Source organism: Eublepharis macularius, chromosome 1 (genome assembly GCF_028583425.1).
Source record: "Eublepharis macularius isolate TG4126 chromosome 1, MPM_Emac_v1.0, whole genome shotgun sequence".
Lineage (NCBI taxonomy): Eukaryota > Metazoa > Chordata > Lepidosauria > Squamata > Eublepharidae > Eublepharis > Eublepharis macularius.
The window spans coordinates 222604111-222868567 of NC_072790.1; the positions used below are offsets into that span (position 1 = coordinate 222604111).

At 45.0% G+C, this 264457-nt stretch overlaps 2 protein-coding genes across 4 annotated transcripts; one reads left to right on the plus strand and one right to left on the minus strand.

Moving 5' to 3' along the window:
• The first annotated feature begins 26333 nt into the window (after positions 1-26333).
• DRC1 (dynein regulatory complex subunit 1) lies at positions 26334-44070 on the plus strand. The gene is made up of 17 exons (XM_054987531.1): positions 26334-26534; positions 28159-28246; positions 29556-29668; positions 30341-30524; positions 32795-32932; positions 34231-34317; positions 35115-35237; positions 35867-36006; positions 36464-36598; positions 36994-37229; positions 38219-38397; positions 38562-38651; positions 39776-39859; positions 40225-40427; positions 41192-41335; positions 42075-42177; positions 43095-44070. The coding sequence occupies exons 1-17, from the start codon at positions 26344-26346 to the stop codon at positions 43155-43157; spliced, it is 2301 nt and encodes a 766-aa protein (XP_054843506.1). The 5' UTR covers positions 26334-26343; the 3' UTR covers positions 43158-44070.
• A 3377-nt stretch (positions 44071-47447) lies between these two features.
• Positions 47448-230821, minus strand: OTOF (otoferlin). 3 transcript variants are annotated; one of them, XM_054976825.1, is made up of 47 exons: positions 230743-230821; positions 204399-204457; positions 181309-181397; positions 149722-149821; positions 144688-144872; positions 123203-123235; positions 109590-109663; positions 108936-109062; positions 107383-107437; positions 105998-106129; positions 104324-104386; positions 102369-102453; positions 100721-100880; positions 100104-100290; positions 98559-98745; positions 96799-97022; positions 95240-95348; positions 94022-94205; positions 93755-93875; positions 93545-93645; positions 92515-92605; positions 91903-92019; positions 91530-91682; positions 89027-89216; positions 87555-87679; positions 86864-86998; positions 85966-86127; positions 83841-83960; positions 82291-82452; positions 78560-78722; positions 76300-76370; positions 74447-74476; positions 71917-72048; positions 70788-70854; positions 68843-68976; positions 67898-68032; positions 66719-66856; positions 65947-66074; positions 64562-64732; positions 63192-63352; positions 60796-60938; positions 59951-60039; positions 55929-56027; positions 51858-52099; positions 50967-51145; positions 49583-49683; positions 47448-47628 (listed from the first exon to the last, which is right to left on the minus strand). In XM_054976825.1, exons 1-47 carry the CDS (start codon positions 230819-230821, stop codon positions 47448-47450), a joined length of 5973 nt encoding a protein of 1990 aa, XP_054832800.1. The 3 variants fall into 3 exon arrangements, with proteins under 3 accessions (XP_054832800.1, XP_054832809.1, XP_054832792.1); XM_054976834.1 differs by lacking the exons at positions 47448-47628; positions 123203-123235 and adding an exon at positions 49143-49323; XM_054976817.1 differs by lacking the exons at positions 47448-47628; positions 123203-123235 and adding an exon at positions 49143-49323 and having other exon boundaries at positions 76300-76430.
• Between the last annotated feature and the right edge of the window lie 33636 nt (positions 230822-264457).

A 264457-nucleotide genomic window follows, 5' to 3' on the forward strand; every position in this document is an offset into this window, starting at 1 on the left:
TGGCAGCTTTAATTTTATTTAATGGTTTACTCTTTTTTTTACTTTTGTGAAAAAGTGTTTTTACTATCCCTAATAACAGGGATTTTATTGTGTATCTACAATTGTTTTTAATATATCGTTCCAAAAGTTTACCATCCGTTTGCCTTATTGCACAGTATGTCTATCTAATACAGGATACTACAACAAAATCTGCTCCATCAGAATAAAGTTTCTTAATCTCATATCCTGTCTTGACTAGAGCATCAAAACATACAGATGTTGAGAAGTTTTCACAGAGTTTGAGGAATGTTTACATTTGGTTTCTAAGGTGACATATTTCTCTTGCTTGATTTTTCCTCCAGCACACAGTGTAAGAGATGATAAATCCTCTTAAATATGTGTTTAGCAGTTCCCAAAGGAATCACCAAAAGATGTTTTCTATTATATTTGTTTTTAAGAATTCTGTGATGTGTACTTTGATGCCGTGAACTGGATGACGGCGTCTCATCTCCGAGGAGGGAGGTATTTATAATCCATCAAGATGATTGGATAAATACAATAGGACTAGGATAAGATCAGAGATAACTCAGACTCCAATCTCATATTTTTTGGCCTGGTCAATAAACGAGTCCCGTAAGAAACAGAACAAAACAAAAATCTAGTTTTTTCAGAAGCAAGTTCTGTGAAAGAAGAATGTATAGTCTCTACTAGGTTCTATCAGGCAACTGGTCAGAGCACCATAGACGTTACAATCTTACATCCTTCATGGTGTCTGTAATAACTAGCCTAGAAACTGAGCCTGTGCCAGGCCCAGCACCTTTAGGTTTTATGTTGAAGCTGTAGGCTAGCAATGTAATAAAGTTTCCTTCCAATACCTAGCAATATCTCCTATGGTGATAGAATTTAAAGGCATTAATTACACAGCCCCTCCCAGCTGTGCGGGCGAGAACATAGTGTCCACCACCTCCTCCTTTTGACTGTCATGTTGGGGGAGGCGTGAGAGGGCATCCACCAGGAAGTTTGATTTGCCAAGGAGGTGCTTGAGCACAAAATTGAATCAGGAGAAAAACTTCGCCCACCGTAACTGCTTGGCGCTCAACGTGCGAGGGGTGCGTAACATTTCCAATTTTTTAAGCAACAGGCTAAAGTGAAAGCCGTCAGAGCAGCCAGACCTCTCAGAGTGGGAGGAAAAAGTTAAAGCAGAGGTGGAAAAGGAGGGGGAGGAGATGCTCACAAAAGCTCATACCCTACCACAATTTTTGTTAATCTTATAGGTGCTAGTGGACTCTTGCCCTTTTCTACTGCTACAGACAAACTAACATGGCTACCCATCTTCATCTCCAAACAGGAGCAGAGAAATGCTTTGTAACATTCAGCTTGAAGAAGAGTCCTAGAGAACTCGAAAGGTTGCATAGTCTTTTGTGTTGTTTTGGTTGGTCTGTACGAAGGGTATTACATGGCTTTTGCCACATCTGTTTTTTTACATCAATTATATATGGACAGCACAAAATGGCTGTACAAATACCATAAAAGAAATTAAAAACAGCAATCAATTTTGTTTGGGTGAAAAAAAGGGGCTCATGATGATATCTGAAAATGAAAAGAATCAGAAAAGGGCAAATTCAGACATCTGTAAATTGATGCTGTATCTGAGATGAAGTTGTACACGACATTTACTGTACTGATGAAGGAGAGGGGGATGAGGATGAGAGTGTTTGTTTCGAGCTATGAAGAGGAAGGATAAATTGCAGTCTTTAAAAAGAACAAAAGAACAACACTCATAAACACAGAATGTTATAGTTGTACAAATTAATATCCATTAAAAAGGTGGGTCAACCTTTATAGGACTGAATCCAGCATCCTGACGTATAAGCACTTCCCCACAAGAAGAATGCCGGAAATATATAAAGTGTAGCTAATCATAATTAGCCCTCATTATGAATAATCATGAATGGGAATTGATACTGTTGAGTCAAACAATGCTTATGCATGCTCATGACAAATCTGTTTGCATATATAATTGCATACTTTAAAATAATCTGTGATGCTTGCAGAATGCAAACAGCAGTCTGTATTGAGAGGCGGGGGCTAAATAAGCAAGTAGCATTCCCCCCTCCGCATTAAGTCAAAGGTCTTTTCATTTTTTAAACTCGCCTTGAAACTGGATTTGCTTTCCGTGGGTGAAAGAGGCAAGCAGATTGGAGTGAAGAACGTACAAGAGACGAAACATGGTTGCGAACTGCAATTGCGGAGGCGGCGGTGATGGGAATGTGAAGTTCGGCAAAAGTTTTCATTGCTCCTGAAAGGTATCATTTAGCTTGACATCTTCACCCCCCCAAGCTTTACAAAGCAGGATCTGCACGCATGGCAGTTGGTTTCCCTGGCAACACCTCAGGTATAACAGACCCCCAACGTTCTATAGATGGCTAAAAGAGCTGCTTTACTATCCTCTACAGGAGTTAGCCGTGTTAGTCTGTAGTAGCAAAATCGAAAAGAGTCCAGTAGCACCTTTAAAACTAACCAACTTTACTGTAGCATAAGCTTTCGAGAATCACAGTTCTTGTCGTCAGATCACACATATAATGAAGAGAACTGTGATTCTCGAAAGCTTATGCTACAGTAAAGTTGGTTAGTCTTAAAGGTGCTACTGGACTCTTTTCGATTTTACTATCCTCTAGATACTAATACACCATTTAAGCATTTCTTTTAAAAAGAGGGGGGAAAGGAAAGGAAGAACAAGGAAAACTGAGAAGTATGCTTGTCAGTAAGAAGGCATTTGGTAGACTAATTTAAATTTGTATTCTAGAAAATGAAACCTCTTCCTGACCATTTGCTGCTGGCGTTTTAAATGCCAACTGTTTCCATGTAGTTTAATGCAATAAAATACACCTACTTTTTAAAAAGTAAAAATGAATAAAAATTAAAAATATGTATCAAGTGACTCAAGGCAAATTATAATAAAGAGACTTGTGGCCCTTTAAAGATGAATGTATGATGGCATAAGATTTCATTGGCTAAAGTTGGCTTTCTTGGTTGGTGAGATGGGCTTTGGTCCTTGAAAATGTCAGTCAACGAAAGGCACAATCTGAGTATCCCCCCTCCCCAAGTCTTACAGTGGCCCAGGTGTGTGTGTGAGGGGGCATTTTTGATCTGGAAAATTGCACAGTTCAACTTTCTACTTTCCACCATCAAGACTCCAATACAGACACCCCCTCCATCTAGTCCAACTTCTGGCCCCTTGCATTAGTGCACAATTAGAGCATCCTTGACCAGTGGCCATCTAACATTCGCTTAAAGACCTTCATTGAAGGAGAATCCACCACTTCTTGAGGCAGTGTGTACCACAAAGTTCTGTTGTGTACTGCTTCAACAGAGTAACACACTAGAAAACTATGTTAAGGACTGACTTGGAAATTAGTCATTAGTCTCTGTGTAGGCAAGTTAGATTAATGTAATTCACTCCATACGAGTCTGCCCTTGAAGACTGTTTGGAAGCTTTGATTGGTGTACAATGTAGCCAGAAGAGTGCTCACGAGAGTGAGTTACAGAGACCACATCACTGCAGTATATCTGCAGTAGCTGCCATTTATCTTCTGCAGTAGAAGAAGATAATATCTGCAGTAGCTGCCATTTTTTTTCTGGGCACATTCCAAAGTAATTGTTATCAACTATAGAGCCCTCCAAAGTTGGGGGCAAAGGAATGAATGCCTTCTCCTATATGAACTTCCCTAGCAGCCAAGATTGTCTTCAGAAGTCTGTGAGCACAACCACAAGTGACAAAAGGCACAGATTGGACACTTGTCAGCTTCCCTCAAGTTTTGATGGGAAATGTAGGCATCCTGGTCTCGCAGCTTCACTCTCTGACTGCTGTCCAATGGACTTTTCAACTGTCACTTGTCCAACATGCCGCCAAGCTGCCTACATTTCCCATCAAAACTTGAGGGAAGCAGACAAGTGTCCAATCTGTGCCTTTTGTCACTTGTGGTTCTGCTCTGTGTCTCATTTTTCTGAAATGAGGTGGGTGAGCCCCACAGGCTTCTGTATTATGGCCCTGCAGCTATGGAATTCCCATCTCAAAGAAATTAACACCAAGTCTGGTAAGTTTTAGGAAAACCCAACACATTTTCATTTTTTTTTTTTACTGTCTGGGGAGAGGAGGCACTTTTCACCTTCTCCTTAGATTGAATATTTCACATTCTCTCTGGTATGGATGATTTATTTTCTGTCATTCCAGGATTTTATTGCGAACTTTAATTAAGACAGCTCTGAGAAGATTGGAAAAGAGATTGCTGCCGGCTTGATTGGTATTTTCCTAATGACCTTCTGCCAACTTGGACTGATGATCTTTACTGATATTTTATTGTGATTTTTAAAACTGCTGCTATGGTTTCTTAATTGACTGTGTATAACTCTTTTGTCTTTTTAGCTTTGTTAACCACTTTGAGAGTAGCTTTTATGAAAGGGTAGGACAAAAGTATTTTATGTAGGTAGGAAGGTAGATAGTTTATCTCCAGTTAAAATCAATGAGACAAACAGTGCCATCCTAAGCACAGTCACACCCTTCTAAATCCATCAACTGAAATGGACTGAGAAGAGTGGAACTCTGTTTAGGATTGCATTGAAAAATACTAAATATTCCAGATGTTCAAGGCTGTTTTATGGGATTTTTGCCCCAAACAGGATATGCCATTACTTCCTTCAGCACAGCTGTCATCTGGGGCTGAAGCTCAGATTGGACTCAGCTGACAGCAGCCCAGATCCAGGACCCAACATCTGTAATCTCCTATACTGCCAATGACTAAGAGTTAACTAAACCCCCATAGTATGTCAGAACTACTCTCTTCTCACTGTCCCCCCACCCTGACAGCAGTCTTTTGGATGACTTGGCTGGAAAACCAGCCTCGCAAATAGCAGATTCTGTATGGGTGCTGAAAACAAGGGTCTTTACCGTTTAATAAGTATACACATACAAACCACGCCTAACTTGTTTGCTGATATTATGTGCCGTGGCTCAGTGATAGAGCATCTGCTTTGCATGCAGCAAGTCCTAGATTCAACCCCTGGCATCTCAATTTAAAAACTCTAGAAGTAGGTGATGATCTCTGGCAGAGTCCCTGGAGAGTTGCCGCCAGTCAGAGTAGACAATATTGATCTTGATGGACCAGTGATCTGATTTACTATAAGGCAACTTTATGTATTCATCTGACATGCGCTGATGGTGCCTCACAATGCAACCCTAAACAGAATAACACCATCTTAAATTTCAGTGAACTTAGAAGGGTATAATTCTGTTTAGGATTGCACTGCATATACACCAGCAGTACTCCCAATAGGACCTTCTTGTCTTTTTATTTGTTACGAACTGCAGCAGAATTAAAATGAACTATGCCAGTGGACAGATTGAACATGCACATAGAAGGAACTTAATGAATCGCAGAACTGAGGACTTAAGCTACAGGGAGTGAAAGAAGAATAAAAAAGAATGGAAACTGCATCTACTACCAGAGGCTGATTCCTGTTCAGGTTTTGCCACAGCTATTCGGTTTAGGAGTCCAAGAGCCCACAAAAACCACTCTCTGTATGAACATTCTAGTGGTCCAGACAGTACTTGAGAAGGTGCTTGGCAACCTGTTCTAACTAGGCATGACATCACATATAACATCATAAGGAGATCCCAAGAGAAAGGAGGTCTAGCAATTTCTGTGAGTGGGATCAAAATAAATTTCTCTGTCTAGGTAAGCAGAAGATCTTCTATCTGATGCCTTCTAGTTAGGAGTAATTCCAAGTACCAAAGAGACTATTTCTCTTTTTCTAAAGAGTGTTATTGAGAAATAAGATAAACTTGCAAGAGCAAAGCTGCTAAAACTGTGCAAGATCTTCCTCTGGAAGTGCTGTCCTAAGCAGAGTTATACCCTAAGCAGAGTTCATTGAATGGTGTAACTCTGCTTCGAATAGCATTGTAAGAACAGCAAGATAAACTTTGCATTTGGTTGCAAATATAACAATGTATGCATTTAAATTTATTTATTTAAAATATTTATACCCTGCCTTATCTCTGCAAACTCAAGGCAGATATATAACAAAAGGAAATAAACAATGGTACTATTATTTGTCTTTATGCATTTTTTCTACACAATGAGATATCCAAAATAATTTACCTACCATTGTTTGTGCCTTTAGATTCAGAATCAAAATATATGCTTGGATCTTCCACCTCCTCGGCAGAGGCCTTCATCACTTACCCATCCCACAATAGTAAAAAAATGCCCCCTAATGCTGTTTTTTGGGGGAGGGACACCCCTCTGGCATGGTGCAAGGGGGACGGAGGTATGGATTGGGAGAGAACTAGCAAAAATTACGAAGCTGAAGTTGGTTCCCAGTTCCTTATTCGCAGTTCCTTATTCCTTATTCGTTGTTCGCAAAGCCAAAGAAAAATATTGTGGGAAACTGAAAAGCTACAACTCCAAAATGAAGTTTGCAGGGGCACATATTATACACCTCCATATTAATAAGACTCAGCACTCTAAGGGGACCTATACTGGGTCGTCCTACAAAACCCAGATCTTGAGTAAACAGCTTCAAAATAGGATGTCCCCAGAACAATTCAATAAGAAGGGGCGGCAGCTGCAGCAGAAAAAAACTTTTGATCACCCAAAATAACACAGATCTGAACTCCAGAGACTGTCCCCTACAAGAGGACATGTGCTGGTGCTGATCCAGTCTCTGGTTCTGGACCTAAGGCCTCAAATGTGGCCTCTTTCCAAGCACCCTGTATTAGACATGGCTTTGAATAAGGAAGCGGTGAAAATATAAGCCCTCTGAAACCCAAAAAAAATTTTTGGATCACTCCAAATCATGCACCCCTGAACTCCAGAGACTGTCCCCTACAAGAGGACATGTGCTGGTGCTGATCCAGTCTCTGGTTCTGGACCTAAGTCCTCGAATGTGGCCTCCCTCCAAGCACCCTGTATTAGACATGGCTTTGAATAAGGAAGTGGTGAAAATATAAGCCCTCTGAAACCCAAAAAATCTTTGGATCACCCCAAATCACACACCCCTGAACTCCAGAGACTGTCCCCTACAAGAGGACATGTGCTGGTGCTGATCCAGTCTCTGGTTCTGGACCTAAGTCCTCGAATGTGGCCTCCCTCCAAGCACCCTGTATTAGACATGGCTTTGAATAAGGAAGTGGTGAAAATATAAGCCCTCTGAAACCCAAAAAAATCTTTGGATCACCCCAAATCACACACCCCTGGACTCCAGAGACTGTCCCCTTCAAGAGGACATGTGCTGGTGGTGATTCGTTTTAGTTTTCGCGGCCATGTCAGACGCTCGTCTCGGCAGGTCCGAGAAGAAGTGGCCGAGCAGCCTGACCGGGCGGCTGATCTGCAAAGGTTAGCCTCCAGGGATCCCAGGGAGGGAGTCTGGGTCCGGGACGCGACGGGAAGAGCCCTCTGGCAAATCGAGGCAGGGGGTAAATTGCCCGTTTGTCCCTATGGAGGCCGGCAGACGTGCGCGGCACCTCATGTGCTGCCGGGCCATGGAAAACGGCAAAGAACAGGACTAGGCGGAAGCCTGTAAGTAAGCGAATCCCTTCTGTTACTACAAGCGCATGTGAAGGAGTGGTGGGATCTGAAGTTTAGAAGATTCGGATTTCCCCCCCCCTCGCAGAGTCTCGGAAGATTGGCGGTCCCCCCCCCCCTAAAATGGCAGCAAAAAAGCAGAGTCCTGCTCTGGGCAAGTCAGTTTTGGCTGCCCTGCAGGGAAGAGGCGAGTCGCTCGAGGAATTGGTGAAAAGATCGGTTATCGAAGCCATAAAACCCTTTGTTGACAAGCTGAATGAAACAGATCAAAGGGTGGGCTTAATTGAGAGCGATGTGAAAGCCATCAAGGAAGTAGTGGGGGGGCAGAGAAGTCTGCTCGGGAAAATGCGTCACTTATGAGAGCAACGAACAAGGAGCTAAAGTTGGTGGAAAACCAGCTGATTGGGCTGCAAGTGGAGCGAACACAGACCATTTTGCGTCTCCAGAAAGTTAAAGAGGAGGAAAACGAGGATTTAAGGGATCTTGCCTCAGAACTTTTAGCGACACCCGCGAGGGCAACTAAAGAAGAAGTAAAAAGCGCCATTTTGGGAGTCCGTCGGGCATCTTCAAAATATGCAATGAAGCGGCAGCTGCCTCGCGAGATTGTTATTGAGTTTTCATCCAGGAGGGTCCGGGACAATATCCTATATAACTCATATAATGCGGATTTGGACTTTCTGGGAAATAAAGTTAAGATACTGAAGGACGTTCCATTTTTAGTTCGGAAGAGAAGATTTAAGTATAAAAAGCTGGTAGCTCTTTTGAGGGAACGTGACATAAAGTACAAATGGCTATTTCCGGAAGGAATCGGGTTTAGTTATAAAGATCAAGCTTACAAGATTAATTCGGAAGATCAGCTAAGGGATTTTGTGGACAAAAATCCAGAATTTGGGCAAGACACCAAGCAAAAAGAAGAAGATTCGAAGCCTGAAGGGAGGGGGGAGGCAACGAGCGCTGCGGCGGTAGCTGCTCAGAGAGAACTGCGTCCGAGGCCCGGGGAGGGGGGGAGATTTAATTTGAATTGTAATTTGTATTTTGTAAGATCAACCATTCCATCATTACTTTATTAAGCTTTATTTTTTAATTATGGCAGTATGAAGGGAAAGCATTGAAGTGTAGTGTTTAGTGTTTGTAAGTTGCCTTCCCCTTTTTTCCACCCCCCCTTCCCCCTCTTCCCCCCCCCCTTCTTTCCCTCCCCTTGTACTATTGTAGTTTTTTGGAGTTTACTGTTTTAGATGTTAAAAATAAAAAATTATTAAAAAAAAAAAGAGGACATGTGCTGGTACTGATTCAGTCTCTGGTTCTGGACCTAAGGCCATGAATGTGGCCTCTCTCCAAGCACCCTGTATTAGGCATGGCTTTGAATAAGGAAGTGGTGAAAATATAAGCCCTCTGAAACCCAAAAAAAATCTTTGGATCACCCCAGATCACACACCCCTGAGCTCCAGAGACTGTCCGCTACAAGAGGACATGTGCTGGTGCTGATCCAGTCTCTGGTTCTGGACCTAAGGCCACAAATGAGGCCTCTCTCCAAGCACCCTGTATTAGACATGGCTTTGAATACGGAAGTGGTGAAAATATAAGCACTCTGAAACCCAAAACAATCTTTGGATCACCCCAGATCACACACCCCTGAGCTCCAGAGACTGTCCGCTACAAGAGGACATGTGCTGGTGCTGATCCAGTCTCTGGTTCTGGACCTAAGTCCTCGAATGTGGCCTCCCTCCAAGCACCCTGTATTAGATATGGCTTTGAATAAGGAAGTGGTGGTAATATAAGTTCTCTGAAACCCAAAAAAATCTTTGGATCACCCCAAATCACACACCCCTGAACTCCAGAGACTGTCCCCTACAAGAGGACATGTGCTGGTGCTGATCCAGTCTCTGGTTCTGGACCTAAGGCCGTGAATGTGGCCTCCCTCCAAGCACCCTGTATTAGACATGGCTTTGCATAAGGAAGCGGTGGAAATATAAGCCCTCTGAAACCCAAAAAAATCTTTGTATCACCCCAAATCACACACCCCTGAACTCCAGAGACTGTCCCCTACAAGAGGACATGTGCTGGTGCTGATCCAGTCTCTGGTTCTGGACCTAAGTCCTCGAATGAGGCCTCTCTCCAAGCACCCAGTATTAGACATGGCTTTGCATAAGGAAGTGGTGAAAATATAAGCCCTCTGAAACCCAAAACAATCTTTGGATCACCCCAAATCACACACCCCTGAACTCCAGAGACTGTCCCCTACAAGAGGACATGTGCTGGTGCTGATCCAGTCTCTGGTTCTGGACCTAAGGCCGTGAATGTGGCCTCCCTCCAAGCACCCTGTATTAGATATGGCTTTGAATAAGGAAGTGGTGAAAATATAAGCCCTCTGAAACCCAAAACAATCTTTGGATCACTCCAAATCACGCACCCCTGAACTCCAGAGACTGTCCCCTACAAGAGGACATGTGCTGGTGCTGATCCAGTCTCTGGTTCTGGACCTAAGGCCGTGAATGTGGCCTCCCTCCAAGCACCCTGTATTAGACATGGCTTTGAATAAGGAAGTGGTGAAAATATAAGCCCTCTGAAACCCAAAACAATCTTTGGATCACTCCAAATCACGCACCCCTGAACTCCAGAGACTGTCCCCTACAAGAGGACATGTGCTAGTGCTGATCCAGTCTCTGATTCTGGACCTAAGTCCTCGAATGTGGCCTCCCTCTAAGTACCCTGTATTAGACATGGCTTTGAATAAGGAAGTGGTGAAAATATAAGCCCCCCGTAACCCCAAGTTGGCAACTACTGTAAGGAGGTGCTTCAGACACCCCAGTTGCCAATACCCAATACCACCATTGTCTCCAAGTTAGGTAAAATAGGACATATGAAGTTCAGCTGAAATGGAGGGAGATCTCCAGGTACGACAATCATAATATGGAGGGTCCTCAGTGGGGTATAATTCCACAGGAGCCACACTCCAAAGCCACCATTCTGTTTGAGATAATTTAAACTTGTCATTTGAACTTGTCATTTGAACTCTCAGAGTTCTCTAGGTTGGTCGACATCAATTGTCAGGTAGTACCTATGTGGGGTATAATTCCACATAGGCCAGCCTAAGAAGCCTCCATGTCTTGGAGAATGTTAAAATCTGTCATTTGGAGATCAGTTGTAATTTGTGGGGATCTCCAGGAGGGTTGGCAACCACAGTGTCATCAAGACAGGTGGCCTTAGAATGGACCTGCCTGCTGCCAGACCTGCCACTGTCTCTTAAAGAACCCCAGGAGCAGCGAAGGCTGAGGGTAAGGGCAGAGGCATGGACCAAGCACAGGAGCGCATGCCTGGCAGCCCACGGCCTTCCCCCTGCTGAGGAAATGTCAGGAGAGCCAGTACAGGATCTGATCTACTCCTCCTGAGTAGCAGAGATGAGCCAGCTTGGAGAAAGAAGCTTAATGAAACCAGCCTCACCTGTAGGAGAAACTCCCTTTATAAGGCCACAGCTAGCATGGGATTAGCTAGTCACAATTGTGGTATTCTGGATTTGGCTGTTGGTGAGCTCTTAGGTTCTGGCTGCCTGAGCCTTGGTGGGTCACAGTCTTTGATTTTGGAATCTGTTACTTGACCATGGAGTTTGACCTGAGAATCTTTGTTGTTGGCCCTGTTGTTGTCAGAACTTGCCTCCAACCTAGTGAGCAGGATACTTTGAATCCTTTTGTTTCTATTGGTTGCTCTCCATTATACTCTTAGATTATGTTGCTGCTGTTTCTGTGGGTTTGTCATGAAAATATGGTTTAGAGCACATTATACTAAGTGATACATGTGTATTCTAATGAACTTTGTTTTAGAATTTCATTAGGCTGTCTTGGCTTGGGGCATAAATTTAGCCAAATGTGTAAGTTTGGTTTTCTGTAGTGCCTTTAATAAATATGAATCTGCATTTCGGATCTCTTAGTGTATCTTTACGTTGGAAGGGTAAATATTTTTATTTTGCCCTTCCAACATAAATCTTAAATTTCAGGCATGGGAGAGATGGAGCTCTTTCAATGTGCTATCATTCTCTTCAACACCGACACCACACCCTCCGCTTTTCTCCATTTCTCAGCTTCTTCTGGTGGTAGCTAGGATAATTCACCCCATGAAGTAGGTTCAGGTATTTCTGCTGTTCTTAGTGCAGAGGTAGTCAAGTCAAGTTTATTATTACAGTCTGTGACCAGTACATATAAAACCATTTGCAAATCAGTTTAAAAACAGTCGAGACTGGATACAGGGGAAGAACGATGAATAAATATAAGAGTAAAAAAATAAGATCATCATAAATTAGTTGTTTAAAAGGTTAAAATACATTCAGTCTGCCTTATGCGATTTACGTTGCTTGTAGACCTGGCCACAGAATCTTGCTACTTGATGTGTTGTCTGGTGATTCCGATCAGACAAAAGATAATCAAGTTTGATTTTATTTGAACTTCCAGGGCATCTTTCTACTAATGGACTGATGGTTTCCGCTCTAATTTTACTATGACTTGGGCAGTTAAAGAAGATGTGCTCCATTGAGTCAATTTCTCTTAGAGGATAGGAGCAAAGCCTAAGAGAGTAATGGACAGCTTTAAACTTTCCTTCCAGAACGGCAGAGGGTGAACTTCTAGCCCTTCTGAAGTTACTGGATTCAAGAAAGTAAAAGTAGGCTGCAGGAGCGGCAATATATTTAGTAGTATCTGAAGAAATAAAACCTGGTGCTCTAAGTAAATCTGTTTGTCTTTCAATGTCTGTCACTCTCTGCTTAATGAGTGATTTTGCTCAGTCTAACCCCATGACTAGCAAACTTTGAGGGGAAAGACCCAATTTTCCCAGGGATTTCAGAGTCGCCTTTTGCCAATTAGATTGAAATTTGTCTTGGAATAACAGAGGGAGCAGACCTTGTGGGTTTAGACATCCTGACAGCCATTTGAAAATTGAAAGGATGGTGATTCTGGCCTCTACCCTTAACATTCCTGTTTCCAGTCTAACCCATGAGTTAGACATGCATTTGGGCACTTGTAATAGGGCTCTAAGGAATTTGGACTGCACTCTCTCAAGTTGAGAGAAAGAGGAGGATGGCAGCCCTAAGAATGATCCGTATACTAATTGGGCCAATGGTTTGGCTTTAAACAATCTGAGTGCAGCCGGTACATACTGCCCCCCTTGTGATCGATAGAATTTCAGTATACTGTGTGCTGTTTTTTCTCCCACATCAGCAATGAAGCTGCTATGTGTTATTTTGGTACCTGAGGCTTGCAAAACTACACCCAAATATTTGAAGCTGGTAACTTGTTCTAACTGATGCCTCTGAAGCTCCCATCGTCTGATCTTTGGATTTTTATCTAAAGCCAGGATCTTAGTTTTTTGGTAATTAGTTAGAAGGTGTTGAGTATCACAGAATTGGGAGAATTTTTTTAGGGCTCGTTTCAGCCCTATGGGGGTCCTAGAAAGTAATACAGCATCATCTGCATAGAGCAGTACGTGAATGTGCCTATTTGATAATTTGGGAGGGTGCAATCCAGGGTCATTCAAAAGGTTTTCCAAATTGTTGATGTAGAAGATAAACAGAAAGGGGGCTAGAAGGCACACCTGCCTGTAAGTTTGAATGGGGTCAGTCAAATGCCCAATTCGGCTGCACCTTACTCAGGGCAGTTTGCTTGTGCATAGCCCCAAAAAGGAACAGCAGCCGCCTATCAATAGAGGAGGCCTGCAGTTTCCTCCAAAGTCTATTTCTAGAGACTGTGTCAAAAGCTGCTTTTAAATCAACAAATGCCCGGTAAAGTGATGCTTGGTCTCCTGTAGCATATTTCTCTACAAGGTGTTGCATTACTAGGCAGTGATCTATTGTTGACCTGCCAGCTCTAAACCCAGCTTGCTCATCAGCAATTATATCCTTCTGTTCTAGCCAATCTGAAAATTTCCCCAGCAGATGTTTTGTAGACAATTTGCTTACAATGCTTAGTAAGCTGATGGGCCTATAATTGGATGGATCCTCCTTCTTTCCCTTCTTATGGAAGGGGACTACTATAGCCATTCCCCAATCATTGGGGATGTAGCCGGTTTCATCAATATAAGTAAATAGGGAGGCTAGGAAAGTTGCCCACCAGTCCTTATTTGTTTTTAGTAATTCTGGAGATATTCCATCAAGCCCAGGGGCTTTTGCATTCTTTAACTGGCTAATATAAGCTTTTACCTCTTCGGCATGAACTGGGGGGCATTTGGCCAGATTTTCTATTGTTAGGGCAGGAGGGGGTTGAATAGGATCATCATACATTTTTTGGAAAAAAGAAGTCCATTTATCTGGGGGGATACAGGAAGCCAAGGAGGAGGCGGCTGTGGAGGCGCGGTTTGACACTAGTTTCCAGAACACCACTGAGTTTTTGCTCGTAGCTGCTTCAGTTATATTGGCCCACAGTTTTCTGGTATGTTCTTTCTTACAGCGGGCAACCAGTGATTTATATTTCTTTTTTAAAAATGAAAGAGAACGATATGCATCCTGTCTGGTCTTTTCATCAGCTCTCAGTGCTAGCTTATAGGCATAGATTAAAGCATTTTTAGCACAAATACAGCTTTGATCAAACCAAGATTTAGATGACAAATTGGTCTTGACCAGTTTTCCCTCTCGAGCACCTACCGAAAGTGGCCTTAAGGATTGGACGAGGTCATCATAACTCTTTAAAGGATTTTCAGATTTTGAGGAAACCTTAAAAGCTTGACTATATAGTTGTAGGTTCTAGTGCAGAGGTATTTTTCCCTGCACTTGTTCCTCTGCAGTAAGTATGCTCTGTGCATTGCTACAGTAGAATTTCCCTACTTTCCTCCCTTTTATTGCAGCCATGAAGCTGACTTTCTGCCCATTTGTTTCCAGACACAGCAGAATAGCTGTGAAGATTTAGTGTTTTCCACTCTGCCGCTTCTCTTGGTGTTGCTGGGATACAGTTTGCTCTATGAAGTGGTTTTTTTTCTTAGCTCTGGAGGCAGTTTCCCACCTTTTCCCTTTTGTTTTCCTTCTCACTTCTTGCTTGGCTTCCTCAAGTTGCTGAAAAGTTTCTTTTTGTAGCATTGGAAGCTATTTCCCCACCTTTTTCCTGGCTGGCACAACAGAGTGTCTTCTACTCCCACCCCCTTCTCATGTTTGCTGTGAGACAATGAGAGAGAGAATTATGTTGTACTTGAAAAGGAGATACTTTTGTCTGCAGTTACTTTGTTTGTTTGCTTTCTTCTTTTTAGCTGGCTCTCTGGAGAGCTAAAAAGGAGTAGTTTCAGTAAGGATTGTTCCTCTCAAGTTGACTGAGACTTCTGAGATAACTTTGAGTCTCCTAGACTATTTTGAGATGCAGCAATGACTGGCAGTATTATCTGAAAGCAGGATGATATAACTCATAAGGTTTGCCTTTTTTGAGAGTTAATGATCTCATATTGCCTATCCAAAGCCATACCATACTGCTGTTATTCAAAGAACAATATACACGAATCGCTAGTATCTTTTTCACCTTAATAATTACTTCAACTGGTCCACTTGGTTGGGGGAAAAGGTTAAAAAATAGCTTTTCTTCAGAGGTGCAATGGATCTTGAATCAATAGAGAGTCAGCACACGAGTTTAGCTTTTAAAATCATTTACTTCTAAAGGAAAAAGGTTAACAGGATTGCCTACAAAATAACAAATGCCTGGAGCTACATTCTCACTACTGGTTACAAACAAAGAGCTGGGATAACTGAATGGAGAATCTTCTTATTCCTCTGTCTTCTTGACCCTGAAAGAAAATCACCTGACCTGTTGACCAATAACAGTTTACAAACACTCTCAAGTTTTCCGGGCTTGCAGATTATTGGCTTTGAGCCAGGTTCCCCTTCCAGGTCAATCTAAACGATAGCATGGTAGGTAAACACATTAACCCCATAATGACTGAATCTCAGACCTTGCAACACACATATATTCCAACACATTTATGGTACAGGTTTCTCATATTTGTTTTACATATTGGGAAATGTCTTGTTGGGGTAGAGGTGCTCATTCGAGAGTCTTTCTCCATCAGGCTGCTCCCCTTGCCAAAGATTGCTGGCATTGATTGTGTGGGCCTGGTGTGGGATGCCGAGGAGAGTATAGCCATCTGTCTGGCATACTGATCGCCCAGCGCATCAGCAGATGCTGTGCCAGGCCTGTTAGAGGCGGTGGCTGGCTGGGCCTTGGAGTACCCCAGGCTTCTGGTCTTAGGGGACATCAGTGTCTATGCTGATGATGCTACATTCTCACAGGCCATGGACATGATAGCCTCCATGGCAGCATTAGGACTCTCCCAGTTTGTATCAATGCCCACACATCGAGCAGGACACACACTGGATTTGATCTTTGGGTTCGGGATACAGGTGGATCTGGATGAAGCTATAGCAGTGCCATGGTCAGACCATCTCATCCTGAGGGCTTGTCTGGGCACCATGACCCCCTCCTGCTTGGGCAACGAGCTGATTTGTGCTCGCCCATGGAGTCAAATGGATCCAATTGAATTGCAGAACGCTCTGCAGGATCCGATGCCCCCTGGTGGCTCATTGGATGAGCTGATAGAGGACTGGAATGCCCGTTTCTCTGAAGCTATTGATGAGATCGCTCCCCGTCGCTCTCTCCGCCCCCGAACTAGAGTAGCTCCTTGGTATACTGATGAGGTACAACAAATCAAATGGGAGCTGAGACGGCTAGAGCGAGTGTGGCGGCGACTTCATGATGAAATGACAAGAACATTTTATAGGACGTTTATGAAGGCCTATGAGATGGCACTGAAAGCTGCAAAGAGAGACTACTTTGCAGCTTCCACTGCGTCCACTAGTTCTCGCCCAGCACAACTCTTCAGAGTGATTTGGTCTTTAACGTCCCTCACGCATGGGACAAATAAAAATGTAAATTCGGTAATAAGCTGTGAGGCTTTTGGAGACTATTTTGCGGATAAGATCTTGTCACTCCGCCGGGATCTGTCCACCACAGTTGATGCAGTATATGTACTGGAGGCCCCTTGGTTGTCCTCAGGGTTGATATTAGATCAATTCAGGCCACTCTCCCAGGAGGAGGTGGGCAGGGTCCTGCATGCTGTGAAACCTACCATGTGCCCACTGGACCCATGCCCATCATGGCTGGTGAAAAGTGGTGGTGATGGGATTTGGGCACCATTAGCTGACATCATTAATCTTTCTCTGAGTTCTGGGTTTTTTCCAGACTCACTGAAAGAGGCAGTGGTGCAGTCCTTATTACAGAACCCATCACTGGATCCTGCTGATCCAGCCAATTATCACCCAGTTTCGAATATTCCATTCCTGGGTAAGGTAATTGAGAGGGCAGTAGCGGAACAGCTGCAGGTATACCTGGGTGATGCCTCTATCCTGGATCCATTCCAGTCCAGCTTCAGGCCTGGCCATGGTACAGGGACGGCTCTGGTTGCCCTCACAGATGATCTGCGGCGACACCTGGACCGGAGTGGGTCAGCACTGCTGATACTTTTAGATCTTACAGCAGCATTTGACATGGTCAATCATAATCTTCTGACCCACTGACTTGCCGATGTGGGGATTCGTGGAACAGCCCTGCAATGGCTGAACTCCTTCCTTCACAATCTAGGACAGAGGGTGGCACTCGGGAAACAGATGTCTGCTTACCATTCTTTGGTATGTGGCATCCCTCAGGGGGCGATTCTTTCCCCGATGCTATTTAACATCTATATGTGCCCCCTTGCCCGGTTAGCCCGCAGCTTTGGGCTAGGTTGTCACCGGTATGCGGATGACACTCAGCTCTATCTGCTGATATATGGTGTTATGACTTTTACTTTCTTTAGGGTAGACTTTTCTTTTAATCTATCCCTTAACCCTCTGGGTAGTCTGCTGCCACCAGGAATATTTTATTCCAAAATATTTTACTTAAATTTTCCCTTTGGTAACGTTCCTAAGCGTCAGGCTCCTTCGTGGTTCTATGTGGCCCTGAAGATAGGAATGGGATATAGCAATAACAGCTACACTGGGATATAACAAAACAAAAATAAACTTTTATTTAGTCAAGAAGCGTATCGGTTTCATAAACGTAGTTCTCGGTTCTTAAAGTTACTTCATTTACTCTCATTCACACAGCTGGCCTCTCTTTCCCTGACTGAGTGTCCTTTCACAAACATGCTCAGTTCAGGTTCCACACAGGTTATATTTCTCTCATAAACACTTCAACATATTCAGGCAGCACACAGCTAGCCTGTTTTCTTCTGACTAAAAATTTTCTCTCTACTCTCAGTCTCAAACTGCATTCACTCCGCCCACCCTCTCAGTCCTCAACCAATCATATCACTCACTCATCCATCTCCTTCACGCCCCACTCTTCACCTGTCTCATCAAGCATTTAAAGATACATTTACTTGGAATCATTACAGATGGCCAGTCCGATCTTCCTTTGGATTCCTTGGTCAAGGGTCTTGAGGCTGTGACGGTATGGTTACATCAGAGTCACCTGAAATTGAATCCCCTGAAGACAGAGGTTCTGTGTCTGGATCATGGGGCAATCGAGCTGGGAACCAGCTCCCAGCCCTCGATGGGGTAGAATTGAAACCTTCACTGATGGTGAGGAGTCTGGGTGTGACCTTGGATGCCACACTTTCAATGGAGGCCCAGGTCATGACTGTTGCCAGGTCTGCCTTTTTTCATCTTTGACAGGGCAGGCAACTGGCGCCCTATGTTTCACCCCAGGACCTGGCCACAGTAATTCATGCAATGGTCACCTCCAGGCTAGACTACTGCAACTCACTCTATCCTGGACCGCCCTTGGGCCTGACCCGGAAGTTACAGCTGATCCAAAATGCAGCGGCACGCGTTCTTACCGGAACGCCCATCCAAGCGCACATTCATCATGTGCTGTACCAGCTGCACTGGCTTCCAGTGGAGTTCCAGATCCAGTTCAAGGTGTTAACCTTGGTATTTAAAGCCCTTCATGGACTGGGACCTCCATACCTGCAGGACCGCCTCCTCCATTACGTCCCCTGCAGGGTGTTGTGCTCTGCATACAAGCAACTCCTGGTGGTCCCTGGCCCAAAGGACATCCATCTGGCCTCAACCAGGGCGAGGGCTTTTTCTGCCCTGGCCCTGGCCTGGTGGAATGCTCTCCTGCTGGAGATCTGGGCCCTGTGGGCCCTGTTACAGTTTTGCAGGGCTTGTAAAACGGAGATGTTCTGCTGGGCCTTTGGCTGAGTGCCAGCGAGTGTCCATCTTCTTCCATCTAAGACCACCATTTCTTCCGGAGCTGCCCTCAGCCATCTGCCATGCTTGTATAAGGACTCCCAATATTTGTTTAAATAGCCTGCTCCTGGACTATTTTAATCATTTAAAAAAAATATTATTGATTTTATGTTTCTGTGATTTTAATGTATTTTTTAATGTTAGCCACCCTTAGGCCATCTGTGGGGAGGGGAGGGTATAAAATAAATAAATAAATAAATAAATAAATAAATAAATAAATAAATAAATAAATAAATTAAAATGTTACCGTGAGCTTTTGAGCTGCTTGATGTCTGTGGACAGGACCATTTAGGGGGTGCTCAATAGGTTTTCTCAGTTGCATTTTTTTCAAGAAAGTAATTTGTATAAAACTATGCCCCTCTTGAGGTCTGTGCCCAAGGTGGCTGCCTAGTTGGTCTAATGGTAGCACCGGCCCTGTCTATAGTTATGGCAAAAAGAAATGGGGAAAGGGGACAGCGATGGTTGTTGTGGGTTTTCTGGGCTGTATTGCCGTGGTCTTGGCATTGTAGTTCCTGACGTTTCACCAGCAGCTGTGGCTGGCATCTTCAGAGGTGTAGCACCAAAAGATAGAGATCTCTCAGTGTCACCACTGATCTCTATCCTTTGGTGCTACACCTCTGAAGATGCCAGCCACAGCTGCTGGAGAAACGTCAGGAACTACAATGCCAAGACTACGGCAATACAGCCCGGAAAACCCACAACCATCATTCTCCGGCCGTGAAAGCCTTCGACAATACAAAGGGGACAGCCTTGTCTAGTTCCCCTTGCTATATGGATATCTATCAAATGTACATTGCTGGTCCTAACTGTAGCTTTTGTAGAAAGATAAAGAGCATTAATGGTATTTTAGAATTGGTCGCCAAAACCCATTTTTGAAGTAAAAGTTTTAGATATGGTATCTCTGCTTAATTGAATGCCTTCTCTATATCAAAGGCCAGAAGTAATGCAGGGATTTTGTATGCTTCACAGAAATTAATTATAGTTAAAGTGTTACGTGTATTGTCAATATGATTCCTTATTGGCATAAAGCCAGTCTGGTCAAGGTGAATGTAGTTGGTTATTTAAATTTAGACAATCTCTTGGCAAATATGCTGGTAAAGATCTTTTGGTCTTGATTCAGTAAGGGTATTGGTTGCGAAGATTTACTATTTGTAATATCGTTGTCCTTTTTTGGAGTAACTACTATTTCAGCCTCTGACCAAGATAGAGGGATGCTACCTCCTATCATAACAGAGTTGCATGTGGCAGTTAGTGGAGTTGAAAGTAGGTGAATGTATTTTTTTGTAAAAATTTGGCAGGGAATCCATCCCTGTCTGAAGCTTTGTTATTTTTTTCAAGGATTTGATAGTGACTGTAACATCTTCTGTTGTGATTTGTTGGTCAAGATATTGTTTATGTTCTTGTGAGTTTTTTTGCAAATAATTTCCTGTGACGATAAATAATTTAAAATGTGATTAGTGTCAGGATTGTCTGATGTACAAATGGTTTGGTAGTATTTACAGAATTAGTTTGAGTTTTTCCTGGGTGCTTTTAATAGCTTGTATAGAATGTGATGAGGTTTTTTCCTTTAATTTTCAAGCAAGTAAGTTTATAGATTGGGTGGCCTTTTGTGTTCATCTTCTAGTTTTCTTATTCTAGATATCATTTCATTTCTAATGTTTTCTTTTTGCTCTTCATGACAGGAGGCAATGGAGATTAATTTCCCTCTAAGTACCACTTCCATAGCATCCTACACGTGGATTTGAGGAATGCCACATAGTTTGTTTCTATTGTTTAATTTCTAAAGAGACTTCAGAAGAAATTTATTTGTTAAATAAAAGTGATTTATTTAGTTTTCAATTTATTTGATGTCATTTATTCTCAGTGTACATTCTGTCCAAGCATAGTCTGTCCACAACTTGTCACCAATCCTTGATGTAAGAGTTTGACTAATTAATTTAGGAGATAAGAATATGTCATTTAAATATGTAATTTAGAAGATAAGAATATGTAATTAATCCTTGTGTATATATTGTGGATAGAAGAGAAATATGTATAGTCTGTTACCAGTGGGTTTTGAAGATGTCACTAGATCAATAGATAAAGCCTAAGAGCCATTAATTGATCTTAGCAGCTTAGTAACTGTATTGTTAATTTTAATTGCTTTGATACAATAGGAAGTAAAATTTAAAAGTTCATTCAGAGAGGAGTGATACAAATGTTTACTGCTGCTGACACATTGATTTACCCGTGCTGAACGAAAGCAGAATTGAAAGCCAAGAGAATCGTGTACTCTGCATGAAGACAGCTCGCCAGGTTGTTTTGATCTACAAGCAGCTCTCCACACTGAAAGCAGTGAAAGCAGCTTTCTCAGTAATCATGCTTTGCGGTATTATCCAATAAAATTTTTAAAGTTTGTATATGTACACTCACACATTATGCAATGCATTTATATTTTGTATCACTTTCATATTTATCAAAATACTTAATTTCACAGGTCAAGGGATGGCGTCATGGAAATATAAATAATAATAATAATATCTGTGCTTATATACCGCTCTTCTACACATATTAGTGCCTCACGCAGAGCAGTGAACAAGTTAGTGTTATTCTTATCCCCACAATGGAGCTGGGGCTGAGAGGAGTGGCTGACCCAAGGCCACCTACTGAGCTCATGTCAGTAGTGGGATTCAAACCAGTAGACTGCTGATTATGGTTTAGAACACATACTTAGTGAAACATATGCATTCTAAATAACGCTGTATGAACTTCACTGTAGTTCTTTTTCTAGTACGGTGTATAACTTGTGCTTCTTTATCTTTGACAGCCAATTAAAAATAGTGAACAGTATCAGATAAATGTTCTGTAATTGTTAGCAGAGACCAAGGATGACCTGGTCATGTAACTTTTCCTGTCATTTTTACTATCCATATCTCTTACCTTGCAGCTGGGCATAGTGGTACTTTTGGCTAGGTAGAATGTCACATGATTGGAAATAGTAAAAAATAATTAAATTATGATTGGTTTGATATTTATCTATATTATCATATGAAAAGATCTTAGATTTCCGCATAAGATAATATATAAAAATGGTAATCCAAATAGCAGATCAGGGTTTTGGCCAAAAGAAATCTCATGAAGATCTAGGCAGGAAACTTATCCTTGTAATATATGCTACGGTAACTTGAATGCATTTCATCGTTAATCTGATTGAGTTAGATTTCATTAAAAATGTAAGGAAACTTAATTCTTGTGTTCATCTGTTCTATTTTTCTATGTTTTATTTAAATAATCATTTATATTTTGATACTTCACTTAATGAAAAAGACTAGCGTTTGTTAATGAAAGAAGCCATTAAACTCTTAGGAGAAGTCTGTCTCCTGGGTGGTAGAGTGCAACAAAAACATCCATCCTGTTTATTTTGTACTGACAAAAAGTTTCTCTAAAACAGAGAAACGTGTTTTCAGTTCTCACTTGAAGGTTTCAAGCTGCTCAAGATTTAAGATAAAACTACCGAGTATTTAATACTTTTTATTTAATGATAAAAAGTTATGTTTAATATTTATGCCTAATATGATTATAGAAGCAATACTGTTTGAATTATATATATACTTATTTGAGTTGGATTGTTAGTAAAATTACAATTTTATGAAATTTTTAACTTTTTATAACATTACAACATTGTACCACAAAAGTTTTAAGTTTTGCATGAAGAGGTTGCCAAAAATAAACATCCCCATCCCCATCCCGATCCTGCGGGCGGCGGGCGGTGGGCGGCCAAGACCAAGACCAAGACCAAGACCAAGACCAAGACCAAGACAGACAACCGGGCCCCAGGGGGTCGCGGCTGCGCCGCTCCCCCCGACGCCCCCCGCCCCGCCCCGCCCACTTCCTTATTCAAAGCCATGTTTAATACTTATATCCAGACTTATATCCAGAACCAGAGACTGCATCAGCACCAGCACATGTCCTCTTGTAGGGGACAGTCTCTCCAGTTCAGGGGTGTGTGATTTGGAGTTTTCGGTTTCAGAGGGCTTATAGTTCCCCACTTCCTTATTCACAGCAATGCCTAAAACAATTTTTTTCCAGGCAGGCCACATAGGAGGCCTTAGGTCCAGAACCAGAAACTGGATCAGCAACAGCACATGTCCTCTTGTAGGGGATAATCTCTTGAGTTCAGATCTATGTGATTTGGGGTGACTAAAGTATTTTTCTGCTGCAGCTGCCGCCCCTTTTTTCTTATTGAAATGTTCTGGGGGAATCCTATTTTGAAGCTGTTTACTCAAGATCTGGGTTTTGTAGGATGACCCAGTATAGGTCCCCTTAGAGTGCTGAGTCTTATTAATATGGATGTGTATAATATGTGGAACTGGGAACTGGGAACTGGGAACCAACTACGAAGCTGAAGTTGGTTACTTATTCCCAGTTCCTTATTCGCACTTCCTTATTCCTTATTCGTTATTCGCAAAGCCAAAGAAAAATATTGTGGGAAAACTGAAAAGCTCTACACTCCAAAATGAAGTTTGCAGGGGCACATATTATACACCTTCATATTCACAAGACTCAGCATTCTAAGTGGACCTATGCTGGGTCATCCTACAAAACCCAGATCTTGAGTAAACAGCTTCAAAATAGGATCCCCCCAGAACAATTCAATAAGAAGAAAGGGGCAGCAGCTGCAGCAGGAAAAAACTTTGGATCACCCAAAATCAAACAGATCCGAACTCCAGAGACTGTCCCCCACAAGAGGACATGAGCTGGTGCTGATCCAGTCTCTGGTTCTGGACCTCAGGCATTCCATGTGGCCTGCCACCAAGCACCCAGTATTAGACATTTTTTGAATAAGCAAATGGTGAAAATATAAGCCTCCTGCAACACCAAATAATCTTTGGATCACCCCAAATCACATACCCCTGAACTCCAGAGACTGTCCCCCAAAAGGGGACATGTGCTGGTGTTGATCCAGTCTCTGGTTCTGGACCTAAGGTCTCGCATGAGGCCTGCCACCAAGCATCCAGTATTAGACATCTTTTTGAATAAGGAACTGGTGAAAATATAAGCCCCCTGCAACCCCAAATAATCTTTGGATCACCCCAAATCACACACCCCTGAACTCCAGAGACTGTCCCCCACAAGAGGACATGTGCTGGTACTGATCCAGTCTCTGGTTCTGGACCTCAGGCCTCACATGTGGCCTGCTTCCAAGCACCCATTATTACACATGGCTTTGACTATGGAACTGGTGAAAATATAAGCCCCCTGCAACCCCAAATAATCTTTGGATCACCCCAAATCACACACCCCTGAACTCCAGAGACTGTCCCCCACAAGAGGACATGTGCTGGTGCTGATCCAGGCTCTGGTTCTGGACCTAAGGCCTCGCATGTGGCCTGCTTCCAAGCACCCAATATTAGACTTTTTTTGAATAAGGAAATGGTGAAATTATAAGCCCCCTGCAACCCCAAATAATCTTTGGATCACCCCAAATCACATACCCCTGAACTCCGGAGCCTGTCCCCCACAAGAGGACATGTGCTGGTGCTGATCCAGTCTCTGGTTCTGGACCTAAGGCCTCACATGTGGCCTGCTGCCAAGCAGCCAGTATTAGACCTTTTTTTGAATAGGGAAATGGGGAAAATATAAGCCTCCTGCAACCCCAAATAATCTTTGCTTCACCCCAAATCACACACCCCTGAACTCCAGGGCCTGTCCCCCACAAGAGGACATGTGCTGGTGCTGATCCAGTCTCTGGTTCTGGACCTCAGGCCTCACATGTGGCCTGCTTCCAAGCACGCAATATTAGACTAATACAAGGTTCTTGCCAGCATGCCACATAGGAGCGCTCAGCTCTAAAACTAGAGAATGGATCAGAAACAGCATATGAGCTGCGGCGGGGGACAGTCTCTGGAGTTCAGATCTGTGTGATTTGATCCAAAGATTATTTGGGGTTGCAGGGGGCTTATATTTTCACCAGTTCCTTGTTCAAAAAAAGTCTAATATTGGGTGCTTGGAAGCAGGCCACATGCGAGGCCTTAGGTCCAGAACCAGAGACTGGATCAGCACCAGCACATGTCCTCTTGTGGGGGACAGTCTCTGGAGTTCAGGGGTGTGTGATTTGGGGTGATCCAAAGATTATTTGGGGTTGCAGGGGGCTTATATTTTCACCAGTTCCATAGTCAAAGCCATGTGTAATAATGGGTGCTTGGAAGCAGGCCACATGTGAGGCCTGAGGTCCAGAACCAGAGACTGGATCAGCACCAGCACATGTCCTCTTGTGGGGGACAGGCTCTGGAGTTCAGGGGTGTGTGATTTGGGGTGAAGCAAAGATTATTTGGGGTTGCAGGAGGCTTATATTTTCCCCATTTCCCTATTCAAAAAAAGGTCTAATACTGGGTGCTTGGAAGCAGGCCACATGTGAGGCCTTAGGTCCAGAACCAAAGACTGGATCAGCACCAGCACATGTCCTCTTGTGGGGGACAGGCTCTGGACTTCAGGGGCATGTGATTTGGGGTGATCCAAAGATTCTTATTGAATTGTTCTGTGGGGATCCTATTTTGAAGCTGTTTACTCAAGATCTGGGTTTTGTAGGATGACCCAGCATAGGTCCACTTAGAATGCTGAGTCTTGTGAATATGAAGGTGTATAATATGTGCCCCTGCAAACTTCATTTTGGAGTGTAGAGCTTTTCAGTTTTCCCACAATATTTTTCTTTGGCTTTGAGAATAACGAATAAGGAATAAGGAAGTGCGAATAAGGAACTGGGAATAAGTAACCAACTTCAGCTTCCTGCAAAAATTGCTCCTTCCATCTTCAGAAACCCTACTGTTTCTATTACTTCTTTGTTGTGATTGTGCGAGATGGACCTGGCTACGGGCTGTATGTTAGGGCATGAGGAAAATTTTAAGCAGTTTTAAAAACTGTATTGCATATTGGACAATTCCATTCTCTATTACACTGTGTAATACTGTTTTCTTTTATTATATTGCTAATTCTGTAATCCTCCTTGAATCTCAACTATAAATGAAGTATACAAATAAAACAGACTGCCATTAAAATATCCAGCGCCTGCAAGCAGCATCTTTACTCTAAAGTAAATGAGTTAATGTATGCTTGCCTTCCTTTACAATATGATTCTTAGACAGTTGAAAGTAAAATACGTGGAAAGAAAACTCCTTGTGAGACAAGAATAATAATGTTTTATTTATTTAATTCTGTTAATCTATTTAGCATAATTGGAGGGAAATTAAGGATTCCCTAAAGACCATTCCAGGCTTTCTAGTTGCAGGGGACACTCTCCCCTCCTCCCGTTCACATGTGGCTGTAATGTGTGAATTTGAAGGCGTTGGCCCTAGAAAGAAAATGGAAGCGCTTTACTTCAAAAAGCATCAGCATCTTGGGAGGAACTGAACGGACGACACTGGTATAGCACGCATGCGCAGTCGGACGCGAGCCTCGCACGGCCTCGTATCCTAGTCGCGGAGGCACGCCGTTGCCACGGCAACAAAAGCAGCGGTCGGCGAGGCCTGCAGCGGTGGAGCGGAGCGGGTGCCGGCCGAGATGAGCGCCGGCGAGGCCGATGCGGGGCCGGAGGCCGAGCCGGACTCGGAGGGGGCCACCGGCAGCGGCGTGCCTGGGGGCAGCGGCGGCACCCCGCGCATCAGGGTGCCCAATTTGAACTCCGACGACCCGCAGGAGCGAATCGCCGCCCGCCGACTCCGCATCAATGCCCGGCTCGAGGCCAAGCGCAGGTCTGCTTTTCCTCGGAAAGGCGCCCCGCCGACGGGATTGCCGTTGTCTGAAAGGCGCCACCTCCTCCCTATATTATTTATCAATGCCTTGAGAAGCCGTCCTTTGGAGGTCGCGGGGGGCACCCCGCGACCTCCCCAAAGAAGGACCCTGCTCGGGCCTTCTGACCCTCCGTACAGTTGCCAACCTCAAGGTAGGGCCTGGAGTTCTGTTGGAATGACAATTGATCTCCAAGCCACAGAGGAGGCAGCAGCTTCAGAGACCGGGCTTTGTGGCATTCCTCCCCTCCCCCCACCCGTTCCTCACACTCCATCCTTCCAAGGCACCACTCCCATAATTTCAAGAATTTCCCAAGTGGGAGCTGACAACCTTTTCTCTCATACCTTTCTCTCATACCTCCCTTCCCCTCCACCAAGGACAGACCATCACCTGTCTCCAGTAGGACTGTAGCCAGGTGCGCCCCTCCACTTGGAACAGGCTTTTTACCTGTGACAGGATAGCTTCCATTGAAAGGACAGGAGATTATTTTCAGAACATTTTTTTCAAAATTCCTATGACTGCTTCCCCCTTTAATTGCTCAGACTGGGAGCATGACAACAATACAGACCATTGTGAAGGTAGCACTTCCCAAGTAAAGACCGAATGAAAGTTGTATTCAAAATATAAATAGTAGTGTATTAATTATTACAATTATCAAAATATATTCATCAATGTAGAAATTACATTCCAAGCATCTCATTCTAAGCATTACAAACAATGTCCAGAGTATGGTAAGTATTGTCGATTTCAATAAGACAAAGCGTTGTTAGTTTCAGTTGGATATTGTAATGCTTGGGATGGGATGCTTGGAATGTAATTTCTATATTGATGAATATATTTTGATAATTATTATAATTGTAATAATTAATATTTATATTACCCTCCAAAGCACAATTTTCTCCAGGGAACTGCTCTCCATCCCCTGGAGTTCAGTTGTAATTCTAGGAGTCTCCAGCCACCACCTGGAAGTTGGACATCCTTCTTACACCTGGAGCTGGCTCCATGATGATGTCATTGTCCCCTGTTCCCCATGCAAATTGGCCGCATGTGTGACCCGACTGTAATTGTTACAGCCTTGCCTTGGTTCCATATTAGTTGTTTAATTGCCAGGATTCAGCCACTTTTTTAAAACAGACAATTCATATGATGGCACAGTCAGCCTATTGCATTCCAGTATTTTTTGTCGTGATAGACACATGCAGACTTTTGATACAGGTGACTTTTGATTTTAATGTAGCTGATTTCTGATAACCTTTGGATTTGACAGTCCTCACCTTGTGAAGAATGTGTTGATTTTTTTTCTTTTTGTTCCTTGAATCATTTTATCAAGAGCTAAAATCCAAACAGCCTGCTTCTCCTTAAGGCTGTATCTCCATCCACGTTTCTGCTTTCTGAGGCAGAATCTCTGAACTCTGTTGTTTCATATTGGCTCTGGGAATCCTAGACATATTTCTAGTAGTATCTTATAGGGTGATCGATCCAGAGGAGTTAGCCATGTTAGTCTGTAGTAGCAAAATCAAAAAGAGTCCAGTAGCACCTTTAAGTGAGTGTATTAAGAATAGGTTTTTGGATGTTTCCCTTCCCCAGGGAGGCCCTTGGAGAAGATCCAGATGCAAAGAGGCATGTGGAGGAAGAAAAGAGCAGGAGCCACAAACAAATTGAAGAGAGCAGACAGGTTAGGACTAAGTAATGGATCTGCTCTTGAGCTCATTCTGCTTTGATCTTGTCTTGGACTGACTGTGGGATTCAACAATCACTTGGTGTGGGTGAATCTATTACCATCAATGATCTAGCGCTACATTCAGGGCTTCCATATCACTTTATCTTGTATGGAAAGCAAGATTCATCAGTGGAGGCAGTTCTCTGATTCACCTGCAAGTAGTTGAATGATACTACCCAGGGATATGATGTTGGGTTGGATCCCATTCAGATTTTGTGCATGGAACTATGACTTCTCTGCCTCCCTCTTCCATTGCAACCTGAAATGCTGTTTCTGGGGGAGCTGTATGGGAGAGGGACTTAAGGGCTGCCACAGCAGGGGGAGAACTGACAAAAATCACTTCTGCTTTTGCACCTGCAGATCTTTCCCACGAGATCCAACCTATTGTGTGATTTTCTTGTGCATGTGCCTCAGCCTTTCATTTAGATCACAAGAGTAGCTGTATAATCCCAGTTAGCATATGTTTAAAATCCTCCCCCACTGCAGAATTCCATATTTCAGTGCGAGAATTGTACTGAATTGTGGTTGAGCCATTTGCCACAGAGTTAGAAGCAGAAGACTGTTTAAAGAAAGGGGTATTCCTCAAAGCAGAAGTCCAGTATCAGTTCAGCGCCTGTACAAGCCTGCCCTTCACCTCTAAAACTATAGCTGAGAGTGGCATGTTTAGCTACTACTCACTTCCATGCCTTCTCAGTAGTGGTTTTGTTGCTCTTCAGCAAGCTTCCTAAGACTCCTATGAGATCTTTGGTAGAGGCCTTCACATGGGCAGTTAAAACCTTACTATTTCAGCGAGCATTTCTCTGATGTATTTATTTGTTTTGAGCTCTAAATATGTTTGTGTCCTGCCCCCCCCACGTGCTTGTATATACATGTGTGTATATGTGTATGCTTCCTGTATTTGTACTGAATTGTTAAGTTTGGTTGAATACATGTTTATAATATGTTGTTAGTGAGCTTGGGCTCTGAGGAGAAAAGGTGGCTAATGTTTTAAAATAAAATTAAAAGTTGCAAATTTACATCCACACAACATTTAATTTGAGGCTGCTTGCGCTTTAACTCTGAGCATATTCACAGTTTTGTAGAACTGCAAGAACCAGGCAGCTCTGCCCAAGAGGAACTCTGGCCAGCAGCCATAAGTGAAATTTGAAAGCATGTATACTTTTAAACAGTTGGTTAGTCCAGCAAAAGATACCACCTCAATAATTTTATTTATTTAGGAGTATAACTTCCTAAGATATTTTTGGCATGCCCCCTGTCTGTATAGAGACTGGCCAAGCTACTCATTGATGGCACACAACTAGTGACAAACATCCAGGTGGCAGCTGATGCTCGGGAGACACAGAGGAGATCAGAGGAAGAGGAGCTGAGTCGGCAGAGGTAAGCTGTAAGATTCAAGACTCTTTCCCAGCCCTAGAACTTAACAGGAGGTGGCAGTCGTTGAACATTCTGGGCTTCCAATCTTCATGAAAGGTACGTGCCGATCAGAAAGCTAGTCTCCTCTTGTTAATCAAAGTGTGATGAGCTGTGTGGATGGATTTGTGCAGTTTCCCTACATTATATTTCTGTGTTGGCTGACTTTTCTGAAGATCTGTTTGGATCCAGATGAAGTTCCCAACTTGTGGATCACACTGCCTCACAGAGTATTTGGGACAGTACCTTCACTGTGGTGGCTGTTATGCTAGAATGAATGTGGAGGGAAAGGCACATCACAAGAAGGATGTACCAGCCAGCATGACATACATTAAGACTGGCAGCACTGTGCCATTTACCCTGACCTTGCAAAGCTGCAGTCTGCCATTTGCCCTGGCAGCATGTCTGGCATACTAATATACTTGGTCCTTGGAACACCCACTGTTTAGAAATATCGAAGAGACAAGTTTAGTGTTCTCACTGAATGAAAAACCTGAGGTCCATGTGCCAATGGCAAATCTTTGCAGATCGTTGGCTTACTGTGCCCCCCTCCCCCTGCCCAGCAGTTCACAATGGCTTTATGCCACTATGAGTGAGACCACCGTTTCAAACTTATCATATTGACTTTGCTGATTGCAGGCTCGAGAAGCTGGAAAATGAAGCCAAGGCCAATCAGGACAAGTTTGATGAAATCACCTCCAAGTGGGGCAATGCCAAGGAGAAGACCATCCCCCAAGACTTGTGGGATGTACTCAACTTGCAGCAGCAGCATTGTGCACTGTTGATTGAGGAGAAGAACAAACTCATCAGTGAATTGCAGCAGGTAAGGTGGAAGGGCCAGGGCAGTTCACCATATGACTGAGGACAATGTCGCAGTTGGGGGAGGGGGTGTCATTGGAGCTTCCATACCAAGAAGTGTGTTTCATTTAGAGAAAAGAGGCTTAAGGGAGAGGTGTTGCTAATAGCTTCCAAGTCTTTCAAATGATCTCCCAGAGAAGAGTGTTTAAATCAGTGACTCTCTGTATAATTTTGCAGCATGATAAATGGTGCTGTCCCATTCAGTACATCTACTTGGATTTGATCCACGTGGGACTTCGTCATAGGATTGTCAACTATTGACTATTTATTTAAATTATTTTTATGCCACATTTCCATCCAGTTCAGGGGCTCCAAGGTGGTAAATAGTCAAGGCATTAAAACAACTTTTAAAATACATATATGTAAAACAATAAAAACAATTTAACAGAGCACATATATAAAATTCAAGTTATTATTGCTCAGGTTGACAACAAAAAGTGTGAAATTAGATAGTAAAAACACAATAGAAGGAACAATGTAAACAATTTAAGTACAAATAGAGCAATCAAATCCTATCATTCTTGAAAGAGCTTAGAAAACCAAATAATGATGAGAATTGTACATTGAAGGGATCAATCTAAGCTTCGTAGACAGGCATTCCCAAGAGTGGGTGCCACAACTGGGAAGGTCTTGCTGTATGCTCCCTGTGGAGAAATGTTTTTTTTTATTTTGGAGGTCAAAATCATATCTCTAGTTTAAAAAGTTGCTCTTAGCTGAGAGCAGGCGGCCGGGGGGTGGGGAGTCAATTGCTTTCCCGCTACACCCGGCCATACCTTATGAGATGCTGGTAGCCTGCATGGCCGCAAACAATGGAGTGGCCAACTAAGACTTTCTGCTAGAAGCTGACACCTAGAAAAAGAGATTTGAAGGTTTAGAATGCCAGAGAGGATTCTTTCTGGTAGCTTCAGGAAAAGCTTCTTTGATCTCCGCCTTTGACCTGCTGAAGGGTGGGCAATCCCCTGGCACAGAGGGAAAGCTCTCTTTGTTGATTCTGTCTCAGAAGAAGAAATACACACCTGAGCTACTTGTAGGTAGTGACCGTTGGCCATATGGGGGCTGGAGTTCTAAACCAAGGCTATAACTTCTAGGTCAAAGATCCTGCCTTAGAATAAGATCTGGCTAGGGCATGTCTAGAGCAAGGGACATGGGGTAGCAGGAATGGTGTTTTTACTCTTTTTTGTGACCTCTTGCTCAATCTGTTGAGTGCTTAAAAGTATGTGTGTGTGAATATTTTTCTTTTTCAAAAATGAATTCTTGTTTAATTCTGAAATGCTGGTGGCTGTTCTTTGTACCCCACTGCTTGAACATACTATTTTGAAATGGGAACTAGGAGAAGGGGGAGTGTTCTGTTGGCAAATGGCTAAACCCATTCTGGTGTGCAAGTGCAGCAAGAAGTTCCTGCAGTAACCAGACATGGGGTAGCAGGAGATTCAGGCACAAGGCAGGACCTTGGATGGTACCAGAAAGAAGAGATGAAAGCCTTGAGAGAGTCAGGAGGAACCAGGTGGGTGGCATGTGCCAAGTGGAGACTTGGACTGGCCAGTTCCTAGAGGCCTCAGAGGGCAAGATGGAACAGTGCTCGTGGGGCAGTGGGGTAGTTCCGCCTCACTCCCCACAAGAGCTCAGTAAAGCATAAGAAAGTAAATTTGGTTTTCTCATGAATGGGCCTTGGAGGACCTTGGAGGTGCATCCTGCCAAGCCCTTTAGAACTTTGGCCATTTGCCAGGTCCATTGTTGCCCTGGGAAGCAAAGTTGATGTCTACTTAGTGGCTGGAAAGCAGGTAGCTGGCACTCTGCCATGGAATCTCATTGGGTAAATTTGGGCTGGTCACTCTTTATCTTTCAGCCTCACCTACTTCATAGGATTATTTTCAAGATAAAATGGGGAAGGTGTATGCCACTTAGAGCTTCTTGGAGCAAGAGTACGATAAAAATCCATTAGTAGATATTCTGAACAGAAAAAGGCAGAAGGATGAGCTAGGTTTCTGTTTATGATCTGGTTAGGTGAAGATGCTCCCTTAGGTACGCAGGCTGTTGAATGACATTCTGTTTAACAAAGTAAATTTGTGAGATGGAGGCTATTCACGCAATCAAGCAAAAATAAAGAAAACAAGGATTTGCTCCAGCATAGGATTTACTAGGGCAAAATTCAGATAGATTTTTAGTATAAAGAAGCTGATGGGTGCAGTTGTCCTAAGAGTAATGTGTGAACCCCTGACTGGCTTTGCCCTCCAGGAGTTGAAGAGTAAAGATGACCAGTATGTGAAGGACCTCAAGAAGCAGTCGGATGATGTTAATCTTCTTCTGGAGCGAATGGAGGAGCAGATCAAGAACATTATGAGAAACTACCGCCGAGAGCTCTTGCAGATCGAGGTACTGGAGTCTTGCCCTGCCCCATTCTGAGCTTTTATTTAGCAAAAGTGTGTGTGTGTGTGTGTGAAGGGGGCTGTTGTGTTCTTATATGATGAAAAGGGTGTCAAAGAAAGAAGAAAACAACAGAAGCTACACAAAAGACCAATTCATTTTGCTTTTCATTTTTATTTACTTGTTTAGTTATATTTCTATTCCACCTTTCTGCCTTAAGTATCCAAGCCTGACAAGTTAAAAATACAGTGAGACCAAGACTAGATGGCCAGCTTCGTAGAGCTGAGCGAGTGGGGCTCAGTCAGCAGGAGATAGTTTCCTAGAACAATGAACGTCAATTGCTGGAGTCATTTCTGTTTTCCAGGGATTGACTGGGCCTTTGAAGGGCTACTCCTGGCACATTTGAAAGGTCTAATACCTCTTTTGCCAAGGATTGGTTGCAATTAACATAGGAAAGATTTCCATTCAAGGCAGTAAGCTTGGGAAGAGTCACAGCTTAGAAAACCATTGCTTTTTGTGCAAGGGAGAAGGCAGAGGCAGGAAGTTAGTAGTGGGATGCCTGTCCCCTGTCTTTAATTTCTAAAATGAAGTCAGGGCCAGGGTTAATTATTGCATCAGTAGTGCATGTGACTTTTCCAGAGTAACAGAGTAACATAAAAAGAAAAACAAAGACAGCCCCCTGCAATGAATGGCTGCTAATGTAAACTGTACTTTTAAATCCCTGATGCATGGAGACAGGCTGTGACAAGAGAAATGCATTTTGCATGTGCTTAGAAGTACTAGGAGGAGGAACCATAGTTCTGTGATAGAGCATCTTTCTGCTTTGCATTCAGAAAGTCCCAGTTTCAACCCTTGGCATCTTCATTTAAAAGACCCTGAAGAGTAACTGCCAGTCCTGGTATAATAATAATAAAAACATTCAATTTATATACCACCCTTCAAGACAACTTAACACCCACTCAGAGTGGTTTACAAAGTATGCTATTATTATCCTCCCAACAATCACCCTGTGAGGTGGGTGGGGCTGAGAGAGCTCTGAGAGAGCTGTGACTGACCTAAGGTCACCCTGTTGGCTTCAAGTGGAGGAATGGGGAGTCAAACCTGGTTCACCAGATTAGAGTCCTGCTGCTCTTAACTACTACACCAAACTGGCTAGACAGTACTGACCTTGTTAGACCAGCAGTCTATCCCTAATATAAGGCAGGTTCAAGTGGTCAGTTGTGCTGTAGATCTAGGCTGTGGCACTGCATACTGATCCTGAGGCTGGGCTCTGCTGAATTCCACTAACTTCTCCCCCTCATTTTCAGAAGGCCTTTGAACAGGAGCGCCATGAACTACTGACAAGCAACAAGAAGAAATGGGAGCAAGCCATGCAAGCCCTCAACCAGCAAGAGGTAAGGGGAGGGAGGCAGGAAAGTAGCCTGTTCCCCTCTTTAAAAGAAGCCTTCTAAAAGTATAAGTGCTTCACTGGTTGGCTTTGAAGGACAAGCCTTTTGGCAGGGGAGATAGAACTATATGCAGTGTTTAAGGTAACAGGAATCATCCTACTATATAAAAGGCTAAGTGTGTTCCAGACAATTCACTTCCTACCCTGGTGCACCACCAGAGGGCGCTGCCATGGAGGGAAGACCAGGCAAGGCAGCCCATCCCTCCAGAGAGCGTCCCATGGCGGGAAGCCCAGGCTGGGATCAGGTGCAGAGCAGGCGGCAATGCCTGCCCCCCGCCTTCACATAGCTGGCATCCAGAGCAGAGCAGGTGGCAGTGCCTGTCCTCACCTTCACCCGGCCAGGATCAGGCATGGAGCAGAAGGCAAGACCCCCCCCCCCCGTTCACCAGCCAGGATTAGGAGCAGCTTGTGAGATAATCCCCACCCCCCATTCACCTGGCCAGGATCAGTCACGGAGGAGGAGGCAATGCCTGCTTGCCCACCCTCCCCTTTCTAGAGCCGATTGTATTTTTCCCACAACGGGCTTTTTTACTAGTTTTCGATAATTTGCATGTGCTTTCTGCTTGCTATTTTCACAGGGGGGCGGGAAGGGGTTCCACCTGGTAGTGAGAAGGTGGATGGCCTGGGATGCGACCAGGATCAGGTTTCTGTCGTAATTTGATGAGGACAGAGCAGAGACTATTGGGCAGGCCCAGCAGCCTGTCAGGGTCCTGATCTTTATGAGACTCATCCTTTCTGGCCTAGTTGGAGTTCATGATAGCCCGCTTTAAGAAGGTGGAAGAATATGAGCGGGAGTTGCACCAGCTGCGGGTGCAAGATGCCGAGGAATACAACGTTATCAAGATCAAGCTGGAGCATGACGTGCAGGTATGGCGTGAGAATGGCCTCGTGGAGCCTGTGTGCTGGTCCTCTGAGTGCTGTGGGAACACTGACCCAAGGATGATGTGAAAGCAGAGGGGCCACTTCTGCAGATAATCCTCCATGCAGGCTCCTTAATTCACAGGGTGGCTCACTAGCTGTGGTCAGGAAATGTTAACATCTAGTAGTCAGGAATTGCTTCATTGTGACCCTGTGTCCTGAGGATTTGGAGATCCCTTGAATCATTACTTGATACGAGAATGAGTAGTAGAAATGGGGCCACCATGCTGCAAGTTTTGATTCTCATCTGGAGGTTTTCATAGACCCATAGCATTGGATCCTCAGGTGAATCATACCCAACTTCTTGCCCTTTTATGCCTTTTCTCACACCCCCAGCTTAGTCTCCTGGTTTCTGACCAGGGCAGTGAAGATCTCACTGCATATATTAGCCTGGGGGACATCATCATGAATTGCTCTGAATTTGTGGAACAGGTTTCCTATTTAACTTCCATTTTTTTCTGAGGCCAGGCCAGGCAAATGTAAAATCTGTGGTCATTTGGAGCAACATCATTGGGGAACGTTTTGTCATGTTTGCAGCTTTCTCTTTGACTTAGTGAACCTTTTCCTTTGAATGCCAGGTCCTAGAGCAACAGCTCCAGCAAATGAAAGCCACCTACCAGCTGAACCAAGAGAAGCTGGAGTACAACTTCCAGGTGCTGAAGAAGCGAGATGAGGAGAATACCATTATCAAATCACAACAGAAGAGGAAGCTTAATCGGTAATTCCCCCTTTCCCTCAGTGCTCCATTTTGGGATCACTGCCTGGGAGAGGGGATAATGATGAATTTAAGCATGCCCAATTCTGCCCTGGATTTTGGCTACAATGTGCATGCTCTGAGAAACTGTGACCACTCGCTCTTCCGGTGGCTGGTTTTTGGGTGATCAGTCACACAGACTGTGCATTCCTCCCCTTCCCCTCAGACTACAGGTCTTATGAGTATCCAGGGGCAGAGAGGGAGCCTGTGCAGAGATGCTGGACTTTGCTTACCCCCTTTTCTTGAGCTTTGTCCGACTGAACTTCTCAAAGCCAAGTTCAGCTGGGGTCTCAGCTACAATGGGTGTGTCTAGCCCTTTCTGGCATTTCAGTTCTAGCTCTGACCAACCTCAAGAACTAGTTTTCTTGGCTACTTTGTCTTTACTGCCTTTGCCACAACACCTTCTCTTGTCCTCCTTCAGATTGCATGACGTGCTTAACAACTTGCGCATGAAACTGGCCAGGCAGATCAAGCAGTACCGTGAGGAGAACCAGACTTTGACAGCTGACTACAAGCGCATTGTGGAACAATACAAGGATCTGCAGAGAACCATGAGGTGTGGCAGCCTGCACGGGGATAGGAAAGGAAGGAGCGCTTTGGCAGGAGAAAGTTGTAAAATACATTGGGGTTAGATCCTGTTGGTATTTTCACTCAGTCTCACCTAATTCCCTTCCTTATCCTGGCCCCCGTTGCACATACCTTTTATCCAAATCGGTCCCATGGTCCCCAGTGCTGTCTTTTTGGTGGCTAAGGGGGACCCTCCTTCCTCTTTCTCCAGCATAAAAAGCCCATTTGATCCAACCCATTGATATCCCACCCCATCCTGATATCACAAGCAGCTTCCAGGTTTCGTGCCCAGCAGTTTGTAGAGACAGATGGTTGCAGTCTACCACCACGATCCCAGCTGGATGAAGCTGCATGCTGCAGAACTTCCCCTTTCTCTTTACTCAGACATTTTGCCATAGTAGATGCTGAGCACTTCTTGGAGGTATGGCTGATGAATGAGGAGGAGGCCAAGGGTCTGATCAGCAAAGCCCTAGATGCTGACCGGGTCATCAACATGCAGCAGCTGGGCTTGTCCTGGGTGGAGCCGGACAGCTGGTTTCTGCGCAACGTGGGGCCTATTGTACGTCAGAAGAAGAAGAAATCGGCCACCGAGCTGGCCCAGGAGGTGATGTTATCGAAATGTAAGCAGTGGTTTCCTCCAAGCATGTTTACTCAAAAGTAAGCTTCACTGACTTTAATGGGACTTGTTCCTTTGTAAGTGTGTTTAGGATTGCAGCCTCAGATTCCACTGCAAGAATAAATTGTATGTGTAATCACAACTTTATTCTGAAGAGCATAATGTATTGTATATAGCCCTCCTTTTGTTACATCTGTCTATACATTTTTATTCCATCTGCCTCCAAGGAGCTCAGAGTGGTGTACATTTCGCCCCCCCCCCCATTTTGTCCTCACAACAACCCTTTGAGGTAGGTTGGGCTGAGAGAGTGATCGACCCAAGGTCACCCTCTGAGAACTTTGTGGTCTGAGATTCCTAGGTCTAACCATTATTACCGTATAATGGAAATTGAAGTTGTTTGTATAAAGCCTGAAGTAGTCTGAGTCCATGATCTCTGGTTTTCATTGGAGGGTCATGAAGGAAGGCAAAGAGCTTAGAGACTTTTCTTGGAAATGAAGGGTAGAACTTGCATTTGTCCAAAAGACACAAAAGTGAGATTTCCTGAGAGACTGAGTTCCCTCATCAAAATAATCTACATTCTTCTGCAGGAAATTACATGTATTGTGCAAATGCTTCTTCTGCCCCTGTTAAATATGAGAAGGGGCAACAAGCACTCTAGGGCACTGAAGCCCCCTCTCCTGACCATGGAAAAGTCTCCTCAGCCCCCCTTTCTCCCCTGTGATTTCATCAGATTCTGCCCACGTCTTTCAGGCATCTCTGTGGTGCATCAAAGTATCAAATTTTGTATTCATTAGTACATAACTTGCAGAATTCTCACACACAGCATCCTTCTTCCCTTTCTGATTGGAACATCAGCTCCTTAAGAAATGTTCTTTTTTTGTCTGGAAAGAATGTGTGTAAGAAGGGAATATGCCGTCCAAGCTGGAATTCTAATCTGTGTATGTCTTGGGGTCTCTTCTGAATGCTCTCCTGCCTCATTGCTCTTTCCTGTAGCAAGCAGAATGGAATGGGAGCTTACTACCCAGTCAGAAGATGGTACGCCAGATAAGAAGGAAGCAACCCCTGAGGAGGGCATCAAGGAGACTCTGGACTCTGAATCAGAGGTCCCAAGGATCTGGTCCATCTCGCCTGCAACTGTTAAGCACGTCTTGGAGCTCCTGTGTGATGAGTCAGTAAGTTGAAGGTCTGGGAGCTGTTTGCCATAGACTTTTGCCATAGCCACTTCCTGGGTTTGCACACCCTCCCCCCTCCCAGGTCTAACCCAGACATTAGTCACAACATCAACCACCTAGAGTTTTCTACCAAGATCCCTGGGGAATTCTCCCTCTTTTGCCAGGGTTTTGTGATCGAGAGCAAGCTGCGGGGTCTCCTCCAGCCTCTAGAGAAGCATGACCGCACCCTCATGAAGCTGGACTCCATTTTCATGGTGAGTTCTGATTCTATAAGAGAAAAGCTCTAGATACGAGGACAGGTTCTGATGGAAGAGTCTCTGAAACCAAGCCAGAGAACCAGGGACTGTCAAGAGCACCCCACAGGCAAGCGGATGGTTGAGTTTTGCTGGGGGCTTGCCTGGCTTGACTCTGGCTCTCTTGCCTGAAGTGAAATTTAAGTCTGGGTCTCTCTACAACTTCAAGAAAACCTTTTTCACTCCTCAAAGCTACTCTTTATTTCTGTAAAGTAAACCTATAATGGCCAGTTCCTCTGGTTCCATTATTCAACGAATGCCTTGGTCTTCACTTATTTTTTCTTGTATTTTTTTTAAGAAAAAAAGGCAAGACTTACAGGAGAGGCATGGGGGGTGGGTGGGAAGATAAGCAGAAAGGCAGGTGTGGGTAGTAAAAACTGAAAAGCGGGGCCCCAGTAGCAGATGAGGATTAAAGGTGAGTCCTGGCCTGTAAAGGATAAAGATGTGATGTGAGAGATGGAACCAAGGGGAGAGCCACACACATACGGGCTAATGGCTCTTCATGGCTCCCACTCTGGGCTGCAGTATTGGGCATAGCTGGAGAAAGGGCAAAGCCTTCCTTTTTAGATAGAATGATTATCAGGAGCAGGGGATAGGCTTGGATTCCACCATAAAGATGCCTCTGAATCAACCGTGGTGAGCAATGCAGTGTCTCTGTATGTGAGCTCCTAACAACATGCAAGCCCTCCTTCTCCATACACACATCATCTGTTGTAGTACCAGGCACATTCTTCTTGAGCGTACATGCACGGAACCCCTCTTTGACTTTGATTGGTACTCAGTTTTCCTCTCTGTTGCCAGCAAAGCTGTGGCAGGAAGATAGGAGTTGGCTTCTCAGATAAATTACAATATGGTTTCCACTGTGGTAAACACTTAAGAGATATGATTGAACACATGCCTTAACAACTGACTAGATACCTATGTACTCCCTGTGGAAGTTTGAGGTGTCTGGCTTCTCCCTTCCTTAGTTGCCCAGAAAGGAATGATGGTGATGATTACCCATCCAAGCGAGGACTGGCGTTCATGCTATCTGGGCTTCTGCCGCTGATCCAGCTGACCTGTAGTCTTTCTCTGCCTCTCCCTAGGCCCTGTCAGTTGATAATGAAGATGATGTGTATTACATGGTAGACTTCTTCATGAAGTACAAAGCTAGGCAGATGACCTTTCAGGTAATGGTGAGTGTGTGTGTGTGTTGTGTTGTGGGTAGGTTTAAATTTAAGACTTGGCCAAACAGTTCCACTGACTGAACATCCTGTGGGCAAATAAATGTCCTAAGAAGATGCAGGAGCAGGGAATGATGTGATTTGCTTCATTCCAGTCTGTGACAATGCAAGTTGTACTTGTTTTATCACCGATAAAATTTATGTATTGGTAACTTTTCACCAAGCTTTTGCCCTCCCCTGTTCCTTGCCGCCCTCACTAGTTTCTCTTTTCGACTGTCCTTAATAAACCTTGGCTGGATCCTCCCTTGAAATTCTGGATAAGTCCTCCAAGCTGCCTGGAGATAGCTGAGGCAGTTCTCATTGTCACATAGGAGCCAGGGGTGATGGCAGACGCAACTTCCGAAGAAGCATCTCTAGATGCAGAAGCAACTGGTGAAGAAGAGGCCTCTTCTTTAACACAAGAGGAGTCCAAGGGCCACGTGGTCTCAAACATAGACCCCTCCACTATCTACATGCACCCCAATGACATCCTGAAGGCCCTCAAGGCTTTTGTGCAGGAGTTCAAGGAGCCAAGGTATGACTGAATGTGGAGGAGGAGCTGATTTGAGATGGCGAGGGAAGGAAAGGAAGGTGTCAAAGGATGAGGCGTGGGCTGGAATGGAAGGAAGGGGCGGTTCTGATGGTATAGCTGAGTGCCTGGGGGCACCTGCAGGTGGGTGCTTGCTTCCCTTCATCACAGGTGAGGAAAGAACAGTGATGACTCCATGTATGCCACCAGGAGTTCGTTTGAAGAAGGGTGACCTAAAATGGGATAAATAAAGGAGGAGACCATTTTGATGAGATACCAGGGTGAGAGAAGAGGCACCATATCTAACTTTGCTGGCCAGTCCTGTCACCATTGCGATTGTTGCTCACTTCTGAGCAAGGAGTGAGATCCCCTATTGGCATACTGAAACATGGCAGTTCTCTGAGGTTTCATTTTGGTAGTGTGACTCCGTCTTTACCTATGCTAGTAGAGAGCAGTGGTGAGGGTCTGAAGAGCCCGAGTGTAGGACTGAGACTGGGGATACCTGGGTTCAAATCCCTACTCTGATACTGAGCTTATTGGGTAAACTTGGTCCATTCACCCTAACCTACCTTGCAGGGCTGTTTTGAGGATCAAATGTAGGAGGGGGAACTGAGCTCCTTGGAGGAAAGGTAGGCTAAAAATAGACATGGATGGGGTCCCAGACACACCGGAGCTAGATGGGCAGACAATTGATACAATTGGAAGGTGACTTGGATTTGGCTTGAATGTCTCGACTTCCAGTCCAATAAGCCCTTCCTCCTCACCTCTAGGAGGAAACACCCCAATTTGAAGAAAGTGCCTGAAGAGCGAGACAACTCGAAGGACTCTGACTATTGGGACATGTTGTCCCACGTCATTCCAGATGGAAAGCTGAAGCTGTGGGATGCACTCATAGAAGCCTTGCAGAAATATAAGTGAGTGATGGAGACTGGAGGTCCCTGCATTCATATTTTGCGGGGACAATGAAGTGGGAACTGCAGAGTCCTGGAAGGCAATGTTTCAGTCAGACTGTGAGCCTCTCTACATGTTACTAAGTACCTAGGGACACTCAAGTGAACCTCATTTCACGAGTCCCCCTCCAACTTTCCATGCACTTGATCGCACAGTTCCTCCTCACCTGCTAAAAGTATCCCAGTTTCCCCCACCTCCCACATCCATTCATTGAAATGCAGATCTAGACACTTTCTCACACCTTAAATCCAAATTGGCAATTCAAAGGAACCTACAGTACTTGTTCTCCCAGCAAAACCAGAGCGGAATTGGCTGAGCGTCCCTTAATAACATGTAGAGAGACTCTGTGTCTTTGCCAAGAGGACTCCTTGCACAAGATGTCTGAGCCTAGAGCAGCCTCTGGTGGTGCGATAAGGGAATACTTGTTTCCTTAAAACCAAGGGCAGTCAAAACCTGTTGGGTGTCAGGGGTTATTTTGGTAGCCAGATTTTGGTGTTGTTTTGCTAGCTACAGTCTCTCTTTTTTCCATTGGCTTTTTCATTGGATTACTTTTTGAGTTGTTGAGGAAGGACTCGTCCATTGCTCAGAGTCCATCTAAATTTTCCTAAGGGAACAGGATCACTACAGGAGGAGCCAAGGACTCCTCTTATCAATACTGTACCAAAGGCCCTTTTGACCATTCTTGCTCTCCCATCTGTCCAGTTACATTCTGACTCAAAGAGACAAGTTGATCACGGAGACAGATGGGCTACACAAGCGAAACATGGAACTGCGGATGCTGCTCCATCGGTACCTGCATTCCCCGGTAAGTAAAGGAATGAGATCCATGGGGAGGAGCTGAGTTGCACAGGATGGGCTGTTTGTTTTGGCAGGAGAAGAGTTTCTAATAGCCAAAGCTAGGGGCAGGGAAACATCGTCTGTACCTCTGTCTGGTCACTAACATGGACTATCAGGAAGAGCTCTCCCAGTCCCCAATCCCCTTTCCTTTCGATGCCACCTGTGGCCTACACTTCCTCCCCTGCTAAGTATAGCATTGCTCTCTAGACAAATAGTAACACAGTCCTTGCCTAGGGGACTTTGGATTAATCTGAGACAGGGAAGGGAGAGAATCATTTAGTAGGTGGTGGCTACTTAAACTTCAGGGTGGAGTCTGACCCATTCTTAGCTATTGTGTGTTTGTGGGGGGTGGGGGGCATGTATAGCGTGTACAGAAGAATGAGTGTGCAAGGCCAGTGAACTCGGACCCTCTCACAGAATGCATGCTTTTAATCTTTACAATTGTGTCTGCTAATCTAGCAGTGAACTTTCTTATGTGAGGTCAGGATTTCAGCAGGTAATGGCTGTAGCCACATTTGTTGCAACAGTGGGAGGACAGCGAGAGAGGGAGAGATGGCTGCGACCATACAGAGTCAGTCATCTGTACATTCTCTACACACTATGATGAATGAAATGTTTCCATGTTCTCCCAATTGATTGGAAATCTGGGGAAGTAGGGGTGATAAGTGTGCACACAGTTGTCTCATCGTGCCCACAGCCTGCAGAGGACAGGCTCTTGGCACGGTTAATGCTGCCACATAGGAGATTTTTCAGCACGCACATCCCTCCCAAGAGTAATTGGTTTTTGCATTCTATTTAAGACTGGGCTGGTGCTGATTTGTGAATCTTTCAGATGGGCTGAGGAGGAACAAGCTCTTACTGTGTGCTGTGCCTCCCTCTCCACAGGTCAACGTGGAACTGCTGATCCCTCCCACCCACCTCCTGAACCTGCAGCTCAGTCCCCCATGATATTCTTCTCTGCTGGAGCAACGGGGCCAGTTGCTTCCCTGGAAGCCTCATCTCTTCTTTGCCTGGCACATAAGTTGGAGCCATTCGAGGAAGATGGCTGGGGTTACTTGCTTGGGTTGACTTCTAAAGAGGCCAAGTGGGGATGAGGAGAGAGTTGCCCTGTGGCTTTCTCTACTATCCTTGAGTGCTCACTCAGGCAATGTGTTGATGAGCAGCCTCCTCCATGAGATGTCATGGGATCCGCCCTCCCCCCCTCCTTTTATTTGCCTGGCAAGAACTTTTGGGGGTGGGGTGCGGGGTTGAACTGGTTTTGCAAATGATGAAATTAGGACTTGGAATACTTTGGACAATCCAAAATCTTGCATGCTTTAGAGCATTCACAAAACCAGAAACCCACCCCACCTGCCGTCCAGTGACCTTAACGGTAGGTTGCCAGAAGTGCATTTTCTTAAATCCCCTGATGCAGCCAGAACAAAGGTGGCTGTGGTTCCTTCCACCCCTCCCTGGCCCTGCCACCTGTTCTCTGTGGCTCACTATGGCAAGCAGTGTTCTGGATTATGCCGCCTAGCTGTTGTGGAGAGGAGGGAGGTGGCACAGGGTAAGTGATGGAGCCCTGCAGGGGAGAGGGGAACCACAGCTGTATCTTTATGTAAAGGTCCACTTTTAGTGCCCTGAGGAAGTCTGGATCGCAGTAAGTCACATGGATCACAGCAACTTAGGGGCAGATCCTGGGTGGATTGCATAGACTGTTGAGCACTGGGCTTCTGAGAAGGGGGGGTGATCTTCTGCACTTCATTGGTAATTCTAGTTACTCCTCAGGCTCTCTCCCTTGCCTGCCATTTTATTTGTGTATGTTCATTGCAGAAATGCATGATGGAAGGGCTGTTTATAGGTATTATAAGGGAGAAGAAGCAAATAAATGGTTGACCAACTGTCCCATTTCTCTCTGATTTTTGCTGCCTCCTGAGGAGACAGCAGAATAGATTGATTGTTCATGTACCTGTGCTTGTCACCTGCAGTTGTTGGACTTTTCCCTAAGCTTTTGTTACTTTAAAAAGTGGCTTTATAGTCCTCTTGAGCGTTTGAAGTATGAGTGAATCCAAGAGTGAGGTGTACTGAACTCTGGAACTGAATGCAAAGCCTAGATATGTAAGTGCAACTGCGGGGTGGGAGGTTTCTTTAATTCAGCCCTAGCATGACAGTACTTTCCTTACATTTCCCATCATATTTTAAGAATCTTTTGAGATCTCAGCCTTCCTTGTCTTACACTGTCAGTACCAACTCTTGTGGTTGTAACATCATCATTGCCAGGCAAAGGGCTGCCTTGCATGGCTGTCTCATTCTAACACTTAGTAAGCATTAAACCAGCCCAATTTCAAATTCCAGCTGGTGATATCTGACTAGAAAGGAACATAAGGACAGACCAAGATCCATCCATTATTCTGTTTTCAAAAATGACCACCCAAATGTCTTTGGAAAACTGACTGGAGAGGTATTTCTCCCCAGTAGCCAGTCATGAAAGGTATGCTGCTTCTGCAGATGGAGGCTCCATGTAGCTATGTCGGCTAATAGCCATTGATAACTGGCTGTAATTTGATAACCCTCTGCAGTCTCCTCCCTGACGTTTTTCTAAACTAAGCACTGTAGTGTTTCCTCATTGGAATGGAGTTTGACCCTTTAGTCATTTCAATTGCCCTTTTTCGAGAAGGGGTGACCAGAACTGGTATTCTAAACGGGACTGCATCACAGATTTATTTAGAAACAGTGTGAAGCACATCCTGGTGGCAGTGGGAGGTGGGAATGGGCTTACATTTTAAGGATTTCAGGAATTAGAGACTACAGGAAAGGTGGAAGGGAATGCATATTCCTGTTTCTTCCATATCCTCACACTCTTCACTCTCCTCCTCCATAAAGCAATTCAGACTCCGACCCTTTCTGGTGATCTGTTTTTATTAAAGAATGTAAAGATTTCCTCTTACAGCAAATTCAAAAGTCCCTTTATTAACAACAGTGCACAGAGAACATCCCCACCCCCCTACCAGAACCTCCCCATAACAGGAGAGAAATAGGATCAGTTTTGCCCACACCAAGGAAAAGGAAAGCAGCCCACATGAAACACATCCCTCGGGTGTTTCAGAGCTGCAGGAGAAAGAAAGAGAAAGCAGTCGTGCTGGTTTCTTGGAAACCTGCTGCTCCGTCTACCCTGGGACCCTCTGTTGCCTCTTGCTTCCACACTGCCATTGCCCTGGCATCTCTCTGTTACTCCCTGTGACTGCTTGAGTGCCAGTGGTGACTACTCTTGGTCCTTGTTCCGTGGCATGCTAGCACAGCCTGTGGGGTGCAAGAACTTCAGGAAGACATGGAGATGTTTAACACACAAAAAAGGCTGATGATTTTGTTTAGGAATTCCAACCATTTGTGGATTTAGTCCCATGGGAACAGGGGTGAGTGAGCTTGCAGTAGGACAATAAGAGTGTCCTTTAGCAATCTCAAATCCTTTCTCCTTGCTAGGCTGCCAAGCACTGGGAAAGGTACAGAGAGTGCAGATTTATATTCCAGTGGAGTGGAACAATGTAAACAGCACTCTTGACTGGTAGGGTGGTATTTAGATACAACTGAACCTTTTATCTAGGGGGCAGAGCTAGAAAGCACCATTTATCTTGCTTCCTTGATCCTTAATCTGCTCTTCCAGCGGGAGTGTAGCAAAAACAGTGGACTAAAGATCCTGCCAGATACCGGGATTAGTAACTCCTTCAGGCCTCCATGGCCTTTGGGCATCTGCCTCATCTTGCTGGGTGAAGAGACTGCTTGTAATCTCTGCCCACACCACATACTCACTTTAGCTGTGCCCACACTGGGTTTGACAGATCTGAGCTTTATTTTTCCCTCTTTCCCTCTTGCTATTGTCTTACCTAGTGGGCTTTTCCAGAAATCCCTTTCTCATGCTTTTCCAGTACCAAAGAACATCATGAGTGTTATATCCAAAATCAGTGGCCAAGTGGAACTAAGTGGCTGAGTAGGAATTTAGGGTTTTGGAATGGGGCCACTGTTTGTCTTACCCCCTGAATTTACTTGCTCCTGACCCCCAGGCTACGAAAGGCCTTCCAAGTTAGGTGGATAGACAACTGCTCCAGACACAGTTGTCAGAGGTTACATGTACCTTCTTCCCACAATGTCAGGTTGCCATCATCTCCAGAATCTGAACTTTCCCCAGGAAATCTGACCAGATATGCGAACTGTAGCAACATCAGGGCTGGAGAATCTGGATCCTCCCTCTCATCGATATTGCTGTATTTCTCAATCTCAACCAAATTTCTAGGTTCTTCCAGAAGAGTCTGGATCATTGACGATCCTGCGAGAGCGGCTCATATTTTTTGATAACACTTAACCCCTGTAAGTAGGCCAGTTGCTATTATTCCCCAGTGGCAAGTTGGGTGAGGGACTGAGGCTGAGCAAGAAAGGCTCGTTTGAGGCATTCGAACTGGGGACTTTCTGATTTGCTTACAAGATTCAAACCAACAACCTCCTGATTTGTAGCTCAGTCCATTACAACAAGTCTGTTCCAGTGAAGATGTTATCATTACCTGCCACTGGTGAATTGACTAGCCTTGTGTAATGTACCCATCCTTGGAAGATAAAGGGCCCTTTTCAGTGGGCAAATAGAGCTCCAGGGCTGTGAACGTCAATTTCTATTTGGGTGAGAAGCAGCAGGGAGCCAAGATGACGGGTACTAGGAAGGAGCACTGGGCACTAGGCAGGCTTTCCCTTCAACAAAGGAGATGACATTATCAGACAGCAAGCAGAGGCCCAAACAGTTGATCATTTCAAACCTAGAGCGGGCAGGAGATCTGGCCTTCAAGTTCCTAGTCCTCATGGACGGATAAAGGGCCTCAATTATGTGAGTGAAACGGGAAAGATGGGACATATCAAACTCACACAGAGCAGAAACTGTGGCCGGAGGCAGCTCCAACATCACCATGGGCTCAGTAGCGGAGAATGCTCCAGCTAAGTCGACTGTAGGCACAGGTGGGAAAGGCCTTGTAGGACAGCTGATCTAAGAGACACTCCAGCTTCAAGATTGCTAAGGTAAGAATCCAGATTTAGGGGGTTGACGGCTCCCCTCATCCCCTTCCCAAGACAAAAGTTCAAAGCAAAATAAAATCGGAACTCCTCCTCTCCCACTCCAATTCCAGAAAGGAAACAGAAGGAGGCCACAAAAGAGAAACACAAACGCGAGGCAGTGACCAAGAACACTGGGAGAATGGAGGGGACCTGGCCTGGGCAGCTTCCTCATGCCCCCAAAAGCTTCTTGACCATGTAGCCAGGCATGGAATAGAGGAAGAGGCCCACCATGATGATCAACAGGAGGGCCAGAACGATCTTGATGATGAGCCATTTGTAACGGGTGCAGATGAGGTACTTGATGGACTTCAGTGGGTTCAGGAACCAGATGAAGGATGTATCCGGACGACTGCAAGGCGGGAAAGAAAGAAAAGATGCCCGCGATTAGCAAGGGCAACGGCTCCTTTAAGTTGTATTTGGTTTCTTTACGGCCCAATGTCAAGCTCACCCCCTCGCCCCGCCCCAGGCCTTGCTTGACAAACCTGGCACCTGCAGCTTCATGGGTGAGTTTATTCTTCCCTTGTGGCAGAGACAGAGAGCAAAACTCAGTACTTTCCCACTCAAGCTACTGGGCAGACTCCACAAACCAACCAAACAGTCTCTCAGTGGTGGCAACGTTTTTAGGCCAAGCCAGACTTGGTGCCTTAGCGCTAGTCTACCAGGTGCTTGACAATCCTGGTAGTCGTGGGCCCACACAGCCTGCAAAAACTGGGTTGTCACTACATGGCCTATGAGCAGTTTACTGGGTTGTGCAGGCACCAGTGAAGTCACGTGTCATTGGGAACATTCAGATGCTGGATCCCATGCAATGCTGCTGAGGCTCATGCAGTGCAGTGGCCTCCCTGAATGCCAGCTGCTGGGGGGCAGCAACAGGAAGAGGCCCCCTGCTGTGGGCCCTTTGGGAGTGTCTGGCTGGCCATTGAAGGAAGCGGGAGGCTGGACTAGAAGATTGCTCATTGGTCTGATCCAGCAAGGTGTTTCTTGCAGGTTGACACAGAACATCTTGGAGCCTGCCCAGTTCTCAGGCTTTGGCAATGTTCCTCCAGGCCAGCCATTCTTTAGTCTTTCCTCACCAATATTCTTACTTGTTAGGGTTCTCAACATAGGCCTGGGCTAGACTTCAAACTCAGTTCAATTCCGGAACCAGGTGAGACAGTAATAAAGACGAGAGTGGCTTTGGGCATGTGAAAAGCAACTTTCTTTTTTCACTGAGAAGCCACACCTTGGTCTCATGTAACTGCACTTGGGGAGGGGGTTTAATTATGGGTTTAACCCTCATGTTCTTTCCATCAGCTCATTGGCTTGGATCCTATGACCACATTCCGCACACGCATGTGCGTGTGGTGGACCATCTCCACTTCAGAGGGTGCTTCCTCTGCCTCTAACACTTCCACTCAAACTGGATCAATATTTTTCAATCAGCCTTCTCATGAGTTGAAATGCTACCAGCAGAGGAGGCGCATACTGCAGCACTGTCTAGCACACTCAGAATACAGTCATAGGACCCAAGCCAGTATCATTATTTCTTTGATTCTTAATCTTATCTTTTTTCTAAGGAGCTCAGAGCTCCCCTTTATAACTAGGCCGTGAGGCAGGTAAGGCTGGGATTTTGTGACAGGCCCAAGCCTATTCAGCAAACTTTATGGCAGGTTGGGGATTCGAACACAGGTATCGCTGATCTCAATCCAATGGTGTAGCCATTTAGTATAAAAGTCAATGGGAAGTCCTGTTGTTCCTCTCTCCCTCATCTACCCCCATTCCCATCTCCCTTATTACTATTACTATTTCCACCCTCCACATGTGGTCATATATTGTGGCATGAGGCAGGAGAAAGAAATACCCTGGACAAAGAGCCAGGCCGACTCAGGCCCCAAGAAGTTTCTTGACCAGGTAGCCAGGCATGGAGTAAAAGAAGAGGCCGACCATAAGGAGCAAGAGAACCAGGAGAAGAATTTTCAGCAGGAGCCAACGATACGTGTGCCAGATAAAGTAGCGGATAGACTTGAGAGGGTTCAGGAACCAGATGAAGCTGGTATCTGGGCGGCTGGGGCAGGAGAGCAGGATGGGACAAGGAGAAAGAAGAGAACCAGGAAGTGGGTGGAGAGGAAGAGACAGGAAGAGATGAATGGTGTCAGTGGACGTGGGAATGGTAACGGCATCCTCCAATTCATGGCCTATGTCCCCATCCAAGGCATTCAACTGCCATCCATACAGATCCCTGTTCAAGACAGAAACCCCCCAAAGTCTCCATCTAGGGTGTCTGCAGATGATCAGAGTCACTCGCATCACTTTCTACCACTCACTTGGGTTTCTCCAATGGGTCGGGCTCGTTACGAGCCAGCCCGGCCGGGCTTTTCTCTGCTTCCTCGGCTGTCAAAAGATGCAGCTCAGCCTCCACTTTACCCTGCAGGGATCAGAATTAATATCACTCTGGGAATTGACCAGTTCATAGAGGGAGGCACACAAGGCTATACTTTCAGTAATCTTCTGGGCAGACACACTACCTGCCCAAACCCCGAGATCTGCTCAGGAAGCCCACGTCTGGGTGTCTTGATCTTCAAAGATTAGCCAAGAGGGTATAGGAAAGACAGTCTTTTCATTGGCAGTGTCAAATAGCACATCCTTCCCAGACTGATCCAGAAGGCAACTTCATTGTTACCTTTTGGGTGCCAGATTAAAAGCATTTTATTTTTGAAGGCTTTTAATAGCTGGGGTTTTTGGCGGTGGGGTCAGTTTCCATTTCTGGTCATTGTTTTATTGTAATTTTAATTGTTTTAAATTAATTTTGGATTTAAAAAAATGTTTATGCCAGTTTGGAAACTTTTTAAAAACAAAAAGCTGCCTATAAATTCTCTAAATAAATACACAGACCGCATATTTCCCATAAATGAGCAGAGTCAGGTGTGTGTGGGGGGAACAAATGTGTAGACAGTCCTTTAACTTTTGACCTGCACAGACACTCAGAGAGCTGGAAGGGATCTACAATAAAAGAATACAGAAGCAGAAAAATTTGTCCACCAGTCCCTATCAGATGAAACCATATATTTCAACCCATGCTTGATGTCCACTATGATAATGTTCCAGTCAGGGCTTTTTTTCTGGGAAAAGAGGTGGTAGAACTCAGTGGGTTGCCAGCACAAGGGGCAACTTTTGGCAGAAGGTAGTGCCCCTGGTACCATATGCGCATGCGCAAAGTGCGCGCATGCTCCAGGACTGCACAATGATGTCACTTTGGGTCAATTGGAACAAGGGGGGAGTTTTTTAAAGTTTAAATCACCCTTGGCGAAAATGGTCACATGGCTGGTGCCCCCCCCCCCAATCTCCAGACAGGGGAGTTTAGCTTGCCCTCTGCGCCACCAGCGGCATGGAGGGCAATCTAAATTCCACTCTGTCTGGAGATCAGGGGCGGGGCCACCAGTCATGTGACCATTTTCAAGAGGTGCCGGAACTCCGTTCCACCACATTCCAGCTGAAAAAAAGCCCTGGCTCCAGTCATCTTTACATCTTACATACGCTCCCCACTTTTCATGTCCGAACATTCTACCTCCCTTTCCCCTGCTGTCATTTTGCCCGGGCTCCTCTGCCAGTGCCCTCTGATAATTACCCTTCCAGATCCCTGGCTCAGAATTTTCTCTAATCACGCTCTCCTCTGAGTGAAGATGGTGACCCCGCCCCTAGCGTCATTACCGTGATTTCAATTTCATCATTCTCGTCTCGTGCCAAGAAGGGCCACCAGCCCTTCACCCTCTTCTGCTTGAAGATGGAAACCATAGGCACTTCTGCCTCGCCAGTTCCCAGCTCCATGCTGCATTGCTTCGCTGTCTTAGCACCACGTGGGAAGCGGTTCAGGTCAAGCTCAATAGCTCCTGGGAGAGAAAAGAGCAACACTTCAAGTTCCTTTGCAGTAGGCGAGGCTGAAGTGATGAGAATGGCTGCCAGGTATTCTTGACATATTTACCACCCACAATTTTTTACCTCCTCCCGCTCCAAAATTGTTCCAGACTCTTAACGTGTTTCAGAATTAACAAGATATCTTGAGATACTGACATACTGAGTTGCCTTATATTGAGTCACATCTCTAGTCTCTGTAGGTCAGTATTTTATCCTCTGACTGATGGCAGCTCTTCAAGGACTTAGGCAGATAAAGGCCTTTCCTGCTACCTGTCATTCTTTAACTGGCGATGCCAGGGATTGAAGCAGGGGCCTCCTTTGTGGAAAACGGCCTTCTCCCATAAAAGGGATACATTGTTCTATGTTTCTCTCTTAATGCATCATCTCTGGGAAGGAAGGATCCCAATGACTGTAGTGGCTGCCTGCCCCTGAAACTAGCACTCAAGCATCAAGATTCTTGAGGTCCCTCTCCTTGTCCAGGGAAAAACTGGACTGATCCACTGCTCACTCCCCCACTCAGCAAGCAGTACAGCACCACATTTAGTTAGAGTCCAGGGACTGAGCCAGGATACGAATGTCCTCATTTCTCTTAACCAACCCCCCCCCCCCTTTGCTGATGGGAAGAGAGCTGTCATCTCCCTTCCACCACCGCATGTTGTAATCAGCAGTCAAAGCCTCATTACGCACCGAGGAAGTCATCGGCGGAAAAGTGGTCGGCATCCCACACCTGTAGCGTGAGTCGGGCCGGTATCTTGTATTCGGTCTCGTCCCAGGAGAACATAGACTCTTTCTTAGAAATGACAATCTTCTCCTCAGCTGCTAGGTAGTCGAAAGGAAAGATATAGCGCCAGTTGAAGTTGCCCTCACCGGTCAGGGAGTGGTAGTGGACGTCAGTGTCCTGTTTGTCTTCTTGTTGCCCCTTTAGCCACCTGCCAAGCCAGGGAAGATGAGGAATACAGAGGTTGAGCTAGGGATATTCCTGAAGTCGGCTATGCTCATGCAGTAAGGCTGTACTTCAGTGCTGAAGAGAGAAGGGCAGCTCTAGAGGGGACATGATTGCATGGAGATCTGGTTGGTGGGCATTAGAAGGGAGAGGCCTTTCACCAAGTCCTTGTCACATACGGCAGAGAGATGTGGTGGAGACCCCAATGCAAGGGGTGTTCGTGAGGGATCTGTAGATTTTCCCAACTTTGTCCCAGTGGGGATTTGTTTCCTTTTTATCCCTGGGCTTTTGGTCTGACAATCTTCTATCAAATTATGTGGAATCCTAGGAATAAAGAGAGGACATTCCACCTCTCTTTTTTGGAAACCATGAAGACACAGCTATGTGATCATAAATCCCTTCAAAATTCACCCTCTGAAATACTTGTATGCCTATGGGAACACAAACAGCTAATTTTGAAAAGGTTTCTTTCTACTTTGTGTTTGCTTGTTTTTAATTGTAGCACACTGCTGTGCTTTTTCCTGAGGGGGCCTAAATCTCAGGGTTGCAGAAGTATGCATCCATGAGACTTAATTTTTTTTTCTGGAAGAGCAGCCTGAGGGAAGCAGACCCCAGATTTGACTGCAAGATCCACTCTGCAATATTTCCTAGTGTGGATTGTCGTAGCCAATTTACATTAGGGAGATAAAAACAGCTGCATCGTTCAAGATTTAGCACTGTGTAGGGTTGAGCCTTTGATGAAAGAGTTCAAAGTTGTTTTGTTGCCAGACGGGGCAGAGATGAAAACCTAAAACAAAAGAAGAGCAACTGTGCTTTTCTTTTTTTAACGAAGGCCACGTGCAATTGCATATCTGAAATTGGCATTCACTCAGCAGAAAGGCGCAAATTAATTTAATGTCTGATGCAGCTCTGCTGGCTTTTTAAAAATACGATTCAGAATCTGAATCCCAAAACAAATTCTTGGAAACACAAATACCACTTTCGGATTAGGGGCCGGTTTGGAAGAAAGGCTGAATCTGTGAATGTTTTCATGAGCTCAAAACCACAAGTAGTTGAGAACCCATCAAAATTAATCTATGGACTGTATCTGCCATAATGTTGCCACCAATCCATTGTTCAATATGCCATACCTGCCTTGCTCAAATGAGGGCTTTGACTGCCGAAGGTCCTAGCTTATTGCTGAGACTGCCTTCCCCTCCAAAACATGCAGCAGCAAAAGCAAGCTGACCTCAAAGAAACACAGACATAGTACAGCCACCATTTCCCAGCCATGCCCCTGTGGTGAGGGGAAGGAGAAAGGGGGTTTGCAGAAGGAGAGACCAAACTCACACTCTGAAGCAAACAGCATGCAAAAGAGGCAGTGAGGCAACATTCCTCATTCACAGCGGAGAGAAGAAAACTGGACCCAAATCAATTACCTGGTCAGATATCCATGCTACCTTTGACCCTCATGAGTGACCAACCACCCCTGTTTTGTGCAAATACACAGCTCAGGCTGGATCACCAGGGCTGGTTCCGGGGTACCATGAAACTAGACACCCTAGACCTCCCGCTCACGGGCCCTCAATTTTGTTAAGCCTGTGGGCCTTTTAGGGAATTTTAGGGAATGAAGCCCATCCCAAAATGTTGGGCGGTTGCTAGCCAAGCATCCTTTTGCAACAGAGGCAGCTTTCTGAACTGGTGATCCTTGCCTCCTGGGTTCTGCAGGAGTCACTCCTGCTCTGATGGGGTACAGGAAAGCTAGGACTGGCTATCTGCTTTGAGGGGCGGCAGGAAAACTCTCAGCAGGCGCCATGGCACCACACTGGGAATCTTGGAACCACTTAAGCAGACGCTTACGCGAACCCCCCGTCCTCTCACAGTGACATCTCCATAAAATGTCCAATTCTGAGCCTTATGCAGGGATGGAAGGGCCAAAAAGAATTTTGCTGGGTGACAATGTTTACTGAATGGCCGTCTTGGTCTGGAACAGCCCTTTCCATTGGACTCTGCTGGGAAAGAACACACTCCAAACTGTCTGAAGGCTGCTCTTTCTAGCTACACAGAAAGCTCTTCCACATAGAACTGAACGTGCAATACATTCATGTTCTGTGACCTTATTAGCTCCACAGGTTTCAGCCAAAATTTGAACCGAAAGCTTCCTGGCTTAGCTACTGTAGCCTTTCTTGATAGCTGCTTTAGGCTGCACAGTGGAGGAAGAAGGGACAGTATTGTTACTCCTGACCTGATCTGAATATGTAAGTTTTCAAGTCAGACTTGGCCGGATTCTGGCCTTACTTATGCGGTTTCCAATATCATTTTTTAGTCTCAGATTCTGGCCTGCATTGGATCTGGTTTCTCAGTCCTCCCTCCCCTGGATCTGCCTTGGTTCTCCACTCTCACTTGATGTTTGAGATTGGCACCTTCACCATGTGTGCAGCTGCCCTGGTAGTCCTTCAGTGAAAGGAGAGTGCCTGCTCATCATGAATCCAAATGCCTGTCCTTAAGGAAGAAGTTGGTTGTGTGAAGAAATGGGACTCTGATGGCTTTGCCACCAGCACAATTCAATGGTTGGGGTTCCCCATGATTAACCCAGTGGTGCCCAACAGTGACCCACAAGGAACAGAGAAGTAATCGAACCAGTTGCCGCATTCTGCAGCAACCAACCCAGGTTTCCCACTCAGAGTGCTTCAGCTGCTTCTTACCAACGAATGCTCCTGTGCGGTTCCAATCACCTGTTTTCTTGTTCAGGTTCCACATTTTTAGGTGTATACCTGAACCATCTTAGGGGTCACCAAAATACGAAGTGTGAAGAGATCCTTGCATAGATTGACTAGGCTTGGGGGTGAGTATGTCATGCAAGTTGAGGGGGACATACCAGCTGACCATGAATCTGTATTATTTTTAAGGATGTTCCCACCAACCATTTCTGCTTGGTAATTCTTTCTTCCAAAAAGAAAAACCAAATGACCAAAAAATAGCCCTGTTTACAAGTTACAGTGAATGCTCATACAATTCATGGACAGTGTACACTTGATTTATCTTAATGCATTCATTGAGTAATTCTCATGTTACATTCAACACATGTACAGCTGAACGTGTGATTTAAACCCACATTTATCAGCTACTGGTCCTCACTTCCATTTATAAAATGAATGCACATTGGCTCTTTCTTACAAACAGACATATGCAAATACATGCAGAATGTGCACATGTTCATTGTAACATGTGAAAAGGGCGATGGTTTCTATAGATGGGATCCCCCACAGTACTAGAGACCTCCTTGTTGAACTCAGTATGGAAAGTAGCAGCCACTGAAACATGGTCACTTTGTCTCTTCCAGTGGGTTGCCGTAAGCTATGGATTTACTCCAGGTGTACCCAATGATGGTATCCAGTAATGGGCAAGCAAAGGATCCAAGGGTAACTGCCCCGTGCATCCTCCTCCCCCAACAGACTAGACCTGCCCCAGGGAGGGGCCGTGCAATAAGCATCCATCATTAATTACCCCCTGACATAGATGTCTGACATCTTCTCTCCCGTCATGAAAGCATCATCTTCCAGAACCACCTCATCGGTGTTCCAAATAATTACCCGCAGCTCATACCTAGCCGTTGCATGGTGCAGAAAAAAGGCACACAACAGCAACAAAAACACACAGAACAAAAGAAAGGAGCAGAACAGAAAAGCAAAGTGTCCATTACTGACAGCCACAAGGAGGAGACACTCTGTCCATGAGATGCCACCACCCTCTGCAAGGAGCACAGAGCCAGGCGGTCACACCACTACAAGAAGCTCACACACAGAGAAGCTGGCTGGCCGTGGGGCCGTACGTACCCCCGGACAAAAATGTCACTGGATTTCTCGCCAGTGAAGTAATCATCGTCCTCCAGGATTACCTCATCAGTATTCCACACTATCACTCTAAGCTCGTATCTGGCAAGGAGGAAGGGAGACGAGGGGTGAGCTGGAGGGGATAGAGGGTAAGGCTGGCTAATGCAGGTACAGGCTCCCCATTAAAACACACACATATTCTCTCTATTAGGGCCCTCTGAGATAGCTGAGCAAATGGAATAGGGCCAAGCTGCTCTGGCATAGCCTTGCTTCCTCCGTGGTTATTCCATGAACTTAAAAATGGAATGGGGGAGACTCTGCAAAATCCATGTGAAGAGGCACCACGAAGTTTTTTTTTTTTTTTAATTCAGATGGGTTTTCAGTGGCCAGAGATAGGCAAGATGTAGCTTAATCAATGTAATTGGGGTTTTGTGACCAAACAACGTACTGTCTGGTGATTCAAGTGCATTTTTTGCCAATAGGCCATCCCCAGAAGGGAGGCTGTTCCTCAAGCCTTTTCCTCATTGGAATACCACAGCAATAGGATGAGAGGATTCTGGCTGGTTTGACTGGACTGGGTCAGGTAGGTGGATGTCATAAGGTTTTTTCTTCATTCAAGAGCAAGTCTCTTGACCACCTTTCATAAAGTAAGAAGTGGGGCTACCTGGAAGCTGACCCAGTTCCCAAAACAGTAGCGTGGGGAAACTTCCTTGGAGCCTGACCTGTAGGGCTGCTAAGTCTAAGGGGGGTAGGGAGGGGATCCTCTGACCCCAGCTCCCCTTGCCTGCCACTGTTTGGAGCAGCATCGAGAGGAAATTTCTAAAATGTCACTGTTGCCTTCTTGATAAAAACCCAGAAGTGACATAGGGCAGCTCGAGGGATTTTCTGGCCATTCCTAGAGCTACTCTGTGTCTCTTCTGGGTTTTTACTGGACATGATGTAGTGCTGCAGCCAACATTGTGGCCTCCACATCCCCACCCACAACCCTCCTGACTTATGGGTCGTCTCCACCTTATCCTTCCAGATGTAGGACTCCTTGTAGTTGTGGCTGCATTTTGAAGCTAGGACAAATCTGAGGTTGGGTTTACACTCTGTTATGATGCTTACAAGGTGACCTTGAACTAGTCACACTCTCTTAGCTTAACCTGTACCAGGATTCTTATGTGGAGAAAAAGGAAGAGGGGAGAACCATGTATGCATCCCTGAGCTCCTTGGAGGAACAGTGGAGTAAAAAAAAAATCTAAATAGATAGGAAATTTTTTTAAGTAGCATCCCTAACAGCTGCTTGCCATTGTAGGGATGAGTGCCTTCGCAACATTTCAGCCCGATATCGTTGGGGGGGGGGGGTCTGCTATATATTATGCTTTAGGCTTCCTGAATTCCCAATTAACCAGGAGAATTTGTCAAATTAATTCCAGAATTAAGCATCCATAGCTTGCTACAGCTCTCTGTTTCTTTAGTGCACTTGCGTGCTTTTTCCTCTTCTATGTTGCTGATGAACATGTGTGTGTTGATAAAACAATGCAAAACAATCTTGATTTGACTGTATGTGTGGTTGCATCCCTACGCATACTTACACTCCAGTGCATTGCTGAAACATGACACACAGTCTACAGCTTGTCAACATTTTTTAAAAATTAAATATGTATCAGTAATTAGCAGGGTAAACAGTTGTATCCAATTCAGAAAAAGAGGAACCATAGAGAATTCCCAATGCATCACTTCCACTTGTAGACCAACCTGGCCACCTGGAAATCCAAAATCCAGCAGAAATTCAGGTGAGGAAAAATTTGCACTCATCCCCTCTCCATGGACATTTCAAAGAAAGGCTGTATGGGAGCTATGCATTCACCGACCTAACCTCATTGCGCCTTCTCGCCCAGAGCTGATTCTCAGCCACATTTGATAGCATGAAGTCACAAAGCAGAAAAGCTCTCCCTCCTATCCACAATATGAGATTGTAATGATACAATGTTCTGCAAAAAGTTCTGAAAACTGAATCAATTCAGGAGATTAGTGGGAGGGATTCAAACTAACTTTTCCACTCACACAAGGCCCTTCTTTCAGTGGAACAGAACATTTCTCTTCCTGAGGGGCAGGAGACCCTCAAGAATGGTATGAGTGGCGAATTTGGGAGGGGGGGGTGCAGTAGGAAGAGGAAATTGCTGGAAATTACCCCACCCGGGCCATTAGAGGAAAATTTAGCCTGGATCCAACCCTGTGAGTTGCCATCTCCAGGTGAACCAGAACATTTGCAAGAAGCAATGTCAACCACAGTTAAATAGCAGGGGGTGATTCTCACCAAGCCGAAAAGGACAATGAGCCATCCCTCTCTAGGCTGCTTCACTGGTTACCACATTCCACACAGAAGTGGCTTCCCTGCAGAAATCTGGCAACAGGTGATGTGACCCCCAGATGGAGGTTTTCAGGTATGTGCATAAAGAGTCGTCAAGTTGCAGCCAACCTATGGCGACCCTTGCTGGTGTTTTCAAGGCAACAGACCAATAGAGGTGGTCAGCCATTGCCTGCAACCCTGGACCTCCTCAGTGGTCTGCCATCCAAGTACTACTCATGGCCAACCCTGCTTAGCCTCTGTGATCTGATGAGACTGGGCAGGCCTGGGCCATTAAGGTCAGGGTTTTCATATATATTTTTACACATACACACACACACACACATGCACATATGTATATATGTATGTGTGTAGCTTATACATATTTCGTATATACCCATTGTTCAGTCATCTCCACTGTCTCATGCCTGCACCAATAATGATACTTTAAATTAACAACAACAATTTGGATCATGAGAACTGCTTTAAGGACTGAAGAAGAGCACAGCAGCACCTGCTCTAGATCCATGTAATCCAGAATCCTATTTCCTACCAAGGCCAGCCAGATGGTGCCAGGAAGCCTGCAAGCTAGGGTTGCCAGTCCTCCCCTGGGGACAGGGGATCCCCTGCTCCCACCCTCCACCCCCGCTTACCTGGCCAGTAGGGAAAAGGCAGGGGAATGTGCCTCCTGGGGTGTACTCCCGTGTGCCAGAGTAGGCTGATTTTGGCCCGGAACAGGCCTGATTCAGCCTGAAACGGGTCCAATTCAGCCTGCTGTGGAGTGCAGGAGCACTCCAGGGCCCGTTGTGCCATCCCAGCTGTAAGTGCCAGGTCTCTCACCTGCCCAGAGGAAAAGGGGACCTGGCAACACTACTGCAAGCAGGGCATGAAAGTAACAATGCCCTTGCCCTGGCTGGCTCCCAGCACTTGGTACTTGGAACAAAAGAAAGGAAATATTTAAAATTAAATTGAATAATTTTAAATATTTTCTTTCTTTTGTTCCAATCTGCTTGCTTACCATTGGTTTGCAGGGTTATTTCCCACCCCTTTTGTTATCCTATCCAGAATTTGGTATTTGAAAGTATACCACCTCTGAAAATGGAGACTCCATTCAACCATCATGGCTATTAGGTGCTGAAAGATATGCCCTCTTTCATGAGTTTGCTTAGTCCCTTTTTAAAACCATCTGCAGCAGCAATGGCCTTCAGCACATCTTGTGGTGATGAGTTCCATAAGTTAATTATGTACTGAAAGTATTTTCTTTGTCTTGTCCTAAATCTGCTGCCATTGGTTTTATCATGTGACTTTATTTCTTCTCTACTTCCTTTGCACGATACACCATCATACAGATCTCTATCATATGCTGCCTTAGTTGGTTTCCCCCCCTAAACTAAAAGGCCCCAAAGGTTCTTTTGCCTTCCCTTTTATTGAAGATGCACCAACATTTTCAATAAGCCCCGTATACATGATAAGGACCTTTTACCTATTCCTTTTTTTCCATGCATGACTTTCTCACTACTCTTCTTAAATATCGTCTTATGCACTCTCTGCCTGTCTCTGTCTCTAGTCCTCCCCACTCTAGCCAACCTTCCCTCCCTCTCTTCTGCTCCTGGATGATCTTCACAGATTCCAGCAGAATCCAGCCACAGGGAACTCCAGACAAAGCACCCCCCTCCCCCAAGCAGAGAATTACTTCTTTGGCTTCCTTGGTGCGATGTCAATGGCAGGGCCTGGTGCCGGCATGTCCATGGGGAACATGTCCACCCACAATTCCAGACGTCCCTGAAACAGCAGAAAGACCTGATTAGTGGCTCCTTGATGTCCTCCTTCTTGGGCTCCCACCTCCCATTCAATGTACTACCCCTTGATTGTGGAAATTCCTTCCCTCTGGAGCTGATGCTATCTCTAGATACCTTCTGGATTCATTGGAAGAACTTTGTTTTCCAGAAGGATTTTGGGTTAGACTGATGGTAGGTGTTGCTGGTTCTGTTTATGATTCTGGTTCTGATGGTGACCACAATCTGGTTTGGGTTTTTTTTGCTTTATTTGTTTTAACTGCATGATTTTTGTCTTTGAAATATGTTACAAACCAGTTCATGTACTCTTTTGGGGTTAAAAGGTAGTCTAAAAGGCCATTAAATCTATAAGCTCCAGTTTAGATTCCCAACACATCCCCAAACCACTCTTCTCACCCTAACAAGAAGAAGGTTTTGAGATCAACATTTGATGACTAAGTATCCATCTACTCCGGCATCCCATTTCCATGAAAGGCCAGCCAGATTCTTCTGGGAAACCCACAACCAGATCATGAAAGTAAGAGCCCTCCATCTAGTACCTAGTATTCTGTGAAGTTCCATTTAACTATTGTGGCCACTGACAGAGCTGCCCTCTTCCATGTGACTGACAAATTCACCGTTTATCTAGGTCATCACACATTATGACAGTATCTGGAACCACCTGAATCAAGCTACTGAAGGCCAAGATGGCATCAAGAATCGGGTGCAGCTAACGTATGGATGTGAAAGTGAGCTCAGGTACCTGTTCAATGCCTGGTTTGTCAGGGTTGAGCAAGGGGCGTGTTTCCACATGCTCTGGTATAAGCTTGCAGCCCACACGGGGGATCTCTTCCCAGTGGTGCAACACTGTCAGTGCCAGATGCTCATCCGTCTGTTTCTTCTGACCTGCAAGCATAAATTCCTTCTGTAGAATCAGCCTAGGTAGCACAATATTGTCTCTTCTGGCTAGCGTTGGCTTTCCAGAATCCCAGGGTCTTTCCCAGCATCAATCACCTGATATTCACTAAATTACGATGCCACATATTGAATCTGGGACCTTCTGCATGAAAAGCATATGCTCCAAAACTAAGCTACAGCCCCGCCCCAAGAGCACAGCAAAAGAAATATCTACTCAGCTAATGCTGTCTTTATGCAAAGCAGGAGGGGACTTGCATCACCAAGAGCTCATAATTATATATGTGACTTTTGGAATACCACCCATAGTATAACCTGGGCTGGTTATGAACATGGTATACATAACAAAATCACCGCAAGCCAAATTTCATTTTAAAATCAGTGGAATGTGAATGTTATACAAATGAAGCAAAATTTTCATGTGATGCAAATATTTTGCAAATTAAAATGTGCATAGCTTTGCCTGTTTGTAAAATAACTTACAGTGTAAAATAACTTACAGTTTGTAAAATAACTTACAGTGCAATCTTATACAGAGTCACTGCAGTATAAATCAGCTGGTTTCAATGAATTTAAACTGGAGTAATTCTGCATAGGATTGCACTGCTTCGTCTAGTCACAAGTAGATATGAAAATTATGCAAGAAGTAAGGCAAATACTTTAAAAAAGAATGCTTCAGTATGCAAACTTATGATTATAACAGCCCAGAGTCACAAGACATAAAAAAACCAACATTGAATAAAATTCTCAAAATAGTATAACCAGATTAGCATAACATGTTCATAAACTAAATACAAAACATGTATTTGTCTGATGTGTTTTAATTTAGCAAAAATTATCGAAACCAGTCCCAAATACATCGTTTTGCATTCAGCAACACAGCAGCCTAGGACCCAGTCACTTTGATTCTGGGCCTACTTTAATAATAAAGTTTTTTAAAAGGCCAGATCCTCTCTCAGATATGATTCTGCACCTGGAATGATTGATTTGAGAAAAAGATCCCTATATCTGATACACAGCAAGAAATTATGGGGTGACCTAGAAATAGATACATTTCTTAATGTATTACAGGGAGAAACTAAAACTGAGACATCCTTTTAGCAGTCTACTTTTCAAAACTGTTCATTATAATTTTGTTTTGGAATGTCAGAAAGGGCATGATGCTTATTTTTATGAAACTTCAGGAGACTTTATATCATTTGGGGAATTTGTTTGGGGTAATTTGTTTTGGCTCGGGGTATCCTGGGTATCCATAGACCTGGTGCCTAGACTCTGGATGCCAGTTACACCACCACCATTTTCAGTGAGCTGTAGACCTGACTTCTGGATTCTGGACACCAGGTCTGCTACCCGTTGAAAACAGTGGAACCTAAACTTGAAAAAACCTGAAATACTCCCCAAATTTCAGGGTAATATATTTTCAAAATCCCCAAATTTGGGGAATATCCCCCCCCTTGTTTTGGGCATTCCCAACCCAAAACAGAACAGGACATTTCAGGCATTGTTTTGAGTCAGAAATATCTAAATGCACACCCCCTACATCCTCTTGTCTTTTCTGTTTAATTAAACATTCATGGGTAGTTTTTTGCAGAATTACCTTCTACCTAGCTGTCATCCACAATATTAATCATTTCTTTCTTTACATGCTCTACTGGGTCATATTGACATTGCCTGCAGTATGTGACACATTACCTAATTGACAGTGAGCCTCTGTACCCACAGTTACAAAGTCCCCATCCTTACCAGTAGACTAAAACATCTCACCTCCCTTTTCAAAATTTGTCAAATAACTTGTTTTGCTCTTGCCCTTATAGTATGCCAAGCCTGTTCAGTATTCTCAATGTATCTGATTACCAGATCTTCAAATAAGTTGATCTTTGAGTTATTATTGTAGGATAGAAATGAATGTTGATTTAAATTTCAGGCTTCAGTTACCTCAATTCAGTCTGTCTGTGTCATCTTTCAAAAAGTCTGGCTTTGCTAAAAAAAAAAGTGTGATAGCTCGGTCACCATTTGAATGAGGGGTTGACACGAAGGAAGGACCTTTCCAAAGAACCTCATCCATAAACGTTTGATTAGATAAATTAATCATCAACTGGTTGCTAACATTTGTGGGTGCGTGTCTCAAATTTGGCATAATTTTGCAAAAGGAAAGAAACCAGCTCTTGATGAACATTGAAACAGAAGCTCCTCAGCCCAAGGGCTCAACCATGCCACTCGCCACTGAAGCTAAAGTCCACTTACCATTTTCATCCTCCAGTTCTGTAGGGCCAGTGAAGACCCGGTTGAGGACCTTTACCCTGCCACCAGGACCATAGTGCGGACCGTCAAGTTTGCCCTCTTTACAGAGCTTGGACAGGATCTGAGTGGGCTTTTGGGGGTCTCGCCAAATATTATAACCATGGCTGTGGACAAAACATTAAACTGTCAGAGAGGACAGTCTGGCCAATCCAGTCCTTAACTAGTCTATCATTCAGTCACTGCAAGCCCTCACGGGCCAGTGCCAGTGCTCTTCGATCTCATATACTTCAATGGTTCCTACTGTATAAGAAGAGACATGGGCACGAACCAAAAAACCCCAAACCATGAGGTTTGTGGTTCGTGGATTTTGATGAACCAAAACCCACAAACTGGCATAGAACTGGGGCCAGTACGAACCAGTTCGTGGTTCATGGTTCGTGGGGTTTAAATATCCCTTTCCGGCTGCTTAGCAGCAGCAGCAGGGAAAGGGGCATTTAACAGTTTAAAAGGCCCTTTCCCGCCTTGCAAGCAGCAGGATCCCCTCCCATCTGCCAGCTGATAGTTTAAAGGGACTTGCCAGTGGCAGGGCCATTTGAGGGGTGGCAAGACCATTTTTGGCCTTCTCCGTCCCTCTGCGGGCCTGCGCAGGGGTGGAGGAGGCCAAAAACGGCCGTGCCGCCCCTTGCAGGAGGAGGGGGAGGACGCCACAGGCCACAGGTAAGTGTGGGGCTGGGGCTGGGGTTTGTGGGCCATTTAAAGGGCCCTGCCACTTGCAAGCTGCAGGCAAAGTCTAAATGGCCATTTCCTTGGGGAAATGGTCATTTAAACTGTCCCTTTCCCAATATGACCCAACAAACCCGAACCAGTAACCAGTTCGTGGAAGTTCGTAGCTTCCACAATCCATGGTTCACAAACCATGAACTGGCTTGGTTAGTGCGTTTTTTTGGGTCGTAATTGGATTCGTGCCTGCCTCTATACAAGAACACTGTGCACATTAGCAGCAGTATGTTAAAATCTTCAACAAAGACAGTTGTATGAGAAAACTAAATTAAAGACTACAGGGCTGCTATAGGTATGAGTCTACTATGATCACAGAATCATAGATTTGGAAAGGAATTTACAGACTCAAAGCAGGAACAGCCTAAAGCATCCTTATTAGTCCAGCCACTAAATGGGAGATGGACAAAATCTAAAGCAGAATTAAATACATTTAAAACTTCGTTGAATTGTGGCCTTGCATGTGTCCCAAGGGAAATATCCTTGGCAGCTATCTTAGCTCGCTTCAGTCACAGTGATCTAAACTGCAAACACACATGAGACCTAAGTACCACAAAATTCAGCCCTGTGGGTCAAGGAAAGTTAGGTATTCTTACATGGAATAGGTACTGGAGATGCCACAGGTTGCCCTGTGTTTGCTGTAATATCGATTCTCCAGGTCTATCTTTGTTTCACCAATCAGATCATCGGAGCCCACCAAATCCCAATCATAGACAGCCACTGTCAGCATAGACTCCATGGGGAATGTGGCCTCAATATCAAATGACCTGGATGTTAGGAGATAAAAATTAGAGATTGTGAAGTACTCTGAGCCAGGATTTGGGGATTGTTTCTTGCATGTGGTGAAGGTTAGCAAGTACGGTTGCCAGCCTCTAGGTGGTGGCTGGGGCTCTCCTGGAATTACAACTGATCTCCACACCATAGAGATTAGTTCCCCTGGAGAAAATGGCTGCTTTGGAAGGTGGATTCTATGACATTATATCCTAATGAGGTTCCTCCCCTCTCCAAACCCTGGCCTCTCCAGGCTTCATCCTCCAAATCTCCAGGAATTTACCAACCTAAAGTTGGCAACTCTAAGAGCAAGTATACTGGTAGTACACTGGAACTGAGAAGCTCAAGAAACGGTATGGCTCCTTCAAAGAAAATGTGTAGCTGGGAGTGGATTAAATGCAGTAGCTTGGCTATTTATAGGACCCAGTGCAGTGATTGTGTTAAGACGTTGCTATATGGGCAACATTGGCTTCCAATCTGTTTCCAGACTAAATACACAAGGTGCTGGTGACCTTGACATTCCCTAAATGATTAAGTCCAGAGTATGTGAAGAGTATGTGAAGGTCTGCCCCCATCTGTATCAACACACTAAGGTCTGAAGTTGCCTCTCAAGCATCCCCTGGAAATCAGTCTTTTCAGAGGGACACCCAGGGGAATGCTTTTTTGGTTGCCCCCCTCCCAGTTGTGGACTTCCTCCCTCCAGATCTATGAATGGCTATTTCCCTAAAGTTCTTCAGGGAGGGTATGAAGATTTCCTGTTCCAGAGTACCATTCAGTTGGATTAATGAGTAATGGCACTCCAGAGGGAAGTGGACTGTAAGCACTGCTGAAAATGGTTTGCTACGTGATGGGGTTTGGTTTTTTTTAGTATTTTACTGAGTATGCTGAAGGTCACCTCAGGGACTTTTTCTTCTAAAGATTATCTACAAATGAACGAACAAAACGAATGAACGAAACGAATGAAACGAACGAAACAAACAAACAAACCCTGTGAAGGTCAGGGTTCATCCAAGATGCTTTGGTATCTGAAGCTAAAAAAGCCAAAATGACATCCCTCCCCACTCCTGCCGCGAAAAATGAATGTCATGGGCAATTTGCTTCCATTTAAATCCTGCTCCTTCTATCAGCTTCAAGGAAGGCCTGGCCCTGGCTGGGGTTTCTGTATAATTCCACAATACAAACACCAGCAAAATCCATACATCTCCCGTACTTTCCAAAGACTGGGTTCAGCTGCTTGGAGATGTAGTTCTCTTTGTCCTTGATGTCTGTCTTTCCCAGCTTGATGACAACGTAGGGATCAGCTTTCCCATTGATGTCAGCTGGATGCAGATCAGTGGCCTACAAAGGAAACGGCACCATCATTTGAGGCTCACTGTGTGCCACATCCTAAAGACCAGTATTAAAACCAGGGAGGGCAATCCCCCTGCCCCCAGTCGAAGTTTGGAGCCATAAGTCCTGCTTCTAATTATGCATCATGTGAAGAAGTATCTTGCTTTGTCTGTCCTACACCAACTTCCCATCACTTTCACTGGGTGCCCACAAGGTCTAATACTTTGAGAGAGGGAGAAAAGGTGCTCTGCATCCAGTTCTCCATACCATGCATAATTTTATAAATCTCCTTCATGTCGACCCCTTAGTTCTCTTTTTGAGTTGTACCTCAGAGGATCCTAAATCGCATCTTTTGATTTCTAGGGATCTTTTCTTCCTCCTGAAGAAAATGCACCTTAAAAAATCTCCTAAAATACTCTCATCTTCCTGCTCATTCCGGGAAACGGGGACCACAATCCTTCTTAAAATGTTGGGGTAACCCAAATTGAACTCATCAGTGGAGAGCAATGAAGACTGAGGGGCCTCTCCCCTTTAACACTAATGAGAAATTGAACTTCAGACTTGGGGGAGACCAAGTGTTTCCTAGTGTTGCCTATGGCAGGAAGAATTTTGTGGAGAAAGATGCCTTGAAACAGTGTCTGACTTGCTCTCACCCTAACAATGTAGACTCGGACCAGTACGTTGATGGGATCATTGCTTGGGATTCCCTGGAACATGCCGAAATTTGGGTCATATCCAGCCTCTTTGGTGATATCATCAGGGAGCGGCACTTTGTACACACACATAGAGCCCTGGGGAAAAGGAAGACGTTTTAGTCCAGTTAAAAAGGGATTCTAAAGCTCGCAGCGATAACAAGCAAGCATTTGCTAAGTGCAACATCACCAGGAATATGTCTTTGCTATTCTCATTTGTCATTCCTTCTTTCTTATATTAAGACTGGACAACTGGAAAGTGTACTGCTGGAGGGTCACATCACGAGAAGACAAGACTCACTGGAAAGACAATAATGCTAGAAAAAGTTGAAAGCTGTAGAAAAAGAGGAAGACCCTACATGAGGTGGATTGACTCAATAAAACAGCAGGATTTGAACTGAGTGCCAATGGACTCAAATCCTGCTGTTCAACAGCAGACCAATGTGGCTACCTATCTGAAACTGACTCAATAAAGGAAGCCACAGCCTTCAGTTAGCAAAATCTGAGCAAGGCCGTTAATGACAGGATGTTCTGAAGATCGTTAATTCATAGGCTCACGATAAGTCAGAAGTGACTTGACAGCACATAACACATACACACACATGCACGCACACATACACACAGTGGAGCAGCATTCACATCAGTATCGTAGCATTGCAATATAGATGCTGATATCACAGAAGTCTCCTCCCATTCAGCCACTCAGCTGGTATATGTTCCTCACACTCACTGACTGGGAAGGTTGGGGAGGTTTGAACTGGGGTTGATCCCAAAGGTCTGCACTTCCCACTAAATTTTTCCACCAGAGCACTCCCCTGCCATTCTCCCAACCAGTGTTGGCATCCAAGCTCTACCTTTGTACAGTAGCAGATGGGAGAGGGGGGACCAGTTGGAACAGCTTATGCTTCTCAGTGTGTTGCCACATTTAAAGGGTGGTGCACCAGCTCTGGGTGGAAATGGCAACCGTAGCTAGGAGTGTTGTAGATTTTTTAATTTGAGAGGCCAAGGTTCCCAGGCCTGAGAGCCAAAGATTAATGCCATCTTCATCCCAAATACTCCAATTCCTATGTCTGCTTCTTCTCCCTTCTTTCCCCTTGCCAAAGCCACTCATCTAAGTTGCTGGGCAAGCCTCAAACTCACCTTGAACCTGCCCACAATGCGCTCCTCATCAGCGGCGTTGTCATCGTCATCACCAATCTTCCCACGCAAGAGGTTGAAAGTATGCAGCCAGTCCTCAAAGTTGTCAAATTCTGTTTCGAGCTCTTTGGGAAACACCTGGGATTGCAAAGAACTTCAGGATGAGTGAAAAGGGAATGAGTGCCATTACCTGGCCACAGCAACCACCCATGAACGCCAGCCAACACAATCCTTTGTCCTTCAACTACCCCTCATTAAGAGGAGTAGTACTCACACAATTGTTCTGGTACATCCGTTTCAAGCTCTGGCAGCACTTCCAATGTGGATACAAGTTCCCCCTTGCAAGCTCTGCCTTGTTCATTTTACGAGAAGGGAGAGATCCATGGGTGTAAAGAGATGCATATGTGAAGCTCAAACACTGACAAAGTGAATGCAGGAACTATGCAGCTCCATGTACATACTGCAGCTTACACAATGATGTCAATTGGGGCACACACACATTGGTTGCTAATATGCACTGAATCCATCACATTAGACACTAGGCTTCTAGTGCCAGTTATAGGGCTATTGTGACTGACAGCAATAGATATCTTGACTTGTGACCTTGGATCGTGCAGTAATGCAAAGCCAGTATGGTGTAACAGTGAAAACATTGGACTAGGACTGGGAAAAGTTCAAATCCCTCCCCAGCGAGGAGGCTCGCTGAGTGACCTTGGATCAGTTGCTTTTTCTCAGTCTAACGTATCTCATAGAGCAATTAGGGGGAGAGCCAGGGATGCATCCCTGAGCTTCTTGGAGGAGGGTTAGATAAGCTGTCTGGATTCTGATATGTGCTGTATATTCTTTCTCTTGTTCCCAATGGTTTGGCCAATAGGATTGCAGGGTTCAATCCCCTCTGGGCTTCACAGCATTTGACTTCAGAGTGGACTGTGGGAGGGGGCAGCTCACCTTCAACTCGTCGATCTTCTGCTTGTTCCTCTTCTCGGGCACTTCTGGTTGCTGGGGCTGCTGCTGCTGCTTCTTCTTCTTGTCCTCTTTCGGCACTTTGATTTTCTCCTTGTTTTTTCCTTGACCCTTGGAGCCTTTCATAGGAGAGTCATCAAGTCTGATTTCTGAGCCCCAGACAAAGAGGCAGCGGATGGTAGGAGGGAAAGGTGAGTGATGGAAAGCAGGAAGCGGTGGCGAAGGAGACAACATGGGACGAAAAATGGAACATGCAGCTGTGATGTGTGTCAGAGCTGACAGCCACTACAATTAAATTTTGCAGCTCAAAACTGGCCCTTCTCCATCTATGCACCCATTCCTGGAACAACCGGCATCTCACAGGCTAGCCTCTCATCCTTGCTATTCATGCTTTGATACAACCTTTAGACCTTGTGTTTTCTGACTACCGAACTGATATTTCTTTTACAAGAATGGCTCTAGATCGGGAGAAAGAGCAGGGTAGGGAATCCACTGGGTACACAAAAGACTGGATTTAGAGGGAATTCCTTGAGGCCCATTTGGACTTTGCTTTTATTTGTAGCTTATTCTACATATATGCGCTAAACAACACAAATGCTGTATAGAGTGCAGCCCCAAACTCACTTTCTATTCCTGACAGCTTTTCTTTGTCAATAGTGAGTGGTGACAGCAAAACAGACAATGAGGAAAGGGGAGGGTGATGCAGCTGTGCATGCAACAAAGCGTGGCTGTGCCCAGACCTTAGCATTAGTGATTGGCAAAGAAGAGAGGAGATACAAAAGGACGATTGCACATAGGACATGTTGATGGTGCCACAAGTGATGGTGCCACGGAAGGGCATGCAGAACTACAACAACAGCCTTCCTTTAATTTTTTTCATATTTGGTAAAATATATTTCTTATAGGCCAATAGTTTCTTCCACTCAGAGACGGCCATAAGGAATCTCCCTTCACATTCAACATTTCCCAAAGAACCAAACTGCTCATCATGCTGGGGACTAATGCTGGAATTCCCAGATGTGCAACCAAGCTGGCAGCAATGTGGACCAGAGTTTTAGATTGGGTGGGGGGGAAGGGTTAACACTTTCTTCACATGCCAATTCCCTGATCAGAGGTGCCCCGCCCAACAGTTTTACACCCCGGGAATTTAAAAAAAAAAGACAGGCACAGTGTGAGACTTGTCTTTTTCTTCTTTTTGGGCTTAAAACTCACTCGGGGGAGACATTTCCAACTGGCAAAATAGGTAGGGTGAGGAGTTAAACCTTTTCTCTTCTGCAGCCCCAATCCATATTGGTCCACCCACCCTTATCACTCCTTTTTGCAGCTGTGTAATTTCCACAGCTCAGCATTTACAGAGGGTATGGCCACTTTCTAAAATTAGATACCTGACTTTTTTATATCAAAAAAGTTTCCTGTTATTTTATCATTTTTGTTCTTTCCCAAAACCACTCAAAATGCTTGTTGAATGTGTATTAAATGGAAGACAATAACAAAAATTAGGGCCCAGAAACTCTCTGCCTGAGACCCTGGAAAGCTACTGCAGGTCAGAGGAGGCAATACTGACCTTGATACTGATGGCCTGGCTCAGTATAAGGCTGCTTTATGTGCCTGTGCACAAATGCAACTTTTCTTAAAGGGTCAACATAGTTTGGTCCTTAGCTGCCACATTTCTAGCTCTTAATTCAGGCTGCCACATTTAAACAGTCTGTGACTTTAACTGCTGCAAGACAGAGAAATCAGCAATGCTGTGGAGTTTCAGTGATGAAAAACGCCTTACGGGTTCATTTCTGTCTGCTTGGTTGCTGTTAAGGGGAGAGATTCTCTCAGCACAGATTATCCAACATTCTTCCATTTGAATTCTCCCTATGCTCCTTCTGAGTGAATGCTCTCATATCCAATCCTCAATCACTACTGTCATTCAAAAATTTACCCTCAGTCATCTCCATTTCTTCCTTCTCCTCGGCCTCGGCTGCTGCTGCTTCCTGTTGCCGAAGGTGCTGGAAAAAAAAGAAGTTGCACAACAGGACAGGTGAATACAGCAGAACCTGCCAGACCCTAGCAACTGAACTCCTGTAACACACACGCCACATTGGGCTGCTCTTGACAACAGCCTGAAAACTGGTTCAAAATCCATCAACTGGATTATTGTCAGGAGGCTGCTAATGGGAAGACATATTACCTATTTTAAAACAGCACCAGTAGCTGCCAGTTTGTTTTTGTGTTCAATTCATGGCCTTTCATGGGAAGGACGATGTTTCCCCCTATGTCCCCTTGTGCGCCAAAAACAGTTATCTGGCTGCCACCCTCTAGAGCTCAGAGCAGTGGCAGACAATAGATATAATCACCAGGAGATTCCCCTCCATTAGCAGGCACATGGTAAGCCTAGGCACAGTTGAATTCAATTTATCTCATGGATCAGAAACACCAGAAGAAATTCGAACTAATCCAGCCTTAAAAAATAAACAATTAAACCTCATCCAAAACACTGGCACAGAACATCTATCTAGCAAAAGGTTCTTTGTACTGGAGCAGTGATATTCAGCGGCTCTTTGACATACCAACTTGGGATCTTCTAATCACCATTCCCTAACATGGCACCTTCACCCTGTTTCAGGAAAGTGGGCAAGACCCTTGTGCTGTGGGGCTTATGGTTGGCAGTTGAATATCCCCCATGAAACAGCTATGGCCTGAGGAATGAGCAAGCCACAAGCTACCCTGAGGTGCAGGCCTCACGCCAGGGATGGAAGTAAATGTGGCTCTTTTGGTTGATGGTAATGGCTAATGTTGCTCTCTGTGAGCTATGGAGTGAGCACTGCTGTACTGCAGAAATGATCCACACTTAGCTGAACAGAATGGTAGAATAAACTCAGTGGATTATATATCCTCTGGATCCGTTCCACTAAAAGCAGCAAATTCCCCCAGTGCAAAGAGCCCTTCCCTGATGCAAGAAATCCTTCTACCATAGAAAAGTGCTGCTGTAGCATCCTTTTGAGAGCTTTCTTTTTGTAAATTTTAAACCCGTGCCCACAGCCATTCTCGATTTACTGGTGATCACCCACCTCCTTCATTGTCTCTATGGAAGCAAAATATTTAGACCACCAATCCAGCATGCTCTCGTCAGGCTCCTCGTCTTCAATTTCTTCTGCTCCTCCTTTCTTCTTTTTCTTCTTTTTCTCCTTCTCTTCTTCTGTCTGCAAACCAAAGGACGATGGAGATATGTTAAGGGGTACTCAAGTTTGTTCTTTGTCTCCTGCTCTGCTGCAGAATCTTCAGTCTTCTTGACAGCCCAATAATATTCTTTGAATGTCTACAGTCAACAGTGGTACCTCTCCACACACCGCAAGTGGAATTTTCCAAATTCTGTGCTAATTGTAAGACCTGTTCATGGCCAAGAGGAGTTTCTGGCACTACACTAGGGTTGGCTGGTCCATGGATCACTCAGACATTGTCAACAGACTGGCTATTATTTGACCACTGTCGAATGTTGTCAGATAATCCCTGAAGCTAAGAATACAGCTGCATACATGGCAGCTTTCCTTTTACAAAATCTTGATGAAATTATTTGCCAAAAGAGGGGGAGGGGCAGTTACTTGATTTCTAAGCCTTGAAGCAGCAGAACAAACCTCTTCCTACTGATCACCTGCTATAATTCAGGCACCTCCACACAAGGAAAGTCACTCTGCTGTGACTGAGTTCTGATTGAGAGCCAGTTTGGTGTAGTGGTTAAGAGAGGCAGGACTCTAATCTGAAGAACCAGGTTTGATTTCCCACTCCTCCGCTTGAAGCCAACCTTGGGTCAGTCACAGCTTCTCAAAAACAAAGATATACTGTAGAGGATATCCATGCAAAAGCAATGGCTACACAGGAGTACAGTAGAAGCATATACAGATTTGAGAGAGAAAAGACAGAACTGGGACAATTATCAGAATCACGTGGCGAATCTCCGTTGTCACCAGACTGCTAGCGTTTGTGTGTGGAACTGCATGAATGCTGTTACATCAGAACTGAAGAACCTTAATCCCCCCCTTCCAATTTCTATCTTGCATGATTTTCCAATGAACAGGATTTATGGGTTTGCTAAGGAAAAACATGTGAGTATCACTACAAATCTAAGAGCAGTTGTCCAGGATTAGACCAGTGCTGTATCTAGCCAAGCATTCTGTTTAGCCAGTTTGGGGTAGTCGATAAGAGCAGCAGGACTCTAATCTGGAGATTGTGACTGATCCAAAGTCACCCATCTGGCTTCAAGGGGAGGAGTGGGGACTCAAACAGTGAAAACAGAGCGGGATTCACTTGAAGATATAATCACATAAAGGGATCTCCCATGAAAGCAGCATGCATGTGCACCAAGCAAGAACAGCATGCACGTGAATTGAGGACCACACATAAAATCATGCACTTGAGCATCCCAGGTAATTTGCAACATGTAGAGAGACTGTAAACAGCGGCCATCACTACATCATGTACCAACGCACTCCACACTGAAGAAGTACTTTCTTTTATACATCCTGCATTTGCTGCCCATCAACAACATTGTGTGCTCATGGGATCTGGTATTATGGGAGGGGGAGCTTCTCTGTAGCCGCTTCTCTCCACCCAATGCATAATTTTATATACTGGTAACTTGTCCCTCCCTTAGTCATCTTTTCTGTCAACTAAAAAGCCCTAGACCCCCAGAGTCTTTCCTCCTATGGAAGGTGCTCCAACCCCTTCAGAATGAACCACAGTCATTCTCTGTAGAATTCACGAAGAATCCAAGACAACACTCAGGACTACACTGTCTGTTCTGGCACTGATCCAGATCTGGCTTGTCAAAATCAACTATGAATAGCAGGGTGCAAATTTAACTTTTAAAGGAATAAGATTCAGAAAACAGCAGAGGATCATTTCACTCTCCCAGGGCACTCTGAAGCAGACCCCAAAGCTGCCACATTCAAGCCAATAGGTTTTAGAAGGAGAATCCAGCAGTCTTCTATGCACAACCTGCTCTGCTCACTGGCTGACTGCACAGAGAAGAAGAGTAGGCACGAGTGCACTGGCACTGCTGGCTCACGAGCGCAATGCCCACTCATGGAGGCAATGTCTACATGTATGCTTCCTTTCCATGATGAACAAAATTTGGAAAGCAGCACCCCCAGTCACAGGGAGGGAGCGTATGCGTGGACACTGTCTCAGTGTGTAGCTGCAGTGCTCCTTAGATGAAGATCACGAGAAGGTAGGGGGCAGGTCCAGCATGATTGAGCCTGCTCTTCTTCTCTGCACATGCAATGAACGCATGGAGGACTTGTAGTCAGAAGGCTGGAGTGAAGCCAACAAACTGGAAAAATAAGACTCTGCAGGCTCAGTAGATCCTGGGAATTTCTAACTCCTTACAGAAAGTAATAGTCTCTTTTTAGATGTACCCATACTTTGAGTGATTCCAAGACATGGATGCCTATAGGCTCATTACCAACTAGATGTGTCCTCCAAGGTATCTGGTTCCAGCTCATCCACCAATTTAGAAACACTGGAGGCCTTTAAAGGACTGTGAGCAGGAAGAACCATTAAACCTGTTATCACAGAGCCGAGCCAAGCCAAGCCAACACTTACCGGATCCACTTTAACGACTGCATCAGAGTTCTGCCAGTGGGGAGAGGAACAGGGAAGAACAAGCAATGGTTACAGATATGCAAGCAGACTGCTATTTGCACTGTAAACACCAATATATATATACATGCACATCACCTGAGCAAGGGGGAAAGGCACATACTCATTCCTTGGATAGCTAGTAAACGAGAAGGGAATGGGAGACCCAAGTCAACTCTGGAGGGCTGCCTCAGGCAGGGACTTGGGGAGGGAGGAATATGGTTTATGATCCTGTTCAGCCATAATGTTTGGATAATGGCTTTGGAGAAGCACAAAATTCCATGCCTATGCTTCATGCATGTTATGCAGCAGAACAGGATAAATGGGTGTTCAGTACCGTCTTTACAGCAAGGGTCTGCACCTTTTATAATTAAAGAGCTAACTTCTGTCAAAATTCACAGCAAAAGATCAACCAAGAGCTAGTATATGAAAGCCCATTTGTATAACTGACAATATACAGTTAAACATTATTAACATGCCAGTTATTAGTAATCTAATGTTTCTAATGTTGGTTGCTGTGAGGCCTTTGTTAGGAAGTAGCACACATGAGATCTCACAGTAAGTAATAAATATATGAAGTGGCACTCTGAGTGGTTTTTTTTACTGCGTTGGCATAAATCTATGCATTGTTTGCACTGGCAATCAGAGGGAGAGGGAAACTGATGGGGCGGGGGGCGATCATCATCCCTGTGTGTTGACATCACTTCTGGTACCACCCAGAAGTGATGCTGTCATGCCAGGGCTGATTCTTTAGCACTCAGCCAAAACCAGCGTTTGGGGCCTCCAACGGAGTACGAAATAATCAGCCCCAGTCAGTGCAACGCTGTTTCCAGATTGTGACAGCAGTGATGTCAATGTGCCAGGATGATGCCCTCTCCTCTGTCTGGTCTGCTGAGGATCAGTGGGCAGAGACAGGAATCTCTGGGAGACTGCCCGCCATAAATGGGCACCCGTGAACCATATTACTGATAAACATTCGCCTCTGTCATTTCAATTTCTATAAAGCATCTCTCACCCATGTACTAGCCAGGTCTAACTCTGCTTAGCTTCCGAGATCAGACAAGACCAAGTGTGTTCATCTTTGGCTGGAGGCTCTGTAAAGCATGTCTATGAAGCCCATAAAAATCTTTGCCTGCCATCTTCTTCACATACGAGTTCTTCTGAGCCTACACCTCCAATATGCCTTAAGAGCACTCTGTCGTTTGAGCGAATTCCCCTTGGCTCAAATGGTAGAAGGGCCACTAAGCATGCATGTATGAGGAAGTAGGTTTCATGCTCACTTTTGCATTCTTGCCCTTTGCTGTTGCAGTTCATGATCAGATCTTAATGGGTCAATTGCCTTAGGTATCAAAGTCACCTGGCTGCGATATCAGAGTGGTTAAAGTGTGTTAAGTTCTAAGTACAAAACACAGGTGAGCAGGACAATGAGGCATCATTTGAAGGATGTGCTTTTCTTTTTAAAAGAGACACACTGGGCTGTACAGTTGTAGGGTGCAGACCCCAGCTTTACAGCATAAGCAAGCAAGGTAGGTACCTGCCCCAATGCACTTACACTGACAGTGGAGAAGGAAACAAAAGGAGAAATGAATGGAAGAGGCCAATGTAAAAGGGGGCAGATATGAGCAAATGCAGATACATGGGCTTGGGCTTTGTTGCAAGGAAGACAACTGGAGCAGAGGGGCTAAGCATGGGTTTCGAGGAAATGTTTGAAATTTGGGTTGCCAGTGAAGGTAACACAGGCCCTCCTTGTTCATGGGCAGGGGGGCTCAACATTAAACACATCGCAGGGTATGCCTCCTCAGCTGAGCTTCACTCACCGCATCTAGCTTCACCATAGTCTCCATTTTCTTGATGGGAACCTCAGGCTCAATGTTGACAACAATTTCACCTGCAGGATGAGAGTAGGGGCCTCCATTTGCCAGGACCGCATAGGCATTCATAAGCTTAGCTAGACAGAGGACAGAGGGAGAAAGGGAGAGAGAAACAGGCACAATGTCCAGGCCAGAAAGAAAGAAAAAGCAGGCACAGGATCACTGGAGGGCAGGCATGGTCAGAAGGTGAGACAAGCACTGACTGAGAGCCAAGCCACACGTGACGAATGACGTTTGAACGGCAAGTGAACAGACTCACGTGTATTCCTCCCTGTTCACTTGCCCTCCACTTGCGCTCCACTTGATCACGTAGTGGATCAAGTGGAGTGCAAGCGAACAGGGAGGAATACACGTGAGTCTGTTCACTTGCCGTTCAAGCGTCATTCGTCACGTGTGGCTTGGCCCTGACTGAGGGGAAAAGGAAGACTGATCAAAGGAGTGAAGGAGAAAATACAGAAGAATTTCAGACTTCAAAAAAAGTGGGTGAAGAGGGAGCACAACAAAGTACTGAAGATGTGAGAACCTTTGCATTATAGAGAGGCTTAATATTACACAGAGGAGCAGTTCTCAGACGTGAGCAACCTGAAGGTCCCCACTTTGATTTCAGATTTATCACAGACTCCCACCCCCACAAGGCTATTGTTTTTTAATTATATTTGGAGCAAAAAAAAATTCATGTTCACGAACAGTTCTATTTTTAAATTTTTAAACAAGAGTACCACTAACATTATTATTTATCATTAAACAGAGACATATAAACTTGCCTGGATAAGGAATCAGCCCTTTTCAAAGCGCTCAAAATAAACTGTGTGTGGTCTAGGGGGTCTCTGTCTTTTTGTAAGATTGAGAATCTTGGGAGAGAAGGGTTGCCAGGCCCCTGCTGGGGGCGGGGGATCCCATGCCCCCACCTTTTGCCCCCGCCCATGTTCACCTGGCCTACGGGGGTGGGGAGGGAGAAATAGGGAGGTAGGCCCGCAGCCACCAGAGCACGCAGCATAATGGCACACACACATGCACTCCAGAGGCCTTGATGACACACTTCCGGTTGAAAACTGCAAGTTATAGGGTCTCAATGGGGCCAAATTGGCCCCCAAATATACGGTACCTTTCAGGCCAATTCTGGCTTGACTGAAACCCCTTTGCTTCCAGTTTTCAACCAGAAGTGTGTCATTGGGGCCTCTGGGGCATGCACACATGCGCACTATGTGCATATACGAGAAACATGGATCGGGGTACCCTGTGCCTGCCTTGTCCTTTGTTTTAAAGGTTGAGGGCTGGCAACCCCATGAGAGAGGCCAGGGGCCATGGCACTGACAATGACATTTCTGATCAACGCTGACGTGTCCACCATCTTTAGCAGTACGGTTGCCAAACTCCCCACTCAGGGGTAGCAATGCTAATTGGCAGCACCCTGAAAATTAAGGGTTCCCCCTTTGATGCCCATCCTGGGCCACCATCTTGGGAATTTCTGTCTGCCCAGCTGCTGCTGCTGTCTATTGCAGTGAGCAGCCCCCCAAAGGTGAGTGACTTGTGCTTTCTCACTGGGGCACCCTCATGGATTCTGAGAGGTCCTTGGACCCTATTTTGAGAAATGCTAATACAGAGCACTTCCTAAGTGCCACTCCACATATTATATCAGCCTTGCTTACAGCAGCCATAGTAAAGTAGGCCGGTGGTATTACTCCCACAGTTCAGACTGGGGAATGGGCAGTGAGTTGATGCCTTTGGTGGAGGCCCAGGGAATCCTCTTTTCATAGCACAGTGCCTCAGCTACCATCGCAACTCTGGAGGCAGGCTTGTCAGGTCTCCAGCTCTGGTGACAGGCCTCTTGCTTCTGGCCTCGCAGTTCCCACTGCTGCTCAGTGGAGCAGCGGGAGCAAAATGGAGGAGATAGAAATCAGCATTGCGCCTGTGCTGTGATGTCACTTCTGGCACGAACCCACAAGTGATGTCACTGCATCGGTGCAACACTCAATGATTACACTTCCGGGTTCATTCCAGAAGTGACACTGCTGCTCCAGCACAATGCTCTTTTCTTGCTATCTCCTGGGGCTTCAATAAATACTGAATCTTTTGCCAGCTGCCCCCTTTTCTTCACCTGCCTGCCCAAATACTCACCATTTTGGATGCACTAGTTAGTGTCAACCTCATCACACACTCCACCCCCCAGCCTTCTGTGTTCCTCCAGCTCTCCCTAGTTGGATACCTGCTGTGCTCCAGTGCTGAGTCTTCTTATCTGGAGGCCGATAGATGAACTTGCGCAAGGAATTGACAGCATGGCTGCCCACCAGCGTATATCGCCCGAAGGCCCGGCAATCAACCACACGGATATTCAGGGGAGGATGGAGAAGCTCATTTTCGGGTAGATCCTGCAAAAGACCAACAACCAAATCTGGATAATATTTGGACAGGTTTGGAGTGGAAGACCACAGCCCTGAAAAACTTTCTGTTTCAAGATCCATGGACTAACAGAATCCTAGGAGAGCTATGATGATTCTCTGACTTAATATGAATGTACACAGATCAGGAGGCAGGAACGGATGAGCTGGTGCTAGGCTTTCATGGCCCTTTCTTTTATGCTCAACTGCCACTTTGGGGGTCAGCAAGGAACTTTGCTCCAGGCCAGAATGGCCAGGGATCCTGGAGTTTTTTGCTTTCCTCTGGGCGTAGAGCAGAAGTCTCTGGGGAACATGAGGGGAGGAGATAGCTGTGAATTTCCTACATTGTGCAGGGAGCTGGACTAGATGACCCTTGGAGTCCTTCCAACTCTATCTTTCTATGTTTCTAAAGGAGAAAGCGATAGGTGTTGAAGAGGCTACAACAAGTCAGCAGTTTTATGAAATACGAAGAGGATGTATTTATAGTTTCTGGGGGCGGGGGGGGTGGGTAGCCATGTTGGCCTGGAGTAGAAGAGCAAGATTTGGGTCCAGTAGCACCTTAGAGACCGACTAGATTTCGAGGGTGTCCATTTGAGCTCTGAAGGGAGCTGTAACACATTCTTTCTGCTGCTCAGAGTCCAGTGAATGCTTTTTGTGTATTTCCCTGCTTTATGTTGCGCTTTCTCTCTGCTTGTCATTTAGCTGTTGTGAACACAGTTAGTCGTCGCTTTTTGCAAATCCTGTTCTTGCAGCAAACTTTACTGAAAGCAAGTCTGCCTGGTTGAGGCTGGATTATTTTCTCAGCTAAGCTTACACCAGGCACACTCAGAGGGCCAGTGGAGGCTACAGTGACTGATCACAACAAAATAATGAATGGCGAGAGAGAGATTGATGCGGTGACATTCATGATTCTGACTGCAGCCGAAAGGAATTTTAAGCAAAACATGAAATTTGGTTAACATTTCATGGATCGCGACTGTGATCTGACTTTTCAAATTCTCACCCATTTTGAAACTTCAGTCTTAAAATCTGATTCAGCAATACCCAGACCCATCTAGGATGCTGTCAACCTTCTCATTCAATACTTTAACTCATTGTTTTAATGCAGTTCTTAAACAGGCTATGCTGAAATCGAGAACAGCTGTTCATAAGCTTGCCAGGCCTACACTCACACTCCCTGGGAGCTGTTCAGGGGTAGAGCCTGGGAGGGGACAGCATCATTGATGCTTTGATATTTCTGGTGAGTGAAGACCCAGAAGTGATGTCACTGCTCCCCCACAATTCTCTCAGAAAACTGGGCCAGTTCCTAAAGCATTGGTGGGGCAAGGGCTGTGACACCACATGAACATACGTGAAGCTGCCCTATGCTGAACCAGACCATTTGTCCATCAAAGTCAGCATTGCCCATTCAGACCGGCAGCAGTTCTCCAGGGTCTCAGGCGGAGGTCTTTCATATCACTTACTGCTTGGTTTGAACCCGGGACATTATGTGTACAAAGCAGATGCTCTGCTACTGAGCCACAGCCCCTCCTTGAGGACTTCACCCAGAAGTGACATCAAAGCATCAACAATGTTGCTCTCCCCCATTTGTCTCCCACTATTCACTAAAGCAAAGATGGGCAACAGAGGGAGAGGGCTGGTTTTCCTCTGCCTGCAGCAGGCACTTGTTCATTACTTCCTAGCTCTGGGATAAACAAGCACTGGAAATCTGCTAGGGCTGCCAGGTTCCTGCTGGTAGTGGGAGATCCCCTGCTACCAGTGGGCTCTTCTTGCTACCACTCAACTAGCTAATGAGAGAAAAAATGGTGGAAACTGGGGACAAGGGTGATGAGCAGCGTCCCAAGGCTCTGATGCCAGTGATGTCAGCGTGTCATCGGAACATAACTGTATCACCAGCAAGTCCTCCCTGCAGCAGGGTAAGTCTCCTGCTGGGTGATGTAAGGGGGGGACCTGGCAACTATAAAGCCTGCACTAAACCAGATCTAATACTGAACCCACACAGTATGTTCTGTACTCAACAAGTGATGAACAGTAAGCACATTTGCATTTGCTACTTAGCACACTCTTCCAAGTTTGGGGAGGTTTGGAAAGTTACGGACAACAGTGAAAGCATTGCTCTGTTTTTATTACTTGCATTACAACTGCCTTGCTCTTTCATTCAATACGTTGGAGCAGTTTACATGTGGCTCTTAACACTTCCCACCCAGGCATTGATTGGGCCCATATTAGCTTGGCTTGAACAATAATGTAGCATCAAGTTCCATAGACCCAAGTGGCATACTGTGGGAATAATAGTTGGACACTGTTGTGTCAGCCTTTCCCTACCCCTGCAAGGACATCCAATTGGGACCAAAAGTCACAGTAATCTTCACCAAGGCCAGAAGGCACGAATGGAGCAACTCTTTATGGTAAATCACAACCTGGGTAGGCCGGCAGCCTTTGGGCATCAGGCAGCAAGAAGAGTTCTGGGGGTATCACTCAATCAGTGAGCAAAAATGAAATGAAGATTTTCAAGTTGAAACAGCAGGACTACAAAATTCTGTAGCAACTCCGTTTAGAACCCGGAGCATATCTCATTTCATTCCGCACTGGGTTTTACGCTTTGCCTAGATCGGGACACTTGGGGGTGTCTCAAACCCATGCAGAATTAACCGATCACTCTTCGGATTGGGTTTTGCCTTCTCCTTGTAACACTCCTTGCCCCCAGTCATGTATATTCATTGGCCTGATGGATTTACACGCCAGTGCATTTTATGAAGTGAGCTCTGACTCGTGAAAGCATGTGCTGGAACAAATTTCGTCAGTCTTTAGGGGGCTAGTGAACTCCTACTGAATTTTCCTGCAAGAAATTAACATGGCCACAGTTCCGAAAGCAAAGTGATTGTTTAAAGTGTCGTAATGCTGGCAAATTTTTCTAACTAACTAATGTGTGTGTGGGGGGGTGTATACACACACACACACATAGAGAGAGAGAGAGCTCAGTTTATTGCTTCACTAATCACCCTTCTAATACGGAGCAGCTGCAAAAAGCCTCTTTATCTCTTATCTGTCGTCTTCTTTTATGGGGAGGCAGACTTGTATTTTGGTTAAGTAGTTTATTCAGTCTCGTAGCCTGTCACAGTCTGTCAGATTGCTGCATTTCTTCACTGTAATCACTACAATTTTGCATCTTCTGTAATCATATCCTTTTGATCTTTTATCAGGTTTTATTCAGTCCTGAGTTTCATTTTATTCTTACGCTTGTGCACCAGGTGATACTAAAGCGTAGTTAAAGAAAATAACAGTGACGTGGTGCATCAGGGCGGGGGGTGGGGGGAGATGAGCTGAGGAAGGACCAGGGGAAGGCTTGTGGTTAAGTCCTGCAGTATTTTCAGCTACTTTATCACTGTGATGGAGGTGGTGAGGGGGGAGAGTGGGTTGGTGATGCTCATGTATTTCCCTTAATATTAGGCCTAGATGGAAACTGGGAGACAGCGCCCGATAGGACCAGGAAGCCTTTACCATTGGGAAGGACACCTGCATGTTTGTCACCTATCCCTCCCGCAAGGACCATACTTACCACTTCAAACCACTTGACCAAGGTGCTGAAATTGGGGTTTTTCTTGTAGTTCTGTATAAGGGATGACTGGACTCCCTTTCCAGCACATTCAATGTCCACTCGAGGCCGATCCACTTGGGCCAAATTCACACGCTTCAGGTCTCTCAGCCCCCAGAACAATATCTATGGAGAAGAAGGACAAAATACCAAGATGGAGCCAATGCCTCAGCATCATCTTCTTGCGACTTCCTGGATTGGCCAGTCAGAATCATCCAGACATTGGAAGAAACCAAGGGGGCTCTGCTCTCCTAAGCTGAGGTGTAAAGGGCAAGAAATTCCCAGTTTCAGGCAGCATCTAACTGTTTTTTTTATCCTCCATGATGTGTGGAAGAGAACCACGTGGTGTACTGATAAATAGGAAACAACTGTACAGGTGGGATATAGCATATGTACATGGATGCTACTGCATTTACTGTGAAGCACTCCTCAATTCTAAGCCAGAACATTTCCAGGGGCATCACTAAAGGGTTTACTTCCCTTTGGATGGGAAACAAGGGAAGACTTCTAGTGTCTTATTAATGTTCGCTTCATTTACAAAAACACTATCAGAACACAGAGGAGCCAAATGTATGCCTAAAATGCCCTTTCAAAGACATGTCTGTGAACTGGCACTTCAGAATATTTATGAATTCCATCCCAAGAGGGAATTCCCTTTGGGATATGCCATTCCAACCCAAGTTGCTCATGCTGAAGAACAGAACTGCATGGATATTTGTTACACCCTTGTCCCATCAGTGTCTTCTGATTTTGGAAATGGAGGCAGGGAAACATCTTATAAGCCTTTGGCTATAGGCTGTCATTATGGAAATATGATTTGTAACACAAGTTAAATACATATATCTCAGGGATTTATTTGGGGGCGGGGGGCGGGGAGCCTCAGATAGCAGAGATGAGCCTGAATCTCTCTCCGGGCTCCGGTTCTTCCTGTCAATTCCTCACTGGCTCTTTTACTAGTTTTTGTTTGTTTGTTTCACTTGCTCCAGGTGACTCAGGGAAGACATCAAGCCAGGCTGATGCTCCACAGGTTTAGCCTTGCCAGATAGACCCATGTTCCATTGAATCAGACCAGAATTCCCTCAGCCTCACTGAGAAACTGCCATGAGGTTAAATGACACTGCCAATGCTTCCTCTTGTGCCCGACTGGCTTCTCCTCTCACCGCCCCCATTCTAGGCACTCCTTGCTGCAGCTTTATACTCTGGCAGGAAAGAGGGTGGTCTCTGTCCAACTGACAGCAGTTCTATACCACTTCTGGCCAGACCCTGTTATTTCTGGTTGGGCCAAGAGTGGTGCAGCACTGATGCCTGTCCCCTGCAGGACTCCTTGCCCTCTCACTGTATGTGCTGAACTGCACACTTATAAGAGCATCTGCACAAAGTTCACAGTAATTTATAGAAGATTATTAGAAGACGGGAGGAAGACTTGGTGCAGTCAAACTACACAACAAGGATGGAATGGAACACGTCATATCCCCCAAGCCCTATTTGCACTTTCCGCAAAAGCTTCAGTTTACCTCCACTCTGTATTTGCTCAGTACAGGACGGATACCCAGAGGCACAGGCAGGATGGGGCCCCTATCCATGTCTGTTGGGCCATCAATGGGAGGCAGATCTGACTTCCCAGCTGGGCCAACCTGGAAGAGATAAGGAGGGCAATTGGAATTTGTTCCTTTAAGTATCATTCCCATCTATCATAGCACTTTTGACCAGTTTCTTCATCTCTGGCTCTCGTCTGATAGGGAAGCTTTCGATTCATGCATCGGATCGCCCATTGATGGGGGTCTAGAATGCCTGCTTTTTCAAAAAGAAGAATTCCAAATTATGAAACCAGCAAATTGGGTTTATATTCATTCCCATGCTATATTTCTGGTTGTGTGGTTTGGAAAAGTAGCTTCATACTGAGTACTTGGAAAGGCAGAATGGAACTCATAATGTACAGGGAAGGGGCAAGATGGCAGATGGAGGTAAGGATTCCTGTAAGCCTTACTCCAGTCCTTGCTGGTTTCTGATCCTTTAGCAAAACTGTCTACATGTTCGATATATTGTCGAACATATATTTGTGACACTGTGTCTGACACTGAGAGATCTCTGTCTTTTGGTGCTACACCTCTGAAGATGCCAGCCACAGCTGCTGGCGAAACGTCAGGAACTACAATGCCAAGACCACGGCAATACAGCCCGGAAAACCCACAACAACCATTGTCTACATGTTTTCTCATGCTATCAAATAATTTCTTTGCAAAGCTTTTGAAAGTTCCAAGTGGATGCGGTATTCTGTAAATCTCACTCCAGTTGCAGATGAGCATCTTTCTAGATCCCCTGAGAAGAGAAGCAGGCAAAGAGGGGCCTTGAACATGCTGGTAATTTCTCAGAGATGCCAACATTTGGGGAGGAAGAGGGTAAAAACAAAGACAAAAGTGATAAGGATGAAAAACTGGCGAATGCAGCAGTTCAAAAAGGGTTCTTGTGTGCCATGATGAGTAGCACTATCATGAGTAGTTTATAGATGAAAACGAAAACGAAAGAGAGTGGGAGAGGAACAAAACTGGGCAGAATCTTTTTCATGCAGAGATGGGGAAGAGACAAATGTGCATTAGAGAAAGGAAGAGGGAAAATCTGGATGATGCAATAGTGTGACCTGCCCTGAGCCCAGTGGCGCTCTGCCAAAGGTGGGCATATAAAGACATTAAATGAATACATAAAGATGAACCAATAAGATTATAATCAAGGTATTCTGTAGTGCACTCAAGGCTTCAGACTATGGGCATCGCAAGGGGCGTTCAAAGCCTTTGGTTGGGAGGCAGCTATGGCAGCCCCTTGATCTGTGGCATGCAAGGAGGTTGCCAGCAAGGCCAGTCCAATCTCTTCATCATTGTAGGGAAGCTAAGATAATGGGGGGGGGGAGAGATGGACAGGACAAACAGGCAGGTATACAACTTACTAAGCAAACCACCCCTGCAAAACCAAAGCTTGTTTTCAAAGGAGGAGGCTGAGGAAGTAGACTTGCCCATCAGGTGTGATCCTATGTCACTGAGGCCCACTTCAAGCCATTAGCAAAAGGGACTGAGCAGCCCTTTGGCTGCTAATCACCTTCTGATCCTCAAGTTGCTGAATTTTCTTCCCATTTTAACCTCTCAAGAATCCTGTGAGGCAGGTTAGGAGAAGAGGGAGTGGCTAGACACAAATCACAGGACAATCGTTGGTGGTAATTGTGTGCATGCTTGCGTGCGCACACGTGCGCTCATGTTTTGTGAAGGAATGTTAGCTCTGGTTAATCCATCAATGAATTTTTAGTGATTTCTATGCCCTCCCTCAACTGTTGTGCTCCCAGGGTGGCAAATAAAACCTAACCATCTAAAAATTTTAGAAGCGTCAGTAAAATAATTTATAAAAACAGACATGAAACAAGTAAGCTGCTATCAAAACAGTGAAACTGAGCTGAAAGAAAAATCCATTTGCTAAGGGAGAGAAGTGGTGGGTGAGGGAGACGCCTTACAAGCAGACCAAAGCAGCCAGACAGATAAGAAAGGGATTTCGCCTAGTGCCTTCTACCAAGAGATCAGATGCCTAGCAAGGTCAGCTTCCAAGGGCATGGAGTTCCATAATCCATTCTCTTGCTCCCAAGTGTGAAGCCATTACCTGGAGTAACTCAAAAGCAGCCAGCAGGTCACCGGCAGTGGAGTTCCCTCTGTAGATCTGGTAGTATTCCAGTTGGGGTGGGAAGCGGGGAGTACAATACTCCTCATCTGACATCTTCACCAGTGGCTTGGCGAATGTTCGGCCCATGAAGTCGGCCTTCCCCTGGAAGAGTATAGAGAACATGTGGGTCCACGACCTCATGGGATGCCGCTTCACCTGGGCATATGGATTTCCATTCTTGGAGACAGACTGGCTGGCCTAGATGTCAATTTGGCCCAACAAACTATGACAAGGGCTTGGGTTGCTGGCAGAGCAGAGCCTGACTTCCTCATTGTAGAAAACGGGAATTGAGGGGGAGGTTTCACAGCCACACTGGACAAAACCAACTGGGTTTCCAGATGTGTGTTTCACACTGATGGAAGAAACACAGCTGGGGGAGGGGGAAGCAGGGTGGAACTGGTGAGTTGATAAAGGATTAAGCATAAGGGCTGCCAGTCGCCCCTGGGGAAAATAGCTGCTTTGGAGAGGGAACTCTGTGGCATTAGAGCCTGCTGAGCTCCCTCCCCAAACCCCACCATCCCCAGGCTTTACCCTCAAATCTCCAGCAATTTCCCAACCCAGAGTTCACAACCCTATTAAGCACCCTTCTGTTATCTCTTTCCTCCAAATTGCTCCCTCTCGACAATATTTTGCAGAGGTTGAGCAAGGATTAATTCTTGGGTGAGCCACCAAACATCTAGACTGGCACCCAGTTAAAAATGAGGGGCTTGTGAAGACATTTCCTTATGGGGATGTTCCTATGAGGGGTCCTCTCAGCTTCGTGTGGGCCCTCGAGGCTCTAGTATACAATTTGCAGGGATGGGAGGCCGTTGCTTTCCCACCTGTCACCTTCTCTTACCACTGTATCTTGGTCGTAGATTTCAATGACAATAATGGGAGGGTCGTCTCGCATCTCATGGACTTCTCCATACAACTCTACATTGTCAAACACCAGCAGTTGGTCCCAGGTAGGGCAAAGGGTTTCATTGAGGACCTGGAAAGAGGATGGCAAACGATGAAGCGTGTGCATTCTTCCCTCCCTATCCTCAAAGGATTTCATGAGTCTTTTCTAGAAGCCTTTTAGCTTTTTTGACATTCTTCAGCTGTTTTGCCTGAAGTAGAAATTCCAAAATTCACATTAAATTCACACTTCTTTCTCAAAACCTTGAGCAGTTTTACAGCCATTTAAAAAGTTTTTTTGTTTTGTTTTTCTTTTCATGAGGCAAACAATGAGCACACATTATGTTTTCATTTTATTAGACTTCTTTTTAAAACGTACAGCTCAATAGAACATGACGAGAAGGTCAAAACTGATGACTGATCCAGTTTTGAATTTAACAGAATGGACACTCGTCATGAAATTGTGAAGCTGAGGGGAAGCCGTGCTCATGTGCATGTTTTAAATGACCCACTGTAAATTCTCTTATGTTATTACACCACTCTTAGTTCTTCATCCAAAAGGGCTTGTTTCCATATCCACGAGCAAGACATTTTGGCAAGGACTGTCAAAGACAAGCCCCAGTCTGGAGCCTTCAGGGCACCTCTCTTACCTCGGTGCACTGGCTCTGAGTGATGAAGAAAACCCTGGCAAAAGGGTCGGACAGACCACTGCTATCCGCGGCAAACAAACTTCTGGCCTGGTACATGTGGACTCGCAGCTGGAAAACCTGCTTCTCTGTGAGGGAAGGGGAGCAGAGGAAAGACAATCAGATGGTATGAGCAAAACATGGGTGGGGGGGATTATGAGTTTGGGGTGGGGGTTAGGCTTATTTGAACCAGACTTTGCTTTCAGCTCTGAGGCTCAGACCTGAAGATGCAAGCAGGAAAACTATGCCTCTGAGTATGTCCGTGGCAGCAGTCCCCAGCCTTAATGAATCTGTGGGCACTTCTGTAATCATGTCACGGTGCTGCCACAAAATAGTTGTGGGGGGCATGGCCAAGCACAAAATGGTTTCCAGGGGGACTATGCGCAATTAAAAATTGATTTGTTTGATCCTATGATGGAGGCTGTATCTGAATGAGCACTCCTTGTAGATAACAAAGGTGATGCCTTCGTGATAGGGGTGCTAGGTTTCCTGCTTCAGTGGGAGACATGCCTTTCCCACTGCTGCGCAGCAGAATGGCACGAGAAAAATGGAGGGGGGAGGGGGGCCAATCGCCATTGCAGGCAATGCAATAACGTCACTTCCAGAGTGAGCAGAAGTGATGTCATCGCATCACTGGCCTCTGATTGCACAGGAAGTGATGTCATCATGTTGCTGGTGATGTAACTACATCACCAGCAAGGGCCCCCACCCAACTGGTGAGTCCCCTGCCAGTTGCCAGCCTTATGCTAGCAACCCTACTTCTGAAGCACCTCCTGCCTTAAGATGCAAGGAAGACTCTGCTTTGGGGGACACATGCTTTGCAGATGAAGGGAACAGATGCCAGGGAATGTATCAGCAGGCACCATGGTGCCCACAGGCAGCATGGGAGGGGTCGCTTATGTATGGCCTGTACTTCCCTGCCCATTGAGTGATTTAAGGTGCTCCTCCATTCTTAATCCAAATGGGAGACATGGTTCCCAGCTCCTGTTCCTGGCATCTCCAAGTTGAAGAAATCTCAGATGTCTGGGAAAATCTTTCTCCACCTGACACCCCAAATAACCACTGCCAGTCACTGGGCTTTATGGACCAGTACTGGTTTGAGTTGTATAAGGCAGCAGCTTCATGTGTCAAATCAGGGAACAGAGCTCAGGGTTGCAGGTCTTATGATGTGGCTACCAACCAGGCTTGGGCCACAATGCCTTTGAAAGCTCCCTAACACTTCTATCCACTTTCCCTCAAGGAGCTGTTCTTCCCTCCTCCATTTTACCTTTACATCAACCCATGAAGTAGGTTAGGCTCAGAGACAGAGAATGACTGACTCAAGACGAGCCTCATCATGGCTGAGTGGGGATTTGAACCCAGCTCTCCCCAATCCTAGTCCAGCACCCTCGCCATTACACCACAATGACTCTCAGACAAGGAGGAGACGTTCTTACTGGTGTAGAGAAGGCTGATGGGAGGGAAGAATAGAACGCCTTGTCCTTTGGGCAATTTCCTCTCTTCAAAACCACAGGGCAGGCCATTGAGGAAGTCTTTCCGTTGCTTGTTGAGGCCCAGCCACAAGTAGATCTCCATTTTGGCCTGCACAGTCCAGCCAGCTGGCCCAAACCCCTTTTTGCCAGGTAACTGAGGGAAGAAAGGGCAAGAGAGAGAGAGAGAGAGAGAGAGAGAGAGAGAGAGAGAGAGAGAGAGAGGGAGCATTTAATCAGTGTTGCCTTGAGAGCAAAATGCATCGTTTCCTTAGGTATAGTCATTAGGCTTGCCTAGTTTGCCTTGAAAACTTCCTGGAGATTTAGGGTGGGCCCAGAAAGGGTGGTGGGATGCCACAGAGTCTGCTCTTTGAAGCTGCCATTTCCTCCAGGGGAAATGATTGCTGTCATCTGGAGATGAATTGTAATTTTGGGAACTCTATTCCCAATTTTAAAAAATACAACAGTGTTGGGAGCACTGAATGCTGGGATAAGTCATTTAACTAATGGTATATGTTTACTATCACAGATTGAATCTCATTTGAAAATGGATGTGATTCAGTTGCCAGTGACTGAGATCTGAAACAAAAGCATTTCTGTAGCGGCTCCTCACTTGTGGAATATTCTCCTTCCAGCTATTTACCTGGTTCCTAACTTCTTACTTTCAGGTGCCAGGTTAGGTTGCCAACCTGCCAGTGGGGCATGGAAATCTCCCAGAATTACAACTGATCCCCAGACTATAGCATCTGTCTCCCTAAAGAAAATGGCTAATTTGGAAGGTGGATCTATAGCATTATACCCTGCTGGGGTCCCTTCCCTCCCCAAAACCACCCTACCCAGGCTTCCTCCACTGGGTCTCCAGGAATTTCCCAACTCACAGCTGCCAACCATATGCTAGGTTGAAACCCAGTCAGATGCGATCGATTTTAAAACTTTTAAAAATGTTTTAAAATATTAATGCTTTAATTAGGGACCCTATTTGGGTAGAAAGGAGGCAAACAAATGTAGTAAAATAAAAATAATAAATAAGTTAATTAATTAGAATCATAGAATCATAGGGTTGGAAGGGACTTCTACCGTCATCTAGTCCAACCTTCTGTACAATGCAGGAAATACACAGTTTCCCCCCTCCCACACACACCCAGTGACCCTTACTGTATGCCCAGAAGATGGCAAATCATCGTCAGGTTCCCTAGCCAAACTGGCCTGGGGAAAATTGCTACCTGACCTGACCTCAGAGTGGTGATTGGCATTATCCTGGGCATGTAAGAAGGGGCTGCGAGAACTAAGCACTGATGTAACCCTTCCTGCCCTCCCTCTCATGATCTGCCCAGGTTCACAGAATCAGATTTGCTGTCAGATGGCCATCTAGCCTCTGCTTAAAAACCTCCAAAGAAGCAGAGCCCACCACCTCCCGATTAATTGTATCGGTTTGATTCCCTCCCCCAGGAGTAGTATATTTTTACTCTTTTTATTGATTTTACTTGTTCTTTTCACATGCTCTTAGGTACTTTAACACTGAAAACTTGATTTTAGGACAGGGCAGGCATTCATTTTGGCTAAATGAAATTTTTTAAATTTATTTGAAAAGAAAAATACAAACAGCAATAGAAAGTGCATAAAAACTTGTGGTGGTGGTGGAGAGTGCCCTCCAGTCATATCTGACTTATGGTGACCCTTGGTGGGGTTTTCATGGCAAGAGACTAACAGAGGTGGTTTGCCATTGCCTGCCTCTGTAACCCTGGTCTTTTTTGGAGGACTCCCATCCAATTACTAATCAAGACGGACCCTGCTTAGCTTCGGAGATCTGATGAAATCAGGCTCACCTGGGCTATCTAGGTCAAGACCATAGAAACTTAAACAAAATACAAAATAATAAATTTAAACTACAACATAAAAGTATATTCAAAATATGTGGCAACACAACTAACTTACGGAATGTTTCTCCTCTCCCTCTCCTTAATTTCTTATACCTAGTTTCTTATACCTTGTGCAGACTTCCCATATCTGCCTCATAGCCTGAGCAGGGCTGCTGGCACACTGGAGGCGGAGCTAGAAAGAGCTCTGGCTGATGACATAACTGCTCCTGGTAAAAGAAAAGTCCCAGAGCTGTGCTATGGCCTGGCTTGCTTTTGAGGTGTAGCAAAGGAACTCCCATGACAAATGAAACGGTCTGATGTGCCTCCAATCAGCACATGTACCAGGAGTTGAGTACCATTTTTAAGGATGCACTGTTACTATAGTATTGTTGGCTGCCCCAGGAGACTGCAGCGAGGGGAGAAGAAGCATTCACATTTTCCCAGATAAATTAATGGACACGGCAACAGATGGATGAAAAGGGCAGTGACCTCTGAGCTGCACCACACCCCTTTTGCAATGCACATCTCACACCCTCCTTTCTCTCCCTTTGCACTTGTCCATTCGTCCCTCAGTTATTGGACAACTGCAGGGGAAATGGCTGCTTAGTCACCTTCAGAAAGACAGTCTTCACTTTCCCACAGTCTTTGCCGGTTTCCTCATCCACAATGGAGTAGAGGATGTCCTTGGAGGGGATGCGGGCATAGGCAATGCGCTTATTGTTGCTCATCATCCAGAGAAAGATGTCAGGGATGCTGTGCTGGGGCTGCAAACAGATGGGCAGAGAGACAGAGAGAGGTTGAGACAAACTGAGGTAATATTTCTGCGTCACTCACAGCCCAGCGTTCACTTGAGAGCCAGGACGGTGTAGTGATTAAAGTGCTGGACTAGGATCTGAGAGACCCAGATATGACTCTCCACTCTGCCATGGAAGTTTGCTGGGTGACCCTGCGCTTGAGAGTCATACAAACATAGAAGGCCCTCACCTCATCCGCCAGGAATCGCAGCTTTTGTAGGAAGTTCTGTGACTGCTTCAGCTTGTCCCTGATGGTGGTTTTCTTCACCTGGGATCGCAAGGTCTTGGCCTGCTGGCCCATGGTCTCCTGCACAGCACCGGGGCGGGACAAAGGGGAAGAAGAAAGGGAAGGAGCAGAAAGAGGAGGCATCAGTCTGGGAAAGTGAAGCGTATTTGAGAAATGGAAATGGATGTCCCTCTCTACAAAACCATCCCTCTCTACAAAACCAAAAGCCTGTAGGGTATAATGGTTAGAATGTTTGACTAGCACCTGGGAGACCCAAGTTTGAACCTTCATTGGGGCATGGAGGCTTGCTGGGTGACCTTGGGCCAGTCACACTCTCTCAGCCTAACCTACCTCCCAGGATTTTTGTGAAGATAAAATGAAGGAGAGGAGGAGGATGTAAGATGCTTTGGGTTCCCCCACTGGGGAGAAAGGCGGAGTACAAAATAAATAAATAAATAAATAATACAAAATCATAATTATAATATGACACGTGTAGAATTTATGCTAACACCCCCCCCCCCCGGTCACTTCTGCCTTTATTTCAGTCCTACCAGTTGCTCCTGAAGAGACACTCACCAACTCCCTCATACAAGATTTCAGCCGTTCTCGGTCCAGCCGTGTGCGAGAAGAGTGGTTCTGGTCTTTGTTCGCGAGGGTCACAAATCGCCTAGGAGGAAAGTAAGTGGGGAGACAATTGTGGCTTGATCAAGATTCAGGATGTGGAGGGAACGATAGCTCTGCGGGAAGAGGGCCTCAGGCACAGCAAGAGAACGTTCAAGAGAACATTCAAACTGGAGTCAAACCTCATGCCTTCATCAGACACAGCCCTTTCCCTACCTTAGATGATATTTACAAGACCTCACAGTTCACTGGTTCAATCCAGAATCTAATGAAATTACTGGAACCTTTTCAGGGTAGAACTGTGTAACATGTTAGGAGGGGAAAACACTTTATAGCCCTCTTTTCGCCCCAGTGGGGACTCAGAGTGGAACATGACATCGTTCTCCTGTCCTCCTTTTCATCTGCACAACAATAACCCTGTGAGGTAGGTGAGGCTGAGAGAGAGTGTCTGGCCCAAGATCATTCAGCAAGCTTCCATGGCAGGGTGGGGATCTGAACATGGTTCTCCTAGATCCTCATATGACTCTGCTGTCCCTAGTACTCGATGTTGGTTATAACAACAACAACATTTGATTTATAGACCGCTCTTCAGGACAAAACGCCTACTCAGAGCAGTTTACAAAGTGTGTTATTATTATCCTTACAACAAAGTGGGTGGGACTGAGAGAGCTCCGAGAAGCTGTGACTGACCCAAGGTCACCCAGCTGGCTTCAAGCAGAGAAGTGGGAAATCAAACTCAGCTCTCCAGATTAGAGTCCTGCCACTCTAACCACTACGCCAAACTGGTTCTTGTCTGGTTGTGGTTCACTTTTCACATTGGTTACATGGGCTTTAAGCATAATTGTACCGGAGCCATAAGAAACCTCATCTTTTGGGAGGGGACAAGAGGTCATGATCTTTGGACGCGTTCCCAATTTTATGAAGTTTTGAATTTCTAATCTTTCTCCCACTCAGGATCTTGCTTCATGTTTTTTAACCAACTCACAGGCACCCGCTGCTCAGCTCCTCCAGAACCCCTCGGAGACGGCGCTCAGGGTGTGGCTTCTCTGTCTTCATCATCTCATGGACATCATTTAGACCTTCTTCCTAGAAGAGTAGAAAAAAACTTTTTAATATGCTGAGCAAGACACGGAGAGACCTGCTGCGCCACAGAGGATCGTGCTGCATCTGTGGCCTGTTCCTCCTTGGCACTCACCAGCTTGTCTGCAATCTTGTCCATGATGTTCGAATTGTAGAGACGCCGTCTCTGGTCCTGCCACCAACTCTTGATGTAGATGCAAGGCTTCTTGTCAAAATAGGGCAAGTGGAAATAATTCCTGAAGCAGTGGGGGGAAAGAACATATTAGGAGTCACAGAAACAATGGAAATCAGATTTGAATCAGTTGTGAGCGTGCCCTAGTAGGCAACATCAATTCCCTTTCCTCATCCCTCTTTCCCCCCACAAACATCTGAGCTCACTTGCCTGTCGGTGATCAATGGCTTCATTGGTGGAGTAGCAGAAATGGAGAGAAACTCTTCCTCATCATTGCCTTCCTCATCACTTGAATTCTGAAGCAACTCAGAGGACTCTTCGTTGCCAGCCCCACCTTCTTTCTTCCTCTTGATGATAGGCTTGGACATCCCATCAATCTCGTTGCCATAATTACCTTGGAAAAAGAAAGTAATGGTTTGAATTTGGGGGAGATTTAGCAATAAACACTCTGAAGAGTGGGAAATCAGGCTTATAAGGCTGACTGAAGTTAGCCTTTTTCGCTGAGTTGAAGCTTCCTGGGGCCATTTGACTATCTGAACACAACCAAGATGGAGGCCAGCTTGGTTACCAGACAATGAATCAAAGTCATAGCACAGTCTTATCTTGCTTCTAGAAATTGACAGAAAATGACATTGTAAAGCAGTCAACAGAATCACTTTACATATAGACTGCTGGCCAGATGTAGACACATCTTGCAATTCAGATGACAACTACACTGTTGTATCTGGCAGGGGAAAAAATCACCATCTGTGGAGAAGTGTCTCTGTCATTCTCAGCCAATTAAACAATAGGGCCCCTCCTCATGGCCAGATGTAGATTTTACAACAATTTGGTCCGCTTCCAAAAGAAACAGCCTCAAAGTGTGCTGAGGTGCAAATCTCCCAATGGGACACCTTGATCAGAAATCTTAAATGACCAAGGCAAATTCTTTACAGAGAAATTTTGTCCTCTGCAAAACAGTCATGTAAAGTTATTCCAAGGCAAAGATGATATCCTGGAACTTCAAGCTAGGCCTGTTTACCTCAAACAAACACACAAACCACACCATTATATCCATTCAAAAAATTGTTTTAGTTGTAAGGGAGACAAGAGCCCTAAACCCAATAAATTATATAAAAATCAGAATGTAATGGGAATGAAGGGAGAAATAAATCAAATATCTGGATTAACAAATGTATTTAATCTGCCTGATAACTGAAACAGGATCAGATACTAGATGGGCAGCAGAAGGGAAATAAATAATTGACAGAGAAAATTCACCTCTTGCCCAAAGTAAAGCAACCACTTCAGTTAACTCTGCAGCCCTCAAGATTCCTAACTCTGCTACAGACCACAGACCCCACATGAAATTCTGTGGACACAGCATCAGAGAAGGCAAGCACTTTGCCTCAAAGCTTGTCTCATCTTTTTACAAAAGTAAATACAAACCTATTGTGACCTCAAAGTTGATTGGCTTGTCTCCGTTCTTTCTGTCGATCATGGTGGCTTCCAAAAAGGACCCAAAGAGAAAGAATTCCTCCATCTTGCCCGTGCAGTTCTGTGGGAAAAAATTAATCCAGCAGTAGTACGGTCAGTTAGAGTTGGAGGTAATAGGCCTTTAGATAACAACTGGCAGGGGGGAACAACTGGCAGGGGGGATAACATATCTGGCAGGGGGGGGGGAAATCTTCATGTATGGAGACGTTTCTCTGTCATTCTCAGCCTATTAAACGATAGGGCCTTCATCATGACCCGATGTGGATTTTAGAATTTTTAGGAAGTCACATGATGATTTTTATGCACGTATGAAGCTGCCTTCAATTGAGTCAGCCTATAGATCCATCTAACCTAATGCTGTCCACTGTGATGGGCAGTAGCTTTCTAAGCTCAGGCACAGAAAGGTCCTCCCTATCCTTAATACCTGAGGTCCCTTTATCGTTTGTCAACAGCAGGAATTGAGAACCAGTATATAGAGGTTAAACTAGGAATGAGAGACCCAAGTTCTAATTCTCACTCAGAGCTCAAACAGACAAGATGAGATCACACATGGTCTATCCATACAGTATGAATTGCATGCCTGTACAACTTCAATTCACTTCAGAGTGATGTGGGAAAGGGATACCAGATTTAATTATTCAACCTCTACTCAGAAACTAGCTTCCCTGTTCTGGTAGTAGCATTTTGTAAGGAGATACAATGTGTTTTAAAAAGGGGGTCCCCTCCCCCCTCAAAAGGTTAATAGCAAAGCAGGGGAACCAGTTTCAAATGATGAATCTGAATGGCAGCTGAAAAGTTCAACCTCCTCTTCCATCCCTGAATGGCCCCGAGGCAAACTGAGGCTGCACAAACATACAGTCTGTGTTTTATGGATGGATTGGAACATGCAGTCTTCACTGCATCTGCCTGATCCCTTAGATATGAAGCTTATGGGATGACTTTGGGTAGATCATTCTCTCTAAGCCCTACCAGCCTCATAAGGTTGTTGTGAGGATAAAATGGAGGTCATACACCATCGTGAATTACTTGGAAGAAAGGTGGGATAAAAAAATTAATAGTTATATAGGAACCGAACTGGGAAGCTTCTTCAGGCTAAGATTATGCTCTGGAACTAAGCAATGGACCCTTGAAAATCCCACAGAGAGGGTGTACATTTTATGGGAGACTGTGCTCCTATCCGTGACTGAAATGGGTGCAGACTCAGACACTCACATTCAGAGTGGCAGAGATGGATAATGCCACCAGCCCTGGAGAAAATCCCATGCACCCAACACAGGCAGATCAACATTTCAATTAAAACCATTTCCCATGGTTTCCTATTGCATTCCCCATGGCCTGGAAAAATAAACATTTTCCATAGGAAAATGATGCAGAAAGGTCCTTCTGTGATGATGCTTCCCATCTGGTTTCCTATCTACAATGACTGCATAACATCCACCATCCCCTGGGTAGACTAAACACCTGCAGTCCCCTACATAGTTACTGAGATGCAGACAGGACAGGTGACTTACATCGGCAACTGGTGTGGCTGGTTCCAGTTGAACTTCTGTGGAACTGGTGATCTCAGGGTTGCTGGTATCTAAGATCTCTACTGCCAAGCCGATAAGTAGACGGGCACGGAAGGAAACCCCCTCTCCCAGTCCTTCATTCAAGTCCTGGTGCTCATCCATTAGGGTGTAGTTGCGGGTGGAGCCATACATGTTCACCCAGGCAGGACCAAAGGTGGGCAGGAAGCCTTGCAGAGATAGTCAAAGCACAGAGAATTGGGCACATACAGATAAGCCAGCCACTACTCGGAAAGGTTCAGGCTATTTGCAGCCCTCTTTTTCCAAAGTGCAAGCAATATTTCTATGACTCCTTAACAATGGCCCTTCATTTATTATTGCTATCCTGTCTTTCCAATCTGCCTTAAATGCATACAAATAAACAAGTCAAACAATCAGATCTGTTTCCTTTTGGGTGGGTTATCTGCCTGTAAAAAAATTTAAGTGGTATCCACCTAATCAAAAACATTTCACAAACATTTTTAAAAGATTGTGGCTGCCAGGATCCTGCTCCAGCTCCTGTTTTCTGCTCCTGCTCCAGCAGTTGGAGAGAGAGAAAAAGTTTAAAAAATCACTTCTGCATGACAGCATTCCGTCATTTCTGGGGAAATCTGGAAATAACCATAGAATTTCCAGCAATTCCTGGGGCAGACTAACATCACTTCAATGTTTTCCCCAGAAGTGACTTAACGCTGTTGGCCAACCATGCCCTCCTCCTGACTCTTGCTAGTTGCTAGCTGATGACTGGCAACTCTATGTTACAGGCACAAGTCAACAGGTGCCCGTTATATGTAACTTTCTCCCTGCATACTGGAAAGTGACAAAACCTGGCAAGGTATGATACTACAGCAGCAGTGAAGTTATTTTCAGACTCTGCCACACTTCAGATATAAATCTTCACATTTGATCCTTTTAATTGTCATAGTTGTTTGTTTTTATTGTTCACCTATCACTCGGAGTGCTTTTTAAATTGCAAAGCATAACAAAATAAACAAGTATAAGAAAAAGTACGGCAAACTAATTTTACTGGAAATAGAAGAATTTTGAGAAACTGAGCCAAGAGTTCACTGATCATTTCTCTTTAAACCCCTACGTGTGAGGCCAAAATACAAGCTACACTTAAAATATAGATCTGGGGTTTCCCCCCATCAATATCACAGAAGAAAGACTTTATCCTACTAGGGGGAAAGCTCACACCAATTACTCTCAGCAGCATCAGCTACTCTCATTTATGTTTGGGAATACATCTGTGATTCCTGCCACAGCCACATAGAGTTGGCCACTATCATGACCCCCTTATTGCAGATGAGGTAGTGAGATAGACAGGCTTCTCTAGGGATGCTAGTAAGCCCAGGGCAGGGGTATCATTTGACCAAGGGACCTCCCAATTCATAGTTTGGTTTTCCAGCTGCTATACTGTAACAGATCCCTCAACATAATTGACTGTCCTTGAATCCGACCCATTGCAGTATCCAAAATAGATCTCAGGAAAGCCAGAAACAGAATACTTTTGCTTCCTTTATATAAATTTGGTGTGGTTTTTTAGATCTTCAAAACCCTACAAAACCTACTTCACCAGAGACATCAGAAAGAACAAAAGAGTTTCTCAAAAGGCAACAAGGCCTTTATATTATCTGAAAACCTATTGTCTGTCTCCAGCCTTGTGCAATTTGAACTAGGACTTCTCGCTTCCAAGAGATGGTAAACTCCATTCGCCATGATCTCACCTTTGTCTCCTTCGTTGGAGACCTTCCTCAAGTCAATGAAGTGGGTCCCAATGGCCACGTCATTAACCTTGTCAGAGTCACGGATCTGGACCTTGATACGTTTGCAGAGTGGGGGGAACATTTCCGTGAAGACAATCTGCTCATTCCACAGAGGCTCATAACTGCTTTTCTGGACAGAGGTCTTCCCCTGGGTTATGGAGAGGAAGCAGATGGAAGGGAAGGAACTCACAGGGTGATAAAAGGCTGAAACCCAGCTCATTTCAAGGGCGCGACAGTTGCAAATGATAGTAAGTGGGACATAGATGCAATTAATCAGTCAATTAACCAATATTATAACTTGGCAGAAGTTCTGTGGATATTTCTGAAACTGGAAGAGTTCTGCCAAGTTCCTCTTGTGGTTTCCTCCTGAAGATGAACTGGAAGGCAGATGGCAAAACAAGCCAGACCTATGGGGTGGTCAATGACACACTTCCTGATACAAAATCTCAATTTTAAAATGTTATTTATTTAGCAAAACATTTACTTCCTACCCACCCTGTCAACAAAAAAGCACTGGCTTATCGAAGTGTCACAAAAACAATCAATGGTAAAACTGGAGAGCTTGCATGGTATCGTAGGTAGCATGTTGAACTAGGATCTGGGAGGTCCAGGTGCAAATCTTCATTCTGCCATGGAAACTTACAAAGTGACCTTGGACCAGTCACATTTTTTAGTCTAACGTACCTCAGACAGTTCTAAGGATAAAATAGAGGAGAGGTGAATAATGTCCACCTTCCTGAGCTCCTTGGAGGAGGGGCAGGATAAACACAGGCCGTTTCCACACACATTGGATAATGCACTTTCAATGCACTTTAGTTATCCTTTAGAAGTGGATTTTGTGTTTCACACATGAAAACCCAGTTCCAAATGATCACTAAAGAGGACTGAAAGTGCATTATCCAATGTGTGTGGAAGCAGCCACATATTACATGAAGAAAATAATAAACATTTTTTGAATCAGTACAAGTGGAAATCATCAGCACTCAGAAACAAGGATAAAAATTCCAGTTGCTCAATTATCAACAGACAGCCCTCTTAGAGGAAATCACTTTGCATGACTTTCTCAAGGCCCACAAAGAAGATGAATCTGTAGTCTCCCACAGGAGGGCACACCACAAGGTCAAGGGAATTGCTGAAAAAGCCCGAAAATGAGTTGATGGTGTTCTCTACACTAGTACACCCTGCGGGAAGAACGCTCATGAAGAACTTTAAAGGAAGGAACTACACTGTCCTAGAATGCCACGATGTATTTATATTTGTAGATTCCAGGTTTAGTTTTGTATGAGTCGCAAGAAAGGTATTTTCAAGTGCTGGAAATGGGTTCTGCGGCTAATCTCTAAGGTTCCCAGGCACAAATGAAGCCCCAATGCTTCTGTTATTTCATACCGTTTTGATGCCTGCTAAAAATGCCAATACAATTGTTTGACTAAATATGTAAGAATAACCTTTGCGCAGTAAGAGATGGGGCTGCCCATCTTGTCCCTCCAACCCATCATCAATGTGTACCTTCTGTCCTGCAAAAAGCACTTGGACATAAGGGTCCACCAGATCTTTGTTTTCCCCAATGAGGGCCTTCTTTACGTTAGCCATGATGCTGGTGTTCATGCGTGGAAGACCCTCCGCCCGGTAGATCTTGATATAGAAGCGAGCCCACTGCCTTTCTGGAGGAACACCATCTGGAAGAAGCAGGTTCCTGCAGCACAGGAATCAAAGAAAAGTACAGGTTGAGCTGTGTGTTAGGGATGTGAGTTATGGCACAGTAACAGAGCATCTGCTTGGCATGCAGAAGGTCTCAGGTTCAATCCTGGGTATCTCCAGAAAAAATGATCAGGTAGAATATAATGCAAAAGACCTCTGCCTAAGATTACAGAAAGCCACTGCCAGAGTAGACAATTCTGACTTTAATGGATCACTTGTATTATTCAGCATAAAACAGCTTCATGTGTTCATGTTTACCACTTGGGTCTAACCAACAATTATTAATAATTTTTAGAAAGAATAACTGTGCCTGACATTCAGAAAGTAACCCTTCCCAGAATATGAATTTCAGTCTTGTCATCTGTGGTGACAGGTTTCCTTCAAACTACAAGCAAGGAAGCCAACATTGCCCTGCTCTTCCTCACCCCTCAATGTCGTCCTCATCTGTCTCATTGGCTTTGTGTGGTGTCTTGATGTTGTCCCCTTTGCCCACAACAGCAACATCAACCTTCAGGTAACCTTTCAGGCCTGCTGTGATGTCCTCTGGGTCAGACAGGATGGCCCACTTGTGGTAGAACTGATGCTCTGCAAAAAGAGGTGAAGGTATTAGGCCTTGTCTCTGGAGTATTTTCACAAGTCAGTCGCTTGGGCAGAATCAGCCATTTTGTGATTGAGCCTAATGGATATACTGCTTTGTTTTAATCCTTATGCTGTAATATGTTTTAATAGTTTTTTTAAAAAAAATAATTATTTTAATTATTTATTATATATCTGTAAACAGAAAAACAACTAATAAACAATCTCCCAATCAACTTCCCCTGAGGAGGCTACTTCAGGGGCTTGCTCCAAGCCATAGGCAGTGTGGAAGAGAAGGGGCATCGCCTCCTGGACCAGAGTGGTGGCTGCTGGGTCCAATACAAACCACTTGGACTTGGACAACAGCAGCAGTAAGAGAAAAGGCAAAACACTGTGAATCAGCCCTATTAACCAGCTGTCCTGTTGGCCATGAGACATTCTATCTCTATTGGCTTGACCACTGCTCACACACACTTTCAATAACTGTTATAAAAAGTTGCATTAAAAGGAGGAGAAGGGAACCAGGTACATAATAAATCTCCACGTTGGATCCCCTTCCTGTATTTTTGTTATGTTGGTGTTTTCATGGCCCTCAAAAATGTGATTTAGAACTGCAACTGTATGCACACTTACCTAGGAATAAATCCCACTGAATACATTGAGACTCAATCCAAGTGCACATGGTTAGAATTGGGTTGTCAGTCACCCAGAGGGACGGCTAAATTCTTCCTTTTCCTTTTCTTTTTAGTTCCATGTGTTGTCATTGTGAACAGTTTCAGTCTGCTCATTTTCATTACTGGCATTGATGATTCAATAGCTCCTTTTCCATAATTTATATGTACAGTATATGCCATATATAAGTACTGATACACAAATAGCATTGGAAAAAATGTGTATATTTAAGGGAAATTTCATTGCAAGGAAACAGAAAATAATATATATATATCCTTGCAATGAATTTTATATATATATATATATATATATATATATATATATATATATATATATATATATATATATATTTCATTCATTGTTTCAGTTCACACAATATATATGTTCATAGGTTCAGTTCACACAAGCTGACATGGAGATTTTTTTCAAGTCAAACTGGCAGGGGTAAGAAATCTGATAGCGTTCCTACTGCAAAGCCATCACCTTTTTGATGGTTGCCAGCCAAAGCACCCTTAAGATCAGCAAAGAAGGGTGCAAATAAAACGATCAGATGCCTAATGGATCGATTCAGCTGTTGCATGAACTGAATAAATTCAATCAGCTGCTTTTAATTTAACTATTGCTTTTAATTAATTCTAATTCTCTTGGCAACTCTGTTCAATTACTAAGTTCCCAGATCATAGATCAAGGGTACCGTCTGGGGATCAGCTATTGGTATCATGTACTCACAAACCCAGAATTCCCTTTGATGAATGCCATAAAAACTGGGAAAGCATTATGACAGCCCCACATTATATACAAGATCCAGCATCTTGTGCTACGTACCAGGCTGGGTGTAAACAGTCCCCACATCCATTTTGAAAGCACCCACCAAAGTTCCACTACGCAGCAGGTTCTTGGAATGAATCACCTTGAGATGGACAAAGGGGGAAGGAATGTGCGTCATCATTAAAGTGCAGAGAAGCTGAGGTTTTGCAAGGAGCAAGTCTTGGGTGTAGTAGTTTACGTTTTAAATTGATCTGCTATGTTGGCATTTCATTTATCCCAAATGTTGCCAATAACCTCGAATGAGAATACTCTATGAGGAAAGACTTGTGTTTCACTTTAAGTCAACCAGAACAGAAACAGCAGAATGACAGGTCTAATACCAAAAGGAACATGGCAATGGTTTATGCAGGACTACTAGTGCTAACTATTTGTGCCCATATAATCCAAATCCTGCCCAACCTCAGCTCTTATGTATAGATCATTCAACGGATGTTATTGCCCTTAGTCTGTATAAGTTATGCCTTGTTTTTGTTGCTATCTGCATAATTGATTTTGGCTTTTGCAGTTATGAAAGGAATCTACTGAAATTCCATGCCCAACCAGCAACAATCTTAGTCATTACTTCAGTCCCTGAGATGCAGGTGGTAACTATCTTTTCATCCAAGAGAACTAGAAACACTTTTTTTTTAAAGTGAAAACTAAGATTTTCAGGAAGCATAATTCGGCATCTAATTCCGCCTTCTGTATATGGAATTTTTATGCACATGGGTATCCTTTACATTATGGATGATCAGCTTCCCCTACCAACTTTCTATTACTTAATTGTTCCAAAATTTCTCTCTGTTCCAGTTCTTAATTCTGGTTTAGCTAGAAGAATTTCTGAAATTCATTCCAGAATTAGATCAGGTGCACTGTCACAAATTATAGTTCCTTTAGTTTACTTGTTTTTGTGCTACTGATGTACACATGTGATAGTCTTTATGACCATCTCAAATTTTTGAGCAGTGTGTTTTACTGATACATCAATGTGCTCTTATGCATTGATCTAACGTCACATCAAAACAGCCTTGGTACACAAGTACATTAAGGTTTCTTTCTCTTTTTTTGTTAGTGTTTTATCAAAGCACGCGTGATTTGGTAACAAGAAAAAAAACACTATGCATGTATATAGAGGAAACGGAAACCTGTAAAAAGTACAAGACCTGGAAACAAAACAAAACAAAAAAGAAATGGTGGAGAGCCAATAAAGCCCCAGCTTCTCTTTAGAAACAAGACCAGGGCAGTTCATGTAGGTGGGAGCCAAACATGCAGTCTTTCCCATGCAATCGTCACCCATTCGTAACAGAGGTGACAGTTAGGTGGAAAAGATTGTGAAACTGGCTTTGCCCATACAGTGCTGGGTCTCTGAACTTTACTGCAACAATAAGCCCTGAACTCAAGGAAGAAAGGCTTGTGTGCTTCCACGGTAGCATGAAAATGGCATTGAACAGCATTGAACTTAGCCTTCAGAGCTTGTGTGGTACAATGATTGGCTACTGACTGCAGAAAATGGGGTTCAAATCACCACATGGGTGCTCTGGACTGGAGTTAACCAAATGTACCTCACAGGGTTGTTGTAAGAATACAATACACACATGTTGCCTTGGATGAAGGGCAGGATAAAAATAGGATAGACAGAAAATTAGTCCCCTAAAATGAGGAAATCCCTATGTCTGTAGGACTGACTGAGCTATGAAGACAGTCTTGTGTAGTGGTTAGAGTTTTGTAGAAGGATCTGGAAGACCTAGGTTTGAATCCCCATTCTGACATGGAAGCTTGTTGGGTAAGCATGAGCCCATCACACGCTCTCAGCCTGACCCACCTGGGATTATTGGAAGCTGACAGCAAGGAAGGGAAGGTGGGGCCATCCTGTCTATCTCCAACCCCAATTGTCTTCTTCTGAGGTACCAATTTTGAAATAGGCCATTTGTAAAGATACCCAAAGAGACAAATATATAGCGAATCTTGCTCACCGATAATTTGATGATTTTGTCAAACATGACATCCGGGGGAACATGGAAGTCGAAGACAAAATACTAAAAAAAGAAAAAGAAATTAGCAGATTTTTGCGGCCTGGGGAGAGACAAAATTCTCACCAGAGCTCCACAGTAGTGACAAAGGAAATGAAAGATGAAGATAGTTGTAGGTTTTCCCGCTGCTGAGACCAAAAGATGAATGGAGAAAATCTAAATCTCCCTGACAAGACTGAGAAAATTTAAGGCAACAATTGACAGTTGATTTTCTCTTGATTTTTTAAAAATTAATTAATTTTTAAATTTTATTAATTTTTAAATTTTTTCATTTATTTTATTTTTTTAAGTATTTTTTAAAAATCCCAGCTGTCACAATGAAATCAAGCACAAACAATGTACAAGAAGCAACATACAAATTTTAAAAATTCCATATTTTGGTATTAAGGAGATTTCTTTAAGTCATGAGTTGTAGCATTGTACAATATTTAAAATTTGCAAAGAAAAATGCAGGTACAAGGAGAAGGTACACCTTAGCCATGGCTCTAGCCACTGGCCTATCACACCCTCAGTCTCCATCTCTCACAGTGAATCCCAGGACAAGGGTGCATTGTGCAAGAAATGGGGCAGAGATGGGGTGTGTCCCCCCCCATGCTCTAGCAGGTGGAGATTTAAACAGGGAAGCTTAAAGAGGTGGGGCAGAATGTACAATATCACAGGGTGATAAATGTGAGCCATTAAAAATAAAGATCTATAGGATGTGCCTCTCCCAGCCATGAATCATGGCTTGCCAGGTGCCTAGGGTTGCTGGATGCAACCACATTCACCAGAGATGACTCTATGTGTGTGTTCCTGGGTCTGGCACGATGATGTCACTTCCAAAAGTGACATCATCCACCACCCCAACTACCTGGGAAGCTTTTGCAGGGCTGGCCTCTCTAAGAGGCAGAGTGGCAGAGAGAGGCCTGGCCCAGGCCACAGTGGTACCTCTCTCTCTCTTTCCTTTGTCCAGGACTGGGCCTGGGTCAGCCTCACTGAAGGATGGAGAAGCAGAGTGGGGCAGAGTGAGGCCGTGATGGAGCCTCTTTCCCTCACAGGTTGCCAGATATCCTGTATTTTGATCTCCTTTTTCCTGGACAGTCCAAGAAAATACCAGACTGTCTGGGTGAAAAGTGGACACCTGGCAACCCTACAGGTGCCTGTAACCCCCACCCACCCTCTGCTGCTAGTTAGCATGGATGGTAGACTACATTTTGTTTAGCAGGCCTCAGGTTAGGCAAACTTGGGTTAGTGCTGCTGAGTATGGTCCTTCGTGTTTCAAGACGAACATGAGGTCCCCTATTGAGGCATTTGTCAGGGAGAAATGGTAGGCGGGTGCCAAATACTTCCCATGTTTGCCATTTCTTCCCTACAAATATCCTCCTTGGACATTCTTTAACCCCCATCCCCACCCCTATAGGCTCTAAGACCAGAAATAAGCCTAGCTGAGGAGGCTGTGGAAATTTGCAGAGGCAAATGGTGGTCCTGGTGATCTTCCTTTACCTTCCTCTTCCTGCATTTATGCTACCTAGTCTTCACTTAACACTAACCCAAGTCTATACGTTCAGGAACACTTTGGCTGAGGCTGATAGGCCACAACGAATTCGATAGGCTAATGGCTATCCAGAGTGGACTCACTTCATTGTAGTAGGGGCAGTTGGTTGATTCCTTCATGGACGTGTATTTCTTCTCATCCCCCACCTCCACGCATACCACAGGGTCCATGTTGAGTCCCACCAGCTGTCGTGCTTCAATTATTGTGATGCTGACCTAATAAGGGAAGGAAACTTAGCAAGCACACCCCATCACTTGGAGTATTCAGAGCTGCAGTTCTTCCTGCATCCCCTTACTTCACCTTTCCTAAAGAGCACCAACCATGGGAAACAGAATGGGAATACAGGAAGACTGGATTACCTGGCTTCCATTCATACATTGTTCACATTTCACTCTGTATGAAGTTCTGCTTTCCCATAATTCTGTTTTAACCAGTGGAATGTCTAAAATGAACTCCGAAATTGGCCCAATCTCTATCTCAGCTTTCAGTTTACCCGTTCTACATTACTGATGCACAAGAGCGCATTGACGAAAGATTGCCTTGGGCAGTTGGTTGTTCACGTTGTCTTTTAATTCTGTACTATTGGATGACTTATGCTGATGAATGCATTGCTTGAATTCTGGAACCCGCCTTGGGACTCAGCAAGCAAAGTGCTCCGTAAACAAAGCAAATAAGTAAATGCATAAATCCGTGGTTAGACCTTGGGCAACGTGCCACCCATTGGGCTATTTCCAATCAGTAAACATACAAAACTGCCACGTACCGAGTCGTATCATTTGTCTACTGGAGTCAGCCTTGTCTACTCTGGCTGGCAGGGGCATTCTCGGATCTCAGAGAAAGGTCCTTCGTATCACCTTCCGCATGATCCTTTTTTAATGGGAGGTGCTTGGGACTGAACCGTGGACCTTCTGCATGCAAAGCGGATGTTCTGCCATGGAGCCCACAACCCCTCCCAAGGGGCTCTTGAGCCTCTTTTATTCCTTCATTCAGACAAAGGTAGGAAGATGGCAGAAGATGCTGATTGCTACTGGCCTTGCACATAAATGGTTGCACAGCGCTATGAACAGCAGACCCAGAGGAACCCAATCCTGCCACTAATATCCAGAGAACCAGGGCAAGTGGTGGTCGATGCGGCTTGGCTGCGTTAGTTCGGCAAAGTCCTCATCAGGAGCATTCTGTCCTTGGCAGGGGCCCAACAATGCTCCACTTTGGCCCATGGGCAGACCTAAGGTCCCCGAGGGAGGGGCTTCAAGGTGGAGAGGCAAGGTGCGTTCGGAAATGGGTACAGAGCTGGTTCCTAGGCATGGTGTGTCAGCAGAAATAGACAGCAGGAGTTAGACCAATTGAAAAATGGAAGGTAATAGGTGGTAAACTCTTGGGCCGGCCCAAATCCAGATTAAAAAGGGAGAGGGGTTAGGAACAGCCCCTTACTCAAATAGCACAGAAAGGGAGAATCCAAGCATCTTACCTGGTAGTCCATGGGTCTTCCGGCACTGGGCTCCATTTTAATATCTGGCTTGGATCTTGAAAAGGTAACAATAAGGATGATGATAACAACAAGTGCTGATAAAATATTCTTGAGCATTCAACAATAGTCACATTGGTGCATTTCAGGCATAATATAAAAGTATGGTTTATATTATCTGTGTTTAGTTTGTGAAACTGGAATTCAAGTCACAGACAATCACTCAAATCCTGGTTTGCTTCAACAAGAACTAGATTAATTTATTTTTCTCTGTTACTTGAGGAGGCCATTGTCAGAGGAGAAGACAGGATTAAATCAGGACGTCTGCATTCAGACATCACGAGAAACCTTAGTTAAGAAAAACTGTGGTTAACTATTTAGTTGGCAACTCTCCTCACATGGACTCCATTCTAGGTATAAGGTTGCCATTGCCAGTCCTCTGTTGGGGATAGAGGATCCCCCACTGCTAGCCACTGCCTGCTGCTGCTCCCTGCCACTGCTTATCTGGCCAGGGGGTGCAGAAAAGAGTGAGGAACCTGCCATCTGCATGCACTCCACCTGTGAGGTATGTGGCCAAAATGGGTGCACGTGCTCCTGTGTGGCCAGAAAATGATGCCATTTCTAATGTGATGCAGAAGCAATGGGTTGTAACAAAGGCCAATTCTCTGAAAATCCACTCCAAACACTAAGTTTGGGGGCAGTTTTAGAGAATCGGCCCCTGATGCAACGCATTGTTTCTGCATTGTGCCAGAAATGACATCATTTTCCAGCAACGCAAGAGCACGTGTGCTTCTGGTGAGAAGTATTTTTTATTATTTTTAGTATTTTTTATTTATTTGTGTCATTTATAGTCCACCGTTCTCACTGAGACTCAAGGCAGATTACACAGTGTGAGATTAGTACAGTCAATATCAAAGACATTTCCATAAACGATGCCACAGGGTTAATAAATACAAGTTTACAAAGACATAGCATTAGTAAGAATCCAGTACAGAGTTGAAGAAATGCTGAAACAGAACCTAAACAATTCTTGGACTGGCATTAGACAACATGAAGCACAAGCAGCTCATAGGAGCACATATTTAAAGCAACAGATGGTATGTAAAGCAACACAGTGGTGAAGTCTATGGTCCCTAACTCATTAGCGAAGCATCTGAGACCTCCTCCCTACAATATAACCCTCCTATCTGAGTAAAAAACCTTTTTGAATAATTGTTTTGCATCATTTGCGGAAAGAGTGGGAGCTCTCCTGACCTCCTCAGGCAGGCCATTCCACAGGGTAGGGGCCACCACAGAGAAAGCCCGTGTCAGGCTGCTGTTGATTTCGCCCATGTACAGGGTGGCACCTGCAGGAGACCCTGTTCAGATGAGCGAAGCTGCCGTGGAGGAACATAGGGAGGGAGGCGGTCCCGTAGGTATACTGGACTAAGGCCTTGAAGAGCTTGTATGTGATAACTAATCACCTGCCCACCCCCAATCCCCTGGTTTGGGCCCAAAGGCGACCTGCCAACCCTGTCTAGGTATGACATCATTTCTTGTCTGGCCCCTCTCCTCACCTCTTATTAGACACATTGGTGGTAACAGCTGTGACTGATGCCAGGGAGATGGTGTCTGGATCCAGGCCACCTCCAAGCCGCATTGCTTTTCGGTCCAGGTCTTCGGCTTCCAGAACGGCTGGCTCATCTGCTGGAGACATGAGCTCTTAGTTAAGTTGCCCTTGCATAATTCTGTTGTTTCAGTGGGCCTTGAGGACCTGACTTAGTTTGGGCTGCATCCTCTGAAGGAGACCACAAGGAAGAAGGTGGGCCACAGAAAACACGAATAAGACAGACTATGAGGAGAACAGATAGTTTGCATCTATTCAAATTGTCTGGATCCTCAAATGTATATTTGAAAAAAATTCTTGGAAAGGCTGCTGCTGAGAAAGGGGCAGTAGGACTAGGGAGTGTTATCTCCAGTTTTGTATCCCAAAACCAATAGCGTTGCCAGTCTCAACAGCATCAGAAGGGTAGTTGGTGTAGAAAGCAGGGCAGAGAAAGAGAAGTGTATTTGTATTGCATAGGAGATTGTACCCATTAATTTTGGGGCTCAAGGGAGGCCATTTCCACAGACAGTATCTGAGCCCTGCACAACTACAGGCTCAGCCCTGCAAAGGTCTCTCAGCTACTCACTGGCACAAGGGCAGATTCGAGAGGGGAGGGCACACGTACCTTGCTTCCTGTGGTCATCCTTTGCAGCACGTGCCTTGCCAAGCTTCATGGCTGAAAAGACTCCTTTCCCAGCTCTGTAAAAACAGCATTATTATTGTTGATGTTTAGACTCCTAGAGTTGAGAAATGTCTTATAGGTTATCTTGCTCAGCTCCCTGCTCAGAGTAGGAAATCCAGAGGTGGAGCATTCATGACAAATGGTCATCTCTTCCTTTATCACGCCCCCCCCCCCCGCCCCACTGGTTAAATTGTTGAATTGTTCTTACTGTTAAGAAGTTTTTCCTATTGAAATCTACCTCCTGTAACTTAAGCCCATTAGGTCTGATGGTGCCCTCTGTTGCCACTGAGAACAAGTCCTTGTCCTCCATAGGGCCGATTATGTTATATCCGCCCACCCCTGCCAGTCTCCTTTTTATTGTACAATCCATTTACAAGCTGCTTTATTGCATAAGCAAAAGGACAGGAACTTCGAATGTAAAGTTTAACAGTGAGGAAAGCCAAATAAATGGAGCGGAAAGAGAAGGACAGAGCAGGATAAAATGCTGATCCATGGTTTTATAACGTTGAGCTTGGACTACTGTAATGTGCTCTGGTTGGGGCTGCCCTTGAAGATGACCATGAAGGTTCAGCTAGTGCAGAAAGAGGCTGTGCATTTCTTTACAAACCCCAGGAAACATGACTATATCAAGCCTACATTACATTCACAGCATTGGCTGCCAGTGTGCTCCTGGACCTAATTGCAGGTGCTAGTTCTGAGCCCTGTATGAGACCGTCATATCATCTCTTGTGCTTCATACTCCAATAGTACAAGCAAAGTCTTGACAGTAATTGCCCCATCATCTCCTTCAACTGCAAGGCACATCTTTTATTTATTGCATTCACATCACATCTCAGTTGTCATGTAATTCAGTGTGGTATAGGAGTCTCCCATCCAGGCACTGACCAGATTCAAACCTGCTTAGCTTCAATAAGCTTACCTAGATTTTATGCTCTCCAAGCATACTCTGGGACCATCCAGCTGGCTTTTACAGTGGCAAGTTGGATATTAGATTTAGTGGGCAATGCAATGCTGTCATTTTAGCTCAGGTTTTGTTCACTGTTTTATGGGTGTTGCCACCCCTCACCCCGGCATTGCCTAACATTTCTGCTTTTATTTTTGCAAGCTGCTTTGAACTTGGATCTCTCCCCCCACCGACACACACAGCAAGTTGTTGAATGGATGTTCTTTAAGAATGCATGGGAAACATGCTTTTTGATTCTTATTCCCACTGAAATTTCTCTTGGATTTTCTCTAGTAGTAACTTACTTCACGTACCTGGGCTGTTTTCACACGTCTTTTCACTCATGCAAAATTGCACAAAACTCACGGAATGACGGCGTCTTCATGGCACAATTTCCCATCTTGATTCTATTTCATGGCCCGATTTCTGACATCATCGCGCCATGAAACAGAATCATGGTGGGAAATGGCGCCATGAAGACGCCGTCATTCTGTGAGTTTTGTGCGATTTTGTGTGAGGGAAAAGACATGTGAAAATGGCCCTGCAATGCCCACCCCTGCCCTGGAGTTTCAAATGTGATGATCATTCTCATGTCTGTTGGTCAGACTCTCACTCTTCCTGCCCTTTGGAAATAGCCCTCCTACTCATCCCTTTGGAAAAGATTCCAGTCGAGAGAAGGGCCCTCCAATAGTTGTTGCATTCACCAATCTGCCCTCTTTCCCTCACTGAACAGACTGTTGTCAGGAATGGAAAAGGTGAAATATGCAATAAATTTCTCATTAGATGGCATTATACAATATTTAAAAATCACATATTAAATTAATCAAAACAGTTCCACCAAAAGGCCCATTCCAGTAAAAAGCCAAAAAGTGCACAGCAGGAGGAAAGGAAACCTCCTACATATTTGGACAGTGGAAATCCGACTTCCAGACAGGGCCAGATTGAGGGGGGGGGGGCAGAAGTGACATCATCACGCAGCGCCGGGATCGCGCGTGCTATGACTAGGGTTGCCCTGGGAGCCGGCAACCCTAGATCCGGCCCTGCTTCCAGAAGCAGACATTTCCAGTTCTTGAAGCAAAGTTAGGAATGCTGTGGAACCTGCTACAACAGGCAAGTTATATATACAGCACATATAACTATCTTACCTAATTCACTACCACAACGTATGATGACTGCTGCTAGACTGCAGCCAAAGGGGATTAGAAAATTCGTGAAGAGTACATTTATCAATGGCTATTAAATACAAATTGGTGGAGAGCAAACAAAGAGGAAGGCTGTGTCCTCAGTGCCCTGCTCATATGCTTTCTAGGAGCATCTGATTAGCCATTGTGAGAAATGGGATGTTGGACTAGAAAGATTTCTTACGGGTGTTTTAAGACGGTGGTTATCAATCACTGTTTATAAAGCAGCTGTGTGTGGCATAGTACAGAACAGCACAAGCAAAAAGAAAAGTCAGGGTGTTAGCAGACAGATCCATTCCCTACCACGCTAAAAGGTCAGTTTATGAATATAATATCATAAACCCCTTCCTCTTGTGCCATAAGCACATGGCCCTTCCTAGCCCAGAGTGGTTGCCAGTCCAGCTGCAGCATAGAAAGTTACCAGGAGCTGAGTAAGGGGGCTGGCTAGCTGATGCCCTCCACATTCTGGGAAGTGGCACATGCCTAAGAACAATGAGGTCTCCCAAGAAATCCTGGTTAATCCCATCAACGCCCCGCTTCTCTTCCTCTACCCACCTACCCTAATCAGAGCTATTCATTGAACCTAATAGCTCTCCCAATACTGGGTCATCAAGCCCCATTAACCGCTTTTGTCTATCTCAGGTAGAGCCATTAAGCCTCTCCTATTGTCCAACCCTCTGGACCATCAAGCCATTGTACTTTGAGGAAAGACATCAGTTTTGCCTCTGCACACATTTTGCCCTGTAATTAGACTCCCCAGCCATGTGCTGTGTGTGTGTGTTCTGGACCCATGCACGCACCCTCAGATATGTCTGAGTCCTCTCTTCTTCCTGCCGCAAAACTTTTCCCATTTCTGCCACTGTTCCCATTCCCCTGTTCAGGACCGGTAAATATCACCCTACCCTGAATTGTTCTCCCATTTTCCTCCCTGTTTTCCCAATTATCCCTGTGTGTGTGTTGTCTGCGTTTAGTGCTTGCTTGATCGCCTTTCATGTCTCCTTAATAAAGAAGCCTTTCCTGTTGAACATCCTCCTGTTTATTTGAGAGTTCTTTAAGGGCAACATATCTGAAGAAGTGAGCTGTGGCTCATGAAAGCTCATACCCTACCACTAATTTTGTTAGTCTTATAGGTACTACTGGACTCTTGCTCTTTTCCAATCCTAAACAGGGTTACAATCTTCTGAGCTTTTTGACTTTGATGGACTTAGAGTGTAACTCTACTTTTGAACTGTTTAGAAAAATAATATTTATGAATCTCTTATCTTTTTAAAAATCTTTGCTGCATTGCTGTAGATATATACTTCTTTTTATAACAAACATCCCTCTCCCCCTGCAAGGTTTTAGGGAGCAATCCTAAGTAAGTTTACTCAGAACTAAGAACCATTTTATTCAGTGGCAAGCAGTGGCAAGGAAAGCAGAATTGCAGCCTATGATATATAAAATCTTATTTTCAATTCATTCTCCGCAGATTTGTGGTTTTTCTTCTCCCCACATAAAAGCTTCCCTTGTTTCATGCTAACCATGGAATTAAGGACATGTGAGGATATATGATTTAAAACAAAGGACAGAATCTTGTGTTGGAATAAAGAGTGGAAACTTGTGATGGAAATTGATCCATATGGTTACATTTGTATATCAAAGTCCTTAAAAACCAGTTTTCACAGGTACTTAACAAAATGATTAGATAATCTTTTCACAAACTTAAAGTGAAGGGGTTTCTAGTGTCAGCGAGAGATTGCCTGCCGCATTTGAAAAAAAACAAGCTATTGTAAGAAAGAAAAAAAGTGAAAAATGAAAAGCATGATGGGATACATCTAGAACGATGGGTCACCTTTGGAAGACTATCTGAGGACGTAAGTCTAAACTTCTTTGCTTACAGGATGGTGTAACTGTTGTTCTGTCTGTCTTATAAGGACCAAAAGTAAATGTGACTTGAAGGAAATACCCAAATAACACGAGTACTCTGTCCTCTGCAAGGAGGCCCTAAGGTTTAAACATAGGAGGCTGTGGTCATTTGGATTCAGCTGCCTCCTTCTGTGCTACTAGTCCAGAAACTGACTATCAGCCTCCTCAGTCTTGTCTTTGTACAACTTGGCAGGAAATTCGTATCCCTTCCCAGCTGACTAGTTCATCCATTTCCAAGTCCATGTGGGGGACACATGGCTGCCACAAGAACTTTAGGTCAGATAAGCACCAGAGGTTTCGTGCTGGGAACTGATTTTGAAGGAAGAGGGCCTGAAGTGGAGCTGCACTGGGTTGCCAACAGGCCTGGACAAAACACCCTGTCTCTTGAACAGAGGCACCATGTGTGGAAAAGGGCGAGGAGGTAAATAACATCACTGGGTAAATAACAGCCCATTAAGCCCCAATTAAAGGGACAGGTCTTTTCCCCCCTCCAGGCACCCCTAGAACTGCACTATGGGAGAAGGGGCTTCAGCCACCCCATCTCCAACCCTTTTCCTGACTTGACGTGGTAGAGGATGCTTCTGTATTCCCCCATAGAGGAAAATTGTTTGTGGCCATCAATACATTTAAGTTTTCCTAGCAGGCAATCGTGGCTCCCCAGGGGAACAACTCACAATATTTGTTTAGGGTCAGGTTCCCAGGCGCAGAGCACAGTTGGGGAGTGATTCTATATGATTTTAGTAGATGCACATTCTGTAATTTCAGTGGCTCCCTGAAGCCTGCACTTATTCCTTGTGTGGTTCTGACTTCTTTTCAATAAAAAGAACCCTTTGAAATATGCAAGCTCTGCAGGCACCCAATTAACACATAATGAAAAACTACATGAATGAATGAATGAATAACTTACATTCTCTTTAATCTGAGAACAAGGAATGAGACCATTTGCCTTCAAAGGAGAGGGAGTGGATGACGCAGCTGCATGAACTCAGTCCAAAACAGGACTGAAGGCGAGGGGACAAGAAATAGGGTTGCCACTGGCCTGGAGAAAAAAATGTCCTGTCCCCTTAATAGGGCATTATTTACCTAGTGATATTATTTATCTCCATGCCATGAAAAGCTTCAACTGCTCATTTCCACACCATGTTAAAGGGACAGGACATTTCTCTCTAGGCCATGAGTAGATAATACTGACCTGAATCAGTATGTGGAAATTTCATGTGCTCTGTGGGCAGCCACTGTCTTTTGTTACGTGCCCTAAAACAGGCAGAGTAAACCAGAGGCACCTTCCCTGGGCACAGCTTGTACAAAGGTGCAAATCAGCAATGACAAGGTGTTTAAATAATATTACTATACTTAATGACTTATTTGGGGCAGTATAGAATGACCACGGACTGGCAAAATGACAAATAAGTGGGTTCTAGATCAAATCAAGCCTGAATTCTCCCTAGAAACTATAATGACCAAGCTGAGGCTATCATACTTTGGTCACATCACAAGAAGACTCACTGGAAAATATAACGCTAGGAAAAGTTGAAGGCAGTAGGGAAAGAGGAAAGCTCGACAGGAGATGGATTGACTCAGTAAAGGAAGCCATGGCCTTCAGTTTACAAGACCTGAGCAAGGCCATCAATAACAGGATGTTGGGGAGGGGGGCCTTAATTCATTGGGTGGCCATAAGTCGGAAGCAATTTGAGGACACATAAAATGTACATATAGAATAACCAAGAATATCTCTCAAGATGGTAGATAAAAAGCCAAATATCTGCTTTCTCAGAGACTTGGTGGGGGCAGCATGCCTGGCCAAGTGGAACCGTTGCAGCATCTCGATGTCCCTGTGCCTTCAGCCTAACTCACAGTGCAATCCTAAGAAGAGTTACTCCAGTCTAAGCTCATTGAAACCAATGCACTTAGACTGGCCTAACTCAGTTTAGGATTGTGCTGTCAGTAAAGCATATTCAGCAACTGAATGCAGCTGGCGGGAGGGAGAAGAAAATCAGAATCATGTAACTGGCTAACTGCTACTGATTTGACAGCCGCAGTGGATAATTTGGACTGAAACTTCGGATAAGGAGCAATTTATGTGAGCATTAAGAACTTGGAAAGTCATTAACTCTTCAAAGTCCAAAGCCACTCTTAACTCGCCTCAGCCTTCAGCAATGACTTCCAACAGCCTTCATCCAAAAGTAACTTTTTAATTTCTTTAATCTATTTCACACATGCAAAATCTCCCAGATGATCTGTTTGAATCTGTGGTATTGGTTCACTGCCAGTAGAGAGGGGGTTGAATTACTGCACTTATTTTCTACAGCCATTGTTACTATTTATTATTTATACGGTGTCATCAATGTGCACATCACTTTCTAGAGTAACAAGCCAAGAAGAGAGTTCCTTGCCCCAAGGAGCATACAATGAAACACTTTAAAAATCTGGGTATTTGCATGGGGGATATTATCGCTTTTGAAGTGTGCATTGCTTTTTTGAAAGATATATAAAAGTATATCATATCATATCAAGAATCCTTTAAATCCCAGTATCTAATAAATGGATGTCAATCCACCAAATTTCCCTGAATTTCTTTTTCTCCTGTATTATAGAGGAAGAGATCTGGAAACATTTAAGGATGTACTTTTTTCTGTCCATTTCCCATCCACATTCTCAAGGACACTCACTCTGTTTGGTACTACTTGCACACAGTACACTAATCATGTAACTATTTGTGCTTCCTAATAATCCTCCACCTGTCCCCTAAGCCTTGAGTGGTGACCTTTAAAAAAAAATCTTCTGAGAAGTTGGAATGCTCCTAAATATTCTATAAAAGCCACTGAACTAGGAGGGCTTCTTCAATCAAATGAGTAGAACTCACACAGCCAATAGCTTTCAAATGCTGTATCCTGACTTTACCTGATTGTTTTATCTTTGTTTATTCTTGTGTTGTTCCCACCACTTTTATCCAATTTCTGAGGAAATGTAGTAAGAGCTCTATTTCCCCCCTTTAATTTGATGCCTCATTCATCTCCTGGGTGTGATTAGCCTTCTACATGTAAGGAAACTTGAATAGGGGACATTTCGTAAGAGATAACCACCGTGTGAATTCAGTCAGTGCTACAGTTCCACAAGATGACTACGCTGCATGATCTTCAGAATGTAAGAAATGTCTCTCTGCAGAAGCCCCCAAACCCCCAGGCAGATACCTCCTCCCAGCCACCGTTCTTTGTTGTTCCATGGCATACCAGACATGCTGATTTGGAATATTTAACTATCCAATTGAGTCAGAGAGGCATTTTTCATCTAGTTTTTGGTTCTGGTTATGCAGCACCTGGCACTCTGGGGTCTTAACTGTGGAGGAAATATTGCCCCTGAGAGCAGAAATTATGTGATAAAATAAGCAGAAATCAGAAACGTATCTTCACAATAGCTCCTTCAGCATATCATCTGGTCCCCCAGTGGCCTCTGAGTAATGCAAACCTAGAAGCCCCACCTCCAATTCCTGCCCATGACCCAATTATGCTTTGGTACCTGCCATTTACCTATGCACCCCCCCTCCCTGCTGCACACACACAATCCAGAAATCAGTAGGATTCGGGTAATCACCTACCTGTCCCAAATCAGGCAACCTCTTTATGCGTGTTTCGAAGCTACCATCCCAGCTGAGGAGAGGGGTCTTGGGTGAGCAGGACCCCTTGTGCTGGGGGTCCTCTTGGGATGGAGAGAGGGGCTTTGGATCCGTTGGTCACTCCCACCCAGCTCCTGGACACTTGTGGCATTAAAGCAAAGCTGCATGCCCCCCCGTTTTCTGCTACTGCCAAAATACCACCACCGAAGGGAAGAGAATGGCGCAGATGGGAAACCGGCAGTGGTGGCAGAGAGAGAACTGACACCGTCCCCTTCGTGAATATTGGATGAGAACATCTGAGACAGCTAAGAATGCTCAGGACGACAACCCTGGCAGGTGCCACTGGTGATACTCGGTTCCCCCGTATATCTTGAGTTGGGCCGCTACAAGGAACTTCAGTGATTTGGTAACTCAGCTGGGAACCTGCCAGCTTGCAGGCCTCTGGGTTCCATCTCTTTCTTTCTTTCAGGTTGCCCCTGCACTGGCATTTGACAACATGCACTCTGGGTACTAGCTTAGCAGGGTAGAAAGAGAGCTGCAGGGCTATTGGCTGCCACGTCTGCTTGCGTTCCAGACGGATTCTAGGCATGGATCTGATTACGGGCTGCCACTGAATTATTCAGAGCTTAATCTGCCTTTATAATAACTGGATATGCATTTTAAGGTGAGACTTTTAAAACGTTGATTCCATCTCTGGCTGCAGAGAAAAGGAACAAAATCCTCTGGGGCATGTTCTCACATAAGGTTTTTACTAGTCGACCTAATAGGAAGCGAGGGCTACATTTGTCCTTAGGTAACTTGAGAAAACAGAATTAGGGATCTAGGGGTGGGGAAGTATTGCCCACTTCCTTGCCTTGTCCTTACCTTTTCCTTCAGGCCATGAGCTGCAACAGTCCATCTGCAAGCCCATTTGCAAACATACAAAATTGGCTATACCAAGCTAATCGGTCTAGCTCAATAGTGTTTCCTCAGGCCAGCTGCAGCTCTTCAGGGTCTCATGCAGAGAAAGGTCTGTTACATGAGATGCTGGGGATTGAACCTAGGACCTTCTATATGCAAAGTAGAGCTCTGCCAATGAGCTGTAAGCTCTCCCATTCAGAAAGGAGGCTAGAAGGTATATACAGGAGGGATATTATCCATTGACCAGGCACAATTGCAGTCTTCTTTGGGTTAACACATAGGGGGCTGGTGACAGATATTAAGCTATTCTACAGTGCCACCCAAAACAGAATTAAACATAGGGTTGCCAACCTCCAGATGGGGCCTGAAGATTTCCCAGGATTACAGTAGCCATCAAGACAACAGAGATCCATTCTCAAAAAGAAAATGATTGCTTTGTAGGATGGACTCTATGGCATTATATCCGGCCATCCTTCCAAAGCTCCACCTCCAAATCTCCAGGAATTTCCCAACTAGCTTTGCCAGGTGCCCACTAATGGTAGGTATTCACCTGGCAATTTGACCCTCTGCCTGCTGACTGGCAGGAGAAGGCAGGCCAGGAGACATAAGCACATGTGTACCCATGGCCATGGTTGATGAAATCACTTCTGGTGCTACTAGGAAGTGACAGCATCACACCAGGTCCAATAATGTTTTTGCTATGTTTTGGGTCAAGTCACAGAATCATAGGGTCAGAAGGGACCTCTAGAGTCATCTAATCCCATCCCCAAACCGTGTTACAGAAACGGTCCTGGTGTGAAGCTGTCACTTCTAGGTCGCCTGGGAAGTGATGTCATCAATCAGGATCTCAGGTATGTGCTCACATGCACATGGGTAAGTACCCCCACCCCCTACACTCGACCCCTCCACTAGTTGCCGGGGCGGGGGGGTGGGGGACTAGGCAACTAAATTCCAAATCTGGAGTTGGCAAACTAGTTACACTCTTCTAAGTCCACTGAAAGTCAATGAGCTTTGAAGAGTACTTCTGCTGATGACTGCAGTGCTAGCCTTGGACAATTCCAGGAAAATGTATTAACTGCAGTGCAAAAATCCTCTTGCCCAGCACTAGATTGCAGGGTTGCCAGCCTCCAGGTGGTGGATTACTAAGACAGTATTACGGAAAAGACTGCAAAAAACAATGGACTCGTGAAAACTAACTAAGCAACAAACAAAAAAATATATCCAATAATATGTGTGTATTTCTTGGACATGAATAAGTAGAATGATATTTAGATTCATTCATACTTCTGTTTTTCCAAACAGAATTGGTATCAGAAGTGATTACAATACTCAAATCCTTTTACATGAATGGTAAAATGAATTGTCCTATAACATAATTGAGAAAGCAGGTTTCCGACGACTCACATGGATTCCACAGCGCAGGTGCACTCTCCAGTGCCCCTAGCAGAGATCAGAAGCGAGTTATCAGAGGAGGCTGGTGCAGCAGCATGCTGGGCTGCCTGCTTCCCTCCCTCCCTCCCCTAACCCAACCCATGCCTCCAGCCCACCAAGGGAGGCCCGAATGAAGCAGCTCCGGGCAGGCTGGCAGGCGATTGCCTGCTTCTCCCCCTCCCGCGCCATGTAACCCATGCCTCCAGCCCACCAAGGGAGGCCCGAATGAAGCAGCTCCGGGCAGGCTGGCAGGCGATTGCCTGCTTCCCCCCCTCCCGCGCCGTGTAACCCACGCCTCCAGCCCACCTGGGGCAGCCCTGAATGGAGCTTCTCCGGGCGAGCAGGCAGGTGCTGAAATGCTAGATTGCCTGTTCCCCTCCCCCTCCCCGTGCAACCCACGCCTCCAGCCCTCCTGTGGTGGACCTGAACGGGGCTGCACCAGGCGGGCTGGCAGGCAGCAGCACCTGGCTGCCTGCTTCCCTCCCTCCCCGCCCCGTGCAACCCACGCTTCCAGCCCACCTGGGGCGGCCATGAGCAGAGCTGCACCAGGCAGGCTGGCAGGTGCAGCGGGGCCCCTGTGCCATGCTGCCTGCTCCCCTCCCCTACATCTGTGAATGGAGGCCAGGTCTCCCATCCATTTACACCCCTGGTAGACCTAGCCTCCGATCACTTAGAGACCAGGTCTACTTCCCATTCCTTGGCTGGTCCAGAAGACCTGGTCTCTGGACCCATGGAGGCCTCCCATACTTTTGCTGGCCAGGTAGGCCTGGCCTCCATTACCTCCGGGAGGGGGAGAACAGGCTGCTGCTGGGTGCAGTAGCCCACCAGAGTGCCTGACAATTCCGCCCCCCCCCCCAGGGCCAGAATGGGCTGCTGTCGGGAGCAGGAGCCGGCCAGGTCACCTGCTGCCGCTCCCCTCCTCAGCACCACTCCTCGCCAACAGGGCCAGAACAGGCTGCTGTCGGGCACAGGAGTCCACTAGGGCTCCTGCTGCTTCCCTCCCGGCAGTGCTTCCCATCTGCAGTAGCCCGGGCAGTGGCACATTCCAACCCCAACGGGGCCGGAATGGGCTGCTGCTGGAAGCAGGAGCTTGCCAGGGCACCTGGCACCCCCCCCCCCATCGCACTCCACGCCTGCAGCACCCCGAACAGGCTGCTGCCAGGCACAGAAGCCCATCAGGGCACCTAGCACCCCCCCCAGCAGCACTTCCTGTCTGCAGCAGCCCAATCCAGTACCAACAGGGTTGGAACGGGCTGCTGCATTTGCAGGTGCCGGCCATGGCACCTGCCACCCCCATCGCAGTGCTGGGGAGGGGGCAATGCCAGGCCAGGCCACCTAGCCTTCCCCACGACCAAATCGGGGCATGGTAGAGATGGCAATGCCCGGCCCACCTGCCCTGCCCTTTCTAGAGCCCGTTGTATTTCCCCCCTCACAATGGGCTTTGTTACTAGTACATACATAAATGTATGTATGTATTTGTCCTAATAATACATCCTTGCTCATTCTCTTTAAATCGTATTTACATGTAAACAATCAATTCCTATGTTAACATCAAGAGCTTCTATAACAATTCAGCAAACATTTGCAATAGCCAATTCTCTAAAGCACGAGTGCAAAGGAACATAAATTCACATCAGTTGCTCCCTCATTGGGTTTTGCTGTACTAATTCCAGGTTAAGTTGGATAAATTCCTAACGTGACCACTGATGGGAAAACTGGTATGTGGGTCCCATTTCCAAGATTCTTTGTCAAAGCAGTCACGGTTTCTCCATAAGCACCTTTTACTAAGGAAACAATTCATCAATCATTTAGAGATGTAAGTCCTTCAGACCGTAAAGCAGGAAGCCTTAATTTAGAAAGGTGAGTACCAGGTCTCCCAACTCCCACCAGAAGGGTAAGGGGACCTGGCAACCCTATGCCCTTGGGCCTGTCATTCTCTCTCTCTCCCCCTAATCTACCTCACAGGGTTGTTGTGAGGATAAAATGGAGGCAGCAGAACAACTGCCTGTTGCTCTGAGCTCCTTGGAGGAAGGGCTGGTTAGAAATGTACGAGATAAATGAAATGCAGAAAGGACAAGCAAAACTGAAGTGAAGATTGGGGAGGTTGAAAGCAGAATTCAAGATCCCCCCCTCAAGTTGCACCATCAACATCATGATAACAAAATTCAAAGAAGGATGGAGGAAGCTCAGAGCCTCATACCCAAGGAACCCAAAGGCTCTGGAGGCTTCAAATCACAGCATGTGGTAGTCACAATATCATAGGTTGTGAAAAAAGCCAGTACAGCTCTGAGACTTCACCGAGAGCAACAAAAGAGTCTTGTGGCTCAAACAGACTTCTTGTAGCTTAAGCTTTGGTGGACTACAGGCCACTTCCTCAGAGGTATGAAGTAGGTTCTAGTGAGGGTTGCCAGCTCCAGGCTGGGAAATTCCTGGAGATTTGGGGGTGGAGCCTGGGGTGGGAGGAGTTTGAGAAAGGAAAGGTGCTCAGCAGGGATGGGATGCCCCAGAGGCCACCCTCCACAGCTGCCATTTTCTCCAGGGGAACTGATCTCTGCCATCTGGGGATCCACTGTAAGTCTGGGACACCCCCAGGCCCACCTGGAGGTTGGCAACCCTAGTTCTAGTCTACAAAGGACTTTGCTTTAAAATCAAAGCACATCCTGTGCTTCCATAAACCTCAGAGTGAAAATCCACTTTGCACAGTCCGCTTACAAATAAGCTTTAAAAAATCCAACTACTTTAAACAACAAAGGTCAGGCGCCAAGTGAACAAATTATATTTCCAAACCATCAGCACAAAGCCATGGACAAAACTTCCCCTCAAACAAAACAGCCTTTCGGGACTTCTGGCCGGCATCTGAAAGCCCATCCTGCCAAGTGGGAGAAGTGATGGGAAATGCCTTCACATCTGTGGTACGGCAACCATGGCAAGGTGAGAGACGTTCAGAGTTGGTTTGCCATTCCCTGCCTCTGCACAGAGATGCTTGGTGGTCTCCCGTCCACATACTGATTAGGGTAAACCCTGCCGAGCTTCCAAGATCTGATGAGATCGGGCTAGCGTGGGCCATTCAGCTCAAGGCATTTTGTGAGTGCAAAGATACAAAAAGAAGCAGAGGCAGAGCTGAGTAACCAGATAAAGGCGATTCTGATTTCAGGAATTCAGCTTAGAAAGAAACATATTCTTCAAAACATCAAAGAGGACGGAGTAGGAACCTGTAAAGAGCTTCTGATGTGGCGGATAATTGCCCATTAAGGTGTGAAAGTCTTTGATCAGACTCAGCGTAACAGGATTCCCCGCCCCCGCCCCAAAGAATAGCAAGCCAAATTATCTTTTTGGTTTTCCTATTGTATGCTGTAACGTTTTTTAAAGGTTATGTTAAAAAACTAAAGATATTGTAGGGAGCTGCTGGCATTTGCAAGGCTAAATGGCTGAGAACAGACAACCTTATCCACAGATCCACTCAGTTCCCCAATGCACCAGTAAGTTTGTCCAGGTTCCACCTGATCAAACTCTGCTCCCATTTATCACAACCCTGAAAGGAGGCGGAAAAGAGACAGGGAGAGAGGCCGATCAGAACACCTACTTGTGATCCCCCTTTGTCTTCTCTTTGCCTTTGCTGGGGCGGGTGGGCAGCGCAGGAAGGAGGCAGGCCAGTGAAAAACAAAGCAGAACATAAATGCACACGAAGGAGTAGGGAGTAGAGACTCCACAAGCTGGTCATCAAATCAATGAAACCTTTTAAGAAGGGAGAGTTTCAGCAGGAAGCACAGCCCCCTCCCCGCCGCAGAGCCCAAGCTATAGGGGGGCTTTGAAAAGCAAGATGCTAACAGCACAGTCTTAAGCAGAGTTGCCTCCTTCTAAGTCCATTGAAGTCAAAGGGCTTAGAAAGGTGCAACTCTGCTTAGGATTGCACCACAAATGATGCTCCAAGGGCCAAGAACCATTGTGGGGGCTGGATCCGGCAATCCTCAAACGCCTCCACTCTGAAATTAAGGTGGCATCATCAGCCAAGTTTTGGAGCCGACAGTGACTAGCAATGAATTCTGGAGCTGATTTCTAACCACAGTGGTGGCTTTTGTGGAAAGAGAGCCTTCGATTCCTGCTTTTATTCGTTTTAAACTGCTGTGAGTCACTCCAGTTGCACTTCATGTGGTATAAGAGCCCTTAGGAGTGCTCTAATGTGACTGTGTATTAGAATCCACTCTGAGAAAGGAGTCTCTTGGATGGGCGGTACTGCTAGTTTGCTACAAGGGCCACCGAGAGGGACTGAAAGTGCCTGAACGTTAGTGGAATAGAATCCTAGAATCAGAGGGTTGGAAGGGGCCTCCAGGCTCATCTAGTCCAACCCCCTGCACAATGCAGGAAATTCACAACTACCTCCACTTCCACCCCCCCCCCCCAAAACACAGTGACCCTTGCTCCATGCCCAAAGATGGCAAAACACTGTCAGGATCCGTAGCTGAACTGGCCTGGGGAATGGCCACGCAAATTGTATGGAGGCTCTGTTAATAGGGGTGATGCCTTATTCGCGTATGTCTCTCTCAAACCACTTCCATCTCACCTGAAATGTATTGGGTGTTTCTAGCTTTTCAATTTTCTGCTCAGATCTGGTTAGGGCTGGCTCCTTTTTCTGTGCTTCTAACAGCCCCCACATCTTTGCTGCTTGAATGTCTGCCTCTCCCACAATTGTTAAAGGCCCAGGCATCCTACTGGGGGGGGGGAGCATTGGCCATGCTGATCATGGCACCTCCTCATTGTACTGCAGCAGGCAACACATCCCAGATTTGGACGGGCGAGTGCCTTGTGAGGGATGTCACCAACAACAGGACCAAGCCAAACAGGCAGGTTTCTAAAGAGTTGGGTCTGTGTTCCCCAGATCCAACTCAAGTTCCCTGCAGCTACACAGCAACTTTGGGGAGTAGCTGTTAAAAATAAGTGAGACCCTAAATGGCCTCGGAATGCCTCTGCGAGGGAAGGAGGGGCTCCTCACTCCCCCCTCCAGTCATTTTCCACTGACAAAATAGCAGGGGAGGGAGTTTTGGGCCCTTTTTTCCTGCTCCATGTGGAATATTCTGGCAAACAGAGCAGTAAAAATGGGGGAAAACTCCTCCTGTGCTATTGTAACTGGGGGAAATGGCTTGAGGGGGGAAGAAGGAGTGCCTCCTTCCCCCACAGAGGCATTCTGAGGCCATTTGGGCTCTTTTACTTTTTTAACAACCATTTACTTTTTAATTGCTGTATGGCTATGGAAACTGAGTTGGGTCTGGGGAACTTTAAAAACCTGCAACATCTAGCTTGGCCCTCAATCCATACCCAATTTCTGGTGTGGTTGCTGGAAACGGCAGCGGGGCAGGATTTTCTTAAACAACCATCACCTCTGTCCTCAATCTTCATCCTAAACTTTCAAGCTAATCAGGGAAAGTTGTGCCATTGTAGCATTAGGCTCTGAGGACTAGAAACTTTAGTTGGAAACTGAGCAGAAGACAGGAGAGGAGGCACAGTAAGCATCACAATACCTGAACGGCAAATGGAGGTGTTTTTTCTCTTTTGCTTTCGCTTTGTCTCTAAAAGAACAAAGGTCGGATGAGTCAGAAACAACAATCAACTTCGACTTGGTTGCAGCATCAGAGCCACTGTAGGTGTACTGTCCTATGCTTAAGTGGACCTCAAAATAAGCTATGCAAGCTCACCTCCCCATCATGCAGTATCTCAAGTGGAAAACCATAGCAAATGCACACACACAGGCTGAAGACAGAGTGGCTACTCAACATAGCATTTTTAATGCTCTCTTTGCTAAAAGAGATTTTTCAAAAAAAAAAAAAATTAGGACCATGCATTTATGTTATAAAAATCCCCAACAAACAAACAAGCAAGCAAACATGGACTTCTATGAGCCAGATAAGTTATGAAAATTAAGCAGATTTTTGTCATTTATCCCATCATTTTTGGCTGCTTTGTATAATTTATTCTGTTCTTATTAGTCAAAAGGGAAGGATGATTGATAAGCACCTGGCATTATATTAAAAATCAGAATGATTAAGCAACTTAAAAAACACCTGATTACTTTAGTTTTTCTTTTTCTGTTTCATTGTGGACTTAATGCAATATTACCCCCACCATCACTCACAGCGCATTCCTAGCTCCCCCATCTCACACACCCACGCCTAAAAATATTTTTAGCATGCTCAGGGCAGATGGAAAGAGATGGTCATGCTGGAGCTAAGTTTATTAAGACTTTATTAATTCTGACAAGTTCAATTGCTGTGGTCTCTCTATTTGTGTCCCAGCCCCCCACAGAGTAGCATGAAGCTGAGATCAAGGAAGTGGGATAAGAACTTCTTGCCACAGTTGCAATGGAGTTCAGAGCCACTCCGAGCTCCTCTGGAGTTTAGTGTCAGGACAGAGACAAGATGCTGTCCTTGATCAGAGACGAGCAGAAATTGTCACTGGTGACCAAGGCCAGCCTGAATTTGATTTCGAATATCACTTCCAGCCCCAAAGCACTGAATCCTTCATGTTGTATCACACCATGCTCACAGCAACCAAGTGGGTCAGCACATACCTGGGGTCTTCATGATTGTCACTGTTAAATGTGGAAATGGAAGGAACCAACTTGTTAGGACCAAGTGCGCAATTTCCATCATCCTTACTCACTTGCAGGTCAACAAGATCCCAAGCCCCATGGACGCAAGAGACAAGAGCCTTCTGCTCCGGATTGGTTAACCTACAATAACAACTATCACGCTACACCTTGGTACTCACATAGAGTAAATAAGATAAGAAGCCACATTCTCTCCAGAAGCACACACAAGAAAAGGAAGTTTTTCTAAACCCAGCCTGAAAAGAGTAGGCCAGACTGCCCTGCAAATTCCCACTGCAACAAAGAAAGGCTCTGGAAGACCCACATTTTGTAGATTGTGTCCATCAGTGCCTTGAACTGTCAGCACTACAATAGGAGGATCTGCTCCTGACCCACCTTTCCCCCCCACCCTTATTACAGTTACAAAAACTCTCACCTGTATGGAATTTGGTAGCTAATAAAGCCTCAATAAAGAAATGTACATCGTTTTGAATGGGATAACCTTACTGCTAACTGTGCAGGGCCTGGCTTTAACAGGGGATCAGGGAGTTCATAGAAGATATGTCCATTAATGGCCATTTGCCACGATGGCTTAAGTGGAACCTCCATGTGCCGAGGTAGTCTACCTCTGAATACAGTTGTCAAGGGGCAGAGGCTTTTTGCCTCTGTGTTCCCTGCTTGTGGGCTTGCCAGGGGCATTGTGAGAAACAGGGTGTTGGGCCAATGGCTTCATCCAACCGGGCTCCTTTCTGTCTGGCTGAAGTTTAATCGCTGGTCCAAGAGATATATTCTGCACACGCTTAGATACACTTGCATTTTGATTATTGCTTCACACGTTCTAGAGCTAAGCCCTGGCATTTAGGTTCTGAGGCTAAGCCCTGAATTAAGCCCCAAAGCCTTGCATAGGAGCAGTCTGGGATAAGCTGGAGAGACAGAGAAAGAGAGAAAATACTGCTTTGAAGTTTCCCACTGAGTCTTAATACCTGGCTATGGATTTGTAGCCATCATGATTCTTATGCTGGAGTCCTGACAGCTTGCTATGGTAGATAACAGGAGAGAAAACAATAAGAGCCATGAAATATGTGAAGGGAAATTCAGACACAATAATGAAAGCATTCTAGGTGCAAAATGCACTTATGTATTCAAACAGGGCAGGAGGGGTCATGTTCATGCGCCTCCATTTAGACTGGATTTGTGAATGGGACACAGCCCTTGCATTCTTCAGTCTACTCTCTCACCCCTTTACAGAGGAACTTTTAGATGAAAAAAGTTGGCTTATCCCAAAAGCCAGCAGAGAGAGAGAAAATCCTTTGCCCATTCCCAAGGAAAAGATTGCACGTGAAATTGAGCACCAGTCCCGTGTGCTCTTTTGAACCCCCTACAGAGGCAATACAATTCGAGAAGGCATTCTCTTCCATCGCTTTTAGGGAAGGAGGTAGTCTCTGCCTTGGCCATGCTGGGGGTATACGAAAGACAACACAACAAAGAGATGCTTGAACAGTCTTCCAGCTTTGGTTTTGTGTGTGTGTTTCATGAGAAGCTGCTTTGGAGAATGCACTCACTTCATTCTTTCCCTTGCTGTAATTCTTCTGCTTAAAATTGCCCTCCACCGAGCTGCTTTTTCAATCATGGTTTTAAAAAAAGGAAGCAAGTTCCTGAGACGTTTTCTCCTGCTCTGGGAGGGTGTGTGTGTGTGTGTTATGTGCCGTCAAGTTGCCTCCAACCCATGGCGACCCTATGAATGAAAGACCTCCAGAACGTCCTATCATTAACAAACTTGCCCAGATCTTGCAAACTGGAGGACGTGGCTTCTTTTATTGAGTCAAGCCACCTCGTTTTAGGTCTTCCTCTTTTCCTATCACTTTCCACTTTTCCTAGCATTCCTGGGAGGGTGATTTTGATCAAAAGGCAGGAGGAGAAAAGGTGAAATAATTGCTCCCCCGCTGTTGTTCCGCTGCTGCAACAGGCTTATCTTTTGTTTTTGTTTTTTAAAAAGTCAACAGGATTAATGATGTATGATTTAAACACGTAAGACAGGATTTGTACAGAATATTTGTACAAGAATTTGCTGTCTTTGCACTTGTGCAATGCCTCACTTAACCCGGGCCACTGCATGTGGAGTACACATGCAATAATAGGATGCCAGCATTACTCCTGCCTTGGCTAGAGGCTCTGGGTGCAAGCAAAGTCACTTGCTTGCCTGCATCGTACTGAATTCAAGACTCACTTGGCCCCACAAGGGGGCATTACGGTGAAACTCAGCACCAAGGACAGTTCCCCCAAACGGAACAGAACAACACTAACTGTAGGCACATAAAGTAACGCGGCGAGAAGCAGGTGCAGCGCAATCGTGCAAGAGAAAAGGAAGCATTAATAATGCACCTAAGCTGGATTGTATTCAGCCACAGAGCTACATCCCACACATTAATTTTTAAGAGTAATCAGTGATCGGGTAACATTTCTCAGCGTTGACTTTCTCCCTCCCTGGGAATACAAAGCAAGCTGGCCTGTTCAGGCCGTGACTTAAGCAACAAACAAGGGGTGGGAGGCAAGCAAGCATTGCTCACATGAGGCTGGGTGTAAATATTTAAAGGACGCTGGCATCAGAGGCAGACTGGATGTCCCAGCCCTATAAAAACGAGGAAACGATTCGCCAGAAAAGAGCTCCTCCTGAACAGGCTCTTTCAGATGAACAGAAGCGTGCAGGAGTATTTCCTGGCCAAATGTCCAGTGAAAGTAACGTCTCAGGGCTTAAGTATACATGATTATAAAGTGGGAAAACTCTGTTTGCCATTAAAAGGGCACTCAAGATGGAGTCACAGCCAATTCTGTCTCTAACAACGATGCTGATAAGACCACACGGTGCAACGGTGTGCCAGCCAAATCCTGGCTGAAGCTAATTGGGTGGCCTTGAGCCAGTCTATGTATCTCTCTCAGCTTAACCTACCTGGGTTGTGGCACAGATGAAACAGAGATGGGGAGATGTCCTTGGATAAAAAAAGTGCCAGAGACACACATGCAGAGTGCATGTATTTGCAAACATAAACTGTCCCCAATTTATTTATTTAGATATTTATGCTACCCTTTTCTCCTAAAGTGCCTAACAACATTATTCTCTTCTCTGCCATTTTATCATCACAACAACCCAGTGAGGGAGACTAGGCGGAAAGTGGGTTTGGCCTCAGGTTACCCGGCAACCATGCATGTCAGAGTGAGGATTTGAACCTGGGCTTCCCAGATCCGAGCCTGAGACTGTAACCACTATACTGCGCTGGATTTGTTGTTCAGACTTTACAGCTGAAAGCCTAAAACACCTTCACTGAATGGCAGGGCATTGTGTGAATTAGTACTATTCAACCAAGACTTGCTTTGATAACTGAAATTCTCTCCCACCTCCTTCCTAAGGGGGGGGGGGACTTGCATGCTGAAGAAAAGTTATGCCTTTGGTGAACATTTATGAATTTCTGTGATGGATGCGGATTAAACTGGGCATATTTCAGCAAGTTTGGGTACTTAAACAAGTTCAGTTCTACACAGAGCGACTCCAGTCTAAAGCCACTGACTTCCGTGGACTTTGATCGGAGTAACTCTGCACAGGACTTCACTGTCAGCATCCTTTATCTCTGCCAAAAAGTTGCATAGCATTGCACTATTTCCAATCCCCCAATTTTCCAGTTCCTGGAAATAGTTATTAAAATTTTAATCTGTTTTCGTTCTAGCTACAAGCACAACAGATAATCAGTGCCCTGCAAGCAAAAGAAACCCACCCTTATTATACCAAAAAAGGGGGTCAGCTCGTCAAAAGCAAAAACCTGAACTGAAAAACTAGCAAGGTTAAGAAATGCTTTGAAAAACATCATTCTTTGGTATGGAAATAACTTGGGTCATGTATTTTTTTAAATGATGCACAAGAAGAAAAATAATTGTACAGCTATCGGTACAATGCTATCAGGAATGGCCTGCTTATAGAGCTATTTCTGGAAGGATGGAAAATACATTGCAGAATGGTGGTGGTGGATTGTCTTTCCTAAAACCCTTTCCATGCTTGTTTATGCTCCACAGCACACCATATTTACCCGTCATAGTCTTCTCCGTCTTCTCCCAAACTGGTCCATTAGCATGTGCAAATACAGAAATGAGTTAAAACAAAAATATCTCATGTGATTAAAGACAGAATGACACTGCTTTCTGAAGCTTAATGACATGCTTGGTTCTTAACCAGTATGAAAGAAATCTCCAATAGGTGTCAGTTCTGGTGTGAACTTATTTCAGTCCTACTTGATCATAGAGGATGGGAGAGAACGGCCATGTTGTCTGCTTTGCTGTGCCTGTCCAACTTCCAAAATGCAAAGAGGAATCTACTCGAGGCACCAGTGGGATGCAGGTTCGTTCCGAAAGAATATCAGCCAACTTGCTTGTGATACACAAATTGAATGGGTTTTAGCATTATAGCACTATAGTGATTACCAATTTTTAAAAAAGCCCACAAAAAGGCTTCTAGTGGCACAGCAGGGGAAATGTTGGGTGCTAAGGGCCACTGGAAGAAAACTGTTGCCAATGTGGGCAGGGCCCTTGAAAATACTCACCTTCCCATCTAGATCGGGCTTTTCCCAAAAACACTGTAGGAAAGCAGGTTTGGGAAAGAGATTTCAGAGGACAGGGACAGGATGGCTGGAGCACAATAACAGCATGATTTTGTGTGGGATCCTCAAAATGAAAAGGCACACCAGCCTGGATGCCGGATGCCAAGATGGAGTGGAGAAAAACCTCGGTGTGGAAGAAGACCTAGGGAGCACCCACCTGGTTCCATCCTTGAATTAATCTGGTCATACACATGCAAACCCAGATCTACATTCAGACATACAAAACAACACACAAACACTCTACAAGCAGATCTCTGGGCTAACCTACACTTTTACAAGAATCACATGATACACTCCTGCTAAATACTACATCCCCACCTGCTCCTTCCCTGTTACAAATCACACCTTCCCCTTCCCGCTCTCCACTACAGCTATTGAGTGGCATCCCAGGATTTAACATCTGGCTCTGCCACCGATGGTCTAGTCTGGCCTTCAGAAGCAAAATAAACTGTGCCAAATAAGCTGATGTATGCCAATGGGCAGAATTAGGTGTCTCTGCTGCCCATGCAGCCTTGATAAAAATGCAGAAAGCTAGTACAATGGGGAAGGACAGAATTTGATAATAATCATAAAATAATGTATGATGTGATAAGGACACAGTCCCTGATCAGCAGGCTGTCAATAAATGGCATTCCCATTTGGTATCTGAAGATTTTGGTCTTGGCTCCGCTGATGTTCTAGTTGCTTTTGGCTGCTTATGAATTTTTAAATTTGGGACTGTCACTGAGATCCTTTTCCAAAGGCTCAGCCCAGAATCACTGTCAGTCTGCCACAGTAACTGGGAACATAAAACAGATGGACGGACCATATTGACAAAACACAGAGGCCCCGTTCACGAGTAAGCTGCTGATCTGCCTCGGCCCAGCCAGTGGTATTTACTGATTATTTTGACTCCAGGGTTGGTTGGTTTTCCTCCTGGCGGGAGAGAGAATTAGCTGACTAATGAGACATCTTTTCGAAAGATGTTGGAAACACAGACAGCAAATGATTCTTTAATGAAGTCTGCAGGAACTGCAAAATCTCCCTGGAATCTCTGGCAGATCGTCTCTCTGCTGTCTTTCCTGGGCAGAGTCACCACGCTAATAACCCAGCTAGCAGGGCCAAATGCAGAAAAGCAGAGGGGAAAAAAATCCCATTATGTTCAGGGGCACACACCAGAGTGCCGCACGTGCATCTTGATAATCCTCACCAAAAAATCCTGTATGTTAGGCTACTATTATTACTTCTGCATTGCAGATGGGAACACTGGGGCCTGCAGGCAGTGCACTGCCTAAGACCACTTCATAGGTGGGAGCAGAATTTGAACAGGGGGCATCTCAGTACACAGGTCAGTTATAAATCACACAGAATTCCATAAGCTATTTCCTCCACCCAAAGCAACCCTGAGTAAGGCTGCATCTGAAGAGAAGGAAGGCTGCTCAGGTGAAAAAACAGCGCCGAGAGAATGATTTTGAGTAGAAAAACAATTGGAGACAAAGAGCCAAGAAGCTTTTTCCCATTCACCCATCTGCTGCTCAGATACACCCCAGCCAAGTTGTAGTCTCTTAACCACTTAGCTAATTCAGTTCTCCGATTCTTCATTGCCCTTCAACTGTGGCCTGATCCTACGGAGCTGTCTATGCTATATTACCACCAATGGAGTGCCATTTCCTCCAGAAGTTCTTCTCTGGGTCACAAAGCTGAATTAGGTTCTGTTCATCTGCAGTGACCTTCATGCACTCACTGCTAGCCACTTTAGCACAAGCGCAGTAGTTCTTCAATGTCAGCTCTTACTGTCAGTGAAACTCTTGCTGAATGTTGCGAATGACCTGACTAGCAGAGCAAGCCTCAGTAGATCTACTGAGAACTAAGTCCCATGTTATTCAATAGGGCTTACTCCCAGGAAAGTGTTCTTAGGTGTCTAGAGCACCTAATCAATCCTTTTGTTTGGTTTACTATCTGAGACAATCCTTTCGATTGCTTTTTGAGAACATTGTATGTCTCCCATCCAAACTGAAAATTCCTCTCCTGTTTCAGAGTATATTCGTTGGGGTGGAAGGGGGTGAAAAAAGAAGAAATGGGGAGTCTCCAAACAAAGTACCAAACAATAAAGGGGGGGGACCCAGGGAAACTGAATGCAATCTACTCACCAAGTACAATTGATCACAGATATTTATATACAAAGTGCAAGTGCTACAACGGGCAAAGATACAACAATAAAGACAACGTATACTGAAATATCTATTGTATCATTTCAATTACAATCATTCAACAGGGTATCGACCCCATGTAGATTTCCAGTAGTCTGACTCAATGGAAAAATCCAAAATCAGTGACAGCAGATGGCCTGCTGAAAAGAAAATACGGTATTCACAAGACATTACTGATGAACTTGCTCTACTTTATTTACTTACCTTATTGAATCTGAATACTGATTTTGGATTTTTGCACTTTGTAGCACTTGCACTTTGTATATAAGTATCTGTGATCAATTGTACTTAGTGAGTAGATTGCATTCAGCCTCCCGGGGTGGAAGGGGGAGGGGGCAATTGCATTTCCAAGCTGCTGTCCTCCACGACTGGTGCTGTGGTACAGGTGCAAGGAAAGTACAACCAAACTACAGTGCCTAGGGACAGACACGTTAATGACGCCATCAGCATGCATTCATTAACAACAACATACCAGGGAAGAACTCTCTGAAAACAGCCATGTTATTTTTGAAAATTCATCGGGAAAGCTCATGAATACCTGGCTGCTTCTGAATCAAGCCATTATTTCCCCCTCTGCTCTTGGAAGCAGGAACATAGATTTCAGCCCCTTCCTTGGAGCCCCTAGAAAAGTATTTGTTTAATTCATAATAAAGTTGGGGAGGGGGCAGAATGAATGGATATTTTTCTTTAGATGTAAATGCTTGTGTATGAACACTAAGGCGCCATGTGGTGCACAATCTGCCTTCTTCTCATGCTGGAGAGGTTTATTTTGAAAGGTCGGCAACATATTGTAAAGCAATTTGGCTTCCCCCCCCCCCAGTATGTGTTTAGCTGAAGGAACAAAAAAACGATTGGCTTTTAAATCTGTGCTGGACCGGCCACCACAGAGTAATTGGATGCAACAAATAGCAGGGGAATAACAATCAACAATATGTGTGTTCAGCTAGCATGCATGTGTGCAGCCACTCTCTCTCCCTCAGCCCAATCCACCTCACACATTTGTCATGAAGTTATAAGTGGGGCGGGGCAGGAGCACACCTGCCATCTTGAGCATCTTTGAGAAAGGGCAAGACAAAACGCAGGGGTGGGGTGGCCATTTCACTTACAGTGGGCCACTGCCCTAGGGAAGCCAGCAACCCTATCAGAAGTCAGGGGCCACGTGGCTCAGACCCTTCATCGGCAATGGTAACTGGTGTCAGTTCACCGACTGTCTTTCCCACACTGCTGCCAGTTTTCAGACGGGAGCCATGGGTGAACTAATACCCACCATTTGCACTGCTGAGTTGAGTGACCCCTGCAGTGCTAGCTTGTAGTATCACAAAGGCCACTCAGCTTGGCCTGCTCCAGAGCCATTTTCACCTCCCTGATAAAAATGCAGTTGACATCAGGGACAGAAGCCTTGAAGAATCCCTCCAGATGTTCCAATAATATTAGGACTGCCAATCACCTGGAGAAAAAATGTCCTGCCCTTTTAACAGAGGTTTAATGGGATGTTATTTACCAGGTGATATTATCTGCCTCTGTGCCATGAAATGCTTCAATGGCCATTTCCCCAAATGATGCCTCTCTTAAAGGGGCAACACTTCCCCCCCCCTCCAGGTTGTTGGTAACCCTACTGTCAGATACCTTCTTTACTGCAGTTACCTTTATTTAATCTGCTGTCTGATTGATAGTTTATATTCTTCTGTTATCATATCACATTATATGGTGTTCTATGATTGGTATTTTATGGGGCGCAACACTTGGAGCCACCGCAAGCGTCGTCGTACGGAGAGATCAGTCAACGACTGTTTCAAATAAGCGAATAGATATACTGGAGAAAAAGATGGCAAACCCAATTATCCTCACCCCACCAGGAAGAAGAAAAAAGTGGGCTCTCCTCCTCCTCCTCATGCTCTTTAAAACACAGTTGTCAACAAACAACATAAAAAGAAGTGCAATGGTGGGAGGATTAGATCACTTTCCAGGGTCCCTTTTGTGCTTCATTGCCATGGTAACAGCTACATCCAGGAGCACAGCCCTATTCTTCAGAAGTACAATAGGATTCTCAGCCTTGGTCTTCCTGGCATTGCTCTCCACTCTCTGGCTGTTGAGAGCCAGCCAGGAGGAAATTCTTCATCCTGCTGTGAACAGTTGTGTTGGGAAGGCAACCAAGACTGTAGGACGAGGAACCACAGGAAGATACAAACAAGCATGGGGCCCAGTCTCAGACTGGGGTGTGTAGCTGTTTCTGGAGCACCTTAATATGCTCATTTGGATCTAGACCAAGGCAGATGGAGAGAGCCATGGCTTGCAGCTAGAGCACTTGCTGCTTCAGGCCTTGGCATCTCTAGCGGAAGGATCTCAGACTGCAGTTGTTGGGATAGGACCTTTCTCTGCCTGAGATCTTATTTGAGATCTTGGAGAGCCATTGCCAATCACAGCTGAAAATATAGGTTCCAAAGGTACTTACAATACGCTATTCCTGGGTCTGTCCACAGATCTGCCCCAGTCCTGTCAGACAGACATGTTGGAAGCTCCTGGCTGAAACTAAGGTTCATAAGGGCTGATTCCAACTGGGGCCATGGCACATGGGGAGAGGAGGCTTGACCCCCCACCCCTGACATTTTTCCAGTAATGGCTAGATGGAATGGTCAGCATGACTCTTCTATGCATCCATATTTCTCCTATAGGAGGCTGACAAGAAAGAGACACCATGAGGTGAGATTCTTTGATCTTACATCAGATGTTTATATAGCTACTTATCTGATAGCCAGAGGCAAAGAAGCATTGGCTGCAAGCGACTTGGCAGGAAAAGTTTTGTAAATTAGAGGCCATGGATTATGAGCAGAACGAGGGTTTTTTTGCTCCAGAAGGCTTCCCAACACAACTTCCTGTAATGCTCTGCTGCCATGAGAAGGACTATTACAGCTCCCAAACTATTCCATTGGTGCTAGAGTCCATCAAGGGAGTCCACCACCCTGCATATCACATCACACCACACCACACTACACACTCGTTATCTGAGTTTACACAAATCATTTCTGGACAGAGAAATCTCACTGTGTGATGACAGATAACCTGGATTCATTCCACATTCGCATCAACCTGTGCACTGAAAGACAGATGCTGCCATAGTGCCCACCCCCCAGGCTATGGATGCATTTCTTCTTTGATTGTGTGAATATGCACTTGGGAAAACACACAAGACCAAGAACAATTCTGGGGATTCCTCACTTGGTAAGATTTCTCTGCAAGAATGGATGGTGTAAACTTTCAACTGACTCCAGCACAGCAATCCACCCTGGAGGCCCAGGCCGGGCAGGGCTCTATACCTCGCATTGAGAGAGCCTTGGCTGATCGTGTCTCCCTCACCCAGGAGTTCATCATCACTGTGGTAATACATCTCATCTTCTTCTTGCCTGCAAGAGCGAGTGGCAACATGAAGAATATGCCTCTTTGAAGTTTTCTGTGGGCTGTTGGAGAACGTGACAAGGGCAAGCAGCACTAACAGAAGCAACAGCTCTGGTAGGCCTAAACCGTAAGGCAGTGGGAAGATGGTATGGTATAATCTAATCTCATCAGATCTCAGGGTTGGCTCTGGCTGGTACTTGGATGAGAGTCCATCAAGGAAGACTGAGGCTGGTCTGCAGAAGAGGGCAATGGCAAACCACTGCCAGGCTGTCTCCTGCCATACTCTGCAAGGCCTGTTTTGATTCTGTGTGACTCTGATGCTAGAAGCTGGTCGCTGGAATGGGACTGCCTGCTCTTATCTGTTCCTCAGCCTGTGGTGTTTATTTCTCCGGGGAAGGCCTTGGATTTTCTCACATCTCATCTCTGCTTTTTTCTGCTGTTCATCTATTAAACTTAGCTAACTGTTCTCAGAAGGGTGGGGTGGGGCTGGGGTTCTGGGCTTAGACTCCTACATACTTTATGTGCTTGTAGAGAAACACCATTCCTAGCAAAGAATGTAGTAGTGAATGCATTCGTAGCTTATCAAATAAAATGCTTTAACTCGTGCAGTTCCTGGACTCATGCAGTGAAGTTTTTGAGAGTTACTTGGCAGGAGCTCACAACCACCTCTACTCATCTCTTGCCTTTAAAACCGTATGGGGGTCGCCATAAGCTGGCTATGCCTTGACAGTACACACACACACACACAAATGCTAATGTAGCCCAGCAAACTGGCTTTTGTTGAAATCTTGGGTAACAGATCTGGATTACTCCCCGTTCATGAAACGGGTTGTTGAAAGCTCCCCGCCTATAGTGTGAGGCTCATTAATTCACAATCAATGCACATTCATCCTCTCGACTCTTCGCTTTACATTCCTCAAGAGCCATTTGCATAGCTTTTTTTCCTGGCTCCTTTTGGAATGATAAAATCAGCCCAATTTTATTTGTATTTAGGCATTTATATGGTGTGCTCTCAGCCAGGGAATTCCGTTCTCGAGAGGGCACAACTGAAAAACCTAGACTATAATTTGACATCTCGTAGAAAAGTGGATTGCTCCTATGGCAATCATGGAAACAGCAAAACCTGGGCACCCACATGCAAGACTTTTACATAACCAAGGGACTTCCCAGCATTCAGGAAAAAAGTGACACTGTCAATTAACCAAATGAAAAAGACTCCCTCGCCACAACAACCAAATGAAGACTGAGCATGTCCAGGAAATCAACCTTCTGATAGCTTAAGGAGTCAAGGAAGGGGAAATTCAGGTGTGTATGAGGAGAAGAGGGATTTCCAGATGATTTATCTCCCTCTTCCATCATGGATCAGCAGCTTATAGTGTAGCTGTTTCCACTCGTTTCTGAACTTCCATTCAGCATACACCATGGAGGGGGGAGAGCCAATGAGGTGAGCTGAGAAGTAGAGATGTGTTAACCCAATCAAATATCCACGTTATTGTGCAAAAACTGAACCAGCTCACATGTGGTGATCACACGAGTGGTTTTTTTTTTCTTTTACACACTACAAAACAGACATAGGTGGGTACTGTGTGGTGGTCATATTCCTGTTGGGTTATGATTCCTTTCCAGTTCATGCAGCATTTTTTGTCCTGTTTGATGAAATGCTCAGGAAAGAAGTGCATGTACAAAGCAAACGTGGACTTGCCTTCTCCTGGTTTTGAGTCCAGTGGCACCTCAGGGACCAACAAGATTATCAGGGATTCTTTCCTCCAGGATGCTGATTCACCCTTTCAGCCCACCCCCCTCCTTTGCACTTGTTCTAACTCTGCAAACATAAAGTGAACATGCCCACAGAAGACTTTTTTCTTTTTGCACCTGAAGCGGCCACTAGAGGGCATCATATACAAAACTAGCTTATGCTGTCTTAAGCAGCAACTGTCATTGCGGGACATCGAGACAGGGCTTCTTCAGAGCTGATTTTGGAGCAGGAGACACAGGCCCTTTTCACACACACTTAAAGAGACGGCCCACTCACCAAATGCTGCAGGCTTTTCCCCTTGACTCCAGACATCTCCGTTTTCAAAATGGCTGCGGGCTGCTTGGCTTCCGTTTTTTCAGTGCCTTTTCTAGGACCGTGGAAAAGTGTGCTCCTAGAAAAGGGGTCAAAAAAATGGAAGCCAAACAGCCTGCAACCGTTTTGAAAACGGAGACGTCTGGAGTCAAGGGGAAAAGCCGCCAGCATTAAGTGAGTCGGCCATCTCTTTTAGGACATGTGGAAAGGGCCACAGTTGTGCTCAAGCAACTCAGTGACAGTGCCTGCTCCTTGATCCCTTGGCCTCAAGGGCAAGCTTCATATTGGTTAATCCCCCAAGATTCTGCATCTGTCAGGTTCATCTAACAGCCACTCTACAAGGAATGCCTCCTTAGCCTGCCATACCCGGCTACCACCCCTTTTTGCTGCCATTTCCCCCTCCTCACAATTCAGCAGCCAAAACAGATAATCTCATTCTTTAAACACAGTGTGGCAAGCTGCATGTACCCAGCAGGGGAACCTGAACTCTTGCCTCTCTCAAGAGTTTAGGAAGTCCTATTGGGCATGTGCAGCTTGCTACACGGTGGTTGAAGACACCTGGGGAACAAGTGCTACAGCTACTGGGCGGGGTGGCTGCAAGGCTGAGGCAGTGGCAGAAGACCCCACGTCTTAAAACCTATCACCTGAAGCCCCCACCTCACTTCATTGCAGTTTGCCATGTCCTTAATTTAATGAATTCTCTCTATATAAACTCCACACTTCCCAGGGTATGACTGGAGGGAACATGATGCAGTCACCACGCTGAAGCTCAGCACCTCTCAGTCTGCTCAGGGCCTGGATGGGAGACCTCCTCAGATTCCATGAGGGAAGAAAGGTGGGACATAAATAATAATAATAACATTCGATTTATATAGTGCCCTTCAGGATGACTTAACACCCTCTCAGAGCAGTTTACAAAGTATGTTATTATTATCCCCACAACAAAACACCCTGTGAGGTGGGTGGGGCTGAGAGAGCTCCTAGAAGCTGTGACTGACCCGAGGTCACCCAGCTGGCTTTGAGCGGAGGAGTGGGGAATCATACTCGGCTCTCCAGATTATAGCCCTGCGCTCTTAACCACTACACCAAACTGATATTTACCTGGACATCCTAAAACACGTAACCACCATTTCAAACACTGCCATTTTCTATACTGTGGATTAAGCCTGGAATCAAACTCCACTGTATACCCTTGTTGACAATAAGGCTTTTAAGCATGGGGAGAGAGAGGGGTATCAATGAAGGAAAATAAAAATAAAATATAGATCTTTTCAAGCATTGCTTCGTCACTCGTTTAGTTTTAATGGGGAATGTATAAAGAAAAAAAGTCTATAAAGCTTTGCAGTTTACTGAGTGTTCCCATGTAGCCAAACCAAGAACAGAGCCAGAATCTGAACCCATAGACCAGGGGTGGCCACACTTGCTTAATGCAAGAGCCACACAGAATTAACCTGAGATGTTTGAGAGCCACAAGACATGATGCATTGAAGTGACTTCAGAGGAAGAGGCGGGTTTGGTGGAGTGCCCTGAAATGACATCACAGGAAGGGGTGGGGTTTTGGCACAGTATGCTGGGAGTGACATCATCAGAAGGGGTGGAGCTTGGGAAGGGCTGCCACCTAACCTTTGACCTGGAAGTGACATCACAAAAAGTGATGTCATCCTTGCAAGGCACCACCTCTAGAGTATTCTGGCTAAAGACTCCAGGTTTTTTTTACGTTGGAATTGGCAACCCTAATATTTTATTGAAAATAGGAAATACATGGAAAGAAAGAAGGAAGGAAAAAAGGAAAGGGAGGGAGGGAAAGACATGGAAAGATGGAAAGGAAGAAAAAGACAGACATGGAAAGAAGGAAGGAAAAGACAAAAAAGAAAGAAGATATGGAAAGAAGGAAGGATAAAAAAGGAAAGAAAGATAAGGAAAGAAGGCATGGAAAGAAGGAAGGAAAGGAAGGCATAGAAAGATATGGAAAGAAGTAAAGAGGAAGGAAGAAGGGAAGGGAAAGAAGGAAAGAAATACACGAAAGGAAGGAAGACATGGAAAGATATGGAAAGATATTAAAAGAAGTAAAGAGAAAGGAAGGGAAAGATTTTGAAAGGTATGAAAAGATATGGAAAGAAGAGGAAGGAAGGAAGGAAGGAAGGAAGGAAAGAAAGAAGGGAAGGGAAGGAAGGAAGATATGGAAAGGGAAGGAAGGAAGGAAGATATGGAAAGGTATGGAAATATATGGAAGGAAAGAAGAGAAAGGAAGAAAGAGGAAGGAAAGAAAAAGAAAGAAAGATGGAAAGAAGAAAGAAATGGAAAGAAGGAAAGAGAAAGGAAGGAAGGAAGGAGGGAAGGAGGGAAGGAGGGAAGAAAGAAAAATCAAGGAAGGAAGGATCACAAAAGCAGAGCCACACAATCTTAAAGCAAGCACGTTCTCTGAAGCAAACACATTCCCTGCTCCTCCATCTCAGCTGTCCTGCACACACTTATGGGTGCGCCACTAACGAGGCTTCCACCCATGCAAAAGCCCCCCGGCGCAGGCTGTGCTTCACGCCATGAGCGGCTCTCAGCAGCTGCGCACTTCCCTTCTCGGGAGTAAGCCGGAAAGCAGGAAGTCCCGGGCCACCTCTGCCTTGGCGCTTCCTCGTCGCGTCTTCACTCCTCTCTTTCCCCTTCCCCCCAACTGCCCTTCCCGGGCGCTCGCTGAGAGCGCGGGGCCGGCAAAACTCAGTGCCTGCAGAAGAGTGCCCAGCAAGGCGAGGAGGGGTGGGCTGTCCTCAGCCCTGGCCCGCCCCTTCGTTGCTCCAGCGTTGGGAAAGGGGAAGCACGCTGGGTGCATAGATCGGGTGAGCGGCTGGTCGGCTCTGCCCCTTAAAGGAGCCTGGGGGAGGAGTGAACTTGCAAGCCTCCGGGAGCCTCCAAATAAGACTTGAAGAGCCGCATGCGGCTCGCGAGCCGCCATTTGGCCACCCCTGCCATAGACTGTTTCTGGACCCCCTAGTCCTCTGAAATGTGGGGCTCAAAAGCAATGAAGTAGTTCCCTTGAGCTCCTCCACAAGGGGAATCAGGATATGATCAAACTGGTACACGATCCCACTTAAGCCTATTGTGGTGCTTCTGCCCAGCAACAGACATTGTAACGTATTGGTCAGGCAACTTGATCTATGCCTCCAATTAAGACACTTCAGCCCTGTTTCATACAGCAAATCGGCTCTTTACTGCAGCTCTGCCAGGTCTTCAGGAGGGTCACCACTCCATGACCCATAAAAAGGAATAGCATGATTGGTTTCTTACTTGCACTGTGGTCCAAAGAGACATCCCAGCAGAGAACAAAGCCGATTAACTGCAAAAACGGCAGGCCAGCAAGTTGGGCAGGTCAAGGATGCACAAAGAGAGAGACTCGTCTTCGAATCTCTGCAAGGGTATGCAAGATGGCTCCTCTCTCAGCAAAAACATTGGGAGGGGAGAAGCCAGTGCAGAAAGGAAGTAAATAATTGCATTGAACTAGTCCTTGCAGTTACCCTGGCAGTTCCTGCCGAAGTAGCGTAAGCAGTATTTACTCTGGGATGCAATAATAAGCATCTCAGATTTATGAATCAAAGTCTTCCTTGTGCTGTTTTCTGGCAAACAGGACCTATATGACTAGGGCAGAATCAAGTGCTTATGGCTCATATGATCTATGATCCAACCTATTTGTCGCAACTTCAGGTGGGTAGCTGTGTTAACCTGCAGTAGGAGAGCAAGATCCAGGTCCAATAGCACCTTAAAGACCATCTAGATTTCCAAGGTATGAGCTTTTGAGAGTCAATGCTCCCTTCAGCAGATACAAGGAATGGAAAAGTTAGAACAATCCAGACAGAGGGTAAGAAGGGTATTGTAAATTAAGAGTGTCAGGAAGTTACTTTTTTCCATTCCTTGTATCTGACGAAGGGAGTGTTGACTTTTTTTTTAACTTTTTCATTAAGCTTTATAACATACAACAAATAGAAATCAAGAATGAACATCAACTGTAACACAACTAATCAATAATAGTTTACAAGTTTTGAAGAATATGAACATTACAATAACTTTTAAACAAAGCATACATAATATTACCAAATATCAGAAAACTGAGTCAACGTCTGAGCAATTCTTATTTTGGGATGTAAATCGTGCATGTCTATAAATTCAAGAAAAGGGAACCATTTCTCATAGAAATTGGAACTGGCGGGAAAGCGTTCAGCATTGAGGATATTATCATTAATTTTATCCAGGATTGACTCTTGAAAGCTCATACCTTGGAAATCTAGTTGGTCCTTAAGGTGCTATTGGACTTGGATCTTGCTCTTCTATTTGGCAGAGTCAGACCTCATCTGGAATACTGGCCTGTCTCCTACCACTCCACTAAGCAAAGTTTGAAGCCTTCCTCCAGCCTAAGAAGTCTTCTTCCAACTTAAGGGACTCTTCCTTCAGTGGAAGGAAGCTCTTGGAAGGCTCCTAAAGTAGGATAATAAAACAGAAGTCCGGTGACGAAGATGAAGAACGTTTATTCCAACATGAGCTTTCATGAGTCAGAGTTCACTTCTCCAGATGCCATAAAGAGTTGTTTTCCTTATATTTATCTGGAATGTCCTAGAGTAATATATCACCTATTGTGTCTGGGTCTGAGCACCCACTTTAAGGAAACTGCGGACAAATTGGAATGGATTCAGAGCAGAACAATGAAAATGGCCAACAGTCTAGTGGCACCCTAAAGAGTAAAAAACTGTATTCCAGAACAAGCTTTTCATGACGTCACTCCAATAGACTTGATGACGTGAACTCTGACTCAGAATAAATGTTGTTCATCTTTAAGATGCCAAGGAACCTGGGTTTCATTTTGCTGCAACAGACTAACAGGGCTCCTCTGTCCCCAGACAAAAACGGCTGGAGTCTGGAAAACAAGACCAACAAAGAAGAGTTAAAGGAACTGAGGATGTTTAGCCTGGAGAAAAGAAAGTGGAGAGGAGCCGCACGACTGCACCGTCAAATGGAAGAGGGCCAAGAATTGTTCTCTGCTACTTCAGAGTGCAAGACTTGGGCTTAAGTTGCAGGAGGGTACTTTTCACACAAATATTGAGAAATCTTCCTAATAGTAAGAGCAGTTCGGCAAAGGCATCCTCTGCCTTGAGGGGTGGATGGGCTGTCCCTCACCAGAAGCTTTCGGGCAGAAGCTGGGCAACTGTGCTGCAGCTTTGGACTTCCTGCACTGAGCAGGGGGTTGGATCGGATGTCCTGCAAGGCCCTTTCCAACTCTTGGATTCCTCGTAAACAAGTAGTTTAGAAAGTACCACACCTAACAACCTGTCTTGGACATATGAAAACAGCCATCTGACTGTGCAAGCTTTCTACAACCTTCGGAATTGTGTGGAGTCAGACAAGACTTCTGGGGGGAGGTTTCTAAAATTAACTTAAAGACCCCCCCAACCATTGGGTTGTGTCATCTAAACGTCAGTGACTCCCCTACTTTACCCCTCTGGAGTAACCCTGGAAGGGGGAATAATCGCGCCTATGGTTGGTTGCTAGACAACTTCAATGCAGTATGTGGTCCTCAACCATCTCTACTGCAGGAGTTGGCTGTGAATTTACTCTTTAGTTTGCCCAACAGAAACAGGTATTCATCTCCGTATCTCTTTGCCCTTCCCAGTAGAATGTGCAACTTGGGCTTTAACTACGGGCGTGCAGGGATCCCCATGCTTCCCAATGACTGTTTAGTGTCCTCCCCGAAAGACTAATGCCAAGCAGGATTTTAGGACTTCCTCTATTGATGGGTCAGGCCAACACAAACGTTTAGACACAATTTAGAGCAACGGCACCCTGCCGCATGAGTAAAACTGTGAATCAATTTCCTTCCTGTGTTTTTAGCCAGCGCTTTCTGAGTCTGTGCTCAGAAGCAGAGGAAGAGCAGGGCCGTTTCCACGCTACTCACCTTTATCCGGTGATCGCGGAAGATAGTGTCTTCTCATGCGAGTTTTGTGCAACATTGTGCAAAATTCACGTGAGAAGACGCTATCTTCCACATTTTTTTCATGCCATTCCGCAGCGTTCTGGATGAAGGTGAGTAGTGTGGAAACGGCCCAGGTGAGCCGGATGGCCATTTTCTGGGAAACCTCCAACTTCAAGAACATGGTTATATTAACCCATGGGGGAAACTGGCGCAAAGGAAGCTGCAAAGCACTTCTGAACAGTTACCTCCGGAGAGCCCTCTCCGCAGCGCTGGTCTTGCTGGGAGACTGCCGACGACTGGGAAGCAAAACGTCGGTCTCGTAGGGGTCCCCCTCTGACCGTGCATTGGGGCTCTCCAAGAACTCCTCATCATTCCAAGCACCAACGGTGCCATCCATGGCCTGGTATCTAATCTCAATCGAGACGCTGGTCTGAGACACAAAGAAAGAATTGAGTACGTTTATTAATGTTATTTCCATTTATTACCTATCACATCTCAAGGGGCAACAGAACCTCAAATGACAGTGACTGAACCCCTATCTTTTCACTCAGCTGATCTCTAGCCACCAAATGCCTAATTTCCAGGTCCTACACTTTTCCTAAAAGATTAGAAGATAGTTGGGGACAAAGCAGATAAGAGATACTGGAAGATCTATGATTAGATTGGGTTGAGAAATCTGCAGATTCCTCCAACATTTCAAAAATGCTCATAGATGCTGTGCAGGGGCCCGATTCAGATTAAGACTGTGAATGGGGTGGGGGCAGAGCTTTCCCTTTTTTGTTGATCACCCCCCCCTGACGCGAGGGCATCCTGGGAGAGAGCAGCAGCAGCAGCCCACCCTGGAACTGTCTTTGGGTGCCCTCGCGTCCAGCAGGCTTGTGCCTGGAAGAAGGATTTGCGTCTTCAGCAGCTTATTCAAAGCGCGCACCCTGAGGCACAGCTGTTTCTCTAGGCCCTTCCTGCTTTCTCTTTTCCCTTCCCCTTTGCTTTCTTCTGTCGTTATTCCATCCCATCCCCACCCCGTCCCCCCAAACAAACTTATCACTTTTCCTCCACTCCTTTCCAGTTTGTGAGGCAACAGGCAAGAGATAGGGGGGAATGCTTGGCGTGTGTGCATCCTCCCAGCCCTCCCGCTCAGTTGCTCCACGGCATACACCCTCGCGCACCCTCTGGCGCCTCTGCCGGCCCTGCCTCCATTGACACGCTGGCCCTGCCTGTGAGATTGGTTAGGCTGGCCCAAGTTCACCCAGTGAGCGTCATGGACCAGCAGGGAGGTATCCCAGACCCCTGCCCATCACTCTATCCACACCACCACAGTGGATCTCACTTTCTGCCTGGAAAAGAGGAGTAACGCAGCTCTCAGTTTTTGCTTTTGAGCATCTGGGAAGCACCTGGTTGGCCTCGGTGGCCTTGGGGGTTCTGATCTGTTGCTTTACAAAATTGCGCCTCACCCCCTACTTTTGTTAATAACATTTCCCTTTCATGGCTCAGATTAAATGCAGGGTGCCAGAGCTGAAGCACTAACAGGAAACCAGAAAAGCAGGGAGGAATTTTTTTCTAACTTGCCTTCCTTTCTTTGTGTGGTTGCCATGGTTACTGCACGGGGAGCAATGGTATGTTGGCTTTATGCAAACATTTGCTATACTGCGTATGTGTGAAGGGCTGCCAGACTGCATAAGTGCAATCATTTGCTAAAAGCCTCTGCTGCTGAAACAAAACCACAGGGGTGATTGCTAAAGAGAAGTTTCTAGTCCTCAAACACTTGTGAAGGGTGAGAAACCAGCTGAGGCTTGGCCTACGATCTCTGTGGCTTAGCCTATCCCACATAATGTAAAGAATGGTAGGGTGTTCTAACACTGCAGGTGTCTTCTGTTGGTTTTGATTAAATGCCCATCTGGGTTTAAAAGAGGTGAGTTTCATGTCTAGTTGGAGGAGGGACTGTGTGAGGAGGAAGCACAATTTTTAGATGCTGAACGTGATACAGGAGCAGAGAGCCACTGCTGCCAGTTGGCCAAAGCACTTGGGGGTCAGGGTCTCCCTCTCTGTGTGGATCTGATGTGGGGTAGCACATCTGTGTCCTGAAAAAGTTGCCTGCACCTCTGATCTACCCGTCGATTTGTAAATAAAGCAAATGCATCCAAAATGCCATGTCTCTCTTTTAAAGGGAATCAACCCTCGTAAGTGTTGCTCCTCAAAATTCTCACCTCTCAGGGAAGCGAGGCATGTTTTACACACAAGACCAGCCAACATGGGTCGAATCCACATTACTCATTCTAAGTCGCATGTTCCCCGCATTCCCCACGCAATCCCGAGTGCTGGTCACATTACCTCATTAAACAGACGTATTTCATTCGCATTTCTCCCGAATATGTGGTCACAGGTTTTCAACGGGAGTTTCACGGTGGCCGTGAACGGGCCAATGCGCAATTTACGTGGTTTTTTTAAAAAACCACCCCCCTTCCTGTCTCTCCGGCCGTTCCGAGAGTTCCTATTGGCTGATTCAACTTGCAAGTGCTCCGTAGTCTGCAAAAGACTGTTTTTGACTTCATAGCATTGAATTTATTGATTATGCTGTTTCTGAATCAAATCTGGTAGTTTGAAAAATCATTTTGGGGTGAATCCATCCTCAGAACGGACTCGCGAAACTTCCTTTTTAACTGTTTTTTATTTTTTTATTTTATATTACTGTAATATCGAAATTACAAAATATTGAAATAATGACACTCCAAGGAAGTGAAACTTCAGTAAAATTCAGGCACTGAACTGTCCTGCATAGGAAATGCCCACGAAAGCTTCCCACATGCTTCCAAATTTCCAAAAAAGAAACGGGAGAGAGCCATCAGTGCTGTCAGTGGGGGAAAGAGAGGCATCATTATCTTCAATGATGTTTCTTTATAAGGCAAGATCGAAATAACGGAAAAGTGCGCTCAAAAAAATTTTTTAAAAAATGGGCGGGGAAAAAAGGTCCCGCCCAAAAAAGCTGTTTTCAAGCGGCCGTGTGACCAGAGGGACGCGCGAGAAAGACGGATTGGAAGCAGGAATGTGAACGAAGAGGAAAAAATTGCGGATTGGAGGCAAACGGAAGATATCCGATAAACATGCGGGTAATGGGTGAATGTGGATTCGACCATGAAGCTGCCCGCCCACTCACAGTCATGTTATGCTTCTTGGAAGACAAACTGAAGGCCGATTTTTACAACTTAAGAGTCTGGAAATCTTTCAGAAGACAAATGATCCTTTCCTCATTACCCTGTCTTGTACTTATCTTCTATGTAGAGATAAATGATGCAATTAAAATAGTTATTGAAGAAGCAGACCTCTGGGCATCTATAAGCCTAGGTGCCATCCTGAAGCTCTCTACCCCGTCCCTCCCCCAGTTCAGGGAAGACTGTAAGATGCCCAATAGGAGCCCTGCAACTGCCACGCTGCCAACTTTCTACATGTTGTACGTGAGCCAAATCAACAGAACTGGCACAGTGAAGCAGTCTTCCAAATTATCCATCTATCAATTACATCATTGCATGGCTTAGAACAGCGAAGACCCTGTGGAACTGGGATTTTGTGTGCAACAGGGTTACTAGAAAAACACGACGCCTGGTTCATGCATGCAGGAGAACGAGGTGCTAGAATGGATTGTACCCTGTCAGACTGCAAGTGACGGGACTCCAGCTCTGAATGCATTAAAATGCTACGCAAGCAGGAAACTAACATAGATGGGAGAAATTAGGGTTGGCAGGTCCTGTTACCCTCCAGGCGGGAGGGGGGAGACCTGGCAGTCACCTTACAGACATCTGCGTGCATGCGCTCGCGGGGCTATGTGATGACATCACATCTGAGAAGTGGTGTCATTGTGCAGGCCATGTGCCACCCCTGGGAGCGCTCCCGCTGCAGAGCATGGGGGCCCTTGAGTGCTCCTGAGCTCCGCAGAGGGCTGATTTAAGCCCATTTGGGACTGAATCAGGCCTGATTTGGGCTGAAATCGGCCCACTGCAGCGCATATGAGTGCACTGCGCTACCAGGGAGTGTGCCCTGGGTGGCGCATTCCCCCGCCTTTTCCCCTACTGGCCAGGTAAGTGGGGGCAGAGGGTGGAGGGTGGGAGTGGGGGATCCCCCACCCACAGAGGAGGACTGGCAACCCTAGGGAGAATGGTCCTACCCCTCTAGGGAAGATTTGTGGCTCAGTGGTAGAGCATCTGCTTAGCATTCAGAAGGTTGCAGGTTCAGTCCCCAGCATCCTGAGTTAAAAGGACCTCTGGAAGAAGGAGCTGAAAAAGACATCTATCTGACACCGCAGACAGCTGCTGCCAGTCAGAATAGATAATACTGACCTTGATAGACCAATCGTCCGACTCACTATCAGGTAGCTTCACATGTTGTGTCGTGTCTCTTTGCATGGTGTTTTTATCATAGGGAAGGCATTCAGAAATGGGACTGCCTCACCTACAGTCAGAAGTGGGGCAGCCTGTTCTACAATCTCAGTGTTCAACCCCCTGTTGCACAAAGCAGGTCTCAACACTGGGCTTTTGTTTCTAAAATAGTGTGTGTATGTGTCAGTGGTCCTCAATATAGAAACCCTTTTCATGTGGTTCTTTCAGCCCAGGGAGATCATTCAGAGCTCCTTGCAGTCCTTGGAAGGCTGCATTTGTTATGCTCAGGGCCTATTCTGATCATCAATGCTAGTCTGATGAGCATTCAGGAACCTCTTTCGCCAGGGCTTTTTTTCTGGGGAAAAAGGTGGTGGAACTCAGTGTTGGAACTCAGGATCGCACAATGACGTTACTTTGGGTCAGCTGGAACAAGGGGGGAGTTTTTTAAAGTTTAAATCGCCCTCGGTGAAAATGGTCACATGGCCGGTGGCCCCGCCCCCTGATCTCGACAGAGGGGAGTTTAGATTGCCTTCCGCACTGCTGCAGCGGCATGGAGGGCAATCTAAACGCCCCTCTGTCTGGAGATCAGGGGGCGGGGCCACCGACCATGTGACCATTTTCAAGAGGTGCTGGAACTCCGTTCCACCGTGTTCCTGCTGAAAAAAAGCCCTGTCTTTCACCAAGATCAATCCTTTCCACTCATGGTGGTGCTTTTCCTTCTGCAAGGGCCATTATCCAGATGTCTGCCTCTTTCATCAGAGGAGGCCTCCGTGCACCAGGGAAAAGCGCTGCTGTTAAGCAGAATGGACCCTCAGGATCTAGCTCACGCCAGCCACAATTGCCCAGGAAAGTCAGCTTAACCATGTCTTTAAACAGAAGAAAACATCACTTTGCTTCTGGAAATACATTTACCCGAATGACTGCATTGTTGTCATCTATTAGTGTGTCCGTCACCTCCAGCTGCCCTTCTTCCACGACTTTCTGCAAGACCATCTGGAACGTCCCAATGAGTCTAGGAAGCAAAGAGGAAAGGCTGCTATGAGAACCTCAGGGAAGCTAGATCCCATGCTGCCTGCTGAAGGTAATTTTTAGAACTTTTAAGACCTTGCGGGGGGAAGTAGTTTGATTGCAGGAGGCAATAATTGAGAAAATCTCTCCCTCTTTTAAAAAAAAGTCACTGATAAAAAGGTGGACAACTTTCACTAGTAAGGACCAGAAGCTTTCAGTGTGATAGAGAGGCCACAGCAGGAGAGGTGATTGTAACAGGGGAGCAAAGGATTATGTTTGGGGCTTCATGTGTAACTAGGGCTGCCAGGTTCCTTCACCTTCCTGGAGGGGGAGGACCTGGCACTTACCTCTGCTTCACACGCACTCCCAGCAGGTGCAATGTCGTCACGTCCGGAAGCGGCATTATCACATTATTGCACCCAGTGGCGGGCGTGCACCCGTGCTTCACACTTCCATCAGGCACCATGTTGTCACTTCTGGAAGTGATGTTGCTATGCCCGGTGGGAGTGTGCCTACTGTACACTGTCCCAGGAGGTTTTTTGCCTCCTGGGCCCATTCCCTAGGCTTTCCCCACCCTGCTGGCCAGGTGAGTGGAGGTGGGAGCAAAGGCTGAGGATAGGGGATCCCCTCCCACACTGGGGGACTGGCAGCCCTATGTGTAACTAAGCCTCTAATGCCATTTTCAATTTTAGGGAAGGGAAATGGAGACTAAATAAGAGGCATGGGGAAGTGAATGTCTCATCCACTTTCCACCTACTATTTCTGTTGGCAGAGTGCCTGTGCAGCAGTCAGGGCACCAAACTGAAGGAAAATAACAAACGCTTTTTAAAAAAAGAACTAACAAACTGAGTTGGAAAGGGAAAAAATAAATCCAGCTGTCTTTCTAGTTGAGAGAGTTCTGCAGAGTTCTCAGATGGTTATCCTGAGAGTAGCATTTCGCAGACAGACAAGGAAAGATCCCCTTACTAGAAAAAAAGGTGTTCCCCACCCCACAGTCCTATATAACCAGCTGCTCCTGCAGGATCTTCTTCTCTTCTTCTTTGTACATAAAACATTACTTAGTCCAACAACTTCTCCACCCCAAATATCTCTCCAATTATTTACTGGCAAGGGTTGAAAGCCACTTGGGAAATGTGATGAGAAGCAGAAAAAGCAGCAAATGAGAAAGGGCTAAGCATTCCCATCTCCTGCCATTCCTCTGCTCTAAATTTCCGTCCTCTGAAGCTACTCCTTTTTTTAAAAAAAGAGAAAGGTTGGGTGATCTGTTACCATTTTGTGTGTGTGTGCCATGTAGTGATTCCCAGAGAGGTAAACTTAATTAGAAAAAACAGCCCAAATTAAGCAGCAAAAAAGGATAGTGAAGCAGTAGAACACCTGCTTGGCATGCAAAAGGCTCCAGGTTCCAGCCCCTCATTTCCAGTAGAAGGTGCTGGGAAAGAGCTTTCTGTGCTCAAGCCCTTGAAGAGTGGCTGCTATTCAGTGTAAGTACTACTGAGTTACATGCAGATTCATATAAGCAGAGGAGAGATAAATGCTGAAGGAAAAGATAGAGGGAGATATAATACTTAGGGTGCAAATGGCGTTTGACATAGAGGCATAGTAATCCTTAGAACAACCCGATAAATATTATTATTTATAATAACAGGCAGGCAGAGAACAGCTTTTATTAAGCTGGAGGCACAAGATGCTGTTTTCAGAGATGGACAGTGCCTCGAAAGCACTTCCCAGCATGTGGAGTGGCCATGAGACAGAAGAAACGAGTGCACACCAGCCGAGTGAAGCCCCTCTTTAAACCTCTTTTGTCTCTTAAAACTGATTGGTCTTCATCTGCTGAACAAGGTTATGACATAGGAGAGACGAAACCAGTTCCCAACTTAAGCCTAGTTCAGTTCAGCCCACAGTTGGAGGATCACATTCTAGTGTTCCCCACATTAAAAAAACACACCTCCCTGCAAATAGAAAACTAGCAAGACAGCCACATGAAGGAGCTGCTTCTTTCCTCCTTTGTTTTGCTTGTTCTTATTTTCATGCAGGTTTTTATGGAAGGGAACATTCAAAGCTGGAATGCAGCCCCTGGAGTCTCAAGGGTTGCAGTCCCTTCTGCCCTCTCAGGGTTTTGCCTCCTCTTTCTCCTGTACAGGTGAGCCAGGCTTCCATCTTTAACACTCGCTGTGAGATGCAGCCATCTATAGTGTGCAGCTGTGGAAGGACACACCTGGCAGCTGAAGCCAACTCCTCATTTACCAGATGGGGGGATTATCAGTCACATCACAGGCTGTCATCCCTACTGGAAAATGTTTGTGGGAAGATAGGAGCGCTCATTGCCGTGCCAACATTCTCTCCCCTGCAGCCAGCTTTTATCGGCAATTAAAGAGAACGACACTCTGCTTCTGACAGCGACATCAATATTTGGACATTGTGTCAGAAGCCTTTTGGCCCTCCCCAGACAGCAGGAGTCAGCAGGAATAGCAGCGTCTCTCATTAAAACCTTTTCTTGCTCTCTGTGTAAGAGCAGACATAGCCTTTGCACCTAATGGCAGATTCTCGAGTCACTCTATGGCCGTCGTCACACGGGCTTTTTTTTAGTGCTAAAATGGCGCTATTTCCCGGCAAACACCCACCTTATTCCAACACTGATGCGATTTCCTCATTGCTGTTTTTTGCTTGATAGTTGCGATATTTTTGCGCCTCAGTGTGAATGCCTCACATCGATGTATTTCGCCTCGCAACGTCCTATGCCCTTCCTTCAATCCCAGAATCCATTTCTTCCTGCAACTCCCCCCTTTTTTATTTTATTATGTCCTTATAACGCCATTACAACATAACACAATGCAAACTTTCTGCTGAAGTAAAAACGACTCAGTCGCTATGGCAGAGTCTTCAGCGATGGAGATCACGTCAGACAGGAAGTTTTCTGCGGGCAAAGGGCTATTTATATAATTTCAAAGTTGGAAAAACAAAAGGGTCGCAATGTTTTGCTCTAACGGAATGTTTATATGCTGTTATTCCGTTATAGCGGAATTAAATGCCAGAATAATGAAAAAAAGGGGGGGGAGCTGCTTCTGCGCAGTTAGAGAGAACAGAACAGAGTGCTTCGGTGTGAACAGCTGGTGGCGCGAAGAGCCGTTAGGTGACCCAAAGAAACCTTACTGTGCCGATAACAGGTAGGACGCTATATGCTGTAAATTTAACGGAAGAGATGCCCGTGTGACGACGGCCTATGAGAGGTAACTGGGGAGGGGGCACAGCGGGGAATCACTGTCACTGTAAGCTGATCCCTGTACACCCACTTGGCAGAAAGATTAGGGAGCCACTGCTACACTGTAAGATGTGAAGGATGGATAGTCTTGGTACAGGATCTTGAAGCACATGTTGTGTTCTCTCTGTGAGATTTCTATCCAACCTTTCCTGACAGGAACTCAGGGCAGCATACACAATTCTCCCCTCTCTCATGTTATCTTCACAACAACCCCATGAGGTAGGGCATTTGGGGCTGCGGCAGGACCAGAGAAGGTGTGAAAGCTGTGCTCTGTGGGTTGAAGTCCTTTGGCCCACAGAAATGCTCTGCAGGATCCAAGTCATAATAATGTCCCTCCCGAGTGAGCTTCACGGCTGAGCAGGATTTTGAATGCAAGTCTCCCCGCTAGTCTGGCATTCTAACAACTACATCACTCTTGTACCTTGCAGCATTTCATAAGCAAAAGGTACAAGGACAGTAAGAAACTAAAACTGCCCTGTGGGATCAAACACCAGCAAAAGTAGCACCTCCTTTGGCAGGTCATTGCATGGGACCAGAGCAGCCACCAAAACAGCCATAGTTGGGTTGAAACAGTTTCTCTTTCCCATGGAGCTGGAATCATGAGCAATCCCTACTGTGATGAACATGATGCCCTCAAGGGTGATAGCCAGTTTGGTGTAGTGGTTAAGAGCAGTGGGACTATAATCTGGTAGAACTGGATTTGATTCCCCACTCCTCCACTTGTAGCCATCTGGATGACCTTGGGTCACTCACAGCTCTTCCAGAGCTCTCTCAGCTCCACCCACTTCACAAGGCGATTGTTGTGGGGATAATAATAACATACTCTGAGTGGGTGTTAAATTGTCCTGAAGGGCGATATATAAATCTATCATTATCATTATACCAGCAGAGGCAATTGGGTTTGTATGTGGGGTCCAGGCCAGTAATGGCTTTAAAAGTTAAAACAGCACCTTGAACTTAGAAATGCAGTCAACAGATATATAACAGAGAATTTCAGAAATATGACTGGTTTTACCAGTCCTGGTCAGCAGCTTAGACTGATGCATATTATATTTCCTAAGTCATCTTCAAGGGCAGCCTCGTATACACTACAGTAATCTAGCCATGAGACTCAACATTCTCTCCCCCCACCCCCCCGGAAGCAGTCGGCCCGGCCTCCGCCATCTTTAATAGCCATTTAACACGGCTACCTGTGACGTTAAAGGTCACCAGGCCCCTGGATTAAAATGGCAGTGTGGATTGCAGCCAGGAGAATTCCAGCGAACAGTTGCCGAGTCCTGCCTGGGAGACCCAGGCGTGAATGGAACGCCGCATGTAAATGCGAAGAGATCAGCAGTGATTAGTTTTGCAGACTCCCCAGCCCCTAAAGGAATCCAGCGCAACAAAGGTCTTGCAGAGCCACCCCCACTTAACACATTCCTTTCCCTCCTTCCATGATGAGAGCTCCTGTCCATGATTGAAGAGAGAATCAACTAGCATTCATAAGCATTTATAAATAATTCCTGGGAAGGTACATTTCCCAGCGAAATCCATCAACCTAGCTCCGGTGGACTTCATGCCCCTTTGTGCAGTGCCAGAACAAATTTTGCGTTCTCTTTCACACACCCTGGCAGCTACCAATCACGGTAATCAAACCTTTTGTTACTCCCAGGAACTGACCATTGGAGTCTTTGTTCCAACAGCTAGGTGGGCTAGCCCACCTCAGGGCATGTTATACCCTATAGGAGTAGTGCCCTGGCCCCATTCAAATCGTGCACACTTCCAGGACTCCTGCTTCCAGGATGCTGCTCCCTTAGGGTCTCTTCCCTAAGCCCCTCTCTCTCCATACATGCTTACTGGATCCAAAGCGCTGTGTCCTTGAGGTTTGCCCTAAGCCTCTTGCTCTCCTGGCCGAGAACACTGGCGTTTGAAGCTACACTCTTCTTCCGCGGACTGGACTACTCTTCAGGAAAGGAAGATATACTTGTTCCCCTCACTCTATTCCAACTTCCTATGACTCTGTGTGTGTGTAACCATTTTTACCCTGTATTCCTGTGTGTATGTGCATGTGTTTTTCTCTTTTAATAAAAGCTTGCTCTTTGAATTTAAAGCACCAGCTTCATTTGTTAAATTTGAAGGGACCTCGTAAAAATTGATGAAAAAGATCCCGCAGTTACCAACATGTCGCATAGCTGTCTTCCTTGCTTGCTAATTCCCCCACAATTCTCTTAATCGCAAGGAGACCAATTCAGGTAACACCTGCCCCTGCCCCCCCAGTCATGAACAGATACGTTATCTGCCTTATACTCAGTCTGGCCACTGGCCTATCAAGGTCAGTATTGTCTTCTCTGACTTGCAGCTGCTCTTCAATGCTCTCAGGCAGAAGGTTTACATATTACTTACTACATGATTCTTTTAACTGGGGAGCGAACCTGGGACCTTTTGCATGCAAAGCAGATGTCTACTACTGAGCCATCACGTTTCCTTCAAGCTAATATTCACAGCACTGTATATCATGCCCCCATTTTATCATCCAAAGAACCCCATGAAGTCAGTCAAGCTGAAAGTTAGTGACTGGTCAAAGGTCACACACTTTCCCCCTTCCCTCTCTCTTAGTCAAAGGGACTTCAGAATTTATAGAAGACAAGTGGCAGCTTGGCCAATGCTCTAGGCCAGAAGGGTGAATATGTGCCCCAGATTCCTGCCTGAATAATGTTTTTCAATAGTAATGGTGAGAGTGAAGAGAAAATCAAGAATGTGGCACCTCACCAAGAGCAGGAACTGGAAACCTCACTTCATTAAAATTAAAGACCCACACTGAGCAAGCATTCAGACACGTGATTCCAGAAGTGGCTCAATTAGGCCATATATTTTTTCTTTCTGTTTGAATCTGTTGTTACCTGGGTCTAGCACCCTGGAACTTTACAGAGAAGGGAAACTGAGTTCCAGTGGGTAGAGTGTCAGTCTAGGATCTGGGAGACACAGGTTCAAATCCCACTCTGCCATGGAAGCTTAGTAGGTGACTTTGGGCCTGTCACATACTCTCAGGCTAACCTAACTCACAGGGTTATTGTGAAGATAAAATGGAGAGGGGGAGAATATTCCAAGCTGTTTTGGATTCCTGTTAGGGAGAAAAGTGGAGTATAAATGAAGTAATAAATACATATTAAACACATCACATTATTTTTACTAGGATAATTGGACTGTGTGGGAATTTGAGCCAGCAACGAAGCCTTGTGCGCCACCTATCAGCCAACACAGAGAGATCTCTCAGTTTAGACTCAGTATTTAGTAGTACAAAATCTAAGATAAAATTTAGAAAGCCAAGCTCAGCAGAACATTTGTAAAAATTCTGAGCAGCGGGCAACAAAATAAATAAATAGGGAAGCTGCTTGAAATTCCTCAGGATGGAGAGGAGTGAGGCACATTTGGAGGATCTTGCTTACAAAGAACAGTGTTACAATCTCAGAAGGCACCGAAAATAATATTAGGGAAAGTCCTCCACTGTGTTCTATACCTCTTCACTGAGCAACCATACAGAAGATGCTGTTCAACCAGCATGTTAGAAGTCTAGTATAACCTGTAGCCCATTAAAAATGAAGTGCTCATGTTTGTGGGTTTAATTCCACCACCTGTGCTATGAATAATACATCCTTGGATAGCTGGATTGTCTTGCAACTGTGCTTGTCACATTTTTTTAGAAAAGATGCTGCCTCTCTCCACCTTGGTGTCATTGGACAAGTCATTGAATTTTTTCTTTTTTTTCTTTTACTGCTTCTAATTTAATGAGAAGTCAGCACCAAGAGTGCACTATTATCTAGTTACTTGAAGTAAAAAAATAGTCATACTCTGCCATTATACCTTGTTTTTCTCCACAGTAGGGACCGTAAGTGGCTTACAACATTTTCTCCTTCTCCATTTTATCCTCACAACAATGAAGGCTACCCGGCAAGCTTCCACTGCAGAGTGGGGCATCAGACCTGGTTCTCCCAGATCCCAACACTTTAGCCACTTCACTACATTGGCTCTAGGAGCAGTTGAGAATACAGGGCGAGACATTCTGCCTGTCCACACTCTAGAGCCGGTTCGGTATAGTGGTTAAGAACAGCAGGGCTCTAACCGAGTTTGATTCCCCACTCCTCCACTTGAAGCCAGCTCTCACCCAGTTCACAGGGTGATTGTTACAGGGACAATAATAACATACTTTGAAAACTGCTCTGAGTGGATGTTAAGTTGTCCTGAAGGTGGTATATAAACTGAATGTTGTTGTTGTTGTGTCCAGTGACACCGGCCTTTTGTCCACCCTCACCACCAGCCCTGCAGCAGCAGGCACCCTCTTCAAGCCCTGCAGCACAGCCTCTGGCAGTACCTCAGTTGCAGGAGCCCCTCCAGGCCTCCAGGCCTCTCGCACTCTTAGGCCAGTTGCAGCTGACACCCAGGCACAACTCTGGGGAACAGCCTGCAGCCACTCAGCAGACTCACCTGTCTCCTACAGTTGCCCAGATGGCTCCACTTCATCCAGGCTCACAGGAGGGTGCCATTGGCACGAGCCAGGCTGGCACAGGCCCCAGGATGCCAAGGGAGCCACTGGGGAGGGTTCAGAAGCAGCAGGGGCGAGCCAGGCAGAGAGCAGACCAAATGCCCCACCCTAGATAGGGATGGAGTGGGTGGAGCCAGGAGACTGCAGAGTCTACCCAGCCCTCCTATCAGATAGGCTGGGAGCAGGGCCAATCAGGGAGACTGGGTGGCGATTGGGGGCAGAGCCAGGGAGGTGGGGCAAGGGAAGGGCTTTAAATTCAGGTTCCTGTGAAGGCCTAGGAGGATTTTGGAGGGAGAGACAGCTGGAGTGTGCTGCTACTCCCAGGGCAGGAGAAGGAACAAGGTGGTGCAACCCCCTTCCCTGCCCATCTGAGGCTGGAGGACACCTGCCTGGAGAGCTGGTAGGATGGCAGGCCATCAGGAGAGGGCACCAGTGAGGGAGGATCCTCACATGTTGTTACTACTATTATTAGGGGTACCAGGTGCAAGCTGATGGGGAGCAAATTCCTTGTGATTCACTCTTCTTCCCAATGATAGCCAGCTGATTGGTCAGAGAAGGCAGACCAGGAAGCAGGCCAGCAACAAGATATTGTAGGCACCCATGGCCTTGGTCAATGATGTTATTTCCAGCATGACCCAGAAGCAATGGTGTCCGCCATGGCCAATTCTTTGACTTGTCCCTAGTGCAATGCCATTTTTTCTTAGTCACACCAGAAGTGATGTCATTGACAGGGTCCGTGGGTGCATGCTAACATATATGAGGGGAAGAGATATAAATGCCCACTGCCCCCACCCTCTAACTCCCATCAGGGCAGGGGGCTGGCAACCCTAACACAGGCACAGGACAAAGGTGAAGAGAGCTTGGCAATCCTCCCCTTAAGGAAAGGGCAATCAGTACAGAGCATCAGTACTGATGAACAGAACTGTTTCAACATTCAAAATGCTTTCTCCTTCAAAACACTGGGCATGCCCAGCACTCCATTGACCAGGTCATCGGTTTCAGTGAAGGGAGCTACTCTTCCTGCCTTGTATGACCTGCCCATTTCATCAGCATCCATTCCCATCCTCCTCTCCCTCACAGAGTCAGATCAATACCTTGGCTAGTAGTTGGGCTGGAGAACAAGGGGGTGGAGTCACCTTCCTTGCCAACAACAGCAAGGAATACTGACTGGCTCAGCACATCAAGATCCTGATAGGCCACATGACAACTTTTTGTTCATGATCCTGCAATTTGCAAAGACTTCTCAACAGTGGAAAGATCCAACTTATCTGTTTAAAATGTTCCTGTGCTTCCTTTTCACCCAAATAGGATCTCCCCAAGGTAGCAAACATTAAAACATTTCAACATGAAAACAACGTTCAAAATAAAGTGTATGTAAAATAATTAAATAAAAACATATAAAAACACATAACACCAAAACCAAGGAGGACAACCAAAACAGTTGTTGGGGGGGCTATGCCAAACAAAACAATAAAGTTTTTGTCTGCTTGCAGAAGAAAACAGAAGGAGACTGACAAATCTTCCTGGGGAGGGAGTTCCAAAGTTTTGGCGCCACAACTGAGAAGGCCCTTTCTCAGGTTGTCACTAGAGATGGGCATGAACCAGGAAAATTCTGAACTGTGTGGTTTGTGGTTCATCAAGTTTCATGAACCACGAACCACAAACTTGCCCCAGTTCGCAAACTGGTTCGTTCGGTTCATGAAAATCTCACTTCCGGGTCAGCAGAAGATCTGCAGAGAGCCCATCCCTCCCGTTGCCTAGGAAACTGATCAGCACCAGGCTGTCTGCAGTGACAAACCGAAATACAAACCAAACGAACCGGGCTAAAATTTGTCATGGTTCATGAGAAATGAGCTCTTGTGAACTCTGGTTCGCGAACCATGAACTGGCCCAGTTTGTGACGAACTTCAGTTCGTATTTTGGTTCGTGCCCACCTCTAGTTTTCACCCATCTAGCCTGAGATGGCTGGGGCACCCAAAGCAGAGCCTCCAAAAATGACTAGAGTGGGTGGATATGTTCATATGGGAGAATATGGTCCTTAAGGTGTGCTGGTCCCATGATGTACAGGGCTTGAATGGACTCCAGAGGCAATTTGGCAGCCAGTGGAGATGGAACAAGTTTGGAGTGATATTGTCTCTATGATCCACTCCAATCAACATTCTGGTCTCAGCATTCTGTACCAATTGTAGCTTCCAGACAGTTTTCAAGGCAGCCTCACATAGAGCTCATTGCAGTAATCTAATCTAGAAGTTACCATGGCATGCACCCCCATGGCAACATCTTTCCCACACTGGAAGGGCCACAGCTGATTAAAGGCACCCCTAGCCACCTCTGCCACCTGATTCTTAAACTGGATCCTTGGGTCCAGAAGCACCCCCAAGCTACGAACCTGCTCATTTAGGGAGAATGCAACCCCACCCAGAACAGGAGCTATCCCCATTCCTGAGTCAAACCTTCCCCCACATTAGCACCTTCATCTTGTTGGGATTAAATTTCAGTTTATTAGTCCTCATCCATTCCAAAACTGCCTCCAAGCACCTGTTCACAGTTTCCACAGCCTTCTGAGAATCTGCTGGTAACACGAGATAGAGCTTAGTGTCACCTGTATATTGGTGGCAACTCAGCCTAAATCTCTGGATGACCTCTCCCAGCGGCTTTACATAGATGTCGAAAAGCACAGGGAACAAGATGGCACCTTGAGGCATCCTGGAGGCAAGAGGTCAAGGGGCAGAGCAGCGGTCTTCCAACACCATACTCTGAAACCTACCTTCAAGGTAGGACTGAAACCACCACAGAACAGTGCCCTCCAGTCCCAATCCTGAAAGGCAGTCGAGAAAAATGCCATGATCAATGGTATCAAAAGCCACCAAGAGGTCTAGGAGAATTAACAGTGTAATGTTCCCCTTGTTCATCTCCCAGCACAGGTCATCCACCAGGGCAACCAAGGACATTTCAGTTCTGTGACAAGGCCTGAAATCAGATTGGAACAGATCCAAACTAGTGGTTTCATTCAGGAATCCGTGGAGATGGCTAGCCACCACGCGTTCAATCACCTTGCTCAAGAATTGTACATCTGAGAGTGGATGGTAGTTACTCTCCTGGGTCCCGAGTAGGTTCCTTTAGGAGCGAATGCACCACTGCCTACTTTAAGACATGTTAAATGCATGAATACTGCATTTAGCAAATTACCTGGTGCGAGGAGCCTCCTCTAACGCAAGAGGCTTTTATAAGGAGAAGCCTCCTAATTTCAGGGGGAAGTGTCACTATTAGTGGAATTGATCCATAGTCTGGGGAAATCCAACCTATTGGATGCAATATGTTTTCTTAATATTGGCCTGCAACCATTCTATGCATTGAACATGGAGTTTTCCTGCAAAGATGCCTTTGGTAAAAGGATAAAGACCATAGACTATACTACTGTGTACTGTCTGTTGCTGTAAGTATACTCCTACTATGTAATTTCTGCATTGTTTGAAGTGTCATATTTGCATATGCTTATGCTTGGTTTATAGCTCTGTTTTCAGATTTCTGATATCCAAACCTTATTACATCTTCCATTGGATATCCTGACTGTTGATCATATTTGTCTTACACTGTGTAATCTGCCTTGAGTCTCAGCAAGAAAGGTGGGCTATAAATAACATTATTGTTTTTGATGAAGATGATGTTGATTAACTACGGGATGGGTCCCTGCTGCTGTTTTTTCTTCTTCTGGCAATGCTTTTTTCAGCTTCTGTGCTGCGTGTTAGTGGTTGGAAGCAAAATTGGAGCGAGAGCCAGTTTGAACAGCAGCAAGCTGCCAGCTCCCCCAAGGGCTGCAAAAAGCTGGACCTCCAAATGGAGCCCCAGGGATTTGAGACAATCTGCCTTGTGATTCCAAGCACAGATGAAGGCTAAGGGGCATGAGCTTTCATATGCAGGGCTGCAGCCCCTGGTGGCTGACAAAAATGAAGAGCAATCTGGTCTCTTCGTTCTGCACTGCAAATTAGAAATCAATGGGATTTTGATTAGATGAGCTGGAGTTTACACAGTCAGTCAAGCAGCAATGTGCCTCTTGGTGATTCCACTCCTTAGTTGAGATGGGAAAACAACAACTGGCTTCTATTAGCTAACCAGATAGAAATGATGGTTAAAAATATCTATCAATAACAGTTCAACCCCATTAAGGAATGTAATACTGCCTACAGGATTTTTCCCTCCTCTAGCTTTATCCTCACGACAACCCCATCAGGTAGTCTGGGTGGAGAGAATGAGCTTCATGGCTGAGAGCAAACCAGGAATGCCTGAGCACCTGCCGGTTGGGCTCATAATCTGTTCACCAGTGGAGAACAGGGTCTGATTTTACCTTGATCAGTTTGGTTGTTCAGGAGCAGTTTTGGGGGTTAATTTTCACACACTCAAACATACAGTGCCATTAGCAGTGTTTCATGCACGTGTATTCTCACACTACTTCTGGTGACAGTCCTACTTTGTCCCCATCACACAGATCTGTTGTCACTTCACTCTGTTCAGCAGCCAATCATATAAATAGTGAGAAAACCAATCAGCCAGTGAATATAAATACTGAAGTTTTCAAAAAGTCTCACTGCTTGGTGTTCATTTAAGTTTGTGTCACAGATGTTATTTTATGCATTTTTTCTCAGCCTTATGGAAGGCTAAACTCCCCTCTCATATCCTTTAAAACTCCTGACCCGACCATCCATGACCCCAAGGAGAAGTCAGTGCATACCTCAGTGTCCAGCAGGCCATAAGCTCAACTGAGTACTCAGACTTCTACCTGCCACTTCCCCAGGTATCTTTCCATAGAATTCACCCCTACACTCCACCGTTAAGCTTCTGGCATTTTCCCCTCTACAAGAAATCATTTAGGCAAAAGGCCTCTCTGACCTGGTCTCCTTTCAAGGCAGCACAATTGAAACTAAACATTTCATTCTTCCCTGCTCCCTTTCCCTTTCCACCAAAAGCCAGCCTGGGCACAGGAGGTCTGTAAGAAAATGAATTATTACAGGCCACCTTGACTCACTCTGTCACCCACTGGCTTCCCATCACACAACCCTTTATAAATAGGAAAGAAGCAACTGAGCAGGATGAAATATTCAGTAGTTCTTTCCACAGTGCTGGATCTCCCAAGACGTTCATAATCCATCCAACTCTCCCTCCAAACCTTTCCCTCCTGTCTCTTCTGAGGACAGAGAGGAGCTCTCCATACAGTCTCCAGGTAGATATAGCAAAGGCAGCTCTTGCTCTTGTCGTTGAATCAGATGTATAATTAGGCTGTAAAAAGCAGTAGCTGTGTGTACATGGACTGGGGCCATTGCACTGGTGAAAGGGATGGTTAACCCCCCCTCCCCCCTCTGCCACCTCAATGCCATATCAGAAATAGCTCTTCTGTGAGTTTTCAATTTTTCTTCCTTTCTGGTGGCAGCAGGAGTTACCCAGTTTCTTTTTGGGGTACCCTGGAGAGCAAGGGAAAGAGGCATCGTCACCAAGTGGAGATTTGGGACAGTCACTGGATTTTTCCAATTTCCCTGGGACCAAGCCAAAAGAACAGTTTGTAATGTGTATGCGTGTTGTACCGAGTGTTCTAGCTCTAGATCATGTTAGCCCTTTCAGGCCCCTTCTTGGGAGAAAGGTATGGTAGAAGAGTTTTAAATAGGCAGCAGCTGAGCTGACTCAAGACAAGTAAGGGACAAACCTTGCCTCCTCCCACACTGCTGCCAGTCAAATCCAGAAAGAAATGCCTGTTGTCTCTCACACTGCTGGTGGCTGGGAGCAAGTTAACAGGTGAGGGGCTGTGGCTCAGTGGTAGGACATCTGTTTTGCATGTAGAAGGTCCCAGGTTCAATCCTCAGCATCTCCACTTAAAAGGATCAGGAAGGAGGTAATGTGAAGTACGTCCACTAGAGACCCTGGAGAATTGCTGCCTGTCCGAGTAGACAATACTGACAATGATAGGAAAAGGTTCTGACTTAAAGGTTTTCCTCATGGTTCTGACTTAGAGGTCTTTCATTGGTTCTGGCCCCATACTGCTTTGGTTTATCCCCTGCATGCATGTTTCTGTCTTAAGTATTTTCTTTGGGGGGTTTTGTTGTTGTTTTCCAATTCTTTTACCCCAATCTTTTTCTTTAAGCTGATTATGAGTCATTTTTTTCCTTTGTGCATAATGTTTCTTTCAGTTTTGTTTGTCTTGCCCAGGAAGAAAATGAACAGACTCCACAACTGTAAAAATGCCAAGGGAGAGTAGGCATGCTGAAGAACTGTGCCCAAACAGATTTCAATGCTTGCGGATTGATTGCTAGAAAAATCAGGAATAAGTCAAGCATGTGGAAAAGCCATTTGTATAAGACAACTTCATGACCTCATATGTCCCTACAGGTTGTTGAATGTCTCCTCCTCACTGAGTTACTCTAAGCAGATGTTTGGGTAGTTTGGCTGGCGATCTCTCTGTTTATAAATACCAAATATGTCATTTGCATGTGTGGGGAATGTTGAATGCTGATCTATTCATGCAGAAATAACACTGAAATAATAAGCTGATGCCAATGCTGAGGCGAGAATCCTGGCAAGAATTTCAATGCAGCAGTTACTTATCTCCAGAGGTTTCCCCTCGCAGAACTGCGGTACTGCCCTACATTTAAATAGGAACAGAGAGGCACGCTGTCTTGTCATTGCTATTAACATGTACTCGGTAGTGCCTCCCTTCCCTTATCCTTTGCAAGGAAAGCAATGTCTAAGGAATCCAAGGAAATGGGCTCCAGAGACGGGATTGTTATGTGTGTTTTTAATTAAAAAGGGAGAAAATATTTACCAAAGGAGAAACAACATCTGCATCATTCAGTTAACTTAAGGCTGAGGTGAATATCACTTAGCATAAAAGCATCAATTTATAGGGGAAGAACGAGCAGGAAAAAATGGGACCTTTGAACCGTTCTATCAACAGCTATGTAGAAACTCATCCCCCTGGCCCAGGGCATCAGACAACAGATGAGAGAGCCAATCAGGGGCCACTTGAGTCCCAGAGAGTTCCACCAACAGGATGATTTTTCAGCTGAGTAAGATAACCAGGTTTTCCCACCATGCCAATGAACTTCTGGCCTGTAGAGGCTGCCTGTACCAAAAGTGACTTGCCTACCTTTGTTTACATCATATCACCATCTCAATTCCTTCTTAATTTTTAAAAGTTTTCAGCTGCCCACAGGCTCATATTCTCAGCAGGTTTACTCAGAAGTCAGTCCCATATTACTCATTGGGGCTTACTCCCAGCAAAGTATCCTTAGGATTGCAGCCTGAACCACTTACTATGGGAAGCTCCACTGTGATCGTTCCAGTTCCCAACCTGTTCACTTGGAGAATTGACATGGTCGGCACAGTCCAAATCACAACTTCAGTGCCCAATCCAGCATGCCACTTGGTACTAGGATGCCACAGGTATACAATGTTTCCTACACCTGGAATGAAAGTCACGAATCTGCAATTTCAGACAACAGGTCAGCGTGTTGTCAATAAGTTTTGGGGAAATGGGCTATGGCCTAGTGCTAGAGCATCTGCTTTGTATGCAGAAGATCCCAGATTCAATCCCCAGCATTCACATGAAAAGGCTCAGGTAGTAGGTGAGATTAATGACCTATACTAGAGACCCTGGAGAGTCACTGCCAGGCCAAATAGATTAGATTGACCTTGGTAGAGCAAACTCAGTATAAGGCAGCTGCATGGGTATCATTTTAGGGTAGCCCACAGTTCAGTAGCAGAGCACATGCTAGGGTTGCCAGGTCCCCTTACCCTCCTGGCAGGAGGGGAGGGATCTGGCATTCTTTGCTCATTCGTATGCTTCCGGGGTGGTGTGATGATGTCACTTCATTATGCAGGAACTGGGAGAGCTCCTGCACTTTGAGGTGGCCACTGTGAACCCCAAACAGGCCTAATTCAGCTCATTTGTGACCCAAATTGGCCCTTTGAGAAGTGCAGGAGGGCCTCTGGGGCAGCATGATGACATCACTTCCAGAGAGTGATGTCACGTTGCCCTGGGAACACACCTGGGAGGTCTGTTCCCCTGCCTTTCCTCCCCACTGGTCAGGTGAGTGGTGGCAGAGAGCAGAGGGTGGGAGCAGGGGATTCTCCACCCCCACCAAGGGACCTGGGATCCTTAGCACATGCTTTGGCTGTAAGGTCCCAGCAGCTTTGTCTTTGCCATCTCTACCATCTCCACTTACGAACTCAAGGAGCTCATTTTGGGGGAAGAACTTTCTCTGCCAGAAAGCTACTGCCCATCAGAGGAGACAATCCTCAACTGGATGGATTGGCTCAGTACAGGCAATTTCTTATGAATGAAAAACTGCCCAGTAAGAAATCAAATACTATAGATCATTCTGTGTTTTTGAATGGGAAATACAGACAGCAGCACAGCACAATCCATAATAGCCTTGCTTGTGCTCATGGATTGGAACCCATACTCAGTAGCCTGGCGCAATGCTTAATAGGCTTGCCGCTTGTTTTAGAGTGGGAAATGATGCTCGATAAGGTGTAAAATAGTGATTTAGAAGCAAGAGCAATCAAAACCAGTGCATACAAGAAACATCCACTTTTGAGAGCACAATGCAGCCATTAGGGGGAAAAATACTACCAATAAACATAAGCGGTTTTTCATATTCCTCCTAGGATGTTAGTGGTCAGACCTGCCCTCACATTATTAAGAAGGCTTATAATAACATAATAATAACATTCGATTTATATACCGCCCTTCAGGATGACTTAACACCCACTCAGAGTGGTTTACAAAATATGCTATTATTATCCCCACAACAAAACACACTGTGGGGTGGGTGGAGCTGAGAGAGCTAGAAGCTGTGACTGTCCCAAGGTCACCCAGCTGGCTTCAAGTGGAGGAGTGGGGAATCAAACCCGGTTCTCCCAATTAGAGTCCTGCGCTCTTAACCACTGCACCAAACTGGCTCTCATGAATATGGCAATATCATAAGCCCCTCTCTGTATGAGTTTTGAACACAGAAACACTGCCTACCCAAGCAGAAAATGGATGCTAGATCCTGGCTGAAGCTGGAAAATTACTAGCATGTGAGGTGCCAGGTAAGACCAGTTTTCAGTTCCCGTGCCCCAAAGATGTGTAAAGATCCTATGACAATAGGATCTTCCTGGAGCTCCTGAATTAATCTCCTTAACACACCCTACCGATCTTCCTTTATCCACTCCCCCATTTCAGGCTATTCAGGGGTCTGATAGCCTCACCTATCCAGCCATCGTGGGCCATCAATCAGCACCGATAACTTTAGTTTCACCCAGAAAGGCTTGATCAAATCTTCCCAGTTTCATTGTTTCACCCTGGAGACAGTTTTCTAGTTTATTGTTCCACCGTAGAGACAGCTCTGCAGTTCTTTGTCTCACCCCCAAAATGATCACTAAATTATTGTTTTTGGAGGCAGAAGATGAAATTTTGCCCCAGGGTATGTTACCCAGTATAATTGGACTACCCCTCCACCATAGTTGTGTGGATGTTTTTGGATCCAGCATCCACCCTCAGACCTCCATTTAAGCTCCTTCCTACATTGACGCACTGGTCACTCAACGCTTTCCCTCATGGATGCCTTCTTCTGGACTGGTAACTATCACCCAATCCCACAATTGTCTCCAATTTTCCTTACTGCTTTTCTAGTTAGCTCTCTCTCTCTCTGTGTGTGATGTCTTTTGTGTGCAATTGGCCTTTATTATTTTAAATAAATACCCTTTCGATTGAACATCTGCTTCTTTATTGAAAGAGTTCTCTGGAAGGGACAATCCCTGTATACACAGATGTAAGATCTCCCCCTGTTACCCACCCCTCGCTGCCTCTCCTTGCACACTAATTCCCCCCAACCTGCAAGGAGACTGTTCATTTGGGTAACAAGGGGTCTCTATGGCTTTGGAATCCTCTCTTTTGGTTGAATCCTCCTACATTTGGAACCAAACAGACTTTAGGATGCAGCCCATGGTTTAGTGAATGCCACAACCTTTATCCAACACAGCAAGCGCTCTATGAAATAACATCAATGATACCATTTTTGCGTGGGCTCTGTAACCAGTGGCCTCAGACTCTCTCAGGTCATCCCTCTGCCCATCATTAGGGCGGGCACATCTGGTACAAATGATCAACTGGAGGTCAAATGTACTTCATGAAAGGAGGGTAGCTATGGCAGAAGATGTTAGACCGACCTTGTGAACGAAGATTAGCTTACTCCTTCTCGGCCTCTGAGCATTACACTGATGGGCTTTGGGCCTGCACAGAGCTGCAATTCAGACATTTCTAGAAGTAGTTTCTAGGCACAAAAATCAGCTCCCTCAGAGACACAGCTTCAGGCTGCACATGCCTAAGGAGAAGAATAGCATCTTTCCACTCAGTTCTTTTTCCTTTGAGGCAGCTGCTGCATCGTTTGAGAAACTTCTCCAGAAAATCTCTCCTCAGAGCTTGTTATTTCTTTTCTTTGTGTATCCATTTATGAGGGATTTTGTGTGTGTGTTTTCAACTCTATGTAGTTCTTCTTAGCTTAAAAGCAGTTTCTTATGCTGGGAATGTTTATTGCACTCAGTGGCTTGTGCCCCAGTCAAGAGGGCAACTACTGCTTTAAATAAACCTTCCTTTCCAGTAACCTACTGAGACAGGAACCACAATCACAGCTGAAAAAAAATGGCTCTACATCATTAAATGGTATAGGTTGTTAACAAGCAAAAGGACCACTGCTCTGCCTCGGAAGAAGATGCTTCAAGGCAGGTCACAGAGGCTATGCTGCCTAGAGGGAAATTAATATATGGAGAAGTCCAGAGTAGCTTATTTGACTGTTTCTCTAGCTCCTGATCCAACAAGTCTCCTTCCCCTGCTGTTTACAGACAGTCAAATAATCTTGTTAACAGACAGTCAGATAAAGCCAATAGAGAGGGGTAGGAATGGAACTGGTGGTGCTGGGATGAGATGGAAAGCACACTGGACATGCTTTCTGCAGCAACTTCCCCCCTCTGCCATGTCCAGTTGATCAGACAGGCTTAACAAACAAGCTTCTCCACTTCAAGTCACCTCTAGCCAGGTCACCGCTGAGATCCCAGGATAGATCTGCAAAATCTTGTTTGGCATTGTTGTTGTTTGGGTGGTGATGTCTGCACAAGTTTGCTCCTCTCTCTCTCTTGGCCAAGTGTGGGGTTTCTTCAGCAGCCACAGCCACCCTTCTCCATCCTCTTCAAACACCACTCTAATTGGACCTCCATGTCAAAGGGCCAGCAGGTGTATCGAACTGCTAAATTTCTTGTATGTTCCTGCTGCGTCGAATTCAAATGAGATGTGATTAGTTTCACTTATTGCAAATTATATACATTTGGCATCTCTCTTTCTGGAGCTTTTAATCCCCCTTTATTAGTTTTGGATTTTTTCTGTAAACCTGGGTATTCCCACCCAGGTCTGTAGAAACATCTCCCCTTTTTATACATGACCGGATTGTGTAGATTTTTTTGATCTACATTGAAAAAGTGTGCTGGGGTTGGTGGGAAGAAGAGTGCCTTGTCCTGCCACACTGAAGGGCCTGATAAGGATCTGCCCTTGTGGAATTTTTAAATCACCCAGCATCTCTGGGTCAGACATGAGGACACTGTCATGCCTTCTTTGGACCTTAGTCACCTGTCTCCGCTTGGTTGAAGTAGGCTGCAGTTCCTAGGGTGGCCACTTGGAGAGTAGCACTGTGGGTCCCTCCAGGCTCCGGCTTACCTGTGACTGCAGGGCTACTGAAAGTAAGAGCTTGACTGCCAGAGTCCTGGGTATGAGACTTCCAGTGCTTTACAAATGGGGGATAAACTCATATGATGAAAAAGACAGTTGTGTGAAAATGGTGTGTGCTCATTTCTTGCATGGAAGTAATAAAATGGAACCGAGGATATTCAAATTAAACCATTTGGTCTCATCCCAAATTGAGGTTCTTGTAGTTTGGTGTTCTTGTTGTTTGGTGTGTATGCTGTCCTGCACATTGGTGTACATGCGCACTGGCCAGGTAGAACAGAGGAAATATCTTGAATGAATCGGAAATATGGAAAGGTGTGACAAATTGCACATACTGTATACAAAATGCAACAAATGAATAGTGGGGCAACAGAGAATCCCTAAGACATCGTTTCCACTTGGGAGACAAGACTCGTGAATTCAGAGCATCAAAATTCAGCAAGCAATTTAGAGGAGGAGAATTTTGGAAGCATCCTGTAGTTTACGGTGTGCTATGGTCAAACTTCAAAGGGCATTTTGCAATCTACCTGTTAATGCAGGTTTGTCTGGATGTGTTCTAGGAGATTGATTCTCAGGCCAAAAGATGGCATTGATTGGTATCTTTATCTTCAACAGGACACTTTATACAGCTGTATGGATTAGATGCTTGCTTAACCTTGCTCATGTCAGAATGAATCTTTTCCTTGAGGACATGAAGATGCTGGGCTAAAAGTGACATGCTGTCAGAAGGGCGGCAGGGAGTGGGATCAGTTTCAGTAGAAAGCTTTACTTAAAGGATGACAGTTCTACTGCCAAGGTCCACGCAGTCACCAAGGGAAACCTATCATCTGCTGAATAATGTGCTTGTGCAGCTCCCATTCGTTTCACTGGTGTTTGGGCAGTAGACTCTTCCAAAGGACTGAGTCTTCAGCATTCTAGTTATGATATTACCAAAAACTGATTTCAGCAAAACTTGATAATTAATATTATCTAGAGCAATTAGAAATCTTTTCTACCCAGAAAAGGGAAGATATTTTTAAGAGAAAATACTATATATGTATGAGTTTTCAGGCATTCTTGGGCCAGCTGCTGCAGAGCTGTTCTGTCTCTACTGTTTGGGCTATCTGCTTCAGAAAAACTTCCGGTCCAACTTCCGGTGTACCTCAGTCCCCTCTTCAAGATGGCCAGCTGAGAGCTGATAGGATCAGCTGACTGAAAGAAACCCATTTTAGGCTTTAAAATGGTGGTGGCATCCTGGTGTCACACACAGGGACACCCCCACATCTAGTTTGGTCCTAAGAGAGCAAATCAGGGCAGGGCAGTTAGCCTGATGACCAGAGAGAGGGTTGGGGGTCAGGGAAGGGACATGGGGGTGTATGTGCCATTGGCAAAGTCACCAGTGTCACTGTGTCCCTTCCAGGTACAATCCAGAAGTAACAATAGGTAGCTCTAGGAATTACAGGAAACTCTATGGTAAATTCCAAGAGCAACCCATTGCACAAAGGCTAGTGATGTTTGATGATGATCAGTGGAAGATTGCGCACCATGAGCAGTACATGACAACCCTACTGTTAGGACTTAGTTTGGTGAAGCCTGTTTCATAGACCTGAACCTCTGACTTGACTATTTAAAACATGTACAGTGTCCCTTTAAAAAAGAAGACTCAAGAGATTATGCCTCTGGACCTGCAACTGATTTTCAGTCTTGACTTTCTGTTTGTCAATGAACATGCCTCAAGCCTCTGGCTAGGGTTAGCAGTCTCCAGGGGTGGCTGGAGATCTCCCAGAATTACAACTGATTTCTAGGTGGCAGAGATCAGTTCCCTTAAAGAAAATGACTGTTTTGGAAGAAGGACTCTATAGCATTATATTCCATTGAGGTCCCTTTCCTCCCCAACCTATGCCCCTCCCCCAGGTTCTACCCCAATATTGTCCATGAATTTCCCAACCTGGAGCTGGCAACCCAACTTTTAGCCTTCTTGATACCATACAACTCCTGCTTGCTCATGACTTAGATGCCTACCCTGGGCCTATCCATTCCTGATTCCAGTCCAGGGACACTAGTCTAGCTGGATGTGGCCCCAAATGACCCTGACCCTGTTAAAATTAAAAATTAATATATTTTAAAGGTCATTTTTACATCAGTTGCTTATAAATGGCATAAAGGAAACCAAGGTGGCCTTAGGTACTCTCAACCATCCATCTGCAATATGAGAACAACACTGGCCTACCGTACAGGGCCATTGTAAGGGTTACCTGTAATATCTGCAATGCTCTCTGTGAAATTGCTATAGAAATGCAAAGCATTATTATTTCTCTTAGAAAAAGTGCAATAATACAAAGTACCATAACTTTGTCTTTATTTATTCCCTTATTGGACTTCAATCCCACTCCATCCCAAAGGCAGGGTAGCTTGCAATACTTTAATTATCACTCTTGTTTATGTACCAGCAAAACTGCAGCACTGGAAAAGCGATCATAAGCAAAACCTACTTAGCTTCCGAGATCTAAGATCAGGCTAGCCTGGCTATACTGCCCCAGTTAACTCTTATGCTAAAATAACTATGAATAGATCTTTCATCCACACATTTCTCTAATCGTTTTTAAAGTCCCTAATACCCTCTAGCAGTTGCCATTTCATGTGGCAGTGAACTCCATATATTACAGATGCACTTTTTAATATCCAGAGGAGTTAGCCGTGTTAGTCTGTAGTTGCAAAATCAAAAAGAGTCCAGTAGCACCTTTAAGACTAACCAACTGTATTGAGGCATAAGCTTTTGAGAACCACATGCATAAGTGGGTATCATCAAAATATTGATACCAATGCCTCAATCTAATTCAAAAGTCTTTTAATCAAATGGATTCTGGTTTGGGAAAAGACGTGACCAAACTTGCAATTTGCTGCTCACAAAGAGGATTTCTGGCTCACAACACTGCACTGCTTAGAGGGAACATTGCCAGGTAAGGGTCGGGAAGGTGAGCGGGCTTGAATCAAGGGAGTGTTCCAGGGGATGGCTGTGCCCTGCGCGATGACCTCGCTTCCGGGAAGCAAGGTCACTTCCGAAAGTGATGTCACTTCCTGGAAGTGATGTCATCATGTGTTTCCAGTGGCGCGCACATGCTTCGTGCACGCACATGTAATGATAGAGGGATCCACCACCTTTTCCCGAAAAAAGCCCTGATTAAAGGTATTCACATTTCAATCCAACTCATTGTAATTTCCTTGTAACTCAAAACTATACCACCTAAATTGCACAACTGCTGCGTCAGCAGGCAGAGCAGCAATCACAAAGGCCTCTGCCCTCTCAGTCCTCCACAAGCTGCTTTCCAGAACTTTCTTCCATTGCCACAGTAATTTGATATCTGACTCTTGCATTAATTCTAAATCTAACAATACAGTGTCAATCAGGACTCTGAAAGTCTGGAAGAAGGCACTTCTTCTAGAAGGAGATGAATCCTACAGAGATTTTGAGAGCTGAAGAAAAATAATGCTTCAGAGATAAAACCGTTTTTGTTTCTGGGCTATACCACTGCATTTCACAAAGGTAAGCAAGTAAGGATTCCTCTATCTGGGTTCAGGTAACAAGATCCAAACCTTTGGCCTTCACCTCCTCTGTTTGCTATAGGGCTGCCTGTCCTTTGGTGGGGATGGGGGATCACCCCCTCCCAAGCTCTGCCCCCTGCCACCACTCATCCAGCTGGCGAGGGGAAAGGCCCTGGGGAATAGCCCAGTAGGCAAAAAACCTCCTGGACCAGCGTGTAGCAGGCATACCCCGCACAGGCATGATGACATCACTTCCAGGAGTGACATCATTACACTGTGCCGGGAGTGCACACATGCTTTGTGCACACACAAGGACTCGGAAAAGGTGAGCGCATGAGTCCCACCTCTCCCACTGGGAGGGTAAGGGGAACTGACAACCCTAGTTTACCAACAGGTGGCTGCACTGTGCATTTAGCCCTTCAACACTATCTGTTCCTCCACTCTCCAAACCTGTCAAGCTAAGGTTGCCCGGTCCCTTTTTTAATTTTTACTTCATTTATATCCACCCTTTCTCCCAAATGGGGACTCAAAGCAGTATATATTGTTCTCTTCTCTTTTTTTATCTTCACAACAACCCTGTAAGGTAGGTGAAGTCTCATTTAGCAGCTTCATATTAGTACACACACACACAGAGAGCATGAGTGAGAGAATAGAGCCCTGTGGCACTCTATAAGACAAAACCTACCCTTTTAAGGTTTTTTTCATATGCTGGCATTGTGAGCTTTCATGTTGTCCACTTTCACTGATGGTGGAGAGCCAGAGTACCGTAGTGGCTATCGGGAAGACCCAGGATCAAATCCCTGTTCTGCCATGGAAATTTCTGGACAATCTTAGACTGGTCGCACACACACACAGCCTATCCTGCCTTGCAGGGCAGTTGTGAGGATAAAAACGGAAGAGTGGAGAATGATGTAAGCCTCTTTAGGTGCCCATTGGGGAGGAAAATGGGATCTAAATGAAGTAAATAAAGAAAATCCCCAATTTGTTCATTTCTCTCATGGCATTTCCCACATTTTAATGTTGCTTTTACACTATTTATATGCAACTGAAGAACAAATAACGTTAAAATTGTGTAAATGTTATGCGAAGAATTCACACGGGAAAAAATTAGCATGGACTGATACTAAACTGATAGGTTCAATTTACACAAAGACGAAGGGATTTTGGAGTTTAAACAGGGAAGCTGCAAAATCTATTAGTATTCCTATTTCTTTGTGAGCTGCTAAGAAGCTCAAGCAAGCCTGGTGTGGGGAAAGTTGCTCTTCCTTGTCTGATTCTCCCTTTTTGCTGCAGCCTGTGGTGCATTTTGCACACGAGGCTCTGCAATTCTGGGATAAAGTAGGCTACTTCGGGAACGGGAAGGTGGGAAAAGATCCGCCCTGCCAACATGTTTTGGGACTTCTCCCAGTGGATCCAATCCCCTTCCAACTCCTTGAGACAGATAAACCTTTTGCTCTACTCCATTGTCTTGCTGGTCAATAGGTTGCCATCAGAATCTTGGGCCAAGTGACCAGGTTGGAAAACCAGATCATGTTGCAAGCTAATTAGCCACAAACCAGTCAGTGGCTGAAGAATGAGGCATGCAGTCTCCATCACAAAGCCACACAATGGAGCCTCAGCAGTGGCTCCATCAATAATTCAGGCCCAGGTGAGCATCGAGTGTCACTCCTTTATCTGGGACTCTCTGCCTGGTAAGCAAATAGCCCTTTCTCTTATCAAGCATCTGCGTGCTATTCAGTGAATGGTTGTGAGCATACTCAATAACTGGTCTGTCATCCCTGACCCTGAACGTCTAAGGCACATGAGGCCCCTTTCAGACTCCATCTTGTAGCACTTGGATAGCGCACTGTATTTGTATGATGGATGTAAATGATATAACATCCAGGTATCTTCCTTCCAGAATATGGCAAATGAAAGCAACATTCAGACATTATGATAAACTGTGGTTTATAAAGCTGGGTTACTATGATGTCTGAATGCAAACAGTCCAAAAAACTGGGATACGTTGCTTGACATCAAATTGGGATCCCAAACTAGGATTCATATTGGTTTTGTTAGCCACTGTTTGTGTTAACAATGATTTGCTAAGAGGTCTGAATTCACAAACCACAGCTAATTGTAAAGCATTGCCCTTTGCATCTGCCTAGCCACAAAGAGAAAGCAATAGGGTAAAGCCGATAGAGACATAAAAAATTCTGTATGTTTTCATTGTCTATTTACATCTACCTTATTTTCACTGTTGTCTGATTCAGTTTCTTTTGTTTTTTTCATGCCATGTACATGCAATTGATGCAAAAATAATGTTGAAAATTGAGTCAATAGGAAAATTTGTCCCAAAGAAACAGGAAATTGGTGTCCAAGTAACAATGGTAATAAATCCAGAGGAGTTAGCCATGTTAGTCTGTAGTTGCAAAATAGTAAAGTCCAGTAGCACCTTTAAGACTAACCAACTTGATTGTAGCATAAGGTTTCGAGAACTACAGCTCTCTTTGTCAGATACAGAAGAGAGCTGTAGTTCTCGAAAGCTTATGCTACAATCAAGTTGGTTAGTCTTAAAGGTGCTATGGGACTCTCTACTAAAGTAACAATGGTGTCAAAACTGAGGATGGACTGGGCTTCGGAGTACCTACTTTGCACGCAGAAGGTCCCAGGTTCAATCCGTGGCATCTCCAGTTAAAACTAGTTCTTGTGCCCCCTCCCCGCAAGGCTCAGGAGAGCTGCTGCCAGGTAGCGCCTGAAGAATGTAATGCTTAACAGGGGGAGGGGACAGCCATTCCTATCAAGAAAGTCTTTCTGTGCTGAACTCTTAGGTTATTAAAAGCTTTAACTCATGCATCTTTGGACTCATGCAGTGAAGTTATTTGAGACCTAAGCTGGCAGTCTCTGACACTTGGTTCCACTCAAAGCTTTGTTTTTTTGTGTTGTTGGTTCCTTCTACAGTGAGGGAAAAAATTGCAGCTGCACAACATGTTTGACTTATAGACAAACTTCAACAAGTTAAAAAGATATCCTCATTGTTGCCTGCTGTTCAACATTTTTCCTAATTATGCTGCTGGCTAATTATGCTGGGGACTCAGAATGAGTAGCTGATGTTTTGTTTAGACATGCTGGGGTGAAAAGAGCATTTTACATACAGTTAGCTCCAGACTGCCAGTTTGGTGTAGTGGTCAAGAGAGACAAGACTCTAATCTGAGAACCGGGTTTGATTCCCCACTCCTCCACTTGAAGCCAGCTGAGTGACTTTAGGTCAGTCATAGCTTCTTGGAGTGCTCTCAACCCCACCCACCTCACAGGGTGATTGTCATGAAGATAATAACAACACACTTTGTAAACCACTCTGAGTGTGGCATTAATAGGGTTGCCAGTCCCCTTGGTCCCCCGGTGGGAGACTGGGAGCCTGGCACTTACCCCTTGCCGGCCTCGGAGTATTCTTTCATGTGTGCATGCAGTCTGCGCGCGCTCCCGGCACTTGTAATGATGTCACTTCTGGGAAGTGACATCATCATGCAGGTCAAAGGGTCACCTGGGAGCGCTCCTGCACTCGTCAAAAGACTGAATCCCCCCCTTGTGGGCCTGATTTGGGCCAAAATGGGCCCATTGTGGGGCACAGGAGCATGCTGCAGTGGGGTGCAGGGGCATACTGTGCCACCTGGGGGTGCGTCACGCTGCTGGGGGGGCCCCAGGGGGTGCACCCCCCACTGGCCAGGTAAGTGGAGACGGGGGGAGGAGGTGAGAGCAGGGGATCCCCCGCCCTGAGCGGGGGAACGACAAGCCTAGGCATTAAGTTGTCCAGAATGGCGGTATATAAATTGAATGCTGTTTTTGTTGTTATTACCATCATCATCACTGTCTATCTTCTAAATAATTCAGTGTCAAGAATTTGAAAGCTTTTTTACCTTACTTTCTCCCAGTCCACCTTCCTCATAAGGTTGTTGTGAGCATAAAATGGAGGAAGGGAAAAATATGTGCGCCACTCAGCTCTTTGGAGGAAGAGGGGAATAAAATATACCAGGCAGATAGTTTGGAACTGTGAGATACTTGATGATGATTTATTGTGTATTTCAACAAAAATGATATAACCATTAACAACAGACGAAGAAGCCGCTTTACATGAGTGAGGCCTACCAAGCCTGCAGTTGTCTAGTTCTGAGGTTTTTCCCAGACTTCAATGCTTTTAACTGAGGATGTGAGACACTAATGTGCATGCTTTATACAGAGAGCTTTTGCCCTACAGATGAGCTACAGCTTCTCATATGTAAGTTAGTTGTGGGAAAAGTTCCAAGTCAGAAGTCATGACCCTGATGGGTTTGATTCTTGGTGCCTCTCGTGTTCAAAATTAAATTAACACTGGGAAGAAAGTGATTCTTCTTATACTATTTCTATGCCTGGAGTGAGTACAATTAATGCAATAGACTATTATCATCAGTAGCATCCCTGCTGTGTAAGGCCAAGCTCAGTGAAAGATGGACTTTAATAACTTGGTGTGTCTTTATTTTAGCTCGAAACGTAGTTACATTGCAGTTAAAGCTCCCCAAGGGACTGGCTTAGCAGTATAGTGCCTCACACTGAACATTTCTCCAAGTGTCATTTGAATTAAATTCCAAATTAAATTTTTGAAAAAGAGCAAGCTAGAGAGAAAGCTGAGATGGTCTCAGAGCTGCAAAGGTGGGACCCGAAAATTGTTCCTAGGATACCTTTTACTAGGATAACTGAGAAACAGAGAACACAACAGGTCATTCTGGCACATTCCAAAACGAGCTGCCCACAAATTTTTGTTGGCAATGGAATCTGGTTCTGTCAAAGTGGAATATTTCTTTAATATCATTTCAACATGACAGGCAACCTTTATGCATATATGAAATAGCCTTGTTCCAAATCAAAGAAGTGGTCTATGTAATTCAGCATTATCAGTTTTATCTGGCAGGGTTTCTCGAAGGCTCAACCAAAAATCAGATCTTTCCCTCAAACTATTAACCGGTATCTTTTAATTAAAGGGGGCAGGAATGGAACTGGGGGGTCTTCTGCTTGTAAAGCAAGGCACCTAGCACTAAGCCGTACCCTCTCTTTACTCAACTGTATTGAAATCTATGTTGCTTTCTTCAGATCTGTGCACATTCATCTGAAAAGTAATATACTAAAGTCCTGATGTCCTCAAAAATATACTTTAAAAGGGTTTGTTAATCAGACAGCTTGGTTAACTGGCATAACCAACATCTAGGGGCAACTTGTCTTACACTGCAGCCAGAACTGCCGGGCTTTGAAAAGAGGTGGGTATTCATCCTCTCACATGAGGCAGACATGCCAGAATTCCTTAGCAGACATGATAATGTGGAAATAGTTCTCTGAATGTTAGAAAATTAATGTGTAAAACTGGGTTTGGTTCTGGATTGGTGGAACTAATGGGTTCTGCCCTGCTGAGTTGTAACTTACAGCAGAATGCCAAAATTTGAGCTGTACTTCCGGCACACATTGTCATGAACTTCTCCACAATGTCCCTTGCCTCCATCTACCATGTGACTTTCCACCTCTGTCTAATATCTCCTTTAAGTTTTGGAACCACTGGAATGCAGAATGTTGCTGAACACACAATTCCTGCCTCTATAGGGCTATCCTAAGCAGAGTTACACCAGTCTAAGCCCATTGATTTAAATGGGCTTAGACTGGTGTAACTCTGCTTAGGATTGCACTGCTAGTGCTTCGATGGCTCCTCTTGGCCCCACAATAGCCTCCACTGAGAGTCATTAAAAACAAATCAGAAGCCAACCACACACAGGCCCATATGATACATACATACATGCCCTATTTTTCAAAGGAAAATACAGATAGGTGCCATAGAATATGAGCAAAGAGACCTTCACTTGGAACCTCTGTGTGTCACAAAGGATCCCTAAGGAGCATTCCACAGCACACACTCAGAGCCAAGCTACAAGTGATGCCTGACACAGGTTGGACACTTGTCAGCTTCCCTCAAGTTTTGATGGGAAATGTAGGCATCCTGGTCTTGCAGCTGTAATGGAGAGCCAAGCTGTAAAACCAGGCCGCCTACATTTCCCATCCAAACTTGAGGTAAGCTGACAAGTGTCCAACCTGTGTCAGGCGTCACTTGTAGCTTGGCTCTCAGTTTGCACAGTGCATTTAGTCTGGCTGGCTGGGCCTCACATTTGCCCTGTGAGCACTGAGCATCATCTGGATGGCCACCAATGAAACAGAATTCTGGACTTGATGGATCTTTAGTCTGACCCGGCTTGGCAAGTCTGAACAGTTTTTGCACGTTTTAAAGAAGTCCCAAACTTCCAAAAACTGCAAGTTGAGACAATAGCAAGAATGAATGCATGTGCTAAGATAGCTCTGCACCAAAACTGTCAAAAAACTGCCATCTGAAGCTATTATTCACAGCAAGATTTTAATCTTCTGCTATACCTTCATGTGCACTGAAGTCGTTGTAATGTGAAAATATATAATAAATATATATATATATTTTAAAAACCTGCCATCTGTCTTCAGCTAAACTGTTTTGATTTAATGAAAAATTAGTACATTGTTTTTTTAAAAGCATGATTTTTTAAATAAAAAAGACACTCTTTTGACAAGTTCACAGTGAGGAGGCTGGGAGAAATTTAATATTCAAGACTCAAGATTTCTGATTTTGTACAAGCAGAAGTTGCATGGATACCAAATATGAGCACCATGCTTTCTGTTACCCAGGATTTTACACCTGAACACAGGAAGCTGCTTTATCCAGAGTCAGACCCTTGGTCCATAAAAATCATCATTGTTTACTCAGACTGGCAGTAGCTCTCCAGGATCTCGGGCTGCGGTCTTTCATATCACCTACTACCTGATACTTTTAACTGGAGATGCTGGGGATTGAACTTGGCACTTTCAGCATGCAAAGCAGATTCTCTACCACTGAGCCACAGCTCCTCCCTCATTATTAAAAGGGCACTGAAGCAGTCAGTCATGATGCCAAGCCAGTCCTCAGTGAAAGTACCTTAATAATCTGGAGTCAAAAGATAGGAGGTAAAGAAGAGTGGAATGGAATAGCAGATGCTTGAGAGGCAGCAATCACCACAGGCAAGTCATGGCTGAGGCAGTCGGGTACCACAGCTGAGAGATCAGTACAAGTAGGGTTGCAGGGAAACATAAGACTAGATCAGGCATTGCTTGCTCTCTACAACATTAAGTGCTGATCTGCATCTGTGAATGGGTTCTTGCTTCTCTACAGATGGGGGGGGGACCCCCTGCAGCTAGACTGGGTTCAACAAACCAAGGTATTTTTTTAAACAATTCAGAAAATAATGCATCTTTTTCTAAATCCGTGTCTGAAATTCAGAGCTTATCATGCTCCAAATGACATACATTGGTCTCACTAAGAACTCTAGTGTTCTTAGTACTTGACGTGTGAGATTTGGTATATCCAGTTTAAAAATATACACCAAAAATACCTTATCTGGGTCCATTATTTCCTATGAGATAAACTTTCTGGGGTGGTGGAGTGGCCGTTTTTGGAGAAAATGAGACCACAATTGCTGTGGAGTGTAGGCTGGCTAAAGACCCCCAAAGTTTCAAGAAGATTAGGTCAAGGGGCCCAATTTTATGGGCCTCTGAACCAGGTCCCTTTCTGTTGTATCCTATGGGGGAAGGAGATCCCATGTTTTTTCTTAGACAAAGAAGCCTTAGCCAAGTACACAAGAGCCACCACTGACCCAAAGCCGCCCAAAGCCCAACAGAACCAGAGAATCCCAGCACATCTAGCAGCAGACGGCACGTGCTTCTGAAACTGGGAGCCATTTGCTGCAGCTTCCCCACCCCCCTTCGCTTTCTCCCTTGGCTTCCCCCACCCCTTGCCTGCAGCTTTCCCCCCCTCCTTGGGGAAAGGGGGGAGGGAGAAGCGGTGATTCACAGGAGCAAGTTAGGGAGAGAGATCTCTATCTGTCTGTCCAATCTCTCATAGCCCACAGTTAGAGCTCTCCTTAACTTGCTATTTATCACGGGCCAGGGAACTCGAATCAGGAGCTCTGGATGTCAGGTACTGGTTTATCATTGGAGGAGGGAACAGCAGGCAATTCCGGTAGGAATGCTAATTCCACAGACTGGGATCAGTCTAGTCATGAGAATCTGATGGCCCCAGAGAGCCAATCTTGTGGCACTGGCTGCTATGAAGTCCCAAGGCCTGCTGTAGTCTTCAATCTGGGCAACTCAGTTTTGAAAGTGGCCACCAGGTTGACCCTGTGAGCTGCCAGGCTACGTGACCACCTGCCTGTTTGCCAGGCCTCTTCCTACTTCTTGCAAGGAAAGGTGGTGTCCAAACAAGGCCTCTCACCATCACGTCAAGACGTAAGAATGGATATTGAGGAGTACCCACATTTCATGGAAATAAAATAATTCCAAAAGAGCCAAAGGATGAAGGAAAAGAACATGCCCTCTGTGTAGAGTATTACTCACCTGTTGGAGAAGACCTTGCTGTAGTTGAACACCTGAATTTCCAACATCTCGTTAACATCGATACTGCTAGCAATTGGCCATCGGAATGTCTGTGGGAAAACATCACAAGGAGGTGTGAAAAGATTTTGCCTCAGCCATGCAGCATATTCAAAGCTGGGCAAAACCCACAAACACCATAGTTTTCAAATATTTTAGGTCACTCTACCCAAAAAGAACAGGCTGTACATATGTTACTCCATTACACAAGTGTAAAATTATTCATCCTGTTCGGAATTTAGAATCCCATCTTCACAATTTATGCCTGCAAAACCTTAGAAAGCTATGAAGTAAAGAGCCAGTGTGGTGTGGTGCTTAGGGGTCGATTAAGACCTGTGCAAATTGCTATTCACCATGAAACTCACTAGGAGTCCTTGAGACAATGGCCGTTTCAACATGTCTTCTCCCCATCCCGAAAAATAGCGCAAAACTTATGGAATGACGTGCCTTCTTGGTGCGATTTCCCGACATGACTTTGCTTCGTGTCACGATGACGTTAGAAAACACGCCACGAAGCAAAGTCATGATGGAAAATCACGCCATGAAGGCACGTTGTTCCGTAAGTTTTGTGCTATTTTTTGGGAGGGGGAGATGTGTGGAAACGGCCCTTCTCTCTCACTCAGCTCAAACTACCAAACACAGGGTAGACTTGATGTAGATGTCAATATGAGATTGCCTTCTTCATAGTCCACCCATGTGTTCTATGAAACTCCAAGTTAAGCTTTTAACATTTGATCCCTTTCATGGATCAAATGTTATGGTACATTCTTGATTTGGTAAAAGAAAAAAAAACATAGACAAGGTACATTTATAAGATGAGCAAAGCAGATAAGCATGCCGAATTTGGTGTGTGGGGGGGAGGTCAACCTACAGATGCCACACCTAGCAGTCTGTCAAAATGATCTGCTGATTGTAAAACCACAGGGGATCAGTGCAGAGTTTCCTCTGGCACAGGAAGCAAAAGGGGTAGGGTAGAGCAGGAGTTTTCTTCTTACAGTGCTACTTTTACCTTTGCAGGGCGCTTTTATACAAAGGAACATTCCAAGTGAGAATTCCTAGCCCACAATCTGAAGTAGTGCAGACTGTTCTACCGCTTTGGACCTCTGAGAACTCATCTCCACCTCATTCTCCTGCATATGTGAATCAAATCTGACGGCTAACTAGGCTGTCTCCATTCCCATGCACAGCCGCAGTCCAACCCAGACTATAAGGGCTGCTTCTCCCCCTGATCTCTTCCCCGGCTTCACCCCCCATGACACCCAATCTATCTGCAGCCAAGAGCATTACATAACTGCTTCCACCAGCCTTATTGCTCAATGTTTGTTGCCAAGTCAAAGCAGCCACTAGCTGGAAGATGTAATTGCCAAAGAAAGCTTAAGAACCATCTCCAGTATACCAGCCCCATAATATTTTCTGGCCCTACAGGAAACACCGCAAAACTCTTGGACCCAACTGTGAGCAACTGATTACAGGAAGGCAGGGCAGGCGACGTATTTTGGTGGGGGTGGAATATTCCCACATGTAGGCAGGACAATGCAGAATGTCCCTGTTATTTTAATCCCAGGGACAGAATGAATTCTGGGCTCTGCAAGGAAGAAAAATTATTTTTATGATTGTGATATAGCACCAAGAGTGGCCCTTTACAGAGTTTCACAGTTGTAAAAATGCTCCCTACCTCCAAGGAAATTGCATAAGTCTCTGAGAGGAAGGAACAGAAGAAGAAAATAGGAAGAAGTGACCAAGGTAGTGAAGGGTAAATGTGAGCCTACAGTTGGAAGCGCAAGGCTTGAAAGGTTAAGCCAAACGCCGCCCCACGCCAACCTTCACCGAAGAAGTGCATTTTAATTGGGCTAGAATCCCATGACAGATGGGACTGATTGTTCAGTATCCTGTGTGGAAGAGAATCGTGGGCTCATCCCACCAGGAGCTCTTCTCATCTCCTCTACGGATCTGCATTGCCAGCCTGTGGTGGCAGCCAGCGATTCCAAAGCATCAGCCTGCAAGATTTCAGCTGCTTGCTCTCTCCTGGGGCATCAAAGCAGAGCACCCCTAGTGCACTCACGCACTCATTTGTGCTCTCCAGAAACACAAATCACACACCCTGAATAAAGCAACTTGGCCAATTTATGCAAAATGAGTGTTATTTATTTGTCTTATTTTGCATATAGGCATTTTTTCCCTTGGCACTGAATTGTAGGGCTTGGAGGTTACAAAATGTTGTCCTGACCTTTCTGTATTGCAGAAGACAATGGGACCATTATTTCTATCATTGCAGGGACTCTGAAAAGCAATACAGGATAAGCAATAACTTGACCATGAAGTGAATATATAAGATAATATTTTCTATATCAACTAGGAGTTTATAGACACCTTAAAGAGTTTTATGGATGGAGCTTTTGTAGACTGGAGCCCACTTGAACAGCTGCATGAAGTTAAGACCATGGATTGCTCTCTGATGATGACACAACATGTGTTAAATTAATGTTCTCGCCCACCATTCCTTTTGCAATTGGTCCCTCTTTGCATATGAATGTCCCTAGCTCGACCTCCTGCATTCCAGGCACTTCTGACGTCACTGCTTCCTGTTGGGTAGGCTCTTCACTTTAGAATGAGATTATGTTGGGGGAGAAGCAAGTGGGTACCTCGTAACAAAGCGGCAGGCACCATAACACCCATGGGCACCATGCTGGGATCACCAACTTACTCTGACTGGTGTATGCTGCCAGAGTCTCAGGCAGATCTTTCCCGGCATTTGCTAACTGAGATTGAATTTGGGACCTTCTCCATTGTAAAGCATCTGCTCCACCACTGAGTCACAGCATCTCTCAATATTTGTTTGTTTGCTTGTTTCATTTATATCCCAGCTTTCTCCCTCATGGGGACCCAAAGCAGCTTCCATCATTCTCCTCTCCTCTGTTTTATCCTCACAACAACCCTGTGAGGTATGTTAGGCTGAGAATGTGTGACTGGGCCAGTCACCCAGCAAGATTCCACAGCAGAATGGAGATCTGAACCTGGGTCTCTCAGATCTTAGTCCGACTCTCTAAGCACTACACAAAAATACCTTGCACTGAGTCAGACAATCGGTTCATCTAGCTCAGGACTGTTGATTTTGACTGGCAGAGGTGCTCTACAGCTGATCTTAATACATGATCCACAGAATCTTTTACAAGATGCCATGGACTGAACCTGGGACTTTCTGAATGCAAAGCAGATGCTCTGTCAGTGAGCATAAATGTTGGGCTTTTAATGGTTTCTTAATTGTTACTGCTTTAAGGGTATTTATTTCCTACTGAGTAAACACCTTCAAGCAAGTCGTATAGGGGTGGCATAGAAATTGCCAAAACAACAATAAAACAAAATAACTTCTGCAAAGGTAGAACCAAATGCCACAACTCCAGACTCCCCCCGCCCATAAAAAAAGGGATTAGAAGACTGCACAAACTCTATTTTTCTTGGTGGGGCGTCAACCTTCCCCCTCTTCTCTCAGCCATCACATGCATTCATGAAATGAGGACTTGCAATGTGTGACTGAATTGTATTCTAAGATCAGGTTTGCAGCATGAAAAACACATTCAGAACTGCTTTTGCAGTACTGAGAAAAAACAGAACAGATTGTCAGGCGATTCTTCCTAAAACTGATACCAAGGAACCATCAGGGCAAAATACCCTATTCATTATATAAGATTGGCATTACTAGGTAATACTCATGCCTACTGCAGAGAGGGCACCCATTTTAAATTGTTTTCTGGCATTTGAAAATAACACACATGCCCAATAAGGGCTTCCTGAATTCTCTCAAAAGTTTGGGAAACTCCGTCGAGCATGTGCAGCTTGTTTGGCTGTCTTTAAAGAAGTTTAGGGAACACAGAGAAAAGAAAGCATTAACTACTCCAGTTCCTGGGTGGGGATAATGAGAAGCAGGGGGCAAGAGATGGGACCAGAGAAAGGTACGCAGCTGTGGGGGGCCGCCTTGGGTAGCTTGCTTCGTCCAGCCACTCCAACACCTCTTCCAGCAACCAATCATGGCCTCATTTCATTATAAAATAATGAAGCAAAAAAGTACAAGTGGCAACAGATGGGGAAAAAACAACCACCATGTTTTGGCAGGCCTATTTTAAGCTTTCGTTAGCTCTCGCACTAAGATGCGTGGCTGAGATAGTGAACAGTGTTCAAGGCACTGAAATGAACAGCTTGGGGGACAGATCATCAGAACACTGGAAGCAAATGCTTGCAAATAGTCAAGCCGCTTCCTGCCTGCAGAGCCAGTGGATGAGTTCCTAACAAGCAGGAATGTGGAGAACACAATTGCTCTGAACTGTTCACGGGGCTGTGTGCAATCTGATCCCAGGGGGAAGGGGTTAAAATTCTGTGCTGAGCCATCCACATTTTGTGGCAAGGAAAACGGGATTCTGCAACTTGTCTCAACAATGTGCATAATTTCACCTCCTTTGTATATATTCATATGCAGAGGAGCTATGCCAAGTATTCAAGCCCTGCTCCAACGACAGGCAATCTTATTCCACCTTTCCACTGGCTTTTGAAATTTCAGCACACATTGCCTACATCCTATTTTCACAATCCAAGAGCCTTAAAAACAAAACAAAACAAATGAAAGCAGAGGCTTTCAGGAAGGTGAATCTTGTGCTCCGTACTAAATTCCGCCTTTTCCCTGTGCTTCTCTGACACGGCAGTATGCATCCCACCTAGTTTATTCTTCTCTAGCCAAAACAGTACTACACAGAGACTTGGCTTTCTAATTTGGTTCCACTGATGGGACCTGATGGAGGCTGCTGTGTGCAGGTTCCTGAGTCGCAGGCCATCGAGGCATCTGTGGTTCTACCCCTGATCCTTTTTTATTGCTCCCCTCCTTTAGGTTGCAGTTACCAACAAACACCTTGCAGAATGGATGAGCAGAAAAATTGCCTTCTGATCTACCATTGACACAAGTTTCCAACAGAGGAGTGGGTGGGGAGGTCCTTCCCCTTGTAATTCCCTACCATATCAGGTCAATGGGTTGGAAATGCCCATTGGTGGGTGGATCTCAGGGCTGGTCACAGAATGGAATCAATGCAGTCGGATGCTTTATTTGGGATAGGAACTGAGTGACTGAAAATCCACAATGCAAACACAGGAACTGGATGATACCAGGTTAGCACAATAGATGGGGAGGACTGGGATGCAAAAATGCCCCTGGAAATGCCCCTGGCCTGCCAGACCCCATTCCCACAAAGGAAGGAGGGAGTGAGGAGCCAGACAACCCCACACCTCATGTGGCTTAGCTGGGGGCTTCCCACAGCTCTGCTGGGCCTGGCCATCGGCACATCGTGCCTGGCTCACCTGGGCTGCAAGCTGCCTGCTCCAGTTTGGGCACATCCTTCTCACCCTGGGCTGGACCAGCCCAAGTGGGGGTAGGCCATCAGCCCACTGGGAAATTCCCCTGTGGCAGCCTGCCTCTGCTTGTTAGGTATTCTTGCTTTGTTTCTGAATCCCGTGGAAACTGCCTGTCTAACGCCACTCAAGTTGCCAGCTTTGCGGAGGGTGGAGGCCAGTCGCAAAATGGCTGCATGTGCTTTGGACAAGTGATGCTGTTTGGCTTCAGCTTCCAAAGGAAGGTGATGATTTGCTCCCTGTTCAGCCAACAGAAAGAAGTTGCCAGGCTCAGAGACATAAAATAGTCGTGTGTCTATGGCCAAGCTAAGGGCACCCAACTGCCATGCTTCTACCCAGAATGAGGTGGGGAGTGATCCGAAATTCCTAACTCCTTTTGGATTTTACCACTAAGATGCAAGAAGCAAGTGGGTACCAGGAAAAATATTTGTAGGCAGCCCATTGAGGATAACTGCAGTAGATGAATCCCTTTAAGTCTTTCTTGATTAATTGGAAGGAGCTGATTTAAATAAGAGATCTTGCAGCAAGAATGGTCTGCCTCATGGAAATTAAAATGGTTAAGGAAACTTTAGGGTGTGCTTACTTTGGATAAGTTTCCAGCTTATCAAATATCACAAATATAATATCAGTATATGGAAGAAGCTTAGAGATCCGCAGCACATTACATAACGCCAACATTCTACATTGTAAATAGCAAAGTGCGTTACTTGAATATAAGGTTGTAATTCATCTTTGTGCGCTGCTGATCATTTTTATGTATGGTCCTCTAAGTTTTTCAAAAGCAAACAGGAAATAGTAATCAGAGATGAAAAACGTTCTCAGCAAAGATGAAAGCTAAGAGTACATATAACTTATTTTGGAGTTAGATCAAGATGAGTAGCCATGTTGGTCTGTCTGTAGCAGCAGAAAAGAGCAAGAGCCCAGTAGCACCTATAAGACTAACATTTGTGGTAGGGGATGAACTTTCATAAGTCACAGCTCACTTCTTCAGATACAGCTAGAATGTGAGTCCATCTGACCTTATATCTTGGTGAATGGAGTGAGTTCAGGTGCCAAATGCCAACAACAATGACAAAAGCCAGTGAATGACAATAGCAGGCGTGATTGGATAGGGTGGGGTATGCAGAGGGGTGGTGGGTATGGAGAAATCAGCATTGGTAATGAGACAGGAAGCCTAGGTCTCGATTCAGTCCAGGAGGATGCACTGTCTTGAGCTTTGTTATCAGTTGCAATTCAGCAGTCTGTCTTTCTAATCTATTTTGGAGTTGTGTGTATTTTTATTCTGATGGAGGCTAGAATGAGAAAGAGACTGGTAAACAGGGACTCTGCTTTCAAATCTGAGATAGTAAAGTTATCTTGCACTTCCCTCAATACTTTAAAAAAAAATCCTGCCCCAAAGTTCTGACACAGCAAATGTTAATTCAGCAGTGGGATGTGGGGCTCCTTCTCTTAGTTTTCTCTCTCTTTTGGTGCACAAGATATCACTTTCCTCAGTATATTTGCTGAGCCTGCAGGTTGCAAGATAAGTGAAAAAGTGGAGCAAGAATTAAGGAGCTGAGTTGGCTCAGGCCCTAATCTCTCTCTCTCTCTCTCTCTGCTTTTCTGAAACTGCAGTCAACAAATAAAAGTTGAATGCATGCCATTGCCAAGTGACTGGACAGTACAGTCCCCGTAACTCTCTCAGTTGAAAAACAATTGATGTTTCTCAAATTCTCCTCGCAGATTTTGCATATCATACAAAATCAGTCCTGAGATATTTAATATCTAATTGGTGGAATCAACTCCCCAATTTCCAGGATCTTATCAGCAGAAGAACTAGTGCCATGGCTTGCATATTCAAAGTACAACAGGGAGACCAAGCTTCAAATCCCCACTTGGCTACAAAGCCAACTGGACAACGATGGGTGATACTCTGCAAGTAGTTTCAAGCAGCAACAGCAAAAAAGTTGTTTTTTAATAACATTATACAAGCTCTGGTTCCATTCAGTCCAGTCCCCAGAGTAATGTGAGAAAGGCCTTTGAAAGAAAAGGCAGTTGTCTCCAGCCACCCTTCAATCACCATTAGCTTCTCAAAGACTGTAAAACCATGACAGGCACTGACAGTTTCACTGGACCAAAGAAGGTCCCTGGGTCAGGGACAGAGCATTTGCTTTGCATGCGGAAGGGTCCAGGTTCAATACCTGGCATCTCCTGTTAAAAGAATCAGGGAGTAGGTAGGAAAGCCCTCTGCTTGGCACCCCGGAGTGCTGCTGCCAGACAAGTAGACAATACTGACTTGGATAGGCCAACAGTCTGAATGAGCATAAGGTAGCGGAATGTGATAATGTGTGAAGTGGCTGCAGAAGTAGAGGGGAAACCTTGTCTATTTCACCTTTTCCTTTAAAAATTAAACATCACCACATCATTCCGATGTGCACCTTCAGCTGCACTAAGGGCTAAGTGCCACAGTGGATGGAATAAGCACTCTAAACACCATATCATACTGGTTCTCTTGTTTGCTTGTTCTGTCTTTACCAGCTCTGATTGAGATTCTCCCTGTTTTATATGCTGGTGAGATTATTTTTACACAGAGTTATTTTCTTTTAATTATTGGTGTCTTTCAAATTCTTCAATCTGCTCAGAAGAGCATAGTTTGATGGAAGCATGGCTTGTCTGTACAATTTGCAAATAAATAAATAAATACTGAGGGGGAGAGAATGGCAAGTGATAATTGCCTTCCTTGAGTGTCTGTGATTTAAAAAAAAATTAATTGGGAACCATCTGAGAGTCCCTGTGGAGAAGGATGAAAACTACTGCTTGACCGCAGTCTCTCTCAATGCAATAGAAATAGTCGTGGCTCAAGCATATAGCGCCTTTTCAGGAACCTCACAAACTTATGGAGTCACTGATTTGTAAAATAGAACTTAGTCTTGATTCAGATAGACCAGGTGAGCCAGATCTCATCAGATCTCAGAAGCTAAGCAGGATTGGCCTTGGTTAATAATTGGATGGGAGACCTCCAGCAAAGACCAGGGTTGCAGAGGCAGGCAATGGCAAACCACCTCGCCATGAAAACCCCACCGGGGGGGGGGGGTCACCATAAGTCAACTATGACTTGAGGGCAGAATTTAATTCATTTCACAAAGAGCTACATAAGTAAAACTATCCCCAAGCGTATGAAGCTGCTTTGTACAGAGCCAGACCAGTGATCAGTATTGCCTATTGGTGTCTACTCTGACTAGGAGTGACTCTCTAAGGTCCCAAGAAGAGGCCTGTCTCAAAGTTACTACCTGAAATTCTGTAACTGGAAAGATCAGGGGCTGAATCTGGGATTCTCTGTATGCAAAGTATGTGTTCCACCACTATCAGTACAATGTGGATCCAAGGCTTGCTTCAACTATGATTTGCAGTAGATGTTATATTGTTATAGTATCAATAATGAGCCAGTTTGCTATATTATTATTGCATCTATATAGAGCCAGTTTGGTGTAGCGGTTAAGAGTGGCGAGACTCTAATCTAGAGAACCAGGTTTGATTCCCCACTCCTCCACTTGAAGCCAGCTGGGTGACTTTGGAGCAGTCACAGCTTCGTGGAGCTCTCTCAGCCCCACCTCACAGGGTGATTGTTGTGAGGATAATAATAACACACTTTGTAAACTGCTCTGAGTGGGCATTAAGTTGTCCTGAATGGCAGTATATAAATCAAATGTTGTTATATTGTAATGCACTATACATTGGTCTCCCATCTAAGTTAACTAGGAGACTCCAATTGGTGCAAAATGCTGCTGCTGTTATGGAGCGAGCAGGAGCATGAACATTAGTCCCATCCTACAGTCACTCCACTGGCTACCTATCAGTTACCGTGCTCAATTCAAGATATTGGTTATTACATACAAAGCTCTTCACAGCCTTGGACCAGCATACCTACAAGACCGCCTCCCTCCCCATGTTCCTCCACGGCAACTTCGCTCATCTGAACAGGGTCTCTGCAAGAAAACAACAGTAGCCTGTACACGGGCTTTCTCTGGGGTGGTCCCTACTCTGTGGAACAGACTGCCTAAGGAGGTCAGGAGAGCTCCCACTCTCCTGGATTTCCACATACGATGCAAACCCAAATTATTTAAAAAGGCTTTTTACTCAGATAGGAGGGCAGTAGTGTAGGGAGGGGGTCTCAGATACTTCTCTAATGAGTTAGGGACCATAGACTTACCACTATGTTGCTTTACATATTAGCTGTTGCTTTAAAACTGTACTCATATATACTCCCTGTGCTTCATGTTGTCTAACGTCTGTCCTAGAGTTGATTATGTTCTGTTTCAGCAATTCAGCAATTCTTCATCTCTGTATTAGATCCTGTATTAGACATAGCATTAGATACTAATGCTATGTCTTTGTAAACTTGTATTTATTTATCCTATGGCATTGTTTACGGAAATGTCTTTGACACTGAATGGAAATGTCCTTGATACTGATTGTAATAATCTCACACTATGTAATCCGCCTTGAGTTTCAGTGAGAAAAGTGGACTATAAATGACATAAATAAATAAATTAATTAATGATTAATTAATTATAAAAAATGAGAAGGAGGAGGAGTAACATATACAGTTTCTGCCCACATGGCTAAAATGAATTGCTGTGGTACACCATACTGTCACACAATCTGCCATAACCACATGGGCAGAAGCTACTACTGCCCATAAAGTTAGCCTCACACATCTGTTGCTCCGAAAGACAGACAGACAGACAGACAGACAGACAGACAGACAGCATGCAATTTTTGCAAAAGCAGTAAATCTTGTATCAGGAGTTTATAACTGTACAATAGTCATTACAAATTCAGAGGAGGAGATGGAATAGACTTCAGGCTAAATAATCAGCTTTGCTCACCCTGAGGGAACAAACAGCTCTCAGAAGCAATTATAGTCCTTCAAAGCCATTTACAAGTTGTTCATTAATTATTGCAATGTGGCAGCTTCTGTTTTGTGCACAATTCATTGATTGTGATACGAGAAGTAGCTACATTATTGAATGAGACTTCCATTGATTTCGTCAGGGATAGGAATGCTGTGTTTGCAACTAGATAGCACTGCACAAATCTAGCAAAGAAAATCTGAAGTTATAAATTGTCTGAAACTCAAATGGCAGTTGGGGAAATAAAAACTTTACATGAGACAGAAGAGCAAACAATCTGCATATTTACACCATGTGGTCTTAACTTCCTTTGTATATTCATTACAGGAATATGTTTAGTGTTCTGCCATAGGATGGCTGACCTGTATGCTGGATAAGGGTCACTTTTGCCCACAAAATAGGCACAGATGCATTTTGCCACCCAACTGGTATCTCCATCGGCCAGTATTTCCCCCAGAAAATCCAAAGAGAGATATAATATTAAAATATTTTAAAATGTGATTATGTTATTCATATCCTAAGATGTTATGCTTTGTTTCAGCAATGGTTCATCTCTGTGTTTGGATTTATGCTTGTTTTCAAATTTCTGTAACCCGTACCCTATTGAATTTGTTTATTGCATGTTATAACTGCTGAGGACAAGCAATTGCATGTCCTAATTGTTGAGATAACTTGACACAATAAATGAAGCCACATCCTCCAGTTTGCAGGATCTGAGCAAGTCTGTTAATGATAGGATATTTTTGGAGGTCTTTCATTCGTAGGGTCTCCATAGGTCAGAGGTGACTGGAAAGCACATAACATGCACACACACACACACAATTGTTGATCATGTGGACTTGCTCTGTGTAATATGCCTTAGATCTTAGTTAGAAAGTTAGACTATAATCAATCAATCAATTGACCGACCAACCAACAAATCAATTGAACAAACAAACAATGCAAGCAAGCTTTTCACCAGGTTTTCTATACCATGTATAGTTTTGTAAAACTACATCCTGTCCCTTCTGGATTCTTCCCCGCCCCAACTGAAAAGCCTCCAACTTTTTCGCTTTTCTCAGTGGTAAAATCCTCCAGCCCACATATTGTTCTGATTGCCATTGTCTAGTCATCCTGACCTGGAACACTCTCCAGGTCAAGGAGAGCCAGTGGCTAACCTGGGAGGACAACATTGCTCTAAACCCGAGAATCACTAACAGACAATCAGAAGAATTCTTGCCTGCAAGTAAATCCCATTGAGTAGACTTGGGCCGTTTCCAGATGGCTTACCTGAAGCCGCTCCATGCTGCAATGTTGTGGATCGTGCCGGTGAAAACATGAAATATCGCGTTTTCTCACGCGAGTTTTGTGCGACGTCACGCAAAACTCGTGCGTGAAAACGCGATATTTCGCGTTTTCCCCGGCACGATCCACAACATTGCTGCATGGAGCGGCTTCAGGTAAGCCATCTGGAAACGGCCTTGAATAGGATTCTGAATAGATCTACTTAGGATACACTGCAAATAGCCCAGGGAACACTGCCCTGGAGAGGTTACTTACCTTGAGGGCAGCAACTTTCAGAACCATGCATGTACAGCCCATGCCATCTCTAGCATTCAGGCTACCATTGTGACCAGGCCTGAGGCTTCAAGATTTCAGAAAACATATGCTGATTTGTAGGATTCATTACAGAAAAAGATATACAACCAACTAACAAACAATATAAGATTATATGGGATACAGAAGACATAGTAATAGTTGTATTTATAAGGTCAACTTTAAGAATGTAGATAGCAAATTAAAAATACTAATGTTATGCCATTGTTCTATTCTTTAATGGTATATTATGTTAATGCTTGTATGATTATATAATTTGAACTTCATGTGTAACTCTTGTTTAAATCTTTCTTGTATTATTGGAAAGAGAACCAATACTATTAAAAAAAATTTTTTTAATATGCTGATGATTGTATTTTAACTTTCTTTTAATGCTGCCAACTGCCTGGAGAAAAAAAAAATGTCCTATCCCTTTAACAGAGGCTTACAGTGCAATCCTAAAGAGAGTTATGCTTTATGTTTACTGCTGTATTCACATGATTGCTACCAATGTTTTTAATTGTTTTTCTGTATTTATGTTGTAAATCTGCTCTGAGCCCACTTGTGGGGAAAGTGGACTATAAATTAAATTAATAAATAAAAAAGTTACTCTGGTCTAAGCCACTTGATTTCAATGGGCTTAGACTGAAGTAACTCTCTTTAGTATTGCACTGTTAATAGACTATTATTTGCCAGGTTATGTTATTTACCACTATGCCATTCAAATCTTCAGCTGCCCATTGCTACACATTAATCTTCTACTAAAAGAGAAGGCCATTCTTCTCCAGGTCTGTTGTCAACGGTCTTGTTAATGTAATGCTTTAATTCAGTATAATTTAAAATATGGATTTTTTGATCCTCCTGATTTTGTCCTCTTGTAAGCCCTGAGAACCTGGAAGGGTGGGAAATAAATTACTAAATAATGATGACAATGCTCCAAAAAGTAAAAACTAGCAGTTAAAGGGGTCTTTTTTGTTTTTAAAAATGTAATCTGTGAGGAAATGATTTCTTTTATTGCAACAGATCAAAAACATCTACTGGGATCCTGTTTCTCAAAGGTAGACATGTTCCATTAGCAAAGTTTAATGAAAAATGACCTTTCTGTAGTTCATATTTCAAATATGAGACAAGAGCAGAAGACCTTTAAAGGCTACAGGCTCCGCAGGACACTTTATGGTTTGCATTAGGAGAGAGAATTCATGGCTAAGTTTTTCTGAGGGGGAAAAGGTGAGGAGGTGTTGCCTTAGAAGGCTGTAGCACAGTGGTTAAGAGCAAGCCAATCTTTCGGCTGATGTTGTCAATGTAGAGATAACAGTGCTTGCCTACATTACTGGACTGTGGTAAAAATTACAGTAGGGTGGCAGTGCTGTGTAGATGCTAATTACTATTAGAATCTGTTTTTTAAAAATTAGCACTTGAGGCAGAAGATACCTTCAGGAAGCTAGTCGGCTGCCAACTTCTAGTGATTTTTTTTAAAAAAAACCTCAATCTTCCTCCAGGGACCTCAAGGAAGCCTACGTTGTTCTCCCCTTCCTCATTCTGTTCTCACAGCTACCCTGTGAAGTAGGTTAGGCTGAGAGACAGTAAGTGGCCCAAGATCACCTGGTGAGTTTCCTGGCTGAGCAGGAATTCAAACCTGCGTCTAGCCCAACACACTAACCACTACAAATATTGGCTGGAGGGACAACAAAGATGTGTCCCATCTTCATTTTCTAAAGAAAGAAAACGAAGGAAAACCATGCAGAAGCTATTCATGCAATGTTGCTAGTCATTATTGGAAACAACTGAAATTGGGTAGCTCTTGAAACAGTGTACTGTATTGGTCAAGGTGTCAAACTAGGATCTACGAGTCCTGGGTTCAAATCCCCACTCTGCTATGATGCTCTCTTTGGGTGACCTTGGGCCAGTCACGTTTTCTCAGCCTAACTTACCTCACAAGGATAAAATGAGGAAGGGAGAACCACGTACGCTGCTCTGATTTCCTTGAGATAAAAATGAGCCAATTGAATTCCATCGCATTCAATCTCTCTCTCCAAGATCTGCTGCATCACCTCAAGTTTGGGCAACTTGCTGAGGGAAGCCATTAAACCTCACGCCCTGCCCCTCATTCCTCCATCCGGACACATGCTGCTTCCCAAGCTATGAGAGGCCTGGATCTTACAGCAGGAAAAATTCACTCAAGTGAGCTGATCTTGAATCCTACTAATGCTAATAAACCCCTTTAAATGTGGGGGATTTCAGAGCACCTCTAGCTGCAGGCACAGAGTTGACAGCTGTGATTTTTTAAAATTCAGAAATCCAATGCTGTATGTTTCCCACTGTGGGCACTCCAGTTTATGCAAGAGCATGAATCTCTCCAGGGTGGGCCCTAAGCTCCAGAAGACCTGATAAAAGGTTTAGTCAATGATCAAAGGAAGCATTGCTTTCCCCCTGCAGTTTGGTGGTAACACATTCCCAGTGTGTTGTCTTGCAGTTCTTTCTGAGGGTTTCTTAAAGTCAAGGTACTGCACATTAAGACCCTACCCAAGGTAGCCCATAATAATTACAACAAGCTGCATCTGCCTTGGATTACACTGCACCAATCAAATCTTCGTTCTTTTTGAGCCCAGCAGTGGGCTCTATTAAGCTTAAACAGTGCTCAGATTGAGGGGTTTATGAATGGATTTAACACATGCTGTGATGTTTTGGGAGCAACCTTTTCTTCAATCAATAGCAAGGTGGGCTGACTTAGGTATGTTACCGCTCCAGGCAGCTATTGTACTCCACCCACTCTGGCAGTGGTAGCAGCACCAGAGAGGTTTGCTTGGTGTGGTGTGGGTCTGGATTGCAACTGAGGGTATTGGTTACACCTGTTGCTTCCTCACATACCACTGGTGGGCAATATCAAGATGATTCCCCACAGGGCTGCCAGCACCTTTGCAGCATGCCTTGGACCTAGGTGGCAGTAGACCTCTCTGAAAGGTAGTGGTGGGCATCAGCTATGCCCACCACACAGGCAGCTGGCGCTAGTAACACTGCCAGTGCCTCTGGAGTAAGCCTTGGGCTCAGGCAGCAGCAGCCTGGCTCTAGCAGATGACATTAGCCATAAGTTGTGCCCACTGTCTCCTCCCACACCAATGGTGGCTGGAAGTATGACAAGCCCTCTGTCTGCAGTACTGTCAGTGCCTCTGGAGCTTGTGCAGGACCCAAATGGCAGCAGCAGGGCTCTGGGAGTTGCCAAGCGCAAGCTACACCTATTGTCTCCTCCCACACCATTATCAGCTGGAATACAAGATAGTTGCATCTTGTATTCCCGCAGTGTGTTGGTGCCCTTCCTGGATTGCTGTGCCCCAGGCAGGTACTTGAGATGTTTGGGAAGTGAACTGGCCCTGCAGGAAGCCACTTTCACAAATGATATTTAAAACTGCCTATCAAACATATAGTGGCTAATAATGAACATTTTGATTTTGTTCTCTCCCTTGAAAAAGAAACCCACAGAACTATAGGTCTTTATTTTTGCACCAGTTTCTCTTTCCCCTTAGCAGTGGTGGGAGGCGGGGCTAAAAGTGGGAGGGCTTCTGGTGTCCTGGCCTCACTGACAGTCCTTTAGATGGCACTGGATTTCTAGCCACTGTGTGTGACAGAATGTTGGACTGGATGGGCCACTGGCCTGATCCAACATGGCTTTGCTTATGTTCTTATGCTTATGTTCTTAATGCATTGATTGCTTATAAAAGGTATAAAGAGATCATCATTTCCCCCCCTAGATTATTATATCTGCAGACGTGCTTCATACTTAAGAGTCACTTTACGCATAGCATCCAACATCTCTAAGTTCTCTCTCTGGCATGGTTGTTTGTTTAGTTTTTTGCTCTCTTCTTTCCCTGTGAGCTCTATTGTTCTTCCCTCCTCTTCTCCTGTCAGTCATGGTCTTTTCCCACACCCTCATCAGCATTTCCCTTGAACTGTAACTCTCTTTTCCTCTCCTCTCTGATTTAAGGTAATCTGTACCACCTCAGACAACAGAGAAAAACAGTCTTCACATGATTCAACAGAAAGCTGGAAAAGTAAAGATTACATAATTGGAAAAAAAATGTGAATCCCATACATTCCATCCCGCTCCACCCTACCCAGAGAAAGTATGCTGAGGAAGAAGCAGAGAGGCATAGCTATTTCAACCTCCATTTTTTTAAAAAAAGTCACATGAGAGAAATCATTTACACAAACTATGTGAAAATGGGCAGATCCACAGATTTACATTCAAAATAATGCAGATAAGGCCAACTTCCGCCGTGCCCCCCCCCCTAAAAAAAACCAGGCAGGCATCCCTCTTGCAATTATGGGGTGGGCTTGTTAATATTTGCTTGCTGGTATTCTGCTGTTTCCTTTGCCTAGTCATTCAGGGAATGGGAGACGGGGAATGAAGATGATTCAGGGATTCCACCACGCCTGTCAAAGGTAGCACAGGTTGAAACAAGGAATCCCGGTGCATCCCAATTTCTTTCCTTGGGGTATGACATAGCCATGAATCAGCAGAAAGAGGAAAAAGGAGGATCGACGGTGTGCACCTCTCTTGCACCTATGGACCTAGAATGGTGGATGTATCTAGTACAGGCGCTTCATTTTTCCTTCAAACCAGCCCCTTTCACAGTCCAGAGCTAGAGCTAACAGTCCGTGTTAAAAATCAATGAATAAACTGTGGCTAGAATCAGGCTGCGAAAGGGATATTCCACAGGACAGCTGACAAATTAACAGAAAGACCCCTCCGGGTGCCGCAGCTGCCAGGCAAAATAAAGCTGAATATGAGGCTAATCAAACAGAGCGTTACGAGAGTCTAATTCAGATTAAAAGCTTAGAACAATCAAGATGATACAGCTAAGCTCAGCTCTACAGCCTATAAAATAAGATCATGAGTCTTTATGTTCTGCTTTCGTCTGGATTGTAGAAATGACTCAGAGTGGATTGGAAGTTTCCCCTCATGAGACCCATCAAAATGACTGGGAGAACCTCCTAGTGGACTGTGTCCAGTGATCCAAATGAAACACAAACATTCAAGTACACAACCTACATTGTCTTTGATAGGCTCCCACGGTAAGGAGGACCATTTTTGTAATTATTTGATTGGGTCTTACACATAACTTACTTGGCAACTTTGGGATTGTGTGAGCTAAAATTCAGCCTAAAGCCCTAACTGAACAAGAGAAAAACCCTCTTCAGTGTACCATGCTGACTCTCAAAGTAAATAATGCATCAGTCGGTGGACTTTCCACTCAAGCACACAGGAACAGTGACTTAAGAAAGGGGGGGGGGGTTAGGTGGGTAGCTGTGTTGGCCTGCAGTAGACGAGCAAAGTTTGAGTACAGTAGCACCTTAAAGAACAACAAGATTTCCCAAGATATAAGCTTTTGAGAGCCAAGCTCCCTTCATCAGATATGAGTAGGAATAGAGATCTCTGAGCCCTTGTATCCCAGTTAGAAGATGGGATGGGTGTTGCAGAGAAGCAAGATAGGATGTAGAGGTAAGAGAGGATATAGAGAACAAGACAGCATCTACAAACCCCCTGTATACGTAATCAACACAAAGCCTTGCAGATTCTATTGCTTTTTTAAATGCTAGGTTTCCATTAAAGAGTTTGAGTCACGTGATTCCCTGCTTCTCCATTTCATCCTTTGAGGAAGGTTGAGGGACTGGTCAAGGTCATCAAGGAGTTTCATGGCAGAGCAGGGTTTTGTGGCTGAGCTGGGACATGGCAGGTCACATGAGGGCCATGGCTCAGTGGAAGAGCGTCTACTTGGCATGCGGAAGGTCCCCGGTTCAATCCCCCGGCATCTCCAGTTAAAAGGATCAGGTAGGAGGTGATGTGAGAGACCAAGACCCTGAAGAGCCACAGCCAGTCAGAGTAGACAATATTGACCTTAATAAATGAATGGTTTGACTCAATATAAGGCAGCTTCTTGTGAACACTCTTGAAGGTTAAGACACATTTGGGGGTGGGGGAGGTTGTTACAAAGTGGCCTGGATTAGCTCTGGACTGAAAATCAACCACGCTACATTTTCAGCAGCGACAGACCTCTGCACACATCTAATATCAAGACAAGCAGTCTCTCTTCTTTTCAAACATTCACCCTTCTAGTTCCACAGAGGTTACAAGGGAGTGAAGCTATTTGTAGAAAATAAGTGACATTCACGGCAAAGCAAGGTGGAGGCGGAGAACAGGGGTGCCCCCGACGCCAGCAGCCCAAGCAGTTTTTAACTACTTGGCAAGCTGTGTTGTGAGGGAGGCTGTTATGTAAGCTCTGCAGCACCAGAGGTTTACGTAACAATAGAGGGGAAAGCAGTTTGCAGATGCAGACCTGGGGAGAGCAGCTTTGTGTGCAGCCGTTGAGGAACTAAGGACAGCATCCATGGGTAGTAATAGGGAGGGGGGAGATACTAGAACTCAGTTTGAGACCCTCTTCTCAGTGTCAGGGTTCAAACTTGAAGCATGTGAAGGAATATATATATATTTAAAAAGAAAAAAAAATCCTTGGAGCATATGCAAAGTATTTTGCATGTGCTCCACATGTAACTACAGCCTGCCAGGCATTCGCCAGCAGGAAGGACACTAGGTTTACAATGCAATCCTATGCACTGTAACTTGCATCTAAGCTTATTGATTTCAATAGGCTTAGACTGGAGTAACTGTGCATAGGATTGCATTGTTATAGTGCAGTCCTAAAAAGTGTTATGATCTTCTAAATCCATAGAAGTCAGTGGGGTTACCAGGGTATGGCTCTGTTTAGGATTCTGCTATGTCATGTTTTCTCAAACTTGGACACCTGCTGCATCCATAATTCAAGCAAAATTCCTTTTACACTCAAAAGTATAACACCCTACTTTCTCAACCAGTTCCGTCAACAAAGACCAGGCATTGAAGGACGGTCTAGTTAATAAAGTCCTCAAACATCCCACCTTTCCCTTTGCCTGTTGGGCTCAGAGATGGAGCTGTGCTTTTGGGAACAGGGTTCTGCTTTCTGAGTAATGGCAGTGCTTTAGGGACTTCCTAGCACTTGTCAGCTGTAATCCGGATTGTGTGAGGGAACACATGAAGCTGCCTTATACTGAGTCAGGCCATTCATCTCTTGAGGCCAGTATTGTCTGTTCTGACCGGCAGAGCTCTCCAGGGTCTTTCACATCAGCTGATTGTTTTAACTGGAGATGGTGGGGGCTGAACCAGCAGATGCTTCACCATTAAATTACAGCCTTCCCCCCACCGCGCAGTGCATCTTTATTCCCCACCCCATGAACTGATTTCATTGTCTATTATTTAATACATAGATATTCCATAGCATTACTCTGGAGGCAGCTTCCAAACAAGAACAATGAAAAGGATCAAAGTCACAAAAAGAATCCAAAGCAACACTCAAAAGAACAGACCAAAACCAGGGCAACAAAGAGAGAGCTGGGGTGAGAGTAATGAATGCAGATTATGGTACTCAGTTCCAATAGCTATAGAACGGGTAGGATGCATCTAACATGGTATCTCAATGGGTTGGAGTCTATGAACTGTGAGTGGAAGGCATTCACAATCAGAGATCTTTCTTTCAGCAGCCTCCCAAGACCTCCAAAAAGCTGATGCTCTAAGTTACAGGAGCCTCATGGACAAAACAACACCAACAACAACATTCAATTTATATACCACCTTTCAGGACAACTTAACGCCCACTCAGAGCGGTTTACAAAGTATGTTATTATTATCCCCTCAACAACAATCACCTTGTGAGGTGGGTGGGGCTGAGAGTGCTCTGGAGATCTGTGACTGACCCAGGGTCACCCAGCTGGCTACAAGTGGAGGAGCGGGGAATCAAACAGAGTTTTCCAGAGATGCAGTTTTGTGTAGTGGTTTAGAGCGCAGTTTTGTGTAGTGGTTTAGACTCTAATTTGGAGAACTGGATTTGATTCCTCACTCCTCCACTTGAAGCCAGCTGGGTGACCTTGGGCTAGTCACAGTTCTCTGGAGCTCTCTCAGACCCACTCACCTCACAGGGTGTTTTGTTGCGGGAATAATATTAATATACTTTGTAAACCACACTCAGTGGGCATTGTTGTCCTGAAGGGCAATATATAAATCGAATGTTATTATTATTATTATTATTATTATTATTATTATTATTATTATTGTCCCGCCACTCTTAACCACTACACCAGACTGGACCTTTTGGGGCATGGTTGGCTGCTGTGAAGAGGAGGAATTAAGTTACATTGACTGCACTTCCCTCTTTCTCAATGAAACATCTTGCATTAATGGAAACTCTGCTGCTGGAACAGCAAGGAGGGGTGGTGTCACCCAGTACCTCCTCTTTACAGGCCCCCCCCCGTGACCTCTTTGTGTTCTCTCCATAGATCTCCCATGACTCCAAGCATCAGCTTTTTGGAGGTCTTGTGAGTCTGCTGGAAGAAGGGGGGCACATTCATGAGCCCTTGCGCATACACAGTCCATATATCCCAACCCCCCGCATTTTTTTAAAATGTTGTATTTTGCTTTTATAACATATAAATGTGAGAAAAAGCATATATAAAATAACTGGCTAGATCCACAGACACAAAAGTTTACCCATATCAGAAAAGAAGTTGGCCAATGAGGAAAAGGATAAATAAGAAAGTATGAAGTAGCTGTAAAATAACCTAAAAATAGGCAAGCTACACAGGCAGCTGTGAAACAAGAATTATATTGGCAACAACTTTAAAAACATGAAAAATGTCTGTTTCAGCAAGCCCATTCAACGGTGATCCAGTCCCGTAAGAATAAGTATCGGGGAGGTCATAGGAGACATGTGCTGCTGTATGAGTACGGATCATATACTGTTATCTTATTACAACATGGTATATAATGACAGTGGTTTTTCAAGCACTGTCTTATCCTCTTGTGGCATACTGTTTTCCTTCTCCTAGCACAATTGAGAAACTAATGCTCTAACAAGAACTGTTAGATTTTGAATCTCTTGATATGCTTTAGTGGCCTGGCTTATGACTTACTAAGCTGGCGGGGTCTGCAATCCTGTTGAACCTATGGGCAATTCTGGACATTTAAACAAATGGAAAGTGGAGGCAAAAATGGTTGCTGTGGGGGTAAGAGCACCAACCTCTAGGAGGTGGCTGGAGGTCTCCCAGAATTACAACAGATCTCCGAGTTGCAGAAATCCATTCTCCTGGAGAAAATGGCTGCTTTGGAGGGTGGACTGCATGGTATTATAGCCTTCCTTAAGCTCTGCCTTTCCCAAGCTATTATATTCCATCCCAAAGTTCAGCCTTCCCCAGGCTCCACTCCCAAATCTCCAGGAACTTCCCATACCATAGTTGGCAATCCTATGTCACGGAAGTCACAAAATGGCTATCATGGGATTCTGGGGTCAATCACAAAATACTGGAAGGTTGCAAGCCAAGCATCCCTCCTGTAATGGAGGCTGCTACACCTGAGCTCCCGGGGTTCTTTTGAAAAAATTTCTACTCCACCAGGATTGGAGCTTTGACAAATGCTTTGATGAAGACGCAAAGGGGCATCCTGACACCTACCAGCAGGCACCACGGACACCACACAGAGAGTCATGTACTAAGTCAATCACAATCCACCAGCAACATATTATAGTCTGCTGGGTGCATGATATCCCATAAATACTCCTGTTATTGTATCCTGTCTGGCTTATTCGAGCAACTGGCAAAACAGAACGCATGTCTGGCACCTCCTATACAGTCCCACCAACAGTCCCCTATTTGTTGGTCCTGTCCCTGGTAATTCCCTGTCCCTATTTTATTCCTGTGTTTACCTTAGTGAAATGTTAGCATGACGTGCTAGAGTTGTCATTCTTCAGGGTTTAATTCTGTCCTCAAACTCTCTGGGAGTTAACATTTCTGAGGGCCGGGTACTCGGATTTTGTTTCCACAGCACATGCATGAAAATGCAAGCACAAGAACATTAAGGCATCAGGCAGCTCACAGCCTGCTGTGTCACATGCTATAGCTGCTGAGTTTTATTTTGAACAGTTGGGACCATATTAAGCACCATTGCAAGGTTGCACCCCCTCCCTCCTGGAAAGAATACCATAATACAGGAGAGACCAAGGTAGTCCCAGCCATGGTCAGAGACTGAGCAGCTGTTGGCAGCAAAGTTCATTTACAGGATAGTTCTAAGCCAATTCTTCAGAATCCTTCTTGGCACGACTTACAATCAAAGCTATGTCACTCACAACATTAAAAATAAGCATAAAAACTATCCCCCAAAAAGAGGCAGATGTTTTACAAGCTGGAAAGATAAAACCCTAATTAAAAGCTTGGGTAAAACGATGTGCCTTGGGGAGGGCATTCCAGCCACAAGATGCCACCACAGAAAATGTCCTGTGTCTAGTCTCTACCCACCTCACTTCTGAAGGCAAGGGCACAGAGAGCAGGGCCTGAGAGGTAGTCCTTACCTGGTGAGCTAGAGAGTATGGGAGGAGATGGTCCTTCTGGTACCCTGGCCCCAAGCCATTTGGGGCCTTAAAGGTAACCAGCACTTTGAACTGTGCTCAGAAACAGATGGGAAACCAGTAACCAGTTCTCCCTCCCTGCCAAAAAGAACTTTATGCCACTTTCCAGTTGCCCTGAGGCTGCCAAACAGGTCATTCTGCCCTTTATCACTGACCATAAGACTAAGAAGGATAGTTCAGCCATTTTCATCCAACCAAGACTATCAGCGAGGAGAAATCAGCCAGGTCCAACTGTACGTTTGATCTCCTTCTCTACCTTTCCTACCCTTACTCTCTTTCCTCATATATGTTGCCTTTTCAGATTGTAGCAGGGCTCTATGTATATAACCTGTTTCGGGAGACTGTTATTGAGGAAATGATATCGAAATATAACAAATCAACTATTAACGCTGGGCAATTAATTTTTTCTTGCACCTTTTTCACCAAAACAAGCAACACTCTCTTGGCTCTTGAATCCATGTAAATAATGTCTGGGACAGTGAATTAAGCTCACGCGCAACAAATGGGAGAGGGAGAGACATCAGGCAATGATCTTTGCTTGCAAAACAGAGGTGTGAGCAGTGTTACCCTATTTTCATCCGTGAACTGCTGGATTATGGGATCCATCCCAGGCCAAGAGCTACTGGTCCTACAGCCTGTATGACATTCAGAATGCAAAAGTGTTCCTTCCCAAGTCCCTCTCCTTTGGTACCCACGTCAGGCATTTCTTCCTTACCTCATCAAAAGGAGCTTCATCCTCACAGTTCTCAAGCACTCTGGTGTAGAAGGAGAGGCCTACAGAACCCAAAGAGAGAGAAACAATTAGTTTGTGCAGGAAGAAACCTGGGCCATTTTCACATGGCCAAAGCCTCTGGAAGATTGCGCGAAACTCACCGAATGAAGTGTTTTCCTAGCACCATTTCCTGGCATGATCCCATTTAATGGCACAATTTCTGATGTCATCATGTCATTAAAAGGGATTATGGTGGGAAATTGCATTAGGAAGATGCTTCGTTCCGTGAGTTTTGCGCGATCTTACAGGTGCGTGTGAAAACGGCCCTAGTTGCAAGAACAATAACAGGATAGCTGCCTTGCTGGTCCATCTAGTCCAACATTCTGTTTCACACAGTGGCTAACCAGTTGCCCCAGAGGGCCAACATACGGGCACAGAGGTAGAGGCCTCTGAGGTTGCCTCAGCATGTGAAAGTTCACTTTAGTTACAAGACAGAACCTTTATTGACATAACTGTAACAGTGTCGAAAACAAGTGGAGCCTGTTAATAGTTCACTTTAGTTATCTTGGCTAACAGTCATTGATGGACCTATCAAGCATCTGAATAATGCGGAATAATTTTTGAAGTAGTTGTGATTTATGGTTGCCAATTCCAGGAAGGGAAATTCTTGGAAATTTGTGGCAGGTAGAAGCCTGTGGATGGAGGGTTTGGGGACGGGATGGACTTCAGCGAGGTATAATGCCATAGAGTCCACCCTACGTTGCAGCTATTTTCTCTTGGGGAATTTCTGGAGATCAATTGTAACTCCAAGAGATTGCTAGCCCCCCCCCCCTGTAGGCTGGCAACCCTATGTGATTGTTATTGAGTCAGTGGCTTTTGTTGGTAAGCATGCAAAGTTCTAGATTACACAAAACTCCTTGACAAGCAAGAAGGAAAAGATGCTGTTTTTAAAAGCTTGTACTTGGTGAGGGGGAGATTATAAAAAAGATTCAGCAAAGACACCATATAAAAATAGCAATGTCAGTAACAAAAAAGAGATACAAATAATCCTGTTAACTACTTTAATAGCAGAGCCAGAATCAGCATATAATTAGACACACAAAAATGTAGAACAAGGTAGACAAAGGGAAAAATGAATAAATGGTTAGTCATCTAGAGAAACAGATAAAGTAAAATTGTAAGAAAGAACACTAATTATAAAGCAGGTAGAGACCTACTGCAAATGGGATGATGATGATAGAAGAAGAATCCCCCCTTTAGCTACAGTTGACTGTAAACACATCTTAACTTCAACCAGAGATGGCTCATTTTGGGGGGAAGTATCCTGCCAAATTACCGATCCCTTGTCCCTGGATACAAATTGCTGCCCCTGACAATGTCACCACCTCACCTACCGAGCCAGGCTGCCTCGTGCCCTGCATCCTTGAGGTAATTCTCCAGTTCATTCCTCACTGCTGTAGAAAAGGCAGCCGCTCTCCAAGTGGCAATGCTCACAAGAGAGAGTAACGGTTTAAGATTTCGTTCATCAGTGTCCACGGGGACTCCTCAGTGAGATTTTAGAGAATGAGCCCCAGTGGAACCCAGTTGCTGCCTTCTCATCTCCAAGCTATTTGATCAGACTCATTTGCTAGAAACACATCAAAGTTTGGGAGCCTGAGAGCAGGAACGGAGACCTTGCCTGACTGAAAAGCATCGAGGTGGCTGTATGATGGATTAAGACTGTCAGACGCACCATGGAGAGGAATTGGTGTATTGCATCTAGGCACACGGATAAAATCTACATGCTCTTTTATTTTTGCATCACCAAACCTTCTCTTTGAGCTCTTCTTTCATATGCCCCGGGGAGAAAAAGTTATTAAAATGCTAACGTTTATACCACCAGATTCAAATTAACCCTCTTTGAAAGGGGATCAGGCTTTGACAGACAGTACTTGCCTCCAGCAAAAGAAGTGTTTTCTGATTTTAATGTTATCATGCATGCCACGTCTAGAGGTTTGGGGGGGGGGGAGCCTGAGGAGGGCAGAGAGGAGAGGGACCTCAGTGGGGTATATAGCCATAGAGTCCACCCTCCAAAACAGCCATTTTCTCCAGAGAAACTGTTCTCTGTCGTCTGGAGTTCAGTTGTAATTCCGCGAGACCTCCAGGCCCCCTATGTAGCTTGGCAACTGTGCTCATTTTGCATTTGGAGTGGCAGAAGTGGCGTGCAGCACTGTGCTTAGGAAAGCTCTGCAGGGTTATTCTCTTGGAAAGTTTGCTTCAGGCAGTAAGAAAGCCCCCAGTGCAGTGCTGTGCTGTGCTCTTGATAATTACCTTTTCCCCAATTAAATCCTCCCATATAATCAAGACTGAGTCACTCACTACAAGGCAAGGAACACCAATCAAACTCGCTGAATTTTACAGCAGTGGTTCTTAGGACTTTGTTTTAATGAGGGCTCCTCTTTCAGTTTCCTTACCTTTTAGTTAAGCATGTGGGAGGACACTGGCTTCTCCATTTATACTCTAGGGCCAAAATCCAGCATTCATGACCTCCTGTGTGGTCAGCTGATGATAAAAGGTAAGGAAATGGGAACAGGGCCTTCAGTAAAATAATAGTTAAGTTACATAGTCATAGATAAAGGTTTCTTGGAAGTTTCCACTGCGTTCCTTTCAGCACCAAAGAGGCAAGCTGCTTTTCGGTTTAGATGTAAGAGTTGAACAGAAAGGTGGGTTGCCTCTTCAGCAAATGCTGGACTTCAACATGTGGATCTGCCCAGCTAAGTGGGGGGCCAATTTGCAGTGCCAGGAACCAAAGCAGGAAGACAGAACCAGGTGGAGCCACCCCCTTTCTTTCAGGCAGTGAGTGGAGCCCCTGCAGGAAATGCTCCTGCCCATGTCATCAGGCCACAGCATTGTGTGGGGGGCGCCCAGGCCAGTTCCACACTGCACCAGCCCAGGCTCCACCCTCAAATCTCCAGGAATTCTCTAACCCATAGTTGGCAACCTGAATCTTATGTGAAGGCACAGCTGACCTCCGCTAGAAGTCAGCCCTTCTACATAGTTGCCCCTGAACTCGGGGCCTCCCTATCCTTCTCTGGCATCCCACTGATATATTCTGAAGGCTATATAAAGCCTATAAATTATTTCAGCAGAGTCTTTGGCAAATGAGATTGGTGTGCACTGCTGTTTCTGGTTGCTACCACTGGTATAATATCAACTTGTTTTTTTAATTGGTATCTGGTACCATATTGGTATATGGTTTTAGGAACTGAGATCTGGATGCTTTAGGCTTATTAGAACGTGTTTCTAAATTATTACATTATGTTTGTTCTTTGCTATGGTACAAAAACATAGCAAATAAAATAAACTCTTGAGCACCATAATGCTTCAATAATTTTTGCTTAGAAAACTCTCTTCAGAAAAGACTGCAAGAGCTATGGATAAATCCTCAATTCAGTCCACCACCTTGCTTTGGACAACTTCAGACTGTAGGCTTCTGCGTGTTTCATATGACCGAATATTCCTCTTTTAAAGAAAACACAACCTGTCCATAGAAAAGCAGGTATCAGGGAGAAAGACTCAAGTCCAATTTTCTGCCTGAAATACTGGTTTTCAATATTGAGAGAATCTGAAAGATGGAATTATGGGCAATCATTTCATGGTGTGAACGACCCCTCCCCCAACAGTTTAAGGTGGCATAGCCAAAACATAGAATTGTCTCCTCAGGAAGAATGAAGACTCCTTTGTTACCAGTTCATTCTGCATTTGCCTGTCTTTTCCTCCTGTCTAACCCTCCTTCCCCTCCTCTACTTTTGGCAGCAGTTTCTTTGGGGAGGAATTCTATACCGGTTTGTGCCTTTCCCCTCCCTCCTCCTCCTACATGAAAATCAAGCAACAATTTAGTGCAGCTCTTCCCATTTTAAATGCGTACTTAAACCTGTCACCTTTTGCTCTAACTCTTGCTGCTCTTTTTCTTGCCGTAATGAGATTTCTCTGCTCAATGAACACCCACCCACAGAGAGTCCCTACTTTGAGCCTGTATGTGGAGGGGAAAATGCCAACTGTCTACATAAGCAAGTAGGGATCTTTCATGGCTACTGCTCTGGGATTTCCCCATCTTTGCCCATAAACACACATATTTACCTTGTTAGTTACCAACAGAATCACCTGGTGATCAGAGGCTTCTTGGATACTTAAATGTGGTTCTGTTTGCACCTTGACCAAGGCCTTGTAGCCCAGTGCCAGGAAGAAGTCCTGGCATAGGAATGCCAAGGCATGGACATGGGTCCTAGCTTTGAACTGATGGCCACAAGGTTATTGTCATCCCCACAAGCCTGAACCATCTGCAATTTGATCTCCTTGGATTCCTTCTTCTGTATGCATCTCTTTGAATGTCTTAATTGAAATGCATCCTCCAGTTATGTGCTTAGATTTAATCCCCGGGGACAATTTCATCTGTGTTAATTTGCGCTTGATAAGGGTGTGTTTTAGAGCAGCACTAGATATTATCACGGCAAAGGCATGACTCCAGTCAAGGAATTTTAGTGGACAAGACAGAAGAGTACTTAACTATTCCTATACTCACTGATTATAGCCTAAAAATACTGTCCAAGGACATTCTTCCACCAATGAGATTCATACTGGTTTGATAGTCCAACTGGGAAAAAAAACTGCTGGGGAAGCAGTTTGGTGTAGTGGTTAAGAGCAGCAGGACTCTAATCTGGAGAACCAGGTTTGATTCCCCACTTTTCTGCTTGAAGCCAGCTGAGTGATCTTGAGTCAGTCACAGCTCTCTCAGAGCTCTCTCAACCTTACCAACCTCAAAGGATGATTGTTGTGGGGATAATAACAACACACTTTGTAAATTGCTCTGAGTGGGTGTTAAGTTGTCCTGAAGGACGGTATATAAATTGAATGTTGTTGTTGTTATTTGGAAAGAAGAACTGTCATACAGGGGGAAGAACTAAACATTCATCTTGCACTCATTGATTCTCCCTTGAAGTGTTCCCTCAGCCTCTGAAATAATGTTACTTCAAGGGAAACACAGGTGAGGAGTCCTTTCAGTCCCTCTTAACATCTTGTTTGACTTGCAGTAGAACAGCTATGTTCTGTCAATCTGCACTTGATTTGGGAGATATGTGAGTAGTTTTGGTTAAAAAAATCTAGAAACATGGTCCGGTATTAGCCAATAGGCAATGGAGACAGCTGTACCAGCCAGGCCCCACATTAGGAGGGGCCTGACCACCCACAGCTCTGCCTCCCCCCTGAAGAGGGGAAAGAAGAGGAAGAGCGGGCTTCTGCTGCTACCTACCCGTGCCTGCTGTCTGGGGCTCAAGCAGCAAGTTTGCAGTGGAGCAGTGGCTCCTGGTCACTTTGAACGGGGCAAGGGCCACTTCTCACTTGGCCTCAGTGGGGAGGGGGGCAGGAGATTTTGGGGGCCCTTCCTGGACATTTGCCCAAAGCGCCAGAATCACTAAGCCCACACACCACTGTATAAACAGCAGGATTAAAGACACTGATTCAGAGATATAGTACAAAGAGGATGCAAAGTTTAGCCCTTCCCTTTTTGCTCTGCTTGTGCAATCTCGGTCTCCCTTGCCCCCACCCCACCCCATTATTTGCCCTACCAGGAAAACTGACAGGCTCTTATATAGTATCTGTGTTTTTCCCTTGGAGAAAATGGCAGACCCGGGGATGGATCAAAGTTATCAATGATGGTGCTGAAATGCAGTATGTTTATCACGTACACCCAAGATCTAGCTATCCATCAGCAAAAGGTGCTGACAGTCATATATCTTCCCCCATTCTGTTCTCCCCACAGCAGTCCTTTCCAACCCTGAAAAACTTCCCCTGGTGTTCTACTGATGGAAGACGGAGTTTGTCCACTTCCCTCTTTTCACTACAGCCTCTCAAACGGCAGGGCTATCAGTCCACACAAGTCCTGCAATCTGGGGAATAAACTTTCCAAGGGAGAGGGAAAGGGGGGGGGGAAGATCTGTTATTCTTGCCTCCCATCCGATACCAGCCACCACGTGTTATTATTCAGCTAATCACAGAACAGTATGATACGCCCTCCCTCGTCCTTGTATGGACAATACATTCAAATTTGCAAATGCTACATAATTGGAAGGAATTGCACATGCTTGCAAAGGAGGCTACAGAATTCCTAAATCAAAGAGTGGAATGGATGATAATAACGAAAGGAAGGAAAGGATAATAATGAAAGGAAGGAAAGGATAATAACGAAAAGGAAGGAAAGGAAAGGAACGAAAAGGCCTTCACAGACTGAGGAACCATAATACTGTACTTTGCAGCTGAGGGACTGAACAACCCGGGAGAGTCTCTTGTGGGGCTTGACTGTCATTCAACAATAAAGAGTATGACTTCAGAATGCAGAGATTTCCTCAGATGCTGTTCAAATTTAGAGGTAAAAAAATTCAAAATCTGCTTATGGCTAAGATGATGAATTGCTGCAGAGACATAGAAATCAGTTGCTATAAGGATACAAGGATATGGCATTTGCTACCCATAGAAAAACTCAACAGAACCCCTATAACCCAAGTGCCCTTATTGCACCTCCAAAACTGGGCATAGTTCTTTACTTAGGAAGAATGCCAGAGAAGGAGCAATTCCCATATATCATAGGGAGGTACAATGTCAATTTTGCAACAACTCCATTGACTCCCCATCCAAAGTACTGATTTTAAAAACCTGAACAGTCTGGGAGGAGAATACCTGAAGGGCTCTTCTCCCATTCAAATCCCATACAAATCCCATACAAATCCACACATTAAGATCTTCCTTGGAGAACCTGCTCTGTGTGGTTGTGTAGGCCACCCCAGCCAAAAGGAAGTATTTCTTCATGCAGTTCATGAATAAGAGCCAAACAAGACATGGGCTGTTTCCACATGCTCTCCACATTTGCAAAATGGCTGTGGGCTGTTTGGCTTCCATTTGGCTTCCATGTTTTTGGCGCCTTTTCTGGGAACACACTTTCTGCACTCTCAAAAAAGGGGCTGAAAATATGGAAGTCAAATGGCCTGCAGCCATTTTGCAAACAGAACCAGGTGGATTCCTGGGAGAAAGCCGCCAGCATTCAGTGAGTGGGCCGTCCCTTTAAGAGCGTGTGGAAACGGCCATGATGCAGTAGATCCAGGATCAAACACTCCTGTCCTGCTTCTTTTTCTTTACATTTTCAAAACAGTAAGGGACCTGGATAGCCCAGGTAAGCCTGATCTCGTCAGATCTCAGAAGCTAAACAGGGTCAGCCTTGGTTAGTAATTGGATGGGAGACCTCCAACGAAGACCAGGGTTGCAGAGGCAGGCAATGGCAAACCACCTCTGATAGTTTCTTGCCATGAAAACCCCACCAGAGATCGCCATAAGTTAACTCTGACTTGAGGGCACCACACACACACACACAAGGGAGAGGAGGTGTCTACCCCCAAGTAGCTTCCAAATCTGAATTGCTCTCCAAAGCTGCCATTAGCCCCACAGAGGAAAATGCAGGTAGAGCTCTGGATAGAATTTAGATTGGGAGAAAAGTGCAAAAGGATAACATTAAGCCTGTCAGCCTCCCCCCACCCACACACAGAGAGTGGCTTTGACTTAACATTGATTTAAGTTTTGCAAATGGGATGCTTGAAAGATCAAACTTACTAGGCTTTTATTTATTTATTGCCCACATTTCTAGTCGTGAATCAAAACAGATTACAAAATATAGAACAATACAATCAGGCAGCATTCTCTTTAGACATCACAATAATGATTTGTTTGCAGTTGAAAACAAGTAATATTTTTTTTTTGCATCTGTATGGTTATTGGCATTCAGAATGGTGGCTGGTCAGATAGTACTGTTGCTGTATACTCACAATTTTCTGGCTTGCTAGAATGATGTATGTGCCAGGGTTAAACATAATTAAAATTGGCTACATTTTGAGCACATGCGCCACTTCGGCTCCCACGGCGGCATTCATCAATCATTACAATTCGTCATTATTGGAGTATGTTCAGAACTTCCTAGGTTGAACAGCAGTTTCCAGGGGGTAGGATGAGAACGTGCAAAATATTTGTGGTTATATTCATAAACACGAATACATTCAGTTTGGGAGCTAGATAAACATAACGGACAAGGCGGAAGAAGGAAACCGAGCAGCTTCGCCGCTGCCAGCTTCACAGAAGGATCAAAACCAAGGAAAGCACTTCTTTTGTAAGGTATTTTTTTCTGTGAACAGAAGAGAGGAACCGCCACAGGAAAGTAGTGTGGGAATGCACACGTGCAAGCCATTTGTAATACAATTCAGAACAGTTTTGGACATTTGATAAGAAGCAACTTTTTATTGGGTGTGTGCTGCTCTCTACCAGCAGTCTGAGCACAAGAGCGTTTGCACATTTGTGCTCTGGGCTCAGTAAAAATGGCTCAGCCTGTAAGTGGGGGTTATTTTGTTAATCTGGTTTGTCATCAGTTGGTTTGGACTTCTACTTAATTTCATGGTACTCTTTATAATCAATCACCTTCCGTATTCTCTGTTATTTTTCCTTCTCAGTCAATGAATTACGTTATACATCTGTTGCAAATTTCAACTAAGGTAAAGATTTCAATCATCCCAATCGTGCAAGAAACCCCTGTGGATGTTTGGAGTGGCAATATTTTCAGGAAATTGCCTTGAATCCCATGGAGGATATCTGTGGATGGAACGTGGTGCTATTTTGCCACTTTCTTCCACTTGCTGCAGACCGCCCATGCAGTTGGTGGTGGTCCTCTTTCCCCCAAGAGCAGCTTTTGGAAGTGTATTTGGACTGCAGGAGGGGGGAATTCACACTCGTTGGGCATCCATAGGAATTTCTGCGGGAATCCAAAGCATTTGTATTTCCTTATTGATTTTACTAAATTTAAATCCTGACTTTAAGCCTGGCAGCCCCCTGAAAGGTGCAGGGAATGGAACTCTTGAATTGCACTTAGCTGGGTCATCTGCAACATAAAGTATCTTGGACCATCTAGGGTTGCCCACCTCAAGGTGGGAGCTGGAGATTTCCCAGAATTTCAGCTGATCTTCAGACTACAGAGATTATTTCTCCCGGAGAAAATGGCACTTGGAAGGGCAGACTCTATGGTAATGTATCCTGCTGAGGTCCTTCCCAAATCCCATCCTCCCCAGGCTCCATCCCCAAATCTCCAGGAATTTCAAATACAGAGTTGGCAAGCGTAACTTCATCTCTGGCCTTATGCTCTGTAGCTACTGGGCACAATCAAATACCTTGGATCTGCCCTGCACTTCTTCCCAAGGTCTCTTGCAGCAGCAGAAAGCAGGGCAGATGTTTTAACACAAGTGGCTCCCTGAGGGAAGCAGGGAGAACCCCCCCCCTCCCGCCCCCGGAGGCCACTGAGCTGGTCTCCTATTCCCTAGCCTGCTTGTGAGGAACACATGTGTCCAGCAGCCAGCCCAGGAAACAAACCGAGAGAAACCATGAGCCAAATGAAAGGGCTTATAAATAGATGAACCTCATGGGAAAGGAAAGCAAGCACTGCCAAGCCTGACGGAGCAACAGCAGGTAAGGGAGGAAAGTGCAGGTTGGAAAAGCCTGGGAAGCTGGAGGGGTGGAAGCGACAGTCCTCGTAGCACTGAAATCCTGAGTCAGGCTGAGCACGTTCTGAAGTTATTTTTCTTTATCTTGCCCAACCTCCAAAGAAACTCAGGGTAGATCTATAGTTCTCCCCTCTGCCATTTTATTTTCACAACAGCCCTTTGGGATAGGTTAGGCTAAGTGTCTCAAGGTCCCCCGGGAGCTTCACACCCGAATGAGGATTTGAATCTGTCCCTCCTCCTCCTCCCTGATCCTAGCCTGGTATTCTAACCACTGCACTCCTCTGCGCCCTTAATAGATCTGTAGTTCCTGTATTGTTCTTGCTGGGAGTGAGCAGGTGGCAGGAATGCAGAGTCTTCTTTATATTGGGTCTGGTACAGCATAATCCTAAGTGACTATGAATCAAGAACTCCCCTGTTTGTATTTCAACTCTGCCTTGAGCTCATTAGAGAGCCTTGAACAAGCTATTATTTCCGTCTGGCAGCACCGTGTACATACATTGGAATGCACGAAACGCACAGCCTTTGGACCATAGGCTTTTCTACTTAGATACTCAAAACGGTGTACAGTAACTGTTTAGCAAATTATGCAAAAACAGACCAAAAAGATGACACTCTAGGTGAAAGCACCTAGCCCATTTTTAAAAGGAGCCAAGTTTTTACAAAACTGCAGAAGGAATGCAAAGGTGTTCCTCTGGGCAGCGAAATTAGATTGATAAGTGCAAATGGAAAAATATAAATGGAAAAGTTTAACCCTCTTCCTTCCCCAGTGTCACTTCTGCAATCTGACCCCTGATCCCCTAGCGCACACACAGAGTTGCCTTTACCTAGATCGAACTTAGGTAAAAGGTAAAGGTAAAGGTAGTCCCCTGTGCAAGCACCAAGTCATTACTGACCATAGGGGGAGTCACATCATGATGTTTTCTTGGAAGACTTTTTGTTATGGGGTGGTTTGCCATTGCCTTCCCCAGCTGTCTACACTTTACCCCCAGGAAACTGGGTACTCATTTTACCAACCTCAGAAGGATGGAAGCCTGAGCCAAGCTTGAGCCGGCTACCTGAACCCAGCTTCCGCCAGGATCAAACTCAGGTCGTGAGCAGAGCTTGGACTGTACTGCAGCTTACAACTCTGTGCCATGGGGCTCTTAACCCCATAGGGCTCTTATAAAGCTTTTAATTATTTATTTATCACCTGCCTTTCTCATTGAGACTCATGACAGATTACAAAATATATAACAATGCAATTAGGCAGCATAAGACATCTAATTGGTTGTTTTCTCTTTAGACACACCCCATACGCTCACAATGACGATTTGTTTGCAACTGAACAAGTAATATTTTAGTGGGGTTTGCATCTGCATGTTTCGTACCATTCAGAATGGTGGCTGGCCAGGTAGCTTCTGTTGCTGTATAATCACAATTTCCTAGCTTGCTAGAATGATGTATGTGCCAGTGGTATGCATCACTTAAAACTGGCTACATTTTGAGCACATGCGCCACTTCTGCACCCACAGTGGCATTTATCAATCATTACCATTTGTCATGACGGAGCAGGTTCAGAACTTTCTTGGTCAAACAACAATTCCCAGGGGGCAGGATGAGGACATACAAAATATTTGTGACCATATTCAGAATACTTGATAAATACAAATACATTCACTTTGGGAGCCAGGTAGACATAACAGACAAGGCCAAAGAGGGAAACCAAGCAGCTTCTCCCAGGCTGCCACCACCTTCCCAGTAGGATCAAAAGCCAAGGAAAATATCTGTTTTGTAAGGTTGTAAGCCACAGGAAAGCAGTGTGACACACAAGCCATTTGTAATATATTTCAGAACTATTCTGAACATTTGGTAAAAAGTAGACTTTTTTCAAGTGTGTGCTGTTCTATAGTCATGATTTGAGCAGAGTAACATTTGTACATTTGTGCTCTGAGCTCAGTAAAAATGTCTTACACCATTACTGAACAAGCCCACTTTCTCCTATCAAATGCAAATACAACCCAGAGGCTCAGCAGAGAAGAGCTCTGGGAAGATTGTTATTTGTTTACAAGAAGAGAAAAAGATTTCAGTACATAAAGAGGGCACATTGAGATAAGTATCCATGGAAAATCTTTGAACTTGCTTCAGTATCTAATCTAATTTATTGGGAGGAGTAGTACATATAACAAGGGGGGCTGGAACTTCAGTCGTGGCGGGGGAAGCGGGCAGGGGCTTGACCTGAAAGGCGGCAGGATTCTAAGTGTATGCAGCAGGCAGTGGCTCAATGCTACGAGCTAACAGTCTGCACATTTTCAATGGCATGTTTATCCATATGTCTTCTGACCTGTTTCCTAAAGGGATGAGAATTGGTTGAAGATGGGATAGGATGACATTAGTGCTAAACGAACAGGGTTAAAGGAGAGGAAGTCGGGTTACAAAGTCCCCACTGAAGCACGGTGTTAAGATATAGAATGATGAAAAGCTACGAGCTGCCTTAAGTTGCTGGGTTTTATTTAAGGTATTATGTTAATATTTAGCACATACAGCTGGGGATCCGACTTCAGACATTTCTAATCAATTTTCAAAGCAATGCTGTGAAGAAAATAACCACTGATCCTTGTCATTTGGGAAAGATGTGTGTGTGAGAGACAGAAAGAGACAATGCTTAGCAGTGTGTCTTCAACACAACTCTGCCAATCCGTTTTTCTGTCCCATTGGCACCGACCCATTGGCACATGCAAGCATTAGCAAGTGACCAGGGAATGTGAGATCACAAAGAAAAGGTTCGTGCCACCATCTTTTACAGGGGGACTGTTAACCCAAAATGCCTTCAAGTGAACAGCATGTATCAGCACTATTTGATGACTGCAAGAAGTCACTCCTTCCTTGGCAGGACCCAGACAGAGGCCACTTCTGCACAGCTCATTGTTCCCACCTTTTTCCTTCTTTAGGTTTCTATTTTGCTGAGCTGCCCTGGCAGCTCATCCTCCGCAATCAGTACCCAGAATTGCTTACCTGTAGTTGTGAGGTTGCAGGAAAACCTCCAAACAATACAAAAAAAAAGCGGTTTTGGAGTGAAGGTCAAGCACTTTCATAAACCTAGCCCCAAAGTACCTGCCTCCCCCTTTAATTTTTTTTTACTTTGCACATGAATGAAAATGTGCACATGAATGGAAATGTGAAGAAGGAAGGGAAAGAGTGTTGGGGGAAGAACTGGGCAGAGAAGTGAGAGGAGTAGGAGGTTTCTTCATATGCCAGAAAATGTGTGTGTGTGGGGGGGGGGACACACCATAAACCCGCAACAAAAGAAAACATTGGAGCAAGCACAGTTCTAGTAAATACACAGAAGACCTGGTAAACAAACAATATGCACATGCTTGACAATGATTGTGTGTGCAAGCTTAGGGAAAAACCACCACAGTCCCAAGAGTGGACAGCACTTCTAAGGACGTGCAGAAACAGGCAGAGTTGCAAAGTTTTTGTGGAAGGGTGATGGCTCAGTGGTAGCCCATTTTCTCTGCATATTGTGTGTCCCAGGCTCAACCTCTAGCATCTCTAGTTATTACAAGGGTGTCAGGCAACAGCTGTTCGGAAAGGCCTCTCACTGTCCGAAACATATGAAGCTGCCTTATCCTGAATCAGGCCATTGGTCCATATTGTCTACTCTGATCAGCAATGACTCTCCAGGGACTGGGCAGAGGTCTCTCACATGACCTACTACCAGATCCTTAAAGGAGGCGGCAAGGATTGAACCTGGGACCATCTGTGTGCCAAGCAGACAGATGCTGTGCCACTGAGCCCCAGTGGCAGAGCATCTATCTGCTTGGCATGAAGAAGGTCCCAGGTTAATACCCAGCATCTCCAACTAAAAGAATCAGGCGGTAGGTGATGGAAAAGAACTCTGCCCGAGACCCTGAAGAGCAACTACCAGTCAGAGTAGATAAAAGTGACCTTGATGGACCAATGGTCTGACTCAATATGAGGCAGCTTCCTGTGTTCAAAATGACTCGACAGGTGTGTGAGGGGGGCTATTCCCCCCCTCTTGGTACATGTGCAGGTAGAATTCCGATGGCCTGGTACCTGGTAAGACATTACCTATATTTTACCCCTTTGGTGATACATTAGGGAGGCCTCTTTACAATTCAGCATTCTATAATAATTCTGAGTTGTTTGTTGTCGATCGTTGGAATGCAATGGTTTTTAGTATCCAATAGTATAATATGATGGATTTGACAGATGATGTGCAGGACTACTTCACAGAATTTGACAGCTCATAACATTTCACATTTGATGCCTGCCAAAAATCAAAATAATCCGGAGATGCCACCAATTCTAAAGCATGTTCCTTTGGGGAAGCAAAATTCTGCATCCTCCAAAGCATTGTATCCAAAATTGGAATCTGTATTCTAAATGTAACATTTGATTTTTTTGGCTAAAATTTCAAGTATCTGTAAAAAAAATAATTTCACCACCAAGATCTGTGTATGTAGGAGATGCTGACATGCAAGGCTCTTTGAAAACTACCAATCATATTTTCTCCTCTATGGGTCAGAAATACAGGTTATATTCCAAGGATAAAATTCTGATATGTAGCAGTTTCTTTGTCAACCCATGAGACACAACTGTAGACCTGAACAGTTCATTAGCTCTGAAGCGGAGCGTAAACTACCATGGAATTCCATGTACAGGGATCATTTGTGCCAAACAACATCCTCCTAGCCCCGATAATGCCTTTGCTAGGCTTGGTTGCTCCTGTGCTAGAATGATATAATGAAGAGATCTGTAGCAAAAAAAAAGATTTGGTTCATTGGTTTCAATCAATATGAAATTAAGCTCCATCACCGGCTCCTTAGCATTCCTGCCTGCTGTGTTCCCTGTTCCGTAATCACACAATATCCATAGCTCATTTAGTGGTTCACGCATTTCCTGGTAACACCATTAGCCTCTATTGACATTTGGTCCTTTTTGGGTAATGCCATCCCTCTAGGTGCCATCTTTGTCTCCTCCATACATCTCTAGATTTCTACTTTCCAACCCACTACCTACTCTGCCTTACCCTTGGGGGGGGGGAGCATTTTGTCTCTTCATTCTTAAGTTTCCCAGTCCTCAACTTTCCATTCCATTCAGTTACACAGCCTTATGTGCAATTTTTCTGTGATCCTCACAGAAGCCATGTTGTTTGTCATCACTCCATTGTGAACAACTTTCCAGTAAACAGTTATAATGCCTACAAATGTTTCACAGCATATTTAAGACATGAAAGACAGTGGTGTGGATCCTACCACTTGGTATGTGGAATATGGAATTTCCTGTGTTTCTCTCTGTCATCCTTCTGTTCCCTGGAAAGGTCATTCCCAGGGTAGCAGGCCTACATGCAGAAATAGCAGCATGGATATATGGCGTGCCAATGATGAAGGGCAAGGGGCATCACTTGGTTCTTGTGCTTGGTGCTGAACTGTAGCTTTTCAGTGTATATTTTAGGTGCCCTTCATTTGTAGATGTTGTCTCCCAGTTGGGATCCATAAAGAGACCTGATGTTGAAGCTTTCAGAGTCTCCTGGGGCAGGTTGGGGTGGAGAAATGGCCTTGGAAAGGGACCCCACCTCAACCCACCTCCAACCCTCCCCTTCCAAAGGAAAGAGGGAGAGCATGCGCTGCCAGCCCTGAGCACCCTGTGCATGGCCAAGCCACAGGGCCAGGTGGGGCCCCTCCCTTACTAGGCTGGGGGGGGTATGTCCCTTGCTGCCACAAAGCTGCATGGGCATGTTGGTCACTGCCATGGAGGCAAATGGGGATATTCCTTGACACACTGAAGGATGGTCTGTACATCCTTCGTATCTTGCTATCGCAATGCGTGACCCACCTGCGTACTTTAATTTCAACAATCTTTGTCAAGATCAGTTTTCAGAACATTTTACTACCCCAAATCACAGTACGGCGTGCTCCAAATACTGCAGACCAGGATCCTTTGCAATGTGTTGGAACAACACTCACACCAGGCGCAGAATAACATCCCAACATCCTCTGCAACACTGCGAGAGATTCTTGACCTACACTTTTTAGACAGCACAGCACAGGTACTTGGTTAGCAGCTCTATTTTTTTTAAAAAAAAATCTTTGTTAGCTGCTGCCTCTCAAACAAAATGCTGGAGGCAGCTTGTGGCATGGGAAGACAAATATCAATAGCTAAAAACTAACAGAACTAAACAAGTACACAGGAGTCAATGCAATATAAGCAGCTTGGGAAGCTTCCTATTAAAATAGCAGCTAAGAAAAGAACAAAATGAGATACAATCCAACAAAAAGAAAGCATAATAGACATAAAGGTCTTAGCCAGACCAGTTATAGGTAGGGTAGCCTGGAGAAAAACATCCTGTTCTTTTAATTGGGTTGGTAATGGAAAGTGCCATATGGCAACAAGTGACTTATGGTGACCGCCTTAAATTTATCAAAGCCAAAGACTTCAGAGGTGGTTCGGCATTGTCTGCCTCTGTTTAGCAACCCTGGGTTTCCTTGGTGGTCTCCCATTCAAGTACCAATCAGGCCCAAGTCTGGTTAACTTTCAAGATTTAACAAGATTGGGCTAGCATGGGCCATCCAGGTCAGGGCTTTAATAGGCTTAACTTGATGGTATTTTCCTCCATGCCATGAAAAGCTTCAGCTGCCCATTTCCACACATTGTACACTGGAAAAAGTATTGATTTAATCCTGTAATGGGAAGTTATTTAGCGTGCCCCCTAGCTGCTTGGTGGAGCATTTGCCCTTTAAACTTTAAAGTGCCATTATTTTCAATGGGCAGATATACCCCTGGCTAGTCGAGGAATGCTCCTTCCTCCTTCCCAATACAATTTCAAATGCTCCTGCCTTCCCAATATCAGGAGTGGTACTATCAGAATCAGGAATCATGTTAAGGAGACAGGAGTGGTACTGGATATTGCTGATCCCTTAAAATCGATATTAAAGGGATAGGGGTTTTTTTTCCTCCCGGACTGTTGGCATCCCAAGTTATAGATATTTTAAGTTCTAACAAGACAAGCACCAAATTGGAGTGCCAGTGTGACACAATGGTGATCATGTTAGACTAGGAGCAGAGAGACTTGGGTTCCAATCCTCCCTCTGCTATGAAGCTCACTGGATGACCTTGGGCCAATCACTTTCTTTCAGCTTACCTCTTCACAGGGTTGTTGTGAGGGTACAATGATGGAAGGGAAACTCATATATGCAACCCTGAGCTCCTTAGAAGCTGGGCACCATGAAACCTGACAATTAGATACACAATAACTTACTTCAAATCAATCCATTAATATGAAGGCGGGAGGAAACGGTGTTTGGGCACTTCATGAACAACTGTGAGGAGGGTATTCCACAGTTGAGATGCCAACTCTATGGGCACACAGAACAAAGCAGATACTAATGGTAACTGACAAGCAGGCTTATGTGGCAGGAGGCAGTCCTTCCAATATTCTGGTCCTGGCCTGTTTAGGATATTGTAGGCAAGAGCTAGCACTCTGAATTTTGTCCAGAAATGAATTTTGTTCTTTTAAAAATGGCAGGATATACTCTCATAAAACTCACCATTATTTTGCATCATATCTAATTTGTAGTCTCCAAAGGCAGACCCACAGAGACCACATTACAGTAATCTATCCTGACTGTGAACATGGATCACTGAGGCTGTCTCTCTGTCTGAAGCAAGGCTGCAGCTGGATAACCAAAAAGTGCTACATGCTTCTGGGGGTTCCAGCCTTGAATGAAGTTCAAGGCTTTGGTCCCAGCCAATGGTAGTGCGGGAGAAGGCAACAGGCAAGTCTGTGCCTGTCTTCAGATCTGGCTGGGTCCATGATGAGCATCCCACTGGGGTTCAATTTGACTCGTTCCTGGGTGCCAATGGCCTCCCAAAAACTCACCAGGAAGCTGCATATCCCCTCCCCTCACTTGACCATGCACAAAGCATTCACTGTGCATGCCCTGGGGTGAAGCTGCTTCTCTAAGAGCCAAGCTGCAAGCGACAAATGACACTTGCCTGGCAAGTGAACAGACTCACGTGTATTCCTCTCTGTTCACTTGCCCTCCACTTGCACTCTACTTGATCACGTAGTGATCACGTAATGATCAAGTGGAGCACAAGTGGAGGGCAAGTGAACAGGGAGGAATACACATGAGTCTGTTCACTTGCCAGGCAAGTGTCATTCATCACTTGTGGCTTGGCTCTATGTGTCACAAAAGCAGGCAGAGAAGGGCCAACATGCACCCTGGGATGCACATCTTAATACAAAATCCTTGTGTTGTCCACTAACAAACACAATGGTTTTGTAAAATGTAGCAAGGCCTAAATACTCACTCAGCTAGCAGTTCCTTCTTTATTTAACCCCCTCCTTTGAGGATTAGGACTTTTCTCATGTTGAAATTTACCTGCGTATCCCTTGCAACAAACACGTGTCATTTTTATATTCTGGAGTTTTTAATATGTACTTTTCATTTTCTCCTACTTCCCGTTGTTTAACCAGTTGTTAGTGCATATGAAGACCAATCCTCTTACTCACGGCTGCTAAGTTCCCTCAGGAGCCTCAGCTGAGAGACTTTGTCAAAAACTTTGTCAAAAACAAGTCAGATAATACAGGGTCTATAAAACCTACAATATTACGCATTCTGAAGTTCCATATACGCTGAGCCAAGGAAGAAATGTATTGTGAATCTGGGTTCTGGAGTGCCTAATGCCAACCATCTATCCAAAGTTATATTTCTTTTGTGTAAATAGAGTGGTATCAGTGTGATCCTAAACAGACTGACCCTCTTCTAGATCCATTAAAGTCAATGAGCTTAGAAGAGTCTAACTCTGCTTAGTATTGCACTGGGTTTCATATTACAGGGTTGCGAACTTTGCAGTCACCAAACCAAAGCAGAAAAAGAAAAATGTCGACAGAAATGAAGTAAACTCTGGAGGAATTCATATGAATTGCCAGTTGCTATATTGCTTCTTTAGCTTCCCCGACTGCCATTATTTAACATCTTCTGAAATGGTTATTATGTGTCATTTTAATCATGGTTTTATGAGCTTTGTAATGGCTATGTTCATTGAACAATAAAATCTGACTTGACTGTAGGCATGTATTGAGGATGGTGGGAGAAAAAGCCAGGTTAGAGTGCTGGACTTGGGCTGTTGGTCCTAAGCCCCACATACGAAGCTTGCCGGGTGATCTTGGGCCCATCATGTTCCCCAACCCTAACCTACATTCTCTCTTTCCGGCAGGAAAAAAAGCAGCTTGAGGGAGAGTCTCAGCAGTCACATGGCTGGAAGAGAATGAGTTAAGCAGCCTCCTCCTCTTCTTCAAGAGGCAAGCTTTCATGGTTTTCTTTTAAATCATTGGGAAGCTGTTCAGGCCTGTGCTGGGCTACAACTAACCTGGCCCAGGGCACCACAAGGAGCTAAAAAAAATATATGAACAGCATGGAGAGAAATGCATCTCATTTTCTCATAACACTGGAGGTCACCCAATAACATCTATGAGCACTAAATTTGGGGCAGACAAAAGAAAATACTTCTTCACATAATGCACAATTAATTTATAGAGCTTGGCATGGGATGAGTTGATGGCCACTGACCCGGGGGCAAAGCCGAAAAGACTTTAGGAGATCTTCTCGGACTAGATCTTCTTGGTAATTTTTAAAACAGAAATTGCAGCTGGGGGCAGGCAATTCTGCTTGGGGGTGTAACAAGACAGGAGAAGGGGTTTAACCCTCTCCAACTTACGTGATTTTGCCAATTAAAACTGCCCCCTCCCTTAGCTGTTATTAGCCTTCTGGAGAAGTTATTTAGGGTTTATTTTATCCTTTAAAGTTTGAGTTTATAAGCTAAAGTCACAGACAAAGGCAGGGGGAAAAACCGTAATAAATAAAAAGACAGGCAAAGACGTCAAGACTGTCTTTTCCCCTCTTTCATGGCTAAGTACAGCTGAGCGGAGAGTCAACTTTCATTCTCAAAACTACACAGGGTGGGAACGGTGAAATTCTTTCTCCTGTCATACTGCAGGCTTGATCTGACTTGGTCCCCCACCCAACCCTGGCTTCAATTTCCATTTTTAAAATGCTGGGAGGGTCCAAGCATAGATCTTTTGATATCTCATTTGGCTTTGCCTGTAGATAGCTTTCAAAGAAGACAGGACAAAGAAGACAGGCCCATATATGCAGGAGAAATCTATCAATATTAGAAGCCAGAATCACTAAGAGGAACTTGCAGCCTAGATGCAGTATACCTGTGTTTGCTAGATGCTGGGGATAAGCAACAGGGGATGGTCCTCATTTTCTTCTCCCAGAGCCAACTTTTAGAAAAATACCAGTCCACATGGACTTGTGGTGTGAACTAGGACCATATAAATAGAGCAGTTTTCTAATTTCTTATTTTCTAATTTTGTTGTTGTTGTGAGCCTTTTTTGTTTTACCCATTTTCATTGCCGATCTTCCCAATTCATTTACCATTTATACACAACTGACACAAAAAGAATGTTGTTAGGGGTATTGGTTTTAATAGGAAAAATGTGGCATGGAGAAACAGCATGTGGTGCAAAGAGCCAACGACGTGGATCTGATTTGCCTGAGGGACAAATGAAATCCGCATAGGGGTTTTCAAGTCAAAACTGCAGGAATGAGAAATGTAATAGCATCCTAAAGGAGACTCTTGCGCTGTATGTGTCTTTGTTTCTTATGAACCAAATAGCATTCTAGCCATGAAAAGAGAGGGAGGGAAAGAGATTCCTCTATTTTTCAACACTCTGAAACCAGCCCTAAGGTGTTAGAGCCATGGCTCAGATGCAGAAGGTTGCAGGGTCAATCCCCAGCATCTCCAGAGAAGATGGAAAACAATGAGTTAGTAGGTGCTACAAAAGACCTCCAGCTGTGACTCTGGACAACTACTGCCAGACAGAATAAACAGTACTGACCTTGACAGACCAACAGACTCAATGTGAGGCAGCTTCATGCATTCTAGTCAAGCACAAACCAGTCTGTCAAAATTACACATGCTCAATGACTTCTGTCTTCAACCTTAGCACACCTCAGGAGAGAGTGAGGGAGAGAAGGAAGGGTCAAGCCCAGCAATTAACCAGGATCATGACCATTAGGAGCAGGCTCTGGTTTCTTATGGTGTAGCGGTTAAGAGCGGCAGGACTCTAATCTGGAGAGCCGGGTTTGATTCCCTGCTCCTCTGCTTGAAGCCAGCTGGGTGACTCTGGGTCAGTCACAGCTCTTCCAGAGCTCTCTCAGCCCCACTCACCTCACAGGGTGATTGTCATGAGGATAATAAAAACACGCTTTGTAAACTGCGCTGAGTGGGAGTTAAGTTGTCCTGAAGGGTGGTATGTAAATCTAATGTTGTTATTTCTTAATATTCGAATTAAGACACATTGTGGAATATTTTTCCAACTGAAGCATACCTGTCTCCCCTCCCTTGGCTTTTCGTCACCAAGTTAAAAAGTAGCTTTATTGCTTGCCTCAGACTCAGGCTGTGGTGATGATGAAAATGGTTGTTAGCTGGCCCAGTGGCTGCCCCGTCCAGCTGGGAGCTCTGCACTGCCAGCAGCCTTGGGCCAGCTTGGCTCAGGTTGATCCAGACAGAGGACCTCTAGGGCAGCAGCCCACTGTGGCAGTTTTCAGTGTTCCGCATGCAGCAGACTAAGATGGCTGCCCCCCTGGAAGCTGTCACTCTTGCACATGGTTTACCAAGGTCATATCACTAATACGACCTTTGACATGGTCTGTACAGAATTCTGTCAATTCCAAACCCAAACATAAGCTGATGCTGCCCTTACTTGGGAAAAAGAAGGACTCTGGACCCTACTTTTAATCCATGACCTCAACACTTGGAAGCGTATGATGTAATAATAAAATGGAGAGGGCCTCTGACCATGTGCAGAGTGCATCCCATCATCATTAACACCTGAGAAAAGGCTCTCAGTCAGAGGACGTCACTTTTATACTAAGCATGAGAGCCAGTGGGGAATAATGTAGTATGCTGACACATCTGTGGCAGTTAGATCCATTAACGACAACTAGGCAAGATGACTAAAAGGTACCTCCATTTCCAAAGGCAGAGGAAGGCAACATGGGGAGGGCTTCCATGACCTTTTTTGCCCCCCGCCGGGCAACCAGTAGCCCACTGCCTGAACTAGAATGCTAGATTAACTGGTCTAAGTCAACAGGTCTCTTCTTATGTTCTTTGGTTCTGGTGCTTAGAGTATTGGAGAAGGAGTCTGGAGATTTGGATTTAGATTCCCCTGTACAACTTGGGCTGGTCACTCGATCAGTCTGACCTCCCTCACAGGGTTATTCTGAGGTAGAAACTGGGAAGAGAGAATCAGCACCATGGAGGAAGATGGGATAGAAGAGTGATAGCAAGATGAGTTCCACTACCTATCAAGCAAGAAATGTTCTCCTCCTCATCCCAGGAAGTGGATGTGTTTCCTGAACAGTGCATATACACTGAGCTTAAGGTTTCATTCAAGTAGATGAGATTTACAGAAACATTCTGATTGCTAAATGACGTGCCAGTATTTTCTGAGAACAGCAGTCCCAACTTTGGTGGTATGGAGTGGAACAGTGACAGACATGTGGAGTAACAGGACCAAGGTCTTTCTGGGAGCTTTGAGTACAGATATTGCCATCTTAAGCAAAATTACACTCGTCTAAGCCCATTGATTTCAATGCTCCAGGATTATTTCCTGTGTTGCAGAAAATACTGGACAGTGTGTGAGTTGAGAGTTGTACCCAGCATTCTTTGTGAGGTAGGTTTCTTTCTGAGATGCTTTCTTGGTCTTTGCACTACTTTACTGCCGCCCCAAAAGGAGTGCTGTTCTATGTGATGGCTTGAGTTGCTTGTTTCATTTGGGACAGCCCTGTATTTTATTAAGAATACAATTGAGTGACAAGGGTTCAGAGAAATGGTTTAGAGAGATGCCTTGGTAAAGGAGTAGGAACTGTTGACTATACTACTGCGTGCTGTCTTTTGCTGTAATTATGCTCCTATTGGATAGTTTCTCCACATTGTTTAATAGGTCACGTCAATTTGCTTATGTTTTGTTTCAGCATTGTTTCACCTCTTTGTGATTTCTGCTTGTTTTCAAATTTCTATTGCATTGTTCATTGAACGTCCAAGCCTTTGATCAAATTAATCCTATACTGTGCAATCACTCTAGAGTCTCAATGAGAAAGGACTATAAATAATATAAATAAAATAAAGGAGTCTCTTTGGTTTGGCATCCTCATATTAGGAGACCACCCACATTTTACAATACGATTATATTTTTTTTCCTGATTTCACAAGTATGAAGTTCTATCTCAGATTTATCAAAGGGCTTAGTCTAAAATCGACTTGTCCCTCAGAGGGTCCAATCCCGCAGGAAGTTTTCATGTGCAAGCCTTGTTGAAACACAGCTTCCATTCATTCCAACGGGGCTTCAGCAGGAGACCTTCTCTATTGGATCTTACTCAGAATTAGTAACCAGAACTAAAATATACTTTTTAAAATGAGACAAAAACAGAATAGGAAAATTTCCCCATACATATCTCAAGCACAAAGCTCCTGTTTTTAAAGCTTCCAGAAACAATTAAATAAAAAGATAAGCCCAACAGCAGCAAGTGGGATAACAGGTGTCAGAAAAATCCTCCACAATTTAGGATCAGGCTATTGTTTTCTGTTTTTGAAAATTCATGGACAAACAATCCTCCTGCTGTTCTTGCTATTAAAATTTGGGAGACGGACGGAGAGAAGTTTGGTAATTTGTCAGAACTTTGGGGCAAAAGCCAAATGAGATCAGAGTTTAAGGGGCTGAGCTGGCAGTCACAGAGACGGCATGGGAGTTTGGCTGCAAGTGCAAAGGATGTATTGAATGTAACTGGGGATGGAAAACCCACACAGCTCTTTCCAAGAGAAGATATATAAGAACATCAAGGTCAAAGAAGAGGAGATACACGGTGACCCATGATCACATTGCCCCGCAGTTATCTTGACTCATGGAATTCACTGCCACTCAGCGGGTGATTACTTGCACTGGCTTAGATGGTTTTTAACGGAGTATTGGGCAAATCTCCATGACATTACCCATCACATTTTCTTTCCTGTTCATTTTAAAGAGGCTGCCTTTTCAAAGCAGGGAGCAGGTATGAGAAGCGAGCACCCTTTTAACCTTCACCTTCCCTGCTGTTTACTCACTGGGAAAAATCACCCTGATCTGCTCCTCCTTTCCTTGGGGAACACTAATTTTTTTCCTGCAATGAAGCTCAGCACTAACATGCAATTTCCCGCAAATTTGTCAAGCAGTCTTTTAAACAAAAACGACTAACCATCACCCATCTAGTGTCAGCGAGTCCCATGAGTTCATTAAGTGTTGTGCGAAGTAGTTTCTAGATGTGGGAAAGAGCTCAGCAAGCAGGTCCAGGGGCTGAGCATCAAATCACATTGCTTAATAATAGGTACAGTGCCTTAGTGAAGAACTAGACATTCTTTGGAAACAGAGGCCCAGGTGTGTTCAGGAATTCTCCGAAGGCTGCCGGTCCACCAGCACCAGCTCTATCCACTGACTTACTTCTGCTCAGAGTGGAGACATCAGCACAGCCCTCCTTTATCCATCCCTTCCAGCATTACAATCCTTGGCAGACTTCTTACGCACCTCACAGTGCCATCAATTATGCCCGTCAAAGCCTGATAACTTCCATGGAGAGAAAGATTAGAAGTCTCCTTGGGATGGTGGTGCTCACGTCCACTCTCATGTGGCTTGGTTTATCAACAGGAGTGAGCCACTGAGGTGCATAACTTGGTGGAAGGGGAGAAAGTAGGGATGCCAACTGCCTGGAGAAAAATATGTATTCTTACCCTTTATTAAAGGCTTAGTGGGTTATTCTTTTACCAGGTGATGTTAGTTACCTCCATGCCATGAAAAGTTTCACCTGCCCATTTCCACTCATTAAGCCTATATTAAAAGAAGAAAACTTTCTCCGGGCCTGTTGGCAACCTTAGGAGTCAGCATCTCTTTACTGGGACAGACTCTCTGTCCCCAGTAAAGAAGGAGGTGCTATGGGATCCCAAATGCTGCACAATGTATCCTATGGGCTTTTGTTACTCATGAACTCACCAAGCTGATTTAGACTGAGTCAGACTGTTAGTCTACTAAGGGGGTCTCCAGGGCTTTGGGTAGAGTTCTTTCACATCGCCTACAACCCAGTCCTTTTTTAGCTGGAGATGCACAGGACTGAACCTGGGACCTTCTGGATACAAAGAAGATGCTCAACTGAGTCTCTCCTCAATCTCCACAAAGCTTTAGGAAAGTTACTTTGGGAATAATCTGGACAATCAAAATGATTTGTTTTGGTTTTGGTGTGGCAGAGCCAAAGCTTTGTTTTCACTCCTTGCCCCGTTAGGAAACCTATTTTTTAAAAAATTAAGATGCCGTCTTCATCATGCCTTTTCCTTTCTGCCGTGATGTTTTGAGAGGGGTTTCCCATCGGAGTGACAATGTGCCTGCACATAATGGAAACAGCATGCAAATGGAATGCATACATTGCCACATCTGATGCTTGTGCATGTAAGCATGTAGCTGGATGAACTGGACTAGTGTCATACCTAAGACTTCAGACCTGGGGAGTTCCTGGTTCAAATCTCACCATAGTCACAGATGCACTAGATGGCCTTAAGCAAACCACGCTCTCTCCCCTACAGCAGTGGGACAGTAATCCTAGACCACCTGATGGAGTTGCTGCAAGGATTAGTACCATAATGTATGTGACGCGCTCTGAAAACCCGAAGAGCCTGCTTAAATGTGAAGATTCTTGCGTATGGGGCACCCATGAGAGGACATTGTGGCAACCTGTGCCGTTCCAAAGCATGCACATGCATCTAAATACAACTGAGGCATAACAGAGCACAGGGGTCAGGTACAGGGTCCCCTCCCTCTGTAACCATCAGACGTGCTAGTTTTCCTAAATTCCCTCATTTGGGGGAGGGGGATGATTTTGACTGGGAATGTGGCATGCATGGAGCAAGGGCTTTTGCCTCCCCCCCCCCCCCGCCCCGCATCATTCTCTTAACCTGAAACAGTTCCAGTAGGAGCTATTTGGTTGAATTTGGGAAACCCATTTTTTCTATTGGGATTCAGGTGACTTCCCCCCTAGACCATTTCAAGTTGGGAAATTAGCAGGGGGGAAGGGGGAAGTCTCTTCTCCGTGTGCACCTCAGTCCCAATCTGATTTGGGAAGCCTGTGTGTGGAAACTGAACCCACAACTCGTGTCTGACTGTCACACAGGGTAGGGCCCCCAGACTAGACCTATGTATTTCATAATGTGTGACTCAACAGGCTACATTCACAGGTTGCCTGCTGTTTTCTATTTGCAAGCCCTGTCGATGCAGAGCGTTGTCAAGTCTGAAACAGTAGTGAGATACAACGGCATTGCTGTGCTGTCGGAAAGTGTCATTGTTTAGCATGTGCTGCGCTCCAAGGGCTCAAGGAATTTTTGGATCGCACCCCGTCCGCATCCCGATGCCACCCACTTGGAAGCTTTTCCAGGACGATGCCAAAGCTGCCACCCAACCGGTCTCAAAAACCCCATCATCCGACTTTTTTAAAAAGTCCAACTCGTTGCCAACTTGCAAAGCGATCGTGTGAATCAACCCGGGTTGGCGTCGAGCATCAAGGATCGCCTGACCCTGCAGATTTCCAGCCTGAGAGAGACTTTTCCTTCCCGGGAGGACCCCCAAACCCCATGCAGCATCCCGCCCGGTGCCCAGCCAGCCAGCCAGCCGCCGCCGCAAGCCGGGACGGTACCTCGAAACGCCACTTTGGCTATCCGGTCGCCTTTGCCTCTCAGGTCGGTGACGGTCTTCAGGTGGACGATCAGGGCCATGCCGGCGGCCGAGGGTGCCCTGCGCGGCGGGCGGCGGACTCAGCGCGGCGCGGAACCCTCCAGCTCCCTCAGAGCGCGGCCAGCCTCCCCTGCCGGCCGGGCGACCTCGGGCGCAGCGCTTCAGCCAGCGGCAGCTCCTGCCATGCCGGGCCGGCCGCGAGAAGGACGCGCTCCGCCGCCCGCAGCTGCCGCGCGCGCCTCTCAATTATTCACGAGCTCGGCCGGCTGGCGCGGAAAGTGGCGCTGGGGCTGCGCGCCGCCCGGGCATCGCCGCCCCGCCTCCTGCGCCGGCCCTCAGGAGGACGCGGCGGGCGCCCTGGCCCCGGGCAGCCTCTCCAGCCGCGCGCAACGTGGCTTGGGGCGCGAGCAGCGGGCAGAGCCGAGCATCCCTCCCGCGCTTCCCGAGGCTGAGCCGCAGCGGGCTGCGCTTAACCGCTTCGCTGCTGCGTCCCAGGACGGGGCTGCCGGGCGGGGCTCGAGCGGTCCTCCGGGGGCATCCGAGGAGGGCGAGGCCCCGTTCTTCTGGCTGCGGCGCGCCCGGCTGGTGCAGTGGAGAGAAAGGGAGGCAGAGCGCGCCAAGCTTAGCTCTTGTGTTATACGGCCCTTCCCACGTCTACTTGCGCTCTCCCCCATCATATTCTCCTGTGATAACTTCAGCATAGCCCACTTGCTTTCTATAGGCGCCCACAGATACGGTTCAGCTGCGATTTATTCTCATTTCCCATGACCAGAGACCTAACCAAGTTGGACAACAGGATCTGGGTTCATTGGCGCCTTAGAGACCAACAAGATTTTCAGCTTTCGAAAGTGCCACTGGGCTCAGGTCCTGCTGTTCTACTGCAGACCAACAGAACTACCCACCTAAAACGAATCAAGTTGAGTCCATATAGCCAGCTTCCTATTTCCAACGGTGGCTAGCCAGGAAAGCCCACAAAAGACATGAAGGCAGCAGCTACCTCCCCACATACATCCTCAATATCCAACACTCTCAGTATCTATCTGGCATTCTGCACAGGATGCAGGGGAAAGACCTTGACAGTGATCTAAAGCATCTTTTTTTCTTCCAGCCCTCCTCCCCAAACATCCAGTCTGATGAAGAGGTCTAGAGAACTCAAAAGGTTTTGAGTTTTGAGTTCTTTGGTTTTCAGAGCTAAACTGCCTCTCTGCGTGGGAGTTCCATTTAGTTATCATGGCTATTATTTCTGCAGCTGTTTTTAATACTTAAAAGGAGCCCTCCAATTAATATCTTCTCGATCCTTTCAACAACAGCCTTGTGAGATTCAAGCCTTGTGGGTAGAGAGATTCAAGAAGAGGCACCTCACAGGGCTGCCACCTCCTTTCCTGGCCAGGCCTCCAGAGCAGTTGCAGCATGCAGTTCCAGCACACCTGCTGCAATTCTGCAAGTTATGCAGCTGCTAATGGCATAGGAGCCCTCGCAGGAAAAAAAAGGGTGGCACTCGAAATGGCAGCTGGCTTGGCTTAACAGATACAAGAGAACAGGCGAGGCAGCTGCAGGGCTTATATATGATTGTATAAGTCTCAACTTAATTTCTAATCTAGTACCTGTATAATCTTTTATTATGCACTTCTCATTTTCTTATATTTTCGTGTCTTTTAAATAAAATTATAAAATTAATAATAATAAAAAAGTCGGCAGAACACCAGGGAAAGGTGGGTTTCAATCTCCCCCTCAACAGGAGACTGGCAAAAGAGGTTGTTTGTTTGACTTCTGCCTCTTGACTATGTTTAGTGCTCAAGGTGGTTTACAATACAAGATATAAAATAACCAGTAACCTGCGGGCCTGCAGTGTCCTCCCTCTCCTCCCACAAGGAGTGGAAAGGCCATTTTTGGCCTTTTCTGCCACTGCGGGCCTGCAAATCAACAGAGGAGGCCAAAAACGGCCTTCCCGCCCCTCAAATGGCCGCCACAGCGGAGGCACGGAGGGTGGCGGAGGCACGTAGGGCGCAGAGGGTGTGTAGGGCGGGCCCATGGGGCAGCAGCAGAGGTAAAAAACGGCCTTCCCGCCCCTCAAATGGCCGCCACAGCGGAGGCACGGAGGGTGGCGGAGGCACGTAGGGCGCAGAGGGTGTGTAGGGCGGGCCCATGGGGCAGCAGCAGAGGTAAAAAACGGCCTTCCTGCCCCTCAAATGGCCACCACGGCAGAGGCATGGAGGGCGGCGGAGTGGGGCAGAGGGTGCATAGGGTGGGGCCCGCAGGGTGGTGGTGGAGGCTGGAAACAGCCTCCACTGCCGCCCTGCGGGCCCACACAGCGGTGGAAGAGGCCAAAAATGGCACTCCCGCCCCTCACAGGAGGAGGGGGAGGATGCCACGGGCCCGCAGGGCAAGGTAAGTGTGGGGCTGGGGTTGGGGCTGGGGCCGTGGTTTGGGCCGTTTAAAGGGCCCTGCCACTTGCAAGTTCCTTTAAACTATGAGGTGGCAGGCGGTGAGGGGGGGGTCCCCTCCTGCCGCCTGCCAGCTGATAGTTTAAAGGGACCTGCCGCTTGCAAGCAGCAGGAAAAGTTTATATGGCCATTTCTTTGGGAAAATGGTCATTTAAACTGCCCCTTTAATACGACCCAAATGAACCAGTAGACCCGTTCGTGGAAGTTCATGGAAATGAGCTTCTACGAACTACTGGTTCGCGAACCACGAACCCGCCCAGTTCATGCATTTTGGGGGGTCATAATTCGAGTCGTGCCCATCTCTATTTGCCATTGACTTCTCCCGTCATCTACACTTTGCCCCCAGGAAACTGGGTACTCATTTTACCGAGTCAACCTTGAGCTGGCTACCTGAACCCAGCTTCCACCAGGATTGAACTCAGGTCATGAGCACAGCTTGGGCTGCAGTACTGCAGCTTACCAGTCTATGCCACAGGGCTCTTTTTATTTCCCCATTAGCTGAAGAAAAATGTCCTTTCCCTTTAAGACAGGTGTAACAGGCTGTTATTTACCAGGTGATGTTATTTACTTCCATGCCACAAAATATTTCAACTGCCCATTTCCACATATGAAGGCTCTATTAAAGGGACAGAACATTTTTCTCCAGCCATTTTGGCAACATTGCGTACATACTAGCTCCACTTATGCTCTGCCATGCGGGTTCAGCAAGATACTGTGCTGCCAGAAAACACAACGAGAACACCAGTGAGAATTTGGCTGGTGGTGACTCCTCCCTGTGAACTTTTGAAGTTGAGCAGTGAAAAGTTTTGCATCTTGACCTGCTTTTCCCCTGATTAGAGGCCATGAGAGGAACAGGGGCTCTGCCATAGAGCATAGGCTTTGCATGCAGAAAGTAGGGGTGTGCAATTCGGGTTTCTGAAACCCGAAAGAAACCCGAAACAAACTTGTTTCGGGTTGTTTCAGGTTATCCGAAACGTTTTGGGAAACCCGAAACGTTTCGGGTTAATCGAAAGAAAATAACCCGAAACGTTTCGGGTTGTTTTGGGTTTTTCTTTTTTTTTTTTATTTTTTTATAATTTTTTTTATTTTTCATAACTACAAAACACTACAGACTATCACAAGGAAAGGGGAGAGGGAAGGGACAAAGGGGGGTGGAAAAAGAAAAAAGGGGGGGAATGAACTACAAACACTAAACACTACACTTCAATGTTTCCCTTCATACTGTCATAATACAAAAATAGCTCCATAGAATAATGATGGAGTGGTTAATCATACAGAGAATAAACATTTCAAAATCTGATTAAACTTTCCTCCCCCTTCTAGGTCCCGGACGCAATTCTCTCTGTGCAACTGCTGTTGCGATGCTCTCCTCCTCCCCCCCCCCCTCCGGCTCCTCCTTTTCTTCGTTCTTGGTGCAGCAGAGTTCTGGGTTTTTATTCTCAAAATCCTTTAGTTGATCTTCTGATAATATCTTATAGGCCTGATCTTTATATCTGAACCATATTCCTTCCGGGAATAACCATTTGTACTTTATTCCATGGTCCCTCAGAAGTGCTGCAAACTTTTTATATTTAAAACGCCGTTTCCGGACTAGAAATGGAACGTCCTTCAAAATCTTGACTTTCAAACCCATAAAGTCCAAATCCGCATTGTATGAGTTATATAGGATGGTGTCCCGAATCTTTTTAGATGAAAAGTCAATAATGATCTCACGAGGCAACTGTCGCTTTGTTGCATATTTTGAAGAAGCCCGACGGACCTCCAAAATGGCGCTTTTAACCTCTTCTTTAGTCGTCCTCGCGGGTGTCGCCAGTAGTTCCGAGACCAAATCCCACAGATCCTCATTTTCCTCCTCTTTCACGTTTTGGAGACGCAAAATTGTCTGCGTTCGTTCCACCTGTAGCCCGATCAGCTGGTTCTCCACCAACTTCAACTCCTTTTTTGTAGCCTTCACAAGTGACGCACTTTCCAGAGCAGACTTTTCTGCCCCCCCCCGCTGCTGCCTTAATGGTTTTCACCTCGCTTTCAATTAAGCCCACCCTTTGATCAGTTTCGTTCAGCTTGTCAACAAAGGGTTTTATGGCTTCCACCACCGCCCTGCGCACCAACTCTTCGAGCGACTCCCCCTTCAAGGTAGCCGAGATTGACTTACCGAGAGCGGGACTTTGCTTCTTTGCTGCCATTTGGGGGGGGGGCGCCGACAAAATTCTGGAACTCAACGAAGGGGAAGAGCGAGTCTTCTTCAGATCAACCTCTCCTTCACAAACGCTTGTAGAACAGAAGGGATTCGCTTGTTTACAGGCTTCCGCCTGTTTCTTTTACTTGCCGTTTCTCGTTGCCCGGCGGCACTCGAGGCGCCGCGCACATCTGCCGGCCTCCATAGGGACAAACGGGCCATTCCCCCCCCCGCATTGGTTTCGGGGAGTTCTTCCCGCCGCGTCCCGGACCCTGGCTCCCTCCCTGGGAGTCCTGGGGGCTAATCCTTGCAGATCAGCCGCCCGGTCAGGGTGCCCGGTCGTTTCCTCCCGGAACAGCCGAGAGGAGCGTCCGGCATGGCTGAGAAAACGAAACCGAATCCGGGTTGTTTTGGGTTTTTCAATGGGAAAATGCCTCCGTCTTCCCGGACGCCTGGGGGAGACATTTTCCCACGGAATCATCCCAAAATTGGTGGAAACCTTCCTCTAACCCCTCTCTAACAACCCCCCAAGTTTCAGACCGATTGGACTTTGGGGGGCCATGTTATGGCCCCCCAAACCAGGTCCCCCTATCCTCGCATAAGAAAGGGAAGGGTGAGCATATTGTTAGCTTGCTGCTGCTCATCTTCTTCTTCATTATTTCCTATGGGGGAAAAATGAAGAGGCAGGCTTCCTTTGCCAGGGGTGGCATTTTGCATGCAACCCCCCAACCCTCTGGGGTCCTTCTCCCACCCTTCCTCCCACCCCTCACCAAGGCTCAGCCAGTTCCCACTTGGGGGGGGGCATTTCATGGCCTCCCCAAGTAGGTGCTCTTTTCTCCACCAATTCCACCTGGGGGAGGCTTGTCTTGCCAGGGGTGGCATTTTGCATGCAAAATGCCCCCTACCCTCAGGGGCCCTTCTCCCACCCCCCACCAAGGCACAGCCTGCTCCCACTTGGGGGGGCATTTCATGGCCTCCCCAAGTAGGTGCTCTTTTCTCTACTACTTACAGCTGGGGGAGGCTTGTCTTGCCAGGGGTGGCATTTTGCATGAAAAATGCCCCCCAGCCCTCAGGGGCCCTTCTCCCACCTCTACTCCGACCCCCCACCAAGGCTCAGCCTGCTCCCACTTGGGGGGCATTTTTTGGCCTCCCCAAGTAGGTGCTCTCAGCCCCCAAAGTCCACCTCCTACAGCCCCACACAAACCCAATTCCCCCCAGCTGCCACACACAGACCCAAATCCCCACATTAGCCCCTCACAGACCCAAATCCACCCCCAGCAGCCCCACACCCATAACCCCAGGAACAGGCTGTGTAACCTAAAGCTGTTCAAGAAATAAAGTGTTTTGACAGGAATTGTGTTTTTGTGATTCTCTGATGTTAAGTGAGTTGTGTTATTTTTGTGAGGTGGAATGCTGGAATGTCCTTTGGTGTGCCCCCCCTGCTGTGTATCCTAAAGCTGTTCAAGAACTAAAGTGTTTTTGACAGGAATTGTGCTTTGTGATTCTCTGATGTTAAGTGAGTTGTGTTATTTTTCTGTGTGGGGGACTGCTGGTGTAATGTGTCATAATGCTTTGCCTACTTGTACTTTGAAAGGGAGAAAATAATTTTTAAAAAACTTTATTTTGTGTTGTTCGTGTTTTATTCTTTGTTGTGCAGTTGGTTCCCATCATAGGGAACAATGGGGCATCTCTGTAGGTGGTGGGGGAATTTGAGGGAGGGTGTCTGTGGTTCAGGTGCTCTTTCACAGGGACCAGCTGGCACTCAGAAGTGTGCCCACCATTGTGGCACCCCTGGGCTGTGCAGAATTGCCCAGGGAAAGAGAGTTTAGAAGTTCCCAGCATAGGGAACAAAGGGAGAGGGCTGGCCTTTGCCAGCCTGTTCCTGGGGTTATGGGTGTGGGGCTGCTGGGGGTGGATTTGGGTTGGTGAGGGGCTAATGTGGGGATTTGGGTCTGTGTGTGGTAGCTGGGGGGAATTGGGTTTGTGTGGGGCTGTAGGAGGTGGACTTTGGGGGCTGAGAGCACCTACTTGGGGAGGCCATGAAATGCCCCCCCAATTGGGAGCAGGCTGAGCCTTGGTGGGGGGTGGGAGGTAAGGTGGGAGAAGGGCCCCTGAGGGTTGGGGGGCATTTTGCATGCAAAATGCCACCCCTGGCAAGACAAGCCTCCCCCAGCTGTAAGTAGTAGAGAAAAGAGCACCTACTTGGGGAGGCCATGAAATGGCCCCCCCAAGTGGGAGCAGGCTGTGCCTTGGTAGGGGGTGGGAGGAAAGGTGGGAGAAGGGCCCCTGAGGGTTGGGGGGCATTTTGCATGCAAAATGCCACCCCTGGCAAAGGAAGCCTGCCTCTTCATTTTTTCCCCATAGGAAATAATGAAGAAGAAGATGAGCAGCAGCAAGCTAACAATATGCTGACCCTTCCCTTTCTTATGCGAGGATAGGGGGACCTGGTTTGGGGGGGGGGTTGTTAGAGAGGGGTTAGAGGAAGGTTCCCACCAATTTTGGGATGATTCTGTGGGAAAATGCCTCCCCCAGGCGTCCGGGAAGACGGAGGCATTTTCCCATTGAAAAAGCCGAAAGAAAGCCGAAACAAGCAGAAACAAACCCGAAAGCCGAAAGCCGAAACGGCTAGCCGTTTCGGCTTTTGCCTGTATCCGGAACAGATTCTTGTTTCGGGTAAACCCGAAACAAGAATAACGAAACAGTGTGCCTTTGCACACCCCTAGCAGAAAGTCCCAGGTTCCATCCTAGTATCTCTGCTTAAAAGGCTCTCAGGGATACAAGGAAAGACCTTTATCTGCCTGGAGAGTTGCTGCTAGTCAGCATAGACATTTCTGAGCTAGATGGCCCAGTGGTCTGACTCAGTATAAAGCGGCTTGATCTCTTCAGATGATTAGCAATGGGAAGATTTTATAGGTTTTCAGAATTCCTTGGAGCAAGAAGTGCTGAAGGGAGAGCTGGTTTCTGCACGCATGCAGTGAAGCTACTGAGAATAAGAACAGCTGCTGGGTGCAGCTAGCATCACGTGAAAAAAGCAAAGGCATCCTTACTTATTGCAAGGACCCAGATTCTGAACAGTTGCCGTGCAAGTCTGCTACAGCAAAACAAAGAACAGGACAAAATGAGTCTTGTGGCACCTTACGTATTTATTATGGCATAAACTTTCAGGCACTAGAGCCCAGTGCACTTAAAAGGCAGGAAAGTTTATGTGATAATAAATGTTTTGTTTTATCACAACTGCAAAGGAAATGGGATAGCTATCCTACCGCATTATGGTCCACATCAGAGGAGCACAACTTGTAAAGTCTGCACCTTGCAGTGCAGTGGACTGAGATGTGACTTTGCATACAGAAGGCCTCGTTTTATTTTATTTACTTCATTTATACCCCACCCCTTTTCTCCCCAATGAGGACCTAAAGTGGCTTACATCATTCTCTTCTTCTCCATTTTATCCTCACAACAACCCTGTGAGGTAGGATAGGCTAAGGGTGTGTGACTGGCCCACAGTCACCCAGTGAGCTTCCTTGGCAGAATGGGGATTTGAACCTGGGTCTCCCAATTCCTCATCCAGCGCTTTAACCATTAAACCACACTAGTGCTATAAACTCCTTGCAAGAATTCAGCTGTTTGACAGATTACTTAAAATAAACAGATCAGCTTTGCAGCATATCAGATGAACATCTGAAGCTGGTTTTGGCCTCAGAGGCCTTCATGGCTTTTGCCAAAGTCAAATATACAGTTCCACAATATATGCCTTAATAGAACACCAAAGCAGATTTATAACCCAGATTAATGCCAAATCCTAATCATAACAGTTCTCTAAAGGATTTCTGAAGAGGACTGTTCTTGAGTGTCTTTCTAAGTGGCCTAATATATCCTATCAGAGGTCACCAAGTGTGGCTTGGGAAACTGCTGGAGTGGGGGGGGGTAGTGCTTGGGGAGGGCAGAGGGAAGAGAACTCAGAGGGGATGAGATGCCGGAGCCTTACCTCCAAAGCTGTGACTGCCTCCTAGGGAACTCTCTTTGAAGCCTGGAAATCAGTCATAATTCTGGGCAGACTCCAGGCCCCTCTTGGAGGCTGGAATCCCTGCCTCTCATCTCTCTCTTTCTCTCTGTCAGACACCCTTAATCTCACCTCCCAAACTGAGGGACGTCTTAGCAGAGCCCCTCTATTTGATGGCAAAATTCAAGTCTGGTAGCCCCTTGAAGACCAGCAAGATTTGCAGGGTCTAAGTTTCTCAGATTCAGAGATCCTCAAAAGCTTATACCCTGAAAATCTTGTTCATCTTTGAGGTGCTGCTGAACTTGAATCTTGCTGTTCTATTGTAAACCAATGTGACCCCCCTGCTGAAACCTCCTCTGTTTGAAAGTAAAGGATCTGAAGGCAGTTATGTTGCGGTGGGGGGGAGATGCTGATTCAAAGCAGGCTCACACCTACAGCTGCTTCCTTTACCTTCCCCTGTAAAAACAAAGACTGTTTTTAAATACTCCCAAGCAAGATGTGGTAATTTTCCCCACCCACCACCCCTCTTTGGGAATCACAAGTGACACTTTCCTCTGGAAATACAATCAACTTCTGATGCAGTTTCTCCGCATGGCTAATATAGGGCACCCTGCAAACACAGCCAAGTCTCTGTCCAGATCCAACTGAATAACCAAGTCCAGCCCTTTTCTTTCCACAGCCCCTGTAAGGATAGGTCTTCCTCCCACAAAGGGGTGTGGCTCAGTGGCAGAGCATCTGCCTGGCATGCAGCATGTGCCAGGTTGAGTCCACACCGCCTCCCATTAAAAGTCTTAGGTTGTGTGTGATGTGAAAGACCTCAACCTGAGAAAGCTGCTGCCAGTCAGAGAAGATAAGCCTGAGCTAGTTGGACCAATGGGCTACCTCAGAAGAAGGCAGCTTCATGTGTTCACTGGGAACCTCCATCCAGCTGCTGCTTTCCTAAGATTGGCTTCTGAAGAAGTTCAGACAACTGCCTTGCATTTCTGGGTTTTGGGTGTGTGTGTGTGTTTGTGTGCTTCCCCTGTATTGACGTAAGAGGAACTCACCTGGGGAAGATGTGCATGTGACCAAAACTTGTGCATCCTCTCCTGTGCAAAATTCCCCTTCAGGCCTTACAGTTGAAGCATACAGTTAGAACTGAAGACTATCCAAGTTATTCTATCACTTCTATTTATTTATTGTTTGTGTATCTCAGCCTTCTTCCAAAGAGCTCAGGGCAACAGACATGGATCTCCTTTGACAATTTTATCTTCACAACAAACCTGGGAGGTAGGTGAGGCTGTGAAAGAGAGTGCAACAAGTTCGAGATCACCAAGTAATCTCTGAGGCAACATGGGGATTTGAATCCAGATCTTCCAAATCCTAGTGCAGCACTTTAACCACTACTACACACTGGTTCTCTTTCTGAACACTATAATCTCTTTGAGGCTTGAGCAGCTCCGTTTCTTAATCTCCCATTATTTTCTTTTTTTAATCCTTTGATTAAGGGTATCTGACACAGAGAGAGAAAGAGACAAAAAGAGATATGAGAGATATGGATGCTAGTATTGTGATTAACAGCTCATAACAGCAACTTTATTGAAGACAAGAAGCAGTATTCCGACGCGAGGAGGGAATCCCAACCCTTTGTCGTCAAGTCTCAACACACACGCATCGGTTACAAACTTAAATAGTTTTATTTAACTTCTTCATACACGTAAGGAATTTCTACTCACAATTCTTCTAAATAATGAAAGGAGAGAGTGCATCTTTCATGCATAAAGGTACTTGATGGAGCTTTGTAGACGCAATGAATGTGGTGAAAAAAGAGAGATGACTTGCTCCTCTCCCTGCTGAGGTGTGAATGAACAAAAGAGGAAATGGCCTTAACAAGTTTTGGCGGGCTTTGAATGCCCCAGGAACTGAACCTATGGGGTAAGGCACTACAACTCCCAAGATGCACTTCTCTTAAAACGATAGGCATACAGTCTAGTCTGGTACATATTGATTAATATGGTCAGCTTGCTGCTGGAACAGCACAAGCAGACAGACTGAAACCAGGCTCAACAGCTGCCAATTTATACTTAAGAAAACCACACCCCTTTTTAGCAACAACCAATACAAGCAAGTAGTTAGAATCCTTCGTTTCCATGAACTATATACAAAGTAACTGTTTACAGCACAGCAACTGGATTATAAGGCAACAGTTATGACTGGCCGTTACCAGTGCAAACACACCCAATAGCCATGTAGGCCTCAGAAGCCTTCATTCAGACTCAAGCTCCAGCAATACACAACACCCCTCCCCACTAAGTTTGGGAGACCCCATTGCAAATGAAGTCGCCAAGGTATGACCAGGGATGGCGAGTCCTCTGAGACCTACACAACCCCTTTGTAATGGACGGTCCACTGACTGGTGGCCCAGCGTTGGCAACAGGCTCTGCCCCACTAGGAGAAGAGGAGGTGTCTCTCGAACTCGCTGGAGTTTCCGTACAGCTTGGTGCCACTGAAATATCTCCACTCTCCTTGGCCACTGCCGCTGAATCAGCCCTTGCATCAGTGGTGCAGGGTGAATAGTCTCTGCCCAGTCCCTGCGCCCGCTCTGGCCAACGCTGTCGTAGCTGGTCGATGTGCCTCCAGAGTGTTCTGCCAGTGGCATTGGCCACTTTGTAGGAGATCGGCCTAGTCACCCTGAGCACTGATGCCGGAACCCAGATCGGCTCTTCCCCATAGTTCTTGGCGTAAACTAAGTTGACCTGCCGGAACTGCCTAGGCAGCCCCAAAACCTCTGACTCCTGCTGGGCGTCCAGATCTAAGTCTGGGTGAAGCCAATCGAGCAGTGTGGTAAGCCGTCTAGACTCCCTGGGCTCTGTCCCATAGTGGAGTGTGGGGTGATGTGCTGCCACAATAAGAAATTGGCCAATCACTGGCTCAAATCCCCCTAGCCTAATCTGCAGAGGGAGTCTTTGGTGGACCTCACCATTCTTTCTGCCTGTCCATTAGTTGATGGGTGGAAAGGTGCTGACATAATATGTCAGATGGCATTGTTCTCGAGGAACCTCTAGAATTCCTGGGAAGTGAACTGTGCATCATTGTCTGAGACAATGGCATCTGGCAGTCTGTGGGTCGCAAACAGGCGCATTAAAGAGCAGATGACTACTGCGGACATCATGGCCGACATGGGAATCACTTCCAGCCACTTTGAAAATGAGTCCACCATGATGAGGAATACGTGTCCTTGAAAAGGCCTGGCAAAGTCAATGTGGAGCCGTGCCCATGGAGTGTGCGTTGTCTCCCATGGGTGCACAGGGGCCTGTGGCATGTCAGGACAAGACTCCTGGCAGGGCTGATAGGTCCGGACCCATCTTTCCACCACTTGGTCCATCCCTGGCCACCACATGCAGCTGCGGGCCAGAGCCTTCATCCTGACGATCCCCAGATGCTCCACATGAAGCGCCTCCAGCACACACTGACGCAGCCTGGGCGGGACAACAACTCTGTTCCCCCAGAACAGGGAACTGAAGGGCTGGAATTCAGTGTCTATATGGCTGGCAGGCCACCCCCTCCACACCCAGTTGAGGACCTGGGAAAGCGTGGAGTCCTTAGCAGAGTGGGCTGCGATGTCTGAAGTAAGGAGAGGTGGTTGGGGTAGGTCTTCTAGCTGCATAACCACATGAGCAGGGGATGGGTCAGCGGTAGGGCCCAAAAGCGGCAGACGACTGAAGGCATCGGCATGCCCCAGGGCTTTGCCCGGATGATAGGGAAGTCCGTAGTCATAGCAGACAGGAAACCTGACCAGCGCAGCATTCTCGGAGGCATGACCTGAGGGGTCTGTTGGTCTGGGGCAAAGAGACCTAGTAGTGGCTTGTGGTGAGTGGCGATCTCAAAGTGTCATCCATAGACAAAGTTGTGGAACTTTTTTACACCCACGACCAGAGCAAGAGTCTCTTTGTCGATCTGGGCATAGTTCTGTTCCATGAGTAGGTCTCTGGAGAAGCAGTATGTCAATTGAAATACACAAATGCCACCCCCACCCCATATGAAATCCAGTCTAGTGCAGTAGTTAGAATGTCAGACTCAGATCTGGGAGACTCAAGTGTGAATCCTCATTCTGCCACGGAAGTTCTCTCGGTTACCTGTAGCCCGTTACTATCTCTCAGCCTAATCTACCTTGCATAGTTGTTGTTGTGAGGATAAAACAGAGAAGAAGGAGGTTGTTAACTAGAGGGACCAGTTTAAAAGTTGGTAACCCTACTTGTAGGCTGCTTTGGGTCCCTGCTGGGAAGAAAATCAGGGTGTAAATATATAAATACCAACATGTTACATGGTATTTTGTGGGTACAAACTATCTACTTGATAATCTATAGCATAACGTGGTTTTAAAATATTCTCCTGATGAGAATTTTTATTTGTTCATTTGTCTCTTTATAGACCAGCTTTCTCTCTGAGACTCAAGGCAGATTACATAGTATAAGACAGTACAAAAATTCAACGAGCAATACGGTAGGGTATGAACTGCGGAAATTTGAAAACCAGCAGAAATCCAGTACAGAGCTAAATGGGGGGGAAAGCCAGTGCAAGTGAGAGGAAAACACCCCAAGCCTGCAATTTCTCTATAATCTTCTGTTCTTTAATATTCTGCTGTGCTGCTTTGCCACTTCACTGCTTTTTTATTTCTATGGAAAGCCCAGCAGCAAGATGGTTCTCCTTGGCCCGAATCTGCTTGTTCCTTTTCCTGGGAGTATTCCACATCTTCCTTTTATACGAAACAAGCTGGGGTTTAGTTTAGAAAGTTCTACAATGACATGCATGGTAGTAGATGGCTCTTGGTGTGGCAGGAAAGGTGTGTAGATGGTTTGCAGACATTAGCCTGGGTAAATCCAAAGTTGGTTAATTAAGGGGAAATGACGGCCAGTGTCAACAGATGAATGAAGATGGGCTCCCTCCTACAGGCCATAACAGAAGCAGGGGAGAGAATAGCTGTAGCTGCTCTCTTTCTCTCTCTCTCTGTGTTGGGAGGCCGGCTGGAGCCCCCACAGCAAGTGACAACATGGCCCATGTGCGGTCTGGGGGCCTTCCACCGACAACTTCAAGGTTTAAAATTGAAGCAATGGGTTCAGTGGGGCCAAATCAGTCCAAAACAGCAATTTCCTGAAGGAGCAGCAGCACACACACACACACCTGCTGGACTAGCATCCCCACCCCCCTGGTTTGAAGGTAAGAGGGGTGGCAACTCTAATATTATTCTGTAATATTCTGACAGAGTAGGAGGAACAAAGAGGGGTGCTGGTGTGCTGGTGTGTACGCTGAAGGCAGGAAAAGGAGTGAGCCGGCTCAGACCTTCCAGTAGGGCCCTCCTGTGCCACCACTACCACCACTTTGTTCCAGGTGACAAACTTTGATTGTTGTTGGCACACAGTGTAGGGCCTAAGTGGCTACCTAAAAGAGTGCTTACCCTTGACACTATCTCTGAGGGGAGGCAGGCAACCCAGGAACTGTCTCATGCTCCTGAGGCAGCTGTGTATACTTGCTTTGTTTTTGTTTTTTTGTTCAGTTTCATTTATGAGGAAAAGTAGTACAGACTGCTTTTTCATAGGGTTGCCAACTCCAGGTTGAGAAATTCCTGGAGATTTGGGGACTGAGTCTGGAGAAGGCAGGGTTTGGGGAGGGGAGGGACCTCAGCAGGGTCCACTGCAGCCATTTCCTCCAGGGGAACCGATTTCTATGGAGATCAGTTGTAATTCTAGAAGATCTCTAGCCGCCACTTGGAGGCTGGCAACCCTAAAACTGATCAGAAATGTCTGCCCTCCCACTCTGCTGCATTTACACATAATCCCTTGTATCCCTCTGTATCAATGGGGACACTGTTATGAATTTATAGGAGATGTTGTTCAGGAGGAGGAGGAGGGCTTCTGAACAAGGCCTAGCAAGAAATTAAAATAGATATGTTAAAGTGGGCCTGAGGAGTCCTGAGCTTCAAGCCCATTCATGACATTAAAAAAAAAACAAGGGAAAAAATCCTGGCTCATTAGACTGTAGGTATGGGTTAATAAGTGGACCAGGGAATGCAGCCCATGTTATAAGCTGGGTTTGATAAGTAATACTTTGGCCCTAATTTTGAGTGAGGGTTCATAAGGATTTCACCCCATAACCTGTTCACACAAGCCCTAAATATTATCTCCCCCCACCCCCAAGAATTTAACAGCCTTGGGTGAGTGTGGGAAGAGATTTGCACATTCACATAACGTCAAATATTACCTCCTACTTCTGCTCACACTTGTGGATGAAATGCATGTAATGTGCCAAATGATCTTGTGTGCATAAGACTTTTTTTTAAAAAGAAATGCTGAGAAATGCTTGTCTCTACTTATATGGACAAAACATTCCTTGTGCTGGGCTCCTGAATAATAGTCGGTCTCACAGTGTTTCTCCCTGATGTAGACCAGCAGGTATCTCTTTGCAGCTGCTCAGGCAACAACAGCTACGAAATTTCCCCTCTCCCAGTCTGTTTTCTACAATCATAATTCACTGAAAATTAAAACCTGCCGTAATAAAAGCAGAGCATTTCCAATGAGGATGCCATTGTTGGCTTGCAAACCTTGGCTTTCGAAGTCTGTTTTGCAAAGGGGTGATATGTGCAGTTATTTCACAATTTAAAAAAAAGAAAATAAAGACATACATTCTTTCCAAGCATTGGGCAGACTGGAGCTCACTGGAGATCTCAGCACATGATTGAATTACAATCTCTTGTCCAGAGAAGCGGTTGCTGAGCTAACAATGGATTTGATGGGTATCTTATAAATGAAAATTTATAAATGATAAGATGTTGGAAGGGATGCTGCAGACCCACAGAGGTCATACTTTTTACCTGCAGGGAACTTTTTACATACTACTTTATCTTCCAGGGGACCGTTGGCTATTTGTGTGGAATTCCTGCCCCTTGCAGAGGATTCCAGGGTATATCTGGAGATCACCATCTGTTCAAACAGGACAGCATCCAGAACTGTTTTGCTTCACCATCAATCCTTATTAACAGATAGTGAGCCTAGAAGCACATCAAACATTCCTGCAGAATCATGCAGGGACAGATTGGCAGTGGTGAGCAAACTGAGATGGATGGGTGAATAAGTAGTCTCTCTGTACTGCAGTCCTTCTGGATTGTGATATGTTTGCCTGTTTCTGTTTTTAATAAGATCTATCACATTTTCGAAAACTTTCCTGCAATTGCTGAAGAACCTTTGAGTGTGCTTCCAAGGATTTCACAGTAGTGTGATACTTATCTGCTGAAGGCAACAAAATGGAACACAGAAACATGGAACCCTGGAAAGGACCAGAGATGCAAGAGGGGAGAGGGCACCACCCAACATCCCCCTGAACTGAAAGTATACTTAAAAACATGTCCTACTCTCCACTTCAACAGGGTAAGATTGATAGTGACAGGCAAGCTGTAGAGATGCCTTCTGACAATGGCTGAACCAAATAAATCAAATCCATATAAGACATGGCAATGTACTTTGGAGTAAACTTCACTAAATTCAGTAAAGCTAATTTCCACTAAACATGCAAAACTGCAATGCTTCAAAGGGGTTAGCTAACCCAACACCTGCTCCACCTTTACAGAAGAGATACTCGATGAACGGGCTTACAAGTGATGGGTTCATACACGACTGGAAAGATACCAGGGGAGCAAACTGGCAGCTGTTTGAGGGCTTATAGCAGACAAGTTGAAGCAAATGATGCTGGATGCTCTGTGCTGTGTGACACTAAAATCAAGAGAAAGAATGGGAACAACTTGGAATAGGATACTGAGGAGTCCAAATAAGAGGGTGCTAGATCAAATCAAGCCGGAATTCTCCTTAGAAGCTAAAATGACAAAACTAAGGCTATTGTACTTTGGTCACATCATGAGAAGACAAGATTCTCTGGAAAAGTCAATAATGCTAGGAAAAGTGGAAGGCAGCAGGAAAAGAGGAAGACCTAAAACGAGATGGCTTTACTCAATAAAAGAAGCCACGCCCTCCAGTTTGCAGGATCTGAGCAAGTCTGTTAAAGATAGGATGTTCTGGAGGTCTTTCATTCATAGGATTGGCATAGGTCGGAGATGACTTGACAACACATAACACACACACACTGAGGACAGCAACGAAGGATGAAGAGAGAAAGAGAAAGATGGCACTCTAAGTGGTCCTCATTTCCTTGAACGGTCTGCGGGAAATGCTATTGCATTGTTTTTAATATTTGATACTTAACAGATATACATAGAATCATAGAGTTGGAAGGTACCACCATAGTCATCTAGTCCAACCCCATGCACAATGCAGAAAATTCACAACTACTTCCCCATTCCCCTCTGCCCACACACTGACCCCTTCTCCACACCCAGAAGATGGTAAAAAACCTCCAGGATCACTGGCCAAACTGGCCTGCAGAAAATTGCTTCCTTTTTTAAAAAAATGAAATTTTATTGGATGGGTTAACATACAATCAAATTAAAAGCAACTACATTTCTTTTCAATTCCCATAAGTATATGTTCCCCACCCCCTCCCCTCCCCCTTTTCAATGCTGACTTCCAACAGCACTCCAACCCCCCGTTTTCTGATCATATTTCTACACTATAATTATTAGTCTGTTACTACTGGTAAAGATCTAAAGTATATCTTATCTTGATGTATTTTCGAAGGCTTTCACGGCCGGAGAACGATGGTTGTTGTGGGTTTTCCGGGCTGTATTGCCGTGGTCTTGGCATTGTAGTTCCTGACGTTTCGCCAGCAGCTGTGGCTGGCATCTTCAGAGGTGTAGCACCAAAAGACAGAGATCTCTCAGTGTCGACACTGAGAGATCTCTGTCTTTTGGTGCTACACCTCTGAAGATGCCAGCCACAGCTGCTGGCAAAACGTCAGGAACTGCAATGCCAAGACCACGGCAATACAGCCCGGAAAACCTACAACAACCATATATCTTATCTTATTTAATATACTTCAAAAGACCACAATTGTCCTTTAACATCCCATTTTCTTTCTAAGTACTTTCTCATTTTCTTCTAATCTCCGAAAAATCCCTTTGGATCTTGGTCTCTCAGTTTTCTCGTTAAATTGCTTCCTGACCCCAAAGTGGCAATCAGCATTACCCTGGGTGTGTAAGAAATAGTACATATTGGAAGCAAGTTGACATTTGTACAGCAGCCACCAGATCTGCTCACCCTGGAATCTGATGTTCAGAAAGAATCTTGAATCCCAAGTTGTATCAACATTAGCCAATATACAGGTCCAAACAGTGCCTCTCTCCATCTCTACTCATATCACAGAAGTGGTGCCAAACAATTCCGTTACCTTTGCTGTCCTTAGGCCCAAACTACATGATAATTTTTTTCATGAGTCAGGTCAGGGTTCTCCCAACCCAACTTACATTCCCTGCAGTCAGGCAGCAGCTGCAGCAAACTTATTTCCCCAAGTGCCGCAGTGCCTGATTTGGATTGGGATCGTGATATGAGGGAAGAAGTGGCTTCCCTTGTGCAGTTTTCCTGAGCTGAAACTGTCCTGAGGGCCATTCATTGCCCTGTTGTGCATCTCCACGCAGGGTGTCACATTCCAAAGGCAGGGAGAACAGAGATCTCCAGGCCATCAAGAGAACATCCAAGCCACTGAAGGATATTTAGCTTCTTTTATTAAAGTCTCTGCCTACTCATCACTAATTGGCGATCCAAGGTGACCAAGGCCTACTTGTTATTCTATATGTTTGGCTGACTGGAAATCTTTCCATCTTTGATGTTTTCTTTGACATTCCCTACTACAATAGTTACAAGAGTTAAAATGGGCTCAAAAGTGCATTCTTAATTAGTCCAAACATTTAAAACCTCTCCTCCTGCCAGTTAACTGCCTGAGGTTTAATCAAACTATTAAATCAATACCAATCAATCATTAATTGGGAGGGAGGATTTTTAAGTGGTGAGTGTGAAAGAATGGACTCACAAACCCTGTTCCTTTGGGTTCCAGGACACTGGAAAACCCATTGGCTGTTTGAAGTATCTCCCCCACTCTAGAGCTTACCAAAAACAAACTGGATAGTAACTGCTGCCACCAACAAATCAAAGCATATGTCCCTCTAGATAGATTGGCACATCCAGCACTCAGCACCTGCACTGCAATTTAGAGCCTCAATCTAATTGCTCCATTTCTCACTTCACTCCTACAAGCTGGTGTGAGGATGATCAATTACACTTGGGCAGTATCTAGTTATCAGGCTCAAGGGATGGTGAGTTTACCCACTGTTCCTCCACATGATCACTCTCTAGATAGCAAGATGGAATAGTTATAGTGTGTTTACAGAGATCAGGCACTGCACATTCAAAATTAATAAACAAAAATAAAGAGTATACATGGTCTGTTCAAGTATTAGGCTGAGCAAGAATACAAAGAAAAGAGGTGAAAACATCTCATGTTATAGTTGGTACTTATCTGAAATACCTACCCAACCATTTTCTGAGGCCCTGCTTTGGGTGCCTCCACCTTCTAAGATGAGGCATGTGGCAATCCAGAAAAGGGCCTTTTCCGTCATAGCATCAAAACTCTGGAACTCTCTCCCCAGGGACACTCATCCGCCTTCTTCTGTTGCCATTTCCTGCCAGCAGCTGAAGGCTTCCCCCCCCACACCCGTCCCAAACTGGTGTTCCCTCAGTAATCCCTGCCCAATGTTTTAATTGTTCTTTTTATGTTTTTGCATGTGTGTTTTAACTCAGGTTTTAATGGTTTTAATTATTTATGTTTTTATGTCTTTAAATAGCTGCCTTGGTGTCCCTTATAAGAGACAGGCGAGTAGTTCTTGGAGTTGCAGTCGATAAAAGCCCATCTTTATCTTAGTTCTCAGATTTGGGCTTCTCCCCTGTGTCCCTCACCATGTGGGCAGGACGGAGTCCCTAGGTAAAGTCTTTGCCCTTCATGGATTGCATTCACCCAAGAAGAAGAGCAAGATGGAAGAATCTCTTCTTTTCTGTGTCCTGGGCTTCATAATCTTCATTTGGAGACCTCCCCCTTCTGATCTTCCTATCTCAAGAAGAAGAAAAAACTATCTAGCCGTTTGGCTATCCACAACTTGATCCCCTGAGGAATGACATTCTAGCAGGGTGTGAGATGGCAAAACCTTTCTTTATCCATGGCAAGGCTTTTGCATAACTAACAGCTTTAGTGCTGTGTGCATGGGGGCCGGATGCAGTATTTCTGATACATATATTCCCTGCCAGCTACAGATTTGGAGAGGAGATGCTGTGACATGGATACAGTGAAACCCAATGGTGTTTGTTTGTTTTAGAGACCAACTTATTGACCCAAAGTCAATTACACAGTGCAGGTTAATACGATCAACAGCGAGGCCATTTAAGAGACAATACAATAGGGTATGCATGGCATAAATCTGAAAAGAAGCATACAACTCAAATCCAGGAATACAGTGATGAAATATTGCTGAACCAAAACATAACCTACTAAACACAACATTACCTATTAAATAACATGGAAACTACTCGATAAGATCCTATCTATATATCTACATCCACAGACAGTACCCAGAAGTATAGGCTACAGTCCCTGTCCCTTTACGAAAGCATCTCTTTGGACCATTTTCTTACAGCACTGTCCTGCCGCCTTAGTAAAAAAGAAATGATTTTGCATAGTTTGCAGAAAGCCAGGAGAGTGGGAGCTTTCCTGACCTCCTCCGGCAGGCCGTTCCACAAGGTGGGGCCACTACAGAGAATGTGGGAGTGGCAGCTGTTCATTTTGCACTTTATGGGGCGGCACTTGCAGAAGGCCCTGTTCAAATGAGCGAAGCTGCTGGGGCGAAGTATGAGGAAAAGGACTTCCTGCAGATATGAGGGGCCAAGGCCATGAAGAGCTTTGTATGTGGTAGTCAAAATCTTGAACTTGAGCCTTTTAACTGATGGGTAGCTAACTGATTGACTGCAGAATGGGATTAATATGCATGCTCCGCCTAGCTCCAGATAAAAATTGAGCAGCAGCATTTTGCACCAACTGGAGTCTCTGAGTTGACTTTGAAGGGAGACCTATGTAGAGTGCATTACCGTAGTCTAGTCTCACCATTATTATGGTATAGATCCCGATGGCCAGATCAGCCATGTCACAGTAGGGGACCATATTCCAGGCTAGTCTAAGTTGAGAGAAAGCTTTTTTGTAGCTGCATTTACTTGCTTCTACAATGGCAGTGGTGGATCCAGTACAATCCCTAGGCTCTTAACTGAGTCAGCGAGGGTCAACTGAACTCTATTGAAAGTGGGAAGCATAATGTCCTTCAAGATCTCCATTTTCCTAACCAGCATCACTTCCTTCTTGTCTGGCTTCAGTTTCAATTTGTTTACTTTCAGACATTTCACCCCAAGCAGCATCATCGGGGGATTTGGATAGAGAAAGAAAGCTGGGTGGTGTTAATGGGGTGCAATCTCAGGGAAGAGTATTTCTCCACAGTGAGGTTCCCCCTCCCCAACAAGTAGCATTCACTAAGATGTCAATCAATTATTTTACCTTTTTGTTCAATACCACACAAAGGCCCATTAGGTTTTCTCCAAGGCTGAGACATCATAATAAAACTTGGGAGGTCAATACTCTAAAAGCACAATTCTTCTTCAGAACTTCAAATGCTAGTTTGACACACACACCCTATCCACTCTCAAGTGAGGAAGAGATATGCCAAATACATTGTGATGTTGGCCTTATCTGTACCAAGACACTGGAATCTTTGGGGTTTACATGCATATTCTTGGAGTTCCAGTCTGAAAAAAACCTGTCATTCCTGGGCTGTTGTGGGAAGGAAAACCTTCCCTATGTTTTGGAAATGATTGATGTGATCTACTGTGGTTCCGCATTCCCTCTGGGCCATCAGAAAACGACACAGCCAAGGAAAGGATTGTGGCTAGTGCAGAGATGTACTCAATCTTTAGGCACATCTGACCTTGTAAAAGATTGGCTGTCACTTTCTCTTGAGATGTCTCAGCAAATTAGTTTTGTTCACATTCAATCACCAGAGTTTAGACCAGAAGAATTTTCTCTTCCTGACATTTTGGCCAGTGACCCTGAAGTATTATGTGTTCCCCTGCAGTGAGAGAACACCTTTTTTCTGCAACACATTTGCTCTCTGTTCATCATAGGTTGACAGATGGACAGGGGATAACTGACTGAGACAATCACCTCCACTCAACATGGTTGTCTGGGTGTTTCTTAATGTCCTAGTCTCTCTTGTTCTGATGAAACTCAGGAGAGTATCATCAGGCCAGGGAAAGAGCGGAATGGATCCTCTTACGGTAGCTTGGAAAATTAGCACTAACTGGGTCACGATGGGTCATCTAATGCGTAACCACTATGGCCTTTGATGAAACTGGGTAGTGCCTCTCAGGTTTTACTGCAAGTTGGCCGATTCTGAAGCTAATGCTGACATTTAACTCTTTCCCAATTGGCTGCCTTGTGTGGTCCAAGATCTGTGGTTTTGGACTAGGGCATTAGGAAGGAAGCAATAAATTATGGCTTATATCTACAAACATATGGGGCTGCTGAGGTCAAGCACCACCAGTTCTGTCAGCAACAGCTCTCCATAGCCTGCTGCGGCCCTGTTATCTAAGATCCCTTTTTCCGGGAGATGCTGAAGACTGAAACTAGGGACCTGTGTATGCAAAGCTCTACCCCAAGCTGAACAAATGCATGCTACTTGGCATTTGCAGAAACTACAGCTAAACTACATGACAGAACGAATGTTTGAAGCTGTCATCTCTTTACCTATTATTTCTATCCCGCTTTCTCTCCAAGGAACTCAGAACAATGCTAACGGTTCTTCCCGATTTAATTAAGCTGAATGCTTAATTGATTTAATTAATTAACTGGTCCAACTGGTCCAACATCACCTAGCAAGAAGAACAGAGTGTTTGAACCCAGCTCTCCTAGACTGTAGTCTACTTCTCTAACCACTACACCATATGGGCATCTCCACTTACAAAGATAGTTGGTTCATCTATCGAGTCAGCCCATTGGCCTGATTGGCAGCAGCTCTCCCAAGGTATTAGCATGGGTTTTCCCCTTTGAACTGGAAATTGGCATTGAATCTACAAACCTGTGGATATGAAGGGAAGCCTGTACTCTACCACTGAGCTATTATTAGCCTTTATTATGTACAGCTGATAGTTTGGGAGGTTAGTGCTACAGTGCTACTGGCAACATTGTATTTTCTCTAACAGAAATTCTTCAACTCTGATAGAAATTCTTCAACATTTCAGGCAGAAGATCTGCTTTTTAAATGATGCCTTTTAAAATGATCATATTATTTTAAAATATTTTCTTGCTTATTCACAAATTATCTTCAGTCATACAATGAATATCCTTATGCTGTGGCCGAAGCAATTAAAACAAAAAAAAAATGCACAGCCAATCAAATCTCCAGTGACCAATCAGAAATCCTGCTCTGCAAAACAATAGGCAGGAGCCAGGAAACGTGTTGACAGACACTATTATTTATCTATTTATTTACGTCATTTATAGTCCACCTTTCACACTGAGACTCAAGGTGGATTACACACCGTGAGTCAGACTCGGTACATTCAATTTCAAAGACATTTCAATAAACAATGTAATAGGGCATATAATACAAACTTGCAAAGATTTAAACCCAGCAGAAATCCAACAGAGTTGAAGAAATGCTGAAACAGCATAAGCAATTCTAAGACTGTCATATTAACAATACACAGAAACCACCCAGTAGGATCTTTGAGACCACTTCCTTAGAGTACAGCCCTGCTATCTGAGTGAAAAGCCCTCTTGAATAATTCAATTTGGCATAGTTTATGGAAAGCTAGGAAAGTGGGAGCTTTCCTGACCTTTTCAGGTAAGCAGTTCCATAAGGTGGGTGCTATCACAGAGAATGTACATGTACAGGCAGCTCTTGATTTTGCCCATGTACAAGGTGGCACCTGAAGAAAAAAACCCTCTTCAGATGAGCGAAGCTGCTGTGGTAGAACATAGGCTGTCCTGTAGATATGATAGACCAAGGCTGTGAAGAGCTTTGTATGTGACAGCCAATACATTGAATTGAGCCCTATAACTGATAGGAGTGACTGCAGAATGGGAGTAATATTCCTGCTCCTCCTAGCTCCCAGTAATAATTGAGCGGCAGTGTCCTGTACTAACTGGAGTCTGAGTTAACTTAGAGGGAATACCTATGAACAGCGCATTCCAGTAGTGAAGTCTCAATGTTGCCATGGCATGGGTACATGGCACCTTGTGAGGTAGGTTAGGCTGAGAGATGGTAACTAGCTCAAAGTCACCAAGTAAACTTCATGGCAATGAGAGGATTTGAACCCAGATCTTCATAATCCTAGTCAGGCACTATGTCCACTACACTACATTAGCCTAAAACATCAAAATTTGTCTTTGGAGAGAGTGTAACAAACGAGACAGCTTATCGTGGTTGCAAATCACAATGCCATTAGTAGTAGAACAAAATGCTATAAGGAACAGACAGAAGGAATGAAAGATCACCTGTCAATGGGATCTTCTGTCTCACATAATAGTACTCAAAACAACACCAAAAGATGCATTATTTGGGGCACTGTGAAGTCTTAATGAGACCAGAAAAGCAAATGTTATAAACTGTTTGTTCCCTGAAGATCCATTAAACATTACACACACATACAACCCATTACCTGCCTACCTAAGAAAAGCACAGCATACCTCTGAATAAAAATTATTTATTCCTGCATGACAAAGTACTGTTGTTTGCAGAGGTGCTTTATGTAAAAATCAATTGTGCAACGGAGGCGGGAGAGCTACTTCATTTTTCACTCCCTCACAGATCATCTTAAATGAGCCCATTCTTGCCCGAACAATCAGGCATTTAATTCTGATCATCTAATTTTGCTTTAGAGAAATGCACAAATTCTCCCAATGAAATTCATGACACCAACCTGACACTAGCTTTTCGGTTTTAACCATGCGGAAGAATTCTAGTTCTGTTAAGCGGTGGTTGGGAGTCTAAGCCAGCTTTGGTCTTGAGTAAAGATATGAATCTCAAGGTGCACTCCCAACCATCTAAATCAACGAGACTGTTCATCATTAAGGTAAGGCTATCAACTACCCAATACTTTATTGATCCAGTCAAGAAAACAATGGTCTGCCAAGTATTTAATAGCAGGTTTGGAAATTCTAAATTGTGCAAGGCTGTACTCATAACTTGCCATACTTTGGTTCTACCCACAATGCATTGCCTCATCCCTTCACTGACTGGATTAATTCCATTACCCTCAGGACCAAAATCCACCTGATTCTATTTTAGTCTCTGCTTATTGTAGCTTCAGCGAAGGTGGCAGGGGAGCTCAAGAAATGGTTTTTTAATTCAAAAGTTGGCAATACTGTATACCGGGTGTAATCCAATTGTGCTGTGCAAGAGTCCTACAGAAGAGTGCAGGAAAATTTGCTCCGGAGTTCTGGCCACATAAATAGAAAGATGACATTTTGTACCTGGATTTTGAATTTAAGGTCAATCTGAAGGGTTGCCAGGTTCCCCAGGAGCCAAATCCAGGGGGCCAGGCGGTACAAAACACAAACAGTAAACTGTTAGGGGAGTTTTTAAAATAGTACTCTGCTTCCAATTTGTAAGTCCCCTACTACCATCAACCCATATATATTTCAAGACACCAAACATAGTAATTACAGAAGAAAAATGGGTTTATTATTTATTTCAATAACCCCATGACACTGCCTCCAATTCTAGGAGACATGTAAAGACTAGTAGCATTGGAGGGCCTTATATACCCTTCAGTACTGATTGTTTACAGAATAACTGCTATCTGTTTACAGAATAAAAGATCAGAGGTTAGGGTGAAGCTCTGTCAAAATGAGGCATACACCTAGTCAAAATGATGCAGAATGACCATTTTCCCAGAGACCATGACATCTGATAAGGTTGAATGATAAATGAATTATACAAACATTTGAGAAGCTGGAGCCTTAAGTCTGACTATTCTTGGGAAAGGAATGCAATCAAGGTTAAATCTTACTTAGGTCTTTATTCTACTTATCTAAATAGAATAAGGAAAACAACAGTATATTTATATGTTGCCCAGTGACCTGTCTCACCCAGAGACAGGATCTTAACGGTAGAGCAAGGCCTTTCTTTGCTTGTTTACATTCTTCTGTGTGCTGGTAGCTAGAATGTATGCCCAGAATAAGATTTTATGAAACGGGGCCTAGAAATTACTTAACCCCTGTGCAAAGCATGCAAAACGTAGTGTTTGGGGGCAATTTTTAGCTACTCATCCACCAGTGCAACCCATAGCTTCCATGTTGCACTGGAAAATGATGTCATTTTTTTTTTTTTGAAAATTTTTTTATTGGGTTAGAATCCATTATTTTTACATTTACATTCAATTTTCCCCAAATTTTTCATTTCTAACCCCCTCCCTTTCCCCCCCTTTTGTTGACTTCCAACAGTTTTCCAACCCTTTGTCCCTTTTCCCTTACTTCTATTAAATTTCTCTATCTAAAACAAATACATATTCTCCATTATACTAAGCAGTACATCCTTAACTACTTTTCTTATTATATACCCAAACTGTAAGTCTTTGTTTCCATCTTGGATAAACAATTTATCCCATTTTCCAATTTTAAATATTTCTATATATCATAGACCTATATATCATAAACCATAAAAATCTTACACATTTAAATCAAACAATTTAACTTATTCTCTATATATTACTCATTCTGTTTTTTTATGGTAATTCTATATAACTCTCGTCACATAGTCAATCAATTTGACTCGTCTATACATTCAGTTTGGTGCATTATACAAATCTTATCAAAAAAAGAAAATATTGTTGGTTACTCAATCCGTATATTTAATCCTTATCCTTAATTATTTTCTATCAAATATTCTATTTATTAATCAATATATATCTATATATATATCAATCTATTGATCTAGCTGCTTATAAATTCACATTTATCTCTCCCCCCCCCGGTAAAGTCACCCCCCTCTACATTTTATTATACTTCAGTAATTCTCAAACTGCCACAGTTTTCCTCCCATCTCCCATTTCTTCTCCAGATATTGTTTCAGCTTCTCCCAGTCTGTGTTAAACTGCCCTGAGTCCAGATTTCTCAATTTTCTTGTCATCTTGTCCATTTCTGCCATGTACAGCAATTTGTAGGTCCAATCTTCAATAGTTGGCACTTCTTGTACTTTCCATTTTTGCGCATACAAAAGTCTAGCTGCTGCTGTCATATAAAATATCAACGTCCTATGATGGGCTGGAATTCCCTCCATTCCCAAGTTTGGGAAAATGATGTCATTTTCTAGCACAGCACAGAAATACATGTATGCTTCATGTGCATGCCTTCCGCAGGTGCTTCCCCACGGCCAGCCAGGTAAGTGGTGGGGGGAGGGCAAGGGCTGGGGAATCTCCCAGTAGGGGAATGGCATGCCTATCAACCTACTTTGGGACTTACAAGTTTTGAATCCTTGTCCTTGTCTTTATATGCCTGTGTCTTATCTACAACGTGCCAGTATAAATTGAAATTTACTGACTGTAAATGAGCCAGCATGGTATATTGGTTAATGTTGGACCCAGGTTCAAATCCCCACTCTGCCACGGAAGCTCACTGGGGTAACCTTAGGGTTGCCAATTCCAGCTTGGGAAATTCCAGAAGATTTGTGGGCATTGCCTGGGGAGGGTTGAGTCTGGGGATGGGCGGGAGCTCAGTGGGGATATGATGTCACTTTAGGAGTTCCATTTCTCCCACATTCTATGATATAGCATAGAGGTCCTCCTCCAAAGTGGCCATTTCCTTCAGAGGAACTGATGTAGTCTGAAGATCAGTTGAAATTCTGTGAGAACTCCAGGCCCCATTTTGAAGTTGGCATCCCTTGGGCCAGTTACTGTGTCTCTGCCCAACCTACCTCACACAAGACTGTTGCTGTGGGGACAAAATGGAGGAGAGGAGAATGCTGTTTTAAGCTGCTTTAAGTCCTCAATAGGAAGAAAAGTGAGGTATTGCTATCTACATAGTTAGACATTTTTGTTTTTGCTTCTGTTTCTTTTCTTCCACAACGTGCTTAAACAACCAGGTGCACCAGCTCCACATAAGGTATTGCTTATGTGCAGCTGATTCCCCTGGTGGTTTAAATTATCTTTGCAAATTGCTTATTGGTATACATGGCTTTAAAAAAAATTTAAAACCCATAACCTGAAGGGCCCGCCCCTCTACTGCAAGTCCCAGACCATTTTGCTGGAGCTCAGTACAAGAGACACTCAAAAGAGAAAGCAGTGCAATAAATATTTTATATAACATGCTAACTGATATGTGATAATTATGCAAGCCCAATCAGGATGCTAATCACACAGATAAAGGTTGTCAATCAACCCATATTTTACTGGTCGGAGTTGTGAAATCATGCTGTGTCTAGTAACCAATAACGGGGCCCAGAAAGCTTCCAAATTCTGCAAAGCTGAAAACACATCCTCCATCTATACTCCAACTTTCCAGATTCTGCAAGACTACATCCATAATTTGTTGTATTCTGACTCTATCTATAGCGCACAACAACCAGGAAGTCTTCCGAATGCCCATAGGAGAACTAAAATACACACACATGACAGAAGTTAATCAAGAATAACAACAAACATGCCCCAAAATAATATTATATGTGGTATACATGGAAAGAACCATCACATACATACAGTCTTTATACAGATATAACATATGTTTGATAAGAATGATCCAGCTGGCCTCTCAAAAACACCAACCAAACAGTGGAGCATCTTTCTGCAATAAATATTTTATACCGCCAGCTACTGGATACATTCCATGACTGAGCAAGATAAGAGCTGCGAAGCACACCTTTGTTTCTCTACTTAGTTACCCTGTCCTGAAAGGCATTCATCAGTTGTTATGCCTCACAGCTCCAATTTATCTTGAAGCTTCAGTTTCCCAGAAAGGTGCCTTTCTTGGGTACAGAATAAAAAAGTAACATCTTTTTTTCTTGATGAGCTGATGCTGTTGACCAGCCTTCACACTGGAGATCGTAGCAGTGGTGAAAGCTGAGTTTAAAAATTCTCTTTTGGACTTGGATGACATTTCTTCATTAAGTAATGATGACCTCTTCTTCATAACCTATAAAAGGGTGGCCAACAATACAGGGCACTGCATTACGTCAGGGTCACGCTAGACGTAATGCTGAAAGATGTGTGAATGGATCTTCCATGGGATATTTAAGAATATATCAATAGCAGATAACAGCTCCCAGTTTGGAGTGGGTCCATGGTGCGGAGGGAGAGGAATTTAACCTCTTTTCTCCCTGTGCTGTTTTCTCAACCTCAGTCAGGCCCCTAGAGTTCCTCTGCTGTGTGGGACGCATACAGGCACAAGAGTTGGGGGGAGACTTGGGGCTAGGAAGGTTTAAATCAAAGGATAAATTATTGTTCCCTGTTCCACTTCTTTTCATATCCCATAATTAATAGTTTTGCCAACTGGAGTTCTCTGCTGCCAGTGCATGGTTAGTTTTGCAGACTCGTTTGTAGAGCATATCTGTTGTCCGGTTTCTATGTACAGTTTTTATAGTTTGTATGTGTAGGGAGGAGACTAGTACAAGGAACCAGTAAGTGGCATGATTTAAAAAAAAAATCTGAGTTTGACTTGCACAAGAGAAAACTGAAATCGAAATTGGAATTTTTTAAGAAGATTGAAATAGAAGGAAAGAGAAACTGAAAATCATTCCTGGTTAAATCCCTTTTCCCCTGTGCTAATCCAAATCAGAGGTCCCACACACACTATTAATGCATTTAAGTTTAAAAAAAACATCTTCTACATTGCATCTAATTTAACCCCCCGTTCCCCCCGCCCCCGCTTTTAAAGGAATTTTTACTTTTGGTATGTGTGCTTTGAATTAAGGCCCATTTAATTGTATAGCAATGACAGGTAAGTATGTTAAGCCCTTGAGATGACTAAAAACAGATGCTTTTTAGGAATAATGAGATGTGATCTGAAAATCAAGAATAGGAAAGACCTATCTACCCCCCACCCATTTGCCAGAAAAAGGCAATCTACAGCCTTGGTCAGGAATGGCAGCATCCTGGCACTTGTCCCCCACCCCCCCTTGTATGTATTCCCTTATCAAATAATATGTAAATCAACTTATCACAATAGAAATGGTAACAGAAGATGCCTGGTTACTCACACTTTTCTTTTGCTGCTCCCATCTAACATACAAGTGGACAGCCATGAATCTCATCCCTCATGAAGCATCTGCATGTCACCATGGAACAGGTATCTGAAGGCTCATCTCTCCCCCTACATCCCCATGCACCAACTATGGTCTTTTGGCTGCCATCTTCTAGCCCATTCCTTTGCCATATTGGCTCCCACCTTGTGGAACGCGTTCCCCGAGGAAGTGAGAGGATACCATCTTTACAAGTTTTTAGAAGGCACTGTAAGGCTGTTTTATTTGAAAGGGCTTTTCATGCAGTTTAAGGTGCAGGTATTCTCTTCAGGTGGTGGTTAATAGGCTTTTACTATAGTCTCTGCGTTTTTAATTTTGCGAATTGTAAGCTGCCTTCAACCACAAGGGGAAGTCAGGGCATGAATATAAATATTTTAATTAATAAATAAGATGCCAAAGACCTCACTTCGTAAGTGCCAAAGCTCTGCTTCCTTTTATTTGCATTTTTGTCGCTGTGTGTTTTAAAATGTGATGTAAGCTGCTTTGAGTCCTATTGATTGGGAGAAAAGTGAGATATAAATAATGTAAACAAACAAAGAAATGAGAAGGTTCGAACTTGTTCCGATTCTCTAACTGCTGAAGCAATTTCAAGATTGCAACGGGATCTTCGCATTAGTGTATGTGTGAGAGAGAGACAGAGAAAGAGAGAAAGTACTTGAAGGGAAATGTCAAGAATTAACATGGGAGAATTGGAAAAGGAAACCAGTCCTCCTTGAACTGTAAGTAGTAGCAGATTATCCCAGTTTCTCAAATTTAGGTATCGAAATGGAACCAAGAGGGCAATTTCAAGATTTATAGGAGTTAACAAGCAGAGACCCACTTTCCAGTGTCAAAGTAAATAGCACAAATGATTTATTTATATTCCATTCTTGCTTTAAACAGCTCAAGACAGCTAACAGCACCCAGCAGGTCTCTCAGGTAGGGAACTTAAAAGGGTCAATCCTGCTTAGTTTCTTCAGCAGACTGATGTTATGCCAGACTATTTTCTGGGCCAAATGTAATGGGAGGTTAACAGGAAACCAGAATGCAAGTCCCTCCTTATTTCTTTCTACAGCTGCAAGAAAATTCTTGCTTCATAGTCGTTGCTGTTACTGTAATTTAGGCCATATGCTGCTTGCAGGCTGTTTCTCTAATATCCAAGCTGTGGAGTGTCAAACTTACTTTTATCAAATGCCTTCATTGTCAAAGAGCTGAAGAAGGCGAGTTTGCCTAATCTGCAACTGGTGCCTTCATGTGTCATGTGCCACCCAGCAAAGTGATCAAACCTAGGCTATTTCTTCAATGGTCTGGGACTAGAAAAGCTTTGTGAGGTGATTTTCCAGAAATGTACTACTAAAAAATTGTAGGCAGGGGGTGTTCTTATAATAGAACAGGGTAATAATGATCCACCGAGGAGAGATATACAAAATTGGCTTACTGTGGCATATGCTTGAGAAAATATTAAATAACCCCCCTGTGTTTGAAAGCAAAGATTTGGTGGGCTGGATTAATTTTATCATGTTTCTGCAGCAATACCTACACCTGCTCTCTCCACCTTGTTATTCACGTGGCCATAAACAAGATGCTGTTTGTCATTAGATCAACAAAACAGCACTGGTGAGACCACCTCCATTTGCCAAACATTGGCTCGCAGAACTGTGTGCACAGACACAGAGTACCAGTGGCACAGGTTCTTGGCATTTTTTTTCTCACTGCAAGCTTCTCTACACCATTATATAGCTTCTTTAACCATTTCATATGTCAGAGATGTTGGGAATGAGGATCTGAGTAAACTTGATTTGGTTTATGAACATGGTTTATGGTTGCCAGCTTCAGCCTGGGAAAATCCTGGAGATTTGGGGGATGGAGCCTGGGGAGGGATCTTGGTGTGGTATAATGCCACAGAGTCCACCTTCCAAAACTTCCATTTTATCCAGGGGAACTGATCTCTGACATCTGGAGGTCAACTGTAATTCCTGGAGATTTCCAGCCACCACCAGGAGGTTGGCAATCCTAGGTGAGGGAGGGGGATCGTTTGAATACTTTGTATAATACTTTGTAGTGCACACATGTAACCCGTGCATGGATCTTTTTGTAAGAAAGTGCCAAAGTGTTCATTTTAAAAATAAAAATGGGAGCTAGTTATGGAATAAATTGGGGTATGAACTGCATGTTCTGCCACATATACATTGGATGCCATGTAAGAATTAGTCAGTGTGCATTATGCAAAGCTGAATTGTCCAGAAGGGCTTTTTTACACAGGTAATAGGTCTGTGCTGTATGGAAATGGTTCCAGAGAGTTTCACTGGTAAAGGGACAGGGATTGCTGTCTATATACTGAGTACTGTCTTCTGCTGTAATTCATAGAATCGGGTGAGACCTTACAGACCATCTAAACCAACCCCCTGCCCAATGCAGAAACAGCCTAAAACATCCCTGACAACTATTCATCCAGCCTCTCCTTGAAGACTGCCAATGAGAGGGAACCTACCACATTCCTAGGCAGCCGATTCTACTACTGAATTACTCTTAACATGATGAAGTTTTTTCCTAATATCCAGCTGGTACCTTCCCTCCTGTATTTTAAACCCATTGTTTCAAGTCCTATCATCTATTGCCAACAGGAACAGTTCCATTCCATCCGACAGCCTTTTAAATACATAAAGAGAGCAATCATGTCTCCCCACAACCTCTTCTTCTCCAAACTGAAGACTCCCAGGTACCTCAGTCTTTCCTCATAGCCCTGATCATCTTGGTTGCACTCCTCTGCACCCGTTCCAATTTACACACATCATTTTTGAAGTGGGGCCTCCAGAACTGCACACAGTACTCCAGGTGCGGCCTGACCAAGGCAGTATAGAGAGGGACTATGACATCCTGCGATTTGGATATTATACCTTTGTTCCTACACCCAGGGCTTTTTTTCAGCAGGAACACAGTGGAACGGAGTTCTGGCCCTGTCTAAAAATGGTCACATGGCCAGTGGCCTGCCCCCTGATCTCCAGACAGACAGCAATCTAAACTTCCCTCTGTCTGGAAATCAGGGGGCGGGGCCACTGGCCATGTGACTATTTTCGCCAAGGGCAATTTAAACTTTTAAAAACTCCCCCCTTGTTCCAGCTGACCCAAAATGGCGTCATTATACGGTCTTGAGTTCCACCACTGAGTTCCACCACCTCTTTTCCCAGAAAAAAAGCTCTGCCTACACCCTATGATTGTGTTTGCCTTTTTTGCTGCTGCATCACACTGTCCGCTCATATTAACTTCCCATCCACCTGAATCTGAAGATCTTGTTTACACACACTGCTACCCAGAAGGGTATCCCTCGTCCAGTATGCATGCTTCACATTTTTGTTACCCAGCTGGAGAACTTGGCAAGTATGCTCCTACTGGATGGTTTCTCCATGTCAATAGGTCATATCAATTTGCTTATGTTTTAATAATAATAATAATAATAATAATAATAATGATGATGATGATGATGATAATAATAATAATGATAATAATAATATTTATATACCGCCCTTCAGGACAACTTTTAAAAACTAGGAACCAGTACCAGGATAAATGTGAGGTTTCAATTGTGCATTTAGCTGTATATGCATTGAATAAAACATACTCATGTTCACTATAATAAGTGTAAAGTGTTCAAATTGCATCTTGCTTCACATTTTCTACATCACCTCCATCTTGGAAACACATGCCTGCAGTATTAGGAATCTACATTTTTAAATACACAAAACATTCCTAAGAGTGCAGGCAGTTTACAAGGAGTAAACAGACCATTAAAAATGATAAAATGAAGACTGTAAATGAAGCTGATAAATCAACAAACAC

Excerpts from the sequence above, each read along its gene's own strand:
- DRC1 (XM_054987531.1), top strand. The coding sequence starts at position 26,344 with ATGAGCGCCGGCGAGGCCGATGCGGGGCCGGAGGCCGAGCCGGACTCG. Across the intron at positions 30,525-32,794 it reads TCATCAGTGAATTGCAGCAG|GAGTTGAAGAGTAAAGATGA; the intron begins GTAAGGTGGAAG and ends TTTGCCCTCCAG. Across the intron at positions 36,007-36,463 it reads CAGAAGAGGAAGCTTAATCG|ATTGCATGACGTGCTTAACA; the intron begins GTAATTCCCCCT and ends GTCCTCCTTCAG.
- OTOF (XM_054976817.1), bottom strand. The coding sequence starts at position 230,821 with ATGGCCCTGATCGTCCACCTGAAGACCGTCACCGACCTGAGAGGCAAA. Across the intron at positions 86,128-86,863 it reads TCTACGACCAAGATACAGTG|GGGAAGGCCGACTTCATGGG; the intron begins GTAAGAGAAGGT and ends ATACTCTTCCAG. Across the intron at positions 68,977-70,787 it reads AGAAATGGAGATGACTGAGG|GCTCCAAGGGTCAAGGAAAA; the intron begins GTAAATTTTTGA and ends CTCCTATGAAAG.